Genomic DNA, 288,358 nt, shown 5'->3' with positions numbered 1-288,358 from the left:
AGTAGAAATGGCTTGCAATTTCTTTCTGGGGAGTGACATTAAGGAAATATCTTCCTTTTCCCAGAGCTGCATGTAGCAAGCCAAATTTTTCCCCATACCAATAGATTTACTTTAATGGCTAGCCAGATACCCTATGTGATTCCCATCCCACAGTACATAGAATTAGTGGAGGTTTTATTTTTGTTTTAAGCAAGCTCAATGCCCAACACAGGTATTGAACTTAACAACCTGGGGTCAAGAGTTGCATGCTCTACTAACTGAGCCAGCCAGGCGCACCTTGGTGTTTTGTTTTTGCAGAGACACAAACCTCTTTCCAAGACACTGGAGTCTCAGTTACGCCCCACACATACACCTCATTTATGAGGGTATAAGGTCTGAGATATGTCTGTATTCTTCTCAGCCAAGATTATCTTGGTGTTTATATCCTTCAACAGGGAATTGTCAGGAGGTTTCCCATTTAGCTAATTGCCTTGCCAATTGGTGGAAAGAGAGATGAAAGAACTGGAGAATCTGTAGATGATGACTGAATTCACATTGGAGTGTACAGAGAGTTACTAGAAAGAAAAAAATGAATATTATAATAAGCGCGAGGAAATGAAGTGTGAATGCTTATACAGACATGGCTTAGAGCATTTATGTTTAGAGCATGGAAGGAAGAGAGAGTTGGCAAATGACTTAATAAGCATGGGGGTTACTGTACATGAAAAGAGGTGGAAAAAGAGATCTAAAGCTTTACCTTGAATTGTGATTAGAAACTCCTGTCACTCTGGAATTTTCTTTTTAAAGATTTTTTTTTTTTTTATTTGACAGAGAGATCACAAGCAGGCAGAGAGGCAGGCAGAGAGACAGGAGGAAGCAGGCTCCCTGCTGAGCAGAGAGCCCGATGCGGGGCTCGATCCCAGGACTCCGAGATCATGACCTGAGCCGAAGGCAGCGGCTTAACCCACTGAGCCACCCAGGCGCCCCCACTCTGGAATTTTCTTGAGAGACAGTAATATATATTTAATCTTTAAAAATAATGTATAAATATTGAATTAAAGTTTCTCTGAGATAACACTTTGTCAAGATAAGACCATGTAGATTAGAAAAGAGGCCATACAGTAAAGGGTAAAAGTCATGGATTTTGGAGGCAGATAGTACTTGTTTAAAAACCTAACTTGATCAATTATTTGCTGGATAAATAGGAGCATTTTTATCCTCTCCAATTTTCTTATCTGTTAAGTGAGGATAGTACTATTTAGGATAGGATAAGATTTATCTTAAAATAAATCCTGAGGTCCTAAATAACCTTAAAAAGACTTCCATATTATGGTCACTGCTTACAACCTCTTATTTGAAAACATCAGGTCAAGGAAACCAGGACTCATTTTAGTTCCTTGAATATACTACAGTTTTTCTTTTGGTTGTGATCTTCCCAAAGGCTGTTTCCATTGCTTATAAATTACTTCTCTTGTCTCTCTCCCCATGCCTAACTCTTTTCATCTTAAACCTCATTTTTCAGCTTAAACCTCATTTTTTTTTCTGTTTTCCTGTCCCTTAGCCTAATTCTCATTTTGTTCTCCCAGAGTGGCATTTCTTTATTAGAATTCAGAACATTTTATGACTATATACTTGTTTTTTGTTTTGGTTTTGTCTTTCCCACTGATTAGGGATTAAGTCCTGATATTATAGCTTCCATATTTGGCAGAGTATTCATCACATAGTAAGTACTTAATAAATATTTGTTAAATGTATAAATGAATGAGCAATTGAAATAAAGTAAGTGTCCAGTGAATAGTATTATTAGAGGATCCTCTCAACTACATAATTTATTTATAAGTGTATTAGTGTAAAGATGACTGTAAAAAAAATAAAATGCTAAAGTTCCCTTAATCTTCATATACCCTTTGTTGCAGAATTTCAATTCCACAAAGTAAAATAAAAGCACAATATTTTTCTCATTTAACCCAGATAATAACCTACATATCATGTAGGAAGTGAGCAGCCCTTTTGCTAAAATTTATTCCATGTGTCATATCAACAGTAAGTCAGACACCAATATTTTCTAATAGACTTAAAAGAAAACCTAGCAGTTACTTCTAAACACCATGAAATTGATAATGTGGAGAGAAAAGCACTACTTGTCATACTTGAAATCCCAGGAGTCAGTCAGATATATTGTTACCATATAATTTTTCCTTCAAAATCTTTCCTGTCTACTGAGTCCACACATATGAAAGAAAATAATTCCCTTTTCTAAGAGTGCACAAAATAACCATAGAAAATTCTGCTGTTTCCCACAAACCAAAACTAAGGTAGCTAAGTCACATTTATCAGACTACTCGGTAAGTTGCCAGGAGTCAAAGTACTTTCCAACTACTTAGCTCAAAGGGCAAGTTTAAGAGCCCACCAGATCCTCTTGAGATATAGGAAAAATAATAGATGAAGACAATTCCTGTCAAGGTTACTTTTGTTTCAGTTCATCACTCTTACTGCCGAATTAGCAAAGTGATTGAACTGCTCCTTAGAAACCTAGTGTGGAGAACATTATTCTTTCAGGACCATTAATCTTTGAATAATGTTCTGGCCATAAAGATGGATCTAGACATGCAAGACAAATTAAAATTAAGAGACTGTTGCTTAAATAAAAAGAACAAGGGCCTGGATATATTGTGAATTGGAAAGTATCTTATGCAAGCAAGGTACTTCATGTTTCTTGCAGACAGTGGTATTGGGAAACACCTCTAAATTGGGTGATAAGAACCCATGAACTGCAGATTCCATGTAACCAGGCTCTGACATTCAGATGATTCAAAAGCTCATTTCAGTAAAACTATTTAAATCTCAGACTTACAAGTGTCTTTTGTAGTTGTTGTTTGCTTTCTGTCTTTTCCACTGTCTTGTAGGTTCTGTGAGGTCATAGGACTATCCATTTGCCACTGTAGCCTTACAGCCTTTTCAAGCCCATGTGTAATGTGAAACTCTAGTGTCCTCATTTTGTCTTTGGCAGGCTGACCAGAAGTCCAGGCACTAGTGCTCATCTCACTCTCTCATTTAGAAATTATTTTTTGCAGTCCACAGTGGTTACAAAAGAAAGCTTTCAATCTTTCCATTAAATTAAAACACTGACTATCCCTCCAAATGGAGGACGTGCGATGTCCTTTAGTGGAGATGCAAAACATATCTCTGTACTGTTTCCAATATCTTATACTGAAGGGATCACAACCAGGCTTTTTTATTTTTTTATTTTTTAAAGATCTTATTTATTTATTTGACAGAGAGAGACACAGAGAAAGAGGGAACATAAGCGGGGAGTAGGGGGGTGGGGAGAAGCAGGCTTCCAGCTGAGCAGGGAGCCCGATGCTGGCCTGGCCTCGATCCCAGGACCCTGGGATCATGACCTGAGCCCAAGGCAGATGCTTAACGACTGAGCCACCCAAGTGCCCAACAATCAGGCTTTTTTAAAGAACTGAATTTGATTTATGAAATATTCTTCTTTGGACTCTCTCTTTAGATTTGAATGTTAACAGAGGTGAATGATACTTTAAAATAGCATGTTCTTCAGATAATGTCAGATGCTGGAGACAATATGGGAATATAGTAGGAACCATCCTGTACAAGTAGATTACATGTAGACCATTCTAGTGAACAGAACACAGTTTAAAAAAGTATAGCTTCACCTCATAGCCCATAAATTTCACATTTAGATATTTACCCCAGAAAAAAATCTCACATAAGTCTAGAGAGGAATGGCATTGTTACTGACATTTAAGTATTACAGCAAAACTTGGTGTCTGCCACTGGTCATGTGGTTTAGTACACACAAGGGAATATATGCAATGAGAAAAGAAATACTTGATGTTTACAGAGAAACATGAATAGATTTATTAAAAATTAATATTGAATATATTCTTATTGAATATATGATATTCAAGATATGCATTTGCTTGAGTACATGTATATACACAGAAGAAATCAAAATAACTATTCTAAGAATACAAATAAATAAGGAATAAATCAAAAACATGTTAGGACTAGAGCCCATGGAAGGGCAAGAGTAGTAGAAGTGGGAAGTTGTGAGAAATGCGAATTAAAAAAAAAAAACAAAGTAAGAAATTAAATGGTTTCTTGCTATAACCAATGGAGATAATATACTATGAAAAGATAGAATGAACTCAATCTGAATTCCTCTCTCCACCTGAATAATACATGTGTGTCCACACATGCACACATACACACACACACTACATCATCCACATGTGCAGGAATTCTGATAATTTCTCAAGATTCTCAGCCTCCTAAAGACAGATATTAAGAGTCAGAAGCCTTTGTGAAAACCATAGGCATCTAAAGGGGGTGGGTGAAGAAGGTAGCTCAGAAAAGTCCATAACTAAAAGTTGCTTAAAATCTATTTTCTAAACTTGGCTTGGTCACTTCCTGTTTCTTAAACTCCATAGGTCTCTATTTTCTCATCTACAAAAAGAGCATATTAAAACTTATTGCATGGGTAGATATAAATGAGACAACATATTTATAAAGACCTTAACATATGGTTTGGCACATAATGGGCATTTAAATAATATGAATTTTATTTCTTCCTTTTCTTTCCAACTCTCCTTCTTCCTTTTTTTTCTGTTTTATTTTCCCATTTTTTAAAGATTTTATTTATTTGTTAGATTGAGAGAGACAGAGAGAGAGGGAGCACAAGCAGGAGGGAACAGAAGGCAGAAGCAGAAGCAGACTTCCTCCTGAGCAGGGAGCCGGATGAGGGACTCGATCCCAGGATCATGACCTGAGCCTGAGGCAGACGCATAACAAACTGAGCCACCCACATGTCCCTTATTTTCCTATTTAACATAAAAAGCTGACCTATGACGTTTTCAAATTGGGATACTAATGATCAACCTTTGAATACTCCCATATTGCCACTATGCTTCATATATAGTATTTCATAAATGAGATATAATATCCTGAGAATCCTGCAATTTGATACCAATATTATTTATTTCTAGTTAAGAAGACTGAGGCTCAGAGATCTTAAGAAATTTAGCTAGAGTATAAACATATTATCTAGAAGAATTGAACAGTACTTTCTCATCCTCACAGAGAAGCTGAAGTGTTTGAGCATGTAATCCTTTTGAGGTATAATCCTCAATCTTCAACTTCTCTGTGTATGGCCAAAAGAGTGGTATTAAATGGGTAGAGTGCAGTATTGAATTTTTTCCCTGCTCTTGAATGGTACAAAAGTGGCCACAAACTGAAAAAGACATGGGATGAGAGAGAAAGGGAAGAAAGGAACTCACCTTTGTAGAATTTTGTAAAATGTAGACTCAATCCTGAGAAATTTATGAGGCAGTTTTGAATATATTTGTACTTCTTTCATGGGTTTAGACTGTATAATCTCTGAGAATAATTGCTCTTAGAAGTCATGCTAACACATCTCAACATCTACTCATTGGCCAATTAAAGGAGGGAACGGATTTTTCTGAAACCCATATTGGTGGACAGATATAAAAAAGAACTACTAGAAGGGTTCCTGCTTTATCTGAGCTGAGATGCAGAACCTCTTTCAGCAAGTCTCTCTTCCTTGTTGGAGGCTACGGCATGGTTGGAGTCGTGGATCAAACCAGGCCCTGACTTGTGTCTCCTTTAAAGTCCGGATGCCTTGATAAGGGGTTAAGGACAGGAAAGTTGAGTAACACTGAGAAAGGGTCTGTGCTACGTGTCGTGCGCTCGCCTACGTGACTTCCCACACGCTCTCCCTACAGAAGGGAACAATGTGGTCAGGGTCATGAATTCTTAGTTGGTTCTTGCTGTTCCTGTACTTCCCATAACCCACTCCCTGGTTGATTGTCTTGCATCAATAGTAGCTAATGGCATTTGCCATGACTACCTGGCATCACGAGATTTGTTTGTAGTTAATGTAAACTTGTTATAGGAACTTGGGGTTATCTGACTAGATACTGATGTATTACTCCTCCTATTGTGGTCTGCCTTATAAATGATTATAAGATGTGGAATAAAATCGGCACTGTTGGACATCCTCCTCAGTGCTCCTCCTACCCCCATCTCTTTGTCTCTTAATTTCTTTTCACCATCCTCTTACCCTCACGTTCCTGGTTGATTTGTCGCGCCGGCCGCGACACTTCCTCAATTTCATTCTTTGGAAACTGGAGTGTGACAGTCATTACTGTCTAGAGGAATCTCTCAAATGATTGCTTTAGAGCTATAGTTCTCAAACCTGGTTACACATTGTAATCACCAGGGAGCTTTAAAAAATCACCAGGGAGCTTTAAAAAATCCCAATGTTTCGGTTCCACCTTACAAAGATTCTCACTCAGGGGTCTGAATATCAGAATTTTAGAAGCTCTCCAGATAATTCTAATGTACTGACCAATTTGAGGACCATTGCCTTAAACCTGTTGTGCCTGTAGAGCTTTTAGTCTAATGAACTATGGAAAAAGAGAAAGTATAGGGTAATAAACTGCATCTTGCTCAACATGATTCTCTCCAGGTGAGAATAAGCAATAAATAGCCTTTTAAGTGGAGGATGCCCAACAATTCTGGTTAGTGACCTGCAGCAGAAAGAGGGACAAAGGTCCTAGATCAGAGGCAGAAGCAATTTTGAGATGCATAGAGACTGAGGAGCAGTATTCAAGAAAAAAAATGTCAGGAGCCACTTTCAAATAAGAAAAACTAAAATTTCTGCTTTTTTCAATACATATTAGATAGTAGCTGAGCTTATAGGGCAAAATCAGAATTCATCTTAAAATCTGGGCTCATTCCACTGTACCAGTCTTTTTCCATTACTCATGTTCCAAATGTCAGATATATATGTTTCAAGCCCAATGGTCAAGCAGATATATTCACTTCCTTGTACTCTCCGATGTTTTTACTGCCTCTGAGTTCATTTCACACTCTCTTCTTTAATGCCTCCCATCTCCATTCCATTCCTCAAGGTCTAAATCAAGCCCAATATTCCTCTGAGGTCTTTTCCCAAATACCCTAGGCTATATAGCTCCCTCTCATTCTAGAAATCATGTTATATTTCCATTTGGCATCACATAGACAATTGTTGCTTAATGTCTGTATGTGTGTAAAATCTAATTATAAATTTTTATAATTAGATTTTAAGTTTCATGTATATAGATGCCACGTTTTACTTGTTTTGTGGTTCATATATTCCCTGACACAGTGCCAGGCACATTGTGCATGCTCCTGAAATATATGATCAAGTGATGGATTATAAATATTAATAATCCTCAATGTTTTCAAGGAAAGAAAAATAAAAAAAAATGAGATAGCTTCCAAGAAGGAAATATGATAAATAATTATCATGTTAAATTTGATAAATGGATCTTTTTAATGGGAGTGGCATCCTTCCAGTACACCTGCACTCAAGAAATGTGTAATCAAATTATAAGCACAAGACACCCTCCACCAATTTAACATTTAGACATGACATCATTTTTTCCTATGATTCAGTAGGATTATTTGACCATTCAACAATCCAAGCTGTTTATTCCAGAGTTGTTTTTTTAACTTTGTTTAACCATCTCCTTGACTTTCTTTAAAATATGTAACTTTGATACATTCTCTTCTTTACTGGAAATTCTAACTCTAAATATCCCATTGCAAATCTGGAGTTTGAAAGAGAACTTCTGAGGCATTGAGATAATTTTTCCCTCCTTTCCGGGAGCCAAGTTTCTTCCTCCATATTTTCCCAAATGCCACAGCCAATAATGACCTGAATACCTCAATGAATTCCAAGAAAAAATGCCACTTGGTTTGACTGACCTCATTGTTGGGACTGTCTTGCAGAAGGGCTACTTGAACATTTGTTTTTCTCCTTTTGAGAAAATTCTACGATTAGACCACTTAAAATAATGTATTATTACCCCCACATCTTTTTAAGCTATAATTTCAAAAGTTGTTATTTTGTTTGTTTGTTTGTTTGTTTGTTTTGGTATGGTTTGTGTGTGTTTGTGTGTGTGTTTAAGGGTATAAGTGTGTAATACTATTTCCCTATGTTTCATTGGTCCCTTTCTTTTTATTTAGGTGAACTAAGAAAAGTGGCTTCATTAAGACAATGAAAGGCATTGTGGATTAAAGATTCATACCTATTCTATGAATGATCAATGAAAGGTTGGCTACAGTTCACTTATGAGGGATTTGAGGTTTTGATTACAGAACATTGGTCATCAATTCTGGTGTTTATCCAAATGATCCATGGACCTCTTTAGAAAATCTCTGTGTCTGGCCATTCTCCTGAGATGAACTTAGGAAAAGCCTGCACACCATCAGGTAACAATTTTGTCTTTTTAAGAAAACAGATGAGTTCAATAAACTGTGAACATTGTTTTTAACACTCAGATCTCTGTACCCCTTTTGCTGAAAATAAACTACATGTTATAAGAGAACATATAGTTATACCTCTACTTAGAATTAAGAGTGCTCATTGTTTTTAGGGTTCTATTAGATAATACAGAAAAATAAGGCCCTCAGAGTAAAGAATGAGGTAAGAAGATTATGGTATAATATTCTCATAAAATTTCAAATTCTGACTACACATACAAACATATAGACCTCTCCAACAGAAGAACAGTTTTTCAATTTCCCATTGTTCTTCCTCCACTAATAGAATTCAGTTGTCAGCTGTGAGCAAAACCACTCTGTGCACCCCATTGTAAGAGAAACTAGATCTGTTTATGGTCCAAAATGATAATCACTTGTATCAGCAGGCTGGAAAATTTTGAGTATCATTTGTTTAATTATTTAATATCTTATTTAATAGGGGAAAAAAGGGAGCAAAAACCATTTGTTTCTTTTCTTCGATGTCCTGAAACCTGTGTTCAATGAGATTAAAACATTGATAGTAAGATATAGCTAACCCAAAGAGGGGCTACAACAGTATCTTACAGTAGCGGTCCAATATTTATCTGAAACATGAAATGGTCACCACAATGAGTCTAGGTACTGTCTGCCACCATAAAAACTAGTTCCAGTATTATTAACTATATTCCCTATGCTGTACATTATATCTTTGTATCTTATTTATTTTCTAACTGGAAGATTTTACCTCTTAATCACCTTCACCTATTTTGCCCATCCCCATCCACTCCCCTCTGGCAACCACTAGTTTGTTCTATGAGTCTGTTTCCATTTTGTTTTGTTTGTTCATTTTTTAAAATATTTTTATATTTCACATATAAGTGAAATATATAGTTTTTGTCTCCCTATATGACTTGTTTCACTTCACATGATATTAAGTTCATCTATGTTGTTGCAAATGGCAAGATTCATTCTTTCTTATGGCTGAGTAATATTCCATTGTGTATATATACCACATCTTTATCCATTCATCTATTGAGGTACATTTAGGGTGTTTCTATATCTTGGCTATTATAAATAATGCTACATTCAACATAGGAATACATGTCTTTTCAAATTAGTTTTTCATTTTCTTCAGATAAATACCTAGAAATGAAATTTCTGGATTGTATGGTAGTTCTACTTTTAATTTTTTGAGAAACCCCCATATTCTTTCCCATAGTGGCTACACAAGTTTACATTCCTACCAACTGTGCATGAGGGTTCCCTTTTCTCCACATCCTCACCATTTATTATTTCTTGTCTTTTTGATACTTGTCATTCTGACAGGTGTGAGGTGATATTAGATTGAGGTTTAGATTTGCATTTCCATGATAATTGGTGATATTGCACATCTTTTCATTTATGTGTTGGCCATCTGGATGTCTTCTTTGGAAAAATGTCTATTCAGATCCACTACCTATTTTTTTAAGAAAGATTTTACTTATTTATTAGAGAGAGAAAGAGAGAGAGAGAGAAATCACGAGCAGCAGGGAGGGGCAGAGGGAGATTGAGAAGCAGACCTCCCACTGAGCAGGGAGCCTGACATGGGGCTCAATCTCAGAACCCTGAGATCATGACCTGAGCAGAAGGCAGATGTTTAATTGAGCCACCCAGGCATCCCCCCTGCCCATTTATTAATCAGAGCTTTTTTATATTGAATTTAATGAGTTCTTCATATATTTTATGTTAACCCCTTTATTGGATATATCACTTGTGAATATCTTCTCTCAGTCAATTGGCTCTGTTTTCATTTTATTGATGGTTTTCTTCACTGTGCAAAAACCATATAGTTTGATGTAGTCCCATTTACTTTTACTTTTGTTGTCCTTGCCTGAGAGACAGATCCAAAAAATACTGCTAAGGCTGATGACAAAGATCTTACTGTCCATGTTTTCTTCTAAAAGTAAGTCTTTAATCCATTTTGAGTTTATTTTTGTATATGGTGTAAGACAGTAATCCAGTTTATATGTAGCTGTCCAGTCTCTCAACACCATTTATTAAAGGCACTATTTTTTCCCTATTATATATTCTTGCCTCCTTTGTTGTCAGTTAATTGATCATATAAGCATGGGTTTATTTCTGAGATCTTTGTTCTTTTCTATTGATCTATGTGTCTGTTTTTGTGACAGTACCATATCATTTTTGGTTTTGTTTTTATTTAAGTTCAAGTTAGTGTATTAACAGATAGTGTATTACTAGTTTCAGGGTAGAGTTCAGTGATTCATCAGGTGCCTATAACACCCAGTGCTCATTCCATCAAGTGCCCTTCTTAATGCCCTTCACCCAATTACTCCATCTCCCCACCCACTTTCCTTCCAGCAACCCTCAGTTTGCTTCCTATAGTTAAGAGTCTCCTATGGGCGGCACCTGGGTGGCTCAGTGGGTTAAAGCCTCTGCCTTCGGCTCAGGTCATGGTCACGGTGTCCTGGGATCGAGCCCCACATCGGGCTCTGTGCTCTGCAGGGAGCCTGCTTCCACCTCTCTCTCTATCTGTCTGCCTCTCTGCCTACTTGTGATCTCTGTCTGTCAAATAAATAAATAAAATCTTTAAAAAAAAAAAAGAGTCTCCTATGGTTTGCCTCTCTCTCTCTTTTAATCTTATTTTACTTTTCCTCCCTTCCTATATATTCCTCTGTTTTATTTTTTAAATTCCACATATGAGTGAAATCATATGGTATTTTTCTTTCTTTGAGTAACTTACCTTGCTTAGCATAATAAACTCTGGTTCCATTCATGTTGTTGCAAATGGCAAGATTTCATTCTTTTTGATGGCTGAGTAATGTTCCATTGTGTATATATCACATTTTCTTTATCCATTCAACTATCAGTGGACATGTTGGTAATTGTGGACATTGCTGTTATAAACATTGGGATGCATGTGCCCTTTCAAATCACTACTTTTGTATTCTTTGGATAAATACCTAGTAGTACAATTGCTGGGACATTGGGTAGTTCTATTTTTAACTTTGTGAGGAAATTCCATACTGTTTTCCAGAGTGACTGTGCCAATTTGCATTCCCACCAACAGTGAAAAAATGTGAGACAGAAATCCATCAAAATCCTAGAGGAGAACAGGCAGCAACTTCTTTGACCTCACCTGCAACAACTTCTTGCTAGCCAGTACCATATTGTTTTGGTTAAAATAGCATTTAGTATAGTTCAAAATCTGGGAAGTTGATACCAACTTTATTCTTCTTTCTCAAGATTGCTTTGGTTATTTAGGGTCTTTTGTGGTTCCATACAAATTTTAGGATTATTTGTTCTAGTTCTGTGAAAAATTCCATTGGTATTTTGGTGGTGATTGTATTGAATCTACAGATTGATTTGGGTAGTATGGACATTTTAACAATACTAATACTTCTAATTCATGAGTATATCTTTCAGTTTATCTGTGTCATTTTCAATGATCTTTCATTGATATTTTATAGTTTTCAGAGTATAAGATCTTTTACCTCCTTAATTAAATTTATTCCTAGGTATTTTGGTCCTTCAGATTCAGGTTAAGTGGGATTATTTTCATAATTTATCTTTTTTTTTAAAGCTTTAATGGAGATTTTTATTATTGCTCTTTTTTAAAAAATTAATATATAATGTATTATTAGCCCCAGTGGTACAGGTCAGTGAATCCCCAGGTTTACACACTTCACAGTGCTCACCATAGTACCTACCTCCCCCAATGTCCATAACCCCACAACCCTCTCCATACCCCATCCTCCTGACAACCCTCAGTTTCTTTGTGAGATTGAGTCTCTTATGGTTTGTCTCCCTCCTGATACCATCTTTTTCCAATTATTTTTTTCCCACCCGCCAAACCCCCCACATTGCATCTCTACTTCCTCATATCAGGGAGACCATATGATAGTTGTCTTTCTCTGATTGACTTATTTCACTAAGCATAATACCCTCTAGTTCCATCCACGTTGTTGCAAAAGGCAAGATTTCATTTCTTTTGATGTCTGCATAGTATTCCATTGTATAAATATACCACCTCTTCTTTTTCCATTCATCTGTTGATGGACATCTAGGTTCCTTCCATAGTTTGGCTATTGTGGACATTGCTGCTATAAACATTCCGGTGCATGTGCCCCTTCAGATAACTACATTTGTATCTTTAGGGTAAATACCCTGTAGTGCAATTGCTGGGTCATAGGGTAGTTCTATTTTCAACTTTTTGAGGAACCTCCATGCTGTTTTCCAGAGTGGTTGCACCAGCTTGCTTTCCCACCAACAGTGTAGGAGGGTTCCCCTTTCTCTGCGTCCTTGCCAATATCTATCAATTCCTGACTTGTTAATTTTAGCCACTCTGACTGGCTATTTGTAGTATTTGTATTTCCCTGATGCCGAGTGATGTGGAGCACTTTTTCATGTGTCTGTTGGCCATCTGGATGTCTTCTTTGCAGAAATGTCTGTTCATGTCTTCTGCCCATTTCTTGATTGGATTATTTGTCCTTTGGGTGTTGAGTTTGATAAGTTCTTTATAGATTTTGGATACTAGCCCTTCATCTGATATGTCATTTGCAAATATCTTCTCCCATTCTGTCAGTTGTCTTTTGGTTTTGTTAACTGTTTCCTCTGCTGTGCAAAAGCTTTTGATCTTAATGAAGTCCCAATAGTTCACTTTTGCCCTTGCTTCCCTTGCCTTTGGCAATGTTCCTAGGAAAAAGTTGCTGCAGCTGACGTCGAAGAGGTTGCTGCCTGTGTTCTCCTCAAGGATTTTGATGGATTCCTTTCTCACATTGAGGTCCTTCATCCATTTTGAGTCTATTTTTGTGTGTGGTGTAAGGAAGTGGTCCAGTTTCATATTTATGCATGTGACTGTCCAATTTTCCCAACACCATTTGTTGAAGAGACTGTCTTTTTTCCATTGGACATTCTTTCCTGCTTTGTCGAAGATGAGTTGACCATAGAGTTGAGGGTCTATTTCTGGGCTCTCTATTCTGTTCCCTTGATCTATGTGTCTGTTTTTGTGCCAGTACCATTCTGTCTTGATGATGACAGCTTTGTAATAGAGCTTGAAGTCTGGAATTGTGATGCCACCAACTTTGGCTTTCTTTTTCAACATTCCTCCGGCTATTTGAGGTCTTTTCTGGTTCCATGTAAATTTTAGGATTATTTGTTCCATTTCTTAGGAAAAAAAATGGATTGGATTTTAATAGGGATTGCATTAAGTGTGTAGATTGCTTTAGGTAGCATAGACATTTTCACAATATTTGTTCTTCCAATTCATGAGCATGGAATGTTTTTCCATTTCTTTGTGTCTTTCTGAATATCTTTCTTGAGTACTTTATAGTGTTCTGAGTACAGATTCTTTGCCTCTGGGTTAGGTTTATTCCAAGGTATCTTATGGTTTTGGGTGCAATTGTAAATGGGATTGACTCTTTAATTTCTCTTTCTTCTGTCCTGCTGTTGGTGTAGAGAAATGCAACTGATTTCTGTGCCTTGATTTTATATCCTGACACTTTACTGAATTCCTGTACAAGTTCTGGCAGATTTGGAGTGGAGTCATTTGGGTTTTCCACATAAACTATCATATCATCTGCTAAGAGTGATCATTTGACTTCTTCTTTGCTGATTTGGATGCCTTTTATTTCTTTTTGTTGTCTGATTGCTGAGGCTAGGACTTCTAGTACTATGTACAATAGCAGTGGTGATAATGAACATCCCTGCCACATTCCTGACCTTAGTGGGAAAGCTCTCACTTTTTCTCCATTAAGAATGATATTCGCAGTGGGTTTTTTATAGATGGCTTTGATGATATTGAGGTATGTACCCTCTATCCCTACACTTTGAAGGGTTTTGATCAGGAAAGGATGCTGTACTTTGTCAAATGCTATTGAGAGTATCATATGGTTCTTGTTCTTTCTTTTATTAATGTATTGTATCACATTGATTTGCAGATGTTGAACCAACCTTGCAGCCCTGGAATAAATCCCACTTGGTCATGGTGAATAATCCTTTTAATGTACTGTTGGATCCTATTGGCTAGTATTTTGGTGAGAATTTTCACGTCTGTGTTCATCAAGGATATTGTTCTGTAATTCTCTTTTTTGATGGGATCCTTGTCTGGTTTGGGGATCAAGGTAATTCTGGCCTCATAAAATGAGTTTAGAAGTTTTCCTCCCATTTCTAATTTTTGGAACAGTTTCAGGAGAATAGGAATTAATTCTTCTTTAAATGTTTGGTAGAATTCCCCTGGGAAGCCATCTGGCCCTGGGCTCCTGGGCTCTTGTTTGTTGGGAGGTTTTTGATGACTTCTTTAATCTCCTTACTGGTTATGGGTCTGTTCAGGTTTTCTATTTCTTCCTGGTTCAGTTGTGGTAGTTTATATGTCTCTAGGAATGAATCCATTTCTTCCAGATTGTCAAATTTGCTGGCGTATAGTTGCTCATAATATGTTCTCATAATTGTTTGTATTTCTTTGGTGTTGGTTGTGATCTCTTCTCTTTCATTCATGATTTTATTTATTTGGGTTCTTCCTCTTTTCTTTTTGATAAGTCTGGCCAGGGGTTTGTCAATCTTACTTATTCTTTCAAGGAACCAGCTCCTAATTTCATTGATTTGTTCTGTTGTTTTTTTTGGTTTCTATTTCATTGATTTCTGCTCTGATCTTTAGGATTTCTCTTCTCCTGCTGGATTTAGGCTTTCTTTGTTGTTCTTTCTCCAGTTTTTTTAGGTGTAGTGTTAGGTTGTGTATTTAAGACGTTTCTTGAGAATGGCTTGCATCGCTATATATTTTCCTCTCTAGACTGCCTTTGCTGTGTCCCACAGATTTTGAACTGTTGTGTTTTCATTATCATTTGTTTCCATGAATTTTTCAATTCTTCTTTAATTTCCTTTTTGCCCCATTCGTTCTTTAGAAGGGTGCTCTTTAGTCTCCATGTATTTGGGTTCTTTCCAAATTTCCTCTTGTGATTGAGTTCTAGCTTCAGAGCATTGTGGTCTGAAAATTTGCAGGAGATGATCCCAATCTTTTGGTACCAGTTGAGACCTGATTTATGACCCAGGATTTGATCTATTCTGGAAAATGTTCCTTGTACACTAGAGAAGAATGTGTATTCTGTTGTTTTGGGATGGAATGTTCTGAATATATCTGTAATGTCCATCTGGTCCAGTGTGTCATTTAAGGCCTTTATTTCCTTGTTGATCTTTTGCTTGGATGATCCATCCATTTCAGTGAGGGGAGTGTTAAAGTCCCCTACTATTATTGTATTATTGTCGATGTGTTTCTTTGATTTTGTTATTAATTGGTTTATATAGTTGGCTGCTCCCATTTTAGGGGCATAGGTATTTAAAATTGTTACATGTTCTCATTGGACAGACCCTTTGAGTATGACATAGTGTCCTTCCTCATCACTTATTATAGTCTTTGGCTTAAAATCTAATAGACCTGATATAAGGATTGCCACCCAGCTTTCTTTGATGTCCATTAGCATGGTAAATTGTTTTCCACCCCCTCACTTTAAATCTGGAGGTTTCTTTGGGTCTAAAATGAGTTTCTTGTAGACAGCATATTGATGGGTTTTGGTTTTTATTCATTCTGATACCCAGTGTCTTTTGATTGGGGCAGTTAGCCCATTTACATTCAGGGTAACTATTGAGAGATATGAATTTAGTGTCATTGTGTTGCCTATAAGGTGACTGTATATTGTCTCTGTTCCTTTCAGATCTACTACTTTTAGGCTCTCTCCTTGCTTAGAGGACCTCTTTCAATATTTCTTGTAGAGCTGGTTTGGTGTTTACAAATTCTTTCAGTTGTTGTTTGTCCTGGAAACTTTTTATCTCTCCTTCTATTTTCAATGATAGTCTACTGGATATAGTATTCTTGGCTGCATGTTTTTCTTATTTAGTGCTCTGAATATATCATGCCAGTTCTTTCTGGCCTGCCAGGTTTCTGTGGATAAATCTGCTACCAGTCTAATATTTTTACCATTGTATGCTACAGACTTCTTGTCCTGGGCTGCTTTCAGGATTTTCTCTTTGTTGCTAAGACTTGGAAATTTTACTATTAGATGATGGGGTTTGGATTCATTCTTATTGATTTTTGGGGGGGGGTTCTCTGCACCTCCTGGATTTTGATGCTTGTTCCCTTTGCCATATTAGGGAAATTCTCTCCAATAATTCTCTCCAATATACCTTCTGCTCCCCTCTCTCTTTCTTCTTCTTCTGGAATCCCAATTATTCTAATGTTGTTTCGTCTTATGGTATCACTTATCTCTTGAATTCTCCCCTCGTGGTCCACTAGTTGTTTGTCTCTCTTTTGCTCAGTTTCTTTATTCTCTGTCATTTGGTCTCTTATATCACTAATCCTCTCTTCTGGCTCATTTGTCCTAGCAGTAAGAGCCTCCATTTTTTATTGCACCTCATTAATAGCTTTTTTTATTTCAACTTGGTAAGATTTTAGTTATTTTATTTCACCAGAAAGGGCTTCTCTAATATCTTCCATGCCTTTTTCGAGCCCAGCTTGCACCTTGAGAATCATCATTCTGAACTCTAGATCTGACATATTACTAATGTCCATATTGTTTAAGTCCCTGGCCTTTGGTACTGCCTCTTGTTCTTTTTTTTTTTTTTTTGTGGTGAGTTTTTCCACCTTGTCATTTTGTCCAGATAAGAATATATGAAAGAGTGAATAAAATACTAAAAGGGTGGCAAAGACCACAGGAAAATGTGCTTTATGGTTAAATCAGAAGAGACCCCAAATCATGGGGGGAAGAAAAGGGGTAAAAAGAAGTTTGGGAAAAAAAATTTAAAAAAGAAAAAAATAAAGAAAAAACATAAAAAGGAAAATATATGTATTGTACTGTTGAATAGAACAGAGTCACCCACTTAATTTGGGGAGTATTTTGGTCTCTTAGAAGAAACTATCTCCCAAAATTTTAAAGAATGAAAAACATATATAAGGGTACACATGATGAATGGATGGAATATGACTATAAAGATGTAAAAAAAAATTTTTTTAATTTCTAAAAAAGGAGTTGATAAGTTGGTTGGGAGATTAAAGAAAAAGGAAGTGTAGAGAACTTGCTCAGGCTGGAGATTAGAACAAAGCCCTGTGCTAGATTTAAGGTATATTTTGATCTATTAGGAGAATTTGTATCCCAAAATTTTTTAGAAGAAAAAACCCTATGTGTATACAAAAAATAGTTAGAAACAATGAAGAATAAAATATGACTATAATAATGAAGGTTCAAAAAAGATTTTTTTGAAAGGTATTGTTAATATAAACTAGTTATAAAATGTTAAAAGAGGAAAGAGTAAAAGTTAAAAAAAATTTAGCATAGGAAAAAAATTAAAAAAAAAAAAAACTTTCCAAGACTAAGGAATCATGGGGAGAAAGCAATGAATTCCATGCTTTGCTTTCTCCTCCTCTGGAATTCTGCTGTTCTCCTTGGTAAGTGAACTTGGTCTTGGCTGGATTTCTTGCTGATCTTCTGGGGGAGGGGCCTGTTGTAGTGATTCTCAAGTGTCTTTGCCTGAGGTGGAATTGCCCCGCCCTTACCAGGGGCCAGGCTAAGTAATGCACTCGGGTTTGCTTTCGGGAGCTTTTGCTCCCTGATTGCTTTCTGTAGAGTTCTGGAGGATGGGAATGAAAATGGTGGCCTCCCAGTCTCTGGCCTGGAAGAGCCAAGAGCTTAGGGCCCCACTCCTCAGTGAGCGCTCAGAGCTCAATCACTCCCATCACCCTGGCCTCCGGCTGTGCTCCGAGCCCACCCAGCCTGTGACTAAGTGTCTCTGTCTCTGGCACACAGCCCTGCCTGGAGTCTCCAAACTCCGCAGATCCCTGTGTTCTTCCAGGAGTGTCTCTCTGGATCTTGTGGGGTCTCCATGCACAGAGAAGTGGCCCGTGCCACGGATCACAATTTAAGGTAATCCCGAGTTGCAAGCTCACTCCTCAGCTCCATCTCTGTAGCTGGCTTCCCTGCCCTAATACCTGTGAGCTCTGAGACACTCAGACACCCCTGATCCTTCTGTGACCCTGCAGGACCTGAGACCACGCTGTCCCTGCATGGGCTTCACTCCAGCTTTGCCTCTGGAGCAATGTCCCTCAGCGGAGCTGACTTTTAAAAGTCCTGATTTTGTGCTCCATTGCTCCGCTGCTTGCAGGGAGCTGTCCCCTCCCACACCCCGTGGCCTATCTTCCCTTTGCTTTGGATTCACTTCTCTGCTGGTCCTACCTTTCAGAAAGTGGTCGATTTTCTGTTTCTTTAATTGCTGCTCTTCTTCTCTTCGATCTCCTGTTGGATTTGTAGGTGTTTGGAATGGTTTGATAAGCTATCTAGCTGATCTCCTGCTACCTGATGTCATCTCAGCCTGCTACTTCTCCACCATCTTGACTCCTCCCATAATTTATCTTTCTGACAGTTTGTAGTTAGTGTCTACAAATGTAACAGATTTCTGCATATTACTTTTGTATCTGCAACTTTACTGATTTCATTTATTACTTCTAATAGTTTTTTGGGTAGAAGCTTTAGGGTTTTCTTCACATCTGTGAATAATGACAGCTTTACTCCTTCCTTTTCAATTTGGATGCCCTTTATTTCTTCATGTCTAATTGTTTCTGTGACTTCCAATACTATGTTCAATAAACATAACAAGAGTGAGCATCCTTGTTTTGTTCATGATTTTAGAGGAAAAACTTTAAACTTTTCACTTTTGAGTATGATTTTGGCAGTGGGTTTGTCATATATGGTTTTTATTATGTTGAGGTACTTTCCCTCTATATCCACTTTGTTGAGAATTTTTATCATAAAGGTATGTTGAGTTTGTCAAATTCATTTTCCACATCTATTAAGATGATTATATGATGTTTATTCTCCATTTTGTTAATATAGTGTATCACATTTATTGTTTTGTGGATGTTGAACTATCTTTACTTTCCTAAAATAAGTCCCATTTGATCACAGTTTGTGATTCTTTTAATGTATTGTTGCTATTGTTTTGGTTTGCTAATATTTGGTTGATGATTTTTATGTCTATGTTCACCAGGGATATTGACCTATAATTTTCTTTTTTTATAGTGTCTTTGTCTGATTTTGATATCCAAATAATAGTAGCCTTGTAGAATGAGTTTAGAAACATTCCTTCCTCTTCAATTTTTTGAAATAGTTCAAGAAGCCTAGGTATTAACTCTAAATGTTCGGTAGAATTTACCTGTGAAGCTCTTTGGTCCTGGACTTTTGTTTTGGGGAAATTTTTGCGGACTGATTCAATTTCATTAATAGTAATAGGTCTGTTCATATCTTCCATTTCTTCTTTGGTATGTTCTAAATCTTAGTATGTTGTATATTCCTAGGAATTTATCCATTTCTTCTGTGTTGTCCAATTTGTTGGTGTATAATAATTTTCAGTAGTTTTCTATGACCCTCTATATTTCTGTGGTATTGGTTGTAACTTCTTCTATTTCATTTCTTTTTTTATTTGTTTGGGCCCTCTTTCTTTCTTGATAAGTCTGGCTAAAGGGTTATCAGCTGTGTTTTTTTTTTAAAGACCCAGCCCTTAGTTTCATTAATCTTTTTATTGTCTTTGTAGTCTCTATTTCATTTATTTCCACTCTGATCTTATTTCCTTCCTTCTACTAACTTTAGGATTTGTTTGTTCTTCTTTTTCTAATTTAAGTATAAGGTTAAACTGTTTATTTGAGATTTTTCTTGTTCCTCGAAGTCGGCCCATATTGCTAGAAACTTTCCTCTTGGAGATGCTTTTACTAAGTACATGGATTTTGGAGCATTGGGTTTTCATTTTCATTTGTCTCTATGTATTTCTGGGTTTCCTCTTTGATTTCCTTATTCACCAATGGTTGTTTAGTTGCATGTTCAGTGCTCACATGTTTGTGTTTTTTCCAATTTCCTTCTTGTAAATGATTTCTAGTTTCATAGCATTGTGGTTAGAAAAAAATGTTTCATATAATTTCAAGCTTTTTAAATTTATTGAGACTTATTTTGTGATCTAACATGTGATCTGTCCTGGAGAATGTTCCATGTCTACTTGAGAAGAATGTGTATTCTGCTGCTTTTGGATTGAATATTCTTTATATATCTATTAAGTCCATTGGGTCTAATGTGTCTTTTAATGCTACTGTCTCCCTATTAATTTTCCATCTGGATGATCTATCCATTAATTTAAGTGGGGTGTTAAAATCCTCTACTATTATTCCATTACTGTTATTTTCTGTTTGCATCTGTTAATATTTACTTTATGTATGTTGGTAGTCCTCTCTTGGGTGCATAAATGTTTGCACATATTATATCTTCTTGTTGAATTGATTCCTTTATTATTATGTAATCCCTTTCTTTTTTCTCTTGGTACAGCCTTTGTTTTAATGCCTATTTTGTCTGATATTAATATTACTATACAAGCTTTCTTTTCATTTCCATTTGCATGGAATATCTTCTTCTATTCTTTCACTCTGTGTGTGTGTCTTTATATCTCAACTGAGTCTCTTGTAGGCAGCCTAGAGATGGGTCCTTTATTTTATCCATCAAGGTGTCTGAATTTGAAAAGCTCCACAGGTGATGTAGATATGTCGAAAGGTTAAAACCTCTGGCTAGAATGACTTGAGGGGTTTATCAAAATGTATGCTGTCTTATGTTCTTGTCAAGAACTAGTGATGGAGCATACAGAGAGAAGAGCATTCTTTCATTTCACAATTATTTTTGAGTTCCTCTTATTGCAGGCATTGTCTTTACTGCTGGATATATAATAGTGTTACTAACATTCCTGGCCCTTATCCTCCAGGGACCTACAATCTAGTACCTTTTTCTGGATGGTATTAGAAAAAAAGATGTATAAATTTCTAGTTACTCTTTGATTTTAAGTCTGGGCATTGCTGCTTAGTAATAAGTCATTGAACCTATGGGACCTTAGTTTCCTCATCAGTGAGGCAGGATAATAACTTTTCAGTGCTTTCAATAAATATTAAGCATGATCATACATAAATATGCATGTATATATGTACAAGGTATTATTTTTATTGACACCTACCTGGACTCACTTTTTTTCCCTTCTTTCATTTTTTGAATCTTTTCCATTTGGCCAGACTTTTTAGCAATTATAACTCTATCCTTGACTCACCATGCAGACTACAGCAAAAGTATCACTATTTGGTCCCAGTTTCTTTATCTTGCTGAGGACTCGAGGAAGGCTATATGAATACATTTTAAAGGGAAAACAAGGTTTTATTTAGATAGCATGGTATTTGACATCAGTAGGATTCTATCATGAACTTACCATTTTGATCCCAGAAACTTACTTTTGGCTTAGTCAAAGTTTGGAAACTTTCTCTTGGGTGTTAACTTTGTTCAATTCAGAGCTAACCAGTTAGCCAGCTTCCTATCTTGTATGAGTCACTCACCTCATATGCATCGTCTTCTTAGCTTTTTGCTGCAGAGCTCCCGGGAAGATAAGGAAGACATTATGATGCTATTTTGATATGTGTGTTATTTGTTACAAATACAAAAGGAATACAAATCTGGAGTTAAGAAAGAGGATAAAAATAGTCAATTTTGTCATGCTAATCTTAATTTAAAATCTCATTCTATAACAATTGGCCCTTTCTAACTCATATAAATTATGCATTATATTAGTTTCCTATTACTATTATAGCAGATTACCACAAATTAATAACTTAAAACAACGCACATTTTCTGCCTTATAGTTCTGGAAGTCAGAAATCTGGCATGGCTCTCACTTGGCTAAGATCAAGGTGTGGACAGGACTGTATTTCTTTCTGGAGGTTCTAGGGGAGAATTCATTTCCTTGCCTCTTCCAGATTCTTGAGGCTACTCACAATCTTTGGCTTATGGCCCCCTTTACCTTCAAAACCAGCAATGTGAATCATTTACATCTCCTTCTGACTACAGATTTGGAGAAGTTTCTCTGATTTTAAGGAATCTCGGGATTAGTTCAAACCCATTCAATTAATCCAGGATAATCGCTTTCATCACAAGGTGCTTAATCTGAATCACAAATCACAAATGTCCCTTTTGCCATCTAGGGTAACATACTGACAGGTTGTAGAGACTGAGGAGTAGACATCTTTGTGTGGTTATTAATCTGCCTACCACATGTATGTCTGTCTCATTTCTTCTAGTGAATCATAAGCTCTTAGGACCAAAATGTGTATCTGATTTGTTGTATTCTTCACAGAATCTATCCAAGTGTATTGAGTACAACAAAGTATTCAACCAGCATTTGTTGAATGATGCAGTAGAATTCAGAAAATTTAAAAGATTCATTGGAGCATAATATTGTGGTGTTTTAAGAATTCCTATAAGAATAGTTATTTAATATATCCACATATACTGGAAAATTCATGAACATTTAAAAAATGTATAAACATTGGCTTACAAAAATTACTTATTTTTATTTTTAGTGCTTATACATGACAATAATATATTACATTCCAGGATGTTCTGATGGTGTTAATTTCCAACTGGATTTCTGTCAGTAGAGTTTATGCCTGAGTGTTTTACCATGATGATAAGCACAAGTCAACACTTAGAAATCAGATGCCACAGGAAAGACTCAGTATTGCCTATCAAATATCAGCCATAGAAGGGTCAAGAGGAAATTAAACATTATAAAGCTGGCTTGGGTTCTTGCCCTGGACAATTAATTTGCTGATAATTTGCAATGTTCATCTCTTATAGAATTGAATGTGATGTGTTGCTAGACTCCCCAAAGGAGTAGCTTTTAAGAAATGTGTCTTGCATGGTTTGTATCACATAGACTTCTGCAAGTTGTGCAAAGCAGCCACAGACTCTGGAATCTATAATGAAGAGAAATAAATATTTCCGTATTGCATTTAGCAATTGCTATATATTAAGGCAATTTTGTTTAAAAATTATTAAGGGCTTTGTAGCACAAAGACCCTGTTAAATTACACAGAAAGGATTAGATTTAGGGGGTGGGGTAGACTGGGGGATATTGGATATGCAAGCGCAGATGGTCTTGATCGACTCATGAACACACCAGAGCCAAGTGGGAAATATATGTTTTGTGTGGTTAAGTATGTTGTAAGAAAATTGCCCCTGGTTCTTTCCTGTAAGAAAGTATGAGGAGGGAAGAGAAGGGGAGAGATGAAGATCATGTGGGGAAAGATGAAGCAGACACAAGACCAGCATATGTAGCAGATGTCTGGCAAAGAGAGGAACAAAGAGAGGGTGATGAGGAAGGAGAGCCAGATTCCTTCCTTGGAATGTGAGTGACTGATGAGAGGAGGAATCCTCTGTGCCAAGGATCAAGGTCACCAAGTGGATGTCTGTTCTATAGAAAGTTGCCTTGGGATACACGTGTAACTCTCCAACCACACTGCCTGGTGTCGTGTATGGAATGTCTTCCTATGAGGAATGGGTTTGTGCAGAGTTGTTTCTAATCCACCCAATTCCTTTCTTTGCCAGGAAGGCCTCAGACACCTGGGAAGGGTGTGGGCAATCTCAGTTATTCTGAACTCCATTCCAAATCCTTTACAGACCTTCCCTCTTATAATCCTCACAAGAACATTAATTGGTAGTTTGGAGAGTGGTGCCCCAGTTTATAGATTAAGAAACCTGACCTCAAGGAGACAGCCATACAGCTAGTTGATATTGGTACAGGATTTGTAAGCAGGCAGTCTGGCTTCAAAGTGCCAATTTTAACCCTTCACTGCCTTCATCAATAGTCTATGGTCTTACCTCTTTAAACTAATGATCCCCTTAGAAGGGTAATTGCAGATTTCATCTTTATAGCCCTCATAGAATTTGTCAGAACATCTATCTACAAAATAGGTGCTTCATTTCATAATAAATGAATTTTTAACTTAGGTTCTAATACACTTGTCAGAAACTATAACAAGCCTGTTTTTGTATCCCTGTTAACAGAGATGTGTTATAAGAAGGAATGGAACCAGTCTCAGCAACTCCAGAGCCAAACTGACAGAGACCTAGAGAATCAGAATGGAACAGTACTTTTAATAATCTCCAGCTCTGGTGATACATGGCAACCCTAATGATATTCTGTCATGTTCACGGTTCAATTTCCCTTCTACTTTGTTCTCTACATATTTTTTGCTGCCTTCAGGCTTCTACCCTTTTGTGTATCTTCTACTTTCTTTCATTTATTTCTCAAATCCTTTCCCACTGCTCACTGTCTTTGTACATCTCCCAGCCAGATTCCAAGTAAGAGCTTTGATGGGATCAGTCACTCCACCATTTTGTTGTGTAGAGTTCTCTAGCTGGACCCTTTTTTGGCCTTTGCTCAGTCTTTAGGTGGCTATCTCTGGGTTAGACAAACATTCTTTTGCTGGAGAAGCTTCAACCAGAGTTGAGAGAGGGGTGAGGATCACAGGATACAGCAATCTATGGATGGACAATGACCCTAAAAGGAGCCATGGGCTTGGCAGGGACCTCAAGACTTCTCAGAAGGGAGAATTCTTCCTTATTTGACTTTTCATATTCATATTCATGAAAATGGGCATAATTGTAGTCACAAAAGTTTGAAAATCTAAGGAAATGTGGTATCCCTGGTGTATATAATAAAAGAGGGTAGAACAAGAACAAATTTGCAAACAGTGCTCTGAGTCCTAAATTTTAAAATTGTGCTAAACATGTTTGGAAGGTATTGAGATGAAGCAGATGATTTAACCTTCAAGACTCATTTGTGGAATCTGTCAATCAAACCTAAAAACATAGCAAAAAAATAAAAACTAAGAGCCTACAACATGGGGCGCCTGGGTGGCTCAGTGGGTTAAAGCCTCTGCCTTCAGCTCAGGTCATGATCTCAGGGTCCTGGGATCAAGCCCCGCATCCAGCTCTCTGCTCAGTGGGGAGCCTCCTTCCTCCTCTTTCTGCCTGCCTTTCTGCCTGCTTGTGAACTCTGTCAAATAAATAAATAGAATCTTAAAAAAAAAAAAAGCCTCCATACATATAGTTATTCCAGTTGCCAAGGGTGCATATATATATATAATCACAATCCTAGTGATAAACATGGTATTCAATTCTTGGCACAACATAAATCAAAATCATTTAAGAAGTTTAGAAAGTTATGGAAACAGTTACAAAGAGCATTCTTTTTTGTCACAATCTTAAATTTGTAATCCCCTGTTCCCTTTTAGAATGCCATATGGAAAAGAAACAACATTTTAAATGGGTTTCTGAAGAACTGCAGTTGACATGAATACCAAAAAAACTTCATGAAACCACTAAATATTTGGCTTGTGTGGAGTCTACTTGAGGTTTTAAGAAGTCTGAAGACAAATTGTTATGTTAAGAGAAAAAGTCTTTAGACCATGGCTGACTTATCAACTGACCAATAACTTTCCCCACTGAACATTTAAATAACCCAGCCTTCAGAACTACAGACTTCCCTAATTAAGCAGCTTCCCCCACCCCCAGTTGTTTGGAATGGGTCAGTGTATTGCTTTGGCTTCCCTGGCAGGAGCATGCACAATGTCTGGTCTGGTCAGCCATCCAAACCGCTTTCCCATACATCAAGGATCCAGGATAATTTCACCAGACACTCTAAAGTGCAATTGCAATTTGCCAATTTCCATCTCACGTATCTTCCTAGAAAACAGATCTACACACAGCCCATAATATTTTTGCACATGGACTGAGATATAGATCTTGGTAGATGCCTCAGAAATCTGGAAATGGATATGCTGCTAGCTATAGTAGTAAATGAAGCATCTTTCATATTTGGCATAGGTGCACAATTACAAAGTGAATAATAAAAAAGGGGTTTATATTTGGGATTACAGTTTGAACTGTTTTGAAGTGTCTTCTAGATGTAAGAATATATAGTGAATTCAGAATCAGAGGACAATATGGTATTACAGCCATAGGGGTATAATGGACTTTCCTGAAGCCCTAAGTCCTTATAGAATTTTCAGATAAGACACCTTTGCATTCAAATTCCAAGTCAGCAGTTTCAGCAAAATTGTGTGTGTCAAAAGAAAATATATCAACAGGGGGTTCATATTTTGATTTCCTTGGACATTGCAGTGTGGAATTCTGCTGTTCTCCTCATGCTGGCCAGGGCTGAAAAATACTTGTTACAGAATTTCAGATGGTAACAAGGCCAGTCTGGTTTATTCATACCAAGTGCTGTTTAAGACATGCCACTTCAACTGAAGAGAGAAAAATGGGGCATCTTTCTGGACATCAGTGGAGAAATCTGTAAATACTTAGCTACTCTTCGGTCTAAGGTCACATGTGTACCTTTGACTTCATTCTACTTTTTATGAAAAGAGCTGTTTGGCTTTTGAGCTTGAAGGGAACAAACTTCCCTTCAGCTTCTCTCCCTTTTAGAACCAGATCAATATCTGCTGGTCACTCTTATTCTCAAATTTCGTGGGGGCTGCTCAGAGTTGAGCTGCCCTTATGCTTCCATGCCCATTGATGAAAGCTCAGCAGCTGGCTAGAGAACAGAAAGGTCAAGGCCAATGTCAGATCCTACCCATATTTAGCATTTTAAGCCCCAGCCTTGTCCCACATGGATCATTGCCTTCTCAGTCTCTGGGGGTTATAAGTACCAGGCTTTATTGGCCTGCTATGTATACGACAGTTCTAGCACTGTCATCTTTTGCAATCTAGCTATATTTCATCTGGCTAAGAATTTCCGTGGTATGAGAAGACTGTCTATAAGCTGAAGTTAGTACCTAATAAATTATAGGGCTCCAGTAGTGTTTGTGGAGGAGTACATGAATTTTATGTGATAGCTATTACTTTTGTAAACCCAGAGAGGAATGGAGCTTGTTTCTTGGGAGAGAACATTTCTTACTTAAGTCAGTGGATAATCATGTATAACATAAAGAATATATAAGTGAATATGGAAAATATAGTGAGGAGGAGGACAGCTGGGCATTGAGATGGAGATGGTTGAAAGGATAGAAATGGATAAAAAGTTTGCAGAAATAATTTTACCATATTTCATGGCTATTTCTGTTCTCCCAGGCAATCCCTCATCTTGAACTGATAAAATAGCCCCAGAGTGGAGGGGAGCAGTGGGATAACATTGTTGAATCCCTCTCCATTCTGCACTCTTCCCGACTATGTGACGAAATGTTCTGGAGTTACAAGTATGTGTGTATGGACATCTCTAATAGTTACCAAGGCAGAGGACTGTAATTCATCTTATTCTGTATTTCAAAGCTAGATTACTTGTCAAAACCTCTTTTTAGCTCTATCAACCCATGATTTCATAGTTCTTTGTGCCTCCAGTTCTTTTGTTTTGTTCATTTGAATTCTTCATAGCATCTTGGTGATCAGTAATATTATTTTTGTCTGGCAGATGAAAGTTGGACTTGGGGAAACCATATGACTTGGGCAATTCATCCCAATAAACAAGGATAGAACCATGTAGCAAGCTTAGTTTTAGAACATATCCAATTCTATAAATTACTAGGCCCCAGAAGAGCCTCCTCTTTCCAGTTCCTACTTTCTGTTCCATTTGTGTTCATTCAAGATCTGTCTTCTGTTGTGTGGGTCCACTGGCTTGTTATTCTGAAGTGGAAAGTCTTAAGATTGCTGTTCTCTCTGAGCTTGGCAAAGTGTTTCTGGGGAGTGTTTTAAGAGAATAAAGTATGATCTGTCATGTAACTGTTGCTAAGGAAGAGACACAAGACTAGAACCAGGAATTCCTGGTCATGCATAAGCTTCATGACCTGTACAAGGCCTATTGGTATTCTCTGCCCAACCTCATGGGAATATTATGTGACTAAATGAAAGGAAATTATCTTGACCTACTTGGGTTTGATGACCTCTGCATTCTCTTCCAGTTCTTAGATGCTATAGGTCTCTACTGTGGGTGGAGAAGTTGAAAAAGGGAGTCCAGAAGAGATTTTTAGATGATACATGATTTTAACAACTAGTAGACAAGTGATGACTGTTCTTCAGCTCCTATCTCATCCTCATCAATAAGAGTCATTCAAATGTAGGAACTTTATAACTGGAGGTGTTAATTGGGATAAAAATCAATGGTAGTCTCTGTCCAGCTACCAATGCTGTAGTTTCCATGAATGGTATATGCTTCTGTTGAAGTTTTAAAGCAGAATTTTGGGAAATTCCACACCTTCTACAGGGAAAATCCTTTTGCTCTGTTTCTTAGTGTTAATTTACTCCTTTTCTTCTTCTTTTCTTCTCTCTTTCCTAGTGAACTTTCTTTGTTCTTTCCTGTGCAAATAGCTCATTAGATCTGTTTCCATTTGAGTTCAGCTCACCTATAAGATCCATTGTCTAAAGATCACTGACCTCTTAGTTCAAATTCTTATCAAAATGGCATCTGAGTAACTTAATCAAGTCTTGGCTGTTTCTCCCTCTTGGGATATAGGTCCATTCTGGTTGGAATCAACTGTAGGAGAAAGAGGGCATGGGCAGAGAGCATAAGCATGGGCTTCCACTCAGGGTCTACAGATAGCACAAGCAATATCAGGCAGGTGTACCTTGGTTTGCAGTGTACAGTGAAAGAGATCTTCCACCAAGCTCAATACCTAGTTTTGGTTATAGAGGATAAACCTTTTACTTTGAACATGTGCTGTTTTTGGAGTCAGGAATTCTTTGTTCATGATCTTGGCTCTGCCTCTTACAAACTATGTGAATTTCTTATTACTTAACAGTTTTGCCATGTGTAAAAGGAGAGTAATATTAGTATCTTCTATTCACTTCACAGAACTGTGTGAAGAAAATATATATATCAAAAATATTTATAAGTTTGTGAATTTAGACAATGTTGCACATTTTTATATATTTTTCCAGTTTTATTGAGATATAATTGATATACAACACTGCTTTAGTTTGGTTTTGAGTGTACAGTATAATGATTTGATATATGCATATATTATGAAATGATTACCACAATAAGTTTCATTAACATCCATCATTTCAAACAGTTACAGTTTTTCTTCTTATGGTAAGAGTTTTAATGGTTTATTCTCTTAGCAACCTTCAAATACACAATACAGTTTCATGAACTATAATTACCACATCATATATTACAACCCCAGAACATGTAACTGGACATTTGTACCTTTTGGCCACCTTTACCCATGATAGGTTTTCCTTCTGAATCTGATAGATGCTCAGTATATTCCATGAGGTTCTGTAACATGTCTCAATACAAGGAAAATAATAAGAAAGTTGTTTTCTTATAAAAGGAAAAATAAAAACCTTCATTGAATACAGAAGAGTAGGATTTTCTATGGCTCTGTCCTCAATTTTCTTCTGCATTTCCATTTCCTTTGCCTGCTGAGACCTGGATTCCTGAAGGTCATATAGATTTCAGCAAGTAGCTGCATGGAGCCATTAGTTTCTGCTCTAAATGGAGAATTTCCTCTAGAGCACATCTACTGTTTGGAACTCATCCCTGCTGCTCAGCCCCCAAGTGAAATGACTGTCACTTGCATATTTAATACTAAAGTATTTATCTGGCTGCCATTCCTTACACATTATTCAACAGTTTATGAAGTTAGATTGTTCCAGAGTTTGCAGTTCATGAAGCAAGGGGTCTGTACACTGCAGTGGCCAGAGCTGAAAACTACATGGTTACCTGAATACTGGGGAGAGCAGAAGAGGCTAGAAAGAGTCCAAAAGTACATGGAGATTTCTTCTTACTTGTATTACAGATCTCTTTGGCATTATTGATCTGGGGAAGGTCCCAGGAGACCTGAGCTTCCTATATCTTCTCCCCAGGAAGCCTCATGTGAGTGGGTCAGGACAGTTGGATTTCCTGAAGGACTCTGACCTGCCAGTGAACAGTTCTGGTTTCCTTAAGACCAGTCTCCTTGATAATTACATTATAATATATTAACTTTAATGAGTTATTCATTTTAGTATAACAGTTCCTAGGAGATCTATTTGCTGATTGGTCCCACTGCTTGGGGAGACAGTATTACAAGAGCAGGATTGCTCTATAAAATATTTAGCTGGGAGTAAACAATACCACTTGACCAAAGCTGTTCTTGTTATGAGGTCACATTTCTGGTAAAGATGATTCAGGGATGTTATGCAGAATATTTTAACAATCTGAGTGTGTGAAGCACACCAATTGAAGGGGAAGTCTGACTAATCAGAGTAGGCAGCCCTTGCCCCTGAGAAAAACCCAGTGGGTTATACCAAGATGGGAAGATGGACATGTTTATTTCTCACCAGCAGCTTGGGCTCTTTTCCTAAGCTTCTAAACCCTAACTTACCATAATTATCGTATACTACAGGCCGCTATCAATCATTGGAGGCATGTCATGTTAAAAAATATTTGATTACTTTTATCCTTAAAATTACTCAACATTAAGAATTCAGCTAACAAAAAAATTTGACTAATGTAGAGTTATCTTTAAAAATTTTTTTTTAAGATTTTTATTTTCATTTATTTGACAGAGATCACAAGTAGGCAGAGAGGCAGGCAGAGAGAGAGGAGGAAGCAGGCTCCCCGCTGAGCAGAGAGCCCGATTCGGGGCTCGATCCCATGATCCTGGGATCATGACCTGAGCTGAAGGCAGTGGCTTTAACCCACTGAGCCACCAGGTGCCCCTAATTTTTATTTTCTTAAAAGATATTATTTCTGTGAGAGAGGGTGTGAGAGCACAACCAGGGGGAGAGGCAGAGAGAGAAACAGACTCTCCCTGCTGAGGGGGGAGCCCACCCCTGCAGGGCTTGATACAGGACCCTGAGATCATGACCTGAGAGGAAATCAAGAGTCAGCTGCTAAAGGACATAACCACCCAGGTGCCCCAATGCTGATTTCTTCTATATGGAAACATCATTGAATGGGGGAATGGGAACAGCAACTCTTCCCAGCCCTTATTTTCTACCTTTCCCACAGAGACAACTTGCATTGGTTCTGGTGGCATTCAGTGGAAACAGATGTTTCCTCTTTCTCAAATGATCTTTTGTATGTTAATATCCCTCCCCTGGAAGCCTTCCTTAGGCATCCTAGAGCATTTAACATATAGCATTGTAATGAAACATTGCAATTGAGATCTCCTATAGGACAGAAGCTCTTTCTCCTCAGGTTTATTTTATTTTACTTACTTCTAAAATGTTATGATTATCTTTTAAATCTCTTTTCTCAGCACTTGTTCCAGAGCTTAGCTCATCAAAAGATTTCAGTAAATAGTTTGTGGAAGTACAAATAACTCAATAAGAATATGGAGTATGAGCATTTTCTATCCCAGTTCAGAAAAACTCTTGGCACTTGCTCCTCTTTGTACCCTGATTACAGGGATTTTTTTTTTTTCCTTATCTGGAACACAGGGAGGAGCAGGGGTGGAGTGGGAACTAGACACCACTTGTTACCAGCTATGTGGAACTAAGATCCAAGAAGTAATAAAAAGGAAGTTCATGGAGACAGGTAATATAATTTGTAGTTTTGTGTTCACTGATGGAACCGTAGGACTCTCCTTTATGGGACAGGGTCAAAGGCTTTGGGAGAAAGAGCAAATAATTCTTTTTCATTCTCTTCAGATACAAATATAATTGGGTAAAATATAAATCAATGAGTTAGATTAAGACCTCTAAGTAATTTAAACTGCTCTTCTTTGCAGTTTTATCAGCATTTGTGAAAAATCAAGTTTTCAGTCGTGAAGATTAGAAAGACAATGGAATTGATGGCACACTAAAAGGAATTAATACCATTTTTAGTGTGAAAAGGTGATTGGGTCAAACATTTTATGTCTTTAAGTCACAGTTTCCTCGTCAAAAATGAAGATAAGAACAACTGCTTTCTCCATCTTCTGAAGACACATGCAGGTAATATTTGTAAAAATGAAATCTGCAATGTAGAAATGTAAAATATGCTATTTTCTGAGACTATTATCTTTTAATCCAAGGCTAATTGGGCATTCCTCTTTTAGCTGCAGATGTAGTTGTGAACTTTTGGACCTTTCATTAGTAGAAAACAGAGTACAAAATTTTCCTGGGAAGAAAATGAAACTAATAGCTGAAATGATTTGAGAAGATTGGTTATCATGTCTAATTTCCTACTGCTTTCCAGCAGTGTGGCCCTGATGATGATTATCTTTGAAAATCTCATGATATTGAGGAAATTCATCTTTATGACACCTTCAGGAAGAAAGAAGCAGTGACACACATGGGCCTCCCCTGGTTAGTGGAGGCTCAGATAGAAAAGCGGCCAGCCATAAAAATAGTATACTGAGATGTAGTTGGAATAGTATGATCTAAGTTGTCAGCCTGTGAATGTGAAGTCTTCTTAACTCTCTAAGATAGCCATTTCCTCACTGAAAGAAATGGGAGGATCAGGCCAATTTTTTCACATCATATATTCCTCTGCCTTCTGGCCATATTCAAGCTATCTCTACCATGCTTGCCTTGGACTCTTTCACTCAGCAATTGTAAATTTCCAATTGTAAGATACTGTGGTGGTCTATCCTTCCCAAATCATATATGGTGTTTTGGGGAAGTTAAGCTGTGTGGTGGTAGGAACCAGAAATCAAAGCAAATATATAATGCTCACTATCAGGCACTGTACTAGAAATAACAGTGCGTATATTTTATAGTGGGCACTATAGTAAAAATGATATGAATTCAGTCAATCCTCATATAATCATATGAGGAACATTCTAGAAATATTTCACTTTACAATATGAAAACTGAAGCAGAGGGAGGTCAAGTCATTTGTCCACAGCCACATATCTAACAAAGTCAAAACATGAGTGCAAACAGCCCAGATCCAAGGTTTGGTTGATAGCTTTAGTTTTAGCTCAATGAGAAGGGTTTAACTCTGGCAGTTTGAATAAGGAAGATGATTTCTTAGTAAAGTGCTAAGGTTGCCAACAAGGATTGAATTAGAATACCACTCACAGGAGAATCAAAGGTAACTCTATATAATAATATAACATTATTTGTCCCTCCTTTTTGAATGTCTCTTACACTTAGTATAAATATCAGTGTTAATTATACTTTTGCTATTGCAGGTGGGTAAGTTTTGCCTCTCCATTAGATTATAAACAAGTAAAGAAAAACAACTTTTTAATATATCTATCTATTATCTATCATCTATCTATCTATCTAGTTTTTCATTTATCCATTTACACTTCCTTCATAGTGTAAGACACATGGTGGGCACCTGTTAACAACTGTGATTAGTTCAGTCAAATCTTTTTTTCCTTTTCTTTTGATTCATTTACTTTTTAATCTTCTTCCTCTGAGAATTTTGACTGAATGTTAAAGATCTGGAGAATTGTCTCCTTTGCACTCTATATTCATCCCTTGAACAGCATTCTCTTCCAAATAAAGTAAGGGTACATTGGCTTCCTTTAGAAACTACACACCCAGAAAAGAGCAAAGTAAAAGGCAACCTTGGGGTAGTAGAGTTAGAGCAGTCTGGATAAGCCACAGTGGCATCTGTTTCTCACACATAAGGGATCAAATACAGAAAGATAAACAATAATCTCCTCCCCGCTGTAGTAATGGTCTATAAAACTGTGGTCGCTAGTTGTCAGGAGTAGTGCTTGAATTTCATGGGGTCTCCCCTTACCTGAATCATCAGTGCAGCTGGCATGGCTCATGGAACCCTGACTACTTCAGATGTTAATTCTAAATATGGAAAAGAGTAAATTCATATGGGATCTGGAATGAAAATGATTCCTTAAACTATAATGTATTCTCTCCAGGCACACCATGTCTGTGCTGAAATTTATGTGGACTGCAAAGAAAAATACACATAACACAGGCAAGTATGAAGGTATTCTGTTTAATAAGCTAGGATAAATTCTGTGTGATTTCCTAGATTTTATAGAGAAAAGAGAAGAGATTTTTCATGAATGAATTTTAAGAGATTTAAGATTGAAATGGAAAGTATATTCTCGCTTCTGAGCCTTTCTTTTCCTTACTGGTAGAGGATAAAAAAGTATTTTTTTAACCTCTTGTATTAATAATTCTACCCTGGGCACCTGGGTGGCTCAGTGGGTTAAGCCTCTGCCTTCAGCTCAGGTCATGATCCCAGTATCCTGGGATCAAGTCCCACATTCCACATCCAGGCTTCCTGTTCACCCAGGAGCCTGCGCAGCTGGGAGCCTGCTTCTCCCTCTGTCCCTCCCCCTGCTCCTGCTTCTGCTTGCTCGCATGCACTCTCTCTCAGATGAATAAATAAAAAATCTTAAAAAAATAATAATTCTACTCTAGTCATACAGTATTCGTTGATCAAAAGAAACGACCAAGTATGGGAAGTTCAACTTCAAATTTTTTAAATAATCTGGTTGTAATAGATGGTAAAATAGATTACAGACAAGAGATGGAATGAAAATTCTTGTAAACTTTTAATTTGCCATTTTAAGATCATTGAGTCGCTTATTAATCTGACATATAATGGGAATTGTGCTGTAAGGGCCTATTTAGCCAAAGTGGCTCCATCCCGGTTGAACAGCCATTTTGTTGTTTATGCAGTAAAACTTAAACTGACCCTGCCCTCCCCTCCCAGGGGACTTACTGAAAAGCAAGTCCAGAAAACCAGTCCCAGGTAACAAAGCCCAAATACAAGGGTGGGTCAGACCAGGTGGAGACATCCAATCAGTGGGGCATGCATACTGTCTCCCTAGCTACCAAGGAGTGTGGGCTCCGCCTTTTGAGTGCCTTTTGGGTGCCAATTCTGACCAAGGTGATAGGCTGGTTCAAATATCTACTATAGGGTAAATTGTGATTCAGTTGGTCACTTGTGTGTGACCTAGCATGACTATGCAGCTTTCTCTGTGTTTTGCAATCTCATTGGCCACCTGTGTGTGGCCAGGCTCAACCACATGGCCCTTGCCCTTTAAAAGTTAGTCAGTAAGGCAGGGAGAGTTCGCCCTCTCTGTAAGAGGCGGCCCTGACTGATTAGTTTGATTCTCGATGCTTGGCATGAAGTAAAGCTTTGCTTGACCTTTGCTTTGTATCAGTCTCGTTCCTTTCATTACGGACCCATCAGTGCTAGGTAGTGAAAATACAGCAATGAACGCTTGTTTTAAGCACATACCTCCAAATACCAATTAAATGTTAACCAAAGGAGACTTGAGTTGAGGAGCAAAGGCACTAAAAGTACAGGTTTCTGCCTACCTGCTTGTTTTGATACTTTATATTTCTTCTAACATCTATTTATGAAAATTATTTGATGCAGCTGAGGAGACCCTAGACTCTGAAATGTTGTAAGGAAAGGAAAGATACCAGGCTGCTTTTGGGAGGTTCACCTATGACTTAACACAAATGTGGTCAAAGGGGATGGTAATGACCCACACAGCAGGGAGGTTTTAACACGGGAATGGAAGAGTAGGATTCAATTATCGTGACTTCAAAATAAGCCAAACTGAGCCAGAACTCTCTGAGGCATATACAACAAATCATGTGTGGGCCAGTGCTCTCCAGCAAGGCAGAGATGTGTGATCTTTTTGTGTGCTAAATGCAGTTTCTAGGGAACTATAATAATATGATCACTTTTTGATTAGAATGAGATTTATTTCACTGTTGAAGATACACTGGCCCTTGATCAAGGGAGCTTGTCAGTGGATTATTAGGGAGAATGGAACGCTGTGGAAGTATTTAGCTAACATTTTAAAACTAAGTCTTAATTAAAAGCACTTGTGATATGCTGTAATACTGGTATTTGTTCTTGGATTAATTATTTCTTGCAGTTCTAACCAAGTAGCTCAAATAAGGGTTGTAAATAAACATAAATGTACCAAACATAGCCCCAGCATATACTGTATACTAGATTGTATTTATTTATTACTTTTCATTGTGTCCATTTATCCAGTCTTAGAAACCAAAAAAAGAGAATTAACATTGCATAGATGTCTATTTTTCCTTTGGCTATGTTACAAACTATCCGATCTGTCCAGAAACAGATCAAGCAAAGGTTTAAAGTGCGTGCTCTTCTCTTTACTGAATTTTTTTTTTCATTATAAGCACTAATTGCATACTTCTTAAAAAGTTTACATGTCATCTTGATTACCATGATCATGGTTTATTTTGGTTCATCTTTTGTGTGCATAACAATGGGAGCCTGGGGTTCTAGCCCTCAGTAATTTAACTCTAATAGCAGATAGAAGGCAAATACACAGATAGCATTTCTTAGTAGTTCCTCCACATACATTTAGTTAACCTTCTTATTTATTTTCCCAGAATGACTGCAAATAATAGGGACAATAAGCAAGGTGATTTGGTCTTCCAAGTCCTAACTATAAAATGGGTTTTGACTAATCCTTTGAATGAGGGAAGAGATATCAAAGAACAAGGTCAGTAAACTATGCCCCACATACCAAATGCAGGTCACTGCTTATTTTTGTAAATAAAGTTTTATTTGAACACAGCTCCCTTTGCTTATATATTATATATGACTATTTTCACACTAAAACAGTGCAGTTAAATATCTGAAACAGAGACCCCCTGGCCTGCAAAGCCTAAAATACTTACTATCTTGAAAAAGTATGTAAGTTCCTCTATCTAGAAAAAGAAGGAGAGGGTATTACAGTGAAGAGTGTAACACTTCATGTATCAAACTTGGGAGCATAAGTAATCAGGGAACAATGTGTAAATGACTCTGAGGTTAATTCCTAGCACCATTGATTTGAATAATAATTGGTATCTGGAACAGACTTCTGAGAAGGAAAATAAAGTCTAAGAGATTCTTGAATTCTGGGTAGAATGGATCAGAGAATCTAGAAGCTGAGAGATAATAAAGAATTTCAGATAGAACTTACTGAACATAAATTACCACTATAATCTAGTATTTGTTCATTTTTAACTGTTGCCCCTATAGGTAATAGATTAATCTGGAAATTGGTTTTACTTTTGATAGTCTCAATTTCAGATATCAGTAGTAGTATCAAATCGAGGGGACATCTAGACATAGAATGTAACATTCCATGGATATAGGAAAACTCTAGTCTTTACTCCGATTATCAATAGTAGAAGAGATATTTTTTTAATTTTTCATTTACTGAACTGTTACCATGTATCGGTATTGAATTTTATCAAATGTTTTTCCTATATCTATTGGAATGATTAATGGTTTTTCTTCTTTTTCTGTTAATATGATGAGTTATACTGATTAATTTCCAAATATAAAATCAGTATTGCTTTCTTGGAATAAGCTCTATTTAGTTATGCTATATTACTACATATCGTATTCTAATATGTTAAATGAATTTTTGAATGTATGTAAGAGATATTGTTCTTTTGTTTTCTTTCTATTTTTTAAATTTAGGTATAAATGACACACAATGTTACATTAGTTTCAATTATACAACATGGTGATTCAACAGTTCTATATGTTATGCTACCCTACCACAAGTGTAGCTACCATCTGTCACCGTAGAACTCTATTATGATACCATTGACTATATTCCCTATATTCTACCTTTTATTCCCATGGCTTATTCATTCAATAACTACAAACCTGTACCACCCCACTCTGCTTCAGCTATTTTGCCCCCCCGCATTTGTTCTATGTATTTACAGGTCTGTTTCTGCTTTGTTTGCTTGTTTACTCGTTTGTTTTATTTTTAGATTCCACCTGTAGGTGAAATGGTACAGTGTTGTCTTTCTCTGCCTGCCTCCTTCACTTAGCATAATACCCACTGGGTCCATCTGTGTTGTCACAGATGGCAAGATCTTATTCATTTTTATGACTAATATTTCACTAAATATATCTATCTCATCTTCTTTATCCATTCATCTATCATTGGACATTTAGGTTGCTTCCATATTTGGCTATAATAAATAATGCTACAATAAACATAGAGGTGCATATATCTTTTTGAATTGTCTTATTGTTTTCTTTAGGTAAATACTCAGTAGTAGAATTATTGGATCATATAATATTTCTATTTTTGTTTTTTGAAGAGCTTCCATAGTGTTTACCATAGTGACTATACCAATTAGCATTCCCATCAATGATGCACAAGGGTTCCTTTTTCTCTACATCTTCATCAACACTTGTTATTTCTTGTCTTTTTGATACTAGCCTTCTGAAAGGTAAGAGGTGATATGTCTTCTTGTGGTTTTGATTTGCATTTCCCTGATGATTAGTGATATTGAATATCTTTTCATATGTCTGTTGACTATCTGTATGTCTTCTTTGGGAAAATGTTTATTAGGTCCTCTGCCTGTATTTTAGGTGGATTATTTGTTTTTTTTGGTACTGAGTTTTATGAGTTCTTTATGTATTTTGGATATATATTTTTTTTAATTTTTAAAGATATTTTTTATTTATTTGACAGAGAGAGAGAGATCACAAGTAGGCAGAGAGAGAGGGGGGAAACAGGCTCCCTGCCGAGCAGAGAGCCCGATGCGGGGCTCGATCCCCGGACCCTGGGATCATGATCTGAGCCAAAGGCAGAGGCCTTAACCCACTGAGCCACCCAGGTGCCCCTATATTTTGGATATTAATGTCTTATCAGACATATGAGTTGCAAATATCTCCTCCCATTCAGTAGGTTGCTTTTTTTAAAAAATTTAATTTTATTTTATTTCTTTTCAGTGTTCCAAAATTCATTGTTTATTCACCACACCCAGTGCTCCATGCAATATGTACCCTTCATAATATCCACCACCAGGATCACCCAACCCTCCATCCCCCTCCCTTCCAAAACCATCTATTTTTCAGAGTCCACAGTCTCTCATGGTTTGTTTTTTTGAAGGTTTCCTTTGCTGGGCAAACCTTTTTATTTTGGTGTAGTTCCAATAGTTTATTTTTGCTTTTGTTTCCCTTGCCTGAGGAGACATCTTATGTATTTGTTTGAAAAATGGATTCATAAACTTTTCTTTCTCCTCTATTTTCTGGAAGAATATGTGTGAAATCGGTTTTACTTCTACCTTAAATAATTGGTAGAATTCATCAGTATAACAATCTTTCTACCAGTTTTTTCATGGGAAGATTTTGGGTTACAAATTCAATTTCTTTTACTTGTTTTGGTTTTGTTAATTTTTTTTTATTTTTTTTTTTTAGGTTTTGTTAATTTTTATCTATGAAGAAAGTTTCTATTTCACCCAAGTAATTGAATTTTTTGGCAGTAATTGTCTATAATTTTTTTTATTATTCTACTAATATCTGTACTATCTGTAATGATATCCTTTCTTTGTTCTAATATTGATAATTTGTATCTTTTCTGTTTTTCTTGAAACTAGAATGTGAATTTTCTCAATTTTTTTCTCAAAAACTCAGGTTTACATTTTGTTTTTTAAAAGCTTTCTAATCCACTCCTTCTTGCTTTTGTCTCTATTATTTCTGTCTTCTTACTCTGATTTTAATTTACACTTGAAGAAATGTCTTATAAACTCCTAAGGCTTATTATTGATTATTGGTTTTAGACCTTTTATTTTATAATATAAGCAAATAAAGCAACAAATTCACCATAAAAAGCTAATTGTACTCACTGATTTTGACATTATGTTTTCATTCTTAGTTCAAAGTATTTTCTAATTTACTTTGTGATTTCTTCTTTAATATATGGGATATTTAGAACTGTAATTTTTAATTTACAAATACTTGAACATTTCCCTCTTAGTTTTCTGTTATTATTCCCTAATTCAATTCCATTTTAGTCAGAGAATATATTACATATATTTCAATCCTCTCCGATTTATTAAGACTTATCTTATGGGCCATCATATAGTCTATTTTAGGCAATCTTTAGTATGAAATTGAAGAGTGTATATTATTCAGTTATTGGATGGTATGTTCTATAAATGTCAGTTTGATCAAGTCAATTGATAATGTTGTTCAAGTCATTAGTATTTTTTGCTGATTTCCATTTACTTTTATCAATTACCAAGAGGATGTTGAAACCTCCAACTGTAATTAGATTTTGTGTACTTTTCCTTTTTTGTTCTTTCAGTTTTTCCTTTGTGTAATTTGAAACTTTGTTATTAGGTGCATAAACATTTAAGATTGTTATTTTTGTTTGTTTTTTTAATGAGTGGACTCCTTTATCATTAGGAAACATACTTCATTACCCCTAATAATATTCCTTATTCTGAAATCTACTTTGTCTGATATTTATATGCTACTCCAGGTTGCTTTTGATTGGTGCTTTCATGTTGTATTTTTCATCCCTTTACTATTAATCTATATTTTTAATATTTAATGTATATCTTTTTTAAAAATCAAGACTTTGATAATCTTTGCCTTTTAATTGGTATTTAGGCTATTTGCATTTAATGTAATTTTGGCACATTTGGGTTTAAATCTACCATGTTGAATTTATTTTCTAATTATTTCACTTGTTATTTATTTTTCTCTTTTCTTACTTTTTACAGATTAATTAAATATTTGAAATTGAATATATCATTTTATTTCCACTATTGGCTTGTTAACTATTCCATTTGGTTCAATACATTATTTTTTCTTTAAAGAGTTAATTATCTCTTAAAGATGATAATTAGATATCTTTTAAAGGAGGTAATTAGAAAAAAAAGTCTCCTAATCATTTATTTAGATTTCTGTCACTCTCTCAAAACTGGTTATTTTGTTTGTTTTTTAAGGCATTTATCATGGTTGGACTCAGACCGCAAATTTTGCCTTTCAGATAACTGCTAGACCTTTAGAGATTTTTTTTGTTTTTCTTTTCTTTTTTTTTTTTTTTTAATTCTTAGCTGAGTGGCTTAAAGTCGGCTCCATGCATTCATAGCTCATGGGTACCAAGAGATTTAGGCAGAGTGCATACACAGAAACTGTGGCACTCCCTCCTTACTGTGCTCTTTTTCTGGACACTCCCTCACTTTCCAGCGGTTGTACTCGAATTTCCAGGTCTGAAAGACATAGTGTTTTCTACTGAGTTTTAGCCGTCTACATGGTGCTAAATGCAGCTTGATCTCAAGCTAAAAAATTTACCTTCTAATTCCAGAATTTACCTGATGTTTTGTGCTATCCAATTCTTTCATGTAATTTCTTTGGCATTTTGTCCAGAGATCATGGTTATTATTTGCAGGAAAGTCAATCTAGTAGAACATATTTGTCTATGCTACAAGGAGACCTATGTCTATGTATGCCAGACATAGTATCTATGAAGACCAGTTTGGGACCCCAATGCAGACCTTTTTTTATTCATAACTCCCTACTTTCAGGAATTTTGTCCCAAAATTTCTAGCTGCCTCAGCCTTCCCAGGTTTAATCCCCATCTCTTCAGCTCAGTGTCACCAACTGTACTTTGTCTGCATTTCCCCACCCTGTATTATGTTTCGTTATTGGCCCCAAGCAAGAAGCCAGTATGAATGTAAAGTTCACCTTTGAGTGCTGTGAATTGTGTAAGACTGATGATTCACAGACCTGTACCCCTGAAGCAAATAATACATTATATGCTAATAATAATAATAATAATAATAATAATAAAATTAAAAAAAATAATAAAGCTCACCTTTGTTTTTTTCACCTTCTCTTAGGCATCCCAGTCCTTCATTTTCTGTTTTATCATATTGGAAAGTAGTTGTTTCATATATTTTGCCAATTGTTTACAGCAGGAGATTAATTTCAGTTTTTGTTATTTCATTATAGTTGGAAGAAACTTTGTGGCTTTATTTATTTTTTTTTTTTAAAGATTTTATTTATTCATTTGACAGAGAGAGATCACAAGTAGGCAGAGAGGCAGGCAGAGAGAGAGGAAGAAGCAGGCTTCTGAGCAGAGAGCCCGATGCGGGGCTCGATCCCAGGACCCTGAGATCATGACCTGAGCCGAAGGCAGCGGCTTAACCCGCTGAGCCACCCAGGCGCCCCTGTGGCTTTATTTTTAAAGTAGTATTTGAGATCTTTCTCACTTCTCTCTGTCTCTCTCTCAAATAAATAAGATCTTCAAAATAATGGGGTGGCTGGGTGGCTCAGTTGGTTAAGCATCTGCCTTAGGCTCAGGTCATGATCCAGGAGTCCTAGAATCAACACCCCCCATCTGCATCTGACTGCTCAGCAGCTATCTGCTTCTCCCTCTGCCCCTCTGCCCCTCACCCCACTTGTACTCTCTTTCTCATTCTCTCTCTCTCTCAAATAAATAAATAAGATCTTAAAAAAATAGTAATTGAGGAATACAAAATAGATAATTATGCCCATTTATACATATTTTGAAGCACTGTTCCTACTTTTTAAAAGAATATTTACTGTAGAATATTTGGAAAATATAGGAACAAGAAAATAAAATTCTAAAATCTAACCAACAACAGACAATTGATATTAACATATAAATGTATTTCCTGGAGTTCTTACAGGTTTTTTTAAGACTTTTCAACATTATAAATGTGTTAGTATAATGTGCATTTATTCTATATTAAATAACATATATACTATAATAATTTTAATATATTTTAATTTTAACATATACATTTTATATCATATATAATTTTAATTTTTTAAACGATTTTGTTTATTTATTTGACAGATAGAGAGCACAAGTAAGCAGAGCAGCAGGCAGAGAGAGAGGGAGAAGCAGGCTCCCCACTCAATGGGAAGCTTAATGCAGGGCTTGATCCTGGGACCCTGGGATCATGACCTGAGCCAAATGCAGCCACTTAACCAAGTGAGCCATCCAGGCGCCGCTATATTGTATATATAACTTTAAGTAGTTTTAAGGGATTATTCAGAGATTCACGGTATGATGACAGCTAATATTTGTCCCTGGGTTGTTTATTGTTCTCTCCTCATTAAGCAAAATTACTCAGATCATTTAGTATGACTTTTGGCCATGCAAAAAATATTTACTGAAGATACTTAGCTAGGTTTTGCTCTGTGTATCTCTATTTTATGGGGATGGGTGAGGAAAGTCTTTTGGCAAAGTGTTTCATGCATGAAGAATAGTTTCACTACCCTAAAAATTGCCTGTGCACTACGACTTCTTCCCAGTCTACTACCCCTGAATCCCTGGCGACCACTGATCTTGTTAGGATCTCCATAGTTTTACTTTTTCTAGAATGTCATATAGTACCCTTTTCAGATTGGCTTCTTTCAGTTAGCAATATACATTTAAGCCCCTCTATATCTTTTTATGATTTGATAGCTCATTTCTTTTATTGCTGAATTATATTCCATTGTGTAGATACACCAGTTTATTTATCCATTGATCTATTGAAGGACATCATGATTTCTTTCAAGTTTTGGCAATTATAAATAAGAACTTATTTGGCAATTATGAACAAAACATACATGTGCAGGCTTTTGTGTGAACATAAGTTTTCAATTAATTTGGGTAGTTAGGTGAGATTGTGTTAGTTTTGTTAGAAATGGCAAATGGTCTTCCAAAAAGGCACACCATTCCTTATCTTTTAATTTTTATTATATAGAAGTTTTAAACTTTGATTTAGCCCAATGTATTACTTTCATGATTTGTAACTTTTGCTTTTTATTTTTTTAACTTTGACTTTTAAAAATGCTATAAAATCTAAAATACTCTGTAAAATCTCTGTGATAGTTTAAAATTTTATTTTTACATTAATTTCTTGAACCTGTCATTCTTTTCCTTCCACATTCTGTCCCAACTCTAATTTTGCCTCTTATCTTCAACATAACTACACTATTCAAGCCAGATCAGTCTGCCTGTTGGCTCCAAAATGATTCATCAAGAGCCCTACTTCCATGCCCTTGATCATGTTGGTTCCATTGCCTAAAGATTTCATCTCTCTCTAAGTTTAAGTTCTACTCTTTCTTCAAACTTGAACTAAGTTCGGTCTCCCCTTTGTGGTCTCCTCTGACCTTTTTTCATTTGCTTTTAAGACCCTTCTCTCATTTTTCAGATCCAGGATGTAATATTAACACTTGGGTCAGTAATTTCTGAGTATTTTATTAGCAGCCTAAATATAAGAAAGGACTGGTCATGGAAGAAATACCACATCTTAAGGATTTTCTACATGGTATTTCATTTATTTATATATTGTGGGAACTCTTAATTTTTCACACATCTCCTAATTTATTCCTCTGCTCTAAATCATGGGGTGTTCTATTTGTCTTGGAAAAGCAAAGTCTCATATTTTATTTCTTATTAAAAAGTTATGCTTGGTTTAGACATTCATAAGATGAAATAATAATGCTTTGTGGTTATGGAATATATTCCATTTATTATGCATCACTACGCAGTATTCAGTAGATAGTAGATTCAAATATCAGTATATATTATTCTTTCCCACATCAGTAGCATTACACACATAGTGTGAGAATCTGTAGCCCAAATAAGCCACAATTAGGCAACTGCCAACATTCCTGTTCTAGAGAAGCTTGAATTCTTGGCCTGGGTGTGGCTTATGACTTTCAGTTTAGATCTGATCTTTTTACATATCCCAACAAATTTCCTAACCAAGTGCCATTAGTCAGATTTTCCCCATCACCATCTCCCTACACCCAGACTCTGCCTTCCTCATCAGTGACTAAAGAGAAGCAGAGCCATGTTATCCTTTAAGTAATTATCTGGGTGGAGAAAAATATTAGTATGCTTGATATTCAATTCATTTTCCCAGCTATGATAGGCTTGTCTGCAAGAATGTATCACTGTCAAAGTTTTACAAATATTTATCAAAACCACCCTGTTGTCTTTAAAACAGAAAGTTGGAGATTCCTCCTTCCACCAGCAGAATGTCATGGGTCTGGATAAACGACAAAGTTTTCCCTTAAAAGATTGGACACGGGGTGCCTGGGTGGCTCAGTGGGTTAAGCCTCTGCCTTCAGCTCAGGTCATGATCCCAAGGTCCTGGGATCTAGCCCCCCATCAGACTCTCTGCTCAACAGGGGGCCTGCATCCCCCACCCCTGCCTGCCTCTCTGCCTACTTGTGATCTCTCTCTCTCTGTCAAATAAATAAATAAAATCTTTTAACACAAGAAAAAAACTGGACATATTCAGAATAAAAGAATAAGATAGGCCACAATCAGGATGGCATGAAAGATTCTACTCACCAAGGTCAAAGAACTTGAGACATTACAGAGCAAACTACCTCATCCAAGTTTTGCTATATTATTCCATTATTTTCCTCTAGAAAACTTTACTTTGATGATGGAGGTGCTGGTGCTGCTTTTTAGATAGGGGATATCACAAGGATTACAAACATTAAATAACATTAATATTAATAATATCAATATTAAATAACGGTTCATAGTGGTGGAATTATTGCATTATTTACTCTTTTGTCTTTTTTCTTGAAGTTTTAATTTTGGTTATTAGAATTAAAAAAGAACTTATAAACAGTGTACCATGAACTTACATTTTACATCAGAGTTAGGATACAAGGTGGAGGATGCAGAGGATGAGATTTGTATAGAGTCAAAACTAATCCTGGTCTTTTAGGAAGGTACACATTGGAGATCAGTATAGCATCTCTCAAGTAGTCCAGCGCAGCTTTTTTTCTTCAGCATTGGAATAGGTCATTTATATTTGGACGGAGCACCATGTAAAGCAGTTGACTTGTATTTAGGTTGTGTAAAACACTGTGTTTTAAAAAATACACATTTTTTTTACACAGTCTGTATCTAGTAAGGATGCATACTAAATCTAGTAAAAATATACATTTTTCCATAGTCTTAACCTAGTGAAGATAGATACACTGTGAGATGTGTTCTGGAACTGAGATCAATAGAGGAAACAGTAGAGTTCAGACTCCCATATCATGCTCAGATTATAACATTATTATTAAGTGGACAAATGGATGGAATTGATGAATTTGGATTTTGGTTGCATTTGTTTGTCTTGTTTTGTCTTCTTTTAGAGCCTGTATGGTGGTGCTTGTATGGTAAATTTGCATAAGTTAAGTACTTACAAATGTAACTTCACCATAAAATTGGTAAAACTGTCACCAACAATTTAGGAGTATAAAAATGTCTTTGATATTTAGTGTCTGGTTTTGTCCAGTAAAGTAACGTAATATATGTCTATGTATTAGAAATTGGCTTGAAATACTTACCTATAACCTACTTCTCCAACTTATCTTGGCAACTTCTACTCATCCCTAAGCTTCACACATACCAAATTACTTTGTGCAGTTTCTCAAAAGACCATGGCGTTTCTAGCCCCATGTGCCTTTGTATGTGCTGTTTCTACTACTCGGGACTTGGCAGAGTCCTAATTCTGCTTCATATTCTCAATACCCCAAACCCACCTGGAAACCTACTCCTCATCTCTTCAAAACTAGATCAAGCATCGCTACTTCAGTGAAATTTTCACTGATTCTGTATTATCACTGCACTTAATACATGCTTTAATTAGCATATTTGTACCGTATTTACTTTTATGTTTATCTCTTCAATTAGATCATCCATTTAAGAGCGATGTTTGTTAATATCTGACTTTGTATCCTCATGAACTCACAAATCACTCTTCATGATTATTCAATAAGTAATTAATAATTATTTCTCCTCAGGATGTTAAGTACAAAACCCAAAAAACAAAAACAAAAAAAAAGAGGCTGATTCAGTGTGAGTAATCCAAGCTAAAATACCCTTTTCTCTGTTTATGTTGTCTGTCACCATCCTTTTACATGTGTCCATTGGAAATGCAAGCCTGTCTACATTTTCCATAGGATCTGATCTCTGTTAAAAAAAAAAAAGAGAAACCACCACATGCTTTCCAGGAGCTCTCCCTAGAGAGTGGTGCTTTGCTACAAGTTCTGCATACTCTGGGTATACCAGTGGCCTGGTGTTTATCTTCCCTATCAGTTGAAACCACACACTTTAATTCATAATTTGGTGAAAAGATAATTTCCCACTCAAACTGGGATGTAAGCCGAGTTCCAGTAGGGAATCCAGAGTGATGGAAGAATTTCTGCTTTCTCCTAAAATCACAGAAAGGTGAAGTATACTCAGTGAACCTACTGAATTTTAGAGGTAGAACATTGCATGATAAAGGGAAGATGTCATTCCTCCCTAATGCTATCCTACATCTTCTGACATTTCCCATCACTTTATTAAGTGATTAAGCTCGTGTTTATAAAGTTAGTGTGCTAGAGATGCCCTAACTTATTCGTAGGCATTTCTGTAAGTATTTGAAATTGTATTCACTGTTTTTATTCACTTGAATTTTTTAAAAAATAAATACTGCTAAAACAAGAGCATAGATATAACTAGTATTGAAAAAGTCTACTTTAATTATAGAATATCATAGTTGAGAGTGGTTTCAGACAGAAGTTAAAATCTTAAAAAAAAAAAAAGAAATATAATTCTTTATAGCCTCTTTTGACATATAAGGAAAAGCACCAGGCCTGAAAAGATGTTATGACTTTCCTCAAGGTCACCTAGCCATAGTTTAATTCCTGGACTTCAACCAGCTCTTTAGAGCTTCAGACAGTGTTCTCTCTTTTAAAAGGTGATGAAATTTAGGGTGAGATTGAAATAAATACCAATAATTTAGTGTAATAGAAGATTATTAAAAATAATTTTGGGCTGCAAATTAGAAATGATAGGCATTCCCTTCAAAGAATATGTGTATTAATAAAGTTGACTAAAGTTAGAAATGACATTGGTATATAGCCAAAGGAAAATTACTATCAAATGTACAGTGGTGTAAGTGAAATAAATGAATACAGTTAAGATGTCTAGGTCTTCACATGGTTCAGTGCCTGTTATAATTTTAAAAATCCTTTTTATTAACTCATCAGTGATTGAGTATACATAAAGAGAAATGGCCAAGATTAAAAATAGTTGAAAGTAATTTTCTCATGAAGATATTGATTTTTCCCAGGAAATAACCATTCTTGCTAACACACAAAAATTCTTCACATGTGTAAGACATGTGGAATCTTTCTACCCCAGGGTCTTAAAATCTTGGACTACATGGATGATTATAATTTAGGGTCATTAGGTTTTATTTCCTTGTCTTTTATAGAATTTTATCCTAAAGTTTCCAACCAAGTCAGATATTAATGTATGTCTTAGCAATTGTCTTATAACCAAGGAGAGTACTCTGTTGATTCTGTCCCTAATAGCTGGATTTGCCACATAAAAAGTGACCAAAGGAAATTTTTCATGTCTGAAAAATGTACACAAAAATTATTAAATGTGTTAATTTCTTCTAAAAGTATGTGTAAACTAGACATCTGTTAAAATTATCAGTGGTAATTTTTTTTATGCTGGGCCAGTCTGAGGAAAAATTAATGACCAGAAGTCTTTTGTCTGCCTTCTTATACCCTTCTCAAACACCTCATGCCACCCTCAGGATTTCTAGAACCTTGAATTACAGAACCTTACTGGAATCTCACTTCCTGCATTAATCCTCTAATTGGGCCTTCCATGTCTCACATTAAACTATACCTTCTTGTATCCCATCTAGTCAAACCTCTGATGGTAAAATAAAAATTATTCTTGAATTAATGTATTATCTTCTCATGTAATTCTTATGTAATTGTGCACTTAAGCAAAGTTTTCATGGAGGTACAATTCCTTAATCCAAAGTAGTATAGTCAATGGCATCAATATATGACAAACCAGAGGGGATGTGATATATTTGGGATATCAGTTGCTCTTACATCAGACTCCATAGGGAAATCTCTGAAAGTTTTCATGTTGTGTTAGTTACTGCGGAGAAACAGAACCAATAGAATATATATTTATGGCAGCATTTATTTAAAAAATTGGTTCATGTAATTACAGAGGCTGAGAAGTCCCAAGATCTGCAGAGAGCAAGTGGAAGACCCAGATATAGTGGTATACAGTAGTGGTCTGGAAGCCTGCAGACTCAAGACCCAAGAACTGAGTTTTCATTTTGTGTTTGAAGGCAGAAAAAGACCAAAATCCCACCTCAAGTAGTCAGAAAGGTAGAGTACCTTCTTACTCAGCCTTTTTGTACTATTCAGGTATTCAATTGATCAGGATTAGGTCTACCCATATTAGGGAGATTAATCTACTTTTCCCAGTCTACTGAGTCAAATATTAATCCTATCTAGAAACCACCTCATAGAGACACCCAGAATAATGTTTGGTCAGATGTCTGGGCTTTGTGGCCCAGTTCAAGTTGACACATAAAATTAACCACATGTGGACAAAGAATAATTTTTATCTCCAAAATTCTACTCTTTTCTTTTTTTTAAGATTTTATTTATTTATTTCACACAGAGAGAGAGAGTACAAGCAGGAGGAGGAGCAGAGGGAGAGGGAGAAGCAAGTTCCCTGCTGAGCAGGGAGCCCTATCTGGGACTCGATACCAAGACCCCAGGAATCATGACCTGAGCTGAAGGCAGTCGCTTAACCTACTGAGCCTCCCAGGTGCCCTATCTGCAAGATTCTAGACAACAGACTGGAAATAATGGACAAAACTTATGACAGGCCCATTTGGGCTCATTATAGGAAGAAGTTTCTAACAGTTACAATTATATGAAAAAGATGACTGTCTTATTAAGAGAGTGAGCTTCCAGATCTTCAGGCTGAAGCTGATCTGTAATGGATTCTTTAGCAGGGATTCCTGATTTGAATGAAGGTTGGACTACATACCCTCAAGAGGTTTCTACTCTAGAGAATTATAATATCCTCAGTATTTAGGGGCCCAGTCTTATTTTTTTATAATTTGAGTCAACCCTCTGTTCTCCGTATCACAGCCAGAAGGGTCTCTTCAAAATACTTTTCTGATTGTGTTGTTAATTTATTAAGGAAGTTCTTCCCCAAGTTGATGAGGGTGTACAAAGGAGGAGCCAAGCCTGGTCCCAATATCAGCCTTTCTCCAGGGTAGACTAAAGCAAAAATTACATCCCAGAGCTGATCCCCTAATTTATGAGCTGTCCTAGTAGCTGATAACTCCCAGGCACTCCCCTCTCTCTCTGCACCTGTGAGCAGAGCAGCTTCAGTCACTCAAGAACAAGCCCCTGAAGCATGGTACTGGAGTAAGCCATTAGGAGCACATTTCAGAGGAGCTGGGGAATGGATATACAGAAAGAAACCAAAAGACGATTCTGAGGTGATCTAGGCAGATAATTGACAGTGTTCCCATTGTGTTTCATTTTAGTTTGGAATGATATATGGCCCCAAATGCCAGCATGTTAGTGTTAAGAAACCCTGTGGATGACATGATAGATCACTTAAAGAAATGATCAGCCACTCAAAATCTTATAACAAAAACAATTCCTATATTTCATTTTATAGGAAAAACATTTTTCCAATATGTCAGATAGTCTCTATGAATAATTAATTTGTTTATTCTTAAAATAAATATCAATTAAGTCCTGAGCTATAAAAAACTTCTATGTTGTTGAGTTTTTTGTTTTTTGTTTTCAAACTGTCTGACAGTTGGAAAAACTTAGGAGGTAGGGGAAATGGGCTTCCATTTAGTTCTATGTTTTTCAGGAACAAAGCAGAGAGTGAGATTGACATTTTGCTAACTGTTTAACAGCCAACATTGCCACCTGCTACCTTGAGGCAATAAGCAGTCTGTTGGCACTCTTGTGCTTGATGAGAAAACCAAGGGATGATGAATAGCCAGTCCCCAATATCAAACAGGGTGCACAGCAGTGGCTGGCACAAGATGAATTGTTTGCTAAGAAAATAGAATGGCCAGTTGAAACTTCCAGACCATTGATCAAACTTGTTTGTAGCCAACAATTAGTGTTTTGCTTTTGGCTGCTAGAATCTCACTACCCTTCCTGGTTCAGAAGGAAGCCAAGGACCCTTCATCTGTTTATACAGACCATGTGTAACTACAAACAGAACTGTACAAAGTTGTTCCTTTGGAGCCCAGGCATCCATGTACTTTCCCTGTATATAAGCCAAAAAAGGAATGTGTTCATTATTTTTTATTGCCCTGTGGGTTCTTGCTACAGATTTACTAGTGGTATGACTTAACCTATATTTCCAACCTGCAAATGGAAGAAAGTTTAAAACTAGTAGTTCCTTTTATTGTTAATAGAAACCGGGACTTTTTTTTACCCCATTTATGAATGCTGAAAGATCTCTCCATAGACTCATCAATTTTACTTTATAGACTTAACTGAAAAGTTGATTAACCCATGGAGTAAGTAGCCACACCTAGCAAGGTGCTCCTTTGTAGATGTGGGGAAATGACATTCATAGTGTTAAATAGAAACAAACTAATATCAGTAAGGAAAAATATGTCTCCATTGTAACTCCTTCCACGAAAGTCTCAAGATAAAGGTTACATATTCAGAAGAGTTTGAAAACACCTATTAATACACAGGGTCTTGCATCATTTTCACAATTCCATATGACCCTTTTAGATAATTGATCTTTCCTTCTGTGACAAATCTTCAGGTTTGCCTACTTATCTTATTGAATTATCACATTGTTTTATTATTACTATTATTAATCAAAATGTCTTTTCTAGATGTTTATATCTTTGAAGCCAGTGACTTCTTACTCATTTACTTAGCTTTAGCCCCTAGTGCAGTGTACATATAATAAGTGCTCAATAAACATATATTAGATAAAAGAATTAATGAATGGAAAACATAAAGCCAAAGATAGGAAGAAATGAATCCTCAAGCTCCTTTATTGCCTGTGGTAGACAGTATTCTACGATGACCCCCAGTGGCTCACTGTTATGTAATTTCTTTTCCTTTAGTATGGATGAATCTATGACTATGATGAGATATCATTCCTTTGATTATGTTACATTATATAGCAAAAGGGATTTCTGAAGATGTAATTTAGATTATTAAGTTTAATGACAGATTCAAATACTGCAGATTTTGCTATTAGTTACTAAAAATTTTACAGATGTACTTAAGGTTTGCTGAATTGGGATTAATAAAAACAGAGATGATTTGGATGGGCCTGACCTAGTCACATAAGCACTGTAAATTTGAATTTAGAGGTCAAAGATAGAAGTTAGAAACTGGAAGCAGGAGAGACCTTATTTTTCTGACCTTGAATGAGCAACCACCATGTTACAGAGAGGGCCATATATCAGGGAATGTTAAACATCTTACAATCGCAAGAAATTAAGTTTTGTATGAGGGTTGAAAATTTACATGTTTTATTCATGGATATAACCTCAGGGCCAACAGTAGTGCCTGGTACATTATTTTCAGACTGACTTAATGACTTCTGGTACTTTAGTCTTCATATTTCTTACCCCCTTAACTAAAATAAGTCTTTAATGTGGATGGGCATTAATCGATTCCTCTTGGAAATATTTATATTTATTATTTTAGATCTATATTTAAAAGATATTCTTTATAATATGTACCCATAAAAGTTAACTGAGAGTTCAATCAATGTTGAACACAGATCCTAATACATAATAATAGGTACAGTGTGAAGTAACAGAGGACATATTGACCACGGATGTGAAAATATGCATTCTCAGTTGAGCAGCATGACCTTAGGCAAATGATGCTACTTCCCTCTGCAGAAAACTCAAATAGCTCTCAAGCCATAGAATGAAATCAAAATTCCTACCGTAAGCCAAGAAGGGCTTCTGCCCTTGGCCCTGAACTCTAGAAGATCTCACTCTGGCCCTATGTTGTGCCCTTTCCCATGGGGCAATTGGTTTGTGGGCCTAAAGGGTTATACCCACCTGAAACCTATCTACCTTTGAGATCACATCCAAGATAGCTAGAACCCAGAACTCAGTATCCCTGACTCAAATGGGCTTGAGTCCATTCCCAAGGACTACATTTTCTTTTCCCTTGGGTTGATTTTATATGAGACTGCTTCCAACTCCACAGAAGGCACTTCCCAAACATTTTCCTTTCTCTGAGTTTGCTGATGTTTTCTCAGCTAGAACACCTTTTCAATTTCCACATTTCTTGATTTGCCAATCAGAATGAATGCTCATTCCTCAACTATACATATTTCGAGTCTCTGCATCTTATGTTGATTTTTCACCAGTCTTCTACACTAAATTATAAATTGATGGCAAGCAAGTCATTCTTGTTTGTGTTGGTGTTCTCTACATACATATTTCAGGGTCTCGTACCCAGGAAATATCTGGCAGTTCAAAGAAAGAAACTTTTCTGAGCCTAGGTTTCTCATCTCTATTTCAATGAATGTCGATTTTAATGTTTTCATGATAAATAAATACTTCTCTTGATGACTGCAGATATGTAAGGCTGTTTGGTAGTATTCAGAACCATCACAGTAATGGTGGTCTTCCAGATTGGTGTGTAGTCTTCAGTAATTATAAGGAATTACTTGTCTGAAACTGCTGTCAAACAAGCAATACTCCATTTATGCTGCCATCATTTTCAGGATTGTTGGTAACCTGGGCATATTTGCCCCAAATAACTTTGCCTCCTTGTGTCACAAGGCCCAACTCACTTACGTTCACCTCAATTACAGTACCTTTGGTACCTTTGGTAATAACACCCAAAGTTGTATATATTAGGGATGAAGGATTCTTTTTTATGCCAAGAATTGGCAGGTAAAAGGTTGGTTTCAATTCAAGATGTGTTATATGGGCCTTTTTGAAACATAAGCCCATTGGTCTAATGAATCTCTCATATTTAGGTGGTTTTCGAGTAACGCTGTCTCCAAGAAAACAGACTTTAGTGACCATCCTCTTCCATGCTTGCTTTTTCCTCTTTCCTGTTTGAATAACTTTTAATAGTTCTGTTTCTCCTTAGGCATGTGGGGTAAAGGAGCTTCCCATTTCCTTGCTTTCTCTTTTTTGTCTTTTTTAAACATTTTGGAAAGTACTTTAGCTCGGGACTGTCCCTCCCTGTCCAGTAGATACTGAGGTACTGCTCCTTGTGGAGTCTTTTCATCATTCTTTTGTTTGGTGTTTCTCTTTTCATGCATCTTGATAGTCTTTTTCATTTGTATTTTCTCAGCATGGCACCGAGCTGAGCTTTCAGACCAGTCATCTTTTTTGCCTTCTTGGAAGGCTCATGAGCCTTTTGACCTTCTTTCTTTCTCTTTTTTTTCATGGCAATCTGAACCATAGCCATAGTGCTTCCGGTGTAACTCAATATATTCATTTTGTGGCATGGTGACGTACACGGAGCCGTAGGGTACACCTACCAAGATGTGAACCTCCCAGACCTGCGAGCTGACTCCACGCAAGCCACCACAGGAAAGGGTTTCTCACCTCTAGAAAGCAGAGCCCTACAAAGATTATCTGTAAAGTTTGTTCCAGGTCTACCATTTTACAGTACTGTATATGAAAATATTGTAAGATTTCAGTGAACAGAAAAACAATATTGAAATGCATAATATAATAGACTCCTAGAAATCATTTAGACTAGAAAAGTAGAAATCAGTGTAGGAATTCTTCCTACAACATCCTGGAAAGATAATTACTCAGCCTAACTTGAAGATCTTCAGCAATAAGGAACTCACCATCTCGTAAGTCAGCATTTTACTTTGTTTTCCTTGAATTGTGAATAATCAAAGACTGTTTTTCCTTATATGGAACTTAATGCAAATATTCTTCTATCTAAACCAAACATTTCCAGTTTTGTGTTCCTATTGTGTTCCTATTGTGACTGTGTTCCAGACTCCTTCACTTTCTTGTGGTCCTGCACTGAGCACATTCCAATCTCTAATTTCACCTTCCAAACATGTGACTAATATGAAGAGCAGTTAGGAACGCCTGTCTATCTGCTTTTTCATCTGTGAAAACATCCCAGTTTAACAGTTTTGTTGTGTTGTTTTTATTTGTAAAAGTCACACACTATTGGCTTATATTGAGTTTATAGTCAAGTAAACCCACTAGCTTTTGTTCATAGAAATTGCTGTTATGGCAGGTGTCTCTTATCATGTAAGATAATCTTGGAAACCAATAATATCTTGTTAGGGTCTCCCCAATATTTCAACCTGTCATAATATTTTTATAACTTGATTCAGACATCCATCATATTAACCATCTTTGTGTTGGCTGCAGATGTGATAAAAAGGCCCTCTTGTCCTCATTTAAATTACTAGTAAAAGTGTTGCGCACAAGAGACCTAAGTATAAAACTTTGTAGCATGTCATCAGATCACCATTTTCCAAATTATATCCTTCATGATGCTAATTCCAGGAGATGCTAAAAGGGAAAAAAAGGAAAAATTTACATGATCGGATAAGTTTGAGAGACACCACATACTACATGCCCTTCTCGGGAAGTCTCAGTATATATTGCACATTATAAAGTGAGGACTCTTGGCAGTGTTAATAAGTCTTGTTTAAGTTCAGTTAACCCAATATTTCCCAAGCTTCTTTGTATAAGGAAATCTGGGTGGTAGATGGTGTTTTAGTTTGTATTAACATCCTGTCATGTTCCTGGTTCATGGAGTACACTTTAAGATACTCTGTTGCACCTCCAATAATATGCTTTAGAATTTTACCATGAAGGACCCAAATTAATAAGTATATAGTTTCAAAGATTCATTTTATCCCTTGTGAGCTTTAAGGTGAGGCCTCCCCCACTCCATTTACTATTCACTAGGATTCCTTAAGGTTTGTGTGATTACAAATTGTTTTAATATTCTGGGTTATATTGCTCTCCCCTTTAATTTACTTGTCTTCATCTGTCTTGTGCTTTGTTTTCCTTTTCTCCATGTTTCCTCTTTTTTCAGTTCAAAAATAATTTTTTTTAATATGAGAGTTAACAACAAAACAATAATCAAGAGTTTAGTCTTGGAGCACCTGGATGAGTCAGTAGGTTAAGTTTCTGCCTTCAGCTCAGGTCATGATTCCAGGGCTCTGGAATCGAGCCCCGCATCAGGCTCCCTGCTCCTTGGGGAGCCTGCTTCTCCCTCTCCCTCTGCCTGCTGCTCCCCCTTCTTGTGCTCTCACTCTCTCTCTAATAAATAAATAAAATCTAAAAAAAAAAAAAAAGAGTTTAGTCTTGTACTAACATTACTCTATCTTACCCAAGTGTATTTGGCATGTTCTTCTCACACTGGGTTTCAATTCTAGATTCTTTTCTTTTTTTTTTTTTTACTCCTACTCCATTTTGGACTTTGACTAGGATTCTTATGGGTTTATGACACTCTTATTTTCATTTTAGCTATACACTGTTTATTCTGTCTTTTGTGCATGTCTTTTTAAAATATTATCTCATCCCAGACAGTACCTAAGGCTCTATTTTTTTTGTTGTTGTTTTAAAAAACATGATCAATGTCTGTATTATCAAAATGCCATTTTTACTCTTCCATTTCTCTGAAGCAATCTTCCCTTTCAGAATCTCTGGACATGTGGTTATACCTAATTTGTCTTATACTTTTTGAGATGTACTTTCCTAAAGTCCTGGGTAGATGTCTGGCTGCCCCCCAGAATTCCTTTCCACAGGTTTATTTTTAATTCTAAGAACATTGTTCACATTCTCCAAAGTTACTATCACTCCCATTGACTCAATCAGGGTTTTTTGTTGTTGTTACAAAGAATTAAATTCAAAGTAGCAGTTCTTCTTGCTTAGTTCTGGACTAATTGAGACTGAAATTATTGACAAAGCAATATAGAGTTAGGTAATACTTATTTCTTTATTAAATATATGAGTGACTACTTAGTGCTAGGCAAAGTTCTTGCTGGAGGAAATAAGGCACAGAATCAGACAGAGGGAGGTTGCAGGGGACATAGTAAATACAGATAATCTCACCTAATCATAGGTTACATAAATAAAATAAAATACCATAACACAATAGAAAGCTATGAGGTCAGGAAAGGCCTTGGTAAGGAAGTAACATTTGAGCTGAAGTCTCAATGTTGAGAGAGAGCCTATAAAATATCTCTGGGTAGAATATCTCACACTGAGGAACAGCAATTACACTAGTCCTACAGTGAAGATATCCTTGGCCTATTCAAGAAAAAGGAAGGCAAAGGGGCTGAGCATATGGAATAGGGGATAGAGTGGCAGGAAACAAAGTACAGAAAATCAGCAGGAGATGAAGAGGGAAACTATCACCTGATAGACAAGCTAAGTCACGTAGGAATGACTGTGAGGTTTCAGTCAGGGTGGAAATATGATTTGGTTTATATTAAAAGAAAAAAACAAAAACCCTCTCATTCCAGTGTGAAGAACAAGTGTGGGAATGACTGAACAAGATGGAAGTAGAAACAAACAAGAAATCTATTAGAGACTTCAAGAATAGGAAGCTGAGGCCCTTCTCACTGCCAGAGCTCAACCCAGTCATTTTTGTGATCTTAGATATGAATATGATTTTTGTTTCCCCTGATTGACTGGACAATGTTTAGCATGTTTTCTAAACTAGATTATTATTTCATCTCTCTCTCTTTCTTGTTTTTTTTGCTCATTAGCATGCTCTTCTTTCATCTGAGTCAAGGCTTTTCACATAGTCAATGTTTCCTTGACATATAGTACCTCATTACCCCATCTCAGAATTATTTTTTCTTTGAACCAGACCAATAGTTTAGATGTTCCATCTGTGTAAAAAAAAAAAAATGTTATAAATGATGATGCTGGAGTTATTCCATGCAAAGGCCCTACATTGGCTAGAATATGTTTTAAACCATGAGTCATGTACCATGTTCTATTCATATTTTATACTTTGGAGGAATTCTCTTGAGTTTCCCAAAATTATTAAAATGTTCCCATTTTAATAGCTGTGTTTTGGATATGAGAAAGGAAAGAAACTAACTGTTACTGAAAGAAGTCTGGGGAACAAATAACGTATCTGGGTTCATTATTTAAATTAGCTAACCAGTTTGCTACAGCAAAATGCTTCAAGTGAATCATACAATTTCAGTAAGGAAACTGTTGTCACTAGGCAAAAGCACTTGCTTCAGATTAGACTCTGCTTTGAAGTAGCCAAAGCTATTCAGGTTTCCTGTGGACACATCAGGACCAGTTAAGGACCACTGTCTATAGTTCATACTGAATTTTAACAAAAATTACAGTTCTTTTGTGCTTATTTGACTCTAGAGACCAGCCAAAACATAAGCAGGGGCCATGTTCATTTGCTTTTCTCTGCTGTCTCTGGCTCCAGGATCATAGTATAAGTAAGTCTTGCCTGCAACCAATTGCTTTAATGTCTCACCAGAGATTATTGCTGCTATTGCTAGATGAAGGCAGTGGTAATTTTCCAAACTGCCTGGGATGGTTTTACTGGATGGAATTTCACAGCTATAATGGGGAAGAGAAGGAAGCATTCTCTGCTGTTGCCAATAACATTTAAAAAAACTTTACATGTCAATAAAATAAGGAATCTTTAGATAGTCTTCTCAATGGTGTATCAGTAGAAGAATTAATAGCACTGTTTCACCACAGGCATATTTTTTTAATGTGCAAAACAGGGATTATGAACTCTCAGGATACAGCCCCAAAGTTTTCTTACAATACAGTTACTTATTACAGTTACTTATTTCTTACAATACAGTTATAATACAGTTACAAAACAGTAACAGTATAGCTCAAGAAATAAGACTGTTGATATACTATTACAGTTTCTTTCTGGTTGTTCTCTCATATTTCCCAACTCATCAGGAAATTGTGTATAACACAACAATAATAGTATTAAGATTTAGGTTCCATTTCAAGTTCTGTTAGCAGAAAGTTGTGAGAGCTTGGACAGGTATTATTATCTTTTTGGGACTCAGTTTCCTCATTTAGAAGGAAATCCTGTCACTTGTGACAATGTGGATGGAAGTTGAAGATGCTATGTTAAGTGAAATGTCAGACAGAGAAAGACCAGTACTGTATGATCTCACATATATGTGATTGCCAAGGGCTAGGTATGGAGGAAATGAGGAGATATTGGTCAAATGCTGCAGTCTTTCAGTTAAAAGATGAGTAAGTTCTGGGGATCTAATGTACAGCAGGGTAACTATAATTAACAATATTGTATTGTATATTTAAAAGCAGCTGAGAGAGTAGATCTTAAGTATTCTTATCACACACACACACACACACACACACGAATAACCATGTGAGGTGATGGATGTGTTAATTAACCTTATTGTGACAATCATTTCACAATATAGATATATCAAATCATCATGTGTATATCTTAAATTATACAATTTTATTAGTCAATCATATTTCAATAAAGCTAGAAAAAATTAAAAATAACTAACATGAAGATGTTGCATTAGAAAATAAGCCCAGAGGCAACTGGGTGGCTCAGTTGGTTAAGCTTTCCTTTTGGGTCATGCTGGGATCAAGCCCAGGGAGTTTGCTTCTCTCTCTCTGCCCCTCCCCCTACTCATGCTCTCTCTTGTGCATGCTCTCTCTCTCAAATAAATAAATAAAATCTTAAAAAAAAAAGAATAGAAACCCAAATATCCCTTCCATTCTGAAGTTATTTTCTTTTAGCCAGATTTTTCATTAAGACAAAAATATAATAAAAACAGTTTGGGGTATTTTTTTTTCCTAGCACAATAGAGCATGGAATGAAGACCTCAGATTCTACTGAGTTCCTTTATTTAAAATGAATTTGGTCCATTGTTCCATGTTTAGCTCTATTTCCTTATCTGACCAAAGTACTCATTGCTCTCCAGCATTCCAGCATGTCATACATCAAAAGGTTTAGTGGTTGTGGGGAGGTGGGGGGAGATTATGAACATCTGGAAGAAGGAACAAGGATAGATGATTACTTGTAGCTCATGCAGGAAAAGTTAGATTTAGATATTCCTTTATGTTCAACCTTTCAGCTGTCATGAACCAACTCTAAACTAGATAAAGAAAGGGTGCTGCCTTTGAGTTTAGATTTAGGAAATGAAGTGCAGGTTGACACTTTGGTATACAGATTTTCCATTATATAATCATTACATATTCAGAAGGAGGTGAGCTTCTGAGAGTAGAACTGTGAAATTTATCAATGAGAAGGAAGAACAAACAAGTGATAGACAAAAACTTTGTTAACACCCAAGAGTTTGCTGTATTAGCCAGTCTATTTATAGCATCCAGCTTTAATCAATCATGTCACCTTTGCCATGTATTTATCTGATCATTTACAGTTCAGTGTGACTTAGCTTTGATTAAACTCACTTTATATGTAGGAAATCATGATTTTCCCCCCACTCCTTGGCTGGAAAATAATGCTTCATTTAAAAGGTGAAGGGTACATAAAGTTATTTATGTGTAATGGGATTGGTTGGGAAACAGATTACTTGGGTATGGTATTAGTAGATCTGTTCATAAAATGGCACTTACAGTTTTTCATATATTTCAATGAATTTTATACTGTAAAAGGACAAATAGAAGCAGGACTGATGTTTCAAAGTTTATTTTAGTAATTTCCTATACTGTCATGCTATCTTTTATATGTGAGTAGATGTGTGTATGTTTGTGTGTGTGTGTGTGTATACATATATAGCTGGAAGTTAGGCAGAATCACTGAGATATAAGGTTGGGCTGTATATAGTTGCTTGTCATTATTCATCATAGTTATGTTCTATAAAGTAGGCACAGACCCTGACTTTGTGATTACTGAACTATAATTCCCAGGGGAAATACACTGTAAGATTCCTTTAATCTTCTGGTTACAACATTTTCATCAACCCGTCAGTACATAAACTTGTTTAATAGGTGTTTATGCTTAAAAACATTTATTATGTATTTCTGTTTCATTAACATTGAATTCAAGCCAATTGTATTACCAATTATGCTTGCACAGAGATTACCTAACAACATATTTTCCCCATAAGGCACATCACAGTATTCTTGCACTTTAAGACACATCACCATGATGCTTGGAGGTCATTTTAGACAACAAATCACCAACAAAAACCACAAAATTATGAGAAATGTGACACTGCATTGACCATAAAAAAGACCCTTATTTATAGTAGGAGAACTGAAACAAAAAGCCAATGTTACCTTGTTTAGTCTCAGTTGGGAGTGCATATCACATTCATGTCCACCAATGACTGTTACAGTGTTGTGACTGTTGGTTTAGGGTTTACAAATAAATTTTAGCGAGTAGGCAGATCTGCAAATGCAGAATCCATGGATAATGGGGATTGACTGTGTGTATGCATCTCTATATATGGCAGAATCACTGAGATGTTAGGTAGGAACATCTCAAGAGTCTGTTTGGGTGTAGGGAACATAGAAGACACAGACCTATCATGTGACATTACAATCTCAATCTTTTTTTTTTAAAGATTTTATTTATTTATTTGACAGACAGAGATCACAAGTAGGTAGAGAGGCAGGCAGAGAGAGAGGAAGGGAAGCAGGCTCCCTGCTGAGCAGAGAGCCCGATGCGGGACTCGATCCCAGGACCCTGAGATCATGACCTGAGCCGAAGGCAGTGGCTTAACCCACTGAGCCACCCAGGCACCCTACAATCTCAATCTTAATCAAGAAACACTGACGACCTTTGAATATGTGTTTATTCCAGTTATCTTTTGATGCCTACCAATCTCCCAAAACTTAATAGCTCAAATATCAGTAATTTATTTTGCTCCTAAATGCAAAAATGTAAAATTTTGCTCATAAATTTTGCAAGGCTTGATGGGAACAACTCATCTTTGCTCCACAAGGCATCTGTTGGAACCTGGATGACCCCTGGTAGGATGACTCCTTATGACCAGTAAGTTGGCACTGACTTTCACTTGGAACTCCACAGAGATGTGGGCCAGAAACTTCATTTATCTATTCCTAAGGGTTCTTGCATGAATTAATTGGGCTTCCTCACTGCATGTATACCAAAAGACAGGTCATGGAAGTTACCAATTTTTTGTGGCCTAGGGCTGGAAAATTGTATACTGTTACTTCTGACATATTCTATTGTTCAAGTGGCCACAGAGCCCTGATTTAAAGGTAAGGGACGTAGACCCTTGATGAGAGAGTGTCAAGAAAACTTTGGAATCATCTTTTAAAACCACCGCAATGCCGCTGATATTACCATTAAGCCTAAACAACATGCCATTCTACCCTACTGACTATGATAATTTTAATTCCTTATGACCATCTGAGTATTATCTTTCCCTTAATTATTTTCCTAGATCTGCTTATTATTATAATTTGTATAGCACATACCCAAATATCAAGTTGACTGGAAGTAAGCCTTGTAACAAGCCACCCCATCTCTCAAAAGTCATGGTGGATTTGGAAATACCTCCAGCTTGGCTAGAGACAGAGACATTGGAATCTAATTCAATGCAGACATGCTGCTTTTCTACAGAAATGTTTAGAGGGAAATAACTATGTTCTACCCTTTCACTACAGGACATATGAATTTAATGAAGGTTGTTGACACACTCAAGTTCCAGATGAGTTACATAACCACAACTTATCCACTTTAAAAAATTAGTCTTGATATAAAGTTCCAGGCTACTCTACAGTAAGGGGGAGAAACAGGAGATTGATAAAAACTCCATTTAGAAAAAGCTTTGAGGTTTGAGAGAAATAACTCAGACTAAGAAGTTCAAGATTAGAGGATATTAATGGATAAATAAATTACAGAAGGAAAGAGAATCAGGGAAACAGAGCAAGCACTGATGAGAACTTAGACAAGTGAGACGAGAGAAAAACAAACAGTGAGAAATTAAAAAAAAACTTTAAAAATGCTTAATTCTTGAAGATAATCTCATTATGTATTGTGTATTACTACAGCTTTTCTTGTGGATGGGCACACTGAAGTGAAGTTAGACAATTTACTGAGGATTATTTAAATTAACAAGTGTTAGAATCCCAAGCTTAAAAAGGTGCAGATGAGAAAAGTCCATGAATATGAGAGGATTGGTTTCTTCTTTGGAAGAGAAATTTTTTGTTTGGTTTTATGTAGTAGGGAAATAACACACCCAGGTATTGAGCAGAAGAGATCTATTTAGGATTAGCTTGGGAATTTGCCCCTTCATTGTGATCTTTAATTAATGAGGCATACATCTGATCAGGGGAATATTTTGTTGGTTTAATTTCATTTAGAAAACATTAACATCCAATATACCTAAAAAGCATTCTCAAATAAGCTAAAGTATGCATGAGAAATTTGGAAATGATGGAGTGTCATTTATTATATTATTTTTTCAGCTTCTCCTATGTCAGACTGTTAGTACTCATGGTAAATGCTTGCCCAAGGCATTCTGTGGCCCACAAGAGGAAAAGAGAAAGAGAACTAGAGGCAAAATAGAAATTAGTCCCAAGTTACTTACTCTCTAATTAGATGAAAAATAGGTCCCTACTTTTCTGATGCCCATCATAGTAACTACTGTGAAGGGGTTCAAAATTGACGAGGCAAACTGGTAGTGGATGTAAAATTTTAAGAAGAGCTCTAGAGATATAGTCACTGGTCGAGAAAGATTTAGATTTAAAGAAGAATGAAGGGCTCTTTAAAACAAGCCTGGAAAACATGAAGACTTTGGAGTTGTGCTTGCGTTCAAGTCCCACCTCATGGTTGTCTGAGTCTACCTCAAGTAATTGAGTCTCAGTCGCAGTTTCTTCTGTAAATGTTGGCATTTAAGTATGCCTCACTGTGCTTGAGGGGAAGATTAAGTGACATAGTATTTGTAAAGCACCCGGCACCTAAGCCCTGAACAGATTTTATTTTACCCTAAAAACATATCTAGCCTCATTAACACTGGCTTCTGAATAACAAATTTCCTGTTTTGGAGGCTTCCTCTGTACAGCTATACTAGTTTCAATAGAAAACATTGATTTTCTTCTTAAATTTACAGCTTCCATGTGTGCTGGTCATTATAAGTGTGTGTGCATGGGGTATACCATTTACAGTTTTCTCCCTGAGGTTTTCTTTAGGCTAGTTGAAATGCCACAGAATTAAAAAACAGATGTTGTATACTTGAAAAATGTGGCAACATTCTCCTTCTTCTCTTATGTTGGACTGTCTTCACTTTTATTTACATAAGGAAATGCGTAAGCAAATTATAAAAGGGAATGCTTTGGAATTAGTTTCTGCACAATGGATTCTTTCGGTACATGGACATCTATGATGTAAAATCTCCTGGCTTTGTTTCAGAGGAAATATTATTGTTTAAAGGCTGTCATTTGGAATGCAATTTAAAAATGTATTTTCAACAGCTATAAAATTATAGGCAGATTCTGAATGGAGAAATATAAAACAGACATGTGATGCTCATCTTTTTCACACAACTATGATAATCACTTAATTGATAAGTCTGGAAGTAAAGTATTATATATGTGTCTTCAGTTTTCTTTTTCTTCTTTCTTTTTCTTTTTTTTTTTTTACTTTTGAACTTCTCTTTCTCTGATTCATAGCCTATTTATCATTATTATTCTAAATTTCCTTATAAAAATCTTTCGTTTTTAAAATATGAAAATAAGTGTCCAATATTTTCCTTAAAACAGGAATTCTTACATTTAATCATTTGTTTAACAAATAATTACCAGGGGCCAACTATGTGCCTCACCCTTTGTCAAGTTCTTTTCTTTTCTTTTCTTTTTTTAAAAAGATTTTATTTATTTATTTGAGAAAGAAAGAGAGTATGTGTATGCATGTGTTGGGATGGGGTGGTGTGGGCAGAGAGAAAGGGAAAAGCAGACTCCCCACTAAACAGGGACCCCAATGACATGGGTTTCAATCCCAGAATACTGGGATCGTGACCTGAGTGGAAGAAAGATGCTTAACCTATTAAGCCACCCAGGCACCTGGAGTTCTTTGACTATGGTCAGCAAAACAAATAGGGCCCCTACCTACAAGGAGCTTAAAAATATTGGTAGAAATAGAAATTATTGAAATAATTTCCAGATGTAATTGCATCTGTGATATGATATAAATAATAATTTCAGGGTGCTCTTGAGAGCACAGCAAAAGGAAGAGATATAATCAATTGTTGAGAAGCAACTCAGTGGAGATGTGGAAGATGAATGTAAATTAATTGAGGAGACAAAGAAGAATATTCTAGACAGAGGCATTGACATAAAGGTATTACCATTTTCAAGAAACAGAATGCCCAACATGAAGTTAGAACTGTAGGGTTCTGATGAAAGGATTTGATCTTTACCCAGAAAACTAAAGGAAACTTTTGAAGAGTTTTTGAAAGGGAGTGAAATAAAGAGATTTGGATTCTTTTTTAATTTTTAAATTTTTAAAATAAACATATAATGTATTAAAGATCTTTGTGTCCAAGGTGGAAAAGTAGAGGAAAGTAAAAGAAATTGGAGGAAACTCAGAATGAACTAAGGTGGATTTCAATTAGTGGTGCTGGAGAGAAGTAGATAGATTGAAGACAGGGAAGGAAGAGAGTGTTTCTTTTATTTATTTTTCCCCATTGTTTTTCTTTTTTCTTTTTTTTTTTTAAGATTTTTATTTATTTATTTGACAGAGAGAGAAATCACAAGTAAGCAGAGAGGAGGCAGGCAGAAAGAGAGGGGGAAGCAGGCTCCCTGCTGAACCGAGAGCCGGATGTGGGGCTCGATCCAAGGACCCTGAGATCATGACCTGAGCCGAAGGCAGAGGCTTATCCCACTGAGCCACCCAGGAGCCCCACCCCCATTGTTTTTCTTAATCTGCATAGTCTACTGCCTTTTTCCTTCCTACCAGAGGCAATCATCCAAATTGTTTCACATGTATCTTTTTGCTTCTTTATTGTCTTGCAAAATATGAGATATTACTTTATAAGCATATATTCATAATTCATATAAATAGTGTATTTTGGATTTTGTTTATTTTGAGATTAAATTCTGTTGCCATATGTATTAACCATTATTTTACTTATTTCCTGTATTTTTTAATGGTATGTTTCCATTCTTCCACTCAAGGTCATATAGATTGCTTTCAGCTTTCTACCACCCTAATAATGTTTCAAAGATAATCCAGTTACACATCCACTAATGTGAAAATTTTGGGGGGGGGTTACAATTCTTCTACTAATAAGGAATTGGATTATTTCTTTATGAGTTGTTAGCCTCTTGTATTTTCTCTTTCGAAAAATTTCCTGTTCATCTTGTACTCATTTTTCTTTTGGGATCGCTGTCTTTTTCTTATTGATTGACTAGTGTTCCCTGTGTTGCCTATATATTAATCCTTTATTTTTTCTCTGTATTTAAGAGTCCATTTGTTTGTTTTATTATTTCTTTGTTCCTTTGTTCGTTTCTTAAATTCTATCTGTGAGTGAAATCATATGGTATTTGTGTCCAACTGACTTATTTCCTTTAATGTACACTTTAGGTTCATCCATGTTTTTGCAAATGTGAAGATATCATTATTTTTTATGGCTAAGTAATATTCCATTATATATTATATACCACATCTTTATTCATCCATCTATCCACGGACATTTGGGTTACTTATACATTTTGCCTATTGTAAATAATGCTGCAATAAGCGTAGGGTTATACGTTATATTTTTGAATTAGTGTTTTTGTTTTTTCTGGATAAATACCCATTAGTGGAATTACTGGATCATATGGTATTTCTATTTTTAATTTTTTGAGGAACCTCTATACTATTTTCCACAGTGGTTATACCAGTTTTGCATTCCTACTAACAGTGCACAAGGGGGATTCTCCACATCCTCACCAACATTTGTTATTTCTTGTGTTTTTGTTCATTTCCATCTCTCTGGTGGTATTTTCTTACCTTTTTATGCCTTTCATTCACTTTTTCCACTATATCTTTTAACATATTAAAGAATTATTTTTTAAGTCCTTATCTGATAGTTCCAACATCCAGGTCATCTTTGTGTTTGGTTCTGTTGACTATTTTATTGTTTAAAAATGAAGCATAATTTTTATGCTTGTTTATCTCATAATTTTTAATTGAATACTGAACATGAAAATAAAAAGAGTGGACCCTTAGGTAAGTTATACTATGCCAGGAAATAGGAAAGCATCTTCTTCCTCAGGCCTTTAGGGTTGGGACTGAATAATTCTAAAAAGTAATTGAGCTGGGCTCAAATTTTGTTATTGTTACAATTACCTTCAGTGTGCCACAGGTTTCAAATTCTCCTGCAATGGACCCACTCTGCCTTGTGTTTAATATGAAGCTAGAGCTCTAGAGGATCTTTCTCAGTGTTCCTGCTCCAACAATAGCTTTCAGTAAGCCCTGCAGTTCTGTGTGGTATGGAGTCTGTCTTCTGCTCTTGTTGCTTGTTACTTGGTGCAAATTTCATGATGTGTTTTCTTGATTCTTCTGTTCTAGTGTTAGTCTTAGGTAGGGTCCTAGTGCCTGAGCTCTGGGGGTATCTGTCAGGGTCTCTGTCCCCCCCCTCAGTGGCACACAGCCTCTGCCTCTTACTCTTTGTAAGGGTTGGAGTCTATAGGCAAGATTTTCTTTCCACCCTCTGACTGTCATTCAAACTCTGCCTTTTATCATGAGAGACCTTGGGTGCGATTCATTCTTTGCTTCTTCCAGCCTGGCTGCAGACCTGTGCTTTATATCAATAAAGGATTCTGGGAAGGACTGGGTATTCCACCCTCCACCAGAAGCAGATCTCTTTTGACTATTATCAGTGCAGAGTGTTAATGGGCACAGCACATTTTTGGCCCTTCCCCCAGTATCACCTTTCCTGGGATGAGGTGAATGAGAAAGTCACTTGCCCCTTCTCCAGAAGCCAATAATTTTTCCCTTGTTTTAAAGCAGGATCAAGTTGGGGGCTAAGTGAGGTTTTAAATTTTTTTTCTTTGAGTTGGTTATTCAGCAATTTTATTATAATGCACTTAAATTTGGCTTACTTTGGATTATCTCTCAAAGTTTACTGAATTTCTGAAATATGTAGATTAATGGATTTCATTAGTTTTGGAAAACTGTGAGCCATTATCCCTTCAAATATTATCTCTGTCCCATTGTCTCCTTCTGGAACTTCAATAATAAATTATATTATACTTTTTCATTATGTCCATATACATTTTTGGGGTTTTTTTTTTTTGGTATTTATTCATTCTTGTTCTTTGTACTTCAATCTGTACATTTTTATTGACCTGTTTTCAGTTAATTAATCATGCTCTTTTGCTTTGTCTAACCTGATTGTTGTTGATTTAACCTAAACTTTATTTATTTTTATTTCTAGAATTTTTTTTCTTTTTATTTATTCCATATCTCTGAGGAAAATTTCCATATTTTCATCTATTTCTCCTTTTGTTTTCTATTCCTGAACATATTAATCATAGGTGTTTGGAAGCTCATGTCAGTGAACTCTGATATATGGATCACCTGTGTCTATTTCTGTCATCTATTTATTCTCTTGGTTTTGGTTATAAGACCCTGTGTCTGTACATACCAAGAATTTTTTGTTGAATTCCAAACGTCATATATAGCAAGTTATAGAGGTTTCAGATGATGCTTTTTTCTTTCAGAAAAAATTTACCATTTCCTCTGTTAGGCAGATAGAGTGGGAACTAATCACTTTACTCCAAAGAGGATCAAATTTGGTGGATACTGGATGCAATTTTGGTAAAACTAAATCTGCCTCTGTTAATTATGCATAGCCCAAGAATGCCCTGTTAACTGGACAATGCTTTCTGGTGTTTTCAACTGAGAGTCTGATCACTTGAGACTATTCTCACCAGATCCCCTTCCACAGTGGGTTCTTTTTTTTTTTTTTTTTAAAGATTTTATTTATTTATTTGACAGAGAGAGATCACAAGCAGGCAGAGAGGCAGGCAGAGAGACAGGAGGAAGAGGCTCCCTGCTGAGCAGAGAGCCTGATGCGGGACTCGATCCCAGGACTCTGAGATCATGACCTGAGCCGAAGGCAGCGGCTTAACCCACTGAGCCACCCAGGCGCCCTCCACAGTGGGTTCTTAATGCAAATAATTGTCTCTTTGGACCATGAGTATCCCAAAATCTCTGCTCTTCTTTTCACAAGTGTTTTGTTTTAGCTCCTTTGGCTCTTTCTCCATGAAGCTTCAGAAATCAGCAAATGTCATGAGGGCAAAACTGAGTGCAAAATATCCTTCCAGCATTTAAAATTGTCACTCTAGTATGAGACTATAAAGATTCTGCAAATTTCTGTTCTTTAATAGTGACTTTCTGCCAGGGCAAAGCTCAGATTCTCAATCTCTTGGTCACACCCAGATTGAAATGGGGCCCCATCAGAAAAAGCTGCTAGAGACTATCATTTATCTCTCCATAGTTCCATCCTCCCAGGAATCTTAGCCACAACTAACGTCATTTTTCAGCAGATCTCTTGATGCTTTTAAACAGTTACTTTAAATATTATCCAACTTTTCTGTTTGTCCTTAATGGAAACACTGAAAAATTATAAGGATGCCTTATTATATGCTACATATAATTAAATTGTATTCTAGATCATGATTTAAAGTCTCTGAAGGTATTTTAAGTGACATTTAACAATACTAATTTGAATGAAGACTTATTTTTGCAGGATATTACTGCTAATACAAAAGACTTAGTCTACTGAAGTATTATATCCTATGTATTACTAAATTGACACACCCATAGGTAATGACAGTTCATTAAAATCTACTTTAACCCTCCATGACCCTGTCATCTAATCAGGTTTTTGTCATCGAGCTATCATGTGGGAAAGGGTGAAGGGATCCCTCTAGGGTGGTATAAAATCCTTTTAAGGGGGATTTTCTCTTAGGACAGGGACCCCCTTGTCCCTTCCTGCCTTTCTTCCAACTATCCTTTTAGTTATACCAAGGTACACCATTTTCCAGTCTTGTTTTAATTTTTTTTGAAAGACCAATTAATGTTCTTAGAATAACAAGATACAGTACAGTTTGCTTCTTATGGCATTCTTGTTGGGCTTGATTTCTTTCCTATGTACAACTCATCCTTAATTTTTTAATTTTTGGTTTATATTCTCTTTCTGTTTTTCCAGATAGTTCCTCAAATGTCTTGAGATGAATTAGATTACGATCCCACATTTATCCAGACCTTACCAATGTTCTTATTTTTGATAACATGATTGCTACATCTTTCTATCTAAATGAGGGATGACAACGGATTTCATCTTGTATGGCCATTCTAATCAAATCGGAAAAATATCTTAAGCTGTTTGAAAAGATTCTAAGGAGACATCCAAGCCCAGTTTGAAAATGTACAAAGATAATTTAATGAGGTCTGTCATGCATTGGAAGGTAGAATAGTAACAGGCAATCTTGTTAGATCTTGAGTACTTAAAACTGGACACAAAGTTTAAAGTCCACAAAAATTTGTAAATTAACTAATTGATTTTTACTAAAAACTCATAAACACAATAACTAAAAATTACTTCTGGTTTTATTAACAATTATTCTATTTGAAAAAGAATCATTTCATGTGAATAGCTTACTCTCTTGCCCTCGTGTCTAATTCATCTTTATATTTTACTTTATATTCTTCTAAAAATTTTTTACTGATGTAATTGATTATATTTTAAAGTATAAATAACCGAAGTATAAATAACCAAAGTCTTCTGAAATATTATTATTAGTGTTCTACAACAAACTTATTTTTTTTTAAGATTTTATCTATTTATTTGACAGAGAGAGAACACAAGAGAGCACAAGCAAGGAGAGCAGCAGAGGGAGTGGGAGAAGCAGGCTCCCCGCTGAGCAGGGAGTCCAATGTGGGGTTCAATCCCAGGACCCTGGGATCATGACCCTAGCTGAAGGCAGATGCTTAACCTACTAAGCTACCCAGGCACCCCAACAATCTTAAGTTTGACAAAGAGTATAAGTTAAGAGTTAGCTATAGAGAAAATTCTTATCCGAGGGGAGGTGGGTGGGAGGATGCGTTGAATAGGAAATGGGGATTAAGAAGTGGAAGTTAAACAGGTGATCACCTCCTACCCACCTACCCGCGGGTAAGGGTAACCATCAGTTTGTTCTCTATAGTTAAGAGTCTGTTTCTTCGTTTGCCTCTCTTTTTTTTCCCTCTATAATCATTTATTTTGTTTTTTAAATTCCACATTGAGTGAAATAATGCAGTATTTGTCGTTCTCTGACCAACTTATTTTGCTTAGTGTAATATTTTTAACACAAGTGTTTCTAAAACATAAGTGAGGATCCTGACCTGGTAAGAATAGGAATGGAAATAAAAATGAATTCAGAATGATTTCCATTCTTTCATTCTATGTATCTTTGACAGCAATATGCATTATAATAATTAAAATACTAATATGTATCAAATGTATCTCAAGTAGATGTGAAATGCCTGGTATGAGAAAACTTATCTGATTTTTTGGGCATTATTAGGAGAAGGAAAAAATAAACTGGGAGAAGAAATTGTTTTTTGTTCTTTTTTCATCAACTCAAACTCAGTAAAAATTCGAGGTCCCTATACTTATAAATAATTATCATTTAACACATGACTTTACTTGAGTTTGCCCAGTATGAAATGAGATTTTTCCAAAGTCAGTGCATCCCAGGTCATGTTGAGATATTTGATATACAAAGATTTTGCCATTATTTGTAGCCATTTTTCATATGACCTTTAAAAATGAACACCAAGGGGCGCCTGGGTGGCTCAGTGGGTTAAGCCGCTGCCTTCAGCTCAGGTCATGATCTCAGGGTCCTGGGATCGAGTCCCGCATCGGGCTCTCTGCTCAGCAAGAAGCCTGCTTCCCTCTCTCTCTCTCTCTCTCTGCCTGCCTCTCCGTCTACTTGTGATCTCTCTCTGTCAAATAAATAAATAAAATCTTTAAAAAAAAAAAATGAACACCAAAACCAATCTGTTTTTTAAATAGTTATCTCTGTTTAGGTCCTACAGCATTATACTTGGCATACAACATCTGTTGAATGAATTGACTATTTTGATCTTATATTCAGATTTCCAATATCAGATTCCACTTTCCTCCTAAAAAATGAAGAATCCTCCACTTTATATATTAAAACTTTGGCATTTTGACATCTGACCTTATTTCAGATTCTCTTGATCACTTAATAGCAGGTGTCTTATGTTTGTCCATTTCTGAATGTATATCTTTCTCACAGAACAAAGAACTAGTGAAATCCTTAAGTGAAAAATCTCTTAAGTGAAAAAAAAAAAAAAAAACCAAAAAAAAAAACCAACCTCTTAAGTTTTAAGTGAAACTCCTTAAGTGGAAAAAAAAAAAAAAAGATTTGCTTCCTTTATTCTTAGGGGCAGGTTGAAAAATTATTCAATAGGGATTGATCCAGTCAGAATTATTAAGCCAATCAAATTCATCTTTGGCAGCACTTCCTCATTCTTTCTGCACCATTTCCTACTGACGGTATCTCTTCTTACCAGCACCTCAAGACCAAGAACCTTTACTTGATCCAATAATTTAGGTCTGATCTGAAATTATGACTCAAATCTTCTTTTTCTCTCTGACAGAGGTTTTTGGTTTTGTTTTGTTTATTTATGTAACTCATCTCAATTAGCTGTTGGGTGGAAAGAATTCAGTTTTAATTCATACTGACATATAAAAGACAGTTTTCTAAGGTCCATTTGCTCTAGAGGAGTAGGTAGTTAAACCAAATAAACCTCTTGAGTTTTAAGGAGCCATTTGTTTAGTGAAAGGGGGATCATTAAAACTTCATTTTAAAGCTAAGGCCAGGGCCAGGACAGGGATCCAAACTGGGATTGAAGTCAAGATTAGTCCCAGTTATGGTCTCTGCTCTCCCCATAGTGCAACAGGATTGAAGAACAGAGAAAACAAAGAAAATCTACTCTTGGAAAATACAATATCCTTGAATTCACTGGATGAGATCATCGGCCAGACAAGGTTTGGAGCAGAGAGTGACAATGACTAGTGTACCAGATACTCTACCAGTACCAGGTGCTGAATATAAGCAACAAATTAACAGAAGCCCTTGAATAAGCCAAAACTCTTGTAATTGACCTAAATGCCAATTTCTTGTTTTGCCTTCAGATTTGTCAAAAAAGAAAATCAATACCATCTGAGAATTACTTTGATTTATTAAAATTTGATGAAGCTCTACCAAACATATGGGTATAAATCTGCTACTAGTTGAAGAATTCTTCATGGTTAAGATAGTTGTGATTTCAAATACATAGTTTATGACTCTATTGCAATAGCAGGATATGCCTTTAGTAAAATCCACATATGACATATCCTGTTGGATTCAATATAGTAAGAATTCCTTGTGTCAATGCCATGAATAGATTATTCCAAGAAAAGTTCATATTATGGAAGAGAAGAGGCAATGCCTGCATGGTTACCAAGAATGGAATAATTTTATCAGTGAGCAAAACAAAAAGAAGTAGAAATAATCTTGAGATTGTTGAAAACATATTTTTAAGAAAACCCTAACTACTTTGCCCTTCTGTGACTTTGTGACTGATTCACATTTATTCTATGCACTTGGGAAAAAATTTATTATGTTCCTTCATTATAAAAAGCAGTTCTGCAAGAGCAAGACTTGGCCAAAACAACCTGCTAACAAAAAACCTATTAATATTAACCAACAAAATGAAGAAGTTGATCTAAACATCAAAACTAGGAAACAAGAAATTATAGCTTTGAGTTATTAGGACTAGGAAGATATTGTGAAGATTTTTAAAATTTCAATGTTTATGATCACTTCAGATCAAAGTCAGCAGAGACTAACTGCTAAAGGAAGGCTGAATCTAATATTTTCTAAAGAAGCAAAAATATATTGTTTATATTGTGTAAAAAAGCCTTTTCCCCCCCAAAGTAAACTGTTTCCTTTATATAATGAACATTCTGGTAGAAAATGATTTTGTCCTTTTGCATCTTTTTTGAGTAAAGGAAATTCTCTGCCATATTTATTGAGAAAAAAAATTATTCAGAGAAATGAACCAAACTGATTAAGCTACAGAATCATAGCTTTAAAAACCCTCAGAGAGTTGAGAATAAAAATAAATCTAAATGAAGAAACTTATAGCTATTTTCATCCATGAATGACCAGTAAGAAGAGAAGGAATCCATCATAAGAAGATTTCAGGCTATTACCAAATTTCTAATAGCCACCTGTGGTCTGGAATGATACATTCACATGCTAAGGACCTCCAACCACAGAAAGAGTCTGTACCCACCCTACAATCCTTTTCTTCATCAACTACCAAAGACTGGGGACAGGCAGGAGAGCCAGACAACAAAAGAACTAACTAACTCTCTCTCTCTCTTCCTCTGAGCCACTATCTCTCCATTATCTCTTCCTCCTCCCTCTCTCCCTCTTCCTTCTTCTTCCTGGGCACCTGCAGCCAGCTTTGAGGGCTTAGGCAGGAGACAGGACAGAGAGTGATCTTTCCAGGACAGGATTAGAGAAGAAAACAACTCAAAGAGATATCACCTGAAATCTAAGGCTGTCGCCCATGCTTTGGAAAGCTAATGGCTGGACTAACATAAGTATAATGAAATCTTTAGAGTCTTCCAGTATTCAAATTCTACTCCCTGCTGAAGCAAAAGGCTTAATCTCACATTCAAAATATTTAAAAATAGAATTAAGTGTCTCTAATGAAAGTTTTAATAGAACAAGGTCAAGACACAAGATACAACAAAATTAAAATGGTAGAAGAAAACAGAAGTAAAGATTTGTTTGATAGGCTTAGTAGCAGGTGGTACAAAGCAGTAGGAGTGGTAAGTGAACTTGAAAACAGAAAAATTGGAATTATTCAACCCAAAACACAAAGAGGAAAAAAGAGATAAAAGTGGAACAGAGCATTTAAGATCTGTGGGAATAAAATCAAGCAGTTTAATATACATGTAAACAGATTCTGTGGCTTCTTGGGAGAAAAAGAGAGAGTAAATGGTACAGAAGAAATATTTGAAGACATGCTGGCTATGATTTCCCAAAGTTGGTAAAAGATATTATCCACATATCACTGAAGCTCAGAACATCACACTCTATGACTTGAATGTAAATTGTGGTAAGTTAAAGATGCATATTGTCATCTCTATAGTAACCCTATCCAATAGAACTTTTTACAGTGATAGAAATGTCCTATGTCTATCCAAATAGTATCTTTCACCTACAAGTAACAACTGACCATTTGAAATGTTGCTACTGTGTCTGTATGACTACATTTTAATTTTATTTCATTTTAATATATTTAAATTTAATAGCCATATATAGATACTATATTGGACAGTACAATCTAAAGTAACCATTATAAATGGCAAAGAAACAAACAAACAGAGAGGTACAGCTAAAAAAACCACACTTGGGTAGAAAAAAATAATATAAAAGTAGAGTAAATAATACTTGTTCTTTCCAAAAGAATACAGAAAATTAGGAATGGGGGAGCAAAGAAAAAAGAATATATATTTTTAACAATAAACCAAGAATATAAAAAACTGCATCAAGAATGGATAAAGAAGAAGTGGTCTATACACACACACACACACACACACACACACACACACACACACACACTGGAATACTATGCAGCCATCAAAAACAAAATCTTGCATTTGCAACGACCTGGCTGGAACCAGAGGGTATTTTATTAAGCAACATAAGTCAGTCAGAGAAAGATAATTATCATGTAATCTCTCTGATATGGGGAATTTGAGAGGCAGGGCGGGGGTTAGGAGGGTAGGGAAGGTAAAAATGAAACAAGATGGGATTGGGAGGGAAACAAACCATAAGAGACTCTTAATCTCACAAAACAAACTGAGAGTTGCTGGGGGGTGGGAGGAGTAGGGATAGGGTGGTTGGGTTATGGACATTGGGGAGGGTATGTGTTATGGTGAGTGCTGTGAAGTATGTAAGCCTGATGATTCACCGACCTGTACCCCTGAGGCAAATAATACATTATATGTTAATAAAAATAATTTTTAAAAACTGCATCAAATATTAATTGATGAAATATTGTGACTAATAGAGATTGTCAGAATGGACAAAAATGCAAGAACCAGCTATATGCTGTTTGTAGGAATACACTTTAAATATAAAGGTATCACAAGTGGAAGGTGGGAGAGTAAAAAAAGATATTAAAAAATAAGCATTAAAATGCTAAGCTATATAATTATTAGACAAAGTGGATTTCAAGAAAAAGAGATAAAAAAGGGAAATTTTATTATGGTAAAATAGTCAATTCCTCAAAAAAGACATAAAAACCCATTTCTATATGAATGATAGTTTCTAAATCCATGAAACACAATCAACAGAACTATAGTCGGGAATACATTCTTCTTTCAAGTAAGTGAAAGAACAGATAACTACCCCCCTCAAAAAAAAAATCATTAAAAATATAGGATGTCTGAAAAACACTATCAACCAACTTGACATAATGGAATTCACAAAATCTACATAAAATGCCTGTAGAATACACATCCTTTTCAAGTGCACATAAGAAATTCTTCAAAATAGATTGTCTGCTGTGTCATAAAATCAATTTCAATAGCACTAAAGATAAAATCCCATAAGGGAGGTTTTCTGACCACAATGGTTTAAAATTTAGCATGAATAACAATATCTAGAAAATCTATAACATTTGAATATTAAGCAAAATAATTGTAAGTAACCTATAGTTTAAAAAATATTACAAAGAAAATAAGAAAATAATTTGAACTACTAAAAATATATCAAAAGTTTTGGAAAGTAGATAAAGCAGTCCTTAAAGGGAGATGTATGGTTTTAAATACCTATATCACGAAAAAGAAAAAAAAAAAAGACCCAAGATTATCACTTAAGGAACTAGAAAAATAGAAGCCAATTAATTCTTAAGTAAACAGAAGAGAAGAAATATTTAAAATGGGAGGATGTCAATGAAATAAAACCCCAAAATAAAGGAAAATAAATGAAGACCATAATTATTTTTTATTTATTTTTTTAAGAGATTTTATTTATTTCAGAGAAAGAGCAAGCACAAGCAGGAGTGGCAGAGGGAAATGGAGAGGGAGAAGCAGGTTCCCCATAAAGCCAGGAGCCTGATGCAGGGCCAATTCCAGGACCCTGAAATCATAACCTGAACAGAAGGCAGAGGCCATGATCTCAGGGTCCTGGGATGGAGCCCTGCATTGGGCTCTCTACTCAGTGGGGACCCTGCTTCCCCCTCTCTCTGCCTGCCTCTCCACCTACTTGTGATCTCTCTGTCAAATAAATAAATAAAATCTTAAAAAAAAAATAGAACACAAATTCCCAACATCAGGAATAAAAGGAATATACAGATTTTATAAATGTTAAGAAGTTAAGAAAGGAATAATAAGGAAAATGTATGTCAAGAAACATGCCAACTTAGATGAAATAGACAAATTCCTTAAAATAGGAATGTCTAGATGAAATAGGTGAAGTAGACAAATTCCTTGAAAACCCCAACTTACCAATTTTTTATTATGAATGTAGACACAAGTCCTTAATAAAATATTCATAAATTGAGCTAACATATCATGAGCAACTGAAAGGAATAAAAGCGTGATTTAACACTTAAAAAAGTCACATTAACAGAGTAAAGAAGAAAATCATATGACCATGTAAGAGGATACAGAAAAAGCACTTGACAAAATACAGTACTCATTCACATAGAAATTTGTAACTATTAGGAATAGAAGAGAGGTTCTTAGATCTAATAAGAGTCATTGATGAAAAAGATCTACAGTAACAATATACCTATGATGAAATATGTATGACACATTCCCCCTATAATTGGTAATAATAAAAAGAATGTCATTCTCATCATTTATATTCAGCATTGCACTGGCAATCCTAGCTAGTGCAATAAACTATAGAAAAAAAGGAGGAAAGATTTTATTAATGAAAAAGTTAAAGTAAAATTATTTTTATTGTACACAGCATCTGTTTTACATTGAAAATCTCAATCCCCCCCCAAAAAAACTACCAGAATAAGTGGTTTTAGTAAGTTCATAAGTTAATGGCCAATATAAGAAAATCATTTGTATTTTTATCTAACAGCAATGAACAGTTTAGAAATCAAACTCAAGCATCCAATATAGCATGTAAAAATAAAAATTACTGAGGAAAAAACATAACAAGAAGAGATGTGAGACTTTATGTTAAAGACTACAAAACACACTGTGGAGAGAAATAGCAACCTAAATAAATTTAAAGATATACCATGTTCATATATTAATATATTCATATACCATGTTCACATATTATTATTAAGATGTTCATTTTCCTAAGATTGAAATATAGGTTTAACGCAATGCCAATCAAAATATTAGGAGTTCCATTTATGCTTAAAATGTAATGTCTCAAGGGAATTTTCTCCTACTCCAACAATGAGAAAAAGATAATCTACAAAATCATAATTTTAATTAAACTCATCATAGAGCTGAAATTTCAAGGTAACCATGAGCACTGAATTCTGAATAGTAAAAAATTTCCCCCAAAACAGAGGGGACACAGAAACTCTTTCATATTTGGAAGAGGATAGGAGGCCAACATGAAAGCAGGTAAGAGAAATCAGCTCAAATTTTAACAAACTTAAGTGTGGCCTAGTGTATCAACTTAGAATAACCGGGAACCACAAACATAAGAACAGTTCAGGCAGTTCATATTCACTTACAAGCTTTTGTTTTTGTTTTGTGTTTTAATGGACATTGACCAGGTGCTTACAAGATTTGGGGAAGGGGGACACCTGAGTGGTCAGATAGTTAAGTGTCTGACTTCAGCTCAGGTCCTGATCTCAAGGTCCTGGGATCCAGCCCCAAATCTGTCTCTCTGCTCAGCAGGGAGTCTGCTTCTCCCCGCTGTCCATGCTCTCTCTCACTTTCTCTCTCAAATGAGTATATAAAATCTTAAATAACAAAGAAAAAAAAAAAGGAAAAAAAAGAAGATTTTGGGAAGGGCAAGCACCTGGAGGGAACCTCCTTGGTGGTGTAGACATGCAGGTGAAGGATGTTCTGGTGACTATCCTTGTGACTATGGGAGACAAGCATGAAATTATATACCTGTCTTTGAGTTCTTCTTTCATATGAAACAAAAACCTTAAAATACTGGAGAAGGAGCAGAAAATATTCCTGCCCATAAGACCCAGAGAAAGATCATTTCCAGGGGAAAGAGCTAGAAGCAAAACCAATCTGTCCATGTGCAAAGAGCAGAAAACTGCCATTTCTAGGAAAAATATTATTGCTTCTGGAGGAGGACATATATCTGACAAAGGACTTACATGCAGAGTGTATAGAGACGCCTACAAATCTTCAATAAAAAGACAAACACCATGAAATTGGCAAGAGTCTCAAACAGGCACTTCAGAAAAGAAAATGTATGAATGGGCAATAGTATATGAAAACTGTTCAGTATCATCACTGATCACCAAAATGCTAGTTAAAACCACAACAGAATAGCATTTTATATCATTGTAATGGTTAAGTCTAGGAGGATTGATAATGCCATATGTTGGCAAGTGTGTGGAGAGACTGGGAGTGTAAAATGTGGGAACATAGTTTTTTTTAAATGTCAAATCTACAAAACCAAATCCAATCAAGCAATGTATTAAATAATTCTAACATGCAAAGTTTATCCCACAAGTTCAAGAATTACTTAACTTCAGAAAAATAATACCATAATTTATTGCATTACCAAATAAAAGATAAAACCATAATACCATCTCAACAGATGCAAAATGAAATATTCAGTGAATTCAAAATCCATTTCTTGTGAAATATCTTAGCAAACTAAGAAGAAAAAGAAATTTCCCAAAGATGATGTTATTGACAAAACTTTAAAACAAATATCATTAGTCTGAAATAATGAATCTCTTTATTATTGTTTTTATTTAACACATTTTGAATATTTGAACCAAGGCAAGGAAGATAAAAGTGAGAGGAATAACAAAAGTGTCATTGTTCAGAGAGATCTTTTCGTATATATGGACTAAGCAAATATCCAACCAAACTATTAGCACTATAAAGAGAATTTAGGGAGGTATTGGATACATTCCTATTTATTACCCAAAACAATTTTAAGTAAATGAGGATTAAATAAGACATCAGAACAATAAAAGACATAACACTAACTTTGGTAATAAAAACATAATGTAATTCTTAAAATATATTAAAGAAGACTGAAATAAATGAAAACAGTACCACATTTGTGGCTGGGAATAAAAAATATTATTAAAGAAGGTAATTTCACCAACAATTATAAAATTGGTTTAATTCTAAAAAAATCTAATAAAATTTCTTATGTTTTAGGTTGATAACTAAAATTCAAATAAAAGTGTAAGAGTTTTGAGAAAAAAGATGTGGTAGAAGAACTCACCATTCCAGATATCAAAATATATTAAAAAAATCTATTACAATATAATAATAAAATCAGTGTGATACTAATGCATGAATGGAAAATCAGCCAGTGAGACAAAAAAATAAAGTTCAGAAATAGATGACCAAGTTCCTGTTTCAAATCATCAGCTGGAAATTGGCTAGTTGAATAAATTCTGCTCAGATAATTAGCTTTAAGAAAAAAAATTATATTTAGTTTACACTATTCTTTTAAAATTCTTATACTAATTAGAGAATATGAAACAACAATTTGAATATTCTAGAATATTGAAATGTATGTTATATTAGAAAACAAAATTTTAAAAAAGATACAAAAACCACAAACTATGAAAGCCTATTTAATTTGATTACAGTAAAATGAAAACTCCTGTATGACAAAAGACCTCATAAATAAATCTAAAAGGAAAGCTACAAATGAAAAACACTTAGTGCAATGTTTAGCTGGTAAAGAACTTGTATCTGAAATCTATAATAAATCCTATAAATCAATGAAGAGGATACAATTGCATAGAAAGACAATTGCATAAACTATATAAATATAACCTTCGCAGAAAAAGAAACTCAAATAACTAACAAACATAAATTTTCAAACTTACTGACATGAAGAATGGTTAAAATGGCTGAAATACCAGGCAATGATGAAGAGAAAGATCTTATATAAAGTGAGAGATTGATGATTCAGGAGAAACTAGAAGTGAAATGCTCCAGAGTAAATAAATGCTCCAGAGTGTAAGGTCACAGGGCCCTCTAGTAGCACAGAGGGAAGGAGGAGAAGATGCATGTAGATTCAGGTACGTTTGTGGTTTGGATGGTCATGAATTCGGTTGACTCTTTTCAGGTGGATTTTTTTTTCTTTTCTGTGAAGTAAAGGGTAATATCATCAACTAAAAATAAATACGGCCTGAGATTGAGAAAGAAGTTGCAATTTGAATATAGAAAAAAAATTAAAAATAATATTTGGAGAAAGTAGGAAGGGAAGTTGATTGAGAAAAAGACAAGGTTTGCAATATCACACTTATTTGTAAGATCTATTTTCCAGAGCAGATAATTGAGTTGATAGAGGTTAGAGATTTCTGAGAAAAAATAGCAAAAAAAAAAAAAAAAAAAATTCAGTGGTTTTACCAGGATAATTATAGAAATTCTGGATCATGAAGGAAGAGAATAAAAGGTGGTTAAAAAGGTAGAAATGGAAGAATCAATGAACTGGGGAGCCCAGAAGTATAACGTCCACATATAAATAAACCAGAAAGATTAAAGGACATGATGGAAGGGAGGAACTTAAATTCATAATTTTTAGAATTGGAGCAATTTGTGTAGTAGCATGTTCTAGGAAGTAACTGATGGAGAAAGTTGTCAGTTACAGATATTCAGGATTTGGATAACTTGTCCACATGAACATTCAGTAGGTTGGAGCAGAAAACCATAAACCTGGGGTCAAATTCCTAAAAATTAGGGGTAAGTGACTGGGTGTTAGGGAGAATGCAGTGACAAGAGAGTGGAGATCGTTATATAATATCTGGAATAATCTCTCCTAAAACAGAGAATTATGACATATCATGAATAATCTACAAAATCATATGATATATTATGAAGTCATCACTTCCACGGGTCTTTGGGATTATATACATATTGCAAACTATATTCTGAAATAATGTCAAGTATACAGAAGCAATAAAACCAGCAGAGAATTTAAATTAAAACAAAATTCCACATAGAAATGTAGAAATGGCTTATAAGAATGTGGCTTCAGCACTACAGAAAAGGAGAACAAGAATCTAATATGTTCTTCTTTTAGTTATTAAACTACTTGACGGGTCCAATATCCGCCTGGAGTCTTCTACTGGCTTGAAGCTAGCAAGAGTTCTGAGCGTTTTTTGTCCAGAAGAACTTGGCTTGAGATAATTTTTGGCTGTGCTCAAAGTTGAGTAACTGGGATATGAAAGTAGGGCTGCTCAGAAAAGGGCCAATGAGCCCAGCCTGCTGCCTTAGGCAATGTTGTCCTAGTCAGAGCCCTACTCAAGAATTTATGTCATCAGAAGTAAGTAGTTTGTTCTTATTGAAGAAGACATTGCTTGCAAAGGCTTGCCAAGTAGTGTCCAAAGAAATGATCAAGGTATATAGTCTGGGCGGTCCTTAAGAACTGGCTTTGCACATAAGACAAAAGAAGCATTTGTGAGGTGGCAGAGCATCTGTAAAGGGAATTCTCTTTGCAGTCTGAGGGCCATTTTGGCAGAGACAAGGAGATCAGTCAGTAACACTGGGATTTGTATGGCCATATTTTTTGCCAGGAAATATTTACCCCATAGTCTAACACTGTCTGTTCCTAAATTAGGACTGGCAGTTACCATAATTCTATGGCATTAATAGATTTGTTTTGGGAAATAAGTGTTCTGGAGATATACTGTAACAGCTCACCACTGAGCATGGTCTCCAAGGAGAGGGTATGAATGAGCTTCGTTCTGCAAGGGCCACAAAGAACAGGACTCTAAATTCTATCCCACCCCAAAGTTTTATCCCGAGTGGTTTTTTCTTGTTTTTTTTTGTTTTAAGGTTTTTATTATTTATTTGACAGAGAGAGCGAGCGCACAAGCAGGAGGAGCAACAGAGGGAGATGGAGAAGCAGGCTCCCTGCTGAGCAGAGTATGATGTGCGTCTTGATCCCAGGACCCTGGGATAAGGACCCCAGTGGAAGGCAGACGCCCAACCAACTGACCACCCAGGCGCCCCTCCCATGCTGGTTTTAATAGCTGTTTCCCCCTTTCCCAGTTCTGGAGCCATCTCAAAAAGCCAAGAAGGGGGGGCTCTTGGGTGGCTCAGTCATTGAGCATCTGCCTTCGGCTCAGCTCATGATCCCAGCATCCTGGGATGGAGCCCCATATTGGGCTCCCTGCGGGAAGCCTGCTTCTCCCTCTCCCGCTTTCCCTGCTTGTGTTCCCTCTCTCACTGTCTCTCTCTCTGTCAAATAAATAAAATCTTCTAAAAAAAATTAAAAAGGATAAAAGACAAAAAGACTGGCTAGGGTGGTTTTAAACAAAAGTCAGGAACTACAGAAGGAGTGTGTGTGTGTGTGTGTGTGTGTGTGTGTGTGTACAACTTGCCTGGACATGATCACCAATCTCAAGAAGATGTATGTTGTCAAATAAACCATATTTTAGTGATAAAAAAAATCATACTGCATGTAAAAGTCATCAAATCAACTAACTTACAGTCAAAACAGACCTAAAGTGTTTTGATTCAATGTTCTCACTTTTGAGAAGGGGTAACTAAGATCTGGTTGTGTTTAGTAACTTTCTCAAAGTCACAGAGCTAGATAGTAATAGAGCCAGTAATAAAGCCCATCTTTTGATTTTCAGTCTTGACTTTTTAAATTATACCAACTAATGTAGGCTTAACTCTGTGCTTTCCTCTTAGCCTTTCCTCCTCCTATTGGATGCCTTCACTGAGCTCAGTATCCTCACCCAAAAGCTTACCAATCTTATTGTAAAACACGTCAACATAAAAAAAAAAAAAAAGCCTAGAGAATATTTTCAGGAAAAAACATGTACCTACTTAGCTTTAATGAATGTAAACATTATGCTTTACTTGTGTGTCTTCCCCTCCCCTTGCTTCCCAGAAATAACCATTATACCAAATCTTGAGTTTGCTAAGCCAACTCAAGTAGTTATATTCTGTATCTATCTATACACATACTCACACATACATAATTCTACATTTTTATTTTGTTCAGTATTATTTTTTTAAGATTTATCTTAACCCAATGCAGTATTCCATTGTATGGATGCACCAATAGTATTTATACATTCTCCCATTGGTAAACATGATTTTAAAATTCTTTTGTAATAGAAACAATGTTCCAATGAATATTTATGAATCTCTCTCTTTTTTTGAGAGAGAGAAAGAAAGAGAGAGAGAGAGAACAGGGCGAGGGGGGAAGAAAGGGAGAGAGGGATAGGGAAAGAGAGCCTCTTAAGCAGCTCCACACCCAGCATGGGGCTCTGTGCAGGCTCCATCTCACAACCCTGAGATTGTGACCTGAGCCAAAATCAAGAGTCCGAGGCATAACCGTCTGAGCCACCCAGGTGCCCCTGTGAATATCTCTTTTTTTTTTTTTTTTAAGATTTTATTTATTTATTTGACAGAGAAATCACAAGTAAGCAGAGAGGCAGGCAGAGAGAGAGGAGGAAGCAGGCTCCCCGCTGAGCAGAAAGCCCGATATGGGGCTCGAACCCAGGACCTGGGATCATGACCCGAGCCGAAGGCAGCGGCTTAACCCACTGAGCCACCCAGGCGCCCCTGTGAATATCTCTTTGAGCACATTTGCGATATAGTTCCTTTAGTCCTCAGAAGTAGGACTGCTACTGCTTGTTCAAGGAGTTCATGTGCATATGATAAGTAGAATAATGGCTCTCCCAAACATGGCCTTGGAACCTGTGAATATATTACCCTACATGGCAGAAGGAATTTTACAAACGTTATTAAGGTTAAGGATCTTCAGAAGGGGAGATTATCTTGCATAACGCAGGAAGACCCAGGTGAATCACATGAGTCTTGAAAGTAGAGGAGGCGGACTAAAGGGTCAGAGGATACCACCAGAAAGGAATTCAGCCAGCTGTTGCTAGTTTTGTTTATGAGGGAAGGGGATCATGAACCAAGAAAGAGATGCCTCCTAGAAGGAAGAAAAAGGCGGGGAAAATGGATTCTCTCCTAGAGCCTCCGGAAAGGAATGCAGCCCTGCAGGGAGATACCTTGAGTTTAGCTCAGTGAGTTCCACGAAGACTACTGACCTCCAGAACTGTAAACTAACAAATTTTCATTGTTTCAAGCCATGAGTTTGTAGTAATTTATTATGACAGCAAAAACTAATTCAGCATATTAAAATTCAACTGTTGCTATATATTTCCTTCCAAAGTAGCTATTCTGTGTTTGCTATCAATATGTAAGAATCCCTGTGATCCCTTAACCTTTATAAGCCTAGAGTATAGCCAGACTTAAATTTTTGTCTGCTGAGTTTGAAAAGCTATGTGGTACTTATTTGGACAATATTTTAACTTTCATTTCCATAATTATTTGTGGGGTTGAACATTTTACTCTTTGATTGATTATTTGAGTATTTCTTTTCTTGAATATCTTGCTCATGTATATTGCTTTTTATTCGTATCGGACTGTTAATTTATTTGTAATCATTTATAGACAGATTCTGGAAACAAAATCTTTATTGGTAACACTCTTTGCAAATATAAATTCCCACCCCGCAGTTTCCTTTAACTTTGTGGTATTTTATTAAATAGCAAGTTTTAATTATAATATCAACAAACATAACGCGGTTTTTACTTAGTTTTCTATTTTAGGTCTTACCTAATACCTCCTTTCCAACTTCAAGATCATAAACATATTCTGTATTTTCTTTAGAAGTTTTAAAGTTTTGCTTTTCATATTTAAAGCTTTCAAATATTTGGAATTGGTTTTTTGAGTAGCTGGTTGTTCTAATGTTATTTATAAAAAATCCATTATTTTCTTAGTGATTTGTAATACTACCTCTCTCTCATACTTCAATACATGTATAAACCAGTCTCAGGCTCTCTTTTCTGACCCTTTGTCTATGAATTTATTTCAGTTTCTTCTCTATACTATTTTAGTAACTCTAGTATTAAATTTATCTTGATATCCTCTTTTATTTTTCTTCTACATTTATTAACTGTGGATTTTTATTTATATATGAATTTTAGCATAAGCTAAGCAAGTTCCTAGCTACCCCTCACACCCATTCTATCTGGGATTATTGTTGAAACTGGATTAAAAATGTAGACTGCTAGGGTCAACTAGATATTAGGTCTTTGGATATTAGGTCTTCTATCATACCATAATTTTCCATTTATTCAGTGCTTTGAAAGATCATTCAAATTTTTAGTTTTTCTAACTTGAAAACTAACTATACAGCTTTTCCTGGGTTTATTGCTATATATTTTACTGGGTGTCTTTGCTATTGTTTTACTCATTGATGATTATTCACATGTAGGAATGCTACTGATTTTATACATTGATAAAATCTTGCTTACTGAATATTCTTGCTGAATATTTTCTTTTAGTCTCAGTTGTTTGTCTACAAATTTTCTTGGATTTTATAACTAGTATTTATTCAATAAGGATAACTTTGCTAGTTTTTATACTTCTTATATGTCTTAAACCTTTTTACTTATTGTCTGCCTTGAATTTGCAATGCTGTTTTATTAGAGGCAGTGATAGGAGGCAGCCTCATATTGCTTCTGACTGTAATTGGAAATGCTTCTGGAGTTTCACATGAAAGCATGGTGTTCACTGACAATAAGTTCAGGGATTCTCCTGGTAGTCCTAGTTTGCTAAAAATAATCATAAATGAGTCTTGAAATTTATTGAATTTTTTGGTATCTATAAGATTTTCTTTCACTATTCATGTTTGCTTTGGGTATGAAGATGCTTGCCTCATAAAAGTAGTTGGGTAGCTTTCCCTCATTTTCTATTTTATGAAACATTTTTATACAGTATAATTATTTTTTCTAGAAGTTTTGATATTTTTAAGGTCTGATTGTATAATTTATTACATTAATTATTATTTCTGAGGCAATTTTGCTATCATATTTGCCTAAAAAGTTGTCAGTTTCATATAAATCTACAAGTTTATTGCCATAAATTTCTTCATAATGCTTTTGACATGTGAAAAATTGTGGAAATATACTCCTTTCCCTTTTTACAATTTCCATTTCCTTTTTCCATTATTATTTTTTATGCTCTTTCTCTTTGTTATTGATCAGGTTAGTCTATCTTCTTTCTTTTGAAGAAATTGTCTTTGTTTTGTTAATTTTATTTATTGTTTTCTGTTACTGTTATTAATTTTTCTTTGCTTCCCTTTTATTTAATTTATTCTACTATTTTCTTATCTTACTGAGTTAAACCTCTGTCTTACTTATTTTCAACCATTTTTTTTTAAAGATTTTATTTATTTATTTGACAGAGAGAGATCACAAGTAGACAGAGAGGCAGGCAGAGAGAGAGAGAGAGGGAAGCAGGCTTCCTGCTGAGCAGAGAGCCCGATGTGGGACTCGATCCCAGGACCCTGAGATCATGACCTGAGCCGAAGGCAGCGGCTTAACCCACTAAGCCACCCGGGCGCCCCATTTTCAACCATTTTTTATGAGCACATTTATATGTATAAATTTCCCTGTCATTACTACTGTACTAGCATCTTTCAGATTTTGATACATATTTTTATATTTTTAGTCACTTGTAAATATTCTCTAATTTCTATTGTGATCATTTTTCCTCATACTTTACATATGAAAATATGTTAACTTTCCTAAAATAACCATATTTTATTTTTATTGAATAGTTAATGCATTGTATAAAGAAGACCTTATTTTTGTGATAGAAATTATTTGAAAATAGTTCAGATATTATGTGTGACTTAGTGTGTGATTAATTTTATAATATTTCAATAACTTGAAAAATATGTATTCTTTATTTTTTAGAGTTAGTGTTCAATATATATTCTGTTACAGAAAATCATGCACATATTATATTATGCTTGATTATAAATTTGCACATTATTATGGAAACCAATTTTATTTTTAAGATTTTATTTTGTTATTTGACAGAGAGAGCATAAGCAGGGGGAGCAGCAGGATGAGGGAGAGGGAGAAACAGGAAGCCTGAGGTGGGGCTAGATTCCAGGACCCTGGGACCATGACCTGAGCCAAAGGCAGATGTTTAACCAACTGAGCCACCCAGGTACCCCAGAACCAATTCTTATAATTACCTCAGTTACTAAAAATTAATGCATCTATTTATTTGGGCACTGTTATGTATCCTCTGCATATAAAAATTTATTTTATCTCTACAACAACCATGTGAGGTGAGTGCATCATTTCCCATTTACAGACAAAGAGGTTACAAGAAATTAAGAAGTTCATAAAGCTAGTAGTTTGTAGAGTCAAGATTTAAGCCCAGTCAGTCTAATGTCCCTATGCACACATTTAACTCTCAACACTGACAGTTTTTGCTTTATGTACATATGTGTATATGTACGTATGTATTTTTCCTTGTCAACACTTATTTCTTGTCTTTTTTATATTAGCTGTTCCGACAGGTGTAAGGTCATATCTCATTGTGGTTTTGATTTATATTTCCCTGTTTAGTGACTTTGAGCATCTTTTCATGTGTCCGTTGGTACTTTACACATTTTAAAAATGTCCCATTAGAAATACACAAACTCATACACATTATGATTTATTACAGAATTGTTCCTCTTATGGTGCATTTATTCTTTATTTCTATCAATACTTTTTGACTTTAATTCTATTTTCTTTATTTAAATATTACTATACCAGTTTTTGGTTTTGGTTTTGGTTTTTTTTTGCGTTTTTGTTGTTGTTAGCATTTAATTGGTCTTTTTTTCCTTTTTTAAACTATTCTTTTTTTTTTTTTTTCCCTCTGCTGCTTTGGACACCATGCACTGTATTTTAATTTTTAAATGTTTTTTAGTTGTCACTCTCAGTCCTTTAACATATATATTTAACCACCAGAAAACAAAGTTGACTATTTTACCTTCCTCCACAACACATGGACCTGAATTCAATGTAAATATCTATTAAAATCCCATTATATTTTTATTTTTGCAAAGCGCTTAAATTTTGTCTTTTTAAAACTCAAGAAGTTATTTAGATATTTTTGAAACAATTTTATCTATCACTCTATTTAATAGAATTCATGTCAACATTTGGTTTTGCTCCCTCTTTCCTTCCCTGTAAGTTTACTTTTCTCTGTGCCATAAACATTCTTTTAATTACTTTTTTTAAAATTAAGAATCTTTCTGTGGTAAGGTTTAAGTCCTTATACATTTCCGTATGTCTTTGTTTGGTTCTCACTATAGAAAATAGTTAAACTGGTCACTTGGTTCAAACTAAGTTATTGTCCCTCAGCCTTTTGAAGATAGTGTTCCAAATTTTACTGGTCTTCTGTTTCTGGTGAGAAATATGAAGTCAGCCTAAGCTTATTTATTTGATAATCTGGTCTTTCCTCCAAGGTCATTTTAAGATTTTGCTCTTTAGGGGCGCCTGGGTGGCTCAGTGGGTTAAAGCCTCTGCCTTCAGCTCAGGTCATGATCCAAGGGTCCTGGGATCGAGCCCCACATTGGGCTCTCTGCTCAGTGGGGAGCCTGCTTCCTCCTCTCTCTCTATCTGTCTCTCTGCCTACTTGTGATCTCTGTCTGTCAAATAAATAAATAAAATCTTAAAAAAAAAAAAAAAGAAAAAAAAAAAGAAGAAAAAAAAAAAAAAAAAAAAAAAAAGAAATCTGCCACCAATTTCAAGCTAGGACAGACCCTTCCTTGGATGACAATAAAAAAAATAGTCTTCTTTTAAAACATGAATCAGTACCAAAAGTACCATATGAGAGAATTTCTGTATTTCCTCTCTTCCTTTTTAAAAAAAATTTCTATTGAGAGGAGGTAAAATCAGAAGTATTATTGTCATATTACAATTCTTTTCCCATTGAGGATTCTTTTAGAAATGTAAGTCTGGAAAAACTTCAAATTTTCCCTAATAGCTGAGTAAAGGCTAAATTAAATATAAATTAATTAATTTTATTTTCTTTCTTGATTGCTGCATTTGTATTCCTTTTTAAGATTTTATGTATTTATTTGACAGAGAGAGAGAGTACAAACAGAGGGAGCAGCAAAGAGAGGGAGAGGGAGAAGCAGACTCCGCTCTGAGCAGAGAGCTCGATGTGGGATTTGATCCCAGGACCCTGAGATCATGACCTGAGCCGAAGGCAGACACTTAACTGACTGAGCCACCCAGGCACCCCTCCATTTGTATTTTTTTATGTTAACATGTCTTTCCTTAGTTATAAATAGATTCTATTTGTAAACCCCAAATTAAATTTCTAATTACTCTACAGAGTAATTAGAGAAGGCTTCTTACTCTGAATTAAGAAAATATCCAGGTGGTTCTCAGAGTCTACAAAAGGATTTAGATTTAGGAGTCAAAACATTAATTTTTGGGAACCCTTATATGACACCTGGGGGGAAAGTTGGTTTGGCTCAACCCCTCCAAAGAGTCATGGGCCTTCTAAGAACCTACACATAATACCTTAGAAGGCAATTTTAGGCATGAATGTAAAACAGTACCTATGAAGTGTCTGTGGGAACTTATGACTCTGGATCCATAGTTGAAAATGAATGTCTGCTCTAGTTTTTCCTTTATTATTTCTGGCATAAACAGATTTTAAGGGATTTTTAAAATATTATAATTTATTTTCCAGTATATATTTACTCAATGCCTACTGTGGTTAGCACCTCTATTATGCCAAACTCCACGAAAACCTACAACACCCCTGCTTTCATGAAGTTTCAGTCAGCTTATTAATTGATCATCATATGATTTAAGGACTCACAAATATTAGGTTAAATGGAATTCCCAGAAGCCACCTAGGCCATTCTCCTACCTCAAAAAAAGATTTAATGAAATATTTTCTGACAGATTTGGTTATTTGTCATACTTGAATATTTTTAGAGGTTTTTCTCCTAACTTCCAGTCAGAATCAATGTTCTTATATGTAATAAAAGTACATGTGTAGACTATTATTTACACAAACTAAGGTAGAAAGGTGGCCTGTGGTAGTAGCATTGCCAGACAAGATACAAGATGTCCAGTAAAATTTGAATTTTAATATAAGTATGACCCAGATATTGCATAGGACATAAAACTTAGACTAAAAACTTATCTGTTGTTTATCTGAAATTGAAATTTAACTGGGCATCCTTTAATTTTATTTGTTAAATTTGATAACTCTGGGGCACCTCAGTGTCTCAGTCATTTAAGAATCTGACTTTTGGTTTTAGCTCAGGTCATAGTTTCAGGTTTGTGAGATCAAGACTCATGTCAAGCTCAGCACTCAGCACAGAGTCTGAGATTCTCTCTCTCCTTCTCTCTCTTTCTCTCTCTCTCAGATAAATAAATAAATAAAACCTCAAAGGGGATCACTTTTTTTTTAAAGATTTATTTATGTATTTGTCAGAGAGAGAGAGAGAACATGAACACAAGCAAGGAGAGCAGCAGGCAGAGCAGGCAGAGGGAGAAGCAGACTTCCCTCTGAGCAAGGAGCCCAATGTGGGACTTGATGTGAGGACTCTGGGATCATGACCTGAGCCCAAGTCAAACACTTAAACTACTGGGCCACCCATGTGTCCCAAAGAATATTGTTTTAAAAAGAATCTGATAACAATTTGGTAGAGAAAGAAGGGACATCAGTCAAAAAATATTTAAGGTATTAATTAATGAAATAACAAATAAAATAATTCAGTGGAGGTGGATAAACTCCTCCTCCCTTATGGTCTCCAATGCTATTTAAAGGAGACTCTTAGCTAGGCTTTCTTGCTCTATTTTGAAATCTTTTACAAATCCTAATGGAATCAATTAGGTAGAACATTCTTTCAGATCATTTGTACAACACTGTTACTTTTTTAAATAAAGGAATGGATACCCAGAAAAATTAAGTAGCAAGTTCTAAACAGGTGGAATTAAACTCTAACCTGTTTATCTTTATTTGCAGTCCTCTTTTCTTTTCACTGTATCTCCAAGTTTTTCTTTGGAATTTAAGATTTGGGGGGCTTAAATATAAAAGTATATACATATATTTAGAAATAACAAAGAGCAAAGGTGAAAATTCTAACAGTCCCTGGTCTTATATTCACATTTAAACAAGTTGCTTAAGAGTTTGCATTAGTATTTTTTGTTCTTTTTAGTAACTCACATAATGGGCTTTAAGGAAGTATTTACTTTCTTACAAAGTGGAAATTGTTCCCTATTCCTTTGAATTGGCTTGAACCTTGCCTAAATGGCTGTCATGAGGTGAGAACAATGCAGGTTCTCCATTTGATGTGCTGGTAGGATTACCATCTGAGTTTCCTCTGGAAATCTGAAAATAAAATGTCTAGACTGATTTTCAATCCAGAAACTCAAACATCAAGAAACTTGGGCAGTCACAGTAGCCTGAGGAGATGGAGTAAACCCAGCTGGGGCATGCATAGTCACGCTGTGTCCTTCAGAGTTTACACCAATTCCAGCTTTTCTCCCTCCAGTCAAAATAAGAATCAAGTCATTTTTCCCATGCTACCTTCTCATCAAAATCTTTCTTTTTTCAGTTTCTTTCTGGTCCTGTCTTGGTTCTCATTTCAACCAGGTTTCTAACCTTTTCATTTCTGCTGAATATTTGGTGAGATTTCATAATGTAACCATTCTTTATAACTTCATTTTCTTTTTAACTCTGGGCAGATCAGACTAGATACTTCTCTGGTTGATTCATTTGTACCATGGACATGTACTAAGCACTTATTGCACATAATATACAAAGAGGGAGATGAAGGTCACTCTCTTATATAACCTCAGCCAGTATCACTCATGTAGTGGTCCTGCCAGAACTTCTAGTAAGAATTATAGCCATCTATTCTGTGGAAGTTAGCTTTGATTTTCCTGCTCTCTGAGTACTAATCAAGGAACTTTGCTATTATTAAGCAAAACCTTGTTAGGTAACATTTGGTGGAGGTAAGGTTACCTCCACCAAAGTGGAAACTTTACATTGTATAAGGGCTGCCTGCCTAGGTACCAGTCTGGTATGAAAGTAGATACTTTCTCTGTCAATAGAACTCTATTCATCATGCCCTGCATGACAATTTGTGGGCTATACCTAGAAAGCAGTGCCCCAGGTCAACCTAACAATAAAGTAAGCAGCAGATATTAGTGACCAAGAAGCATAAACCATAGAGAAATTGAGATACATCTACTAAGAGTAGAATCTAAAAAGGACAAAAGATCAAAGATGTAATAGGAAACCAAGGCAAATCTCTTGACCTGGGAGATAGGCAAATATAGGGACATCTGGGTCTACCAAAGAGTTTAAGAGAGATTCCTAAATCTCTTGATTTCATCTACTCTGTTTTAGCAACTCTGCAAGAGTCCTAGCCACCATGATCTCTGGTCTATGGCAATAGAATTCAAGTTGGTCTCTCTTCTTCTGTTCCAGTCTTTTCTCTTTCTTATAACCAAAGTGATTTTTTAAAAAACCAACAGCACACAAGTTTGATTGTGTAGCATGTACTCCTCACCCTCCTTCTTACCTTCCCATTCTAATATAAAGCAAAATTCCTCAGAGGTCCTTCATGGTAAAACTTTTAACACTACAAGTTCAGTCTCATTTCTCACTGCTTCTCCCATGTTCTCTCCAGTCTCACCACCAAACTGCCCTGTTATAGGCCCAGCTTCTTGCTGACAGAGTTTTTACATAAATGGTTCCTTTGGCTAGAATGCTTCTTTGTCTTATCTTGACTAGTGAACTCTTTCTTAACTACCAGTTTCAGGTTAAGTTTGGGGAAAAGCTTCCTTGAGGACTCCTGACTAGGTCAAATCCCCTAGTCAAGGTTTTCATGTACCTCTCCTTGTTAGCATTTATCATGACTCTAATTTTACCTCTCTTTAATGGACCATATGATAAACATCTGTCACCCCTACTAGACTGCAGTGTCCATGAGGGCAAGAATGGTGTCTTCACAGCCACCATTTTCTTACACCATACATGAAGAAAAACTCAAAATGGATGAAAGACCTCAATGTGAGATAGGAATCCATCAAAATCCTAGAGGAGAACATAGGCAGTAACCTCTTCAACATTGGTCACAGTGAATTTTTTCAAGCTATGTCTCTATAGGCAAGAGAAACAAAACCCAAAATGAACTTTTGGGGCTCCATGAAGCTGAAAAGCTTTTGCACAGCAAAGGAAACAGTTAAAAAACTGAGAGACGACCCATGGAATGAGAGAAGATATTTGCAAATGACATTATAGGTAAAGGACTGGTGTCCAAGATCTATAAAGAACTTCTCAAACTCAACACTGAACAAAATGAATAATTCGGTCAAGAAATGGGCAGAAGACATGAACAGACACTTCTCTAAAGAAGACATACAAATGGGGGTGCCTGGGTGGCTCAGTGGGTTAAGCCGCTGCCTTCGGCTCAGGTCATGATCTCAGGGTACTGGGATCGAGCCCCACATCGGGCTCTCTGCTCAGCAGGGAACCTGCTTCCTCCTCTCTCTCTGCCTGCCTCTCTGCCTGCTTGTGATCTCTCTCTGTCAAATAAATAAATAAAATCTTTAAAAAAAAAAAAAAAAAAAAAAAGAAGACATACAAATGACTAACAGACACATGAAAAAGTGTTCAACATCACTAGCCATCAGGGAAATACAAATCAAAACCATGATGAGATACTACCTTACACCAGTTAAAATGGCAAAAATTAAAAAGATATGAAACAACAAGTGTTAATGAGAATATGGAGAAAGGGGAACCTGCTTACACAGTTGGTGAGAATGCAAGCTGATACAGCCACTCTGGAAAATGGTATGGAGGTTCCTCAAGCCATTAAAAATAAAGCTATCCTATGACCCAGCAATTGTACTACTGGGTATTTACCACAAATATACAGATGGAGTGAAAAGAAGGGGCATGTGCACCCCAATGTTCATAGCAGCAATGTCCACAATAGCCAAACTGTGGAGGAGCCGAGATGCCCTTCAACAGATGAATGGATAAAGAAGATGTGGTTCATATATACAATGGAATATTACTCAGCTGTCAGAAAGGATGACTCTCCATCATTTGCATTGACATGGATGGAACTAGAAAGGATTATGCTAAGTGAAATAAGTCAAGCAGAGAAAGACAATTATTTTATGGTTTCACTCATATGTAGAATGTGAGGAATAACATGGAGGACCACAGGGGAAGGGAGGAAAAACTGAATGTGAAGGAATCAGAGAGAGAGACAAACTTTGAGAGACTCTGGACTCCAGGAACCAAACTAAGGGTTATAGAAGGGAGGGGAAGGGGATGGGGTAACAGGGTGATGGGTATTAAGGAGAGCACATGTGATGATGAGCACTGGGTATTATACACAAACAATGGATCATGGAACACTACATCAAAAACTAATGATGTACCATGTTGGCTAATTGAACATTAAAAAAAAAAAAAACTGTCTTAAGGAACATTTTTGTTTCAAGTGCCCAGCATAGAACCTCCATCATGGCCACTATATCTATGCAACAAGTGAATGTGACTCTAAGAAGTGAGGCCTACTTGTAATTATTTCATTTAATGGGATTTATTGTACTCTTAATACTTGACACTCAGGAGCTCTTGGATCTCCAGGTTTCTGTGTAAGGGATCAAGCCACATCATGTGGGAATTCTGTGAAGGAGAGGGTTCTTCACCCTTTGTAACTGTGATCCCAAACTGATGACAGAAGGAGCCAAATTTCCCACCACCATAGTGCTCCACATAGTTCAAGTTTGGAGTTTGAAAAGATTTGTGTGTGTCACCAAGCTCACCATATGTATTAAGTAATAATTCATTTCTTTAAATATTTTATTTTTTTATTAGACAGAGAGAGAGAGATCACAAGTAGGCAGAGAGGCAGGCAGAGAGAGAGGGGGTAGCAATTTCTCTGCTGAGTAGAGAGCCCTATGGCTTGATTCCAGGACCCTGAGATCATGACCTGAGGTGAAGGCAGAAGCTTAACCCACTGAGCCCCAGGCTCCCCAAAAATTCATTTTCTTTTTCTTTTCAAAGACACAAATAATAGTTAGCTAGTGCTGTTAGTTAACGTAGACTTATAGTGTTAATATACTCTGTTGATATTCTTACAAACGAAAATGTAGCAAAAATACCTGTCTCATGCGAGGCTTCAAATTTCATTAGACATAACTCTGAGCTTTTATTTTTGTGTTTTGAGGACTGATAGAAATCTAGGGCCCTAAGGCTGGGAACCATTGCACCAAGTGTCATAAGGACAGGACAATAAAACTGAGGTGAGAAGACCTTCCTCTCTGTTCTGCTACTGCTCTGTCCCTTTCACAGCATTGTGACCTGGAGTATTTGTTAATAGGGACTAGTTAGCCAAGAGATTAGCGTAAGGCTTATGGACTGATGTGGTGTCTTAGGAAGAAGCACCCCACTGAGGAAGAAGCAGACAGTGGTCCATGCCTTACTGAGAAGAACATTTTTTGAAACCTCAGCATGGTTAAACTTAAACTGACATTACAATCTGAGGGTTACATTTAGTAATAATTTCAGACATGCATGGCTGGTTTCTTAAAGCCAAATAAGTATTTAGATAATAGAAGGAACAAAAGGTCAGACACCGGCCTGCCAAAGCTTGACAGTGATGCATGTTTTCAGGAAAAGAAACAGTGATTTCCTTTATTCTGCTTTGAGACGATATCTTCGAAGTCTTCACTTACCATAAAATAATAGCATATCATCTGTATGGAACACAAGGAAGTAATTAAAACCTGACCCCAATTTACATTATAGTAGTTGGGTGAAGACAAATGAAATTTTATGTATAAAAGTGGTTTGAGCCTCTAGGAGGAAGGTTTTAATACAAAACCTGAAGAATGCTCACTCCAGATGTTTCTGTGAGTAAAAATTACACTGAAATCACATATATTCCCTTTTTATGAAATCTGAAGCTAATTCTAGCCATAAATAGAGCAGATGTAATATGACTGGGGAAACACTGCTATAGGTGCTCTCTAAAATGCTGCTGTGACAGGTAGGCATAAAAATCTGGTGCTGACTCCATGAAAACTGAGACTGTGGATAAAAGGTTCATTTAAGGTGAGTCAACAGTAGAATTCCTCTGCTCAGATCCTTTTTGAATTAAGTGAAAAATAGCACTGTTATACTTGTCTCCAAAATGACCTCTAATACCATTCTCCTGCACCATTCAAGCTACACCCACCACTAAATTGCACTTTAAAACCACTAAACTGCAGTCCTGTCTAAAGGTTAATGACTCAAACCCATAACATAACATTTATAAACAAACAGCTTCAGAAAGAGAAGGAAAAGTCTTAACCAGCAAGCAGAAACAATATTTACAGTATTATTGTAAGTGCACGGAGCACAGCTCACAAAGGATACCCCTTCATTTTTCAGTAAAATCAATTGAGGAAGAGCTGTGTTATGACTCAGAACTGACTTTCCTTTAATCTGATATTCAGACCTTGTTGACAGTGCCAGCACTTTTTATGTTGAGGTTTACCTATGGCTTTGGATAGAGTGTCCTGAAATAGCCTTTCCTTACTCTTTGGGAAATGAAACAGAGCCAGGGACAGGAGTGAGAAGAAAATCCCACACTCTGATCACACCGAACCTAGACTTCAAGTATAGGATCCCATGTGGGACCTACTCCTGGCCAATGGATTGATGAACCAGTAGGGAAATGAGAAGCCCAAAGGGGGCTACACATTTTGAGGTCTGTGCCGACTTTCTTCAACCACAGACTTTCCAATGGTTAAGGGGCACCTGGGCACCACTGCTCTGGAATGTAAAATGAAGAGTTACCAACCTAGTTGCAGCTCCTTGGAAATATTTCTGGTTGGATTTTCTCAGTATTGATGACAAAATAATCAGTCAGAAGGCTCTTATTAAAACTATGCCACTTTTCAAGGAGTAGGACGCTTTCATGGACAAAACAAAAGCTATTTTTCTTCTTGGTTCCTACCTGACAGAAAGAGGGACCACGAATGTTCATGGGCAAGAGGTTATATGAATCCCTGTTTTTTTCTTAATTTGTGTAGAAGCCCCTACACAATATATATCCTATACTGGAGGAGTGAGAAGAGAAGGGAGCTGAAAAATGGAAAGGTCACCACCCTGACAATTTGTCATGGGAAATCAAAATGTATGCTAATGTAAATGGAGAAAATTGGAAAGAAAAAATAGGGACTATGTTCATAATCAGCTAGAGTGTATTTCCCAGTGCTTAAGCAGTGGTCCTGACCGCATACAACTGTTTAGGGTGTGTACATAAGCAGGGGTTAGTTTAGGAAGGAAACAGAAGCTTACCTGTTCCCCAGCGATTTACATGAATGAATAACCCAAAACAAACTAGCGATTTAAAAAAATAGCCAAAAGCCACATTCACATTTGTCTGGGAATTCATGTTGGAGAATAGCCTTTTGGAATTGTAACAATGAAATGCTAACATTTTGATCATTTTAATCATCATTCATAAATCTCGAATGGTTTTGCCAAAATAAATATATTTGCTTCGGGTTAAAATGTACCAGTTTTGTATTTTGAAATACTGTTTTCCCTTTTTCAAAAATCTAGATAATCAACACACAGGAATTTGAACACAACAAAGTGTACCCTGGGCTTCAGGTCCAAAACTATTTGATACTTAAAATGATGGATTTCATTTTGCCTCCAACATTTGACAAATGTTAACATATTGCCATATTTTCTTCTTTATTAAAAGAAATAAAATGTGTAGCTGTCACTGATGTCTCCCTCCACATGTCATTCCCCTTCTTTTCCTAAAAAAGCCATTAAGTCACTGAATCTGGAACACTGCTAAGGGATGCAAGTCATGTACTGTGGAACTCCAGTTTTGCAATGGGACACTCCAAGAACCACCACATCAAGTGCCCACATTTGTTTTTGAACATTTACTATAGATGTTTGGATCTTTATATAATACTTATCATTTATCTATCTATCTTAAAGATTTTATTTATTTGACAGAGAGAGAGCACAAGCTGGTGTAGTGGCAGGATCCCACTGAGAAGCAGGGAAAGGAGAGAGCCCAACGCAGGGCTTGATCCTAGGACCCTGAGATCATGACCTGAGCCAAAGACAGATGCTTGACCAACAGAGCCACCCAGGGGTCCCTCTTTAGGCAATATTTAGTATGCTTTCAGTGCTTTAAAATATTTATAAAGACACAAAGCTGTGCATGTCTTTCTCCATCTTGTGTTATTTTTAGTTACAGTAGAGTTAGTGATTATCTACCCATTAACTATTTCCTCCCTATTCCTTGATAAAGGAGCCCCAGTTTTGTTGAGATTTCCATTCCTTAGGAAAAGAGAACCTGTCCCCTTGTCAAAGGTAAATACCAATTAGAATAAGAAGTCATGGTAATCTCATTCCTTCCCAGTGAGTGGACTAAACAGGGCCATGTGACCTAATTCTGGTCAGTAAAACAAGAGAATCCCCCTGGGAGGTTTTGGGTAAAAATCTCTTTTTCTTGAAAGTATAGAAAGAAATGGCTTCATTGTCTGCTGGATGTTGTCCTATCTGTAAGACCTAGAACTGTGCGGCCATCTTGCTACTTTGAGGAGTCTTGCCTAAAGATATGTCCAAATAATGACTGTGGTTATCCTACCTCAGGTTTGTTTTTATATGAGCTAAAGCTTTTCCTTTTTATATGCCATATCGATCATAATTTTTATTACTTTCAGGAAAAAAGCACCTGTGTTTTTACAGTGCTGGGAAATACATATTTTTCTTGAATATTTTAAATCACTGAATAGTTCTAATGTATCAATATTTATCCATTGTCCGATTAATGGACATTTAGACTATTTTTAGTTTTCTACTATTACAATATTGCAGCAAACATCTTAACTCATGTCTTTTTATGCATATTGTATAAGTGGAATTGTTGGGTCACATACGTAGGATATAGTGGATACCTTTACTTGTATTAAATATTCCCAAATTGTTATCCAAAGAGCCTGATTGATGCCCTTGCAGCAGTATATAAGAGCATTGTTTTTCCCAGCATTATTGGCCTTTCAGGGTTTTATATTTTGGTATTTTCATACTTTTAAATGTTGCCTTCATGCTGAAATAGTGTCATCTTGTTGCTTTCACTTCCATTTCCATGTTTACAAATGAGGTTGAGAAACTTTTATGTATTTGTTAGTTCTTGAAGCTTCCTTTTTAAAAATTGTTTAAGTCATGTCTGTGTTTTTCCATTGGATTGTTTGTATTCTTTGTTGTTGTTGGTGGTTTTTAGAATTTTTAGAATTATTTGTGGTATCTTTTGTGACACACACATTTATACTTGAGTGTAGTCAGATTTATCAGCTTTTTAATTGGTAAATTATGATTTTTATGTCTTCCTTAAAAATCTTTTCTGAGGAAATAATGATATGACCCTAAATTTTCTTAAAAATTGTAAAGTTAAAAAAATTGTAATGTTTTGCTTTTCATGTTTAGATTTTTGGTATATCTAGTCATCTTTGTTTTGCTTTTAAATGAGGTGAAAATATCTAAGTTGTCGTATTGTATAAATCCCTTGTAGAAGTTAAGATATAATCAGTAAACAGAAACCATGCTAGGTATTTCAGAAAAGGGAGTTTAATATAGAGAATTAGTTACACGGGTATTGAAGGAGTGAGAGAACAAAAGAACACTTTGTTTCAGCCCAAGGAGAACTGAAGGAAGCAGATACCAGCCTTAGGTCTAGGTGAACAGAAGGAAAGAATTGGGATTAACAGAGCCTAGACACTCAGAGGACTCCCCTGAGAATATGTGCTCTGACCTTTCGGACCTCCACCTGGCTCCTGCTGGCACCTCTGATGGGCGCAGTGAGGCTAGCTCTGGGAAGTGCTGAAAGAACTAGAAACTGGGGTGAACTAGAAACTGCTGGGCTGACCTGCTGCTGCCTGGGTGAATTGCTACTGCTAGGGCAATGCTAATAGGAAAACAGGAAAAAGAACAACCTTCTCTTCCTGCATTCCAGTCTGCCTCTATTACTTCCACTTGGCAGAACCTAAGGGGAAGCCAGGTAGCAAAGGAATCTGGAAAATGTAGACTGTTTTCCCAGTTGCAGCTTTACTGAACAGAGTATAGAAGGATGGATTCGATCCAAAAGAAAACATGGGAAAATAAAGAGCCCATTAGTGGTGTCCACAGTGGGCTATATGTATCCAAGGGGACATGCAACCTGATTCACAGGAATGTGAGAATAAATTCAATTATGCTGTTATTTAACAAGACTAGAGTTTTCACACTAGTGCCTTCACTCAATCTACATAACCATTGTTAAATGTAAAGATAAGATAAACACTGTTACCAAAAAACCTATATTCCAAAATTGACCTTGATAAGATAACAAGTTATTGTTGGTAGTATGCTACATAGCAGATATTTTCTTAAAAACAAATACCATTAATTTGACCCTTCAAGATAACAGTGACATTTTAGCAAGAAACAGCTTTTCAAAAGAAGCCTCATATAAAGAGAATTTGTGAGAGAATATTTCTATCATTGTGTTACTTTGTTGGCAAAGTTGATATCTAATCAAATGTTTTCATTTGTACAAATAATCTCAAAATACACCAGCCAGAACACTTTCCAAATGAAAAATTCTAGTGTATTTTCAATGTGTTTTGTAAAAATATAAATATAGACTACCTTTTCATATTTTTCAGGACAATGACATTAGAGAATTTGGAACTTTGCTAGCTAAATTTTTTCAAAAACCACTCATAATTGGTGGATGAAACTAAAAAATGAATTCGGGACTTAAATAAAACCCATGTCACACTCACTTCATTTTGGACCTCTGGACTATTATTAGTGATCTTTGAAAAAATTAAAGCAGCAATTAACACAAATGTGAAGTAAGCTGAACCTAAAACCCAATTTTTATATCACTATACATAACGTATTAAGCTGAGATTTTAAGGGACGCCTGGGTGGCTCAGTTGGTTAAACTGAGATTTTAAAATTAAAAAAGTTTGGTTTTAGCAAAAATCATTAATTTAAGTGAAAGCAAAATACTTTTATATTAGTGAATACATAAAGTATTCGTCTCACTTTTTCTTATTTTTAATTTCCCTTGTTTATCATTTAAATTTAAACATTAGTTCAGCAATATGTAGATATGTTATGAACACATAAATACTCTAGAGGGTCTGTGTGAGCAAATCTGGTTATTTTAAATCTAATGAGCTATGCAGTAGGATGTATAACCAAAAGCGATTGGAAAGAACTGTTACAAGATAAATAGGCATATTAAAAATGTAGAGTTTATTTGTGTAAAAACGATCTGAATTGGGCAGTATCCAATGTAACAGACAGAAAGGAGCTCCAAGGATCTGTACAAAATGAAAAGCTTTTATAAGCAGAAGGGAGCAGGAACAAAGACATTAAACTAGACCAAAAAAGTGGTTTGGTTACTGCAAGGTCACTTTCCTTTAGGGGATCACAGGGGTCTCTCAGGCAAATGACCTAACTAGTGTGGTCAGGCAAGTCCTGATAAACTTGTTTGAGATTACATTTCTGGAAGAGCTGAACTGTAATTAAGTCTCAGCTTGGTAACATGGGACTTAGCATAAGCAATTCCGTTTTGGGCCCGTTTTCTTGTTTCTAACACTACATGTTCATGTAGTTGTGATGTTATACTGGTTTTAATTCCTAAATCTAAATTATTTAATAACCTAAAGAATATCCAAAAATAAGTAGACTAAGAGTTTGAAAGTTTTATTTCCTAAAAAGTTACAGCATTTAACATATGTTTTACTTACTTCAGGACTAAATATTCTAGATGTTTGTGTACATGAAGTGCTTTGATGAATAGGTGACTGACTTCCAGCCATTACTTCATTATTTTATGAAATCAGTCATAGTCTGATTTTGATTTTCTAAATTTCCCAAATGTGTGTGTACGTGTGTGTATGTGTGTGTACGTGTGTGTGTGTGTAATTTAATTTATAAAAATATATAACTTTCTATTAGTAAAACTTTAGTCTATTAGTAAAATGTATATTTGACTTCATATATTTTCATGTTTCCTAATTAACTGCATACTTGCATATTTGTTCTTAAGTAGTTAGAAGACAGAAACAAGTCACTCTACCTATTCAGGCTTCATGCCCTTCACTTTTTAATGAAGGGGTTGGCATAGATATCAAAGGACCCTTTCAAGCCTCAAATTTTTGGTATTACATAGAAAACTAATCTAGAATGGGGCTTTTCAAAATATTTCATTAAATTTCAGAATTCCAGTGAGCTAACTTTCAGAGTTTTAGTGGCTGGCAGTGTTCCCAGTGCCTGCAATAGAAGCATTAACTTTTCTCCTGGTCCACTTGAAGAGATACTCCAAAACAAAACTTCACTACTGTTGTGTGTTCCTGGGGGGACAGGAGAGGAACACATAAGACTGCTTTCTAAGTCCTGAGAAACTTTTACAGACTCCTAACATGCTACATGCCCAAAGATGCCATCATGTAGACCTATCTTGTGTATTATTTCCACCTGCTTCATGTACAGACCATTATTGCCTGTCAGCTTGCCTTTTTCCTCCACCATCCTGGGATGGTCTCTGGCTTTGGGGCTTGTACACTTGAAGGGTTTAGACCTAGTCTTTCTTCCCATCTTTCTCTCCACACTAACAATACCCTTGCGGGTTCCTTGAAAGAGAAAGAACATGGCCATTTGGGGGATGTTTGTTTTGTGTCTGCTCCACCAGCAGCTGGCACTGCCCCAATCCTACAATGAGAGTTTGGAGTCTAAGGCATGAAAAACAGCTTGTAAGAATTTCAGAGACTCATAAAATTTGTAAACTAATGATCTAGGCCTTTCATTTTCTTTGGAAAGGTGGCAACCCAAAGTTGCATGGAGCCAAAAGGAATTTTTAAGACACAAGGAAATGCCTTTATTTAGGCTTTCATTCCTTGAAATGTTAGACAACTTGTCACTCTCCGGTAAAAAAATAAAAAATTTAAAAAAAAATTAAAAAAAAAAAAGACCTCTGTGTATGGGATAAAATGGCCTTCAAAGGGGCAAAATAAGATCATCTGGTCTGGGGCACCTGGGTGGCTCAGTGGGTTAAAGCCTCTGCCTTTGGCTTGGGTCATGATCCCAGGGTTCTGGGATCGAGCCCCGTATCGGGCTCTCTGCTCGGCAGGGAGCCTGCTTCCTCCTCTCTCTCTGCCTGCCTCTCTGCTTACTTGTGATCTCTGTCGGTCAAATAAATAAAATATTTAAAAAAAAATCAACTGGTCTGTGACAGGGGTAGAATGACACTGCTACAAGGCAATGGCAGAGAATGGTTATGAGGAGAGACAGGATAAAATGGGGACAGGGCCAAAAAGACAAAGAAAAAAACCCACTGGGAGTGGTTATAAGTCCTTTCCTGTGTAATACAGTGGGGGGAAAAAAACAAACAAACAGAGGCACTAATAGCTCAGTAGACAGACTTTGGTTGAAAATCTATAAAACAAGTAAAGGGCCAAATACATCCAAACTCTGGGTCAGCCTAGGGGATAAAACATGTCTGCTCCCAAATATCTCACTACATTACTTTGGTACTTAAAATGTCTACTCTTATTCAGTCCTTGGGGTGGTACCATTATCTCAAGAATGCAAATGTTATAAATTAATTAGAAGGGATGAAAGGAAGTTTTTAATAAAAAAAACATGGATTTTTAAAATTATTTGCTACTTTGGAAATCCAAAAGTGAAGTCCTAGGAGAAGCTAGTACAGGAAGATATATTTTAATGGAGCCACCCAGTCACTTACTAAAATATAATCTTATTTAATTCTCTTAATGTTACTTAACACTTTTCTGTGTTTCCCTTTTTATTCTTGTCTCTTATTCTTGCCTCTTCCCATTGATATCCATAAATACAGAAGCATGTTTTGTTTACCACTTTATACCCAGTGCCTGCACATTGCTGAGCACCATGGTAAGCTCAGAAGACACATTTGTTAAATGCCTGATAAGCGAATGAATGAATGAGTGATTTAAGGAAAGAATAATATAGAGAAAGATTCAGAGATGCGTGTTTGTGTACATTTGAAAAAGATAAGCCTAGGTAAGTTGCTGGGAACATGGAGAAGAAAAAAAGTAAGGAGTTTGGATAATTGGGTGCCTAAGGTCAGAAGAGAAGGAGGGTTACCAAAACTAAATGTCCCATTTTCTCCAGAATTGGTCCTGGAAATAAATATACTTTCTATGCCTTAATTGGGAGGTGCAGGGTATTACTGTATTTCAGAACTATTGAAAATGCCTTGGAATGAGGCATGAGCAGCAATGCTTTTGTATTTGGCCTGGGCCTCTACCAAAAATATCCCTTGTGATTTGCAAGAAATGTTACAGAACTGGGTGCTCTGAAATGCCTGCTTTTAATTTACAGAAATAACAAGCATTTTGCTCAACTCCATGGTGGTCCTTATTAAGCAAGTATAAGCGTTGGATGCTAGCGAAGCCCTGTCTATGTGCCGTGGTGGTGCTTTTCATGACTGGCTCCAAAGTTCCTGTGTAGAAAATGAGCAGAAAGAAACCTTGACAGTTTTCAAATTTAGTAACAATTTCATCATTTAATTCAGTATTTGAAGTAAAAAGAGGGCAAAAAAGCTGTTTTGGGAATACTTTGACTTGCCTGTCTTACCCTCAAAGAGGTTGGATGTGATAAAGGGATACAGAATATAAACAGCCCTAAAGGTTCCAAATCTTCTAAAGCTATGAATTTGTTTCATTGTTTCATTTGCTTTTTCTTCTTCTTCTTCTTTTTTTTCTTTTATTGTTGTTGTTGTTGTTGCTGCTCTGGTCGTGTTTTATTTTATTTTGTTTTGTACCCTGGAAGGAATAAATCTAGGCTTACCCAAAAGCAAGATGAAGACTCAACACATAAGCCTCATTTTATTTTTAAAGGAAATTCTGTGTTCCTCCTATTTATGTCATTTTCTTTTCAGAATTTAATCTTTGCTATTTCTTATTTCAAAGCTAATCATTTACTACCTAATTTTAAGTTGTATAATGATCCAGGAATACTACCTAATATTTTTAGAGGAAAAACTTAATGAAGGAGGAAATAGTATTCATAGATTTATGTAAGAAAGGTGAAGAAAAGAAGAGGACCTCATTGGACATTGTATATTCAGCTTTATCAAAGTTCTAGCCTTTGTGTCTAGGCTAGAAACTTACTTAAGGACACAGCTTTCTTTTTTGTGTATTCTCATCACATTTTCCAGGGTGGCAAAAGGGTATTGTAATGACTTCCCTTTAATGAGGTCCATGGTTTCTAATTGTGTGTATCATACACTTTGTGAGTTAGAGATGTTCTTTCTTGGGAGATCAGAGAAAGTCTGGCTCCTTTGAAGCCTCATGAGAAGTTCCAGTTTTTTGAAAGGCCTTTCAACAGGAAGTCTTCACCAGACTGAGTACAAATTCTGGAAAGTAAAATAGGAAGAACTAGTTTTCTTTTTGTCTGTGCTTCTGATTATATGTTTACACACAACTAGAATATAAGTTTTAGGGTATAACTTTCAAGTGAGTACTTTTTCCAAATGGGTTAATTATTTAAAATAATTCTATTCAAAATGATTTGTTTATTCCTTGTCAGTGCCACCAGATACTGCATCAAGTAATATCCCTGTTGCTCAATCTAATGGAATCATATCAGGCCCTACCATACTTTACTTAATTAATAACATCTATTGACACAGTTGTTCTACTACCTAAGTCCTGACACAGTCTCTTTCCTAAGCTTCAGAACCACCATTCTCTATTCTTTCTCTTGTTCCTTTGTTGGAGATTAGTCTCCATTGCTGGGTCCTCCTCATCTTCTTGGCCACTAGGACTTGAATGCCTCAGGGTTCAGTCTTTGAACATTGTCTCTTCTTTGTTTCACTCACTCTCTATTTTCACCTAACTAATCTCCTTCAGTCTCATGGTTTTGAATACATCAACATCTCCTAATTGTACTTTCCTGATTCCCTAACCCTAGACTCTAATATCCAGCTGACTCTTCAAAAGATTCCCTGGAATGGCTAATATAGTAAAGCTCAAATTTAGCATTTTTTAAATGGAATGTGTGATCTCCCCTAAAACATTTTCCCAAATCTGTTCCTTCTACAACTTCTTTATCTCAATAAATACCATTTTGATCCTTCTACTTACCAAAGGCAAAACTTTTAGAGTCATCCTCGACTCTCCTTTATCAAATGCCCCACATTCACCCCATCAGCAAATTCTGCCACTACATTCCTTTGATTTCTCCTACCATAATTCCAACTCTTCATCTTTACTCCCTTGTATTCTACCAATAGCATTCATATGGGTTCCCTTGTCCCCATACTTGTTCCCATGCCTGTTTTGACATGATGCCTGAGGGATACTTTTTAAAAATCATGTTTTCTTTCATGAGGTGATTTCCTATCTCAGCATGAAATCCAAACCCCTTATGATGACTGACTGTGACCACCCATTATCAACATGATCTGGCTCTCTGCTGCCTCTTTCTAATCACATCCTCTTCTTGTCTTCTCTCCTTTGCTCAAGGTAGGCTTGGTTCCCTGCAGTTCTGGTGATGGTTCCACATTAAAACCTTTGTGCTAGGTGTTCCCTACACTAGAATGAACTCTTCTACCAGATTTCCACATGGCTTACCTAATCATTTCTTTCAAGGCTCTTTTCAAATATTTTCTTACCAGAAAGGGAGTCCTTTCCACCTTATTGTAAAGTACCACAAAGCTCCCCTATTATTCTCATTATCTATCTGCCTTAGCTTGCTTCATTTTTTTCATTGAATTTATCATCACTTGTATATAGATTTTTAAAATTATTTTATTTTGTCTCCCCTCACTAGAAAACAAAAATAAGCAATATAATATCACGAATCAGAAATTGAATTTGTTTTGCTCATTGATCTAATGCCAGTGGTAAACATATCCCTGGCACTCAAAAAATATTTGATGATTAGAATTTTAATAGACCATATACAAAATGTATACTTATTTAATAAATTTCAAGTTATAAAAATGAGATTTAACATTTAAGTGAGTTTATACTTAACCAAACTCTGTTGATGCTTAGTAATTCATATATTAAATAACTTACAGGTTGAGGAGAAAAAATATGAACATCAGTTTTCAAATTGGAACAATCAGCATTCAAATTTTGATTCTACCTTTTACTAGCTAGTCAACACTTTTGGCAAGTTCCTTATTTTCTTAGAACTTCAGTTTTCTAATGTGTTAAAACTGAACAGAGTATTAATCTTGGTTGTGAAGATTATTCACATCCGTTAGAAGCTTGTATAGAATAGATGGTATTAACAGCAGCAATAGTAATGATAGTAATAGCTTTTCCCTAACTCAAAGAGTATGCAAGTACTTCTTTAGAGACTAAGCGTTACAAGAGTTTCAAAAAGACATTTAAATAAGCTTCCCCACAATCCCTGCCTGGACTGAGATCTAAAATAAATGGAAATGGTGAGGAGAACAGGATGGTGCCAAGACTACTGAGGCCACTATAATCCTAAGAATCTCTGAAGACAAGAGCCCCATTCTGGAGTAGCCTAGGAGTTTCACTCTAGATCACCCCCATTCAAAGAACACTCAGGACATCAGCTCATTCTCATTCCAACAGCAATGCCAGAAATCTTTTACCACAGAGAAGATCTAAATCTCAGGGGAGAATGAGAACTGACCCAGTCCTCCAGTGCCTCTCAATAGCCTGGATTATACTCAGTGAACATGAACTGACTGATCAAGTAAATGGAATATAGTGTCTACACATGTGGAATAGTGTCTTTGACATCTACACTCAGGAAATGTTCCTTTCCAATAAACATATTAAAGCAAAAGATGCATGACTCTTCTTAAACTTTGCTTACTCCTTTATTTCATTTGTCATCATTTCTCCTTCTTGATCCCTCTTCCTCTCCCTTTAAATTCTCATTCCACCAATGAAAAGCAGAAGGGTACAGCCCAGTACATGGTCAATTCATATACCTTTAAGAATGTGGTTTTTTTCCTCTCTTAGAGAGGTAGGTGTACTGGAAAATAATATGTCTTAAATGAAGAAAAGTAAGAGATCTTAGCTGATAGTCAAAAAGAACATGTCCCTTATTTCTGTTGACCTTTTCACTGGAACAAAGTACCAGCCATAGTCAACAAGTGTTGATGTGTTCTAAAGGAAAGTCCAGAGGAGTTCCAAGCAACCTTACAAAACTCCAACTATTCACGGAAAGAAGGTAGAGACATAGGTGTTGTTGGTTTAGTTTGATTTTTGATGGGACTTGGGTGTATAGGTAGGGAACCAGTCATGGGCAGAGCTCAAGGAACCATTTCATTGAGTATAAATAACCCTGGCAAGGATCACAATTACTCCCTGAAAGAGCTCACCACAGCTGCTTGCCACCCCAAAGCTAAATACTTTCTTTTTTAAATAAAAAACATATATACAACTGTGATTATAGAATTATGACTTGCATGGTGAGACTTCATCCAGTCGTTTTACCTTACTGAGCCAGTCATTGGAAGGCCAAAAATGTTCCAACTCCAAGGCGATGTGTAATACTGCTGTAAGCTTCACAATATTGCCCAGGATCACCCTTGTCCAGGAGCCAGACCAAACTTTACCTGGCCAAAATCTCACAAGAATTAATGGTTTTTAAGAGAAGGTCACTGGCAGGACCTTAGGAAATGAGATCCTAAGACATGGAACTAATTGTCCGACAGACGAGATTTCACATAGAGAAAGAGCTACTTCCTTGTTTGGCTAGTAGGATATGTGAAGGGAACAGAGCCCAGGAATGCTCAAACATTTCTGAAAGTCCTTTATGTGGTTTGAGTTAGGTGAAAGAGTTTTGTCTCTGATCACTTAGGATTAAGTAAATTTCTACATAAATGTTGTTTATGAAATTTCATTCTTTTCTTTCTTCAAAGAGATTCTGTATGTTGACTGAAATCTTGTGCCATGAGAAAATGAACATATGGAAAACTCACTGCAATTTTTTGGTTAAAAGGGAGATGCAACATGGGGGGTTAAGGGGGTAGGAGAAGAGTAAATGAAACAAGATGGGATTGGGAGGGAAACAAACCATAAGTGACTCTTAATCTCACAAAACAAACTGAGGGTTGATGGGGGGAGGGGGGTTGGGGGGGTGGGGTTATGGACATTGGGGGAGGTATGTGCTATGGTGAGTGCTGTGAAATGTGTAAACCTGGCGATTCACAGACCTCTACCCCTGGGGATAAAAATATATGTTTATAAAAAATAAAATTAAAAAAAAAAAGGGAGAGCAGGAGCCTCTTTTGCTACTAGGTAACGTGTGTTTCTTTACTTGTTCATACTATATTCTGTTAGGTACCTAGATTGCAAATAGACACCTGGTTTTTCAATTAGGACATCAAAGTTACTAATTAGATGGCAAGTTCCTTGAAGGCAGGGAACTCATCTTGTGGCTTTCTGTAACTCTTACTTCGCCTCTCAAGATGTATGAGCATACTAAACACTCAGGATATCTTCCATGAAGCAGATTGACCAGTAGGCATGTTAGATTAATATATACAAAATCTGAAGTTCTTTTAACATACTGATATACAAAAGAAAGAAGAAAAGCTCCTATTTTTTTTCCCTCCTTTTCAAAAGAGTCATCTAGAATGTGCTCTCTATGCCAGGGGTGGTGGTTGGGCTAGGAGATAGAATATACAGGATGACACATTTTCTGCCTTGCATAGTGTAGTCTGATGGAGGGTGGAGGGTTGAGGTGGAGAAATAATATATAATTACCAAAATTATAATTAGGTATAAGAAGGACCAGCTTAGAGATATTAAGAAAATGCTGAGAACTTCAACAAATTTTGCCTGAGGAAAATGGGAAAATCTTCAAAAAGAAGTTATCTTAGCTTTTAAAAAACCATAGAGGGTGTGTGCATTCTTAGAAAACATCCTTTTACCTACTGTTTCCTTTCTTACCAATTCCAGTCCCTATTTTTTAAATTAAAATTACTAAAGGAGAGCAAAGGAAGGCAGCATGTTGCAACATACTTAGGAATTTATTGGGTCTATCTATAGACCACTAGACATCAAATAGCCCAGGATACCACCATTTTACTGAGACTTCCAATATATTAAAAACTTTAAAATATCAAAACAATGTTCTCAAAATTGTGGAACATTAAAAAAATATTTAATAAAGTAATATTTTAATACAAAAATACTATGTAATATAATTGCAATACTTAAAAGAAAATTGTAAGAGTTATTATAAATATTTTTCCATAGTATGCTCTTCAAAATTGAGGTTCAATAATGACCACAAGTACAACATTCAATGAAAAATATGTCTATAACCTTATTTGAAGATTATGTGAAAGTCTAAATTTCAAATACCTTCATGAATGTAAGGCATGGGTCACATAGCTCTCTTGATCCATTAATATGATAATTCCAAAATTCACAGAGACCTGGTGTGCAGTTTGAGGAAAATTACTTTAAGGCAAGAATTCAAGGATATGATACCAAAAAATTCCAGTAGAAAATGAAAATTTACAAAGTCTTGGGTATCCAATGTTATCAACTAATGACTTAGGCCAGGATTATGATATATATAATAGTAGAGGAGGTACACTGAATAGAACATATTAGATTAATATATAGTTCACTAGATTGATAGCACCACAACTTCTTAACATTAACAAAGAGAATTCAAGTACACAAAAATAATAAAGTATCAACAATTTAAATATGGTGTCCTATTTGTATACTCAGTTGATCAAAACAATGGAGAAGGAGTGAAATAAATGACATAGTAGGTACTTTTCCCAGTGATCCTACAAGACTTCTAATGATCGTATCTCTCCAAGAGTCAGAACAGACCTCATCAAATCTGAGATACCTCAAGAGGTATCATCTACTCCTTAAGGAAAAAGATCCCCATAACTAAACTTATGTCTCATTTGTGATAATCATTATGAATCCTTGCTCTTCTGAGGATAAACCATATGGTCTTACATATTTGACTTAAAAAAAAAAGTATTTCTTTTTTTTTTCTTTGCAGCTTCTTCAGTGTTTTTTCTTTTTTTTTTAATTATGTTATGTTAGTCTCCATACAGTACATTTATTAGTTTTTGATGTAGTGTTCCATGATTCACTGTTTGTGCATAACACCCAGTGCTCCAAGCAATATGTGCCCTACTTAATACCCATCACTGGACTAGCCCATCCCCTCCATCCCCCTCTCCCCTCTGAAACCCTCAGTTTGTTTCTTGGAGTCCATAGCCCATCATAGTTTGTCCCCCCCTCACATTTCCCCCCCTTCATTTTTCCCTTCCTTCTCCTAATGTCCTCCATGTTATTCCTTATGTTCCACAAGTAAGTAAAATCATATGATAATTGACTTCTCTACTTGACTTATTTCACTCAGCATAATCTCCTCCAGTCCCATCCATATTGATGCAAGAATTGGGCATTCATCTTTTCTGATGGTTGATAATATTTCATTGTATATATGGACCACATCCTCTTTATTCATTCATCTGTTGAAGGGCATCTCGGCTCTTTCCACTGTTTGGCTGTTGTGGACATTGCTGCTATGAACATTGGGATGTATATGACCCTTCTTTTCACTGCATCTGTACCTTTGGGGTAAATACCCAGTAGTGTAATTACTGGGAAGTAGAGTAGCTCTATTTTTAATTTTTTGAAGAACCACCACACTGCTTCCCAAAATAACTGCACCAACTTGCACTTCCATCAACAATGTAAGAGTGTTCCCCTTTCTCCACAATCTCTCCAACGTTTGTTGTTTCTTGCCTTGTCAATTGTTGCCATTCTAATTAGTTTAAGGTAGTATCTTAATGTTGTTTTGATTTTAATTTCCCTGATGGCTAATGATGATGCCCATTTTTTCATGTGTCTGTTATCCATTTGTATGTCTTCCTTTGAGAAGTGTCTGTTCATGTCTTCTGCATATTTTTTGACTTGATTATTTGTTTTTGGGTGGCACAAAAACAGACACATAGATCAATGGAACAGAATAGAGAGCCCAGCTATGGACCTTCAACTCTATGGTCAAATAGTCTTTGATGAAGCAGGAAAAAATATCCAATGGAAAAAAGACAGTCTCTTCAATAAACGGTGCTGGGAAAAATGGACAGCTTTATGCAGAAGAATGAAACTCGACCATTCTACTACACCATACACGGAGTCCATCACTATTTTGGAGGAGAACATAGGCAGTAACCTCTTCAATACTGGCCACAGCAACTTCTTTCATGTCTCCCAAAGCAAGGGAAACAAAAGCAAAATGAACTTTTGGGACTTCATGATAAAAAGCTTCCACACAGCAAAGGAAACATTCAACAAAACAAAGAGGCAATCCATGGAATGGGAGAAGATATTTGCAGATGACTATACAGACAAAGGGCTGATATCCAAGTTCTATAAAGAACTTCTCAAACTCAAGGAAAAAAAAAGTATTTCTAACTTACCATTGGTCAGTTCACCAGTCTTTTGCATTAAGAAAATATATGAGTTTTTTTTCCTGGGTAAAAATTACCCCAAAACTTGGTGATTTAAGAAAATATACATTTGCTATACTGCAGTTTCTGTGGACCAGTACTCTAGGCATGGTTGAACAAGGTGCCTCTAGCTCAACGCCTCTCACAAGGCTGAAATCAAGGTGTTAGTAGTGGTTGCCATCATTTCAGGGCTACTGGGGAAGGATTCACTTCCAGTCTACCTCACATGGCTGCTGGCAATCATTAGGTCCTCACAGGTATCAAGTTTTCACCAACTAGGCCTATCCTTTGGACAACTCACAACATGGCAGCTGGTATGCTTGAGAGATGGATGGAGGAGGTGGGTGTGTGCCCAAAACTGAAATCACAGTCTTTTTGTAACCTAATCTTTGATAACTTTTGTGGCATCCTATTTATTAGATGTAGTAGCCAGCCTGTGCTCAAGAAGAAGGGATTATACAAGGTCATGAATATCAAGAGTTATGAATCACTGGAGACCATCTTAGAGGCTGTGTACCATAAGGAGGTAGAAGTAAAATTTGAATGGTATTGCAACCCATAAGATTACCACAGGAAGAGACCTTGTGAATCTCTCCGTCTGGATGGATGGTCTCCTCCACTTCCCACTCAGAGTTATGTTGTAGTTTGAAATAGAGACTTGTTTCTCTATCATGCCATCTGAAAAAGAATGGAACTTTTCAAAGTCAATCCATGACTGACACCCTGACCTAAAAGCACATGTGTACAAACAAATTATACTTCTGCATACAAATACAGAAAGTAAAATAGGACTAGACTTGTGTTTCTCATGTTGCATACCATTTTCTAAAAAGCATGATTTAGACTATTAACTTCTGAGGAATGTGCACCACGGTGAAAAAGAAATTTCATTTTTCACAGTTCTTGGCCTGTCTGTATGTATGTCTGGAACCTAAACACTGAGCAATTTCAAATTGTTGCCTCTTATTTCCTCTTTAATAAACATTGAAGAGAATGAAAAGGAAGAGTATATTTTCTCAGTTTTAACATGTTTCTCTCTTCATGTCCCTTCCATTACTCCCCTGTCTGCTGATCCATTCACCTCAGTAAAGTTCAAAGATATTGAGCTTCTATTGTTCCATGTAAGGCAGTTTTATGAAAATGACCTTGCTTTCTGTACAAGGTTGTTTTCAGTGGTAACAATGATTTTAATAAGTAATAAATTCCTCGGTGATAACATGACACCTATGAAGTTTCAACTTTTAAACTTTCACCATAAGCAATCTACCAAAAGGAATTTAGATCCTTTAACAATAGTAAAAGATGCTTTTTCACCTGCTTCTGAGTCAAACATAGTTTAACACATTTGCATCTTTTTTTTTCCCAAAAGAAATAGACTTTTGGATACAACGCAAGTGTAAACAATTTCTGCCAAAAGGATAGTTTCCACAACATTTTGCTAAATTAAAATACGGTCTGAATGGTCTTGAATGCACATTAAATAGTCTACATTTCCATGTTTTCTAATTCCAAAATCTGAGTTTTATTTGTATGTTACACATCTGATAGATATTCCACAAATATCTCAAACTCAAGATACCTCAAAATGAACTCCTTCTCCTCCCCCACCAAAATCAACTTGTAGAAGTGGATGTGTTAGTAGTAATTATTTAATAATCCCAACTCAATTTATAGAAGTTTAAGGAGATCCATACAATATAGATGACTTGACCAATGTATCTGGGCTTAGAGACCAGCTGGTGTCTCTACCCTCCTGGACTTTCATTCTTTTGATTCTTCTGTTTTTATCAATGCATCATTAAAGACTCTACTCACTTCAAACCATTAAAGTCAAATTTAGCTCCTCCTTTTTCCCCATACCCAATCGCCTGCCAAGTCTTACTATTAACACCTTGATGCTGCTTTCATTCCCTCTCTCACCATACTCATTTACATCCTTATATCTTACCCAGAGCTGTTGAACCAGTCTTCTAATTAATTACCTTGACTTCAATCTTCACCCATTCTAGGCTACTCCAGGTGACAATTAAAGTGATGTCTTCCTCACACACAGTTTTGGCCATGTTATGGAAGGTTTCTAAAGCCTCGAGTGTCTTTCCACTGTCAACTAGATAAAACATTTTAGTGTTCTGGGGTCTACATAGTCAAATTCCTATAAATATTCTCTACCATATTTTCTATAGTTCAGTAACACTGTCTTCTCTAAAAACTCTATTTCCAGAAAATACCTCATACTCATTCAATTGTGTTCACATCATTTCTTCTGCCTGGAATAACACCTATTTTCAATGTTGTGAAATCCTGCCCAACTATCCAACCAACATGAGCATTACTTTATCTGAAAATCCCTTGGAATTGTTTCTGCTTTACCTGTGGCTCTTATTATATTCTTTCTAGCTTTAGAGGTCTATAACTCCTCCTTTAACCTTTGCCATATTATAAGTTTCCTATGGACAGTGACCACTTATTTTCCAGCTCTGTTCTCCCTATGTGTGATTGATGTGGTTCTTATCCCCAACAGGACTCAATAAAAGTTTATTAGATTAATAAACTTGACCTATCTATGGAATGAAATCTAAAGTTTTTAAGATAGATGGATGTCCATTTTGTTTCCAAGCACTCCATTATGGATACAGTTATACCTTTAAGATATTACAAATTTGGTTCCAGACCACTGCAATGAATCGAATATCCTAATAATGCAAGTCAAATGAACATTTTGGTTTCCCAGTGTATATAAAAGTTATGTTTTTACTATACTATAGCCTGTTAAGTATATAGTTGACTTATGTCTAAAAAAAAGGGCATATACTTTAATTAAAAAATACTTTATTTCTAAAAAAAAAAAAAATGCTAACCATTAGGGTGCCTGGGTGTCTAAGTTGGTTAAGCATCTTCCTTCAGCTTAGGACATGGTAGGTACCAAGGTCCCACATTGGTCTCCCTGATCTGTAGGATGTCTGCCTCTGCCCTCCTCCCACTCATTCTCACAATCTCTCTCTCCCTGTTTCTCTTAAATAAATAAATAAAAATCTTAAAAACAAATGCTAACCATCATCTGAGCTTTCAACAAATCATAATCTTTTTGCTAATGGAGGGTCTTGCCTTGATGTTGATGGCTGCTGACTGACCAGGGCAGTGGTTGCTGAAGGCTGGGAGAGCTGTGGCAATTCTTAAAATAAGACAACAGTGAAGTTTGCCTCAACAGTTGCCTCTTCCTCCAATGGATTATTTCTCTGTAGCATCAATGCTGTTCGATAACATTTTTATCCACAGCTGAACTTCTTTCAAATTGGAGTCAATCCTTTCAAACCCTGCTTCTGCTTTATCACATCAGTTTATGAAATATCCTAAATCTTTTGTTTTCATTTCAACAGTCTCTACAGCATCTTCACCAGGAATAGTTTCTGAATCAAAGAACTGCTTTTAAGTCAAGCAGAGAGAGTCAATTATCATATGGTTTCACTTATTTGTGGAGCATAACAAATAGCGTGGAGGACATGGGGAGATGGAGAGGAGAAGGGAGTTGGGGGAAATGGGAAGGGGAGGTGAACCATGAGAGACTATGGACTCTGAAAAACAATCTGAGGGGTTTGAAGGGGCGAGGGGGTGGGAGGTTGGGGGAACCAGGTGGAGGGTATTGGAGAGGGCACCGATTGCATGCAGCACTGGGTGTGGTGCAAAAACAATGAATACTGTTACATTGAAAATAAATTAAAAAAAAAAAAACGCTTTCTTTTCTTATCCATAAGAAGCAACTCTATGTATTGAAATCTTATCATGAGATTGCATCAACCTAGTCACATCTCCAGGCTCCACTTCTAATTCTAGTTCTCTTGCTATTTTCACCACAGCTGCAGCTACTTCTTCCACTGATGTCTTGAACACCTATGCTTTATCCATGAGGGTAAGAATCAACTTCTTCCAAACTACTCTTTATATTGATATTTTGCTCTCTTTCCATGAATCACAAATGCTCTTAATGGCAGATAAAATGGTGAATCTTTTCCAGAAAGTTTTCAATTGACATTGCTCAGATCCCTCAGATGAATCACTATGTATGGCAGCTTAAAAAACTGAAACAATTCCTTGATTCATGGACTATGAATCAGTGTTGTGTTAGGAGACATGAAAACAACATTAATCTCATAGCACATCTCCATCAGAGCTCCTGGGTGACCAGGTGCATTGAGTAGTAATATTCTGAAAGGAGATTTGTTTGTTTGTTTGTTTGTTTGTTTTTCCTGAGCAGTAGATCTCAATCAAGGGCTTAAAATATTCAATAAACCATGATGTAATCAAATGGGATATTATTCAAGCTTTGTTGTTCTATTTAGAGAGGACAGGCAGAGTAGATTTAGCATCATTCTTGAAGGCCCTAGGATTTTTGGAATGGTAAATGAGCTTTGGCTTCAACTTAAAGTCACCAACTGCATTAGCTCCTACCAAGAGTCAACCTGTCCTTTAAAACTTTGGCACCACATATTGACTTCTCCTTTCTGGCTCTGACAGTCATTTTTCCAGGAAAAGGCCATTTTGTCTACATTGAAAATCTTTTGTCTAGTGTAGCCACCTTCATGAATTACCTCTGTGAGATCTGGATAACTTGCTACACAGTTTCTACATCAGCACTTGCTGCTTTACCTGGCACTTTTATGTAATGGAGAAAGTTCCTTTTCTTAAACCTCATGAACCAACCTCTGCTAGATTCCAGCTTTTCTTCTGCAGCTTCCTCACCTCTCTCAGACTTCATAGAATTGAAGGGAATTAGGGTCTTGCTCTGGTTTAGGCTTTGGCCTAAGGGAGTGCTGTGGCTGGTTTGATCTTCTCTCCAGACCACTATCTCCATATCTGGGATAACGATGTTTTGCTTTCTTATCATTCATGTGTTCTGAAATATCACTTTTAATTTCCTTCAAGACTTTTGCTTTTTTTTTTTAAGATTTTATTTATTTATTTGATGGAGAGATCACAAGTAGTCAGAGAGACAGGCAAAGAGAGAGGAGGAAGCAAGCTCCCTGCCAAGCAGAGAGCCCGATATGGGGCTCGATCCCAGGACCCTGAGATCATGACCTGAGCCAAAGGCAGAGGCTTAACCCATGGAGCTACCCAGGCACCCCAAGACTTTTGCTTTATATTCATGAGTTAGCTAGCTGTTTGGTGCAGGGGCTTAGCTTTCTGCCTCTGAGCTTTCAACATGCTCTCCTCACTAAGCTCAATCATTTCTAGCTTTTGATTTAAAGTGAGAGATGTGCAACTCTTCCTTTCACTTGAACACTTAGAGTCCATTATAGGGTTATTATTTTACCTAATTACAATATTATTGTATTTTAGGGAATAGGAAACCCTAGAAGAGAGAGAGAGAGAAGTGAACAGCAGGTTGGTGGGGCAGTCAGGACACACACATTTATCAATTTTGTCTTCTTATATGGGCATGGTTCATGGTGCTACAAAACAATTATAATAGAAACATTAAACATCACAGATCACAAGTCACCATAAAAAATATAATGAAAAATTTGAAATAATGAAAGAATTACCAAAATATGGCACAGAAACATGAAGTGAGCAAATGCTGTTGGAAAATGGTGCCAGTAGATAAGTTAGTTGCAGGTTTGCCACAAACCTTCAATTTATTAAAAAAAAAAAATGCAAATCTGCAACACATAATAAAACTAAGTATGTCTTGCTAGAAACTTCCTTTATAGCTCTCTTAAAAGCCTCTTTTGAAGGCAGTTACTCTTCCATTTGCCTCTGTTTTATCCTTGGTTTTACCCAGAAGAAGATGATGAGGCCAAGGCTTGCAACAGTTGAACAAGGCTAGTGGTATTATAGTCCTAGCATGGTATGTACTTTCCTCCCACCTAATACTGGGGTGAAGGTCACATGAGGCATAGCACTGCAGGAAAGTTGTTAAGCAATTACCTGTTTATGTTCTCTAGATTTTGAATTTGATTTCACTATCATCTGGCCTTCTACATTTAACAATCTCTAAGAATTTTCCCAGAGCTGTCAATCATAAGCACAGGGCCTCCTGGGTCTAGACTCAACCCTGCCATCCCATCCACTTTTTCAAAGGATTAGTTAGTTCTGTTCCATCCAACTGAATTGTCTCTTCTCACCCCTCAGTGTAAGAGGAGAGTACCCAACCACTAGGTTTTAAATCTCTTATGTTTTTGTCTTTAATCCACAAATAACATTTCTTTTATCATTCTTTTTCATTTCCCAAACCTCTTAGAAACTTTGGAAGGTGAAACAATAGAAACTGTAACAGATGCATTTTTTAAGATTTAAAAAAATATTTTAAATATTCTTGTTGGAGGCCAAGAATTATATCTTGTCAATAGCATTTCATGGTTGGGTCATTCAGCCAAGCCACAGGCAAATCTTCCCTTATATGTTTCACCTCATTATATTTGGATTTATTCAAAGTAGAGTAAGTGAGGTTGAACTGTCCAAAATGTTATATGAGCCTAAGAGAAGGAAAGAAAATGCATCTCAGATTAGCACAATTACCCAATTCAAGCATGGCCTTTACTTCTATTTCAGTGGTACGTTATATTGTTAGTCGCCTTATAATGCTAAATATATTTCATTGGTCTTAAGCTATGAAGCATTACTGGAGATTATCCCACAATGATTATAATGATGCATTATAAATACATAGCTAACTTCAGCTGCTCAACAGCTCCTTTCATTTTAAATTACCACTGTATTGACTTACCTACATATGGCAACTGTTCCAAATGTTTTAGATTCTCTCAGAAACCCCGTATTGTCTCACTTCCTATATTCAGATGGTGACTTCACTATTTACTATGAGCCTCAAAACTACTTAATATACTCTTAACTATGACTTTAATAATCTCCTCAAATTTTCTTTTCACAGTTAATGCTTTTTCACAAATAGTTTCCTTTCCTTCTGCTTACCCATAGGAGTACATTCCCCACTGCCCTGCTTTGAAGTTAGGCATGGCCATGTGAATTGCTTTGGCCAATGAAATGTAAATGGATCTTTTCCAGATGGAAGTTTTAAGTCAATAGATGACTTGACACATCCTCTTTCCCTCAGCCAGAATTCTTGACACAACTCCAGATTCTGGCTGTTCTGTTTTGCTGAGCCTTGAAACCTAGGTGGGACAAATCCCCCGTCTATGCACGTGGTCATGAATCATGAGCAAGAAATAAGTCTTTGTGGTATTGAGCCACTGAAATTTTGGGGTAGTTTGTTATTGTAACAAAATCCTGGTATCAGGAAAAATGGTAGAGTAGGGACCTCCAAAAGCTTGTTCTTTTACAAAAGTAGTGAATAAACTAGCAAGGGCGGTCAAAATCAGCTTTATCAGAACTCTTGCAACTGACCAATGAAGTAAATGCTTAACAACAACAACAACAAAATCTGGGTGTCAATAAGGAGCTTTGTGGCATTTTAACTCACCCTTTCCCCTTTCTCTGCTCTCAGCTCAGGGGTAGCCTTGGAGACAATAAGCCACATTTCTAGTACAGGTTTCTGGTACCAGAGGGAACAGAACAAAACTCATTCTCAAAGAATTATGGCTATTTTGACCTGTCTAGTGGCTCCCTGAAGGACCACCTCAAGAGCTTAACTTTTAGTTTGCCTAACTTGGAAAAATCCCCAGCTGAGGTGACTACTCAGAGGGCATTTGTCAATAACTTTTAAAGGCAAAAAAATTGGCAGCTGCCACCTGGGGCAAGGAATAACGGGACAAATAATAAACTGAAAAGCTTGGCAGAAAAGGCTGGATAATGAAATGATTGGTAGAAGAAATCTTAAATAAATGGAAAGCTATTCTGTATTTATGGAATGCAAGACTTAATATTGTTAAGTTGGCAGTGCTCTTCAAATTGATCTATAGATTCTATGCTATTCCTACCAAAATTCTAATTCCTTTTTTTGCTGAAATAGACAAGCTGATTCTAAAATTCATATTGAATTGGAAAGAGCCTCAAATAACCAAAGCAATCTTGAAAAAAAAGTACAAATTTGGAGGACTCACACTTCTTGATTTCAAAACTTGATACAGAGCTACGGTAATCAAAACAGTGTGGGATTGGAAATGGCAGACATATACACCAATGGAATGGGACTGAGAATGCAAGAAAAAACTCATACATCTATAGTCAATTAATTCTTGATAAGTGTGCCAAGACCATTTAATGGGGAAAGAATAATCTTTTCAACATATAGTTTTGGAACAACTGAATAACCACATGCAAAAGAATGATTTTGGACTCTTACCTCATATGATATATATAGAAATCAACTGAAAATGGATCAAAGATTTAAATGTATGATCTAAAACATAACACTCTTAGAAGAAAACATTGGTGTAAATCTCAAGTATCTTTAATTTAGCAATGTATTCTTAGATAGGACGCCAAAAGCACAAATGACAGAAGAAAAAACAAGTTGGATTTTGTCAAAATTTAAAGCTTATGTATCAAAGGACACATCCAATAAAGTGAAAAGATAATCCACAGAATGACTGAAAGCATTGCAAATCTCCTATCTGATAAGGGTCTAGTATCCATAAGATAAAGAATTCTTACAACTCAACAACAAAAGACAAACAATTAAAAATGGGGATAGGGACTTGAATAGACTTTTTTCAAAAGCAGATATATGTATAACCATTTAACCAATCAGGACATGAAAAGATATACAACATCATTAATCTCTAGGGAAATGCAAATCAAAATCACAGTGAAAGCTTTACACCCACTAGGAAGGTAATAATAGTAAAAATAATAAAATGGAAAAGAACAAGTGTTGATGAGGATGGAGAGAAACTGGAACCCTCATACACTGCTGGTGGGAATATAAACTTATCCAGCCACTGTGGGAAACAATTTGGCAATTCTTTTAAACGTTCAACATAGAATTACCATATGACCCAGCAATTCCACTTGGGTGGAATCCAAGAGAACTGAAAGTAAGAGTTCAAACAGAAATTTGTACATGAATGTTCCTAGCAGAATTTTCACAGTAGCCAAAAAGTGGAAACAATCTAAATATTAATCAACTGGCAAATGAATATACACAATGTGTTTTATCCATACAGTGCATTATTCAGCTATAGGAAGGAATGAAGTGATGATACAAGACATAACATGGATGAACCTTGAATACATTATGCTAAGTGAAAAAAGTCTAACACAAAAGGTCACTTATTGCATGATTCCATTTATATGAAATGTCCAACATTAATGTCCAACATTAATCTGGATTAATGTTCTCCAGGGGTTGAGGAAAAGGAAGTTTGAGGAAGTGACTGCTTAGTAGGAATAGGGTTTCTTTTTGGCATAATGAAAATGTTCTGGAATTAGACAGTTGTGATGCTTTTACAACATTGTGAATATACTAAGAGCCACTGAATTGTGCCCATTGAAATGGTTGAAATATGGATTTTACCACAGGAGGAAAAAGAGGTTTAAAAAAAAAAAAACCTACCTTAGTCTATCCTTATACTTTGCCTCTCTATTTTTATCATCCTCTCATCTCAGAACACACACACACACACACACACACACACACACACACAAACACACACACACATGCAATCTTTCTTTCCTTGTAGAGCTACTCCATCTTCCAGAACCTTTGTATCAAACCTGTCTGTTTAATCTGTCCTCTTGTGCCATTAGTCATTCCTCATTTCCAAATTCTTTCTTCAACTACTTCCCCTATACCATAAACAACAATGCCTAAATCTTCCTTACCTTAAAAATAAGAAAACCAAAACAATTCCTCTAGTATTTTTCTCTCAAGTCATTCTTCCATTTGTGTTCTTTCCCTGCACCTAACAAAATATTTAAGGCCAACCCTATGCTCTCTCCTTCTAATTCATTGACTTTCCATTAGTCCTCAAAACTTATCTGGGCTCTGAACCTTTCACTAATCTAATGAAACATTATGAATATATTGGCAAAATCATCCTTCTTACGTTTCAGTCTCTACCGATATAACTGCAGTGTTTGAAACCATATCTCCTTCCTTTCAATTTTCTTTTCTTGGCCCCGGTGACACTATGCTCACTTGTCTCTTTCTTATCTATCTAAACTGTTCTTCTTAGTCTCTTCTGCTGACCTCTCTTTCTCAACCTTGTTTTAGAGAAAACATTTAGCCAGGTTCTGTCTTTAGCCATGTTCATGGCCATCAACTGCCTTGTGTAAAGGTTATATCATTCTTTAAGGCTTAATTAAATTTTACCTTCTCCATGAGGCCTTTCCAAACCTCCCAAATTAAATTAATATATTTTTGTACTTCTATCATAGTACTTTTCATGGTATCTTGTCTTATGATAATTATGTCATACAACCCAGTGTATGATTTTTATAGTGGGATTGATTGAGTTCTTCATCTCTACATGTCAATTATCACCTAGTATAGTGCCTACAATCTAACAAGTTGGATAAATTGCATTTTTATTTTCCTCATCTTTAAGAAGTGAACAACTACAATGTTAAAGCAGTATCAGACTTAAGTCAATGAGCCATATTAGATATGTATAAAGGTAAATTTCAGGGATTCCTAATCACTCTTCCACAAAGTACCTCTATGGATCCCCTGAAAATATAATTCATGCAGATACATATGATTTAGTATCTGATTGATCAACTATGGATTCTATCCCAGTACTGCTCTTTGAAGATAGGATTATGGACATAATCAAATATGTCAGAAGGTATTTACATTCTCTAAATACTTTAAAACCACTAGTATAGAAGGCAAGGAAATATTTCTGAGAAATCTCATTCAGAGATCTAAACTTGCACAATGTGCCAGTCTTTTTTTTTTTTTTTAAGATTTTATTTATTTATTTGACACAGAGAGAGAGATATCACAAGTAGGCAGAGCAGCAGAGAGAGAGGGGAAAGCAGGCTCCCCACTGAGCAGAGAGCCCACCGCAGGGTACCATCCCAGGGCCCAGAGATCATGACCCATGCCGAAGGCAGAAGCTTAACCCACTGAGCCAGCCACCCAGCTGCCCCAATGTGCCAGTCTTTTAAATTGTCTTCAGAATTACCTATGATTCATGACTTCAAGCAATATTACTGAGCACCTATTGAGGGAGTTGAAGAAAATAAATACATGAACAAGATCATTTTAGAAAGTGAGTATTGCTATGAAGAACACAAAGTTGAATGAAAGAATAGAAAGTGATAGAACAGAAGATGCATTATGTTTTGTGATGAGGAGATTGTGTGGATGTAACATTTAAACTGAGATTTGAAAGCCTTGGAAGCAAAGATCTAGCAATAGAGTTGTGTTAGTAGAGGGAGCAACAGCTGGAAAGCTTTAAGACAGAAATTTTGTCTTGTCTTGTGCCAGGCCAGAAGACATTGTAGCTGGAATATGGTGGGTTTGCGGCACTTGGTGAGGTATAACACCTGGATGGGGACAGGACTGTATTAGGTCTTGCAGGTTACATTATCATGTTGGGCTTTTATTCTCTGAATAAGAGGAAAGCACTGGAGGAATTTAAATGGGTGACAAATGTGATTTGATCTATCTTTTTAAAATTACATTTTGGCTGCTATGTAAATGTGGAATGAATAGATGTAGGGAAGCAGAACACAATGGCAGACCAGAAAGAGATAACCGTGCATTAGGCAATCATAGATGTAAATGCAAGGATTTGGTTGTAAGAAATCTGCACTTATTTTCTGATTTTCCTTTCCCCTACTTCCTCTTTCATTTCTTTCTTGTGTTTGTCTTTAGTTAGGCTAAGTAAGTAAAATCTTTTGCTCCTAACAAATGCACAGGGACTGCTCCTTTAAACACAAAGACCTAAGAAATTTAAACAAGGATGTAACAAGGGAACATGCATGTATTATATTTCCTTTAGATCTGTCGGTCTGTTTTCTTGAGAGAGTGGGCATATGGACTGGAGCTTATTTCCATGACTAGATTACAGCCTCATAGAACAAAGCCCACCTACATATACAATCCCTTTTTCAGTGATTGCATCTTGTTTATAACATACAATTTTTCCTTAATTATGTTAGCTGGATATTTGTCATTTAGAACAGAAAAATAAAGCAACAAGAAGCATCTAATTTGTTTCAACAGCTTTGCTATTTGGCAGATTTCTAAAATCCACATATGCTAATGTTTGTGTTTATTGCTTAATACCAGGATACTTGTCAGAACCAAATACTTTTGTAATTAATTATTTAAAACCCATCTAACACAACAGCATGAGTGAAAGCATGAGTGGTTTGAAATTTTTCCTGTGATATTTTCATTTTCTCTAATCGATGTATTTTAGGAATAATTAATTTGGAGAGAAACTGTTTAATGACACATTTAAATAGCCTACCAATGTGTAAAATGCTTATTCACTATGATGAAGATAATTTATCAGATAATTAACAAATATATACTAAGCATTTACCATGTTCTAGGACATGTGTCTGGGACATTATAAGATAACTGGTAGAAAACGTAACAAATACACATAAGCTTGTTAGCTCTGAAGTATATGATACTTATTATTTCCAGCAATAATATTTTTTCAATGTAAATGAAAATCCATTGTCTAGTTGAAATATACAAAATTACAATGGGTAAAATTAAATCTGACATTCTAATGCTCTTACATGCCCTCTGCTCAAGTTCTTCTCAGCCAATGCAATAACTGCCTCCAATAAATCAGAACAGAAAGAAATCTTCTGTACTCAGCAATAGAAATGGTTCTGACACTGGCAGACATGATTTTTCTGGATGTGATCCTTCTTTGGCCTCATATTTTATCTGCTTCTTGAAGTCATACATAATATCCCTTTCCACTGTGGTAATAAAGTTGAACCTTTTACTATCAGGATCTTCATGAGGAAGTCTGTAAGCTCATGGTCTACTAAATACAGAGGCAGGACCATGTTTCCCTTTTTGTTGGCTGCCCAAGATACCATGAAACACATGGGACTAAAGAACGGCATCATAGGTGATAAAGCTAAAAGCAAGAGATGAATCCTTACCCCAAAGTATCCCATTATAGATATCATTACCACCTAGGACAACATAGAGAAAACCTAGCATGTACCTTTTAGAGAGAGCCTTACTGAGGCTCCCCTAAACTCCATGGACAATAAAATGGAGAGGTTATGTTTGAGACCTTCAGTAGAGTCTCCATATGCATTGCTTTATGGGCTGTACTGTACCTTTGGTCACACCACCATATTGTCATGCACTGTGGTGGCAGTGTCACTGACATAGTGCCCATATATGAAGCTTATGAATTCACACATGCCTTGTTATGTCTGGAATTGGCTGGCTATTACTTGACAAGCTACCTCAAGCAGAAAATGGTTATAGGTTCACTAACCTAGCTGAGAATAGAACTGACATGAGCCTGAAGAGATCCTGAAGAGAAGCTGTATTGCTGTGGACTTTCATTAGGAGATGGCTACCATTACTTTTTACTCCTTCAAGAAGAGCTACAAGCTCCCTAATGATCAGTTGATCACTGCTGATAGTGAAAAGCTGGGGTTTCAAAGGCTTTCTGTCGACCATCCTTTCTTGGTAAGAAATCCTGTGGCATTCATGAGGCTACTTTAAACTCAATCATGAAGTGTGTTGTTGATTTAAAAAAAAATGACCTATATGTCAGAAGAGTACTATCTGGTTATTGACTATGTGCTCTTGAATTGCTAACTGAATATAGAAAGAAGTCACAGCCTTGTCACTCATACAAGGAAAATGAAAATAATTGCTCCATCTTCCAGAAAATGCAAATTAATAAGAATGACTATGAATGAGTCTGGTCTATCCTTTTTCTATCACAGATGATTCTAAATGAATTGCAAACAGATGTGTAGCATTTACTCCATGTCTTTCCAAGTTTAAATATACCCTAGTAAATATATACACTTCATAACCATATGATATTTTTAATGAACTGGCTGCTTTTTGCCTTTAACTCTGTTTATCCCAGGTTTTCTATAATTAGTATTTGCGTATTATATTTTTTAACACATCTACTTTAAGTCTTACTGCATCCTAATGCTTTTGTAAATACCAAAAGTTGGATGTTTCTTTATCCAATCTGACAGTCACTTTAAAGTAGTGAGTATATATCATTTATATTTGTTGTGCTTGCTGATATTTTCGGTCTTATTGCTGCTACTCTCTTCTTTTATATTTCAATTTGTTCCACCTTTTGTAGAATTCCTACTTTTATACCTTCTTCCTTCCCTTTTAAATTGTGACTTAAGAGCATCTATATGTTCCCCCTAACAAAACCTTTCTTGTGTTCTTTTCACATTCCACCTATTATCTTGTTAGTGTTATCTAGAATGTTAACTGAACTATTATAGAATATGTCTTCATTTTCTTATGTTTTACCTTAATTACTTTAAAAATATCTCCTGACTCTTCTAAGACTTATGAGTACCTCAAACCTCAACTCCTCTAATAATTTCTCTTCCTATTTGAAAACTTCTTCCCACAGGGTTTTCAATGTAAGTCATTGTGTTGCATATTTTTGAAACAATGTTTGCTGTAATGTGTGTTTTAGACATTCACATGTAAAAAATAATTTTTATAAATATAAAACTATAAATTGAAAATTATTTTCTTTAATAGTTATTAGATATTGCTCCATTGTCTTCTTACATTCAATGTTTTTATACAGACATCTGGCATCAGTCTGATTCTTATTTCTTTGTAGGTGAGGCACTTGTTCATTCTACGGCCTTTTAGAATTTTTCTTTTATTTTTTGGTCATCTTTTCTCTCTTTTTCTTTCTTTCTTTCTTCTTCTTCTTCTTCTTTTTTTTTTACATTCTTAGATTTTTACCAATATTTGCCTAAGTGTTTTCTTTTTCTTTTTCTTTTTTTTTTTTTGGCACCTATGAAATCTTTTATTCTAAATTTGTCCCTTTTCTTATTTTAGAAAATATTTGTACCACTCCATTTTATTTCTTTCTTTTGATCTTCTATTACCCAGATATTGGTACTTCTGCTGTTGTGTACTATATCTCTTAACTTTTCTTTTTAATTTACAGTTACTTCCTTGTTCCCTACTTTAATCTCAGAGTTTCTCAGGCTTATTCCAATTTACTAATATAGTATTTAGTCACATATTATTCCATTACTTATCTCAATTATTGTGTTCTTATTTATCTATTATATTTTCATAACTAATATTTCCATATGGTTCTTTTTTATTATTTTTAAAATTATTTGTTTCATATTTTTAGTATCTCCCTCTATCTCTTTTAGTATGGCTACTATTTTTCTCCACAATTTGTGGTCTTTCCATTCTTCTGCTCCTGCTCTTTTTGGTTTATGTTTTTAAGTTTGGTATTTTCCTTTGAAGTAGTGATCCTCTTTGGATGTTCTATTATTGTGTGAATTTATGTTCTCCCTGAGAATAAAAGTCTCTCTGATATTCCTGATAATATCAGGCTCTTCTTATGGTGGAGCATCCCACAAGCAAGGAATCACATTTGCTACCATCTCACCAAGCAACACTTTAGGTCAGGGTTTAATTTTTAAACTTTTAATGAGAAATAATATGGGGAGGAGAAAATACCATTAGATGAGAATTCATCTGCCCTGTGGACTTAAGAGGGGAAATAAAAGAGGCAAACGTCTGTCATTGCTCACCAGTTTATCCAACCACTTATCTCATCAAGGCTTCTGAGCTGCTCTTTGGATATTACAACAATTTAGACCATTGCCTCAGATTTTTGCAGAATGGGGGAAAACAATGACTCTCTCAAGGCAGCAGCAGGGTAAAAAACTGAGAAGGCTGTTAACCACTTCTTAGTTACACAGACATTCTCTCCTAAAACAGCTGCCTTTTACCCCACACTGCAGCAATCTCTGCCACATCATCCAAAATAGCCCTCATTCTCACAAGATTGTCTCACGTTTTAAAATAGAGTTCATGTTTCTCTCTATAGTTTCTTCAGTGTTGATTTGTGAGAAAGTAACTATAAACCTATGATAATTACTATATTGCTAGGAACAGGAAGTTCATCCAAATAAAGATAAAAATGAAACACTATAAATATCCATGAATAGGGCAATGGTTAAATTAGTCATGATATATTTATATTATGGAATACTCTTAATGTGGTAAAAAAAAATCATGTAGATTTAAACGCATTGATAGTGAAAAGAGATCATGGTTTTTAATATAAATGAAGCAGGAAAATATTTATTTATAATATGTTATTTAATAAAATTTTTGTGGATATGTGTGTGCTTATAAGCATAGGAAAAGTCTGAATGGATATATACTTAATGAAAATTGTCAGAGTGAGGTAAAAAATCAGGAGAGACTTTCACTTTCTGCTTTACATATATTTCAAGTGCTTGAATGCTTTCTAAATATTTATTATATAGCAAATGATAAATATACAAATAGATGGAAAGGGTTTAACCAGATGGGGCAGAAGACTTACAGGGTGCAACTTTATTCTTCTTATGTGTTCTATATATTGTATATGTCTCCTTTCTGTCTCTTTTCCACAAAAGCAAATATTTCCCTTTTGCTATATCCTGGGAAACTTTCAGTTTTTGATAATATTTCTGAGTAAATAATATATTAATAAATTGTATATCAATAAAAGTATGAATGCCCAAAATAAAGCTGGGGCTGTATTACGTAAGATCATAGTTTTCTTCTTCTTCTTCTTTTTTTTTTTTTAGTATAGTTATTCCAAACCGAAGCTCAGTCTCACTCAACTTTTACCTTCCACACAATGTAGGGAAACTGTGCCTATCTTATCCATGCACTACTGTGCAAGAATCCCTCTTGATACAACCAGTTTCTTCTTCCTACTCACAACTGCCTTAGAACAAAGTTGGAAGTCCATAAATTAGGCTGTTGCATTTTATCTGGGTATCTTACTTCTGTAAAAAGTTTAGTTCTCTGAATTCCAGAGGGCCTGTGTTCACAGCTATTCATAGAAAAATAATTGCTTTCAGAAATAAAAGCAGAATAATGTTTTAGAAAAACATAAATTTGGAAATGTAACAACCAGTTGTCCAAGTATCTACTGAAAGGTGGTCTGTTGTTTCTCCAGCAGTTTTAATGCAGGTGGTGTGGTATCATTTGAAGTTAATAAACTTGTTGGAACTGGGTACACTTATTATTGGTTGGTAATTTGTTCATGATCATAAACCAATGACAACCAGTCAAACTTATGAAATCTGAAGGCTTCTTTATACCAGAATGGTGTTTTTAATGATCCATAAAAAATGTGCTGCTTGTTTGCCTAAGGAAAATGCCTATTAAATTCCATAACCTATTGAATTTAGAACACTTGGCAAGATACTGTCTTATCATAGCACCCCAAATAGAGGGGTATCTTTTCAGGGGTAGTCCTGGACACTGTACTACTCAAACCACATGTGACTGATTATTCTAGCTCATTTACTGTTATATTTGCCTGCTAAAACCTGCTTATTCATTTAAATGCAGTTGGCAATTGGCAATGAATTCAAACAAAAGGAAGCATAAATGAAAATGCATCCTGTGGAATGACTAAGGCAAAGAGCAGCATGGACTTTGGACTTAGATAGAACTGAGTTTATATCCTAGCTCCATCACCAACTGAACTAAAATTTACTTAACTTCTCTGAGCATCAGCTTCTCGTATGTAAACTGGAGATAACAACGCTTATTCTTTGGAGTGGCAAAAGAATAAATGAAATTGTGTTTATAAATGCTTGGCATATAGTAGGCACTCCAAGCATGGGAGTAATTATTATTCTGTCTCTCGCCAACTTTGCCTTTCTTTATGCCTTGCCAACATGTACAAAGACTTAGCCAGCTTTTCCCATACACCCTCCTCTTTAAACCAACCCTCACTCTCCTAGGAGAGACACAGGATGCAAAATTGGTGAAATCAACAACTTGTTTGACATTTATTGGGATTTGACACCTGCAATTCCTTGTGACAGTCCTGATGTTCTGAGAACACTGACCACTGGACAAAGAACAAGCCACTTCCATCTGGCTTAACCTAAAAAGAAGGAAAGTGAGTTGAGACTGTTCTGTTTTTTCCAGCTGGCTAGTCACCAGCAATTCTTACCTGTTGTGGTGTTAAGTAGGGAAAAGGTAAAATCTTTAAGGTCAACAGGGCTCAATTCCAAGGAAAAACAGAAAAGCTAGTTTCTTTCTTTTTTTCTTTTTCTTAATTATAGGAGGAAACTTATAAAATAAGGCTTTGTTTCTGCTTCACTGAACGCAGGCTGATGTACTGCCTGGTTCCAGCTCTATGATGTTGTGTTTTGTTCACAAGAGCCCTGAGGGAAAGCAGAACTCACGCTTCTCCCTGGGTACACCTTCCTACTCAAGGCAAAAACAACTAATAATTGTGAAATACAAAACTGAAAGATTAATTTAGGAAGGCAGTCTGTTTCTGTACTTAAATTCAGTCTCTGCTTGCTTGAATGTGTGCATGTGTGTATTTGTGTGTGTGTTTGACCACGTTGTTTTAAACAAGTTAAAGAAGAAAATGCAATTTTTCCATATTAATTCCTTTTGTTATTTTCTACAGATAGACCCAAATAACTACTTCATTGCATGGGAAGTACTATGGAAAGCTTATTACAAAAGCTCTTTTTGCAAAAACAAGAGAATATATTTACTAAATTCATGGCAAAAAAAAAATTAACTCTAGAAAAAAAGGGTTAAATAAATGCATACCCTAATTTTTTTTCATTCACCAAAGGTCTACTTTCAGAGTTGACTTGGCCCTAAATCCTGGTCTCCTTCACTCAGGAACCTCAGAATGCGACCCAACTTAGTTTGGAATGATGAATGAAGCAGAGAAGTGAATATGTAACTTACCACATTATAAGAAAAGAAAATCATCAGCCTCAGAAAAATAAAATACAATTCAATATTCATGTAGGATCGAAAACAAACACACAAAAAACCTCCCAGCAAGCTATGTCCACACACATACAGAAAATTCACTGACAGAGTATCTGCAAAAAACTTCTTACCGGGGCGCCTGGGTGGCTCAGTGGGTTAAGCCACTGCCTTCGGCTCAGGTCACGATCTCAGGGTCCTGGGATCGAGTCCGGCATCGGGCTCTCTGCTCAGCAGGGAGCCTGCTTCCCTCTCTCTCTCTCTCTCTGCCTGCCTCTCCATCTATTTGTGATCTCTCTGTCAAATAAATAAATAAAATCTTTAAAAAAAAAAAAACTTCTTACCAATATCACAATTTAATGGTTAAAAGTATGTCCTTGAATATCAGATACAAATGAAGAATTCCCATTATCACTGCTATTTTTAACATTGTACAGAAGATCCTAACCAGCACAGCCAAACTAGAGAAAGAAAGAAAATATGGAAGGATTTGAAGGAAATAAAATATTCTTTATTAGTAGATATTGTGGTTGATTTCACAAAAAGTCTCCCAAAAAACCCATGAACAAATTCTTCAAATTAATGAGACAATTTTTAAAAATACCAGATAAAAACAAGTGTACAAAAGTCAAATCTATTTCTACATACCACAACCAAGCAGCTGAAAAATGTTTATAATTTTCATAAAGAATATGGCAATACCAAATGCTTACATACTATTTTATGTTAAGGATTGTTCTATGTACTCTATATATGTAATGGGTTTAAAATATGTATGAATTCATTGGCACACCCCCTTTTGTATTCACTTCCCTCAAATGCAGCCTGGCCAGAATGATTCATTCTTTTGAGTAGAATAAGGAAGAAGTGGTGTGATGATTCTGAAATTAGGTCATCAAGAGGATAGCCTCTGCCAAACTCTTCTTCTCCATCATTTTCCCTGGGGAAAGCCAGACACAGCCACGAAATCATAAGGACACTTCTGCATCTCTGGGAGAGGCCCACATACAGAGGAACTGAGGTCTCCTGTCAATAGCCTGCACTAACTTGCCAGCCAGTGAGTGATCCAATGTAGCCCCATTATCTTGGTTGCTACATCATCACAGACCTCAAGTCCCTTCTCTCCAGCTAAGCCTATGCATCTTTTTGTCCCATAGACATTATAGGAGATAATACATGCTTATCATTGTTTTAAGCCACTAAATTTTGCAGTAATTTGTAACAAAGCAATAGATAACAATACACATTGTGTGGTCTTCACATGTCTGTAAGAAAGATACTATTCCTATAGTCAATTTACAGATGAAGCAAGAGCCTGAGGTTAAGTAGCATGCTTTAGGTCACACAGTGGAGATATGTAACCAATAGAGAGGGGACTCAAGAACAGCTAGTTGGCTAACAGGGTTTGTTCTTATAATGATGATATTGCACTACATCATATTTTCCTCTCTGAACTCTCAAATATACTTTATATTTTATTTAATCCCCTTTTGCATTAAATACCTCTCTCCTGCAGACTTCCAACCTCCTGATTCAATAGGGCTTAATTGGTACTTAACTTTTCTCTTGCTTGGATCTACTTTCCCATCATCTTTTAAGAATAAAACTTCTTCTTGTCCAAGATCAAGAAAATACTGATTGCTATTTTGCCACCAGATACTGACTTGTTATTCTTTCCCAAAATCCAAATTATAAACAGGATACCTAGAACAGGTTTTAAATGTATCCATCTCAATCAGTGATAGTGTCACTTATGTGGCACTTATGTGGCCTCCCATGGTTGGTTGATCAGTGGATGCCTCACTCCAGATGCTTCTGAAAGTTAGCACAACTAACTAACCTAACTCCACCTTCCTTGGGACCTACAAAAGGTCTACTCTTTGTTCAGATATTGCAATCTATACCCACAATTCTTATCCGTTAAACAAGTAATAAATTTGACTTATTTACATCAGGTATATATAAAGAGTGGTCTTCTCATTTGATACTTTTTTTCAACTTCTTGATTTGCTGGAGAAAACTTTGAAATAAGTCTTTAAGTGAGAATATATGGGAGATAAACTTTGAGTCATCACATGTCTGAAAATTCCTTCTTCCTGATTGATTTGATTGATAGTTTGCCTGGGAATAGAATTTGAAGTCACCTACCACATTTTTACCCAAATTTTGAAGAGATTGCATCATTGTCTGCTGACATCCAGTGGTTGATGATGATAATTCTGATGCCAATATGATTCATATGCCATCAGAAGTGTTTTTTTTAATCTCTGAAAAGTTTTGGAATCTTTTCTCTATTTTGATGTTCTGAAACTTCAGAAGAATTTTTTAGATACCAGTCATCTTTCATTTTTTAATAACTGTGCTAGCTATTTTGTGATCCCCTGCAATCTTAAGACTCACACCATTTGCTTTCATATATGCCATGTTTTTGCTTTTTTGTTTACATTCTAGTAAATTTCCTAAACTTTATTTTCTAGTCCTTCTGCTTAAAGTTTTAGTGTTTATAATGATTAATGGTATGTGTCAACTTGGGTAAGCTACATTAACCAGATATTGGGTCAGAAACTAGTCTAGATGTTGCTGTGAAGTTACTGTTTTAGGTGAGATTAGCATTTAAATCAGTAGACTAGAATAAAGGTGATTTCCCTCTATAATATGGGTGGGGCTCATTCAATCAGTTGAAGGCCTTATAAGAAAAAGACTGTGATCACCCAAGGAAAAGGAAATTCTGTCTCCATACTGTCTTTGGACTCAATTAGTAAGAGCCCCTTTCCCCTGGGTCTCCAGACTGCTGGCCTACACTGAAGATCTTGGATTAGCCAAGTTCCTCCAATTGTATGAGCCAGTTCTTTAGAATAAATCTTCTCTTGCTCTTCACCCACTCCATATCTCCTCCATTGATGTTTTTCTTTTAGGTTGCATTCTTCTAATATTTCAGTGATAGTTGCCCATTTGTATTTATGAAGAGAAAATGAAATTAATTGACACTCATTAATTTTGTATATAAAATACCAAATGTTAATGCACATAATATTTCTGTTGTATTCCCCAAGAGTGCTTAGCTCTCCTTCTCAGAGACAACAGGTATTTAACACAATATCCCCGCCCCCCACATTCCTCCTTTTTCTTCCACAGTACAATCCTGTATAGTTCTCTAAAATGAGGAAGAAAACAGACCCTCCAACCGATCATGGTCATGTACCCTTGAAGTCTTTTGCCCCCTTTCTCATGGATTTTGGCTTCTTGCAGTTAAAAAGTTGAAAGCATGTTTTAAATTATCAGATGTGTTGTGGCATTTCTTTGAGGCAATGGATACCTCATGGTCTATTTTGCATTTTAGGAGACACAAGACCAAAATAAAAGTATTACTGGGAAGAGCAACCAATATCCACTTGGTTATTAAATCAAGATATCACCCGATCCACAGCACTTAAACACCATAACATAGAGATAGTCCAGTCTTCTCTGCTTCACTTTTTTGCCTTGCAATTTTCCCAATGCTGCTCTTTAAAAGATGCCTACTTTCAAATTTTCCTACTGTAATCTTACTGTTTGTCACTATCTGGCCAGAAGGCGACAGAAACTATAAATCAAACTTTATATTTTCCTTCTGAAAACACAAGAGCATCATCCAGTGGCAAATCTGTAACTGCAAAATTTTCAATTACATAGAATAAATGCCAATTCAACATAGATAACTACATATATATGTGTGTATATATGTATATACACATATTATAAATATATAATATATATTTCCCTGTTTTATTTTCCTAATGAGATTTCTAGGCAAAATTGTAGGGAAATTAGATGATTGCTTATTTCTCAGCTTCCCTTGAAACTTCTAGGCTCAGTGCTTCTAATGTGTCCTACACCTGCTTCCTGAAGACTCATGTCTTCAAGACTTATGAGGAGATGAGAGAGTTGGTGTTTCTTGGTTCTGTTTCTTATAACTAAATTCTTAGAATGAGGTCTCTAAGGGAACCAGGACATGAAGATATGAACTCCTCTAAAGAAGTATTCTTTCTCTAAAAAAACAACTTCTTAGGGGTGTCTGGGTGGCTCAGTCAGTTAAGTGTCTGTTTTCAGCTCAGTTCATGTTCTCAGGGTCCTGGGATCAAGCCCAGAGTTGGGCTCCCTGCTCAGTGGGGAGTCTCTTTGTCCCTTTCCCTCTGCTGTTTCCCCTGCTTCTTGTACTCTCTTTCTCTCAAATAAAGAAATAAAATCTTTATTTAAAAAAAAAAGAAAAACTTCTTAGATTTTTCTCTCATTTCCCCAGCCATCAGTATACTCGAAATCAAACACAAATCTCTTTTTAAACAGTATGGTTAATTTTAAACAAAGTTAGTGGTCCCAAGCCCTTAGAGTGGTTAAGTATGACTTCCAATCTATTAAAGCATGTGTGTGCACATGAACATTTAAAAATTCTCTATTGTTGAGATATTTGGTATTTTATTTGTTTATTTTTAAAAGATTTACTTATGAATATATTTGAAAGAGAGGTTGAGAGTACAAGCAGGGGGGAGCAGGAAAGGGAGAAGCAGGCTACAGGCTGATCAGGGAGCCTGATACAAGGCTTCATCTCAGGACCCTGGGATCATGACCTGAATTGAAGGGAGACGCTTAACCATCTGAGCCACCCAGGTCCCCCAAGATAATTGGCATTTTAAAGATCTATCTTGGTATATTTAACACAATTGTAAACAATGTTTTTGTGAGTGTTCAACAGTAGATTCTTTTGGAAAACTTAACTTAGCCTAGAAATTATAACATACTGAAAAATCACCAAACCTTGTAAAAATGTGTATTTCTTCCCAAAATGTTCACTAACCTAAATATAATCTAACAGTTTTACTTAAATTCTCTGACTTAAAAGGGAAAAAAATATGCCAAACAATTTGAAACGCAGACGGTCTTCTAAGTCTCACCATCAGATTCCAGTATGCTGGAATGTTTAAAGTCAGTGTATGCAGAGTGGCCCCTTTGGAAGAAGTTTAAAAACTGGGAGCAAGATATTTTTGGCAGTCATTCTGTCTCTTTCAGACTTGTCTTCTGGGTTTCCTTAGTAACATGGGTGTAGCCTGAAAGAAATGTTAGAACTGTCGAGGATGAAGAGTACAACTGTCTATTCTAGCCATCTAATTAGCTTAACATTTTTTGGAAACACAAATGGGGCACTGTTTGTAATTTCATGTTTTTAAAAGTTAATGCACTTATCCAAAGGATTCTAGAACAACAGATTCTTGAGAAGATTTGACACTTGATCTTTTCTTTCAGTACCCTGATCCTCATCTCTTTAACTATCCTCTGATATATGGTCCAAGAATCAACAATGCCCCTGTTTCAGTGAATGTTTGTTTAAAAAGATGCCTGTGAATTTTGCACAAATCCTTTTCTACAGGCCCATGACACTGGAAAAATCCCAGGTAAGTAAATTCATGGATGACATAGGAACCCCATCAACTTCATCTAGAGCTTAAGTAATTCTAGTCTTTCCTTGCCTTTCCATTTTCATTCTTTTGAAAAGCACTTGAGACATTTATTTGCACATACACAAAAATGATACTTCAGCATTTAAGCTGATGTTCACAATTGCAATGGCAATCTCCCATATGATTCCTATGGCTAATGAAACCCTTGTGTCTCTTAAAGTTACTGGCATGTCATTTCTTTCTGTTGGAGAGTCTAAGAGGTTCAGGTCAGAATAGATAGCGTGTGTTGTGGAGAGAATATATACTCTCTTCTTGCTAGTTTCCAAGTAAGGAAGAAAAAAATATTAAATAATTTTGACTTTACTGAGTCACCGAAAATAAGATAGGATTAAAACAATCCCCACATTATTCCCTATGATGTCATTTGGTGCCAAACAGGCATCCTGCCAAGTAGGATGAAGAAGTAGAGAGCTCATGGAATTTCACACGGCTCTGATCCACATCACCATGTCCAGGCTCCCTTCCCTCAGAGACATTACTTTTGTAGTTAACCTGACTTTGTCCCATTTTCATGGAGTATCCTGTCTCAATTATTTTGTTATTTTCCCCTCTGTAACAAACATAACCAAGTATATACTTGTTTACACTATGAACTTTTCTCTGTGCTCTTTTCTAGAAAATTTTGTTCTTCACCACCAGAAATTCAAGAGACTATTTGGGTGCAATAAAAAGAAGCTAACATATTACTAAGACTAATATAACCCTTTTATGAAAATTCATGGGTTATTTCTTTCACAGTAACAATCACAGCATGTGGTATTTAATATTTTGATTCTTTTCTTCACCATCACGTAAATTATTTTAATGCTAATAGCACTTATTTACTTATAATCAGAAACCAATAGAGATTAGTTTAGGAAATGATTCTCTTTGGAAGAAAGTAATAAAAATACTTTAAATGGCAGTATTTTATATTCTTGCATCGTGATCTCCTGTACCTGAGGAAATAGTGCTGCTGATCACTTCACTAGTATCCACAGACTTACTTTCTCAGTTATTTGCTGGACACCTATTATGTGCTATGCACTATTTTAAAACAGGTATTTTCCTCTATATCATGAAGTAATTAGTTGAGAAATTGAAAACTGAAGAATCAATCCTATACAAGATAAAAAAGATACATATAATAGGTCTTGTATAAGACAAAAGAGATACATAAGGAAGTTCTGAATAAAAAGCTGTACAATGAATGCCAATATAGTTAATGGAGCTTATTGGCATACATTTTTATACTGAAAACATTTTAATAAAGATATTGGTCTAAAAGAAAATAATTGTTTTCTAAAATTGTTCCAAGCCTATAATTATTAAGGCTACCTAACAAAAATTAGAATTCTCCCCCAACTTTTTGGAAATTTGATAAAATGCAGACTTCAATGAAATATTTCTGGTAATGAAAATGACATGGGCAGTTTTTCAAGTTGAAATGAAGCTGATTCAGATTAAAAATAAATATAAGATTTGGGCCAAGATACCCAGGCAAAACTACCCATTTCCATGTGGGAACAATAGGACATACATGGTAGATTTCAGTTTTCAAAAGGTTAACTAAGCTGACATTATAGAAGACCTCACCAGCTATGTTCTGTTAAGAAAAATATATTTGAGGACACTAAAAAAATATGGCAATTAAGCAAGGGTAAAAAGGCCTAAATAAAGGTCCACATGCTTCTATATTACTGCATTCAGATACAGGAATATGATTATAAATGTGTATAACTGGATGATACCTAATTTTAGTGAATCTTAGTTTAGATTTCTCAGCTTTGGGTGAAATGTCCTGGCCATCTGCAGAACTTGTAATAAAAATTATAGCCAATGTGTACATACTTAATAGCTTTTTAATTTAGGTATTTTACTGACATTTATCATTATATTTTACACATTCTCTTTCAATTATTTCCCTGATTATTTACATTAATGTCTCCTACACATTTATTGGAGGAAGTAAAATTTAAGCTAAAACCTGAACAATAAGTAAAAGGTAGAAAATAGCCAAAGAAAGTAGAAAACAATATCTAGACAAGGGAATGGCATATACAGAAGCCCAGATGAAATAGACCATATTATACCAAGAACTGAGATTAGTTCAATAATGCTAGACTATAGAGTTCAAAAATATGAGATTAGTGACCCTGGATACAACTGCACATTAAGGGCCAGTATGTAGAGAGATTTATAAGCCAAGTTTCAGTTTTGGCTTTATTATTATTGTTATTATTATTAAAGTATAGTTGACACACATTGTTGCATTAATTTTAGGTGTACAATATAGTGATTCAACAACTTTATATGTTATGTTGTACTCACCACAAGTGTAGCCACCATCTGTCACATAAAATAGCATTACAATACCACTGATCATATTCCCTATGCTGTGCCTTTCATCTCTGTGATTTATCCACTCCATAACTGGAAGCCTGTACCTTCTGTGCCCCTTTACCCAGTTAGCCCATCTCTCCACCCACCTCCCTTATGGCAACCACCAGTTTCTTCTTTGTATTTGTGGGTCTGTTTCTGCTTTTCATTTTTGTGCGTGCTTGTTGGTTTGTTTTGATTTTTAGATTCCACATGTAAGTGAAATTAAGTGATTCTTGGCTTTGACTCATTTCACTTAGCATAATATCCTCTAAGTCCATCCATATTGTCTCAAATGGCAAGATCTCATTCTTTTTTTATGACTGAGTAGTATTCTGCTGCATACATATACCACATCTTCTTTACCATTCATTTATGGATGGACACTTGGGCTGTTTTCATATCTTGACTATTGAAAATAACCTTTCCTGCAATAAACATAAAAGCACATATATCTTTTTAAATTAATGTTTCCTTTTCTTTGGGTAAATAGTAGCAAAATTACTGCATCATATGATATTTCTATTTTTAAATTTTTGAGGACTCTCCATACTGTGGACGCACCAATTTATATTCCCCTCAACAGTGCATGAGAGTTCCCTTTTTTCCATGTTCTTACCAACACTTGTTATTACTTATCTTTGTGATTCTAGCCATTGTAACAGGTATAACATGATATTTCATTCTGGTTTTGATTTGCATTTCCCTGATGATTAGTGATGTTGAACATCTTTTCATGTGTCTATTGGCCATCTGTATGTCATCTTTAAAAAATGTGTGTTCGTGTCATCTGCGCATTTTAATCAGATAATTTGTGTGTGTGTGTGCATGCTCACACATGTGTGTGTATGCATATGTGTGTATGTGTGTGTGTGTTGAGTTGTATAATTTCTTTATATATTTTGGACATTAACATCTTATCAGATACAGCATTTGCAAATATCTTCTCCTATTCAGTAGGTTGCCTCTTCATTTTGTTGACTGTTTCCTTCAGGTGCATAAATTTTTTTATTTCAGTGTAGTCCCGATATATATATACATACATATTTTTTGCTTTTGTTTCCCTTGCCTAAGGAGACATATCTAGAGAAATGTTACTAAGGCTGATATCAAAGAGATGATTGCCTATGTTTTCTTTTAGGATTTTTATGGTTTCAAGTCTTACATTTAGGTCTTTAATCCATTTTGAGTTTATTTTTGTATAAGAAAGTGATTCAGTTTCATTTCTGTACCTGTCCAATTTTCCCAGTACAATTTATTGAAAGAGCTTTTTCCTATTGTATATCTTCACCTCCTTAGTCATAGATTGACTTCTTCTGGTTTATTTCTGTGCTCTCTTCTGTTTCATTGATCTATGTGTCTGTTTTTGTGTTAATATCATATTATTTTGATGATTATAACTTTGTAGTAAATCTTGAAATTTGGGAATGTAATAACTCCAGGTTTTTTCTTCCTCAAGATTTCTTTAGCTATTTGGGGTCTTCTGTGGTTCCATACAAATTTTAGGAATATTTGTTATAGTTCTGTGAAAAATACTATTGGTATCTTGATAGGGATTACAGTGAATCTGTAGATTGCTTTAGGTGGTATGGACATTTTAATATTATTCTTCTGACCCTTGAGCAAGGAATATTTTTCTATTTATTTGTATCACCTTTAATTTTTTTCATCGGTGTTTTATAGTTTTCAGAGTAAATGTAAAAATCAGTTACGAATTTCTTTTTTGAGTGATGTTTGAATGAGGAATACTGAATCTTACTTCACCTTATAAACAATTCAAAACTGGCCAAATATATGAAACACCTGCTTTTAAACTTTGGGTATCAAAGAGCACATGATTTTGATGACACAGAGAAAGAAAACAAAGAAGATATACCCTACAAATACTCCAATTTTCTGCCTAGAGGCAATTTCCCCACCACAAATATGGGGGCGGGGAGACAAAAAGAACACAGTAGCCTCAATGAACTGAGGAGATGAATATCACAGTTCAGAAAGACTGAGATATTTGGAAACTGTAGAACAGAGTTTCATAAAGAAGTTACCTATACATTAAAAAAAGCTTGAGAAATGTACATAGTAGTTCCCTTGCGTCTTTTCAGAGTAGTAGGCTGGATATAATTATACTAAACTCCACAAAGCCAGGCAAAGAACAACTGAGAATTATAAGCTGAACAATTCCCAGAGCTTAAACAAGGAGAAATTGAGCTCTGACATCTGAATGAAGAGCCCTCAGAGATAAGCTAGGTGTTCAGTGAAGACCCCAGAAGTATGATTTCTTGAAAGTAGAGCTGAACTAGCCCTGGAGTCTAAAGTGGAGTCTGAAGTGAATTTTTAAATCCTTAAAAAAATAAAATACCATTCACAGTAGCTTCAGAAGTATAAAATATGTCAGGAAATTTTTAACAAATTATATATGTCTTATACACTGGAAACTACAAAGTCTTGTTGAAATTTAAATATCTAAATAAATGAAATACACCATTTTCAAGTATTAGAACATTCAATAATATTAAGATGAGAATCTTCCTAAATTGATGTACAGATTCTATGCTATCCCAATTATATCACCAGGATTTTTTTTTTAATTAAAAAACTGTTTCTAAATTTATATGAAAATGGAAAGAACTTCACTTTTTTTTAAAGTAGCCTCCATGCCCAACATGGGGCTTGAACTCACAATCCAGAGATCAAGGGACATATACTCTATTGACTGAGCCAGTCACCCCTAGCACCCCGAAAGAAACTTCAATAGTCAAAACTATTTCAAAACTGTGGAGCTACAGTATTCAAGACATTGTGGCATTAGTATAAGATTAGACATATAGATCAATGGAATAGTATAGTAACTTCAAAAATAGATCTAAACTTTTGTGATCACTTATTTTCAACAAAAGTGCCAAAGCAATTCATGGAGGATAGTCTTCTCAATAAGGGACAATCTTCTCAGTAAATTGTTTGAACTGTTGGATACCAAAATGATAATCCTTATCTCATACTATCTACAAAAATTAACTCATATTGAATCAGAGATATAATTATAGAAACTAAATCTATAACACTTTTGGAAGAAATGAGAAGAAAATCTTTACAGCACTGAGATAGGCAAAGATTTCTAAATTGGGGCACAAAAAACACAAACTATAAAAGAAGAAAGTGACAAATTGGGCTTCATCAAATTAAAATTCTACTGATTTTTGCAATACATTGTTGAAGTAGTTAAAGGGAAAGCCACAGCCTTGAGGATCTTATTACATATATAGAGAGAGTGATATAGCTATATAGATTAAATATATTCACATTTATTTTTTTTAAGATTTTATTTATTTGACAGAGAGAGAGATCACAAGCAGAGAGAGAGAGAGAGAGAGAGAGGAGGAAGCAGGCTCCCCGCCCAGCAGAGAGCCCGATGTGGGACTCGATCCCAGAACCCTGAGATCAGGACCTGAGCCGAAGGCAGAGGCTTAACCCACTGAACCACCCAGGCAGCTCCTATATTCACATTTATATGAATGAATGAATCACATATATATGAATATATATATACATATATGTGTGTGTGTGTGTGTGTGTGTGTGTGTGTATATATATATATATATATATATATATATATATATATGAAGTAGTTCCCCCTCAAAAGCATTGGAACAATTCAATAACAATTTATGATTGAAAGTTCTCAGCAAACCATGATTTTTTTCCTTAACCTGATAAAAGGCATTTATAAAAACCCATAGCTACTATCATACTTACATACTTAATGGTAAAAAACTGAATGCTATCTCCATAAGATTGGAAATATATACATATCAAAAGCCAGACAAAGAATAGACAAAATTTTATATAGGTATTTCACAAAAGATATGAATATTAGCAACAAGCCCATGAAAATATGTTCAACATTATCATCAGGAAAATTCAAATTAAAAGCACAACAGCATTCCACAGTACACCCATTTTATTATTTAAAAAAGACTAACTATAGCAAGCATTATCATGGATATGGAGCAATTGGAACTTTCCTATATTGTTGATGGGAATCTAAAATAGCACAAACACTTTGCAAAACTGTTTTTAAGTTTTTTAATACTATACTTACATAATGACATACTGTATGGTAACTAACATAATATAATGAAAAAATAAATATTAAAAAATACCATACATACCTTTACTATACACCACAGCAATTCTGTCAGTGCTGTTGATTCTCAAATTGAAAATGCACATCCACACACACTCATACAAAAAAGAGCAGTTTTATTAAACCTCAAAATGAGCACAACTCATATGTTTATCATGTAAGAGCACTGATAGAGAAACCACTGATATACACAACAATGTGGATGAATCTTTAAAAATTAGGCTGAAAAAGGAAAGTAGACACAAAAGCGTTATACCATAGAATTAATTTATTTGTGAGAAAGATCTAATCCATGCTCAGGAAGCAGATCAGTTGTTGCCAGAGGTTGGAAGCGGGGGATATTTTCTTGAAAGAGACTCAAGAGAGCTTGTCAGGATGGTGGAAATATTCTATATCCTCATTGTTGTGGTAGCTACATAGGTATATATGTTTGTCAAAGTTCACTGAAATGTGTACTTCTAAATGGGTGACTTTTATTATATGTAAATTATAATTCATGGACTATTTCCTTACACCACACACGAAAATAGACTCAAAATGGATGAAGGACCTCAATGTGAGAAAGGAATCCATCAAAATCCTTGAGGAGAACACAGGCAGCAACCTCTTTGACCTCAACCACAGCAACTTCTTCCTAGGATCATTGCCAAAGGCAATAGAAGCAAGGGCAAAAATGAACTATTGGGACTTCATCAAGATCAAAAGCTTTTGCACAGCAAAGGAAACAGTTAACAAAACCAAAAGACAACTGACAGAATGAGAGAAGATATTTGCAAATGACATGTCAGATAAAGGGCTAGCATCCAAAATCTATAAAGAGCTTAGCAAACTCAACACCCAAAGAACAAATAATCCAATCAAGAAATGGGAAGAGGACATGAACAGACATTTCTGCAAAGAAGACATCCAGATGGCCAACAGACACATGAAAAAAATGCTCCATATCACTCGGCATCAGGGAAATACAAATCAAAACCACAATGAGGTATCACCTCACACCAGTCAGAATGACTAAAATTAACAAGTCAAGAAATGACAGATGCTGGCGAGGATGCGGAGAAAGGGGAACCCTCCTACACTGTTGGTGGGAATGCAAGCTGGTGCAACCACTCTGGAAAAACAGTGTGGAGGTTCCTCAAAAAAACTGAAAATAGAGCTACCCTATGACCCAGTGATTGCACTACTGGGTATATATCCTAAAGATACAAACATGGTGCTCCAAAGGGGCATGTGCACCCCAATGTTTATAGCAGCAATGTCCACAATAGCCAAACTATGGAAAGAACCTATATGTCCATCAACAGATGAATGGATAAAGAAGAGGTGGTATATATATATATATATGTATGTATATATATATATATATATATATATATACACACACACACACACAATGGAATACTATGCAGCCATCAAAAGAAATGAAATCTTGCCATTTGTGATGACGTGGATGGAACTAGAGGGTATTATGCTTAGTGAAATAAGTCAATCAGAGAAAGATAACTATCATATGATCTCCCTGATATGAGGAAGTGGAGATGCAATTGGGGGTTTGGGGGTAGGAAAAGAAAAAATGAAAGAAGATGGGATCGGGAGGGAGACAAACCATAAAAGACTCAATCTCAAAAAACAGACTGAGGGTTGCTGGGGGGAGGAGGGAGAGGAGGGGGTGGTGGGGATATGGACACTGGGGAGGGTATGTGCTATGATGAGTGCTGTGAAATGTGTAAACCTGGTGATTCACAGACCTGTACCCCTGGGGATAAAAATACATTATATGTTTATTTAAAAATTTAAAAATTAAAAAAAAATTATAATTCAATAATTTAAATTTCATTTCATTTAAATTCAATAAATAAATTTAGTAAATTTAAATAAAAGTAAGTTTAATAAAATAATTAAAGTTGATTAAACAAATCAGTGTGTCATGTTTCCAAACTTATAAGGCATAAAGGTAGAGTATTTCTGCTACTAACTATAATACCTCCATACTAAAAATTGGACAGATTTATATATAAATAAAGTGGAATAAGATTCTCTATTTTGTCCTTGGTATATTTTCTCTTTCTCTGTCATTGTGCTAGAACTTTATTGTTGTGCTAGTACTATCTTCGGATTTGCTTTGTCTATGTCTCAAGTTAGCCCAGTGGAGCAAAGAACAATTTCAACTACACAGATTTCACTAACTCATAGCTATTGCAGCTTGTAACCATCACCAAGAAAAATGAAATAGTTTGGGAACACTAGGAGGAGCAATTTCCTTCATTCTATTGAATGTCTTTGATTATGACCATGGGATCAAAGAATCATAGCTCACATGGCAGAGTCCATCTTTAGCTTACTTTGAGAAAGACTAATTATTTTTTTTTAAGATTTCATTTATTTATTTATTTATTTGACAGAGAGAAGCCCAGCTAGAGAGGGAACACAAATGGGGGGAGAGAGAGAAGCAGGCTCAGGGGCCGGATCCCAGGATCCCAGGACCCTGGAATCGATATCTGAGTGAAGGCAGATACTTAACGACTGAGCCACCCAGGTGCCCCAAGACTTCAGTGATTTAAAAGAAAAAGTGGAGGTGCCAGGGTGACTCAGTCTTTAAGTGTCTGCCTTCGGCTCAGGTCATGATCCCAGGGTCCTGGGATCGAGGTCCACATTGGTCTCCCTGCTCAGTGGGAAGCCTGCTTCTCCCTCTCTCACTCCACCTGCTTATGTTTCCTCGCTCTCTTTATTTATTAATTCTAATTAATTAATTAATTAATTCTTTATTTATTAATTATCTTTATTAATAAAGAAAATCTTTTAAAAATTAAAAAATTAAAGAAAAATTAGAACTCTGTCAATCATTTTTCTTTTTGCTTTTCAGTGATATAAAAAATCATTATATTATAATTTATGTAATCATGTCAATAGTTACTTCTCTTTAATCCCAATGAATGTCACAGTGTTGCCAAGAATGTTTTTGCAATCAGAATATTATGGGATTCATGTGGCTGAGCATGAGCTCCCTCAATACATATGTATTACATATATTATAAATATTTATAATAGCCACTTATACTATCTCTTCTGCTAGCCCTTAATATCATTATAATAAAGTTGGTAAATTCTTCATTTGATCTAGCCTGTATTTCTCTTGTTGCTATTTAATTTATTTCTTTAACATTTTATTTATTTATTTGATAGAGAAAGAGAGAGTGGGAACACAAGCAGTGAGAGAGGTAGAAATAAAGGGAGAAAGAGACTCCCCACCAAACAGGGAGCCCGACACGGGGCTCTATCCCAGGATCCTGGGATCATGATCTGAGCCCAAGGCAGATTCTTACCCAATTGAGCCACCCAGACACCCCTCTTGTTGCTATTTTAAATAATTTCTTATGTGTAGGACCTACTGCAGCTGGAGAACAGCTGGTCAACATCTACCAAATAATAATGTCATGTTCAAAGACTCATGGTCAGGCCATTTCTAATTACGCTTTCTCTAAACCAATAATCCTAATTCTTTTAATCTTTAATCATGCATCCAATTGTCTACACCTTTTTTAAGCCCCAACAACTAGGTGATTGTTTCAACCATGTCTTTACATCACAGGCTTCATATCTCCTTTAGCTTTGATTACAGCAAGTTTCTCCAGAGCATATAAATATATTTCCCATGTCTCATGATGTAAGATAAAATTCTTCTGAAGTGCACAGAGGTATGCTCTGTCATGCACTCAGCTGTTTCCCTTTTTATTACCTAGAGTCTAACCAATTAATGAATTAAATGAAACACTGTCTATTATATGTTATCTATGGAAACATTCTTTAGTGAGAATGGATATAAACCAATTCCAATTCGAGCTTTCCCTTGAATAGCATTCCTAATATTAAATTACCAGGAGGAGGAATAATCTGTGAAGCATATTATTAAGGAATATAATTTCCTTTAAGAATATATTTAACAAAAATATTTTTTTAATTCACATCCTTAATGGAGATGAGCATCTTTTGAGACACACAAGATCTAACCGGTATTATTAGCTCTTTACCTGAAGTCAGTCACTGTTAAAATGAGTTGGTAAATACTAATTTGCAAAGATGATACTTGGACTGTGTAGTCTGTGTTCTCCTATAAGAAAATTCTCCAGGTTCTCTTCAATCCAATAGATATCATACTCTCTCAAGCCTGGATAAAGTCAGCTGTGAGGTTGGGCAATGGGTTCTTTGGAAATCCTTCCCTCTTTTTTGAAAGAGATTCTCCTTTATGAAAATTTTTGAATTTTTTTTTAACGTTCTCAGTACTAACTAAATACATGAGCATTAATTTGAATTAAAAATATATTTTGCTCTCCACATGAATTTCACTCATTTGTTAGACAACTCTGGTTCTAAAAACAGTAAGAGTTGATATTTTGATAACAATTAGAACAAAATGATTCTTAGTAATATAAATATATAATGAAGTTTTGAAATCTAATTTGAACCAGTAATTACACAACTCATATAGTCTAGACAATAGGATGTTGACTAAGCATGAACAAGTAGGTATTGAAACAGCTCTACAGCTAGAAAACAGTGTTCAAAAATTTTCAGCTGAAGGGATTGCTTAGAATACTGAATGACTAGCACGAGAATATTACATAAGTGAATGCTTTATAAGTGGTATAGGCTTCATAATTTTGTCATAATAACTTTAGAACAAAAGCAATGCTTTTATTATATGTACTACTAATAATTGAAATTAGTCTCTACATAACTAGGGTAATTTTTAGGACTTAAGACATCCCCTTGGCATTGTGGAGGCAAGTTATATAACTGAATAAATGGAGTCCTTTACCTCTCTTTCAATAAAAGTCAGTGTGTCAGTCTTTATAGTAGACATTAGTGTTAATAACCAATTACCATGACCTTCCATTTTCAGAAGATAATATTTTCCTCTTAGTTTTATAACAGTATAGAATTATACCTGTTTGTAACTCAGGTGTGTGGAAGCCTTAAGTATTATAAATGAAATGAATTAAAATGGAAGTTCATCTAGCTATTGTCTACTAACATTCAGAGGAGACCTTGTGAAATAAAAGGCCAGTATTGTTTCTTTTTTATTTGAAAAGTTTAAACAATAGAGAAAATTAAAGATATCACTAAAATAAACACAAATTCTTAAGGCAGAATTTTCAGTGTTCATACTTTGTCCTTCATATACTGTTATTATGAAGAATAAAACTTGACTAATGAGATTTAAATTTCTTTTGTTCCCTCTGCCAGTCCCTTTCCCTTTCTCTCTGCTCAGGAGCAAACATTGTCATTAATTTTGTGACTATTCTAAGTTCTGCTTTGATAGTTTGCTATCTTCCATTCACAGAAATTTTCTAAAAACATTTTATTAGTCCATTGTTGTTGGAATTTTGTTGTAAACTATTTTAATTTATGCATTTGCTTGGATAAAATTGACATCTTTATTAAATTTTTTAATTTATAAATAATAATTCTCCCTCTATGTATTCAGCTTTCCTTTTTATATCTTTTAACAAATAATGTCCTACATAACATTTTGTAAATCTTTTGTTAGATTTGTTCATAGTGGTTTTTAGATTTAGTAGGGTTTTTTTATGGCCAGTAAATATAAGATTATGTTATTGCTACATTTTCTAGATAATTTTAAACTAATACATATGAACACTATTGTGGTATGAGATAAAAAAAATAAATAATAAGTCTAACAAATAGGTCATTGTAATAAAGCTTGAATCTAAATAGATGGTTGGAACTATCACTATTGAATTTTGTATTTTGACCTTGTATGTGCAGTCCTGTAAGTCTTTCCTTAATTTTTAGATTTTCTGAAATTATCATCTGAAAATGATAATTTCACTTTTATTTTTTACAATTCTTAAGCTTTTTACTTTCTCTGTCTTGTTCATTGGTTATAATATCTAGTACTATGCTGAATAGTAGTGAATTTAGTGAGGGCTTAGTGGGGGTTGAAGGTATTTTTCATAAAGATTTGTATCATTAAATGTGATGTTTGATAAAGGTGTTTGGTAGATATCCTTTATTAATTTAAGAAAGTTCCCTTTAATTCCCAGTTTATAAGTCACTTTTTAAATTATGGAGTATTCATTTTTTCTAATTTTATTGCTTTTATTAAAATTACATAACTTTTGGGACGCCTGGGTGGCTCAGTTGGTTAAGCAGCTGCCTTCAGCTTGGGTCATGATCCCGGTATCCTGGGATCGAGTCCCACATCGGGCTCCTTGCTTGGCAGGGGGCCTGCTTCTCCCACTGCCTCTGCCTGCCACTCTGTCTGCCTGTGCTCACTCTCGCTCCTCTCTCTCTGACAAATAAATAAATAAAATCTTAAAAAAAAAAAAAAATTACATAACTTTTCTTCAGTCGGTTGATGTGATAAGTCACATATTTTTTATGTTGTTTTGGTCTCAAATTCCTGGCATGAGCCCAAATTAGTCAAAATGTATTTCTTAAACACAATAACAAATTTTGAGATGGAATCATCTTTGACATCAGCTTTTATTCTGTTTTCCCAATTTACCATTTTTAAATCTGCTACTTTTAAATCTTCATGTTCTTTTTCGCTTACATGTATTTCTTATAAATAACTTAGTGAATATTATAGTTTCAACCAGTCTTATAGTCTCTGTATATCACTAAGTTCACTGAATCAATAAAAATTTGTTGTGATTAGTGATGTTTGAGTTTATTTCAGCCATTTTGCTGTTTATTAGGAGCCATTTTTTTAAATCTCTTTTTCTGATTTGTGGTTGACTTGATAAGGTTTTCTCTTTGTTTTTTTTTTTTTCCCTGCTAATTTAGAAGTTACAACTGTTATTTCTATCACAACATTAACCTTAAAATTTTAAAACATAATTAGCTTCATGTTTTTCTGAAAAAGTAAGAAATTAGTTAATATCTTTATTCTCCTCCTAAATAATACAAAAACAATAACTTTCTGTTTAAGGGCCTCCAAAAACTCTGTCTGAATCTCTTATTCCACATTCCTAAACGCATTTTTAGGTTAATAATGTTTTTAAGCTTGCTTGCCATCTCTTCCTGCAACTCACTTGTGCAACTCAACCAACTTCTTGCAGCTCTGGGTTAACTCTTTCTTGCTGAAATCATTTTTTTTTTTTTAGTAATTTTTTTTAACAAAGAAACTGTGCATGCAAAAACTTAATTAGTAGATTTATTTTTAACTGATGTATTATTACATATTAAATTTGTACATTCTAAGTGTATAGTTAGATGAGTTTTAGCAGATGTGTAACAAACTCCCCAAAGTAAAAAACATTGCCAGTACCATCACAGAAACTTCCATCACTGCTTTCCATTTCAGTCCTCCCACTGCCTTCCAGAGACAATCGCTCATCTATTTCAATCCTCACAGATTAGTTTTGCTCATTTTTCAGTAGCTTCGCCTATTCTTTAATGCCTATTCTTCATACAAATGGAATTATACTATGTATTTGTTTGTGTCTGGCTGCTTTCACCACACATAATGTCCTAAACATTTATCCATGTTTTGTTACAGGGGAATGAATATACTAACATTTTAAATCTGTTCTATTGATGAATATTGGATTGTTTCCAAGTTTTTGCTATTATTAAGAAATCATTTTTGTTGATATATGTTTTCAGTTTTTCTGGATAAATATGTAGTAGGATTGTTATATCATAAAATGTGTGTATGCTTAATTTTACTTTGAAAACTGTTGGAAGTTTTCTAAGAAGGTTATATCACCAGTAAGATTTGAGAGTTGTTACCCATCTCAAATATATGGTGTTACTAGTTTTGGGTTTTTTTTTTAAGATTTTATTTTTATTATTAATTTGACAGAGAGCACAAGCAGGGAGAGTGGCAGGCAGAGGGTGAGGGAGAAGCAGGCTACCTGCTGAGCAAGGAGCCGGATGTGGAAATTGATCCCAGGATCCTGTGATCATGACATGAGCCAAAAGCAGACACAACTGACTGAGCCACCCAGGCGCCACAACTAGTTTTTGTTTGTTTGTTTGTTTTTAATTTGACCATTCTAGGTATTGTAGTGTTATTATGGTTTTAATTTTTACTTCCTGAATATGAAAAATCTTTTCATGTGCTTACTGGCTGCTTATAAAACATATTTTGTGACATATCTGTCCAAGTTATTTTATTTGCCCATGTTTTAATTAGGTTGTCTTTTTATTTTTGGTTTGTAGGAATTTTTTACATATTCCAGAGTCAAGTCTTTTTTTTTTTTTTTTTGACACATGTGTTAAGAATATTTTCTCTCATTCTTGGTTTCATTTCTTATGAGGTATTTTTTGAAGAGCAAGTGTTTGTAATTTTGATGTTCAGCTTTTTTTCAGTTGTTTCTCTCATCATTGTTGCTTTTTGCAATCCGCTTAAGAAATCTTTACCCTAGGGGGCGCCTGGGTGGCTCAGTGGGTTAAGCATCCCACTCTTGATTTCCGCTCAGGTCATGATCTCAGGGTTGTAAGATGGAGCCCCGCAGTGGGCTCCACACTCGGCAGGGACTCTGCTTGAGATTCCCTCTCTCCCCCTCCCTTTGCCCCTATCCCCCTCTCTCTCTCTAATAAATAAATAAATCTTACCAAAAAAATCTTTACCCTATATCAGTTTCCTGTGGCTACTGTAACAAATTTCTATAAATGTGATAGATTAAAACAACAGAAATGTGTTGTCTCACAGTTCTACATGCCAGAAGTTGGGAATCAAGATATTAGCAGAGTTACAATATATCCAAAGACTCTAGGGAACACTCTTTCTTGTCCCTTGCAGCTTCCAGAAGTTCATTTGTCTTATTGCTCCAATCTCTCTCCTTTTGAGTCACATTGCCACCTACTTTCCTGTCTCAAAATTCTCTCTACTTCTCTCTTATAAAGATAGAGGTAATTGCATTTCCTGCCCACCTGTATAATCTAGGCTAAGCTTCCCCTATTAAGATTCTTAGTCATACAATTTTCCATACTAGGTGATATACACAGGTTCAGGCAATTAGAATGTTGCCATAACTATTGGAGACCACCATTCAGCTCAGTGCCTATCCCAAGGTCACAAAAATAAGCTTTTTTTTTTTTTCCTTCTAGAAACTCTGTAGCTTTAGCAGTGACATTAGGGTCTGCAAACCATCTTGACTTATTTTTATTGTAAGAAGTAGGGTCATGGTCCATTTTTTTTTCTATTTAGTATATAATTGATCCAGACTTTTGGTTGAGAACATTTTCCTTTTCACATTGAATTGAGTTAGCATATTTTAACAATTTTTTTGACCAAAATGAGTGGATCTATTTCTGGACTCTCTATTACATTTCATTAATCTATTTATCTTTATATACATTCTACATTGTATTATTACTGTAGCTGTATGGAAGTCTTAAAGGCAAGAGTGTGTGTCTTCCAGCTTTGCTCTTTCTTTTAAAGATACTTAAGCCATTTTGAGTCCTTCATATTTCCATGTAGATTTTACTGTCAGATTGTAGATTTTTACCAAAGATAACAAAATGTGATGAAATTTAGACTGCCATTATCTATTGATCAATTTTAATCAATGAATTTATAGACAAATTTAGAGAAAATTAACATCTCTAAGTATTGAATCTTCCATTTAATAAACATGGTATATCTCTCTATATCAATATTTAAAAATTTCTCTCAGCAATGCATTTATGGTTTTCAAATGCAAGATCTTTGATTTCTTTTTAAAAATTTATTCTTAGGGCGCCTGGGTGGCTCAGTGGGTTAAGCATCTGTCTTTGGCTCAGGTCATGGTCTCATGGTCCTGGGATCAAACCCCATATTGGGCTCTCTGCTCAGCAGGGAGCCTGCTCCTCCTCTCTCTCTCTCTGCCTGCCTCTCTGCCTACTTGTGATCTCTCTCTCTCACTATCAAATAAATAAATAAAATCTTTTTAAAAAATAAATAAAAATTTATTTTCAAGTATTGTGTATTTTTGATGTCATTATAAATGGCATCATTTTTAAAATTTCACTTTCAATTTCATTGTTGCTGACATGTAGAAATATAATTTTTTTATATTCACCTGAGACCCTGTTGAATTTACTTATTAGATCTAGCAGAATTTTTTATAGAATCCTTTAGTTTTCTATATAGATAATCATGTTTTCTAAAAATAAAGTTTTACTTCTTTTTCCCTCAATCTTTATACAGTCTGTCACATTTCCTTGCCTACATTGGCTAGGACCTTCAGTAAAATCTTGAATAGAAATGGTAAGAACAGACTACATTTAGTATTTTAACATAAAGTTAAATTAGGTATAGATCTTTTTAGATGCTTTTATCAAATTGGAGAATTTTTTCTAATTTGCCTTGAGTTTTTGTTTGTCATAAATTGATGTTGAATAAGGTCAAGTGATTTTTTTCTACTTATTGTGATGACCACATGATTTTTCTTTATTCTGTTAATGTGATGAATAATAAACCAAACATGCATTCTCAGAATAATCCTTCGTCATTTTATATTTTCTTATTTATAGATTGCTGAATTAAATTTGCTAATATTTGGATAAGGAATTTTTTGTCTATGTTCAGGAGGGGTTTTAATTTATCATTGTTTTGGGGTTTTGGTTTGTTTTTTGTATGGTGGCTTTGTCATGATTTGATATCAGGGTTATGTTAATGTCATAAAATAAGCTGGGAAGTGTTCTCTTAATTTCTGCAAGAGTTTGAGTAACACTGATAGTAAGATTGGTGGGGTGTGGGGTATTTTTATTTTTAAAATCAATTTCTTTACCAGGTTTCATCAGTTTAGTAAGGTATGTTTTCAAAGAATTTGTATATATATTATCTGTATCATCAGATTGGTGGGCTCAATTTTTTTTCACAATAGTTCCTTACAATCTTTCTAATTATTGTAGAGTTTATGATCATATTCCCTGTTTTATTATTGATATTTGTACTGTGTGTTTTTTCCTTATCAGTGATTTTAGGGTACATCAATTTTAATAATCATTTCAAGAACCTACCTAGCTTTGGGTGCCTGGGTGGCTCAGTGGGTTAAGCCTCTGCCTTCGGCTCAGGTCATGATCTCAGGGTCCTGGGATCGAGTCACACATAAGGCTCTCTGCTTGGCAGGGAGCCTGCTTCCCCCTCTCTCTTTGCTTGCCTCTCTGCCTACTTGTGATCTCTCTCTGTCAAATAAATAAATAAAATCTTAAAAAAAAAAAAAGAAACTACCTAGCTTTAAGGATTTTCTCTTTGTTGTCATATAAATAATTTATACTCTCTATTATTTTTTCCTTCTATTGATGTTCTATTTACTTTGCTTAGCTCATTGATTTTAAAACTGTTTTTTCATGTCTTTCTAAATATATTATGGATATCACAATATTTGCTGTTGATTCTACTTCAGTTAAATGTCTTTCAAAAAAGTTAGTAAAAATTTTTTTTTTTAAGATTTTTATTTACTTATTTGACAGAGAGAGATCACAAGTAGGCAGAGAGGCAGGCGCAGAGAGAGAGAGAAGCAGGCTCCCCACCAAGGAGACAGCCCGATGCGGGGCTCGATCCCAGGACCCTGAGATCATGACCTGAGCTTAAGGCAGAGGTTTAACCCACTAAGCCACCCAGGTGCCCCAAAAAGTTAGTAAAATTTAAAATACACACACACACATACACTTTTCTTTTTTTTTTTAAGATTTTATTTATTTATTTGACAGACAGAGATCACAAGTAGGCAGAGAGGCAGGCAGATAGAGAGAGGGACGGAAGAAGGCTCCCCGCCAAGCAGAGAGCCCGATGTGGGGCTCGATCCCAGGACCCTGGGATCATGACCTGAGCCGAAGGCAGAGGCTTTAACCCACTGAGCCACCCAGGTGCCCCACACATACACCTTTCTTAACCATTTTCAATCCTTCAATTTGAATCCTTTCAAACTTCAGGTTTCCAGCTGGCATCATTTCTCTTCAGCCTGAAATCTTCTTTTAATATTCCTCGTGGTACAGTTGTACTAACATGACAGTGAATATTCTGTTTTGTTTATCTAAAAATGCCTTTATTTCCCTTTGGGTTTTGAAGAATTTTTTTGGTTCTATATAGGATTCTGGATTTTTTTTTTCTTAGCACTTTAAAAATATCATTCCATTATGTCCTATATCACATTGTTTCTATCAAAAAGTGAGTCTTCATAGTTATTGTGGTTGTACTAATATCATACATCATTTTTTTCATTGATTACTTTTAAGATTTTCTCTACTTTTTTGGTTTATACAGTTTATGATATGCCTTGGTTAGATTGTCTACTAATTTATCCTTTTTGAGATTTTTTTGAGTTTCTTGAATTTGAACTTATATTTATTATATATTAAAAAATAGTTGGCTTTTATTTATTCAAATTCTCTTGGGGTCCTTTCTCTTCTTTCTGTACTTATGGAATTTTGAATACACATATTTTAGACTATTTGATACTGTCCCATAGGTCACCAATATTTACTTTTTGTCAGTTATTTTCTTTCCTATTGGTTTTATTTTGGTGATAATGTCTACTCACCTGTCTTCAATTTCAGTGATCCTTTCTTATGTCATATTAATTCTGATGCTAATCACATTTAATGTATTTTCATTTATTATATTATGTTTTTATAATTCTAAAATATCTTGGTACTTTTTTATAGTTTCCATGTCTTTGAGATTTACCATGTGTTCACTTATTTTATTTTATTTTATTTTTTTGGCAAAACCTTGGACATATTTATATCAGCTATTTTAAAGTTCTTGAGTACTACTTCTACAATTTCTGCCATCTGTGGTTCATCTCTGTTGTTGCTTTTACTTTCTTGACTGTAGACTCCATTTTATTGCTTTTCCACATGTCTCATAATTTTTTTTTATTGTAGACAAGGATTATGTTTCCTACAACTAAATCTCTCAGTTTAATTTTTTTTCCAATTATACCCTCTCAAGCTGACACCCTATATATTTCTCATGGTTATTAATTTTATGAATAATCTGTATTTACTGCATTAATTATCTTACCACATCTCTCATTTTACTATCTAGGTTTGACTCTTACCATTTTGATGAATGTTTTCTCATCCTTAGGGTTTCTGTTTCTATAAATGCACCATCATATTTCTATCACCCATACTTTAATAACCCCTGGAATCACCTCTGACTCTTCTCTCCATCTCTTATCTGTCAGTTTTACTATATAATCTCCTAAAACTGTCTGTCCTTTCCCATTTCTCAATTAATTTTCTTAAAATGAATTTCTCACTAATTTCTTTTAAACTATTCCTTAAGATTTCTTAAGTGTTTTTCTACTTTTGAATCAATTTTATTCATGGATACTAATTCAGTCTTACTGAAATTCAGCTCTGTTCATCCCATTTACAATGATTTCCTTCTATCTGCAAAAAAATTATAAATTCTCTAACTATATTTCACATCACCACTTATTCTGGCCAAAGATCATCTATACCAATTTACCACTATTTTAGAACACTGTATACCAAACAAACTGAATTTCTAACTGTTCCCTTACTTCCTGCTTCAGATTTTAGGTATATTTGTTGCTTTGAAGGGAAGTATTTCTATCACCTTGAATCTTAGCTTAAAGAGAATTCTATGAAATTCTGTTCCCTCTGAAATTCCCTTAACGTATACATCCAATTACTTAATTCTATTTATCACTTACTAATGTGTATTAGAGTAATTTCCATGCTTATTTACATCTTCTACTAGATTGCAACACATAAATAGATCTTAAGATCACACTTTGTCTCAATCATATCTCCTAGCATATTGTTTTCATAGGTGCTCAATAAATATGTATTGAGAATAATTACATTATCAAATAAAAATGCCAAAATATATTTTGGGTAGAATCTTTAAAAAGAAGGAAATCGTCATATATTTTTGGAAGTTTTTCACCCAAATGGTAATTAACAAAGTTAAGGTTCCTAAAGGAAGAAACTCTCAGCTAAGTGAAAAACCTGGCTATCTAGAATTTAGTTTAGTGTAACCAAAGTTTTATCCCTGTTTTTAGTTAAATTTGAAATATGCTATTAGATAAAGAATCTCTGGCTCACTAGCAAAGCTATTGTAATCTTATAATACCCAAAACAAAACAAAACAAACAAAAACAAAACTGTATCTCTGAAAGCTTCCTCTTTGCTTTGCCCTTGTGCCTGGAGTTTTCAAAGAAATACAGATCAAGAGACATAAAATGCTTTGACAACTAAACATAAATCCTCACATGCTTTTTATCCATTGGGAGCTTACTGAAGCAAAACTGATTCACAAAAGACAATGGAAGTGCTTTAGAGATGATCCAGAAGATAATTAAAGGACTGGAAATGAAAACTGGTGTTGAGAGGTAAATAAAGCTAGAACCATACAACTTGATGGGAAAGGTTCCAATAGTCATTTCATGCCAGTCTTTTTTTTTTTTTTTTAAGATTTTTTTCTTTTTTTTAATTCAAGAGACAGAGAGAGTGTGTGAGTGTGAACAGTGGGGAGGGACAAAGTTAGAGTGAGAAGTAGATACCCCGCTGAGCAGGGTGCCTGATACAGGGCTCAATCCCAGGACCCCAGATCATGACCTGAGCCAAAGGTAGATGCTTAACCAACTGAGCCACCCAGGCACCCCCATGCCAGTCTTTAAATATACTTTACTCAGGGAGGATGGCCAGCACTGTTTTTAAAATCTGACATGTATAGGACAAGATAAAATGACTTTAAATTACAAGGGACATAATTTTGTTGGGAATAATTTCCTATAAGCAATGAGTTTAAGTTATCGAATAAATCTCCTCCTGAAAAAGAAATGAGAATTTCTCCATATTTAGGGGGCTGTATATGCTGCTGCTGGAAGAAATACACTGTGTATTTTGAGAGTTCTCACAATTTTATATTGTCAAAACTTTGATAGACGGGACTACCCTAGCAAATTCTTCTCTTGGTAATTTCTCATTTACCCTGCCTAAAAAAGCCATCTTTTTTTTCCACCCTGAATTTCTTTCATTCTTCCTTTTTTGTTTACTTTCCTTTTCTTTCCTTTCCTTCCTTTCTTGTCTTTCTTTCTTTTTATTGGAGTATGATTAACATACAATATTATTAGTTTCAAGTGAAGAGTAAAATGATTTAACAATTCTGTACATTACTCAGTACTCATCAAGATAGTGTACTCTTAATCCCTTTTATCTATTACATCCATCTCCCTACCCACATCCTCTCTGGTAACCACCAATTTGTTGTCTGTATTTGTCTAGGTTCTTTATTTGTTTGTTCATTTGTTTCCAAAATTCTATGTATGGATGAGATTATTGGTATTTGTCTTTCTCTGACTTACTTCACTTAGCATTATACCCTAGGTCCATCCATATTGTTCCAAATGACAGGAACTTATTCTTTTTTGTATAAGTAATATTCCATAGCATACATCTATACCACTTCTTTCTTTATCCATTCATCTACTGATGGATACTTGGATTGTTTTCATACCTTGGCTATTGTAAATAATGTTGCAGTAAACATAAGAGTGCATATATAGTTTGAAATTCCTGTTTTCATTTTCTTTGGGTAGATAACCAATAATGGAATTACTGGTTCATATGGTATTTCTCTTTTTAATTTTTTGAGGATCCTCCACATTGTTTTCCATAGTGGCTGCTCCAGTTTGCATTCCCACCAACGGTGCATGAGGGTTCTTTTTCCTCTACATCCTCAGCAACACTTGTTATTTTTTGTCTTTTCAATAACAGTCATTCTGACAGGTGTGGGGTGATATATCATTGTGGTTTGGATTTGCATTTCCTTGATGATTAGTGATGTTAAGCATCATTTCATGTGTCTGTTGGCCATCTGTATGTTTTTTTGGGATAATGTCTATTCAGATCCTCTGTCCACTTTTTAGTAGAATTATTTGGGGTTTGTCAGTGTTGAGTTGTAGAAATTCTTTATATAACCTTTCATCAGATATATCATTTCCAAATATCTCCTCCCATTCAGTAGGTTTCCATTTCATTTTGTTGATAATTTTCTTCACTGTGAAAAAGGTTTTTATTTTGGTGTGTCCCAATGGCTTATTTTGCTTTCGTTTCCTCTACCTGAGGAGACATATCTAGAAAAATTTTTCTATGGCTGATGTCAAAGAAATTACTGCCTATATTTTCTTCTAAGAGTTTTATGATTTCAGGTGTCACATTTAGATCTTTAATCCGTTTTTAGTTTATTTTTGTGTATGGTGTAAGAAAACGATTCAGTTTCCTTCTTTTGCCTGTAGCTGTCCAGTTTTCCCAGCATCATTTATTGAAGAGACCATCTTTTCTCCCATTGTATGTTCCTGCTTCCTTTGTTGTAAATTAATTGACCTTATAAACATGGGTTTATTTCTGAAGTCTCTTGCTTTCCATTGATTTATGGGTTCATTTTTGGGCCAGTACCATACTGTTTGGTTACTATAGCTTTGTAGTATATCTTGAAATGAGATATCGTGGCACCTCCAGCTTTGTTGTTCTTTTTCAAGATTGCTTTGGCTATTAGGGCTCTTTTGGAGTTGCATACAAATTTTAGGATTTCTTCTAGTCTGTGAAAAATTTTTTTGGTATATTGATAGGGATTGCATTAAATCTATAGATTTCTTTGGATAGTATGGTCATTTTAATATCCATTCTTCCAGTCCATTAACATGAGTTATCTTTTCATTTGTTTTTATCATCTTCAGTTTCTTTCATCAATGGCTTATAGTTTTTAGAGTATAGGTTTTCACCTCCTTGGTTAATTTTATTCCTATGTACTTTATTATTTTTGGTGCAATTAAAAAATAGGATTGTTTTCCCAATTTCTCTCTGCTACTTGATTACTAATATATAATAATGTAACAGATTCATGAATATTAATTTTATATCCTGTGACTTACTGAATTCATGTATCAGTTCTAGTAGATTTTTGATGGAGTCCTTGGGTTTTCTATATATAGTAACATGTCATCTGCAAATAGTGACTATTCTTCTTCCTTACCATTTTGAATGCCTTTTATGTATCTTTTCTGAGTGCGGCTAGTACATTCTAATTTTCTGTGAGAAAATTTTAATATAGCAATGGAAAACTTCTGTAAACTAGGTTTGTCATTAAGGCAGATGAGATTCTAATTTCTGGACAGCCAATCAAAGAAAAAAGATTACCAGCACATAAAGAAATTGGTATAAACTATCACTATTGACTTTTTAATTATTTTTACAAAATCTTTCCTTAAAAATTTATCTTCAATTACTTTTTTTGTAAAGAGTTTCATTTAAATGCACAGGCATTTTGTCCAATCCTGTATAATTTTGAATTATAGAAAAAAGTAGATTTATTAAGTGACTGATTTGTTTTAGAAATCTTTTTCTGAGGTTCAAGGAACAGATTTATTGAATAGCTTTGTAAATAGGTTTAACATTTTTGAATTTCTATGCCATCTCAGCTCTCCTTCCACAAATGACAGTAATCTAACTACATCTCTTAAATAAATTATGCAAACTTATCCACACCAAACCACACTTATTTTCTCCATGACATAGAGAATCTTAGTCTGGCAATATTAGACAGGCTTATATTATAAATAGACATCTAAGTTAATTCTTTTGCCTGGTGTTACTCACTGAATCAGTACAGTGGAGCCCTGATTAGATCCCAGGCCTTTGATTCCCAAGTTAGTATAATGTCTATTGAATCAAGCTGCCTATAACCTATGAGTATGTCTCTTACAACTAATTCACCAACATTGAATAAAATCACTTAAATGATTATGTAACTAAAACAATCTGAAGGAAACTTCCCAAGGAAGATTTCAGTTACTTGCCTTTTAACATGTATTGTTCATTCTGGATCAAAACTATGTTTATTGGGCACCTGGGTGGCTCAGTCAGTTCAGGGTCTGCCTTTGGCTCAGGTCATGATCTCAGGATCCTGGGATCCAGTATGGCATCTGCTTGGTTGCCTGCTGGGGGAACTTCTGCCTCTCCCTCTTCCACTCCCGCTGCTTGTACTCTCCCCTTGCTCGCTCTTTCTCAAATAAATAAATAAATAAAATCTTAAAAAAAAACAGGCTTGCTGTGAAAGTATTCTTCCTATAATTACTGATTTTCAAACATGTCTATTTTGAGATTAGTATTTGTTTAGTAGCAGAGAAAATGTTCATAATAAATTGTGGGGAAAATATATTATATAGCAAAATGTAAATACATACACACATACATACACATGCACACACACTTTTTGAAAAGGAAGCAAACAAAATGTTAACTATGCCCATCTCTGAGTAGTCACATTTTGAATAGTTTTTTTTTTCTTTTTCTATATCCCTGCCCATTTATATATATATATTTTTTTTAATTCAGACAATAAACATGCATTGCTTTTATGGGGAGGAAAAAAACAAAAGTCTTTCAGGTCAATTTTCTTGTGATTTTGATTGGGCAAATAATTTGAAGCAAGTAGTTGAGAACTCCTTAACATTTTATTGATCAAATCTAGGAAAGCAATGAGCAGCTAGCAATTGATGTTATTTATGTAGCCTGTCTAATTATGAGCATGATACTAAATATAATTTTACAATGAAATAATGTTTTTAATTTTTTAAAATAATTTGATTCTTAATACTGATCAAATACTCTTTTTTTTTTTTCTGATCAAATACTCTTGCATACCATGTAAGATCTGCAAAAAAACAACTTTTTTAGTCAGTGATGTTTTTCTACCATTTCCTAAGGGGGAACTATGCAATTGGTGCTCTCTTTAATTCCCTTGTTTTGTTTCTATAAGCTTTTCTGCTGGTATCATGGAAAGGACTTCTTCAACTCCACATTGTGGGTGGCTATATCCAAAGTATAAATAATTGGCCAAATGTATGGAGTAGCCTTTCCTGCATTCATGCAAGGGAGGGACTCTTGACCACAACAGAACTTCTTATGTAAAAGACTGCATGCAGAGGAAGAATTAATTTTACAAAAATCAAAGTTTGATATTATCATCTAGCCACAAATTGAGCACCAAAGTCTAATTTGATTATAAAAGCAAGGTCCCCATAGAGTCCATCATCTAACACAGATTATTCTCAGAATTGAAGCTTGCTCATTGTGTATCTTCATGACCCCCTCTCTGGGGCTGAAGTGGATTTGAATTCTAGGTGACAGTTCTCAGTATCTCTCCTGGGGCTGGTCTGGGCCAGTAAATAGTTGTCTGAAGTGTTTATGTATTATTATGGTCAGTAGTTTAATGAAATTTGTACATTTCCAGTAACATTGGCATACATGATGCCCCTCTAGGTCCTTTTCTGTTTGTTAGTTTGTGACTCCAAAATTCCCACTGGGACACCTGGATGGCTCAGTCGTTTAAGTGTCTGCCTTTGGCACTTTGCCCAGAGCCTTGGGATCAAGCTCCATGTCAGGCTCCCTGTCTGTGGGGAGCCCGCTTCTCCCACTTCTTTTGCCTTCCACTCCCCCTTCTTGGGCTCTCTCTCTCTCTTAAATAAATAAATAAATAAATAAATAAATAAATAAATAAATAAAATCTTTTAAAAAATAAAACAAAAATAAAATAAAATCCCCGCTGTTATGTGTGTTAATTTATGGAAATAAATTTTCTGTTTGGAAAAAAATACTCTTGGGAATTAACATCTTAGTGGCTAAAAAACTACTCAAATTTAATGTTCAGTATGTTAAGCAATCTAATTAAAACTACTACAGTTTGAAAGAAAGTTTATGCTAGGACAAAAGCAGCCTACTAGAAAGTGTACAGTCTTGGTTTCCACTCTATAATTACAATTCTTACTGTATACATGTCATTATTTTGCCTACGAGATGTAAAAATAGTGAGTAACTACTCACTATTTCATGAACTATTCAAATGGTTCAGTCAACACTCTCTCAGTAAGAAAGGTAAAATGATGGAAATAACTATAATAGGAACATAAAACATTTTTTGTTTGTATTATGGTGCTGCTTGAACATATTTTAGGAATAGATGTCTTTCCAAACTCTTTTGGCCTCTCAGTGTATAATCAGTCACCATTAGAATCAAGGACATCTTCTGTAAATCTAACCAAACTTCCTAATCACTAGCGTTAAGTCCACTTATTGGTACTTGGTTTTCAGTATAGACAATGTCCCACAATTTTATTTAAAGCAGCTTTTCATATTCTTGAAGCAGAGCATCAGTACAGCTCTATTTGAATGGCCCCTACCCCTACTTTGCCTAAAATCACTGAGGCTGGACAGAAGGATTCTTTGTAAAAATTTGTTTAAGAACTCCAAATCAAACTCTGACAATTATTAATAATCAATTAGTAAATCAACCCTAGGACTTATTTTCTCTGGCACCACCTTTATCCTATCACTCTTATTTATCTGATTCAATTGTCATCTAATTAATCATTCTTATTGTTATTTCCTGGATTGTTCTTTGTATCTTTTCCAATTGAGTTCTTCTGAAATTATTATTCTGCTAAACCACTGTAGCTCAGCTGTGGAGAGATCTTCATATGACAACAATTTGTAGGTGTCTTGGGTCTTGCTAAGGAAGGCCTAAAATCCCACTGCTCCAAATTCAATTCTATTCTATTTGAATGTTTCTGAACTGTTCTCTTTGTATGTTGGAAGTGTCAGAGACAGGGAAGGTAAGGGATATATATTTTCCCAATGGATTAGAAATAATAAGGACTGAGTTTGAGGAACTCAGGATAACGTTGATAAGATTACATCTAGGAATATGAACATCTGGGCCTAACCAGATAGCAGCATGCATTTGGATCATGAATAAACAATGTTTTTCCAACATGGTTATTGCTGGCTACATCAATAAAAGGCCTGTCAATGATTAGAAAAATCATTCTCTGACATCTATTGGTCATCTATCTGCTCTAGAGATAGCAGATTTAATCCCTTTGGAAAACAATCCCATTTAGGGGTTTTAGTAAAAATGACGTAGAAAGCCAATTTTAAGTTGTTTTTCCCAAGACAGTGACATGTGCGTGCAAGCGTGCACACGCGTGTGCACACACACGCACACACGCACGCGCGCGCACACACACACAGCTACATCTTTTGTGTAGAGAGCTAGCCTGCTTCTTGGCCTACCCATGAGCCTTGTAGGAGAAGTTTTGAGGAAGGGCTTGATACATACCTGACTGGGCTTGTCATTGTTAGTGCAAATTCTTTCAATTTAAGATATTCATCCCTCTTCAGGCAGCTTATAAAAACAAATGTTATTCGACATTTATATTAGAAATATATTCTGCTCTTACAAGGCATTTTCTTCCTTAACTCTGGTCACTTCTGGAAGAGCTCAGAGGACACTATCTTTTTTTAATTTAAATTCAATTAATTAACATACAGTGTATTATTAGTTTCAGAGGTAGCATTCACTGCTTCATCCATCTTATATAATAACCAGTTCTCTTTATATCATGTGCCCTCCTTAATGTCTGTCACCCAGTTATGCCATCTCCCCATGCTCTACCATTCCAACAACCATCACTTTGCTTCCTATGATTAAGAGCCTCTCATGCTTTGATTCCCTCTCTGATTTTGTCTTGTTTTATTTTTCCCCTCTCTTCTCCTATGATCCTCTGTTTTATTTCTTAAATTCAAAATATAAATGACATCATATGATAATTGTCTTTCTCTTATTGACCTATTTCATTTAGCCTAATACCCTCTACTTCCATTCACATCATTGCAAATGGCAAGATTTCAAATTTTGATGGCTGAGTAGTATATATATATATATATATATATATATATATATATACCACTTTTCCTTATCTGTTCATCTGCTGATGGACATCAGGGCTCTTTACATAGTTTGGCTATTGTGGATATTGCTGCTATAAATATTGGGGTGCAGGTGACCCTTGAGATCACTACACATATATCTTTGGTGGTAGATACCTAGTAATACAATGCCTGTGTCTTAGGGTAGCTCTATTTTCAACTTTTGAGGAACCTTCATACTGTTTTCCAGAGCAGCTACACCAGCTTGCTTTCCCACCAATAGTTCAGAGGGTTCCCCTTTCTCAATATCTCCATCAACATCTGTCCTTTCCCGACTTGCTAATTTTAGCCTTTCTGACTGGTGTGAGGTGATTTCTCATTGTGGTTTTCATTTGTATTTCCCTCATGCCGAGTGATGTTGAATATTTTTTCATGTGTCTGTTGGCCATCTGTATGTCTTCTTTGGAGAAATGTCTGCTCATGTCTTCTGTCCATTTCTTGATTGGATTATTTGTTCTTTGGGTGTTTAGTTTGATGAGTTCTTTATGGACTTTGGATACTAGCCCTTTATCTGCTATGTCATTTGCAAATATCTTCTCCCATTTTGTCAGTTGTCTTTTGGTTTTCTCAACTATTTCCTTTACTGTGCAAAAGCTTTTTATCTTGATGAAGTCCCAATAGTTCATTTTTGCTTTTTTTCTCCTTGCCTTTGAAGACATGTCTAGCCAGAAGTTGCTATGCTGACATCACAGAGGCTGCTGCCTGTGTTCTCTTCTAGGATTTTGATGGATTCCTGTCTCACATTTAGGTCTTTCATCTATTTTGAGTCTATTTTTATGTATGGTGTAAGAAAATGATCCATTTTTGTTCTTCTGCATGTGGCTGTCCAATTTTCCCAACAGCATTTGTTGAAGACACTGTCTTATTTCCATTGGATATTCATTCCTGCTTTATTGAAGATTAGCTGACCATATAGTTGTGGTTCTCTATTCTGTTCCCTTGATCTAAGTGTCTGTTTTTGTGCCAGAACCATACTGTCTTAAAGATTACAACTTTGTAATAGATTTTGAAGTCTGGAATTGTGATAGGACCAGCTTTAGTTTTCTTTTTCAACACTCCTTTGTCGATTTGGGGTCTTTTCTGGTTCCATACACATTTTGGGATTTTTTGTTCCAGCTCTGTGTAAAAAAAAAAAAATGATGGTATTTTGATAGAGATTGCACTGAATGTATAGATTGTTCCATAGTTAGCATAGACATTTTAACAATATTTGTTCCACAGTTAGCATAGACATTTTAACAATATTTGTTCTTCCAATCCATCAGCAGGGAACATTTTCCCATTTCTTTGTGTCTTCCTCAATTTCTTTCATGACTGTTCTATAGTTTTCTGAGTACAGATCCTTTGCCTTTTTGGTTAAGTTTATTCCTTGGTATCTTTGTTGAGCCTTGTGTATGGTTTTCGGTACAACTGTAAGTGGGATAGATTCCTTAATTTCTCTTTCTGCTGTCTCATTACTGTATAGAAATGCAACTGATTTCTGTGCATTGATTTTATATCCTGCCACATTACTGAATTCCTGTATGAAGTCTAGCAATTTTGGGGTGGAGTCTTTTAGGTTTTCCATGTAGAGTATCATGTCATCTGTGAACAGTGAGAGTTTGACTTCTTCCTTGCCAATTCAGATGCATTTTATTTCTTTTGTTGTCTGATTGTTGAGGCTAGGACTTCTAATAGTATGTTGAAAAACAGTGGTGAGAGTTGGCATCCCTGTTTTGTTCCGAACCTTGGGAAAAAGCTCTCACTTCTTCCCCATTGAGAATGGTCTTCACTATGGGCTTTTTGTAATATGGCTTTTAAAAATATATATTATCACCTTCTATTTTTCTGAACTCTTCTACTCTTGATTTCATCTCTTCTCAGAGGATCAGTTTGAGTGTACTGGTCACCAAAACAGGATTTTTCTGGGGCTTCAACCACCTGTATAGGTCTATTGCATGTCTTTGGGTCATGTTTCCCAGCCACAGCCATGAACTAATCAGCTTTCCCAAGAGTGGTGGGTCATGTGACATAAACCAAGGCGACCACAAGCAAAGACTATCCCAGGGGTAGGGGCAATCTGATTAGTAGTCTGGGTCCTCGTATGGCATCCTGAATGCATTATGCTATGCAACATTCTTTGTTTTATTTTTTATCTTAATCTGCTATGTAATTTTTTAAATATTTTACTTTGAGCAGATTTACTGATTCTTGTCTATTTTCTTGTACCACTTTTCAAATAAATATAAATATAAACATTTTATTGATACTCAAGACAGTAAAAAAGTGGATTATAATAACAATGAAATCAAGTGAATTAAAACTCTCATCATATGTACTTAGGACCAGTAATTGGTTAATCAAAATGTCATTTAATGTGAGAAATATTTATTTATGTATTTATTTTTAAATGTTTTGTTTACTTATTTGGGAGAGAGAGTAGAAGGCAAGGGCAAAGGGAAAGGGAGAAACAAACTCCCTGCCAAGCAGGGAGCCTTACGTGGGGCTCTATCCTAGGATTCGGAGATCATGACCGGAGTCAAAGGCCTGAAGAACATTTTTTAAATGATATATTGTTTAAAGATAGTATTTTAACTTAAAATACATAATTATTCTTTGATCAGAGTGCTGCACAGTAGTTGTATAAAGAATATTTTTTTCTAATGTGAAGTCTCTAATTTCCAACTTTAGCTTCTTTAAAGTGAAAATTTAAATGTATTTGCAAACTAATGCTGGTGCATAAGTCTTAAGATTTTGAGAATATGTCCCCAGTCATTTATAATTTTCTTATCTACACTTAGTTTTAAAAGAAAATTTCATTTAGAAACATAAAATTATTTTTCCTTCATCAGAGAACTGAGTTTAGTTTTGACAGAAAAACTTTATTTTTCACTCATATTTCTTTGAGTTATATTTTAATAAATTAAATAATTAAAAATAAAATAAAGTTATTTAAAATAACATTAAATAAAATAAGTAACAAAAGGCAACCAAAAACTCTGACTCTTCATATGTCTACAAAACAGGAAAAGAAATATCAGTGTGGCTTGGAGAAGAAGACAGTCTTCTGGTCATGAGTGTTTGCTGTGTCATGAGCATCAGTCACTATGATTTACAGAGGGAAAATAAAGAATCCATTCATCTAGTAAGTGACCAAAGGGGTTTCCCTATACATATATTCAACCTGATTCAAAATTTCTCTTAGATTATAATAACATGTAAACTTTAAGAAGATTTATAATGGAGAGAACATTTCCTTGGTGAATTTAAATAAAAGTAATTTCAGTTAGAAAAATATAAAAGAACATAGAATTAAAACTGGTTAGTATAAGTAAATAAGCAACAAGAAACAGAAATAGGCACTTCCTCAGAATGTGCACGAAAATTAAGTCCCAGTGAGTGAAGTAGGGGCAGACTTCTGTTTGCTAAGAATACAAGGAGCATAGAACATGAGAGAGTCTCTTATAACAGACATTCCTTAAATGCATTGGGAAACCAGAAATGACAGAGAACAAAAAAAATAGAAAATTAAGTGGCAAGCTCATGAGCTGAGGCATGTCTGCTCTCGGGGATGTGCTAATCATGGGTTTTAACACAGACTGAACCAGGAGCAGAAACTGTGGGATTCAGAAAAGCAAGGATCCGGAACTGAGATCACGAGTATAAAGTTGGGACCTGACTGGCCTGTGCTCAATTAAAAGGTTAAAAGGAAAAAAGAAAGGAAAATTGCACTGACATAGGAGACTATAAGGATGTTTACTTTAGCCTGAATTTTGAGTGGCTTAAAAAAAAATTTCTCAGTTGGGCCTGTACCAAACATTGTCTGGTTTGGAAAAGAAATTACCATAAAAATTGCTCTTGTAACAGTAATGCTTCTGAGAGTCATGGAATAAGAAAATACAAAAATTCCTTGATAGGACATGTTTTCAACCTAGGCTGCACAGGATTCCTGTAAGAATAAAAATGAGTTTACAATACAATTGTAAAATAAAAGGAAACAATCCTCCATGAATGAGATAACACACATACCAGGAGATTTTTAATTTTAATAATGGCATAAAATAGAACAATCTAATAGAGATTCTGAAATAGGTATAATTAAGATGATTAAAGAGAAAAAACACCAAAGATACAACAAAAGGACACAAAAGCATTAAAAAAATAAAATAAGACAAAATTAGAGAGGGAGACAAACCATAAGAGACTCTTAACCATAAGAAACAAATTGAGGGTTGCTGGAGGGGAGGGGAGTGGGATGATGGGATAACTGAGTGATGGGCATTAAGGAGGGCACTTGTAATGAGCCTTGGGTGTTATATGGAACTGATGAATAACTGAACTCTATCTCTGAAACTAATGATACACTAAATGTTAATTAATTGAATTTAAATAAAATTTTAAAAATGATTAAAGAGTTTATGTTATTAAAAAAAAGATGTGCCTAGGACGCCTGGGTGGCTCAGTCAGTTAAGCGGCTGCCTTCGGCTCAGGTCATGATCCCAGCGTCCTGGGATCGAGTTCCACATCAGGCTCCTTGCTTGGCAGGGAGCCTGCTTCTCCCTCTGCCTCTGCCTACCACTCTGTCTGCCTGTGCTCGCTCTCTCTCTCTCTCTCTAACAAATAAATAAATAAAATCTTAAAAAAAAAGGTGTGCTGATACAAAGAGATGGATAGATAGAAAAATGTGTACATCAAGCAGAGTAAAATGTTTATAGTAGAATATAGGTAGTGGGTATATAGTTGTTCAATGTCAAATTATTTCAATGTTTATAAATTTTCATAATAAAATATTAGGAGAAATACACTATGAACAAAGGATAGCTACATATAAAAAGAATCAGCTAGAGAAAAATTATAAACACTGGACAGATATTTATAAGACTATTTGCAGGCATTAGCCATAAACAAATGACCTGAATACCAAAAGATCACAATAAAAACTGGAATAAACAAGTTTGGGGACAAATAAAAATCATCTTACCATCAGAATACATCTCAATTTTAAGGACAGAGGTTTAAGTGTAACATAGAGTAGTGGCAATGGTATTCAGTGTGGTCCCTTGACTAGCAGCCTCACCTAGAAATGTACTACTAAAACAAATTGGGGGGCTCCTCCACAGAGTATTAAAGCAGAAACTTTAGGACTAGATTCAGCATGCTCTTCTAAAAAGCTCTCCAAGATGATTCAAATGCTCTCTTGATCATCACAGAATCACTGGTTATAAGGAAATAGAGCTTCTGATAAAAGTTAGCTAAGAAAAAATTAGTGATAAAAATTAACAGTAACTTAATCATTATAGAATTCCCTTTCAAGTCCAAAATGAAAAGTATAACCACCTCTGTTCAATGAAGTACTTGCTAACAATTTTACTACCTACATTTAAAAATTAGGGTGATTTTTCTTGTCAAATAATTAAAGCTGACGAGAAAGCTCAGCAAAACCATGTTGGATATAGGATTAGTGTACAAAATTATATAAAATTATTTAAAACTTAAATGTATTTTTACAAGGCAGAAACATTATGTAATTTTTACAAGATACACTTGCAATAAACATAAGGTTCCTATAATCAAGACAATGAAAGATGTGTAAAAACTTTATAAAGGGAAATAGAGGGGCGCCTGGGTGGCTCAGTGGGTTAAGCCGCTGCCTTCGGCTCAGGTCGTGATCTCAGGGTCCTGGGATCGAGCCCCGCATCGGGCTCTCTGCTCAGCGGGGAGTCTGCTTCCCTCTCTCTCTCTGCCTGCTTCTCTGTCTACTTGTGATCTCTCTCTGTCAAATAAAAAAAAAAAAAATCTTTAAAGGGAAATAGAGTCTTACTGCAAAACATAGAGATAGCTGTGAGAGATCGTTTACTGGATAAGATTCAATATCACAACAATGCAGTGCTCCCAGAATGTGTGTGTATGTGTGTACATTTCAAAATTTTTTTGAAAAAAAAATTTTAAAAAAATTGGAGACTATCTTCATGATATGCAGTAGTGAAGGATTATTTAATCAAGACACATAAAGCCAAAACATTGAAGGAAAAGATGGATACATTTAACTACCAAGTTTAATTCTTTTTTTTGACAAAAGACACTACAACTGAAGTGAAATGTGGGACTGTGGATTAGGATGAAATATTGATAATACCTAGAACCAACAATTAATTAGTACCTAAAATACACAAATAGCTCTTATAAATCAATAAAAGACAAACAAGAATGGATGGAGGTTAAGAACAGGCAATTCACAGAAGTATAAACCTGAATGATCTAAAATATGTGAATGAGACATGTTTTTATAAGCTTCCTGTCCTTGCAGTTGACTATTGGTGGTGTACAGAGGACAGTAAATGGGTATTGTCAGTCTTCCACTTAAACTCCTATTGCTTTGCAATAATAATTTGTAGTTATTTTTGCAAAGGATATGACCACAGTAGTATTAATTTATCCAATTTTGATTTGAAGGCTTAATTGGGGTGAATACGTACTCAAGTTGCCTTTACTTTTCACCTAGACCTAAGAAGCCCATTTATTTATTTATTTAACAACTTAATTTCTGTAGAACTCATTGAAATTAGAGTGTTTCTCTTCTCACCAGCAAAGAGTGGGAAAATGTCAGAAAGAAAATGTTTTTGTTTTGTTTGTTTTGTTCTGTTGTCTCCTTGTATGTCACACAATTAAGAGTCATTTCTTGATGACATTAAAAACTTCAGGAACAGGGGGGAAAAGTGCAAAAATTTATATCTGGAGAAGCCCTGAAAACACTGGAGCTGGGAACATTCTAAACTTTAGGAGATTAGGTTATACCCATAAGAATTCAATGGCAACCAGGATCAAATCTGAAAATTAAGTAGAGATTGATAACAGCTAAGAATTAGGAGAGTAACTCGCTGAAACATTGTTGTCACAAACTGGCTTTTTAAGACTAATTTACTTCTTATTATGTATGCCAATTTAATTTTTAAAAATTCTATTTTAAAATCCATCAGAGTGGAAAGTGGTCCACATTTCTATGTTAAAAAAGTGGTTAGTGAGTTCATTTTGGAATCAGATTATATGGATTCAAATGCTGGTCTCTTGTATGCCTTTGAGCAAATTTCATGCTTCTCCGCCTCAGATCCCTTATCTGTAAGATGAAATGGTTAATACTATCTACCTCATAAAACCATTATAAGGATTGGAAGAGATAATATCAGTAAATAACACAGCCTCTGAAAAATACTAAACACTGGATAAAATTTAGCTCTAGCTATCCTACCACATCTAAGGAAAACCTGTCTCTTTGGATCTCAAAGCATATAACTAATATACTATAGCTCACCTACTGCCAATTTTTCTACCTGGAAAAAGCTAATTGCTCTCTTTTTAACTGGCCTCTTTTTTAAGGGCTGAAATTAAAAACTAAATGTTAAAGAAAGACAGGATACGTCAATGAAGATAATGTTTTTTACCATCTAATTTCTAGTTAATATAGCTGAAAATGGAGTACGTGTGTATTTCTGAGGGAATACACAGTTTAGATCTGACCACTGATAACACACACACACACACACACACACACACACACACACACACCCCAAATATGAAGGTCAGTCAAAACCTGGATACATATAATTTGCATTCCTAAATACCATGGAACAAAATCATTGCTATGCTGAAATTGACATTCCATATCTTCTTTGCTGATAATCAGAAGTAAAATATTTTCAAAATAATTGAAGCATGATTAGAATTACAAAATATGAAGTATGTATTTTAAAACCATTTTGAGCCCAAACCATTAAAACCAAACTTTTTAATTTGCAAACGAGGGAACCTAGTATCACAGGTATTACACAGGGCTAGAACATAGATCTGTTAACTCTCTGTCCAATATTTTTCCCAGCCCAAAGTTCAGTGATGAGTTTTCCAGTTGTGTATATAAGTTTATAATGGCTTAAGTATGACTGGTTGTAAGGAAAAGTATGTACTGAGCATAAGCTTTGTGCCCAATATTCAACTAGACACCATGGGAAGATGTGTAGTATTTATGTGTGGCAGTGTTAATAAAGAAAGCCAGAAATTGTTTTTTGCAAAACATGACCAAATAAAAAATAATGTATGATATTTTCACTTTCAAATAGAGTGTTGTGGTTAAAAGTGAAGGATCTTAATTTAAGCTAGCGTGGTTCCAATATAGGTTTTACTAACTCCTAGTTATGAAACTTCAGACAAGTTATTTAACGTCCCTAAACCTCAATTTTCTCATCTTGTAGGACAGGATTTGTGGACCTTGGGGGCATTATGCTAAGTTAAGTAAGTCAGACAGAGAAAGACAAATACAGTATGATTTCAGTTATATGTGGAATCTAAAAAAAAAAAAAAGCAAATCTGATATAATCCTGGGACGTAAAGTGCTGCATGGTGACTGTAGTTAGTAATAATGTACTGGATATTTGAAAGTTACTAAGAGAGTAGATCTGAAAAAGTCTCATCACAAGAAAATAATTTGTAACTACATGTGGTGATTGATGTTAACTACATAATGATGTTATAGTGGTGGTCACTTCACAGTGTATACAAATACTGAATCATGTTGCACACCTAAAACTAATATGTCAATTATGTCTCAGTTAAAAAATAAAACAGGGTTTACACCTTCCTCAAAGAATTGTTGTGAAAATAAATGGCATTAATAGGGGAAAAAAAAAAAAAAAACTTGTTGGCCAGAACTTAGTGTATAGAGTAAGTAGCCCAAAATGTGAACTCATCTTCATTATTATTTTTATTCAAAATATTACTAAAGTTCAGCTGTCCTTCTTGGAATGGAAAGAACTCCAGATCCTTGCTTCTTGGCTATTAGTGCATAATCACAAATTCCTTGGTTTATCTCTGTTTTGTTCGTAAACTTAGGCAGGAATACATTGGAGGGTTATCTTTAGATTCCAAAAGGATCATCTGTGTAGAATGCCTAGCCAAATGTCAAAAGTGTTTGATGAAAGCTAGACCCCTATCTCTTGTCTTCCTCCATTACAAAGAGTAGCTTATAGCTATTTCTGTTGATGGGCAATGCTAGGAATATTTTACCCAAATAAAGTGCCCAAAACAGATCCCTAAAACTTCTCTTAGATATGGTGAAAATTAAAGACAAGTCAAAGTAGCAAATTATAGTGACTACTGAGAAGTGGGAATTTGGATATGAAGTGAAAGGAGATTTTAAGATGCCTCTGGTTCTTTTTTCTCAAACAAAGAAAAAAAAAACTGATTCCAGAAATGAAAATATGGCTAAAATGATAATTGTGTTGATGAAGAGGTAAAGAATTCAGTTTAGATGAAGGATGTAAAGTGAGAAAAATAGATGATTTAAAATCTAATATCTTGTTATTCTATAAGCATGTCAGATAAAGCTGCCGGATAAGCTAAACAAGATTCCAAAATTCTGTAATGATTAACAGAGAGAGATCAGTAGATGTTCCCTAAAGCAACAAATGCTATGGCACAAATTTAATATTATGAATTATATGTGCATTCTGAAAGGCAAGAACATGAAAGTACTAAAACTGAAGGGCCCCCTAGGGGCAAAAAGACTCAGAAGAAAGTAGCAGAATAACAGAAAGCAAACTCATTCTCTTCATAATTTAGCCAAGACCCTTCCCAAGGAATTAATTATTAATGGAACTGAACCCTAGTACAAAATTCAAAATCAGTGCTGTTAGGGGATTCTCCCTATACTAAGCATATTGGAAACCATATATTATAGGTTGAATTGTGTTTGCCTAAAACACGTATGTAAAGTCTTAACTCCCAGTACCACATAACATGACCTCATTTAGAAATAAGGTTGTTGAGGGCACCTAGGTGGCTCAGTCTATTAAGCATCTGACTCTTGTTTTGGCTCAGGTTGTGTTCTCCAGGTCATGAGATCCAGCCTCTCCCATTGGGCTCTGCGCTTAGCTCAAGTCTGCTGGAGATTGTCTCCCTCCTCCTTTCCATCCTTTTCTGTTCCTCCCACTGCTCACTCTCTCTTGCTCTCTCTAAAATAAATAAATCTTCAAAAAATGAGAAAAGAAATATGGTTGTTGCAGATGTAATTAAGATGATGTCATACTAGAGTAAGGGTCTCCCTAACCCAATATGACTGGTGTCTTTATAAAGGGGGAAATTTGGACACTGGCACAGACATGTAGAGAATGACCTATGGAGATGAAGGTAGAGATCAAGGTGATAATTCTGTAAGCCAAAAATGTCAGATTTCTAGCAAATCTCTAGAAGCTAGAACATATTCCCCCTCATAGCCCTCAGAAAGAATCAGTCTTGCTGACACCTTGGTCTCAGACTTCTAGCCTCTAGGACTGTGAGACAAATAAATTTCTATTATTTATGCCACCTAGTTTGTGTTGCAGGGTCACAACAGTGACCTAATGGGTATTTCATTTTATCTGGCAGTGTCCCAGTGCTGACTAGCATTGCTACTTGCTACAGAGAACATTGTGTCTTCTTAAAAAGAATGAATTCTTTGATGTAACCAGAGGAATTCAAAAACTACTTAAGACCAGATATTTTTCTGTGTTTAAGGGAGCCCTAATAAATCTGGGAAGCAAGTGAAGCACACAGGAATTGCTTATACCCAGTGGGTATGACTTAAAAGAACAGGAGGGATCCAAAGACATCACACTGATTAATTTCATACAAGTAAAAAATACTGTCAGCTTGTTGTACATCATAATAAAAGTTAATACATTTAATTAATTTTGCAATGAGTACACAGTTCAGGAGGAATGGACTATTTTGTTGTATCCTAGGGTCTCGATGGTCTATAACTGATAGAATATCAGAAAAGTAAGCACACAGCCCCTCATCTTATAAATGGGGAAGTGAAAACAAGAAAGACTAGGTAGCCTGTGCAGCCATTAGGCTGACCCAGACCAGAGCCCTTTTCTCAAGAGACTGAGAAGAGACTGGAGTCCTTGAATTGATTAAGAATCTCTGTCCCTGGACCTGGTTTCATGTCAAAAGCTTACTTTTTCAAAGCATGGTCCCTGAAGTTAATCATGCCAAAATGTTTATAAAACTAGCTATTTCTGCAGCCATTTTGATCTGGCCTCATAAGCTACTGCATCATTATGACTCTAGAATCAGCTAGTTTGTGCCTTTTTTTTTTTTTTTATCCTAACCTAATTATGGGAATACTGAACTTGAACAAAGGGAACTTCTAAAGCTGATGAAGAAAGCTCCATAGACATGGCACTTGGGAGAGAAAAAATCTGGGAAGTTGTCTTATTATTAATCATATTTGCACCCTTTCTTTTTTCTTCTCATTCTTTGAAGATCAAGAACTTTGAAGTGGAAAAACAACAACAACAAAAGAAACCAATGATGTGTAGCCTATCTTAAAGAGAGTCAAATCCCCTTGATTTACAAAACTGAGAAGGAGACCCAGAGTGATTGTGCCTTGACTGTGATTATGTGGTGTGTTTGTAGAACTGAATGAGACCAAGTTTAGCTCTCTTTAAATAACACTACACTGCTGTCCCAGGGAGGGCTCTATTTTGTATATGTTTTTGTTCTATGTGAAGTGAAGCAAACTTCCTTGCTTTGCTACTGATAAATTTAGAAATGGATGACTCTGCACGTAAAGTATATAGATGGTAAGAAATGCACATTCTACAAGCTTGGCCAACCCCTTTGCCATGTATGCATTTCATAGCCTCAGTTTACAGAGCAAATGGATTATCTTCCAGTCACTTCCATTCAAGGGTATTATGTTTCTGTATAAAAGCTTAGACATACTGATAGACACCATGAAAATGTACAAATGAATATAGTCAATAAATCAGTGCCAAACACACACTTGGCCTTACTCTGTGATTCAGTGTTTTTTTTTTTTTCAAAGTACTCTAAGAGTGAGTTAATTCTTTGGAGACCAGCCAGAGCATATTTTTAAGCCCTCTGAGCCAAGATCTCTGAAGTTCAGCTACTAACTGACAATGGTTGGCAGTCCTGAATTTGTTTGATCCAAGTGTACAAGGTCCCCACTTTCAGTATAATGGTGTAGAGCTAGCAAGCATTCCACTGAAATTAATAGGTTATACTCCTCTCATTGTGGAGGGGAGAAGCAAAACCAACAGCCAGAGTCTACTGAACTTTTCAACTGTTCCTAATTTATTTTTCCGGTGACTCTAGTCTAAATTACTCAATGTGTAGATCATAGGTTTTGAGTCATAAGGAACACTCTTAGAATTTTATTAACCTCTTTTACTCTAATTGCTCTTCTGCCACAAGTCTGCATTTCAGTTATGTTGCGGGGAATTAATTGATAGCCTCACCAGGTATAGACAGCAAAAGAAGAAAAGGAAACTGCATTGAGGATGGCTGTTTAGGCTAGAATATAATCAGGTTAGCAGTTCTATCATTTGTAAAATCTAATCCTGGTTTAAATGAAACAGACAAATTTTCAGGAATAACAAACACTTTTCTTAGCATCTTTTCTCCCATGTGCCAATCAAGGGAAATTTTGGTTAAGACATTGCATTTGCAGCTCTTGCAAGAGTTTAGGCCTATTTATGCTTCATTTTTAGATTTCTCCATCTATTTTCAGTTGCCTAAAAATTCATAGAAAGAAAAAACTTTGCACTCCATAAGTAGGGATTAAGACTTAAAATACATGTGAATATACTAGGCTACTCAGTAAATGTTAAATGAATGAGTGATGTCTCTAAAGGAAATACTTTCACATAAATGACTCACAACTTTACTAAGACAGATTTTATAGAATTTGGGTTCAACTGTAACCATTTGAATATTTCTTCCTAAAAAATCTGAAAACATATATTGTCACCATTTTTAAAGGATGGTGAGTGGCCCCTTACACGTGTTGGAACAGGATGTAACAGTATAGTATCCTCCATTCAAGGAAGCATCCAGCTATAGTGGAAATAGAACACATGGAAATAAAGTTCATAAATTCACCTGACAACTAGCAGAAGAGCAGTAGAACCATAGCGTCCAGAAAGAATAACTTCTACTTCCAATATTAACAATATTTGAGTTGAATTACCCTCTACCACATTTAAATAAGACATTTCCTCATTTAATGGGTTTGAATAGAGGAGCAATAGTAAACCTAGAAGAAAGAATATTTTTGAAAATTATTCTGACCTCTTATAAAAATATAATCCCTTTCCTTTAAAACACCTTATATAACAACACTCAAAAATGTTCATGGCATTTCTTTTTGTTTGATTTTGCTACACACATTCTTTTTTAACTAACTTGGTCTTGCCTAAAATTCTAGAAGACAGACCCTGTCTAAAATGAAGAGTTTAAATCTCAGCAAGATTCTCTTTCCTGAGAGAAAAAATATTCCTTGTCATTCTTGTCTCAGGTTGTGAGGAAGTAGCCAGGAATTTTCAGAGGTAGACTCCTTTGGTCAGCTTGCTAATTTTCTGGAATCAAAATATGCCCTCACTGGACTAGGCTGCAAAAGTGATATTTGCTCAATTCCCACACTTGGGGGTTAGTGGGTGCCCCCAAATAGGAAATGTGACTATCTGTCCAAGAGGTGTGGGAATGTCTGCCACAATTTCCTTTCCAGAGTATTGCTCTCACTGGGCTGGTGCATCTGGAATTCCTCAGCTTCCTTATGAAAATGTTGATGTTTATTCAGATTTTCTGAATCTTGACAATGGTGGTCAAATGCCTGTGGCCACCTACACCTCTGGATGAGAGGCTGGCAGTCTTTAGGACCACTTATTCTTTTGTCTGTCACGTATCACCAGAGATTTAAAAACACACTGGTCAAAGTCAAGTCCAGATAGACAATGTGTAAATGTTTAGTCTGAGATATTTTTTATCTGCTTCTCTCTTTTGACAACTTAAACTCGCCCTCCTGGTTTTGTTGACCTAGCTTCATCCTGACCAAAATGAAGCATAGACTATTTTCTTATCTCGGTTCTACAAAAAGACTCCTTTCTGATATGAATATGAAGGAACTTTGTGAGGAACTTAAGATAGCTAAAATTGGTAGAATAATTGTACCTTTTAGTAAAATATGCAATTCATTCCAATTACATTGCCTAAGACATGACTATGATTAAATATGCATCACATTTACACATTTTATTGTTTTATCCCAGTGCACTCAAACTCCAGGCTTCTCCCCATGGTCCCCTGAACAACATGGGACATCTGTGTAATAAAGGATAAATGGAGAAAGAAATATCTGCAGTTGATCTGAGGATTTCCATGGCTTTTTCCATTGTGCACGGAATAAATTTCTCCTTAAACTATAGTTTATTCCATAATTAGTTAATGTCAAAAAGGTAGCTAGTATTTGTATTTCTAGCTCTGCTTTTACAGCTACATCAAAATTGGAAAATATAAAAATGTAGGCGTTTTTGATACAGAGGTTCAATATGACCCTCTAAGAGCATCAGACCAGCCAGACAGATTAGTTTAGTTTTTCAAGGCACAGGTAAAGGACAATCCTAAAAAGGAAAATGCTCCCATAGGGATGAATTTGTAATTCAGGGGCTATCTGAGAAGCCAAAGACTTAAACGAAGTACTTGAACTTAACCAACCTTTTGGCATTCCATGATTCCACTCTAACTGGATAGATGTCTTAGAGTGAAAAGATGAAGCATAAAATCTGTTTGCTGACAGACGGACAGACATTTCTAACTTACCACATCAGCACATCAAGGAAGAAAATGACTGGAACCTCTTAGAATTGCTTACATTGGCCAGCAGCCAAAACAAAATAATCATTTTTATGGGGTAAGCCTTTGAGGATCTAAGCAGACTGATTTTCAGATAGGATGCATGTATATGCTCAACGTCTGGAAAACTTCTAATAATCTTCAAAATCTTGTTTCAGTTTTTAATGGTAGACTATTGAAATGCTTGGACTGCACTTTCACACAGGATGTTTTGGGTGAAATAAGGCTAGCATAGTTGGGACTTTACTTTAGGCCTGGCAGTATCTTCTCTCAGCTAGCAGGTGTTAGAACTAACAGAATCAAGGGGGTAATGATCAGTAGAACATTGAAAAATGGGGTCAGCATACCTCTACTATTCTCATTGGTGTGCTTGGTGAAAGGCACAGTCCCTGGACACATATATTTTTTCCCATGTTTCATTTCCCATTATGTACTTGGTAAGAAAACACTTCGTATGTGAATACATGTGTTTACCAGGTTTTATTCATTCTCAAAATAAAGCTAGGAAGCCCCTGGGTGACTCAGTCAGTTAAGCATCTGCCTTTGGCTCAGGTTATGATCCTGGGGTCCTGAGGTCAAGCCCCGCATCGGGCTCCTTGCTCAGCAAGGAGTCTGATTCTCCCTTTCTCTCTGCCCCTGCCCATGGCTCATGCTTTCTCCCTCTCTCTCTCCCAAATAAATAAATAAAATCTTTTTTTAAAATGCCAACATAACTTATTAAACTAATTTGAGAAGAAAAAAAAATCTATCAGTTGAGTTTTGGTTTATATTTCTAAATTATATTTTTATATACAAATTATAATATATAGGTTATATATTAAATTATATAGATATATAAATTATATGGAGAGGTTTTATTTGTTTAAGATTTTTATTTATTTATTTGACATATTTTAGATATTTATTTGAGATCACAGGTAGGCAGGGAGGCAGGCAGAGAGAGAGGAAGGGAAGCAGGCTCCCTGCTGAGCAGAGAGCCCGATTCGGGGCTCGATCCCAGGGCCCTGGGATCATGACCTGAGTTGAAGGCTGAGGCTTTAACCCACTGGCCACCCAGGCGCCCCTTGAGAGAGATTTTAAAGGAATATGTTTATGCTACTATGGACACTGGAAAGTCTAAAATCTGCAGGGCAGATGGGCCTTTGGAAATTCCAAAAAAGTTGATGTTGCAGTCTTAAATACAAGGTAATCTGGAAGCAGAATTTCTTCATCTTCCAGGAACTTCAGTCTTTTCTCTTAAAGCCTTCAACTGATTGGATGAGGCCCATCCATGTTATTAATATATTCAAAGTCTACTTACTGATTTAAATGTTAATCACATCTAAAATATACCTTTGCTGCATCTAAACACATTTAGCCAAACAACTGAGTACCATGGCCTAGCCAAATTTACACATAAATTAACCATCACACTATGTTATATATATTCCAATTTTTATCACTTAAAAATGCTCAGAGGAGTGTTAAGCAAACTAGAAACTTACAAATATTTGAAGAATGAGATATAGCTTTGTCATAAATTGCTTCTGTTTCATATTTATTGTTGTCACTTAGCCTCTCATTTAGACTTTACATTGGAAAGATAGTATTTGGAAACTATCATACAGAGACCTATAGATGTACCAAAATAGGGCAAAGCTAACTGAAATCTAAATCAACACCATAAATAAGTTTTACAATAATACAGTAAGGAAATAAATAATTCAAATTTCCATTACAACTAAGTGTAGTGTGAATATGATGCCAGCAGCAAAAACCCAATCATAGGTTTAGGGCTTAGATTTGTCAGACATTGACTTAGGGAAATTTCTGGAAATACTAATCATCTCTGTAAAGGCTGACATTCTCTGGTTGACAGAATCTGCCAGTTTAACTCTGAAACTTTATGATAGGCAAATACTCCAACTAGGTGGTGATTTGTCTGTCCATTAACAGAGAATCTGCTGAGTCATAGAGCCTCTAGGAGATTGCTAATGAGAAAGAAATTCATGTTATGCTGTTGTTCATATACACAGATTCTAAAAGATGATATAAATACAAAACTTCTTTTTTTAACCTTTCTTGCTGTCTCATCCTTAATTCATTTATTATCGACTTTGGATGACCAACTGCAGTTTACTTAGGCTCTGGTTTTCCTTTGTGATTTCCACTTACTCTTTACTTTAATCCCAATTCTCTTGATCGATTCTCCCCAGCCCACCCCTTTCCCAGGATCTTGGTTCTAACTCCATCAAGGATCATCTATAGAATGGGCCTTCCCTTATTAATAATTTATACTTCTTATACATGCCTCATGCTAAAAATATCTCTGTCTCCTTACCTTTTTATTAAATATTTCTACTCTCATCCCATGTGGGAAACAGAAGATAAAATTCTGCCCTTTCATATGAAGGGTAAATTCTGTTTTGTAGGGGTCTAAAGATGTACAACACATGAAGCCATATCTGTTGCTATTGAATTAATCGATTTTTATTGTAATCTATAGCAAGACCGAGGGTTTTTCAATGTTTGAAACAAGATTTGTTTGTTTTTTGTTTCCTGCATTATTTTCCTATTTCAAATGTGAAGGGAAAAAAAGAGCAATTGCCTTAAATTTAGCAATCTGAAAGACATTCTTTATTTTTTCCATGACTCGTAGCAATAAGTCATTGGGATGCCTGAAAATCACTGACTTTAAAAAAAAAAAAAAAAGCAAAGTAGATTCTTTCGGTTCTTGCTTTACAGAAATGTTTTATTTTATACCTGATATTTTTTGGTTTGCTGTGATCAGGCAATGATTACTGAGTCTTTGGTCTGAAAAGTAATGAAATAAAAATACTTGAGTTTTACTCTATTCCCAATTTCATAAAGCTCACCTTATTAAGAAAGAAGTAAGGATTTCAAGAAAGCACAAAGCCAAAAGGATAAAAATGTAAAATTTCTCTTAATTAGGATGAACCTGTTTCTACTATCTTTTTTAAAGATTTTATTTCTTTATTTTAGAGGGGGTGGGGAGAGGGCAGAGAAAGAATCCCAAGGAAGACTCTGGCCTTGGGGCTCAATCTCACAACACTGAGACCATGACCTGACCAAAATCAAGAGTCAGGAGCTTAACTGACTGAGCCACCCAGGTGCCACATACTATTTTATTTTTACTTTGCCAAAGCATTTGCCTTCCTGTTGCTACCTCTATGATGTCTATTACAAATTGGCTTTTAGGAGGATAAACATCTCACTCCTTTGACACTTCAGTGTTATGGCCTCAAACTTTTTTGATCATTATTCCATCAATAAAATTATTGACCATATACCTACAATGTATATATTGTTATTTATAAGTTATACAACTTTACCATTTTTATATTATGTACATTATAAAACTACATACAAATAATTTAAAGTGAGAAAAAATATTTAAAAGTTCTAGAATTTCTTCCTGAGCCCTAGTGAATGATTTTGCACTTTTGTACACAGTATCCCATACCCTCCACTTCACAGACCATTATTTTAGCAAAGACTCTTTTATGGGTCCTTTGCTGTCAGGAAATTTCCCTTTTAAAGTCTGTCCCTTCTTTCTCCCCTAAAGATCCAGGTTGCCTCCATTTCATTCTCGCAACTACCATAATACTTAGAATAGGCCAGTCCCTTAGCAAGGCCAATCCCTTATTTCTTCACCAAGTGGATGGATAAATTTCAGACTGCATCCTTAACTTTGCTGTCTTTACGTTATTAACTAAAATCTCCTCATACTGCTTTCCTCAATTTCTGCCTCCATCTGGGATCAATGGCTGTCAGGAACCTAAACCACTCAAGGTAGCCTAGGGACCAGAATATACAAGGGGATACTCCTCTGGACCTCTGAGCAACTGAAACCAGAAAGTGATAACCTGTAACCTAAGTTTCTTAATGATAAACATAAAACATGTATTAGGTGATATCTCATAAACCTAATAAAATTAAGGTTTTAATTTTCATCTCCCTAATGATTAGTGCTGCTAAATATCTTTTCATATACATGTTTGCCATTGTATTCCTTTGTTTTTTTAATTTTTATTTAAACTTTAGTTGATTAACATACAGTGCAATATTGGTTTCAGAAGTAGAATTCAGTGATTCATCACTTACATACAATACCCAGTCCTCATCACAAGTGTTTCTTTAATACTTACCACCCATCTAGCCCATCCCCCATCCCTCTCCCTCCATCAACTCTGAATTTTTTCTCTATTGTTAAGAGTCCCCTATGGTTTATTTCCCTCCCTCCTTTTTCTCTGCCTTCCCATATGTTTATCTGTTTTGTTTCTTAAATTTCACATATGAATGAAATCATATGCTATTTATCATTGACTAACTTATTTTGCTTAACATAATACATTCTAGCTCTATCCACGTCATTGCAAATGGCAAGATTTCATTGTTTTTGATGGCTGAGTAATATTCCATTATATATATATATGTATATATATATATATATATAATATCTTCTTTATCCATTCATCAGTTAATTGACATTTGGGCTCTTTCCATAGTTTGGCTTTGTTGGAAATGTTGGTATAAACATCAGAGTGCATGTATCCTTTCAAATCTGTATTTTTGTTCCCTTTGTGTAAATACCTAGCAATGCAAATGTTGGGTCATAGGGTAGCTCTTTTTAGTTTTTTTCAGAAACCTCCATGCTGTTCTCCAAATCTGCTGCACAAGTTTGCATTCTGAAAACAGTTCAAGAGAGTTCATGTTCCTCCAAATCCTCACCAACGCCTATTATTTCTTGTGTTGCTAATCTTAATCATTCTGATAGGTGCAAGTTATCTTATCATGGTTTTGATATGTATTTCCCTGATGATGAGAGACATTGAGCATCTTTTCATGTGTTTATTAACCATCTGGATGTCTTCTTTGGAAAAATGTCTATTTGTGTCTTCTGCCCATTTCTTAACTGGGTTGTTGTTTTTGGGGTGCTGAGTTTGATAAGTTCTTTATAGATTTTTGATACTAACCCTTCATCAGGTCATTTGCAAATACCTTTTCCTGTATGCCTACTTTGGAAAAATGTCTTTTTAATTCCTCTGCCCATTTTTAAATTGGATTGTGTATTTTCTGTTATCTAGTTGTATGAGATTTTATACAATTTGGATATTAACCCCTTATAGGATATATGGCTTACAAATATTTTCTCCTATTCTGTGGGTTGCCTTTTGCTGATTTTTTTTTTCTGTGAAGATGCATTTAAGTTTGTAGTCCCACTGGTTAATTTTTGTTGTTGTTGTTGTTGTTATGTTTTTGGTGTCATACCCAAAAATATCATTGCCAGGACCAATTTTAAGGGACTACCTCTGTATATTTGCTTAGGAATTTTATGGTTTCTTGGGACCCCTGGGTGGCTCAGTTGGTTGAGCCGCTGCCTTCGGCTCAGGTCATGATCCCAGGGTCCTGGGATCGAGTCCCGCATCGGGCTCTCTGCTCGGCGAGAAGCCTGCTTCCCTCTCTCTCTCTCTCTGCCTGCCTCTCCGTCTACTTGTGATCTCTCTCTGTCAAATAAATAAATAAAATCTTTAAAAAAAAAAAGGAATTTTATGGTTTCTGGTCTTATATTTAAGCCTTTGATCCATTTTTGTGAGTGGTGTAAGATAAGGGTCCAAGTTCATTTTTCTGCACGTGGTTCTTCAGTATTCCCATCACCAATTGTTGAAAAGACTGTCCTTTCCCCTTTGGGGCTCTTGTTGAATACTGTTTAATTCTGGGTACTCTATTTTGTTCTATTAGTCTCTGTGTCTATTTCTGTACCAGTACCATATTGTTTCAATTATTATAGCTTTGTAGTATAGTTTGGAATCAATAAGTGTGATGCCTCTGACTTTGTTCCTATTTCTCAGGATTGCTTGGCTATATGAGTTAGTTTTTGTTTGTTTTGTTTTGTTTGTAATTCCATGCAAATGTCAGGATTATTTTTTTCTCTATTTTTTGTGGAAAAAAAAAAGCCATGGAATGTTGATAGGGATTGCCTTGAATCTATATACAACTTTGGACAGTATGGACATTTTAATAATATTAATTTTTCTAAACCAAGAACATGGGATATCTTCCTTTTCTGTGTGTATCTTCTTTGATTTCTTTCAATGAAGTATTATAGTTTTTAGTGTAGAAATCTTTCACTTCCTAGCTAAATTTATTCCTACATATTTTATTGCTTTTGCTACTATTGCAAATGAGATAGTATCCTTTATTTCTTTTTCAGATGTTTCATTGTTATCATATAGAAATACAACTGGTTTCTCTGCATTGATTTTATATCATGCAACCTTACTGAACTTGTTCTTTGGTTATGTCTTGGGGATTTATTATATATAAGATAATATTATCTGCATTTTACTTCCTCCTTTCCAATTTGGATAACTCATTTTTTGTTGCCTCATTGCTGGCATTATAGCTAGGACTTCCAGCACTATATTGAATGAAAGTGGTGAGAGTACAAAGAACAACCCTCAAATATCAATAAAATTGGTCAACACCACAACATATAGCAGTGAAGCTTGCAAATTTCAGAGACAAAGAAAAAATCCTGAATCAACTAGGGGCAAGAGGTTCCTAACCTACAAGGGTAGAAACATACTGGCAGCAGACCTATCCATAGAGACCTGGCAAACCAGAAAGAACTGGCATGTTATATTCAAGGTGCTATGTGAGAAAAATAGGCAGCCAAGAACATATTACCCAAAAGGCTGTCATTCAAAATAAAAGGAGAGATGGAAAGTTTCCAAGAAAAACATATAATAAAAGAATCTGTTATCACTAAACAAGCCTTGCAAAAAATATTAAAGTGGAAACTTTAAGTGAAGAGAGAGCCCTAAAGTAACATAGACTAGAAAGGAACAGACAATATGCAAAAACAGTGACTTTACAGGTAATTCAGTGGCACTAAATTCATATCTTTCAATAGTTATTCTGAATAGAAATGGCCTAAATGCCCCCAACCAAAAGACACAGGGTATCAGATTGGATGAAAAAGCAGAAACTATTGATATTCTGTCTGCAAGAGACTCACTTTAGGTCAAAAAACATTTCCAGATTGAAAGTGAGGGAGTGGAAAACCATTTCTCATCCTAATGGACATTCAAAGAAAGCTGGAGTAGCAATTCTTATATCAGAAAAAATTAGATTTTAAACCAAAGAATGTAATAATAGATGAGGAAGGTCATTATATCATAATTAAAGGGTCTATCCAAAAAGAAGATCAAAATATTCTAAATATTTATATACCTAACATGAAAGCAGTCAATTAGATAAATCAATTAATAACAAAACTAAAGAAATACATTGATAATAATTCAATAAAAGTAGGGAACTTTAACACCCTACTTGCTGCAAAAGACAGATCATCTAAGCAGAATTTTAACAAGGAAAGAAGGGTTTTGAATGACACATTGTACCAGATGGACATCACAGATATATTCAGAACATTCCATATTAAAGCAATAGAATACACATCCTTCTAAAGTGCACGTGGAACATTCTCTGGGTCACAGATCAGGTCTCAACCAGTACCAAAAGATTTGGATCATTCCCTGCATATTTTCAGGCTATGGTGCTTTGAAACTAGAACTCAATCACAAGAGGAAATTTGGAAAGAACTCAAATACATGGAGGCTAAAGAGCATCCTACTGAAGAATGAATGCATCAACCAGGAAAATAAAGAACATCAAAAACTCATGGAAACAAAGGAATATATAAACACAACTGTTCAAAACCTTTGAGATGTAGCAAAGACAGTCCTAAGAGGGGAGTATATAATACAAGCCCTTGTCAAGAAACAAGAAAGGTCTCAAATACACAACCTAACCTTACTCCTAAAGGAACTGGAGAAAGAACAGCAAATAAAGCCTAACTCCAACAAGAGAAGAGATTAATAAAGATTAGAACAGAAATCAATGAAATAGAAAGCAAAAGAACAGTGGAACAGATCAATGAAACTAGGAGCTGGTCCTTTGAAAGAATTAAAAAGATCAATGAACCTCTGACCAGACTTACCAAAAAGAAAAGAGAAAGGACCCAAATAGATAAAATAATGAATGAAAGAGGAGAGCTCACAACTAACACTGAAGAAATACAATTATAAGACCATATTATAGGAAACTGTATGCCAACAAAGTAGGCAATCTGGAAGAAATGGATGGATTCCCAGAGATGTATAAACTACCAAAACTGAAAGAGGAAGAAATAGGAAACCTGAACAGACCCATAACCAGCAAGGAAATTAAGCAGTAATCAAAAATCTCCCAACAAACAAGAGTCCAGGGCTTGACGGCTTCCCATAGGAATTCTAAAACATTTAAAGAAGAATTAATACCTATTCTTCTCAAGCTGTTTCAAAAAATGAAAGTGGAAGGAAAACTTCCAAACTCTTTCTATGAGACCAGCATTACCTTAATGCCAAAACCAGAAAAAAGATCCCACCAAAAAGGGGAATTACAGACAAATATCTGTGATGAACATGGATGCCAAAATTCTTACCAAGACACTAGCCAATAGGTTCCAATGGTACATTAAAAGGATTATTCACCAAGACCATTTGGGATTTATTCCTGGGCTGCAAGGGTGTTTCAATATCTGCAAATCAATCAATGTGATACACTATATTAATAAAAGAAAGGACAAGAAACATATGATCCTCTCAATAGATGCAGAAAAAGCACTTGACAAAGTACCGCATCCTTTCTTGATTAAAACTCTTCACAGTGTAGGGATAGAAGGAACACACCTCAATATCATAAAAGCATATATGAAAAGCTAATAGTGAACATCATTCTCAATGGGGAAGTGAGAGCTTTTTTCCAAGGTCAGAAACATGACAGCGATGTCCACTCTCACCACTGTTATTCAATATAGTACTAGATGTCCTAGCCTCGGCAAAAAGACAACAAAAAGAAATAAAATGCAAAAGGCATCCAAATCTCAGAAATAGTTAAACTCTCACTTTTCGCAAATGATATGAAACTCTACATGGAAAACCTAAAAGCCTCTACCCCAAAATTGTTAGAACTCATATAGGAATTCAGCAGCATGCCAGGATATAAAATCAATGCACAGAAATCAGTTATATTTCTATATACCAAAAATGAGATAACAGAAAGAAATTAAGGAATCTATGCCCATTTACAATGGCACCCAAAACCACAAGATATCTAGGAATAAACTTAACCAAAGAGGCAAAGGATATGTACTCAAAAAACTATAGAAAACTCATGAAAGAAATTGAGGCAGAAACAAAGAAATGGAGAAACATTCCCTGCTGATGGATTGGAAGAACAGATATTGCTAAAATGTCTATGCTACCTAGAGCAATCTGTACTTTCATGTACAATCCAGCACAATCCCTATCAAAATACCACCAATTATTTTCACAGAGCTAGAACAAATAATCCTAAAATATGTATGGAAGCAGAAAAGACCCCAAAGAGCCAAAGGAATGTTGAAAAAGAAAACCAAAGCTGGTAGCATCACAATTCCAGACTTCAAGCTCTATTACAAAGCTGTAATCATCAGACAGTATGGTGTGGCACAAAAACAGACACATAGATCAATGGAACAGAATAGTGAATCCAGTAATGGACCCTCAACTCTATGGTCAACTAATCTTCAACAAAGCAGGAAAAAATGTCCAATGGAAACAAGACAGTCTCTTCAACAAATGATGTTGGGAAAATTGGATAGCCACATGCAGAAGAAAAAAATGGATCATTTTCTTACACCATACATAAAAATAGACTCAAAATGGATGAAAGACTTAAATGTGAGACAGGAATCCATCAAAACCCTAGAGAAGAACACCGGCAGCAACCTGTATGATGTCAACACAGCAATTTCTGGCTAGACATGTCTCCAAAGCAAGGGAAACAAAGGCAAAAATGAACTATTGGGACTTCATCAAGATAAAAAGTTCTTTCACACCAAAGGAAACAATTAAGAAAACCAAAAGACAACTGACAGAATGAGAGAAGATATTTGCAATTGTCTTACCAGATAAAGGGCTAGTATCCAAAATCTGCAAAGAACTTATCACACTCAACACCCAAAGAACAAATAATCCAATCAAGAAATGGACAGAAGACATGAGCAGACATTTCTCCAAAGACGTACAGATCACCAAAAGACACATGAAAAAATACTCAACATCACTCAGCATCAAGGAAATACAAATGAAAACCACAATGAGATATCACCTCACACCAGTCAGAAAGGCTAAAATTAACAAGTCGGGAAAGGACAGATGTTGATGGAGATATTGAGAAAGGGAACCCTCTGAACTATTGGTGGGAAAGCAAGCTGGTGTAGCTGCTCTGGAAAACAGTATGAAGGTTCCTCAAAAGTTGAAAATAGAGCTACGCTGGGATCCACCACTTGCACTACTAGGTATTTACCCCAAAGATAAAAGTGTAGTGATCTAAAGGGGCACCTGCACCCCAATATTTATAGCAGCAATGTCCACAATAGCCAAACTATGTAAAGAGCCCAGATGTCCATCTGCAGATGAATGGATAAGGAATATGTGGTATGTATATATAGTGGACTACTACTCAGCCATCAAAAAAACGAAATCTTGCCATTGCAATGATGTGAATGGAAGTGGAGGGTATTAGGCTAAACAAAATAAGTCAAATAAGAGGAAGACAATTATCATATGATCTCACACATATGTGAACTTTTTTTTAAGATTTTATTAATTTATTTGACAGAGAGATCACAAGTAGGCAGAAAGGCAGGTAGAGAGAGAGGGGGAAGCAGGCTCCTCACTGAGCAGAGAGCCCAATGCAGGGCTCGATTCCAGGACCCTGAGATCATGACCTGAGCTGAAGGCAGAGGTTTAACCCACTGAGCCACCCAGGTCCCCCTCATATGTGAACTTTAAGAGGGAAACAGAGGATCATAGAAGAAGAAATGGAAACAACAACAACAAACAAACAAAGCCAGTGAGGGAGAGAAATCATAAGAGGCTCTTAATCATAGGAAGCAAACTGATGGTCGCTGGATGGAAGGGGGGTGAGGGGTGAGGTAACTGGATGATGGACATTAAGGAGTGCAGGTGATGTAATGAGCACTGGGTATTATATAAGACTGATGAATCACTGAATGCTACCTCTGAAACTAATAATACACTATACATTGATTAATTGAATTTAAATTAAAAGAGTGGTGAGGGTTGGTGCCATTGTTTTGTACTTGATCTTAGAGCAAAGCTTTCATTTATTCTCCATTGAGTAAAATGTTAGCTGTGGGTTTGTCATATATGGTCTTTATTATCTTGTGATATGTTTTCTGAAAAACAATCTGTTGAGTGTTTTTATCATGATAGGATGTTGTATTTTGCCAAATGTTTTTTTCTTCATCTATTGGGAAGATCATATGATTTGCATCATTTATTCTATTCATGTGGTATCATCACATTCATTAGTTTTCATGGATTGAATCATCTTATATCCCAAGGATAAATCCTACCTGATCATGGTATATTGTGCTTTTAATGTGTTCTTCAATTTGGTTTGCTAATATTCTGCTGATAATTTTTGTATCTATATTCATCAAAATGATTATCATCATTTTGTATCTATATTCATTGATCTCTACTTCTGTTTTCCTGTCCTTATCTGGCTTTGGTATCAGGATAATGCTGGAAATATTTCCTCCTCTTCAATTCTTTAGAAGTGTTTGAAAAGGATTAGCATTTCTTTGTTAAATGTTTGGTAGAACTTGCTGGGAAACTCTGGTCCTGAGGTTTCTGTATTGGAAGGTTTTTGATTACTGTTTTGTTTCTTTACTTCTGTTATTGACCTATTCTGATTTTTTATTTCTTCCTGATTCAGTGTTGGTAGGCTGTATATTTCTAGAAATTTGTCTATTTCTTCTAGGTTATATAATTTCTTAACATGTAATTATTCATAATCTCTTATAATCCTATGTATTTCTGTAGTTGTAGTTTCCTTTTTCATTTCTGATTCTGATTTTCATTTCATTCTGATTTTATTTGAGTCTTCTCTTTTCTTCTTAGTTTAACTACAGGTTTGTCAATTGTTATCTTTTTTTAAAAGTAGCTTACTTTCATTGATTTTTTTAATGTTTGTTTTTTCTCTATCATTTATTTCTGCCCTGATTTTATTATTTCCTTTCTTCTGCTGGCTTTGGTAGATGAAATCTGATGAGTACAGTATAATCAAATTTTCTGAAGTAATAGATCCAGGATTTATTTTCATATTTGAATATCTACATGATATTCTCCTTGCTGGGAGAAAAAGAAAATATCCTATCAAAACCTCTTCTAGGAATATAGTGAAATATTATGTTGCCCAACCCTTTCATCAAATGTATTTAAAATAGCTTGTATTTAAGCTTTTTTATTGTCTTTGTCCTTGACTCTGGTACCCAAGTTACAACTCATTTTACAAATTTAGTGTAGCTGAAGTGGCCACCCCATTCAGCCAGGACACAAATTCTCTTTCCAACAGCCAGAACTGTCAAGATAGACCATGTGGCAGGGACTGCTAAATAACAACCTAATATCCATTTTCCCCATCTTCTTCACAAACAAAACCCTGATTTCACTCAAAGGTACAATGAGCTCAGCTTAAAAATTATGTTTTCTTGCCTCACTTGAAGCCAAGGATGTCAGAGTTATCTAACTGAATGTTTAGGAAATTTAAAGGAGCACTGACAGCTAGGAGAGAAAATTTCTTGCCTTTTTTCCTTTTCCCCCTTTTTCCTTTCCATTATCTAGAACTCACCAGACATAATCACCAGTGCTTCAGCGGCCACCTTATTCCAGAAGCAAATCCAGAGGGTTAGTGTTTTAGTTAAATTGAGTTGCCATAACAAATATCAATACCATAGACTGGGTCATTTAAACAACAGATATTTATTTTCTCACAGTTCTGGAGCCTGGAAAGTCCAAAATCAGGGTATCAGCATGGTCAGTTTCTGTTGAGACCTCTCTTGTAGGCTTGTAGGCAGCAGCCATCTTGCTGTGTTCTCATATGACCTATTCTTTGTGTGCTTGAAACCCTGGGGTTGGAGAGAGGGAAGAGTATTTCTCTGGTATTTCTTCTTATAAATTCGTTAATCCTATCCTATGTGGGCCCTACTTTTATGACTTCAGTTAACCTTAATTACCTCTTTATAGGCCCCATATCTAAATACAGATGCATCGGTGCTTAGAGCTTTAACATTAATTTGAAGTGCAGAGGTATACAATTGAGTCCATTGCAGATCAGCAGCATAATTTTAAGAGACTCTTGTAATGTGGATGTCAGCATAAGCCACCATACAGCCCTGGACTACTGTCTCTGAATTTTTTTTATATGAGAAAAAAATCACTATCTCATATGAATCATATATTTTGAATTTTCTATTGTATTAAATCAAATCTAATCCCAAATAATGTATATTAATTTATTCATTCAACAAAAAGAAATGTAAAGATGCTCTGTGTACTGGGCATTACACTAAGAGCTAAGAACTGGGGATAACAAGACAAATCAGAGATTCCCTGCCTCTGATGAGCTCACATATTTATGAAGGAGACAAATATAAATAATGCAATTCAAATTTGTAGGTTATATAGAAAGGTCAAAAAGAGAAGTTGAACAAATTATTCAAAGAAAGCTTAGCTTGGAAGTTTGCACAAAACTACCCAGAGATAAACCTGTCTTTGACAGATGTCTGGAATTTCAGTAGGTTAGAGGTTGGAGTATTCCAGACACAGAAAACAGTAAGAGCCAAAGAATGGAGACCTGGAACAACATGGAATGGACAATGGGCAGTGGGCAGTTTTCTGTGGTTAGGAAAAGGAAAGGTAAGGAAAATAGCCAGGGAAGAAGCTAGAAAAAAAGTAGGGGCAAGTACCTTATGCACAATATTAAGATTTTTTTTGGATTGGCCTCATGGTAATGGGACACACTGAAGGTTTTAAACAGTGATATTAAGAAGTGACGCTATTAGGATTCTGTTTTAGGAAGATTACTGTGGAGGTGGAGTGGAGGCAGGGGAACTGGGTATAGGATGATTATAATAATGCTAATAAGAGATGAAGAGAATATGAACAAGGCTAAGGGTCAACATGTTAATTCCCATCCAGTTTAATTTCAGTCTTGTTTGACAAATGAGCTTCTAACCATCTGCCCTGTGGACTAACAAATTCTAACATAGCACTATAGCAAAACTTCTTATCCCATTAAATAGTATCTTCTGAAAAATGATCTTGCCTACTGTTTTTAGGCATATGTAGAGGAAATTTGAAATTATTAGGTGGCAGGCCTTCTGAACATCCTTGCATTGTGGAAAAGCCTCCTACTTGCTGCCTACTATCCCTGAGGCCTTGAGTTTTTTCCATATTGACATATCCCTACCTAGACTAAAGGCCCCCAGAAGTCTTGCTCCATACACTTGTCTGTTAACTTGGATCTAGTGTCCTATTTCCTGTCTGCTCATCACACTTTCTTATTTTCAAATAGATCTTCTTGGACATGATATCATTCAAAATAATGTTATCATCATGTCAGTGTCAAACTTCTGAAGCTATGTATGAATTATCCTGTGTTCCTAGAACAGAGTTCTAATTAGATATTAATAACACATTCATTCTGAATTGTGAAAAATTTACTGTTAAAGATGACACTTTCTGTGAGTGCTGTTTCTATTCTTATTTTTTCCCTCAATATAATCTCCCTTTCTTGCCCAGATGGACTTTACTCCAGCATTGGATGGAGGCATCTATTAGTCTCTTCCTGGGAAATGAACTTGATTGATGGGACTTATTAAAGGCAGAATGATGAATTGGTGTCTAGCTAGTTACAATGTCAAATTGCAACAAAAACATGCACACAAAAAAATAGCATTCCCTTGATGCCAATGAGGTTATAGTTTATGATATTGCTCTGAAAATCACAAAGGACAGAGTGCAAATACAATGCATTTATGGCTCTTTCCCTTTCTTCATTCATTAAATAAGCAAGCAACTGTTTTTCTTAAATTTAAAATTTGCTAATTACTTTTATAGATTTATTTTATCTGAACATCTCTATAATATCTAAATAGACACTCCATTTTTACACACAAACACACCACATATGATTTTGTTCAAAGTCAGACCATATAAAAAATAAAAATGGGAGACTCCAAAGAAAATGTGATTTCTTTCCAAGAAGTCCACTGTGTTCTGATTTCAAATATTGACTTTTTTTCTGGAAATATCCTGTTGTTTAAATTGTCTACACACCAAGCTGGATTCTCAGCTGGAACACTCAAAATCGGGGACATGTTTCTATACATATTTTTAAAGTTCATTCACATTTCTCTTGAAACTTGCAATAAATCATCTTAATTTGAATCGCTCCTCAAGCTCATGTGCCTTTCTAAACTTTCCCTTTGAATATAAACTGTAAGGGTATACTTTTGCTTTAACCATTTTTTTTTCTGCTTTGATACTGTTTCAAAAGTTCAGTGTGGGAGAGGGGACAAGATGGCAGGGAAGTAGGAGGAGGCGCCTTTTCTACCTGTACCCTAAAGTGAGCTGATTACCTACCAAAGAACTCCGATGACCCATGAAATCAGCCTGAGATCAGAATAACACATGTCTGGATCTCTACAGGGGCAGAAGATGCCAGTGGGCAGGTAAAGCAGAATGGGAAAGGTGGACTGATATCCAAAGATAAACAAAAGGGGGAGGGAGCCACCAGGTGACCGGTTGGAAAGTAATACCCCCAATACGAGCGAGAGTGCCCTGCATCTGGGGACCAGCATTAACTTGGAGACTGGTTGAAAGCACTCCAAAAGAGCAAAAGATCGCGTGTGGGAAATTGTGGGAATCGGGGCAGCTAGGGACAGGGGCTTAAGTCCCCGGTCCCAGGACAGCCTCCCCTGGCGCTGAGCCAGAGAGTGTGGCAGAGAAACCAGGTCTTGGTCCCTGAGCTGCCATCGCACCAGAGATTGCATGGGTTCTGGCACCTGTGAGGGGATGGGAGCCATGCCGAGGGCAGAACTCGAGAGCCCTGCTACAGAGCCTGAGATGCGCGTGCCCCTCATCCTCCCCTGAGAGAGGTACAAAGGCCCAGCCCACGCTCTTTGACACGCACCATTGTTTCACAGCCTAAGACGCGAGCTCCAAACTCTCCCTTGAGAGAGGTGCGCAAAGGCCCAGCCTGGTGCTTTTGACCTGCGCCCCGTTCTCAGAGCCTGAGACACACTCGCGACCCACAGCCTCCCCTGAAAGAGGTGCGTGCAAGGTGGGCGCTCTTAGACCCAGAAAGATCAGGCACTCCCAGCCCGGGCCAGCGGGAAAATCTCAGTGTGTGATCGCTGCTTGGAACCTCTCTGGTGGTCAGGAGCTGCCCAAACAGCTGCAGCAGAAGATCCTGTGTCCCCAGGGACCACGACTGGGAACCTGCTCTGCCAGCGGCCAAGGGGGGATTTATATGGGCTCTGCAACAACCACAGAAGAACAGACTGAGGCTTCTCTCTGAGAGGGAGGTCAGGGTGCCGTTTGCTTTCCTCTAAACCTACAAAAACCATCAAAAGCGGTCAAGGCGAGAGGAAAAAAAAAAAGGTGAACAAACATAAAAACCTCCAGAGAACAAAAGCCTGAAAAAACCGGTTGCCTCAGAGGCTAACCCCTTGAAGGGTACTGGAGGACTTAATTCAGGGAATATCATTGACTGAAAACCCACGTGGCAGGCCCCTCTCCCAGAAAACCAACCAGGAAAGAAAAAAAAAAAGACTACAAGAGAACCACCACCACTACTTCATAGGACAACTTTTATTTTTAATTTTTCCCACTATTCTGGCTCATTTTTTTATATAGATAATTTTTAACCTATTTACCATCACAGTGAGCTGTCCAGTACATCAAATTCCATAATAACCTTCTAACCTGAACTTTTTGTTACATACACCTGTGTTTTTCTTTTGCATTTCTATTTTTTTAATTTTTTTCTTAATTTTAGCTTAGTTTAGTCTAGTTTATTCCTTCTTTATTTTTATTTTCTAATATTCATATAGAGTTAAACTTCAAAGTAATCCCCTTTCCCCAATCAATACTACCCCTATAGGTAAACCAATTTTTAATCCCCCTTTAGCCTAGGAAAGTTGAGTCCCTTAACAAAGATATCAAGATACATCCAGGAAGAATCAAAACAACCTTCCTCACCCACACTGAGAATTTATAACCACTCTCCCAGCTTTTTCTTCCACCAGTGTTTCTGTGTTTTTGTGTTTGTCCTGATAGTATATAAATCTTACACTTGGGGTTCTTTTCAACAAGGTTCTTCCTTTATTTGCATATATATATATTTTTCTCTTGTTATATACTTTTATCAGTCTTTTTGTTTGTCTGTTTTTGTTTGTATACCTCATAAATCTTACCTTGGGGCCCATTTGGGCTGAACCTTCTCTTTTATCTTCCCTTTCTTTCCTGTCTCTCTTTCTCTCTCCTTTTTTTCTTTTTCTTTTCTTTTTTCTCTCATTTGGGTGGGGAATCCTGATTGCTCAGAAGTGTTCCAGGGTGTACCCAGACTGCACCACAGTCTATACAACCAGCTACATCTCTTCAGTCATCCCTCACCAAAATGACTAGGAGGAGGAATGCCCAACAGAAGAAAAATACAGAGGATGTATACCTTCTGCAACAGACCTAATGGCTATCAACATAGACAATATGTTGGAAAGAGAATTCAGGCTAACAATTATCCAGGCAATAGCTAGGTTGGAGAAAGCCATGGATGACCAAACGGAATTGATTAGGGCTGAGCTGAAAGTGACCAGACAGGATGTTCACAATGTTAGGGCAGAGCTAAAAGCTACCAGGGCTGAGGTTCACAATGCTCTCAATGAGTTCCAATCTAATCTAAATTCTCTCAAAGCTAGGGTAACTGAGACAGAAGATAGAATTAGTGCTCTGGAGGACAAACAGATAGAGAGAAAGGATCAAGAGGAAGCCTGGAACAAACAGCTTAGAAACCATGAAAACAGAATCAGGGAAATAAATGATGCCATGAAATGTTCCAACATCAGAATTATTGGAATCCCTGAAGAGGAGGAGAAAGAAAGAAGTCTAGAAGATATAGTGGAACAAGTTCTTCATGAAAATTTTCCCAATCTCATGAATGGAACCAGCGCTCATGTACTAGAGGCCAAACGGTCTCCACCCAAGATTATAGATTCCAGAAAAACATCAAGGCACCTGATAGTCAAATTGAGGAATCAGAATTGTAGGTATAATCTCTTGAAAGCCGCTAGGACGAAGAGGCTCCTTACTTACAGAGGAAAGCCCATCAGAATAACGTCAGACCTATCCACAGAGACCTGACAAGCCAGAAAGGGCTGGCAAGATATATTCAGGGCACTAAATGAGAAGAACATGCAGCCAAGAATACTTTATCCAGCAAGACTGACATTCAAAATGGATGGAGAGATAAAGAGTTTCCAAGACCGGCAAGGCTTAAAAGACTATGCAACCACAGAGCCAAAACTGCAGGAAATATTAAGGGGGTTCTATAAAAGAGGAAAAATACTAAGAATAGCATTGAACAGAAATATAGAGACAATCTACAGAAAGAAAGACTTCAAAGGTAACACAATGTCAATAAAAACGTATCTATCATTAATCACTCTCAATGTGAATGGCCTAAATGTGCCCATAAAATGGCACAGGGTTGCAGATTGGATAAAACTACAGGACCCATCCATATGTTGTCTACAAGAGACCCATTTTGAACCTAAGATACACCCAGACTGAAAGTGAAGGGATGCAGAAGTATCTTTCATGCCAATGAGCCTCAAAAGAAGGCTGGGGTAGTGATTCTCATAACAGATAAATTAGATTTTAAACTAAAGACTGTAGTCAGAGATACATAAGGACACTACATCATTCTTAAAGGGACTATCCACCAAGATGATCTAACAATTGTAAATATCTATGCCCCCAATATGGGAGCAGCCAATTACAGAAGAAAACTGTTAATCAAGATAAAGAGTCATATTGATATGAATATATTAATAGTAGGAGATCTTAACATGCCTCTCTCAGAAATAGATCATCGAAGCAGAAAATCAATAAAGAAACAAGAGCATTGAATGACACATTGGACCAGATGGACCTCATAGATATATACAGAACATTCCACCCTAAAACAACAGAATACTCATTCTTCTCAAGTGCACATGGAACCTTCTCAAGAATAGACCACATACTGGGTCACAAATCAGGACTCAACCGATACCAAAAGACTGAGATTATTCCCTGTACATTCTCAGATCACAATGCTTTGAAACTGGAGCTCAATCACAAGGAAAAGTTCAGAAGGAACTCAAACACCTGGAAGCTAAAGACCACCTTGTTTAAGAATGCTTGGATCAACCAGGAGATCAAAGAAGAACTTAAACAATTCATGGAAACCAATGAGAATGAAGACACTTCAGCCCAAAACCTATGGGATACAGCAAAGGCAGTCCTAAGGGGGAAATACATAGCCATCCAAGCCTCCCTCAAAAAGATTGAAAAATCCAGAACACAGCAGCTGTCTCTACACCTTAAAGAACTGGAGAATCAACAACAAATCAAACCAACTCCACACATAAGAAGGGAAATAATCAAGATCAGAGCTGAGATCAATGAGGTAGAAACCAGAGATAGAGTAGAACGTATCAATGAAACTAGAAGCTGGTTTTTTGAAAGAATCAATAAGATTGATAAACCATTGGCCACACTAATCCAAAAGAAAAGAGAGAAAGCCCAAATTCATAAAATTATGAATGAAAAGGGAGAGATCCAACTAACACCAAGGAAGTAGAAACAATCATCAGAAGTTATTATCAACAGTTATATGCCAATAAGCTAAGCAACCTAGATGAAATGGATGCATTCCTGGAAAACTATAAACTCCCAAAATTGAACCAGGAAGAAATTGACAACCTAAATAGACCGATATCTAGTAACGAGATTGAAGCAGTGATCAAAAACCTCCCAAAAAACAGGAGCCCAGGACCTGATGGATTCCCTGGGGAATTCTACCAAACTTTCAAAGAAGAAATAACACCTATTCCCCTGAAGCTGTTTCAAAAAATTGAAGCAGAAGGAAAACTTCCAGACTCTTTCTATGAAGCCAGCATTACCCCGATCCCCAAACCAGGCAAAGACCCCACCAAAAAGGAGAATTTCGGACCAATATCACTGATGAATATGGATGCTAGGATTCTCAACAAGATCCTAGCAAACAGGATCCAACAGCACATTAAAAAGATTATTCACCATGACCAGGTGGGATTCATTCCTGGGCTACAAGGATGGTTCAACATTCGCAAATCAATCAATGTGATAGAACAAATTAATAAGAGAAGAGAGAAGAACCACATGGTCCTCTCAATGGATGCAGAAAAAGCATTTGACAAAATCCAGCATCCGTTCCTGATTAAAATGCTTCAAAGTATAGGGATAGAGGGAACATTCCTGAACTTCATCAAATCTATCTATGAAAGACCCACAACAAATATCATCCTCAATGGGAAAAAGCTTGCAGCCTTTCCGTTGAGATCAGGAACACAACAAGGATGCCCACTCTCACCACTCTTGTTCAACATAGTATTAGAAGTCCTATCAACAGCAATCAGACAGCAAAGAGAAATAAAAGGTATCAAAATTGGCAATGAAGAAGTCAAACTCTCTGTCTTCGCAGATGACATGATTCTTTATATGGAAAACCCAAAACACTCCACCCCCAAACTACTAGAACTCATACAGCAATTCAGTAACGTGGCAGGATACAAAGTCAACCTACAGAAATCAGTGACTTTCTTATACACTAACAATGAAAATACAGAAAGGGAAATTAGAGAATCGATTCCATTTACTATAGCACCAAGAAACATAAGATACCTGGGAATAAACCTAACCAAAGAGGTAAAGGATCTGTACTTGAGGAACTACAGAACACTCGTGAAAGAAGTTGAAGAAGACACAAAAAGATGGAAGACCATTCCATGCTCTTGGATTGGAAGAATAAACATTGTTAAAATGTCTATACTGCCTAGAGCAAGCTATACTTTTAATGCCATTCCAATCAAAATTCCACCAGTATTCTTCAAAGAGCTGGAGCAAATAATCCAAAAATTTGTATGGAACCAGAAGAGACCCCGAATCACTAAGGAAATGTTGAAAAACAAAAATAAAACTGGGGGCATCACATTACCTGATTTCAAGCTTTACTACAAAGCTGTGATCACCAAGACAGCATGGTACTGGCATAAAAACAGACACATAGACCAGTGGAAGAGAGTAGAGAGCCCAGATATGGACCCTCAACTCTATGGTCAGTTAATCTTCGACAAAACAGGAAAAAATATACAGTGGAAAAAAGACAGTCTCTTCAATAAATGGTGCTGGGAAAACTGGGCAGCTATATGTAGAAGAATGAAACTCAACCATTCTCTTACACCATACACAAAGATAAACTCAAAATGGATAAAAGACCTCAACGTGAGACAGGAATCCATCAGAATCCTTGAGGAGAACATAGGCAGTAATCTCTTCGATATCAGCCACAGCAACTTTTTTCAAGATATGTCTCCAAAGGCAAAGGAAACTAAAGCGAAAATAAACTTTTGGGACTTCATCAAAATCAAAAGCTTCTGCACAGCAAAGGAAACAGTCAACAAAACAAAGAGGCAACCCACGGAATGGGAGAAGATATTTGTAAATGACAGTACAGACAAAAGATTGATATCCAGGATCTATAAAGAACTCCTCAAACTCAACACACACAAAACAGATAACCATATCAAAAAATGGGCAGAAGATATGAACAGACACTTCTCTAACGAAGACATACAAATGGCTATCAGACACATGAAAAAATGTTCATCATCACTAGCCATCAGGGAGATTCAAATTAAAACCACATTGAGATACCACCTTACACCACTTAGAATGGCCAAAATTAGCAAGACAGGAAACAACATGTGTTGGAGGGGATGTGGAGAAAGAGGAACCCTCTTCCACTGTTGGTGGGAATGCAAGTTGGTGCAGCCTCTTTGGAAAAAGTGTGGAGATTCCTCAAGAAATTAAAAATAGAGCTTCCCTATGACCCTGCAATTGCACTACTGGGTAATTACCCCAAAGATACAGATGTAGTGAAAAGAAGGGCCATCTGTACCCCAATGTTTATAGCAGCAATGGCCACGGTTGCCAAACTGTGGAAAGAACCAAGATGCCCTTCAACGGATGAATGGATAAGGAAGATGTGGTCCATATACACTATGGAGTATTATGCCTCCAACAAAAAGGATGAATACCCAACTTTTGTAGCAACATGGATGGGACTGGAAGAGATTATGCTGAGTGAAATAAGTCAAGCAGAGAGAGTCAATTATCATATGGTTTCACTTATTTGTGGAGCATAACAAATAGCATGGAGGACATGGGGAGTTAGGAGAAGGGATTTGGGGGAAATTGGAAGGGGAGGTGAACAATGAGAGACTATGGACTCTGAAAAACAATCTGAAGGGTTTGAAGAGGTGGGAGGTTGGGGGAACCAGGTGGTGGATATTAGAGAGAGCACAGATTGCATGGAGCACTGGGTGTGGTACAAAAACAATGAATACTGTTAAGTTGAAAATAAATTTAAAAAAATGATAAAAAAAAAAAGTTCAGTGTGTGCTTATTTGCATTGTTGATTTATTTGCTTATTCACCCATCTAGCAAAGGTATTGGACATCTACTACCCGACAAAGCCTACATTGGGAAGTGTAGAGATGCAAAGATTAATATAATTCATATAAAGATTAATATTAATAAATATTAATAATTCTCTACACTCAAAGGGCTCTCAAATAGGAGAGCTAATGTTATCATGCATTCTTACAGGGCTTTGTAGCTTACAAAACATTTTCAAACACATTATTACATTCAAATGTCTTTATAACAACCTGATGAACCAAGTAGATGTTATTAGCCCTGTTTTACAGATGGACAAACTGCACCACCTGTCAGGAAGTCTTGCTTCACAGTTGATTACCATGACAATGGGGTTCAATTGGAATGCAACAAAAATCACCTGAGAAGATTAAAAAGTAACTGCAGCCTGGGATCCCCCTCCAGAAATGCAGATTTTATTGGTCTTAGGTAGAGTCTGAGCATTGGGTATTTTTTTAACATTCATGAGTTGATTCTACTATGCAGCCTTGGTTGAAAATCACTGCTATGCTTTTCTTAAAGTGTTGTCCTTCTCCTTAGATATCATACTGTTTCCTATCTCTGTGTCTTTGCTCCTTTGACCTTGCACTTTCTATTTTACATTGAAATCCCACACGTGTCTTATTCACATTCTATTCATAAGGACTATATCTTGCTCATCTTTTAAGGCCCAAATTTTAGCATAGTACTCTGTGCACAGTAGGAGATGAGTGTTTCTGGAACTAACTTGAATTTGATCACAAAATATGCTAGTTTGTGTTCTTGTTTCTACCTCAGCATTATCCCTCATTGTGGTCTCCCTCACCGAGGTATAAAAATCTTTCCTATTATTAGATCAACTAATCCATTTTTGTCTCCTTCTCACTGAAATCCTAGGTTAATTTTCCTCGGGCAAGTCAGGAAAACAAATTAAGTGATACTGTGATATTCTATACTCAAAATCATCCCTCACTAATTCTTAGCACATCAAACCCCAACTCTCTCTTCCAATGTTTCATTTCCCAGGAGAAGAAAGAATGTGGCCCTTCCACTGCCCAGCTAATCCAACCAGGGTTGCCATCAGGAACGTCACAAGATCTTTATTAAAATAGTTTGTTCCACTGACACTTACAGATACACCCATACACCCAGCTGGGTCAGAATTCAAAATGAACACCTAGTTAGGCCTCACCTCTGGAATCTACAGCATCCAGTTAATACTCATAAAATTTATGTCTGAACAATAGGTCATTAGAGTCTGATTAATGGGGTCATTAGAGTGCATTTTTCTGATATGATTAATTTTCTTGCTCAGAAATACAAATAATTGTATTCTGCAAATAAACTACCAGTATCTCTAAAATAATTTCTAAAAATTAATACTGTAATAGAAATAATTTACATCAGTTCAACATGATGATGTTCAACAACTTTATACTATTGTTTGCAAAACTGACATATACTGCATATATATGTAGTATATCTCAATGTGTATGTATATCTATATATGTATGTGCATATGTAGGTGTGTATATATACACAAAATATAAAATATATTATATACACTGACAATAAATATAAGATCTCTGGATTATAGAAGAGATTATTAACACAAAGCTTCTTTTTTTTCCCCCTAGGGAAGAGATTTTTATTTTTATTTTTATTTTTTTTTTTTAATTGATACTTAAATTTTATTTGTTTCAAATATTTATTTGAATTCTAGTTAGTTAACATATTGGGTAAATTTTGGTTTCAGGAGTAAATTTACTGATTGATCTCTTTTTTTTTAAATTTAATTTTTTTTCTTTATTTTCAGTGTAACAGTATTCATTGTTTTTGCACCACACCCAGTGCTCCATGCAATCCATGCCCTCTCCAATACCCACCACCTGGTTCCCCCAACCTCCCAACCCCCGCCCCTTCAAAGCCCTCAGATTGTTTTTTAGAGTCCATAGTCTCTCATGGTTCACCTCCCCTTCCAATTTCCCTCAACTCCCTTCTCCTCTCTAACTCCCCTTGTCCTCCATGCTATTTGTTATGCTCCACAAATAAGTGAAACCATATGATAATTGACTCTCTCTGCTTGACTTATTTCACTCAGCATAATCTCTTCCAGTCCCATCCATGTTGCTACAAAAGTTGGGTATTCATCCTTTCTGATGGAGACATAATACTCCATAGTGTATATGGACCACATCTTCCTTATCCATTTGTCCGTTGAAGGGCATCTTGGTTCTTTCCACAGCTTCTTAACTCCAGTTCCCCACAGGGCACCAGGATAGGAACCATTATTCACCTGGGCATGCCTGAGTGGGATTTGTATGAGGAGTAAAACGCTGAAATTAGGACTCAGAGTTTAGCTAGAGCAGTTGTTACATCTGTACCTCTATCTTGCTCTTCAGAGAGAACTTTACTCTGGAATGTAATCAAATTTTCTCTGGGGAATAGAGGAAAGGCTCAACCCTACATGTGAGCAAATGGCTCTGTGGAGATAAGTCTCAGTAAATCTCTCTGGAGTGTTGCACAATCTCTATTTTTCAGCAGGATTGCTATAAAATCACAAATCCCAAACTACGCAAAAATATGAAAATATTCATGGAGAATTGTCTCCCAAAAATGTAGATATTTTCTGCATATAATTTGGAATAATAAGCCAGCATCCTTACTTCTTTGATGGAGCTAATTTTCATGAGTTTCCACAAATCCTAGAAGCTAAGCTAAAAGTTGTCATATTATACTCTCAATAATGACATATGTCATCATCTGCAACAAGTTCAGTTTCCCTACACTTGAGATTCTGGACAAAGTCATTAGAATAACCTGCCATATGTCTGCCACGTTGTTAAACATTCTAGATTTAGTGGGACACAAAAGTGAAATGGTTTTCTACCATGCTGATGCTACTTTCACTATGCCAGGAAGAATCCCCATTTCTTTTCTCTTGTGAAATCTCAGTTGTCATAATCACTTTCAGTTTTCCAGTTATCTACAGTCAAAAAGTCCACTCAAGTTTAATCATTTCAAACTTTAACCTCATATCCGCCCCTGGGCCAAGTTTAGCTTTGCTTTAAAGAATCCAGAATGAGCAAGGGGAACAGTGTGTTCCTTATAACATCATCTTGTCCCTTTTCTGGATTCGTTTCTCTTTTGGCATGTTGGGAGGAGAAATGGAAGTTCATAAGCAAATGTTTCTGACCTGTCTTTTACTACAGTAATCTTCCCTGTGAAATGATCTTGATTTGATGGTTCCCTAATGGTCATATAAGTGGGTTCTTTAAAGGACCCTTAGGGGGACTTCTGCATGGGAGATGTGTTCCAGCTTGAAGTTTTGAATCTATCAGTTTCTTTCCATAATAATGTTGCCTCTGGGTTGCCCCTCCTGGAAGACCTTTGATCCACAGGTGTTGCAGCCATCTTGCCATGACAAATAATGGGAGTGAACTGCACCCCTCCTCCACTGTTATTCCCTCCCTCAGTCCTTTCCCCATCTCTCCAATCTATGTCTCTCCAATTCCCTTTCCTCTGCTCTAATCAACACTAAGGGCTTTGAGCAAATCTGTCTTGGCATATATCCCACCAAATAATGAGATGCCAGGTTCCCATTATGACTTATTCTTCTAGTCTCTAGAAGTGAATCTTATGGATCCCTTGATTTGGGAACCAAAAAGTATCACCATTCCATGAAGGGGAAGAAAAAAGTCCAGCTCTCTTTTCTTATAATCCAATCATTCTCAAATTTCCCTAGTCCACTCACACAGATTAATAGGCAGGGTACACTGATGTCTGAAGCAAAGGAGCACGTCTGGTCACCTTTCAATAGGACCTGAAGAGGTCTGGTCTTTTTAAGACTCATTAAATAATCTTATTAGAAAATTAGGCTGACTAACCCATTGTTTTCTTCTTGTTCACCTAATTATTCTACATACTGAAATTTCTAATCCTATACTTTGCTTCTGATGCATATAAATGCTCTCTTCTTACTTAGGTCACTGAGTATTCTGTCTTCTACCATTCAGAACTTTCTCAAAACACATTGCTCTTCCAAGACTAATTAATTTTTCACTATATAATACTAAAAGTGATTGGCACTAAATAATGTTCCAACTGGAAAGGACCGTCATGAATCCAGTCCAATTTTCTCCAATAACTGGCAAGAATAGTTGATTTCAAAAGGTGAAGTGGTTTATCCAAGATTATTGAGTTAATCAGTGGCAAAGGTGGAACCAGCATTCTGGCCTCCTGACTTCTGAGAGGGGAGATTTCCCAATACATCATGTTTCTTTGCTCAAATCAGCATGATCTAAAAATGAAATTAACATGATCTGAAAAGATGCAGCTAATTATACTTATGAGATGATATATCCACTTAAAGGGGCATGAAAAATCATGTCATGTCACAAATGATCAAATAGTCCCTTTCTGTATTTTATAATCGGTCATCCATGTGTTCCTATGGATTCAGGCAAGTTAAATACTCATGCTGAGTCATACTTAAAAATTGGCACAATGTATTTGGGAGGTACTTGGGAAACAAATCATTGCACAGAAGTGTATATTCAGAAGAGATAGCAACTTTGGCTTAAGACCATGTAAAACAAATTTTCAGACAAAGTATGTCATTTTGCAGCTGTTTCCTGCATCTAAAACAACGCCACTACGGTTAACCAGTTTAAGCTGGAGGTATCAGGATGTAATCTGGGAGTATGCCTGTTGATGACTCCTCTGGGTGCTGGGGAATTTAAGTATAAGCAATTGCTTAAATATCTATAATAGGTAAGGTATACTTAAGATCAGTAAATGAAAAGATCTATAACCCAGAACCAGCTTTTCTACAAGCTTCAGTTTGAACTAACTTTGCCAAAACATTTGTGGAAAATAATTTCTTTTTAGGAAAATCAAGGTGTGCATATCTTTCAGGAATGTCTTTGGAAATATTTATGGGAGAATAATCCTGACACCAGGGATAAGGAGTACAGCCTAAGAAAACTAATTTAGTTCCATAAAGTGGACATTCCAAAGTCCAAAGCAGGAAGACAGAGAACAGAGCAAGGGAACTGTATATATGGACTGAGAGATTTATAGAGTGTTTATATATGCAGTGATATGGCTCCTCAGCCCAGCTTCCCTATTTGGGCTTATTCATATAACTACTCTTTATTGAGCTCCTAACTTCTGCCAGTAGTGGGAATCTAAGAATATTATACAAGACATGGTCTCTGCCATTTAGGAATTTATTACTTCTTTGGGAAATGAAGGAATATACCAAGCCTTACATTACAGATGACATTAATAATAATGCTTCCTGCATCTTGCTGTGCATTTCTCTTATTCCTCAGGTATGCTCATATCTTTCTTACTAGAGGTTAACCACTCAGAGAATATTGATTGTGTCTTATTTATCTTTGAGGTCCTTACAGTACATGGAAAAAGACAAATATTTCATAAATGAAAGGGATAACTTTGTGAATGAAGTTTTGCAGGTTACATAGAGCTTATAAGTTCATGGAGCCACTTGACTAAGAGTCACCCTAACCCTATGATATGAGTAGAGCCTATTTGGTTACCTCCAATTCACAGTTAATGAAAATGGGGTCCAGGGGATTTAAATTGGTTTCCAACTTAACAAGTGACAAAAGTGTGGGTATAGCCTTTCTTTCTATTCCCGCCATTTCTACATCACTATGCTACCTCCTTAGTATATGATAAGAGATCTGTAAGTATAATGAATGTTTGCAAAAGGGAAAGATCATGTGAGTAAGCAAAAAAGACTCCATGAAAAAGTTGACATTGAGTTTAAAGTTTTACTTCAGGACTTTATTTTAACTATTTCAGCTAAAATTTTTTATTTGTTATTTTATTTTTATTCTGCATCATATTGAAGATGCCATTTTAAGTTTGAAAGTTTCTAGAGAAGAAGGTGGAGTACTTTGTATATGGAGAATATTATTCTGAATGTATATTGGTAATAAGTATTCAATTTTCAACTCCTGGGTAATTGTTTATCTTAAAATTTTAGGAGTCAGATGCATACAATTACAGAGCTGGAAGTGGACTGTGGAAATAATGTGGTAAAGTGGTCTCTAACATTTTTGCCACCCACTGGTCTTCCATAAGCTCCCCACCTTCAACAGTCCTCCTGATTTCTAAATATTTTGCACATCTTATTTAGTCCAAAGTCAAAGAAGACATGGTACCAGTCATCAAGAAACTCACGAACTAGTAGAAATCTCTAAGTAAATAATAAGCATGTTCTCCTCTCCCTGGCCTTTTAATCTTCATTGCAATAAATGGTGTCACTGTTCATCTAAATGCCCATGTCTGAAACCTAGATTTTATGTTAGCCCACACCCAATTAATTAGAACTTTACCAGCATGATTCCAGCACTTAATTCAGGTCTGTACTCAACTATCACTTCCTTAGAAAGACCTTCCTTAATATAGCCACTCTCCCCAACCTCTGTCACCTTCCAGTCTCTCAAATTGCTTTATTTTTTAAATAATTTTTAAAGACCTTATTTATTTATTTGACAAGAGAAATCACAAGTAGGCAGAGAGGCAGGCAGAGAGAGAGAGGGAAGCAGACTCCCTGCCGAGCAGAGAGCCCGATGCGGGGCTTAATCCCAGGACACTGACATCATGACCTAAACTGAAGGCAGAGGCTTAACCCACTGAACCACCCAAGCACCATTCAAACTGCTTTATGTCTATTCCTGGCACCTGCTTCATATTAGTTCCATCTTTATTTATTTGTTATTTATTTCATACTAGACTGTATGAAAAATTCATGAAGTAAGGACTTGGCATTATTCTCTGCTATAACTTCAGCTACTACAGTACACAGAAATCAATAAATATTTGTATAAATTAATAGATGAATTAAGATATAAACAAATGGGGACGACTGGATGGCTCAGTTGTTAAGCATCTGCCCTCAGCTCAGGTCATGATCCATGGGTCCTGGCATCGGGCCCCACATCAAGCTCCCTGCTTGGTAGGAAGCCTGTTGTCCCTCTCCCACTTCCCTTGCTTGAATTCCCTCTCACACTGGGTCTCTCTCTGTCAAATAAATAAATAAAATCTTTAAAATATGTATATATATATATATATATATATATAGGCTATATATATATTTATATATTATATACATATATAAACAAATGGATAATAAAAGGGATGAGCTTGTGAAGAAAATGATACAGTGGGGGGTAAAATGAAAAGGAATGACTAATTATACCTGAAAGATAGGCTAAAGATTCGTGGCAATGAGCTAGGCTTTAAAGAAATTAGTAGAAGCTAACAAGACAGATTAGGTAGGGAGGAGAAGTGTTGGCTAAGAAAATGGACAAAAAAGTGAAAGTGGGCATGGATGTTTCAGTGAATGATTGGAATACAAGATGTGCATGAGAAATAGTAGGTGATGAGGCACTTTGTTAGACCGAAGGCATATATTGAAAGGTCTTGTATGCTTACTAAGGAGTTTTGACTTGTTCTCTGGATATTACAGACAGATTTTAAAAACAGAAATACCGGGCACCTGGGTGGCTCAGTGGTTAAGCCTCTGCCTTCAGCTCAGGTCATGATCTCAGGGTCCTGGGATCGGGTCCCGCATCGGGCTCTCTGCTCTGCAGGGAGCCTGCCAGAGACCCTGCTTCCTCCTCTCTCTCTCTCTGCTTGCCTCTCTGCCCACTTCTGATCTCTCTCTGTCAAATAAATAAAATCTTTAAAAAAAAAAACAAACAGAAATAACTATGAGTAGATCTGTCGTGGCCATGGGTTAGGTGTACTTTGCAAAGGAGGGAAGAGTCAAAGACACAATTTAGGACATTTTTACAACACTACCAACTGTGAGTCAAGTACCTAGACCAAGGGTATACCCTTGGACATGGAGAGGGAAAGACATAGATGAGCAATATTTCAGAAGTAAAATGAAAATACAGAATTAAATGGCTACTTTTGGAAAGAGATGTAGAAACTGAGTGATTTTATAATGCCTTACTTAAGAAATGTGCAGAGTGATGGCTTCATGAAAATAGAAGCCAGAAGGGTCGGGGAAAACAAGGAGAGATATTAGTTCAGTTTAAAGCAACAGTAAAACATGTGGTAGTTGATATTATCAGGTAGTTGATATTTAATTTTTGAGTCTTACTGAAAAATTGAGTTGAGAGAGATTGACCTGAAAAACACAGGGTTTGTGGCCATAAGATCATAAATGGTAGTTGAATCCATGGAACGAATTTCCTGTATTAATAATTACTTTTGCAACTTTAGCATGTAAAACAAAACTTCTAGTCAGAGCTGCTTATTAAGAACCAATATCAACACAACTGTTGATGACATAAAACAAAGAAACTTGAATTTTCAGTTAGCCTTTGATGAATATATTATTTCTTAAAAATTTGTAAAGATTTTATGTATTCAAGAGAGAGAATGAGTAAGTGGGAGGGAAAGGGAGAAAAAATCTGAAGCAAACTCCACACTGAGTGCAGAGCCCAATGCAAGGCTCAATTGCACAACCAGGAGATCATGACCTGAGCTGAAACCAAAACACACACACACACACACACACACACACACACACACACACACCTTCTTTATCCATTCATCAATGGACATTTGGGCTCTCTTCATAATTTGGCTCTTGCTACGTTGCTATAAACATCAGAATGCATGTATCTCTTTGAATCAATATTTTTGTATCCTTTGGGTAAATTCTTAGTAGGGCATTTGCTATATCATAGGGTAGTTCTATTTTTAATTTTTTAAGGAACCTCCATGCTATTTTAGAGTGGCTGCACTAGTTGCACTAGTTTGCTTTCTTACCAACAGTGTGAGAGGATTCCCCATTATCCACATTCTCTCCAACATCTGTTGTTTCCTGTGTTGTTTATTTTAGTCATTTAGACAGGTATGAGGTGATATCTCATTGTAGTTTTGATTTGTATTTCCCTGATGATGAAGAGATGTTGAACATCTCTCCTTGTGTTTCTTAGCCATCTGGAGGTCTTCTTTGGAAAAATGTCCATTCATGTCTTCTGCCCATTTCTTTCTTTTTTTTTTTTTTAATTTATTTGACAGACAGAGACCACAAGTAGGCAGAGAGGCGGGCAGAGAGAGAGGAAGAAGCAGGCTCCCTGCTGAGCAGAGAGCCCGATGCGGGGCTCGATCCCAGGACCCTGAGATCATGACCTGACCCGAAGGCAGAGGCTTTAATCCACTGAGCCACCCAGGCACCCCTCTTCTGCCCATTTCTTAACTGAATTATTTGGGTTTGGGTTTTATATTTGGGTTTTATAAAGTCTTTATAGATTTTGGATACTAACCCTTTATCAGATACATTGTTTTCAAATATCTTCTGCCATCCCATAGGCTGCCTTTTAGTTTTGTTGGTTGTTCCTTTGCTGTGCAGAAGCTTTTTGTCTTGATGAAGTCCCAATAATTCATTTGTGCTTTTGTTTACCTTCTTTCTGGAGACATACCTAGTAAGAAGTTCCTATGACTGATGTCAAGGAGGTTGTTGCCTGTGTTCTTCTCTAGGATTTTGATGGTTTCCTGTCTTATATTTAGGTTTTTCATCCATTTTGAATTTATTTTTGTCTGTGTTGTAAGAAAGTGATATAGTTTCATTCTTCTGCATGTTGCTATTCAGTTTTCCCAAAACCATTTGTTGAAGAGACTTTTCCATTGGATATTTTTTCCTGCTTTGTTGAAGATTAGTTGACCATATAGTTGTGGGTCCACTAAAGGGTTTTCTATTCTGTTCCATTCATCTATGTGTAGTGTTTTTGTGCCAGTACTATACTGTCTTGATGACTACAGCTTTGTAATAGAGCTTGAAGTCTGGAATTGTGATGCCTCCAGTTTTGTTTTTCTTTTTCATGATTGCTTTGGCCATTTGGGGTCTTTTGTGGTTTAATGCAAATTTTAGGATTGTACTAGCTCTGTAAAAAAATGTTGGTGATATTTTGATAAGAATTGCATTAAGTGTATAGATTGCTTATTGTAGTATAGACACTTTAACAATATTTGTTCTTCTAATCCATGAGCATTGAATGTTTTTCCATTTCCTTGCATCTTTTTCAGTTTCTCTCATGAGTGTTCTATAGTTTTCAGAGTACAGATCCTTTACCTCTTTGGTTAGGTTTATTCCTAGGTATCTAATGGTTTTTGGTGCAGTTGTAAATGGTACCAATTCCTTGATTTCTCTTTCTGCCACTTCATTATTAGTATGTTGAAATGCAACAGATTTCTTCACATTGATTTTATATCCTGCAACTTTGCTGAATTCATGTATTAGTTCTAGCTATTTTTTAGTGCAACTTTAGGATGGAATGTTCTGAATATATTAAATCCATCTGGTCCAGTGTGTCATGTAAAGTCATTGTTTCCCTGTTGGTTTTCTGCTTAGACGATCTGTGCATTGTTGTAAGTGGGGTGTTAAAGTCCCCTCCTATTATTGTGTTATTATCAATATCATGTTTCCTATTAAGTGTTTTATATATTTGAATGTTCCCAAGTTGGGGGCATAAATATTTACAATTCTTAGCTCTTCTTGTTGGATAGATCACTTTTTTTATGATGTAGTGTTCTTCTTCATCTCTTGTTACAGTCCTTGGTTTAAAAACCTAGTTTATCTGATATAATTATTGTTACTCCAGCATTTTGGGGAGGTCCCTTTCATGATAAGTTGTTCTCCACCCCTCCCTTTCTATCTACTGGTGTTAAGTCTAAGATTATTCTTGTCCTTGTTCTTTCTTTTGGGTTGAATTTCATCTTGGCATTTTGTCTAAGCTCTCTGTCTTGTCTGTATTAAGAAAGATTGCTATTTTTCCTACTCCTGAGAGTAATGGCTTCATAAAGAAGAGGTCATATATTGTCCAGGGCCTGGCAATTCAGGAAGTGTCTCTGCTGGATGCTGTGTGCACTCTGTTGTTGTGTTTTGGCTATTCTTTCCCACAAGTCAGTTTTCTGAAGAGTTTCTCCTTGCCTGTCATGGGAAGTGTTTGGACTTTGGCCAGAGTATGGTGAGTGTTAATTAGATGTACTCTTATCTGCTTGTTAAAAGAGACAAAGGAGACCTGATGATATTTCTACTAAAGCTTCATGAAACTTTGCAGAACTCTGTGGTCAGTAGATGTGGGTGCTGGTCTTCTGGTGAAGGGGCCCACTGCACTGGTTCTCAGTCACACTTGCCTGAGAAAAGCAGCACCACAGAGTGCAGAGGGGCAGGGCTTGGTGTAAGTGATTTAGGCCGCCAGCATTGGTGCTGTATTGCTCACTGAAATTAGTATATACTGAGGGGAAGGGAGGGAATTGGTGCCCACCAAGCTCTTTTGTCCCTGGAGGGGCAATGCCACCTCTCCCAGAGGCACTCCAAGAAGGGGGAACAATCTCTCCCAGTGTATCCCAGGGGATCCTCGGATCATGTTGTCTGCTCCTGGACTCTCTGCCCTCCTCCTCCATAGGAGCACTGTAGCACACATGGATCTCCACATTGGCCATACAACAGACCTCTAAAATTCCCATCTTTGAGCCCCACTTGTAAAAATTCATGCATTTCAGCCCGTGTTATTTTCCCAGCCAATGACTTTAGGGAAGTGTTTTCCTTGTGCAATCTCCTATACACTCCTTTCTCTCTCTTCCTCTCTCCCTCTTCTCTTTGTAACCAGGACTTCCTTTTCTCTACAACATCTGTGATCTATTTCTCCCCCAAATCACGTCTCCACACCTCTTACCTTCCATTATATGGCCTCTTCTCCCCCTCTACTTGTACAATTTGTTCTGTCCTTGGATTGATTTCTTGGATATTCAGAATGATTTGATATTTATCTAGCTGAGTTCAAGGGTCCAGGCAAGCCTAGGGTTCTCCTACTACTCTGTCATCTTAGCCCCTGTGATCTAGTCTATCTTAAAAGATTAAAAAGTATTTAAGGATTATTAGAAAAATTAATATTTACCTTTATATAATGCATATCTGCAATTTTTAAAATTTCCTGTTAAATTATTATTATTCCTTATCATTTAATATCATTAATCCTCTTAAACTTCCCAGTAACATTAAACATGATCCCCACACCATGAGACTTACCATGGGAAAGATGACTTTGGTGCCATGTGATATGTAGGTAACATTAGTTACCAGTTACAACTTCAACATGGGCATTTTGTTCTTGGCATTTCTCAACTCTTAGAAATCCAAGGTATTTGTAATTTCATTTTCTGACTTTTAATTTTATTTTCCTTCTCACACCCCAGTAATTTTTTTTTCCTTTCATTTAATTGCCATATGCTAGTTTTTGAGAAGAGATGTAACCCAGACTGGTTAGAAGTCCGTTCTGGCACTCCCGAGCTATGTGAATGATGTTGGACTAGGTACAGAACCTCTACAAGACTCATTTTCATCATCTGTACACTGTAAGCTTGTTTTGGCATACTGTAAGCTTGTTTTGAGGTTTGGATGAGATAGTATAAGGAAGGTCCTTGACTTCATAGTTGACATATAGGCTTTCAAAATTTACAGTGTTTAAGATACTTCAACTGACTGATCAGCTTCAAACTTTAAGGCTATACTTGCACTTTAAAATTGGAATCTATAGGCTCCTTTTTTCTTATAGATGCAATAAATAACTACAAACATTTATATGTGATTATTATGATTTACCTGTAATGTCTTATTTAATCTTTAAACAATTCTATGAGGGAAGTTACAATAATAGGCCAGTCTTACAGATAAGGAAACTGAGGCACAGACTGGTTAAATAACTGGCCCAAGGTTATACTTCTGACAAGTACCAGAGTTTGGATTCAAAGGCAAGCCATCAAATTGAGACTTTTCCCATTTTTAAAATTTTTTTTCTTTATTACCCAAAGCTTGGGGGGGGGGAATGGAGCAGCAATTTTCTATTTTATAATCAGTAGTAGGCTGAGTTTAAAAAAAAAAAGGCCTTAGAGAGGAAGAACAAAGGTGAAATTGAGGAAATGTTGACATAAAAGGAAACAAAGAAGGGAGAGGTGATGGAGAAAGACAAGAGATCCCAATATTCATCCAAATTCTCAGTTTGGAGAGTTCTTCATTGCAATCAAGAAGATAATGAAAACTGAAGACAGAAGAAAGTCATTCACTTTAAAACTGAAAACAAACATACAACAACAACAAATTGGATTTAAACTTTCAACAATGGATTTTTTAGCTAGATAAATCAATATCAGAGTAATATTCCCAACTTGCCCATAAAGCTTCATTATTGAATTAGGAACAAGGTCACCAGATTCTTGTTCCTGCTGTTAGCTTATCACACAGGGGCAATCAATTGTTCCAAGAAGCAAGGTGGCAGAAACTATCTAAGAGAAGATCATACCAGTGGGAGAGAAACAATAGTGCAAAGAACCCCAAGGCCGAGAGGATGGGAGTGCTAACATGCAAATGAGCTCAGAACAGTGCTTACTAGATATATCAGCAGTCTCCAGCATGGTTTTCATCCTGAATGGGTTGCTACGGATGATCACCTGAGAGATGTCCTTTTTATAACTGCAGGGAATACCTAACTCCCCACCTCTGCTTCCTTTACGGCATAGATATAATCATCTTAAAGAAAAACCAAGCAAGAAAGGAAAGAAAAATATGTTCTTAAAATTTTCATAGCATCCTGCCATTTCCTTTATAGAGTGAGCAAGGTAGCTGAGATAATTTCTAAGGTTCTTTAAAGTTCTGTTGCTCAATGAAAACTTGAAGAATGAGTGACGTTCTAGATATCTCTCATAAGGGAAAAAATAAATTTTTAGGAAATATATTTAAACAACAAAGATGTTTTTGTGATCTGTACCATTGAGAATTTGGAAACCATTAAGGTAACGATGAAAAAATGTTGAATAATCTATAAGATATCCATATTATAAAGTGTTATGTAGCCATTATTTAAAATTCAACTATGATTATGAAGAGCTTATATAACACAAACAAAGGTTTGAATTAAAATAAATGGCACTATATATATGTATATCAAATGATCACTTATAATGTAAATTTATACAATGTTTTATGTCAATTACATCTCAATTAAGCTAGGGAAAATTAATGAGAAAAGATTTAAAATTTTATGTACAATATCATCACAATCAAATGATTGAAAATGTATAGCAAAAATGATTGGCTAGAAATACACAATCTGTTACAACTGGTTTTCAGTGGGTGATAGAAATATGCATGCTTATTTTTTCCCTGTTCTTCTAATTTCTGATTTTATATGAGTGTTATTTTTATAGAAGTTAAAAATAAAATAAATTTTATTATCACCTATATATATTTGGGGATTTTTTTTTCTTCCAAATATTTTACCTGTTTTATACTGCAGCCAGCACTGGGTTACAGAGAACAAGCAGATTTTGGCCCTGGTGACCACAAGTTACACATACTAGAAGCCTTATCTAGGAAATGATCTTATGGATAATCATGTTACTCAGTGGGACACAGAGCTACTTATTGTGATAGAGTTCCCAGAGGTCACCTCCCATCTGCTTCTCTCACTCTGTGAAAACTTATTCATTTGTTAATTGCAAGATTCCTATTGATGCAATCTGAAATCATTTTACCAGACATTACACATCCTTCATGACAGTAAACTGTTCTGAGGATATTTTTTCTCTCACTATAATGTAAGCTGTATCAATTTTTAGCCAGTAACACTATACAAATTCATTAGTGCCACATTTTGCCTTTATGTAAGCAAATATGCAAATATACAAAGTAATGTTTGTTTGTTTTCCCATAAACTTGTTTTCATTTTTGAAAAGCTACTTCTGGCCTCATGAGAGAAAGGCACAAAGCAAAACCTAAATTTTGTCACCATTCAGACCTTTGAAGAACTTTCAAACCATCAACTTTCCAATGGTTTGAGAAATACTAATGAATTTCAATAGAAGGAAAATACCATCAATCACTAATTTGCTAGTTTTGTTAGCCAACTCCTTTTGCCCTCTAGAGAGCAAGAAAAATGACTCCAAGAGGAATAGGGAGATGTGAATACATAACTTCCAGTCTCAAAACCACATTCTCTGGCAGCCATTGTGGGGTTTGTTCTAAATCCTATGCACCACCAATCTCTATCTTGGAAAATCCTGCCTAGCATCAATCAAGCAACAGGAGATGGTCTCTGTTTGCCTTTGCAGAGCTTTGAGAAAGATCAAGCATCCTAACAGTGCACTGCTTCTGCCCACATTGAGAGGCCTTCTCAGACTTAGTGAAGGCTGAAATCATTTGCCAAGAAAAGCCTTCAGGGTTCAATTAAGAGCAATGTTGGAAAATACTTAACAAAAACCAATCTCCCAAACCAGCACAGAATGTGAAAATTCTGGACACTGTGGGCAATATAATTTGCCAGATCCTTGTGATTATGTTTGGTGTATAATTGGGACTTCTTCACCAAAAAAGTCTGGCCCTCTGTTGAAGTAGGAAGGTGTACAAGACTCTAAGGTCCACCCCAAATAACCCAGGTTACAAAAGAACAAGAATACTTTTAAAAAGAAATAAATTCCTACTGAACCAATATTCCCAAACCTACAACTTTCAGACACAAGTTCAGGAATATTTACCTTTGGGATAATCTCTTTATATATATATTTTAAAAAACCAGACTTGGATTAACTAAAAAGCAAGCATCTTGAAATCATAAAATATTAGAACTGGAAGTAAGCTTAAATATTATTTAATCCAACTTCTTTATTTTCTTTATTTTCTTATGAAGCCACTGAGACCTAATGAGACCTAATGAGTTTTAATGACTGATTTAATACAATACAGCTTATCAGGGTCTGAGCCATGGAAATAATATCGCATATACAAATATAACTTTAGGATTTTCAGGCACTTTTTCATCAAATGGCTCATTTTATCCTTAGCTATCTCAAAGCAAGGTGGCAGTGAATAATCAGTGGGTCAGTTTCTGTATTTCTGACACTCTTTCAAGCAAAATGACATGTCACTTTGGAGGAGAAAAAAGTTCAAAACTGAAAAATGTTCCTCTCAATTCAATTTTGTTGGTACATTTATAATGTCAGGAGATCCTATTTCTTATTTGTGTTCTGTCTCAGAATTATACCAGGTTGGATAGCCACCTAACAGTGAACTCGGCTAAAGTAGGAGAGATTCAAATTTTGAAAGGGAAAAACCTTATAATTTTTATTAATTGAAGAACAAAAGAATTCTTTCCTTTATTTTTTTTAAAGATTTTATTTATTTACTTGGCAGAGAGAGAGGCAGTACATAAGCAGGGGGAGGAGCAGGCAGAGAGAGAGGGAGAAGCAGGCTCCCCACTGAGCAGGGAGACAGATCAGGACCCTGGGATCATGATCTGAACTGAAGGCAGACGCTTAACCAACTGAGCCATCCAGGCACCCCTAAAATTCTTTCCTATTTTAGAGTTAGGCAGACACTCATCTCTTGCATAGTCTTTTCTGACATTGGGGATAAGAACTACTTGAACTTGAGCATCCCTCAGTTCCTGGAAGTTAAGATTCATTGGCTGTCTGGGGTGCCTGGGTGGCTCTGTGGGTTAAGCCTCTGCCTTCGGCCCAGGTCATGATCTCAGGGTCCTGGGATTGAGCTCCGCATTGGGCTCTCTGCTCAGCAGGGAGCCTGCTTCCCCCTCTCTGCCTGCCTCTCCACCTACTTGTGATCTCTCTCTCTCTCTCTGTCAAATAAATAAATAAAATCTTAAAAAAAAAAAAAAGATTCATTGGCTGTATTTTCTTCAGTTCAATAGGAAAGTCTTTATTTTTAGGCTTTATACTTCTCAGAAATATTTTGATTCTGAAATTCATTAAAAATCTCAATTCACCTGAAAGTTGACTAGAGTATTCATGATATTATCTATCAAGTGCAGAAATTAAATTAGGCCTAGCCTGAGACTCATTCTTTTTTTTTTTTAAGATTTTTATTTATTTGATAGAGAGATCACAAGTAGGCAGAGAGGCAGGCAGAGAGAGAGGGGGAAGCAGGCTCTCTGCTGAGCAGAGCCTGATGTGGGGCTGGATCCCAGGACCCTGGGATCATGACCTGAGCCGAAGGCAGAGGCTTAACCCACTGAGCCACCCAGGCACCCCTAGCCTGAGACTCATTCTAAGTACAATTAATGTGACTTCCATTCCTTTTCCATTTCCTCTCTAAGGACTGCTGTGGAAAGCAAGACTACATTAATGCCTAAATAAACAGAAGCTTTCTTCATTCATTCCACTTTAAAACATCATAGTTTTAGAATGTATTGATTAAAAACATGTTTTAAGTGATGTCCTTAACTCTTTCCCAAATAAAATAATAACATTCTCCAATGCCTGGTTAAACTCTTTTCTTCCAAAAGCTACTACCTAAACAGTCAGACTTGCATAAACCAACAATTCTGTGCTTTACATAGAAAGAGAATAGAAGTACACTGAGTCAAATTTGAATAACCAGAGAAGTTTAATGAAATTAGATACAGATGTGAGATTGCAAACATTCATGTTGCTCAAATCAGTCATGATGTACTGTGTGGCATTCAACTTCCTTAATTTGGGCAGTTTTGTTATCATCAATCATTGTTAAATTGTGTGAGGTATAATTGGTCCATGGATCACAATACTATCAGTTGTCTCATTTGGCCTCTGTGCCTTCAAATATACTTCACAAGAGATAATGATAAAGGGTATATATAGGCTGAAGGGCACTAAACAAAACCTTTACTTTTCACGCCAAGATCACCAGTCATGAAAAGCTTTTCAATTTGATTTTAATGTCCAGTAGATAAACAGAGAATTTTTTGTTTGGGGTTTTTTATAGTCTTTAAACTTTTTAAGGAAAATAATGGGCCTTTATTACATTTCTAAATTGCAATGTCGGTGCTTCTACGTAAGCTAAATAAGTCTGTCCACATCCAAATAATAATAATAATCCATAGAAAATACCAAAATCTATGTTTTTCTCCTCTCAAATTTATACCTGGGTCAAACTAAAATATTGAATCCTGAGTCAATTTATCTAGAAAAGAATCTCTAAAAGTATATCAACTGCATTCCCATTTTATTCTTCCAGTCAAGCTTGACTCAAGGCATTTTGAACAGTCTAGCTGATTACCATTTCCACATGACAGATGTGGTATCATTCTCTTTTCTGCATTTCTTCCTTTCACATTTCATAGTCTGTGACTATTCTTTTAAATATCTCTAATACATAGTATTGTCAAGGGCAAAAAAAGAAAAAGAATACAAGGAGTCTCATGGTTGTGTTTTTACACTCTTACCTGATCTTCATTTTTGTATATATGTAGTCCTTTAGACTTCAATTACAGTCAGCATTACATGTCCTGACCCCTCTATTAATAATATACTGCCTAACATTAGAAATATTTTCAATTAAAAAATCTAGTATTGGATAAAAATTAATGAAGAAAGATAAATTTCCTGTTGCATTGACTTGGACTAAAAAGATTTCCAAATTCAAAATCTAATATTGAAGAAAAATTAATGAAAGGAGAGATTTAAACTCCTACTGAATATGAAGCTAGAATATTAGGTGAACTGTGCAACTTGCTCAAGAACAAGTCTTAACTACTATCACTTTTAATTTATATAAGTGCTTGAACACTCCATTTTTAAAGGAGTCTAACTTTAAAAATAAAGTGAGGGGCAATTAAAAGCAACTTAAGAGTTTACTTAAGTTTCTCCAAGTGTTTCCAAAGAGAATTCCACTCATAATATACAGCAAAAATATCTCTAAAAGTTTTCTTCATCCCCTTTTCTCTCAATGTTCCACATTGAACAAATTCCTGCCCTAATTTTCTTTATTCCTTCTACGAAATATCCACAACCACAAACTCTCCTTCAAAATGCAACAGTCCACACTTTTTCCTTTTGGCCTTTACATCTCTATTCTTTTCTCTGATAAACAAGATGCTATACACAGTAAAGGAAGGGCTGGTACAAGTTTAACTTCTAAATATCTTGTAAGACAATGCCTGAATTCCTTACCAAGTCAGTCCAAAGAAGACATTCTACTGCCTTTTGAGACAAACTCTCATTCAACTTTTCTATTTGGGTCCCCACAATTCTATGGAAATTCAAACCAAGCAATTTCAACTCACACTACTGGCACTGACTGTCTAAGGCTTGGATTTCAGGGTTTCAAAAAACAAGGCTTTGGTGCCAGCTTGTCCCATGGCCGGAAGAAAAGCAAATGAAGCCACAGAGACGTGCCAGTTTTAATTCAATTTCCGGCTCAGCAACCCAACCCTGGTATGAAAATAAAACCCAAAACCCAATTCTCTCCTGTAGTAACCAACAAAAAATGTCCTCTCCCCCATTCCCCCACCCCAAAAAAAGAAGCCTTCAGAATTCTTTCAAACCCAACTGGTCAATGTAATCAACTTCTCAGAAGGAGTGCTGTGAATCACTTGTGTCTTTTCAGGGCTAGACAGCATGGCAGGGACACATAACCTCAGTGGCAAAGTTATGTGTGGGTATAGAAGAGAACAAAGGTAACTGAGCTTTGGCTTGGAATATAAAACTCTAATCCCAAAGACAGAATTTGTACCTAATTGAATCTAACAGCTTTAGCAGGGCCTTTTGGGTAGAAAGCATGCACTGCTACCCTGTGCCTCCATAATTGATTTAACATGCATTGGGATGGGCTCTAAAAGTCCTGAATCCTGAACTTAGTCTGGTTAACCAAAACAGAAACACCAACACAGGATGCAACGCAATACTGTCAAGTCCAAAATATACAGTACATAGGAAAAATTAAGGAAAGACAATAAAGGATTTATTATGCCTTTGGGGCAGGATAAAAGATGTGTGCTAATTTCCAAATAACAGGGTCTTTTCATTTTATGTGCAAATATTTTCTTAACAAAAATTCCAAGAACTAAACTAACTTTGCATTACAGTGACTTCTTATGTGAAGTGTATTTACAGGAGGAAACAAGGAGATAGCATATAATTGGAAAAGAATGGTTATTTAAGATGAGCTCTGACAAATACATTTGACCTATTTATTAGTCAAAGACATTGATGTGGTAAATGTTCACAAGTCTCAGGACTCCATCCTGCTGAGAATGTTGCCATATCCTTTTAATTTCAGATACATATTTCAGAATATTCCTTATTTAACTCCCATTAACTCCTGTTCTAAGCATTATACAGGCAAAGAGCAAGAATTTCCCAAGAACCTAACTTGTAACTATTTTTATTCTATGCTCATAAAAAATGAGCCAGCTGATTTTTTTGACTGATATAAGCAAAATAATGGAAACTTTTAGAAACTCAGAATCAGTGCAAAAGAATATATGCCAATTAATCTCCTTAGTTAATCTATCATTCTTTTTTGTGCTCATCAAAGTATCCTTGTCCCAAAAGCTTTAAGATAATGTATCATCCTTCATTTAAAAATATGTATGTATGTGCAAATTTATTATCTATATGTAACATATACTTGTGCAACACTTGTAGTAATCCCTTTATTTTCTTATTAATGCTAAGGTATTTTAAAGAATCCCAGATGTGTCATTTCATCCTAATATATTTCAGTCTTCATCTCTATAAGTTAAGAAAGATGGTGACAACACTCTCTCTCTTAAAAACTTTAACAATAAAATATTTTAAACAAATGGAAAAAAATAAGAACAGACACTGATGTAGCCAACAGGAAGATAACATAGATGTCAATAATTGAGCTTGTTAGCTTCAGTTAGTTTTTTCTCCCAAAAGTAAATTATTGCAAATACAGTCAAATTCCCCATTTTTTTATCAGTTTTCCAAGTTAATACTGAGTCTTAACCAAAATATTTAAATCCACACCAAACTTTCATGTAACTTCTACAGTTGTTTTTACTTTAATTAGACTTTCAAAACCTCTCCTACTTATGATCTTTGCTATTGGGTCACTTCTAGAAATATCTTGTGAAAAAACTAGACTGTTCCATCAGGCTTAGTTTTAATTTATTAACATTTTGCCTAAATGTTTTAGGTTAAGCTTTGTGGTTTATCCCAAGATTGAAAAAAAACATAATCTTTCTGCTAGAGATAAGTGATGACCTTAATTAATCATAACATTAATCTACAAAGACTATCACCATAACTTTTTTTTTTCATAAAATATTTAGATAAATGTGGGGCACCTGGGTGGTTCAGTTAGATGAGTTTCTGACTCTTGGTTTCAGCTCAGGTCATGAACTTGGGGTTGTGGGATCCAGTCCCCAGTGGAACTCTGTGCTCAATGGTGGAATCTGCTTGAGATTCTCTCTCTCCCTTTGCCCTTCCTCCTGCTCATATGTTCTCTCTCTTTCTTTCTCTCTCTCTCTCTCTCCATCAAATAAATAATTTTTTTTTAAGAACTAGATAAATGGAATTGATCTTGCCAGGAACTGAGTGTAAACTGAGACAAACTAAATACATCTAATTTATTTAATGAGGGGATATACACCAAATCTGAAAGACTTACCTAGAATATGGAAATGATTTAAATAAACCTACTTCAAGCTAATAAACGGGATAAGATTGTTTCCTCATCTATATTTTCTTCTACCTAGTGTATCTCCTTGTATATATAATTTTTTAATCTATAGGCCCTCAATTATTGTATAAGGAATAATGAGAGGGGGATGGGATGAGAAAAGAGAAAAAGAGGAATACATCTTGAGATGCAAGTTACCTAGGAATTTAAGATTTTCAACTTAAATACTAATTTTTCTCTATGACTGTGGCATGATATTTGCATTTAATTTTCTCAATTAAAGTTGTGTAAAAAGCAACCAAGTATGAATCTATAATCTCTCAAAATGATGAGCAGGAGGTTGACCAAAAAAGTGTTTTGACAGCAAAGAATACAGCCAAATGATAAAATCATAAATAATTTAGAATTTTGTTTTTGTTTTGTTTTCCTTTTCTTTTCACTAAGCTGCCATTTGTCTGCTTAATTGTCATTTGTTTTTTTGTTTTTAGTGCTGTATAAGCTGTATATTCTCTTGCTGTTGTTGAAGTATAGTTGATAGTCAATATTATATTAGTTTCAGGTATACAACACAGTAATTCAGCAATCAAATACATTACAAAATGATCATTACAGTAAGTCTAGTTACCATCTGTCACCATAAAAAGCTGACTCTATTCCCCATGCTATACTTTTATATCCCTGTGACTTATTTATTTTATAACTGAAGTTTGTTCCTCTCAATCCCCTTCACCTATTTCTCCCATCCATCTCTTTCCCTCTAGCAACCACCAATTTGTTCTCTGTATTTATGAGTCTGTTTCTGTTTTGATTTGTTTGTTTATTTGGGTTTTTTTTTTTTTTTAGATTCTACATATAACTGAGATAGTATGGTATTTGTCTTTCTCTGATTTATTTCACCTATCCCAATACCCTCTAGGATCATCTATATTGTTACAAATAGCAAGATTTCATTTTTTTATGACTGAATAATAGTCCATTATACATCTTCATTATCTATTCATCTATTTAGGTGGTTTCCATGTCTTGGCTGTTGTAAATAATGCTGCAGTAAACATAGGAATGCATGTATTTTTTCAAATTAGTGTTTTCATTTCTTTGGATAAACATGCAAAAGTATAATTGCTGGATCATATGGTATTTGTATTTTTTTTTTTTTTTGAGGAACCTCTATACTGTTTTCCCTAGTGGCTGTACCAATTTGCATTCCCACTAACAGTGCACAAGGTTTTCCTTTTCTCCACATTCTTGCCAACACTTGTTAATTTTTCTTTTTGATAACAGCCATTCTGATAGCTATGAGGTGATATCTCATGGTATTTTTGATTTGCATTTCCCTGGTGATTAGTGATGTTCAGTATCTTTTCATGTGTCTGTTGGCCATCTATATATCTTTGGGAAAATGTCTATTCAGATTCTCTGCCCACTTTTTAATCAAGTTGTTTGTTTCTATGGCATTGAGTTATATGAGTTCTTCATATATTTTGAGTATTAACACCTTATCAGGTATATCATTCACAAGTACATTCTCCCATTCAGTAGATTGTCTTTTCATTTTGAAGTTTCTTTTACTGTACAAAAGCTTTTTAGCTTGATATAGTCTCAGTTGCTTATTTTTTTTAAAGATTTTATTTATTTATTTGACAGACAGAGATCACAAGTAGGCTGAGAGGCAGGCAGAGAGAGAAAGAGGAGGAAGCAGGCTCCCTGCTGAGCAGAGAGCCCAATTCGGGGCTCGATCCCAGGATCCTGGGATCATGACCTGAGCCGAAGGCAGAGGCTTTAACCCACTGAGCCACCCAGGCGCCCCTCAGTTGCTTATTTTGTTTCTGTTGCCCTTGCCTGAGGAGACAGATCCAAAAAAAATATTGCTAAGACCAGTGTCCAAGAGTTTACTGCTTATCTTTTTTTTTAAGAGTTTTATGGTTTCAGATTTTACATTCAGGTATTTAAGCCATTTTATTTTTGCATATGGTGTAAGAAAGTGTTTTATATAACTGCCCAGTTTTCCCAATAGCATTTTTTTGAAGAGACTGTCTTTTCCCCATTGTACATTTTTGCTTCCTTTGTTATAGATTAACTTACCATATTCCTGTGGGTTTATTTCTGGACTCTTTATTCTGTTCTATTGATCTTTATGTCTGTTTTTGTGCCAATAAACCATACTGTTTTTATTACTATAACTTTGCAGTATAGTTTGAAATCTGGGAGAGTGATACCTCCAGTTTTGTTCTTTCTCAGGATTTCTTTGGCTGTTCAGGATTTTTGTGGTTCCATACAAGTTTTAAGATTATTTGTTCTAGCTCTGTGGAAAATGTTATAGCTATTTTGATAGAGATCGCATTGAATCTTGGATTTCTTTGGATAGTTTAGACATTTTAATTCTTCTAATCCCTGAGCATGGTATATGTATCTTTGTATTTGTTTATGTCATCTTTAATTCCTTTTCTCAGAGTTTTATAGTTTTCAGAGTACAAGTCTATCACCTTTTTGGTTAAATTTACTCCTAGGTATTTTATTATTTTTGTTATAGTTGTAAATAGAATTGTTTTATGAATTTTTCTTTCTGGTACTTTATTGTTAGTGTATAGAAATGTAATAGATTTCAATATATTAATTTTGTAAATAGCCCCTTTACTGAATTTATTTATCTAACTCATTTTTTTATGACAGGAACAAATTATACCTGGTCTACCTACATCCTAAGTGAAAGGTAGAGATTAGTCCAGTTATTTCAGGCACTCATAGAAAAGCAGAGTATTGTGGTAGAGCAGACAGACATTGGTAGATTAAAAAAAACAATATGACCACTAACATGAAAACTCTATGCTCTGAAATTTTCATATGATGTTACAGGCCAGTGGAAGGAGACAGTTATTTTTGAAGAGTGAGGAAAATCTGCAAACCCACCTCTACTTAGCCAGTTAGCCCAGGAAGGATATAGCCTCACCTCTGATATGGCACTCACTGTATCTACTATCACCACATCAGCTACTTCCCTAACTACCAATGATTGATTCCCATAGTTTAACTTCAGTTACCAGAAGGAGGGAGAATCCAAAGATAGCCACAGTTCCAGTAAGGGAGACAACTCTTTCTAATTGCCTGAGCTTTCTCTCTACCTAGTCATATATTCTGCTAATTTGGGCACTACATTGCAAAAAAGGCTACAGTTCTGCATGTGTAGCCCACTAAATGTTCTTTTCTTGGTATTCAGAAGTTAAGCTGAAGGCATACTGTGCTATTCTTTTTTTTTTTTTTAAGATTTTATTTATTTATTTGACAGGGACAGATCACAAGTAGGCAGAGAGGCAGGCAGAGAGAGAGAGAGAGAGAGGGAAGCAGGCTCCCTGCTAAGCAGAGAGCCGGATGCGGGACTCGATCCCAGGACCCTGAGATCATGACCCGAGCCGAAGGCAGCGGCTTAACCCACTGAGCCACCCAGGTGCCCCCATACTGTGCTATTCTAAGTCATCTAAATATTCCTAAGTCTGGTCTCCTTCCTCCACATAACAAACCCCACAGTTTTTTTTTTTTATCTTCAACCAGTCATCTTGATGAAAGAGTATTCAGGATAAAGAGATTTCATCAGATTTTACCTGATACTATAATGAGCTTTATTTTTAGAATTTTAAAATGTACCCAATTAAAAATTGATGAATGCTTCATAATTTTATTTTTACAATTTGCAATATTCTACAGGAGAAAAAGTAACCAAAGAGGAAATCAGAATGGGTGTTTTGATAATAAGTCCCCCACTAACTAGTCTTTGTATCTCTAGGTTTCAGGCTTATTTGCAAAATGAAAGGACTGGAACTACATGACCTACAAATTATTTTTATTATCTTTTGATTTGAAAGAGTTACATTCATACTTCATGATATAATCTTCATGTCCCTTTTCATATGTATGCTATAGTCTTTTTACCTAACAAGTGTCTGTCCACTTCAGTCCATCTCCACTTCCTCCCTCCTACTCCAACATCATCTCTGATCTGCTTTCTAGTGGTTCTTTATCCCTTAATTCTTGTCTCCTCCCAATCCAACCCAAATAAGCAAGTGATATTAAAGCAGAGTTTTGATTATGTTAAACTTCAGTTTAAATGCCTTCAATGACTTCCAACTGCATTTATAATAAAATGCCCTACAAGACAACCTGCAAGGCCTTACATGACAACCCCAGGCCACCACTCCAGTCTCACTTCTCCCTGCCATTCTTTCCCCCTACCACAGCACTCCAAATACATGGGTCTCATTTGATTTCAAGAATTCACTGAACTCTTTCTTATTTCTAGAATATTGCCTATGCCCTTTCCTCTGCCTGACTTACTTTTTCCACAGTCTCCATGTAATCATCTTTTTATTCCTTGAGTTTCAGCTAAAATATTTTCTCAAATATCACTTCCATAGACAAACCTCCCCAAATGTTTCTACAAATATCATTGCTCCTTTCTACTATTGATTTCTGTCTCAGCACTTATCTCCTTTATTGACCTAATCAACATTTACTTATTTATTTATTTATTTATTGGATTTTAGTTTGGCCTTTCCATCCCCAGATTGTCTTTCTGTGTATGTCTGTCCTGTTCAGGATGATATCCCTCAATGCCTAACATGGTGTCTAGTACATAGAAGACATTCAGTAAATATTTACTGAATGAGCAACTGAAACCAGGGTTGAGTTGGAACCTCTTCTCTGTTTCACTCCATGTATTATCTGTGCAGTGTGTATCATGACTTAGGTTCCTTAATACACAGAAGAAGGATAGTAACCCAAGCTGAGTTAGTGGGAGACATAAAGGAATGTTGATCCTAATGTGGTTGAGGAGCATTGCTTTCCATGCACAAGTGTGGGGCAACTCTGCTCCATGTGTGAGAGCCCAGTCCCATCTGAGCACTTTTCTATGTCTACCACTATGTATCCTGATTTCAGTTTCCTGGAAGAGCCTCAGTCTTCAACTGAAAAGCGTAAAAGAAACAATTACTTCCAAGTCTTCTCTAGCATCTGTCTTTTCTTCAGAAGGGAGAAGATATAGGGGTGGGTTAGATGACTCTCCTCTTTCATAAAGTGCTTTGTAAATGCCTATTACCTAATACAAAAGTTAAGTGAAACAGATTTGACATAAAACAGTGATGACATGAATCCCACCTTCTGCATCCTGTGAAGTTTTCTAGAAACAAGAATACAGCATTTCCCTCCATATTCCTTCATAAAAACAAATCTCAAGCATCAGGCAATCACTTCTCTGGGACAACGTTTGCCCACAACTCCCAAACTCAACACTTTTGATTCCGTCTCAGGGAATCGCTTTTCTTTTTATCATCAGAGTCATTTTTTTTTTATCATCAGGGTCAATTAGGGAGTGAAAATAATTAGCTACTTTAAAAATTGAAATGTGAATATTTTCTTTTATTAACTATATTGAACAGACAACTGCCATCTCATGGCATCCTGTGTCCCTGAAACATTTTTTCACGAGTTTAATTATGAATTGTGTAAAATTTTGTTTATTTTAAATGGATTCTTTATTCCTTGTGGTAGCTTCTGGCAGTTTAAACTCATAATTTCACTTTGTTCAGATGTGACTTCAACAGTGATCTTTCATTCACACTGTTGAAGGAGAAAGTTCCCAATTATCTCAGTGACCTGAATACAATCTTCCCATTCTCATTTAATGGAAGTTGCTCATTAAATATTTGATAAATGAATGAATTAATGAATCACATAAAATATGAACTATCACATTGATAATAACATTCCTATAGAGGATATGGAATTAAAATTATAAAATATTTTTATTAAAAATTCTAGGGTCATAGAGATCACCTATTTTAAATCTACTATTTTTTTACAGAAAAAAAATAAGGACAAAATTGTTAAAGAATTTGACTATTTGATTCCACTTTTACCAACTAAAATTAGAATCCCAGTTGCTGAGACCCTTTTAGTCACACTATACTTTGGGCTTGAGCAGCAGTGGTTCAATGCAAAATTTGATCTAATGCAAAGATCTAAATGTAAAAGAAGTTGCATCAAATAGAACAAACCTAAAGAAATCAATGACTCTTTTGAACATTAGTTTAGAATGCTAACTTGTAAAATATTCAAAATCTTTAGCTATCAATAATTTTTAAAGCTTTCAGACACTTACTAACAGCTAAGGAACAGTAGTATGCATCAGTCGCTGAGTAGAACCACAGAGATAAAGAATTGAATCTCTTTCAATAACTGTAAGAGCTAAAGCATTTAATATTTTTGTATGATTATCTCCAATAACCAAAAGCATAGTAATACATGTGCCTTGGGGTATCTTATGTATAAGTAATACAAACCATGTAACGGATTCAAACAAACTGTCAGTTGTTTAGTTTTAACTTAATTGACTTTTCTACTGTTAAACAATATTCTTTGGGTTCCCACCATCACAAAAAGCTCATGTTTTTTAGATTACATTTTTATTTAAGTTTGGTTAGTTGCATATGGTAAAATTGGTTTCAGGTGTAGAATTTAGTGTTTCATCACTTACATATAACACCCAGTGCTCAACACAAGTTCATTTTGTGTGCTCTTGTTAATTAATTTAGTAACAGTTTGTGACATACATTGCAATTCTTTACTGATCACCCTTTACAGTTCCCCCTTTCTTTGAGGTACCTGGAAGGATTCTTTAGAAGGTAAGAATATGAGCAGAAGAGATGAATGTCACTTCCACGCAGAAGAATTCCACTAATAAAGTTCAGCTGTTAACCCACAGTCTTCAGCTGTTACAGCAATTATGGGCTCCTTGGTCAAAACAATTTGACAAATGCCTCTTCCTTAGAGATGGACATTATATACTAGTATATTAAACATATTCTCTGCAGAGAATATCCCCTCTGCTGAGGGGAAAATACTTTAACATAGCAGTGACTAATTACTTTTCTTGCCTAAAAATTCTTCTTCCTTGGGACTCTCTTTGGCAGTCACAGGGTCATGTTGTAGATATTGAAAATTAATTTAGTAGTTAACTAACCATTTAGTAATTAACTAACCATTACTAAATGGTTACTAAATGGTTAGTTAACCATTACTAAATGGCAGTCACAGGGTCATGTTGTAGATATTGAAAATTAATTTAGTAGTTAACTAACCATTTAGTAATTAACTAACCATTACTAAATGGTTAGTTAACAGCCAAATAAACAAAGGCATAAGTGTTCAGAGGGTAGGTTGTAGGTTGAGCACTAGCCATTGAATGCTTCTGTATGGAAATGACACACATCACTTCCAGTCATATCCTTAATTTCAAGGGTATCCTTCCAGGTACCTCCATGTAGAGGGAAATTTGATATCAGTGCCTGACACAAACTGCTGCCAAAGTCTATTTTTAAAGTATGGTGGGTCAGGGCACATTTTGTGGTACCAGTAACCTAAATGATACTCTTTGAAAACAGAAGTCATTGAAGTTGAAATTAACTGTTGGTATCCAAGTCAGAAGGCAGAAACCACACTAGTAATTTGAGAAGGGAGAATTTAATGTAATGAATTATTAACCAATAGAAAGTGGTTAGCTACTATAAAAGTAGAGGGGATGAAAGAATGCAGGAAGAACAAATACAAAATGGCTTCTAGGGCTGAGGGAGAGTACCCAAAGACAGAAATAAACATCTGGAGGAGAGGGGCAGCTGGGTGGCTCAGTCAGTTAAGCAGCTGCCTTTGGCTCAGTCATGATCCCAGAGTCCTGGGATCAAGCCCCACATCAGGCTCCCTACTCAGCGGGGAGCCTGCTTCTTCCTCTGCCTCTCTCTGTCTCTCTCTCATTAATAAATAAATAGAATTTTTGAAAAAAAAATCTGGAGAAGGACCACTACCCCACCACAAGACGGTAAATCTGACCTTGTTGAAGAAGGTATAACTGTAACCTGTTAGAGAGAGTGGCAATTTGCTAGGATGTTAGTAGGCTGAATTTGGTCTTCAGGAAGCTATCTGCTAAGGGGCCAGAATGATTTGCTGAAGATTGAATATCGCTGGATCTCCCACTGTCAGTCATACCATGAGAGCTAAAACTAAAACACCTCAAAAGGAGAAAGAAAATTCTCTTCCTCTCTATGCTTTGAAGTGTTTCTCCAGCCTGCTCTACTAATAAAACTTAACATTGAACCAACTAGCAATGCAAAAATTTGAGCCCAGCTATAAAAGGACAAAGTGGAGGAAAGAAGTATGAAATTGAGGGGCAATAAATTGATAAGTGGCACAGATAAGGAATGCTTAGAGAGAAAAAAAAAAGAGTCTGCTGATACAGTAACCATGAAGGCACTACAAAAATACAACACATTTCTCAACTCTCTTCTCATCAGAAATACAAGCTTAGCAGAGGGAATAGGAAAAAAAAACAATGCCCACCTTCTAGTTACTTCCTGGAAAGTGCCTATTACATACTTGTCCAGCTTTTGCCTGATGGTACAGCTTCCAATTGGCCTGCATCCATGTGTGGAACTTGCCTCCTCCCTTTTGGGACATGATGGGTCTTGGCATGCCCTCAACTACATGAAGCACTAAAAATAAATAAGGCATCTTGGACATCTTGGACATATTGGACATCTTGGACAAGCGTGTAGTTTGTGAGGCAATCAAGAGTATGGGCCAGGCTACTTGACAAGGTTTATCTCCTACATGAGACCACTCCATCAAGATTAGAAAGGTGGTGGTTTTGTGTAATACATAGAGTGTCAAGGAAACTGAGGAATATATTTAAAAAAATGAATAAGATAAAACTCCAGAAACAGAACTTAATGAAACAGAAATAAGTGATTTACCCGATAAGAAATTCAAAATACTAGTCATAAAGATGCTCTCAGATCAGAAAACCTTGCATTAACAAAGTGAGAAATTCAACAAAAAGGTAAGTACCAAACAAATAACAGAGATAAAGAATACAAGAACAGATGTAAAAATTCAATGGAAGTGTTCAACAGCAGACCACATCAAGTAGAAGAAAGGACCAGTGAGCTGGAAGAAAGGACAGTGGAATTCATTCATTCAGAGGAGCAAAAAGAAGAAAGAATGAAAAAGAGTGAAGACTATTTAAGGGACTTATTGGATACATAAAGCAATCAATATTTGCATTATAGAAATCCCAGAAGGAAGAAGAAAGAGAAATAGGGACAGAGAGCTTTTATGAAGTAATAATGACTGAAAATTTCCCTACCATGGAAAAACAGAGATCCAGATCAGGAAAGCCCAGGTTGCTTAAAGTAACATGAATCAAAAGGGAACCACACCAAGAGAAACATTAAAATTCAGTAGCCAAAAATTAACGACAAGAAGATAATATTGAAAATAGCAAGAGGAAAAAAAGACTTGTTATATACAGGGAAATCTCTATAAAACTATAAACAGATTTTTTTCAGGAGAATCTTTGCAGGCCAGAATAGAGTGGCATGATATATTCCAAGTGCTAAAAGAGAAAGAAAAAAAAAAACAAAACAAAACTGCTATTCCCAAATACTCTATCTGACATAATTGTACTTTAGAATTGAAGAAGAAGTAAAGAGTTTTACAGTTAAAGAGAAGATACAGTTTATCACTACTAGACCAGCTTTACAAAAAATGTTAACGGGACTTCTTCAAACTAAAGCAAAAGGATGCTAATTAGTAACAGGAAACATGAAAGTAAACTCTAGTGTTAAAGGTAAATATACTATAAACAGAATAGTCTAATAGTATAATGGTGGTAGGAAAATCACTTATAACTGCTATAATGGCTGAAAGATAAAAGTCTTAATAAAAAATCATAATGGCAATAACTTGTTGATAGATACACAATGCAAAAAGATGTAAATTGTGACATCAAAAACAAAATCCAAGGGTTGTAAAAATGTACAGCTTTTTTATGTGCTCAAAGTTAAGTTATTTTCCACTTAAAATAATCTATTATAGGGGCACCTGGGTGGCTCAGTGGGTTAAAGCCTCTGCCTTTGGCTCAGGTCATGATCCCAGAATCCTGGGATTAAGCCCTGCATCAGGCTCTCTGCTCAGCGGGGAGCCTGCCTCCTCCTCTCTCTCTGTCTGCCTCTCTGCCTACTTGTTATCTCTGTCAAATAAATAAATTTTTAAAAATAGTCTATTATAAATATGGTTTTTGTAAGTCTCATGGTAGTAAAACAAAAACCTATAGTATATACACAAAAGACAAAGAATAACAAATCAAAGCATACCACTATGGGAAATTATCAAATCACAGAAAAAGAAAGAGAGGAAGAAAGGAATTAAGGAATTAAAAATAATCAGAAACCAGTTAGTCTGTTAATTTAAGTGACAATAGTAAGTCCACAATTACCAATAATTACTTTATATATAATTGTACTAAATTCTTCAATCAAAAGATGTAGAGTGCCTGAATGAATTAAAAAAAAAGTAAGACCTGACAATAAGCCGCCTATGTGAGACTTACCTCAATTTTGCAGACACAGGTAGACTGAAAGTGAACCTTTCAGTCTTTCACTGAAAATGAATCTTTCAAAGTGAATGGAAAAAGATATTCCATGCAAATGGAAACCCCAAAAAAGCAAAGGTAGCTATACTTCTATAAGACAAAATAGACTTTAAGCCAAAAACTCTATATAACAAGAGACAGAGAAGGCCATTATATAATTATAAAGGAATCAACTCATCAAGAGGCTGTAATATTTGTTAATATTTATGCATCAAACATAGGATCTCCTGAATATAAAAAGCAAATATTAACAAATCTGAAAGGAGAAACAGACAACAATACAATAGTGTAGGGGACTTCAGTACTCCACTTTCAATAATAGATAAATCATCGAGACAGAAATTTAGTTAAGTAAACCTTACACTTAAATTATATATTGGACCAGATGGACTTAATGGACATCTTGAGAATATTCCATTCAACAGCAGAATGCACATTCTTATTAGATACATGTTAACATTTTCTAGGATAGATCATATGTTAGGCCACCAAAGCAGACTTAATGAATTTAAGAAGAATGAAATCATATAAAGCATCTTTTCCCACAACAGTGGTATGAAACTAGAAAGCAATTGCATGAAGAAAATGTAAATATTCACAAGTTTCTGGGGATCAAACATGTTACTGAACAACGTATGTCAAAGGAGAAATCAAAAGAGAAATAAAAAAAATATTGAGACAAATGAAAATATAGCATACCAAAACATGTGATGGAACCAAAGGCATTCTGAGAGGGAAGTTTACAATGATAAATGCCTACATCAAGAAACAAGAAAGATTTCAAATAAGCAACTTAACTTTACACCTCAATAAATAACAAACTAGACATAAATGAAGTAGAGACTAAAAAGAAAACAGAAAAGGTCAGTGAAACTAATAGTTGGTTTTTGAAAGAAAAAATATAGATGAAACTTTAGCTAAACTTGCAGGTTCCCTTTTCTCCACATCTTTGCTAACACTTGTGATTTCTTGTTCTTCGATACTAGCCATTCTTTTATTATTATTATTTTTTAACATATAATGCATTATTTGCCCGAGTACACGTCTGTGAATCATCAGGCTTACACAATTCACAGCATTCACCATAGCACATACCCTTTCAATGTCCATAACCCAGCCACCCTCTCCCTACCCTTGTAACCCCCAGGAACCCCCAGTTTGTTTTGTTAGATGAGGAGTCTGTTATTGTTTATCTTCCTCCCAATCCCATCCTGTTTCATTTTTTCCCTTCTTACTCCCCACAACCCCCCACCCTGCCTTCTAACAGATGTGAAGTGATGTGGAATGTGGTTTTGATTTGTACTTCCTTGATGATTAGTGATATTGAGCATCTTTTCATATGTCTGTTGGTCACCTATATGTCTTCCTTGTAAAAATGTATATTCCGGTTTTCCACCAATTTTTTAAAAGGTTTTATTTATTTATTTGAAAAAGAGAGAGAGCAGTGGGGAGGGGCAGAGGGAGAGGAAGAGAGTCTCAGGAAGACTCCACGCTGAATGTGGAGCCTGATGCAAGGCTCAAACTCATAACCTGAGATCATGACCTAAACTGAAACTAAGAGTTAGATGCTTAACCTATTGCACCACCTAGGCACCCCTCCACCATTTTCTTAAATCAGATTTTTTTTGCTGTTGAGTTGTAGGAGTTCTTTATCTATTTTAAATACTAATCCCTTAATGGATGTATGATTTGTAAATATCTTCTCCCATTCAGCAAGTTGCTTTTTCATTTTGTTGATGATTTCCTTTGTCGTGCAAAAGCTTTTTAGTTTAATATAGCCCTAGTTGGCTGTTTCTGTTTTTGTTTGCTTTGCTTTAGGAGTCAGATCCAAAAATTCATCACCAATTCTGTATCAAGGAGTTTTCCATTTATGTTCTTTTCTAGGAGTTTTATGATTTTAGGTCTTGCATTCAAGTCTTTAATCCATTTTGAATTAATTTTTGTGTATGGTGTAGGATAGTAATCTAATTACATTCTTTTGCATGTGGCTGTCCAGTTTTCTAATACTATTTATTGAAGTCACTATTCTTTCATCATTGTATATTCTTGGCTACTTTGTTGCAAATGAATTGACCCTACATTCATGGGCTTATTTCTGGATTATCTATTCTATTTCATTCCTCTATATGTCTGTTTTTATGCTAATATCATACCATTTACATTATTGTAAGTTTGTAATATAGGTGGGAATGTAAACCAGTATAGCCAGTATGAAAAACAGTATGGAGGTTCCTCAAAAAATTAAAACTAGAACTACTATGTGATCCAGCAATTCCATTTCTAGCTATTTATCTGAAAAAAAAACAAAAACACTAATTTGTAAAAATATATGCACTTCCATGTTCATTGAAGCATTATTTACAATAGCCAATATATGGAAACAACCAGAGTGTCCATAGATGAATGAAGAGTTAAAGAATATATATCACAAACCAACACAAACACACACATACACACACTGGAAAACTACTCTGTCACAAGAAAGAATGGGATATTGTCATTTGTGACAACATGGATGGATTTTGCTTGAGGGCATTATATTAAATGAAGTAAGTCAGACAGAGAAAAACAAATGTGATATGATTTTACTTATATGTGGAACCTAAAAAAATTAAAACAAAACAATATAAAACAAAACCAAGCTCATGGATACATAGAACAGATTGCTGGTTGTCAGAGGGGAGGGGGGTAAGTGTTGGTAAGGTTGGTTAAAAGGTACAATTTACAGTTATAGAATAAATAAGTCATGAGAATGTAATGTGCTATGGTGACTATATACAGTCAGTATATAGTTGTGTGTTTGTATATATATAATATATATGTGTGTGTATATATATGTATATATATATATAGGTGTGTATATATATACATATATATATAATACTGTATTGCATATTTGAAAGTTACTAAGACAATAAATCTTAAAAGATCTTACCAGAAGAAAAAAAGACAATTATACTATGATCTCTCTGATATGAGGAATTTGAGAGGCAAGGCAGCTGGCTGTGGAAGGTAGGGAGAGAAAAAATGAAACAAGATGGGACTAGGGAGGGAGACAAACCCATAAGATGCTCTTTATCTCGGGAAACAAACTGAGGGTTGCTGGGGGCACGGGGTAGGGATAGGGTAGCTGGTTACGGACATTGGGAAGAGTATGTGCTATGGTAAGTGCTGTGAATTGTATGAGACTGATGACTCACAGACCTGTAGCCCTGAAGCAAATAATATATTATATGCTAATTTTTTAAAAATGTAACTATGTATGGTAACTGATGGTAACTAAACTTGTCATCATTTCAGTGTACACAAATATTGAATCACTGTTTTACACTTGAAACTAATATACAGCCTTCAATTTAGAATAATTTGTTTTAAGATTTTTTAAATTTTGTGATGGTGTGAAGGCAATACACATTCAGTAGATACTAAACTTCAAATCTTGAATTTTGTCCTCTTCTCAGGCTAGTGATATGTGGTACAATACTGTCTCGTGATGCTGGGCAACTCCCAGTCAGCATATAATCATAAGGGCAAACAATCAGTACACTTACAACCATTCTCTACCCATTCAATCATTTTGTTTCTCTATTTCAGTATTCAATATATTACATGAGGTATTATATATTTTATTATAAAATATGCTTTGTGTTAGATGAATTTGCCCAGCTCTGGGCTAATATTAAATGTTCTGAGCACATTTTAAGTACACTCAGCTAAGCTGTGATGTTGGGTAGGTTAGGTGTATTGAATGTATGTTTAACTTATTAAATTTTCCACTTTTGATGAGCTTATCAGGACGTAACCCTATCATAAGTCACAGAAAATCTGTGATGTTATATGATTACTTAGTTTATTAAGAGAACTATGAAAATAGAAAACTCAGGGAGATTAAAACAAACAAACAAACAAACAAACCTTAAGTAGACTTAAATTCAATATCCTTTCATGATAACAATTCTCCATAAAGTGGGTATAGATAGAACATATCTCAACATAATAAAGTCCACATCTAACATCTTACCAAGAAAAAAGAAGAAAGGATTCAAATAAAATCAGAAATGAAAGAGGTGACATTATAACTGATATCACACAAATATAAGAAATCATAAAATACTACTTTGAATAACTATATGCCAACAAATTAGAAAACCTAGAATAAATCTATAAATTCTGAGAAATACAGAACCTACCAAAACTGAATCAGGAAGAAGTAGAAAATCTGAATAGAGCATTTATTAGTAAGGGGATTAAATCAGTAATCAAAAATCTCTTCCCACAAAAAAAAAAAAAAAAAAAGTCCAGGACCAGAAAGTTTCACTGGTGAATTCCACCAAACATTTATAGATGATTTAATACCAATCCTGTCAAACTCTTTTTAAAAAGTAGAAGATAAAGGAATACTTCCAAATTAATTTATAAGGCCAATGTTATCCTAATATCAAAATTAGACAAAGACAGTACTAAAAAAAGAAAATTACAGGCCAATAGTCCTGATTACCATAGATGCAAGAATGCTAAGCAAAATATTAGTAAATTGAATTCAGCAACACCCTAAGAGGATTATACATCATGATCAAGACAGATTTACTCTAAGGATGCAAGGATGTCTGCAAATCAGTCAAACAGCACTAGCAAAATGAAGGATAAAAATCATAAAATCATTTCAATAAATACAGAAAGTGCATTTGACAAAATTCAATATCCTTTCATGATAACAATTCTCCATAAAGTGGGTATAGATAGAACATATCTCAACATAATAAAGTCCACATCTAACATCTTACTAAATGGTAAAAGCCTGAAAGCTTTCCTTCTAAGATCAGGAACAAGACAAGGATAACCATTCTCACCTTTTACTCAACATAATAATGATAGTCTTTGCCAGAACAATTAGACAAGAAAAAAAGAAAAAAATAATGAAAAGAAAAGTCATCTAAATCAGGAAGAAGTAAAATTGTCTCTATTTGCAGATGTCATATAGCATATATAGAAATATCTAAGAACTCCATCATAAAACTGTTAGAATATACAAATTTAGTAAAGTTGCACAATACAAAATCAATATACAAAAATCAGCTGTGTTTGTATACATTAACAATGAACTGTGTGAAAGAGAAATTAAGTAAACAATCCCATTTATAAGCACCAAAAACAATAAAATGCTTAAAAATAAATTTAACCAAAGAAATGAAGGATCTGCATACTGAAAGTTTTAAGATATCAAAGAAGACACAAATAAGTGAAAAGATAGTCCATGATCATGAATTGGAAGAATTAATATCGTTAAAATGTCCATGCTACCCAAAGCCTTCTATAGACTCATTGCAGTTCCCATGAAACTTTCAATGATATTTCTCACAGAAATGGAAAAAAGAATCCCAAAATTTGTATGGAATCACAAAAACCCCTAAATAGCCAAAGCAATCCTGCATAAGAAGAACAAAGCTGGAACATTACACTTCCTTGCAAACTAACAAACAAAACAAAAACCAAAACAACCACACATAATGTGGTACTGGCATAAAAGTGGACTCATGGACTGATCAATGGAACACTACAGAGAGCCCAGAAATAAACCACTGCTTTATAGAGTCAACTAACATTTGAAAAGGAAGCCAAAGACAGCTGGTGTATTCTGGATTGTTCAATTTTTTTGAGGGAGGCTTGGATGGCTATGTATTTCCCCTTAGAACTGCCTTTGCTGTATCCTATAGGTTTTGGACCAAAGTGTCTTCATTCTCATTGGTTTCCATGAATTGTTTAAGTTCTTCTTTGATTTCCTGGCTGATCCAAACATTCTTAGGCAAGGTGCTCTTTAGCTTCCAGGTGTTTGATTTCCTTCTGAACTTTTTCTTCTGGTTGAGTTCCAGATTCGAAGCATTATGATCTGAGAATATGCAGGGAATAATCTCAATCTTCTGGTATCAGTTGAGTCCTGATTTGTGACCCAGTATGTGGTCCATTCTGAAGAAAGTTCCATGTGTGCTTGAGAAGAATGAGTACACTGTTGTTTAAGGGTGAAATGTTCTGTATATATCTATGAGGTCCATCTGATCCAATGCATCATTCAATGCTCTTGTTTCTTTATTGATTTTCTGCTTGGGTGATATGTCTATTACTGAGAGTAGCATGTTAAGATCCCCTACTATTAATGTATTCTTATCAATATGACTCTTTATCTTGATTAACAGTTGTCTTATGTAGTTGGCTGCTCCCATATTGGGGGCATAAGTATTCACAAATGTTAGATCTTCATGGTGGATAGACCCTTTAAGAATGATGTAGTGTCCTTCTGTATCTCTGACTACAGTCTTTAGTTTAAAATCTAATTTATCTGATATGAGAATCACTACCCCAGGCTTATTTTGAGGTCCATTGGCCTGAAAGATGCTTATCCATCCCTTCACTTTCAGTCTGGATATATCCTTGGGTTCAAAATGGGTCTCTTATAGAAAACATGTGGATGGGTCCTGTCATTTTATCCAATCTGCAACCCTGTGCCATTTTATGGGAGCATTTAGGCCATTCACGTTGAGAGTGATTATTGAGAGTACATTTTTATTGAAATTGTGTTTCCTGTGAAGTCCTTGTTTCTACAGATTGTCTCCATAAATTTCTTTTCAATGACACTCTTGGGTTCTTTCTTCTTTTATAGAACCCCCCCCTTAATATTTCTTGTAGTGGAGGCTTGGTGGTCACATAGTCTTTTATCTCTCCATCCATTTTGAATGTCTGTCTTGCTGACACCTTAAAGAACTGGAGAATCAACAACAAATTAAGACTAACCTACACACGAGAAGGGAAATAATCAATATTAGAGAAGAGATCAATGAGATAGAAACTAGAGATACAGTAGAACTCATCAACGAAACTAGAAGCTGGTTTCTTTAAAGAATCAATAAGATTGATAAACCATTGGCCAAACTAATCCAAAAGAAAAGAAAGAAGACCCAAATTAATAAAAATTATGAATAAAAAGGGAGAGATCATGACTAACACCAAGGAAATAGAAACAATCCTCAGAAATTATTATCAACAGTTATATGCCAATATGTTAAGCAACCTAGATGAAATGGATACATTCCTGGAAACCTATAAACTCCCAAAACTGAATCAGGAAGAAATTGATAACCTGAATAGACCAATTATCTAGTAACGAGATTGAAGCAGTAATCAAAAACCTCCCAAAAAACAAGAGCCCAGGACCTGACAGATTCCCTGGAGGAATTCTACCAAACTTTCAAAGGAATTATACCTATTCTCCTGAAGCTGTTTCAAGAAATAGAAACAAAAGGAAAACTTCCAGACTTTTTATGAAGCCAGAATTACCCTGATCCCCAAACCAGGCAAAGACTCCACCAAAAAGGAGAATTTCAGATCAATAATTCCTGATGAATATGGATATTAAGATCCTCAACAAGATCCTAGCTAATAGGATCCAACAGTACATTAAAAAGATTATCCACCACAATCAGGTGGGTTTTATCCCTGGGATGCAAGTGTGGTTCAACATTCACAAATCAATCAGTGTGATAGAACAAATCGATAAGAGAAGAGAGAAGAACCACGTGGTCCTCTCAATTGATGCAGGAAAAGCATTTGACAAGATACAGCATCTATTCCTGATTAAAACGATTCAAAGTAAGGGATAGAGGAAACATCCCACAACTTCATAAAATCTATCTATTAAAAACCCACAGCAAATATCATCCTCAATGGGGAAAAGCTGACAGCCTTCCTTTTGAGATCAGGAACATGACAAGGATGCCCAATCTCACCACTCTTGTTCAACATAGTGTTAGAAGTCCTAGAAACAGCAATCAGAGAACAAAGAGAAATAAAAGGTATTCATATTGGCAGTGAAGAAGTCAAACTCTCTCTCTTTGCAGATGACATGATACTTTATAGGAAAAACCCAAGACTCCACCCCCAAAATACTAGAACTCATACAGCAATTCAGTAATGTGGCAGGATACAAAATCAATGTTCAGAAACCAGTTGCTTTCTTATGCACTAACAATGAAAATATAGAAAGGGAAATTAGAGAATCGATTCCATTTACTATAGCACCAAGAACTACAAGATACCTGGGAATAAACCTAAACCAAGAGGTAAATGATCTGTACTCAAGGAACTACAGAACACTCATGAAAGAAATTGAAGAAGACACGAAAAAATGGAAGACCATTTCATGCTCATAGATTGGAAGAATAAACATTGTTAAGATGTCTATACTACCTAGAGCAATCTATACTTTCAATGCCATTCTGATCAAAATTCCACTGGCAGTTTTCAAAGAGCTGGAGCAAAGAATCCTAAAATTTGCATGGAATCAGAAGAAACACTGAATTGCTAAGGAAATGTTGAAAAAGAAAAAGAAAACTGGGGCATCATGTTGCCTGATTTCAAGCTTTACTACAAAGTTGTGATCACCAAGGCAGCATGGTATTGGTCAAAACAGACACATAGACCAGTGGAACAGAGTAGAGAGCTCAGGTATGGACCCTCAACTCTATGGTCAAATAATCTTTGACAAAGCAGGAAAAAATATCCAGTGGAAAGAAGACAGTCTCTTCAATAAATGGTGCTGGGAAATTGGACAGCTATGTGTAGAAGAATGAAACTTGACCATTCTCTTACACCATACACAAAGATAAACTCAAGATGGATAAAAGGCCTCAACATGAGGGAGGAATCCATCAGAATCCTAGAGGAGAACATAGGCAGTAACCTCTTCAACATCAGCCACAACAACTTCTTTCAAGACATGTCTCCAAAGGCAAAGGAAACAAAAATGAAAATGAACTTTTGGGACTGCAAGATCAAAATCTTCTGCACAGCAAAGGAAACATTCAACAAAACAAAAAGGCAACCCATGGAATGGGAGAAGATATTTGCAAATGACAGTACAGACAAAAGGTTGATATCCAAGATCTATAAAGAACTCCTCAAACTCAACACACACAAAACAGATAATCATGTCAAAAAATGGGCAGAAGACATGAACAGACAGTTCTCCAATGAAGACATACAAATGGCTAACAGGCACATGAAAAAATGTTCATCATCACTAGCCATCAGGGAGATTCAAATCAAAATCACATTGAGAAACACCAGTTAGAATGACCAAATTAACAAGAGTGGCCAAATTAGAATGGCCAAAATTAACAAGACAGTAAACAACATGTGTTGGAGAGGATATGGAGAAAGGGGAACTCTCTTACACTGTTGGTGGGAATGCAAGTTGGTGCAGCCACTTTGGAAAACAGTGTGGAGATTCCTTAAGAAATTAAAAATAGAGCTTCCCTATGATCCTGCCATTACACTACTGGGTATTTACCCCAAAGATACAGATGTAGTGAAAAGAAGGGCCATCTGTTCCCCAATGTTCATAGCAGCAATGGCCACAGTCACCAAATTGTGGGAAGAACCAAGATGCCCTTCAACAGATGGATAGATAAAGAAGATGTGGTCCATATATACAATGGAGTATTACGCCTCCATCAGAAAGGATGAATACCCAACTTTTGTATCAACATGGATGGGACTGAAAGAGATTATACTGAGTGAAATAAGTCAAGCAGAGAAAGTCAAGTATCATATGGTTTTGTTTATTTGTGGAGCATAAGGAATAACATGAGGACATGGGGAGATGGAAAGGAGAAGCGAGTCAGGGGAAATTGGAGGGGGAGATGAACCATGAGAGACTGTGGACTCTGGGGAACTACTGAGGGTTTTGTAGGGGAGGGGGTGGGAGGTTGGGTGAGCCTGGTGGTGGATATTGTGGAGGGCACATATTGCATGGAGCACTGGGTGTGGTGCATAAAGAATGAATTCTAGAACACTGAAAAGAAATTTAAAAAATAAATAAATTTTAAAAAAAAATGCCTGCTATAGTAGGAATGGAAAAGAAAGCCAAAAACGCTCTGTGGGGAAAGGATGGTCTCTTAAACACACACACACACACACACACACACACACACACACACACACACACACATACATACTGGTGCTTAATCTGAGGACTACAATACCCTTCAACTTACATGTGTCTATAAAAATTTTTCTGTGGGAGTTGAATTACAGTTTTTATAATATTCTTAAAGAAATCTTTAGCTCCATAAAGATTAAGAAAACTGTAGTGAAGTATTGAGCAAATATGTAGATAAGAAAAAGTAAAAAGCATTTTTCCTTGTTACTTAAGACTTTACAGAGTAGGTCCATGAAAATAATCCTTAACCAAATTTTAAAAATAAATGTCTGTAAGGAAAGGCTGGAGAAAACAAAGATGTCTCAAACAAAACTTAGAAGGATTAAAATTTTAAAAGTTCAGATTCTGCAGACAAAACATTCAGGTTGAATCCCTTCCCCACTGCTCTGGACTTCCAACTGTTTTTTGGATACCTGTCCCAAGGCTTCACATAATTTTTTCCAATGGAATAATCCCACAAGGACAAAATTAGAAATGTATTTATTATTTTCCTTGGAAGACTTGTCTTTTACATGTAATAAAACTTAGCCTCTTTTAAGAGCAGCACGTACCATAAGCAAAAAGCTCAGACCACAAGACTATTTAGGAAGGATCCCCTTTTTTTTTTTTTTTTTTTTTTTAATTTTTTTATTTTTTTCAGCATAACAGTATTCATTATTTTTGCACCACACCCAGTGCTCCATGCAATCCGTGCCCTCTACAATACCCACCACCTGGTGCCCCCAACCTCCCACCCCCCACCCCTTCAAAATTCTCAGATCGTTTTTCAGAGTCGATAGTCTCTCATGGTTTACCTCCCCTTCCAATTTCCCTCAACTCCCTTCTCCTCTCCATCTCCTCTTGTCCTCCATGCTATTTGTTATGCTCCACAAATAAGAGAAACCATATGATAATTGACTCTCTCTGCTTGACTTATTTCACTCAGCATAATCTCTTCCAGTCCCGTCCATGTTGCTACAAAACTTGGGGATTCATCCTTTCTTTCTTTCTTTCTTTTTTTTTTTTTTTTTTTTACAGCTTTATAAACATATATTTTTATCCCCAGGGGTACAGGTCTGCGAATCGCCAGGTTTACACACTTCACAACACTCACCATAGCACATACCCTCCCCGATATCCATAACCCCACCCCCTCTCCCAACCCCCTCCCCCCATCAACCCTCAGTTTGTTTTGTGAGATTAAGAGTCACTTATGGTTTGTCTCCCTCCCAATCCCATCTTCTTTCATTTACTCTTCTCCTACCCCCTCGACCCCCCATGTTGCATCTCCTCTCCCTCATATCAGGGAGATCATATGATAGTTGTCTTTCTCCGATTGACTTATTTCGCTAAGCATGATACCCTCTAGTTCCATCCACGTCGTTGCAAATGGCAAGATTTCATTTCTTTTGATGGCTGCATAGTATTCCATTGTGTATATATACCACATCTTCTTTATCCATTCGTCTGTAGATGGACATCTAGGTTCCTTCCATAGTTTGGCTATTGTAGACATTGCTGCTATAAACATTCGGGTGCACGTGCCCCTTCGGATCACTACGTTTGTATCTTTAGGGTAAATACCCAGCAGTGCAATTGCTGGGTCATAGGGTAGTTCTATTTTCAACATTTTGAGGAACCTCCATGCTGTTTTCCAGAGTGGTTGCACCAGCTTGCATTCCCACCAACAGTGTAGGAGGGTTCCCCTTTCTCCGCATCCTCGCCAGCATCTGTCATTTCCTGACTTGTTAATTTTAGCCATTCTGACTGGTGTGAGGTGATATCTCATGGTGGTTTTGATTTGTATTTCCCTGATGCCGAGTGATATGGAGCACTTTTTCATGTGTCTGTTGGCCATCTGGATGTCTTCTTTGCAGAAATGTCTGTTCATGTCCTCTGCCCATTTCTTGATTGGATTATTTGTTCTTTGGGTGTTGAGTTTGCTAAGTTCTTTATAGATTTTGGACACTAGCCCTTTATCTGATATGTCGTTTGCAAATATCTTCTCCCATTCTGTCAGTTGTCTTTTGGTTTTGTTCACTGTTTCCTTTGCTGTGCAAAAGCTTTTGATCTTGATAAAATCCCAAAAGTTCATTTTTGCCCTTGCTTCCCTTGCCTTTGGTGATGTTCCTAGGAAGATGTTGCTGCGGCTGACGTCGAAGAGGTTGCTGCCTGTGTTTTCCTCGAGGATTTTGATGGATTCCTTTCTCACATTGAGATCCTTTATCCATTTTGAGTCTATTTTCGTGTGTGGTGTAAGGAAATGATCCAATTTCATTTTTCTGCATGTGGCTGTCCAATTTTCCCAACACCATTTATTGAAGAGGCTGTCTTTGTTCCATTGGACATTCTTTCCTGCTTTGTCGAAGATGAGTTGACCATAGAGTTGAGGGTCCATTTCTGGGCTCTCTATTCTGTTCCATTGATCTATGTGTCTGTTTTTGTGCCAGTACCATGCTGTCTTGATGATGACAGCTTTGTAATAGAGCTTGAAGTCCGGAATTGTGATGCCACCAACTTTGGCTTTCTTTTTCAATATTCCTTTGGCTATTCGGGGTCTTTTCTGGTTCCATATAAATTTTAGGATTATTTGTTCCATTTCTTTGAAAAAAATGGATGGTATTTTGATAGGAATTGCATTAAATGTGTAGATTGCTTTAGGTAGCATAGACATTTTCACAGTATTTATTCTTCCCATCCAGGAGCATGGAACATTTTTCCATTTCTTTGTGTCTTCCTCAATTTCTTTCATGAGTACTTTATAGTTTTCTGAGTATAGATTCTTAGTCTCTTTGGTTAGGTTTATTCCTAGGTATCTTATAGTTTTGGGTGCAATTGTAAATGGGATGGACTCCTTAATTTCTCTTTCTTCTGTCTTGTTGTTGGTGTAGAGAAATGCAACTGATTTCTGTGCATTGATTTTATATCCTGACACTTTACTGAATTCCTGTACAAGTTCTAGCAATTTTGGAGTGGAGTCTTTTGGGTTTTCCACATAGAGTATCATATCATCTGCGAAGAGTGATAGTTTGACTTCTTCTTTGCCGATTTGGATGCCTTTAATTTCCTTTTGTTGTCTGATTGCTGAGGCTAGGACTTCTAGTACTATGTTGAATAGCAGTGGTGATAACGGACATCCCTGCCATGTTCCTGACCTTAGCGGAAAAGCTTTCAGTTTTTCTCCATTGAGAATGATATTTGCAGTGGGTTTTTCATAGATGGCTTTGATAATATTGAGGTATGTGCCGTCTATCCCTACACTTTGAAGAGTTTTGATCAGGAAGGGATGCTGTACTTTGTCAAATGCTTTTTCAGCATCTATGGAGAGTATCATATGGTTCTTGTTCTTTCTTTTATTAATGTGTTGTATCACATTGATTGATTTGCGGATGTTGAACCAGCCTTGCAGCCCTGGAATAAATCCCACTTGGTCGTGGTGAATAATCCTTTTAACGTACTGTTGAATCCTATTGGCTAGTATTTTGGCGAGAATTTTTGCATCTGTGTTCATCAAGGATATTGGTCTGTAGTTCTCTTTTTTGTTGGGATCCTTGTCTGGTTTTGGGATCAAGGTGATGCTGGCCTCATAAAATGAGTTTGGAAGTTTTCCTTCTATTGCTATTTTTTGGAACAGTTTCAGGAGAATAGGAATTAGTTCTTCTTTAAATGTTTGGTAGAATTCCCCCGGGAAGCCGTCTGGCCCTGGGCTTTTGTTTGTTTGGAGATTTTTGATGACTGTTTCAATCTCCTTACTGGTTATGGGTCTGTTCAGGCTTTCTATTTCTTCCTGGTTCAGTTGTGGTAGTTTATATGTCTCTAGGAATGCATCCATTTCTTCCAGATTGTCAAATTTGTTGGCGTAGAGTTGCTCATAGTATGTTCTTATAATTGTCTGTATTTCTTTGGTGTTTGTTGTGATCTCTCCTCTTTCATTCATGATTTTATTTATTTGGGTCCTCTCTCTTTTCTTTTTGATAAGTCTGGCCAGGGGTTTATCAATCTTATTAATTCTTTCAAAGAACCAGCTCCTAGTTTCGTTGATTTGTTCTATTGTTTTTTTGGTTTCTATTTCATTGATTTCTGCTCTGATCTTTATGATTTCTCTTCTCCTGCTGGGTTTAGGGTTTCTTTCTTGTTCTTTCTCCAGCTCCTTTAGGTGTAGGGTTAGGTTGTGTACCTGAGACCTTTCTTGTTTCTTGAGAAAGGCTTGTACCGCTATATATTTTCCTCTCAGGACTGCCTTTGTTGTGTCCCACAGATTCTGAACTGTTGTGTTTTCATTATCATTTGTTTCCATAATTTTTTTCAATTCTTCTTTGATTTCCTGGTTGACCCATTCATTCTTTAGAAGGATGCTGTTTAGTCTCCATGGATTTGGGTTCTTTCCAAATTTCCTCTTGTTATTGAGTTCTAGCTTTAGAGCATTGTGGTCTGAAAATATGCAGGGAATGATCCCAATCTTTTGATACCGGTTGAGACTTGATTTAGGACCAAGAATGTGATCTATTCTGGAGAACGTTCCATGTGCACTAGAGAAGAATGTGTATTCTGTTGCTTTGGGATGAAATGTTCTGAATATATCTGTGATGTCCATCTGGTCCAGTGTGTCATTTAAGGCCTTGATTTCCTTGTTGATCTTTTGCTTGGATGATCTGTCCATTTCAGTGAGGGGAGTGTTAAAATCCCCTACTATGATTGTATTCTTGTCGATGTGTTTCTTTGATTTTGTTATTAATTGGTTTATATAGTTGGCTGCTCCCACGTTAGGGGCATAGATATTTAAAATTGTTACATCTTCTTGTTGGACAGTTCCTTTGAGTATGATATAGTGTCCTTCCTCATCTCTTATTATAGTCTTTGGCTTAAAATCTAATTGATCTGATATAAGGATTGCCACTCCTGCTTTCTTCTGATGTCCATTAGCATGGTAAATTCTTTTCCACCCCCTCACTTTAAACCTGGAGGTGTCTTCGGGTGTAAGATGAGTTTCTTGTAGGCAACATATAGATGGTTTTTGTTTTTTTATCCATTCTGATACCCTGTGTCTTTTGATTGGGGCATTTAGCCCATTAACATTCAGGGTAAGTATTGAGAGATATGAATTTAGTGCCATTGTATTGCCTGTAAGGTGACTGTTATTGTATATTGTCTCTGTTTCTTTCTGATCTACTACTTTGAGGGTCTCTCTTTGCTTAAAGGACCCCTTTCAATATTTCCTGTAGAGCTGGTTTGGTATTTGCAAATTCTTTCAGTTTTTGTTTGTCCTGGAAGCTTTTAATCTCTCCTTCGATTTTCAATGATAGCCTAGCTGGATATAGTATTCTTGGCTGCATGTTTTTCTCATTTAGTACTCTGAATATATCATGCCAGCTCTTTCTGGCCTGCCAGGTCTCTGTGGATAAGTCTGCTGCCAATCTAATATTTTTACCATTGTACGTTACAGACTTCTTTTCCCGGGCTGCTTTCAGGATCTTTTCTTTGTCACTAAGACTTGTCAATTTTACTATTAGGTGACGGGGTGTAGACCTATTCTTATTGATTTTGAGGGGGGTTCTCTGAACCTCCTGGATTTTGATGCTTGTTCCCTTTGCCATATTGGGGAAATTCTCTCCAATAATTCTCTCCAATATACCTTCTGCTCCCCTCTCTGTTTCCTCTTCTTCTGGAATCCCAATTATTCTAATGTTGTTTCGTCTTATGGTGTCACTTATCTCTCGAATTCTCCCCTCGTGGTCCAGTAGCTGTTTGTCCCTCTTTTGCTCAGCTTCTTTATTCTCTGTCATTTGGTCTTCTATATCGCTAATTCTTTCTTCTGCCTCATTTATCCTAGCAGTGAGAGCCTCCATTTTTGATTGCACCTCATTAATAGCTTTTTTGATTTCCACTTGGTTAGATTTTAGTTCTTTTATTTCTCCAGAAAGGGCTTTTATATCTCCCGAGAGGGTTGCTTTAATATCTTCCATGCCTTTTTCAAGCCCGGCTAGAACCTTGAGAATCATCATTCTGAACTCTATATCTGACATATTACCAATGTCTGTATTGATTAGGTCCCTAGCCTTTGGTACTGCCTCTTGTTCTTTTTTTGGTTGTGAATTTTTCCGCCTTGTCATTTTGTCCAGATAAGAGTTTATGAAGGAGCAAGTAAAATACTAAAAGGGTGGCAACAACCCCAGGAAAATATGCTTTAGCCAAATCAGAAGAGATCCTGAATTGTGAGGGGGGGGAAAGGGGATAAAAAGGGGCTCAGAAAGAAAGAAAAAAAAAACTATTAAAAAAAAGAAAGCCGATAAAGAAATAAATATAAAAAAAGGAAAAAATATATATATATTAGATAAACTATTTAAAAAACGTTAAAAAAAAGAAAATGGTAAAAGTTAAAAAAAAATTAGCAGAAGAAGAGAAAAAGAAAAAAAAATTGAAAAAGAAAAAAAAATTAAATTAACTGCAAGGCTAAAAAATCATGGGGAGAAAGCCATGAGTTCCGTGCTTTGCTTTCTTCTCCTCTGGAATTCCACCGTTCTCCTTGGTAGGTGAACTTGGTCCTGGCTGGGTTTCCCGTAGATCTTCTGGGGGAGGGGCCCGTTGTAGTGATTCTCAAGCGTCTTTGCCCCAGGCGGAGTTGCACCGCCCTTACCCGGGGCCGCGCTGAGTCATCCGCTCGGGTTCGCTTTCGGGAGCTTTTGTTCCCTGAGCGCTTTCCGTAGAGTCCGGAGGACGGGAATAAAGATGGCGGCCTCCCGGTCTCCGGCCCGGAGGAGCCGAGAGCCCGGGGCCCCACTCCTCAGTGCGCCCTCAGAGAACAGTGCCAAATGACTCCCGTCACCCTGGCCTCCGGGCGCGCTCCGAGCTGACCGAGCCTGCGACCGGTTCAAGGCAACCCTGAGCTGAGAGTCACTCCTCGGCTCTGTCTCTGCAGCCGGCTTCCCCGTTCTAATACCGGTAAGCTCTGCAACACTCAGACACCCCCGATCCTTCTGCGACCCTGCGGGACCTGAGGCCGCGCTGACCCCGCCTGGGCTTCACCCCAGTTAAGCCTCTGGAGCGATGTCCCTCAGCAGAACAGACTTTTAAAAGTCCTGATTTTGCTCCGTTGCTCCGCCGCTCGCCGGGAGCCGGCCCCTCCCCCCGCGGTCTATCTTCCCGTCGCTTTGGATTCACTTCTCCGCCAGTCCTACCTTGCAGAAAGTGGTTGATTTTCTGTTTCTGGAATTGCTGTTCTTCTTCTCTTCAATCTCCCATTGGATTTGTAGGTGTTTGCAATCTTTAGATAAGCTATTTAGCTGATCTCCCGCTACCCGAAGTAGTCTCAGCCTGCTACTTCTCCGCCATCTTGACTCCTCCGGATCCCCTTTTTTTTAATGAAATTTAAATTCCTCTTGAATGAGAATATCTTTTTTCAATTTAACAGGCTACTACTCAGCCACCTTTTGGAGAGTTTTGGAAAGTTCAGAAGATAATTTCTACCCTTAAACTGTATCTTCTAGATTACCAAGACACCACCAATAAGAGAAGAAAATGGGTTATTTACTTATAAAAGGTTCCACAGGAGACTTTTAGGAAAATATCCATTTCCATGCTCAAGAGAGGGATATATACATCATGTCTTTTGCTTTATGATGAAATTCAAAGACATTTTTAGAGGTCATTATTTGTTAAACCCATATATTTATAGGATCCTATTTACTCAAGAGATTTTTCATATTTTCCTGTGACATGTGGCATTTTTATTCAGTTATGTAGAGCTCAGAGATTTCACTTACATTTTTTTATAAGAGGACTCCTACTTTACTATATGACACATAATTCTGACTCTAAGTCATCTGCACTCTTTTTTTTTCTTTTTTTTTAAGATTTTATTTATTTATTTGACAGAGAGAGATCACAAGTAGAAGGAGAGGCAGGCAGAGAGAGAGAGAGAGGGAAGCAGGCACCCCGCTGAGCAGAGAGCCCGACGTGGAACTCGATCCCAGGACCCCGAGATCATGACCCGAGCCGAAGGCAGCGGCTTAATCCACTGAGCCACCCAGGCGCCCCAAAGTCATCTGCATTCTAACCAGCATGTAGTATTATCAGTCAGCTTAAATTTGAGAATTGTAGTATAAAATAATATCTCTTTGGGATATTCATTTACATTTTTCTAATTAATACTAAAGATTAGCATCTTATTATGACATGTATAGCTCATTTGCATTTGCTCTATCATGAAATATCTGTCTTTTAGCCTACTCAATTTTGTTGTTTGTTTTATTATTTATGAGTTTTTTTTATATATTTTAGGCAATGATACCATATTGCACAATTCCAAGAAGCACATTCTCAAAAGCAGCGGCTGCCATGAACTCAGAAAAGAGTGTGATTGTCTGCCTTGATGTTTTGCAATGCCCCCACCCTAATTCTGTATATGAATATTTTTATCCATTTTGTATATTGCAAACATGTTTTCCATGTTTGTGGCCCTTATATTTGTTTGTTTGTTTGTTTATTATGGTGTCTTATGATGCATAGAAATTCTAAGTTTTAAGGTTCCTTACTTTCTTTTTCTGTCTAGTGGTTCTGTGTCGCATTTGAGAAATCCTTCCCTATACCAGTATAAAATATTCTCTTATACTTCCTCTAAACAGTTTAAAGTTTTGCATTTCACATTCAACTCTTTTAATCCTGCTCAAGTGGAATTTTGCGCTTTGTGTGAAGTAAGAATCCAATTTCATTTTTTCCATATGTAATAGTTCATAATTACTCCGAAGATATATTACGTCACCTCTATCCTATATCAATTTTTTTTTTTATGTGCTAGTTTTTTGTCTGGGTTCTCTGGTTTGTTCAGGCCAGTATATCCATCTGTGCACCAATATTTCACTACCTTGATTCCAATAGGTATATAATAAATGTTAGTATCTAGTAGCATAAATCTTCCCCTTATTCTACATCTTTTTTTAAGATTTTATTTGTTTATTTGAGAGAGAGAGAGCAGAGCAAGAGAGAGAGAGCATGAGCTGGGGGGGTGGGGGTTAGGTAGGGGGTAAGCAAACTCCCTGTTGAGCAGGGAGCCCTATGTGGGGCTTGATCCTAGGGCCCTGGGATCATGACCTGAGCTGAAGGCAGATGCTTAACTGACTGAGCCACCCCACCTTATTCTACTTCTCGGATGACTTAGCTATCTTGGGCACCCACGCTTCTCAGGCATTTTAGAAACAGTTAATCAGGTTCCTCAAAACACCCAGTTGAATTTTTTAATAAAATTGCATGGGATCTATAGATTAATTTGGGGAAAACTGATAACTTTATTTTGAAGTTTTGCACTGTTTTCTATAAAAGTCTTACAAAGTTTTTGTTAGGTTTATTACTAAACATCTTTTTTATTGTAATTGTAAATGATTTTTATTTTTTAAATATATTTTCAGTTTGTGCTGCTGCATAGATGTACAGTTTATTTTGTATTTTTTCTATGTCCAATTGCTCTTTTAAACTCTCCTAACAATATGTTGATTATATGCTATATTCTACTTAGCCAATCACATCGTCTGTAAATAATAATAGTTTTGTTTCTTCCTTTCCAATTTTTATATTTTTTTACTCAAAGTAAAAATGTTTACTTTTTTTTGTACTGTACACTGTACAATGTTGAAAAGAAGTGGTGAGAGTGGGCATTTTTGTCTAATTAGGCTTGTCACGCTTCAACAAGAAAGGGTATCTAATCTATTGGCACACTGCATAATAGACACTACAAATTAAGAACTCGCATCTTTGAGGCACCTGGATAGTTCACTCAGTTGAGTGTCTGACTCTTGATTTTGGCTTAGGTCATGATCTCAGGGTTGTGAGATTGAGGCCTGCATCAGGCTCTGCACTGGTCATGGAGCCTGCTTAAGATTCTTTCTCTCCTTGTGCCCCTCCTCTCCTCTAAAAAAAATTTTTTTTTTAAAGAAAAAAGAACTCACATCTTAGATGATAAGTAATAATCAAAACATATAGCAGTCTGAAGTCAGTTGACAGAGACACAAAAGAATGAAAAATCCTTTTTATATTACAACAGCTTCTGAAAATATTGCAACATTGCAGTTCAATGTGATAATTAATGATTAGAACAGTCTTTCCTACTCCTTATTCTTTGTTGGTTTTTCCCTCTCTGGTAATTCGTTAGACTTTCTAAGGAGGTACATTTGCCCCATTCTCTAGTCATGCTTTCTCCTGAGGTGACCTTATGCAGTCTCATGGCTTTAATCACACAATGTGCCTAAAACTCCTAAATCTGTATCTCCAATTCTAATCTCTTGTTGAGACTCCCAACTTGTGTAACCAATTGCTTAATTGACCTCTCCTTTTAATGTCAAATAGGCATCTAATTTAATCCCTCCCACCTCTTCTTGACTCTAGAAAATGGCATCCCTGCCCACCCAGCTTTCAAGTGTAAAACAAATCTAGGAGTTATTCTTTTTTTTTTTTTTAAGATTTTTTAAAAAATTATTTATTTATTTGACAGAGAGAGAAATCACAAGTAGGCAGAGCAGCAGGTAGAGAGAGAGGGGGAAGCAGGCTCCCCACTGAGCAGAGAGCCTGATGCAGGGCTCGATCCCAGGACCCTGGGATCATGACCTGAGTTGAAGGCAGAGGCTTTAACCCACTGAGCCACCCAGGTGCCCTTAGGAGTTATTCTTAATTCCTATGATTTTCTGACTACCCATGACTACTCCAACAAATTCTATTCACTCTGTCTTCAAAATTAATAATGACTCAGTCTTTCTTGTTCCATCTCAACAATCACCACCATAAGCCAAGTCACTATCATCATTCACATAGACTATTTCAAGAACTTCCACACTGAATTTCTGGCTTCTACTCTTGGTCTTCTTTGATTGATTCTTGTCCTAGAAACCATCATGCTTTCTTTAAATATCTGATCACATAAATTACTACTTAAATTTCTCCAGTGATTCCCCAATGTATTTAAAATAAAGTTTAAAACCCTTATGTGGCCTATGTCCTATAAGAGCAAATCCTTAACTTCCTTTCTGACATCATCCTCTACCACTATCCCCTTGACAACTGCTTCAGCTATAGTCATGTTTTTACCATACATCAAACATGTTAAGCTTGTATCTATCTCAGAGCCTATTGTTAACCTTACTTGGAATATTCTTTCCCCTGATTCAAACCTAAGTTTAAATGTCTTTTAGTAAGTTAAACAGTATGGTACTGGCATAAAAATAGATAACATAGATCAACGAAACAGAACAGAAAGCCCAGAAATAAATTCACGCATATGTGGTCAATTAATTTATGACAAAGGAGTCAAGAATATACAATGGAAAAAGAACAGTCTTCTCAAAAAGTGGTGTTGGAAAAACTTGATGACCATATGAAAAAAAAAATGAAACTAGACCACTTTCTTACATCATATACAAAAATAATCTCATAATGGATTAGAGAGTTGAACATGATACCTGAAACCACAACATTCCCTGAACAAAACATAGGTAGTAAGCTTCTTGATATTGGTCATGGTGATGATTTTTTAGATCTGACTCCAAAAGCAAAGGCAACAAAAACAAAAATAAACAAATGGGACTATATCAAACTAAAAAGCTTCTGTACAGCAGAGGAAACCATTAACAAAATAAAAATGCAACCTACTAAAGGGGAAAAAATATTTGCAAATCATATATTTGATAAGGGGTTAATATCCAAAATCTGTGAAGAACTCATACAACTCAAGAGTAAAAACAACAATAAAAAATTTGATTAAATGGGTGCCTTGGTGGCTCAGTCTGTAAAGTGGCTGCCTTCAGCTCAGATCATGATTCCAGGGTCCTGGGATTGAGTCCCACATCAGGCTCCCTGCTCAGCAGAGAGCCTGCTTCTCCCTCTCCCTCTGCCTGCCACTCTGCCTACTTGTGCTCTCTGTCTCCCTGTCAAATAATTAAATAAAATTTTTAAAAAATTTGTTTGATTAAAAAGTGGGCAGAGAGGTATGCCTGGGTGGCTCAGTTGAACATCTGACCATGATTTCAGCTCAGATCCTGATCTCAGGGTTGTAAGACCAATCCCTATATCAGGCTCCATGTTCAATGGGGAGTCTGTTTGAGATTCCCTCTCTTCCTCTCCCTCACCTCTCCCTCCACTTGCTCTCTCTTTCTCCCTCTCTCTCTAAAATAAATAAATAAATCTTTTTTAAAAAACGGGCAAGGTATCTGAATAGACATTTTTCTGAAGAAGACATACAGATAACCATCAGACTCATGAAAAGATGCTTAACATCAGTGATCATTAGGGAAATGCAAATCAAAACCACAATGAAATATCACATCACACCTGTAAAAATGACTTTGGCAAGGATCCAGAGAAAAAGGAATCCTCATTCACTGGTGGTGGAATGTAAATTGTTATAGCCTCCATGGAAAAACAGTATGGAGGTTTCTTAATAAATTAATGGCTGAAATGTTGGTGTGTTTTTAGTTTAAATGAATTGAATTTTTTAAAAAATTAAAACTTTATCTCTAATTCCTGACTAATAGAAAATTATGTATCATTTTAATGAATGTTCCCTCTGGAGTATTTTTTTGCACTATTTGTTTTCCTTGAAAATCTTCCCCCTACTTGTTAAAAATCTATCATTCTCCCCTTCTCCCTACCACTTCCTCTTGAATCTTACTATGCTCATTGCCTGTATTTGTTTAATGCATGAGCAGATGAAGTATTATTTCTTCTATTAGGTTTGCCTTAGTACCCAACCCAGGTATTTCTCCTTCCTTTGAACCACTATGAGCTTTACTTTAATGTTTCTTATTGTTATTTGACATACTTTGCCTATATTGCAGCTAAAAGTGGAATTTACTGTATTGAGGAACTGTGTCTCATTCATCTTTGTCTCTATACAGCATCTAGCTTTACACATAGTATGCCCTCAAAAACAATTCTAAGATGTATGTGTGGATATTTGACTAAAAACAGGACAGTCATAAGGGATGAGATTGTGTAGATGACCGGTAGAGACTTGGTAGAAATATAAGGGGTTGCTCTTCTTGATGCAAGTTCAAGGTGATTTATACCCTGGAATTGTTGGAAAGCAGAGATTCTTATGACAATTCACTCACTTAAAATAATATTCACAGCAGTAATTTTGTGCTCAATTATATTGACTATATAACTTGTCTGATCTTTTCTTATGGAAATCAATAGCTGAGACAACTGAATATTACAAATGTAAGCAAAGAAGTGATGTATCATATACACAATGTAGTCAGTCACGGTTTTTGTCTCATTTCCACTTTGTAATACATAAATCATCATTGTATTCTAATGAGTTAAGACATGAATTCACAAGATAAAACATCATCCTTTTGTTCATTATGTGAAAGACCCTATACAAATCCTAAGTGGAAAACTAAGGAAGATAATGTGTAACATTAATTCCTTATTTCAAGACTTTTATATTTATCTTCATTACACATGTAATTTTAGTGGTGACTTTTTATACCTTTGTGAAAGATATATTTTTTCTTCTGCATGTACTAAACAGAATTCCATTACCAACATGGATACTTACCACTCCTTAATAATGCAATAACATGGAAAATTCTTTACATGTCCTTTGTCAAGTAAATTAACTTTTATAAACATCTAATTAATTTCTAGATCATATCAATGAAAGCATTATATTTCAAGTGTGTTCCAAAGAATGGAAAAAGAGAAATCTCGATATTCTTGGAAAATATTTTTTATGTATGAGAATATTAAGAAACTTTCATCAGGCTTTCAGTGTGATTTTTAAAATAAGAGTCTTATTTCTATTGTGCCATGGAGAAAAAATATTCTTGTTTAAATATATTTTTAAGTACTTAGAATTCATGTTCTGTCTAATTATCTTATCCCAAAGAACTGAGACTTCAGTTACTAAAGCTGTAAGCAAGAAATGTATGCCTCTAGGTTTTTTCTGATTGATGATTGCTAAGGCACATTAACACATAGCCAATCCCAAATGAGAGGGAGCGAGAACTGGGAGAAATACTCAGTTTCCCATGAGAGAGGAAACAATGAGAAGTTTTACCAAGGTCAAAAATCTATACAACATTTCTCTGTGATTTTCTGCTTTCTCCAACTGAAATCAGGTAAGAATAAAGTTCCAAGATATTGAAAATCCAGAGGTACCTTTTCTATGAAAGTATAAATGGTTGCCAGAATAAAAGTCTGAATAAAAAAACCATTAAGGTGCTGAAGGACTCACTACACATCAATGTTATTATTAATGGTGAAAAACCTGAGCTGGAATAACAAAAAGATAATATGAAAACAAATTGGAGATATTCTAGAGATAAAATAGAAAAGATGTGACACTTTATTGACTATAAAAGAGTTATACTCTAGAATGTAAATTTTAAAATTAAAGAAGTCTTTAAATAAATACAATCAACCATGCAATGTGTCTGGGTATTACTGGAGTTATTTCCCAAGCATCAGGAAAATAAGTCAAAATAACTATAAAAAGGCAATGTTGCAAGAGCACATGAATAAAAGGAAAGCGTGACATGATTGCTAATGGCTACCATTAAATCTTGACTGTAAGTGTAGTTGATAAAATTGTAGAAAAAAAATACATTTACCCATGCCTGTATTTAATGATATAATGTTTCACATAGTATCATGCTGTGAAAATTAATTATTGAGTATGTGGTTATGGATTAAATGCATCTCTTAAAAAATATATCAGCATAAAATCATGCAGGTAGACTGACATATAACTATAGCATATTCTATAGCATCATGTAGAAATAAATAAATGTCATTTAGAGATACTTGTATGCTTGTGAAACATCTTACCTGGCAGAAAATAATTGTTGGAACTTGATCCATTGGTTTGGTCCACTTGGTTGGCAATGTTGGAAAATACAGGTTTCATGACATGGCTTTTATTTTTCATGTTTTGCAATACCGACTTCAGAAAAATAATTAAAATTGAATAATTTATAATAGCCATTTAGAATTTAGAAAATAGGGCTTCAATGTGCAACTGAGGAGGCATTAGTCAGAGCTTTGTTAGAGTGTTGCTTTTGCCTGGTTTAGTGCTCTACTGCCCCCACCCCCAGCCTAGAGGGAGATGGAGTATCTGTCAATTGCCAAAGAACAACTAAACAATAACAGGTTGGGAAAATGGCTCTATCATCATCTGTACTAATGGAGAGGAGAGTTTGGCAAAGATGTCATTTTACAAAACAGAGTAAAAAACACATTTTTGTTTGAAAATGCTCAAAGTGGCCAGACAAACATGTACACATCACTACTTTTCCTTTCTTTGCTGAGACGATCTCTCTTTTCCTCACGTTTTGTTTTAGCTAAGGATTTGGAAATGTAAATTTGAGAAGATGTATTTCCAATGGCGACCATAGAAGTAAAAGTCTGTTCATTGATAAATGAACATCTACTTACTCTTTCTGAAATTTGTCACAGCAATTCACAATGTGAACTTCAGAAGACAAACTTGAGGCAAATTGTTGAATAATTGTCATCTCCTTTTGACATCCTTTACCCTCCTGTTCTACCTTTGTCCCTGATGTCCTTATAGTCCCCCATGGGTGATCTGGTTCAATCAGATCCTTCACTGTATTCTTGACAAATGCATCGATGCCCAGAGCTGTTCTCACCTCCTTGTTGCTAAAGCTGAAGACTTGAAGTTGCCAGTCTGTGTCTATCCCAAAGTTGTCTGACAAAAGACAATAGGTTCTCTTTATTTTTTTGAAAAGATTTTATTTATTTGAGAAAGGGGGGAGCACAGAGGGAAAAAGCAGACTCTCCACTGAGCAGAAAGCCCAATATGGGGTCTGACTCCAGGACCCTGAGATCATGACCTGAGCCAAAGACAAATGATTAACCAACTAAGGCACCCAGGGTCCCCAATAGGTTCTCTTTAAATGAGCAAAAAAGTGTCAGATTCCTTCTCTTTGTAATCCAAGCCTTTGTGCAAAGGAGAAAAAAAAAATTAATGCACAGGCAGATTCACACCTCGAGTCTACATGCCACATAGCAGGGACTCCAATGCTCCTCTGCGTCTCTCCCAGAAAAGTGATATGTATATTAACCAGTGCATTAATTAAATGAACAGTTTAGTGACTTTTGTTTGTCAAGTCTTATGTTAGGCTTTTTGGAGTATAAGAAACACAGAGCCTGATTCTGGATGTCAAGAAATTTGCAATTCAATTTTAGAAACAACAAATTCATAACCATGAAAAGTTAACATATAAGATACCAATATAAAAGAAACCCCAAGGCAGTCTTTAATTAAGTGCCAATTAAGAAGAGCAGACAGCATTTGTGGGCACAGTGGTCTGGGAAGGTGCCATAGAGGAGGCAGGATATGAGGTAGGCTTTCTAAAATGGGTAAGATTTAAAGAGGGACATGAACAGGGAAAGAGAACAAGGCATGCTGTGAAAATGATAAGACCAGGCCAGGCAGAGCAAAGCTCATGTGAAGCAAAACTGCAACCAAGGTTTAAAAGATAGGCTGTAAAAGGTCTTACTGGTTGTATACGTTTCTGAAAGGATTGGGGAGGAATAAGTTAGAGTGTAGCATTATAAAAGTGGGTATTGAGAAAGATTTATTTCATGATACCAAAATCTCCACATCTAAAGATCATGTACGATTTCTCAAATCACAAATTTGGGGGATGGTTTGCATCATGTTGTAAAGAGAACATTTTCAGGTAAAATAAAGTGTTTTTTCATAACTTCATAACTTGAGCAGCTAAAAAAATTTCTAAGCCAATGAGATAGTTGTCTTTCATTGGTTAAGTACACCACTGGATGTCCTTTTGGAGAGGAAAGGTTGGAGGTGATATGTGAGCTGGGAACATGTGGAGGGGTGGTGAGGTAGAGAATTCTCTTTTCACCAGCTTGTAGAGTTCTAAGCAGATATTTTATTATTAAATTCAGATGTTATTTTTCTAATTTGCCTCTGGATTTTTAATGACATTTACTCCAAACATGACATTTAATAGCTCTGTGAAAATAATAATAAAATAGAAGGGAAGTGTTTAGTAAGAAAAAGTTGGACTTAAATTCATTTTCCCAGTCCCCTTCTTTTCTTTCTCCTTTTGTGTTTTGCCATTGACAATAATTCCAGTATCCTAACAGTGAGATCCATGGGGATAAGTCAAAATATAAATGATCTATATTTATTTGGGTAACTGCTGGAGAAAAGACAACATCCCATTTGAAGTTCATTATTAATTGAGATTAGATCTAAACTTTCCCAGTTAAAATTGATTTATATGGGCTTGTCTGGCTTCCAAAATCAGCTTGGCAAATTTATGTTACTATTGTTTGAGAGTAGAGGCATAATTTATTGAAACATTTCATTCTAACCCTGGGTTGGATTCACATCCTATTGTGTGCTAATTGCTCATTGGTAAGCAACAAAAATATTGAAGTTCAAGAATTAAGCATTGTGTTTATGGCCTATCTGTTTCTGTGGTCAGGACAGACCCAGGCATATTCTGTGGCTTCAGTGTTCTCTTACCTCATGATAGCTACCCTCTGATATTTGGAGTGACCTGCTAGGATTCTCCTCCCAAGCCACCCCTCTTCAAGTAATGTTGCATGTTCTAAATGACATCATCTTTTTTTCTTACACTCTGGTAAAGCTCCTGAGCTTGAGTGCATTATTCCCAGCATACCTTCATAGAATCAGTTAGTTCACTATGCTGTCATTAGATTGATATCCATGTGCCTTTTTAGACTGTGACGTATTTGAGGGTTCATATTCATCCTTGTACTCTTATTTCTCCTAGATCACTGACCAGTTAATCTTTGTTTCAGTCTTCCTCTATTTCTCCTCCTGTATGATTTACAACATTCCTCCACCTCTAACCTCAGCCTCTTGCCCAACCTTCAAATACCATACACTTTGAGTTATGGATTTGTTTTAGACATCAGAAGAGCCAGCATTGCAGGGAGTGGGGGAAAGTTAAGGAGAATGTTGTGAAGTGATGTGTCATGAATGAAGGAGTTGTCTATGACTTTATACTTGTTATTTCAAAAGAAATTAACATTAATAATTAATGTCTCCTGTTCTATACCAAATGCTACATCTTGCAATATTAGATGTCCCACCAAAGTTACTCATTTTAGGGCCCCAACATCATCCTTGAATCTTCCTCAGAATCAATAAGCTCTATTGATCCTTCCTTCCAATATGTATAGTATTTCTCCCATCCTTATTTACTCCCTATGCCTTAGTTGGGCCTTTCAATACCTATCATTTTTATCGTGTTAAAGGATTCCTCTCTTGTGTTGCTTTTTCCTGTCTTTCCATCTCCAGCCCAGCCTCTGATGCACTGATGAATTTATCTTAGAGAGATGCTTTCAACATTTTGCCCTAACGTAAGAACTGGAAATGATCTATCTGCAGGTCTAAGCTGAAGGTATTCCAAAGTAATTTCATTTACAGTTTGGAGGAACAAAATATGTAGATAAGGAAGAATGTATTAAGACATTTGACAAACTCAGTCAAAATAAGTTTTAGATAAGATAAAGAAATGTAAGCCAGGTATTGGCAGAGTGAGGGGAATTTGTGCCTGACTGAAGAGATACTGTGCTTTAAGGCTTGTGTTTGGCTTTGTCCTAGCCTATGTGTTTATCAGTGATTTGTATGATGACAAAAGCATGCTTATATCTTTAGAAGCCAATATTTTGGAGAACTACATCTATAGTACAATAATTCAAAACATTCTCTCTGGGCTTAAAAGTATGTCTGATATTAACATGAAGTTTTATGAGAATGAAGGAAATTGTACATAGAATAAGAAAGTGAATTGCACAATTTCGAGAAAGAAGGAATATAACTTAGCAGCTCTGTATGTGAGAATATAAAAAGATTTTAGTTGATAATGAGCTTAATACTAATATAGACCAATAACAGACCTAGATAATGGAATTTAAAGCTACCCTAATGGTGTTTTTTTATGTGTGATGGTGTGTGGGGGGGGTGGGGGTGTTTGTTTTTGGGTTTTTTTGGTATGGAAGACACAAAACTGATTTGAAGGTCCCTGAATTAAGAGATAAGCACTAGCCTATGGCCATTCTAATGAAAGAATGCAGAAGTTGGTTTTGCATCTACCAGCAAAAAGAAAAATGCCACAATCTCCCAATCTCATCTTTCCTATTGTTCCTGTCATAGTTCCTGGCTCTCAGCAGAGGCTCAATATTTGTTGCTTGAATAAACAAATAGGCAGATAGTGATACAGCAGCAGAACTGAACCCATGGAGAATACCACTAACATAGCTCACAAAAGCTGTAAATATTTAAATATTTCATATATGTGTGTATATAATGAATATGCATATAAAATAGAAAAGGTATTGACCTTCTTTCAAAAAGATTCCAAAACTAGACAAATACAGCTGACATGTTTAAGAAAAAATTTCTAAGGCATTTAAGGAAACAAGGAGTATAACAACAAGGAAGCCATGAGTGTATCTATTTGGCTAAAATTATACATTTTATTCTGAAAGACTACAAAGTAATTGAAGTGGATAAAGCCTATTTTTCTAAGTTCCTAAAAACTTGGGCTTTGTAAAGCCAAACATGAATGAAACAATATAGCATGGTAGAGCAACTCTAAAGCTGCATAAGTATAGTCATGTGACATTCAACTCTACCTCTTTGTATGAAAGGTGGACTTCCTGACCTCCTTCTAATGGCAAAACAGTAGAATTTCTCATTAAAATAAGGATTGAGTTATACAGAACTGCACTGCCTGAATGCAATTTATCATTGGTGATGATGTGAAAATTTGGATCAAGTCAAATGAACAAGTATTTATTGAGTGCTTAAAGTTCTCTGCCTTCAAATAAAAGATTTGAGATTTTCAAAGTACCATGAAAGAATGAGACAATGTGCTGTATCAGGGAAAATTTTCTAAGTCATTTAATGTCCAGCCAAGTGTACTCTAAGGTATATACCTAAATAGGGGACATTAAAGACAAGGATCTGGGTTTGATGGAAATTTTGTGGGTACTATAAACTAAAGATCTCTAAAAGGATAACTTAGTAATAATACTATAGTAATAATTAGGTAAACATCTTAATCTGTAAACTCTGAGATGATAAATGAGCTTTAACTCATGTGCCAACTCTAATTATTTGGTAGTAGCTGCTAAAAGTACTATGATGAGTAAAACTCTGAAGCTGAATTTTAGCTAATCCGTAAAAAGTACTGTATCAGTCATGTCTGATATGGATGGGAATTCAACAGCATATTTTCTTTGGCAATTCTAAAGTTGCAATATATTGGTGAGTGATGGAATCAACAAATATCCAAAAGCATCTTCTCTGAGTTTGCTGACCAGGCTAACCCTAGTTTAAGAAATAAAAATAAACGTGAGGAAGGATTTGACCCAAACCTATGTATAATACTTTTGAAATGTTCTTTCCCTTCCTACCTCTACTACACATGTTGGCAGATAGCTCTGACTTTCAGAAACAAAACTAGAGATTTTTTGGCACTGGGTTATGCTCCATATCTTGTGTGCTCTATCACCCCTCAGCAAGTGCTGTTTAAGATGGTAACTGAGTAAAAGGATCACCTTAAGCCTTATGTGAATTTAAAGTTTACATAAATCTTAGTGGATCCCCAGAACTCTCCTGTCTTCTAAATAATATCTGCCTTTTTGGAGACCATAGTCTCCTTGATCTGCCCCTCCCAATCTTACTACTTAACCCAAGGGAGTCAATCTAATAGTGAAATTTTAGGGATACTTCAGGGCAAGATGGGTTTTAAAATATTTCTCTTTTCCTTCCCTTCATCTTTTCAACTCTATGTCTCCTGCTCCCATAAAATTCCCAAGTAAAATCTCCATACATTAACTGGAATGCAATAGGTGTACCATAGAACTGCTTCTCTTGTCCACTTCTAAACACATGCTGTTCTTGTAAGTAATGTGGGAAAATTTTAAGTATTATGTCAATTAAGGAGGCCAAGCAAGGAGAATTCCTTTTGAGTAGGTACTATCTGTTACCTCAGATTAAAGGCCTAATTACTGTATTAATATAGGCACAAGAACCATGATATTATCTAAAAATTGCCTCTGATCCAAATACTTCCTTTGCAAACCAATATGTAAAAAATGAACCCAAGATGAGACACCTTTGGTTTTCCCAAAGAGAAGCGATACCAGCATACCTTTGGTTTCATCCTTCTCTAGAGACACATTTTCTTTTTTTCTTTTTTTCATTAATTAACATATAATGTATTATTTGCTCCAGGGGTCCAAGTCTGTGAATCATCAGTCTTACACATTTCATAGCACTCACCATCGCACATACCTTCCCCAATGTCCATAACTCATCCACTCTATCCCTACTCCCCACCCCCCAGCAAACTTCAGTATGTTTTGTGACATTAAGAGTCTCTTATGGGGGGCACCTGGGTGGCTCAATGGGTTAAGCCTCTGCCTTCAGCTCAGGTCATGATCTCGGGGTCCTGGGATTGAGCCCCGCATTGGGATCCCTGCTCAGCATGGAGCCTTCTTCCCCCTCTCTCTCTGCCTGCCTCTCTGCCTTCTTAAGATCTCTCTCTGTCAACAAATAAATAAAATATTTTAAAAAAAGAGTCTCTTATGGTTTGAAGAGACACATTTTTCTAACATGTCTGCTGAGTTTTATTCATGGTCCTAGGGTCCCTTCCGAGATAACTATCAGTTTGGCTGCCATGGGAACAGATAAGGTAGGACTCCATGTTGGTTCCCTGATGTGGATTTTTTGAAAACCAATTCACTGAAAAGTACTATTTTAAAATATATTCAAATAATTTGAGTGTATATTTCTTAGGAATATAATTGTGTTTATTATTACTGTTGAAAATTTACTTAATATGTTCAGAAAGAAAATTCCTTAAAATAACATTTATGAATTGCATAAATGTGATAAATTTGATGAATTACTCATTTGACACTTGCTCTTTTGGTAAATGGGCATTTAGTGAAATTGGCTTTTGTCAAATTGATTTCACATGGATCAGCTTGCTTCCACATTGCAGAAACCATTCTATCAAATGTGCTATAATAGTGTAAAACCAAGGTCTACTTAAGATAGAACATAATCAAGGGAGATTATGTCCCCTAGTGAGATTTGGCAATGTCTGGAAACATTTCTGGTTGTCACAACTTTGGGGAATGCAGGGAGAGTGCTATTGGCATCTAGCAAGTAGAAGCCAAAGATACTGCTAATTTCCTACAATGTTTAGGACAATTTCAGTGCCCCCACCAATCAAAGAATTATCCAGCACAAACTGTCAATAGTGCCAAGAAACCTTGAGAAGTGAGAAACCTTGAGATATGAAAGCTATTACCCTCTAACTCTCCCCTATGTCTCCTACATCATCTTGGGGTAGGTGTCCCCATAACAACCTTAGAATGATTTTATTTCAGTTGACTATCTTTTTAAGCCTAGGAAGTACTTGGAATGAGGCAATGAACAAGAAATGGGAGCTGAGCAACTGTGTTGATCTTGTAGGCTTGACAGTCTCATTTAGCTTTCGGACACCTGGCCCTTAGGGAAGTATGCCTAGAAGCAGAGCCAAAGCTGTAAAGGCCAGGATTCTCTGGGTTAAACTCTCAGTACCCTCTGACTATATAAGGCTCTTCAAGATAGGAAGAGAGCCTGGAAAGGAAGTAGAAGTGGCTCATTTTCTCTCTTCTCCTCTTCTTTGCTTTCCCCTTCTCTATGGGCTATATACTATATAATTCTTTTCTCATAAAGGAATATCAGGTTTTAAAGAGCATATAGATGGTTCTGGAAGAAAACAGTTTATAAAAACAAAATGAGAGATAGGGAGAAAAAAACAAATAGAACATGTAAGTATTTTAAAAACAATTCTGAACTGTTTAAATTAGCTGTAGAGTCAAGTCCTAACTCAGAAAAGAAGAATGTCCCTATTTCCCAAAGACAAAAGTATACTCTAACCCATAATCCCAGTGGAAAGCCTTCACCAGGGTCTGTCCTGTAATGTACAAATGCTGCAGATGGAAGAAACCATTTAGTCCACGTCTTCCAGATATCTTATATCTTTTTTTAATATATTTTTTATTTTTTTATTAACATATAATGTATTATTAGCCCCAGGGGTACAGGTCTGTGAATTGCCAGGTTTACACACTTCACAGCACTCACCATAGCACATACCTTCCCCAATGTCCATAACCCCACCACCCTCTCCCTACCCCCTCCCCCCAGCAACCCTTAGTTTGTTTTGTGAGATTAAGAGTCTCTTATGGTTTGTCTCCCTCCCAATCCCATCTTGTTTCATTTATTCTTTCCCTACCCCCCAAGCCCCCCACGTTGCCTCTCAACTTCCTCATATCAGGGAGATCATATGATAATTGTCTTTCTCTGATTGACTTATTTCACTAAGCATAATACCCTCTAGTTCCATCCACATCATTGCAAATGGCAACATTTCATTTCTTTTGATGGCTGCATAGTATTCCATTGTATATATATACCACATCTTCTTTATCCATTCATCTGTTGATGGACAACTAGGTTCTTTCTATAGTTTGGCTATTGTGGACATTGCTGCTATAAACCAGGTGCATGTGCCCCTTCGGCAGAGACCTTATATCTTAAGCACAATTTTCTTCAGTGCTTATGAGTCAAAGCAAAAAGAGCAAGAAACAAAAGATAATTTTTATGATGTTCATGGAGGGAACAAATGGCTTAACTGGCTAGGAGAAAGTCCCATGCCTCCCTTTATAGGGTCTAGTGACTTCAGAACAGTAGCTAGTATTTCCTATGCTCGGACTTTAAGATTAGAAAGGAAATGGCCAGACAAGTGTAGGATAAATCAGTTCAGCAAGGGAGGAGACAGTGATGTCATTCTGACCTGTCTCTAGGCTGTCTGAATGGAGGAACAGAGAATGAGGCAGAATGTCAGCATTGGAAAAGACTTCAAAAGTTGTCTAGATCTAAACTCATTTTGGAGATGAGAAAATAGATATTTAAAGGCTAAGACACTAATGTGTTGTCACATACTAGTAAAAGTCATAACCAAGCCTTCCCACTTTCAAGGCTGGTATCCTTTTGACCCTATCACCATTTTGGGAACATATAACCAACATCCATGTACACTTGACAAAGTTAACCCACCATCTCTACCATGATTATTTGTAAGTTTGATAACATTTGAGACCTCAACATGACAGTGTAAAGATGAAACATAAGAATTATGAGCAAATTATATATACAATTTTATTCAGTAACAGTTTATAAAAACAAATCCAAGTTATTGACCTCATAGAAAATTTCTAGGAATTTAACATATGAACATATAAATATTTCTGACTTTTTTTCTGAACTGGTCTTCAAATTAGTACACTGGTAGCCTTTAGTACATGGTGTTGATGTTTTAACCAATTAAAAGATTTTTTTAATGAAAAATTGTGATTTGAACTCCACAAGACAAATGTGTCCATATGGAATCTATTGTTTAGTTGGGCAATTGATAGTGGTTGCAACATCTAGAGTATTGTGAAAATATAATTATGAACAGGTTAAGTGTAGATAATCAGAATTGAGCCAAAGCTTTCAATGCACAGTCATAATCTTTCTTTAATAAGACTCATGAGATTATCCTCAGACTAACACCACATGTTCTCTTGGGCATGATAAAGAGTCAACTGTTCGATTTTTCCAATTTCATTCAGCTCTGGAAATAATAAAGTTAAAATATTGGCTTCCCAAATTTTCAACTGCCTTATTTTTTGCTTTCTAATACCATTTCCACCCCCTTCTAGACACCCAAAAAATCATTAGGTTAACTGGTAACTATAGGTGTTCACCAAATTTGTTCATTGTCAAAATTCACATAAAAATCTTGCAGAAAAGAGTGACAAAAGAGTCACAGATGTTCTTAAATATTTTTTTTAAATAATCAACTGACTTATTTTCTTTGAGCTCTGAATAAGGGGCCAATTTACCTGGATGTCTTAATTAACACATGACAAATTTTTAATGCATCTGGATTCTTCTAGCACTTTGGAAGATACATCAATAAAAACTAGCATCTGTGGGGTGCCTGGGTGGCTCAGTGGGTTAAAGCCTCTGCCTTCAGCTCAGGTCATGGTCTCAGGGTCCTGGGATTGAGCCCACATCGGGCTTTCTGCCCAATGTGGCAGGGAGGGAGCAGGGAGCCTGCTTCCTCCTGACTCTCTGCCTACTTGTGATCTCTGTCAAATAAATAAATAAATTTAAAAAATAAAAATAAAAAAACTAGCATCTGTGACCCCTCCCCCACAAAAAAAAACCACAAAAAGGTAATTTCTTTTTTTTTTTTCTTAAAATTTATTTGACGGAGAGAGATCACAGGTAGGCAGAGAGGCAGGAAGAGAGAGAGGAGGAAGCAGGCTCCATGCTGAGCAGAGAGCCCGATATGGGGCTCAATCCTAGGACCCTGAGATCATGACCTGAGCCGAAGGCAGAGGCTTAACCCACTGAGCCACCCAGGTGCCCCAAAAAAGTCATTTCTTAAGAAGCCTGATTACTTCATGAAACTGTAGCAAAGGTGCTGATGACATTCTTTTGAGTAGCAACATCAAGTGTTAGATATAGTCTTGGGCAACGGATGGTGTTTTCCAAGAAAAGATCAAAGAGAGTGGAATGAATTTTTCTCACCAACGCTGGCCTGCTCTACTTTTCATACCCTCTTTACACAACATATGAGCTCAACTGGCTAAATATAAAGCCTTTGCTGACCTAAAAGATGCTATTAAATCTTCCTTGCATTCTTCTCTAGATTCAGAAGTGCATTTAGAAATAGGGCTGTTGACTAGCCACACAGATAGTTTTAACAGTTTTTGATATCCTGATATCTAGGGCCATATAGAGATCAGGCCAAGTAAGAAAATAACATGGGCACTGATTCATGATCATCTGAGTAATACCAGGCAATTTACATGCCCCTCAGGTATATCTTAACCAATGGCTAAGGTGGGGCACAATTATGAAAGCTCCAAATCCCTTGTTGTGAATGGGGATAACTATGAGATATGATATACTTCAGAGTTTCCCTTTGAACGTATTTTGTAGGACTTTGCCGGAATTGTACCCTTGATGGGATTTTCCTTCCTTGTCCTAGTTTTCTCAGTCCCTTCCTAGTTTCCCTAGAGGGAATATACAAATTTTTGAATCAGGATCTTCTTCTGGGGAAACAACCTAAGGCAGTTGTTCACATTTTAAAAATCAAAGATTTCATATAATCCAGATTTCTAAGTTTTCTTGAAATATAGAAAGATCTGGTAACATGAAGCCAGTATTTTCATGTGCTCACACGATTTAGTTCATTTCCCAATTTCATTAATTTCAGTTACATGCCTGACCTATTGGAATTTCAGTTTGCTACTCATACAGTAGATTATAGGTCCATGTAATAGGCAGAATAATGACTGCCCCCCCCAAAGAGTCTATTCCCTAATCCCCAGAACCTATGAATGTATTACTTTACAAGGCAAAAGGGACTTTGCAAATGTGATTAAGAGTACAGACCTTGAGAGGCCCCTGGGTGGCTCAGCCAGTTAAGTGACTGATTCTTGATCTCAGCCCAGGTCTTGATCTCAGGGTTGGGAGTTCAAGCCCCACACTGGGCTCCACACTGGGCATGGAGTCTATGGAAACAATAATGATAAAAAAGATTACAGACCTTGAAATGAAGAGGGTACCTTGGATTTTCCATGTGGGTCCACTCTAACCATATGAGTTCTTAAAAGTAAAGAGCCTTTAGAAGGGTCAAAGAGATGCCACATTGTTAGCTTTGAAAATAGAGGAAGGGGGGCAAAATCCTAGCCTTTGGACCCCAGAAAAGGCAAGGAAAGGATTCTATCCTAGAGATTCTAAAAAGGAATACAGTCTTTCTATCACCTTTATTTTATCTCATTGAGACCCATGTTGGATTTCTGATCTACAGAACTATAAAATAATAAATCTATGTTGTTTTAAGCCACAAAGTTTGTAGTAATTTGTTAAAACAGCTATAAAAAAACTAATACATTCCATGAGGACAGAGATGATGTCTGTCTTGATTATCATTATATCCTCATCATGTGCCACAGTGTCTGACCTATAAAAAACATTGAACAAATGTTTGTTGAATTAATGTATGACCATAAATTTTCCAAGCTGTATTGAGTAAACCTTTAGTGAATGATTAGTCTTATGTGCCCATATCATTTGCAATGAATATAGAAATTTATATTCCAACTCAGCCAAGTACTTTTTAGTACTGAGAAACAAATTGTAATCTTTTACATTGACATTCCCTAATCAATACAGGCTCTGGATTATTTTACTCTTTGTGCTTTTTCAAATTCTGTGTTAGATAAAAATGATCAGAATAGGCTATAGTACTCTGAAGACTAAAAAAAAAAAAAAAGTGCACAAATCTCTTCTGCATAGGATGGATAGTAGGATTCTCTTTCAAGATGTATCCTTAAGGCACAGAGGTATGGAGGAGCATGAGTCCTGTGTAGTGACCTGGCATGGTTAATCTGAGGTACAGGCATGTAACTGAAATGGACAGAGAGCCTACCAACATTTTTCATGTCCACCAACTTCTCCTTGGCTTTTCTGTAGAAAGAGAGTGATATAAGAAGTGGATATCTAGTAATGAAGTGAGTAGAAAAAGAAAAGATTATTCCAGCTTATGGCATAGAATGTTATCTCCTCTTACTATATTTCACATGTGGTTATAAACTTCTTGGGGTTAGAGTTTCATATGGTAAAACATTTTTCACAGTGTCTTGTACATAATTTATAAATTGTTGAATTTATTTTCTGTGCATTGATATCAAAATAATGGCCTGGGGTTAACACTATTTTATAAGGATTTGAAAGACCATTTCTGATTTTTTTTTAAGATTTCATTTTTTTTATTTGACAGAGATCACAATTAGGCAGAGAGGCAGGCAGAGAGAGGAAGGGAAGCAGGCTCCCTGCCCAGAACCCTGGGATCATGACCTGAGACAAAGGCAGAGGCTTTAACCTACTGAGCCACCCAGGCGCCCCTCATTTCTGATTTAGAAACAAAAACAAACAACAACAAAACATGCTAACCTGAACAAAAGATTTTAAAACTGTTTTGAAAAAAAAAAAAAAAACTAGATTCCATTTTAGATAATGGCATTGTAGGAGACAAACACAAGTACAGGAATATTCAAAGAAAAATATCTGGGAAATAATTCGGGAATGACATGGCTTCAGATGTCCTTATGCCAGTGCTAAGGGAATAAGAATGAACTAAAAATCTTTTAAACAATGAGGTCAACATAATCAGCTAGAGATCATTCAAAGATAGTAAGATGAAATCTACATCTGATAGAATAAAAATTTCCAATAAAATAAAATAGAACATGAAAAATATTTGAGAGAGAAGAAAGATAAATAGTAATAATAACATGTAGTTTTAAAAAGCCTCTTAATAAAAATTAAGGACTTTTATCAACATCCTATATAAAACCTCCTAAAACACTACAAAGAAGGAGTTATTACTAAAGTCTTTAACTCATTCAATTATTCCAAGGGATAAATAGCTTCCCAGTTCATTCAGCTGCTATATGACACTTTCAGGACTCCACTCAATGTCTCAGATCTTTTGTATATTTCCAGTGTCATCTGAAAGTTTACCACAGACTCCCTAACCAGACTGAAGATCCAGACAAATATTGGTTGTGAAATTGTTGCATGAGCAATAGAACTGACATGGATAAAGCCAATGAAATAATCTTTAGTTCTTTGATGACCTCTCTCTTTTTCACTGTGGTTTAGCCCTTTGTCATAAAACTAATGATCCTGGAATCACAGAATTAATATGAAGGAACTGAAAAGTGAGATCTAAATTTGCATCCAGCAGGCAATCTGGTTTGTTTTGAAACTTTGAGAAATACAGCCACCTGTTGGATTTAGTCTGGTATTGCACTTCTGTTCATTGTTTTTTGAAAAAAGGGTGGACATTTTTCTTTACGAACAATAAATAAAGAATAAAGAAAAACACAATTGTTACTATTAGGGGAAATAAAGATGATAAAAGGCAGTAGAGTCCCTTATGTAGTCTTTTGAAAAACTGGATCTATGTATTTACAATGTGCTTTGTCTAGATATAGCCGAAGTAAAAAAGGAACTTCTATTTAAAAAAATAGTGAATGAGTGAAATTTAAAAAAAAAAAATCTTTTCTCTCACAAAAAAGAAGAAGTAGGAACTTATTACTTCTTCACTTCACTCCAGCACTGGCCTCTAGAATAGGAGTTGGCAAATTTGTTTCATAAAGTTTTTCAAATTATTCAGATCTTAAATGCCTTAAGGTTCCTGTTGCAGCTACTTAACTCTGTTGTAGTACAAAAGAAATTATATATATAAATATGTAAACAATGAGTATGGCTGTGTGCCATTAAAACTTCATTAACAAAAATAGTGCCAGATTTGGCTAATGAGCTGTAGTTTTTTTTACTATCTGTCCTAAAGCATCCACATCAGGGCTTTCGCACTGGCTGTTCCATGGCTAGAGGGCTCTTCCTCTAAATATCCACATGGCTTACTCAACCGCCTCCACAAGTCTGGGTGTTCCAATATCATCTTTTTAATAAAGTCTACCCTAAAATACTCCATTTAAAATTTCAGTTCTCTATTTCTCCTCTTTCATTTTGTCCATAGCACTTAGCCCATTCTAATTATATGTATTATGTACACTGTTTATACTCTACCTCACTCACCAAAATACAAGCTTTGTTACAACAGAGATTTTTGTTTATAAAATACTCCAAGTGCTTAGAACAGTATCTTACCTATAATAGATGTTCAATAAGTATTTGTTGAATGAAAGGATGGCTTGTTAGCATTTGCTCTAAAAAAACAAACAAAAAAACAAATACCATAATCCTGTTTAAGAAAGTGACTCCCAAAGGAAAAGACTCCCAAAGTTGAACTAAGAAACAAAGCCAGGCTTGTATAATGTTTCAAAAAATTTTATAAGCCTCTTTGTTTTTCTCAGACTTGAAAGTAGTAGAAATACTATTTTTAAAATCAGTGAAGATATCAATAAATATATAGTCTATTATAGTTCCCAAAACTATATAACATCTTACATAAATCTTACAATAATCTTATTACATAGAAAATATAATCCCCACTTTATAGATGAGGAAACTGATTCGCAGAAAAATTCAATAACTTGCTCACAGTCAAAAATAGTATAAGACTAAACTAGAATAGGTATTTTTATTTCAAAGCCAGTTTTCTTTTCCTGACAAGACAGCTGTCAGTCAACCTTGCTTCCATCGGTAACCTCTGGAGGATTCCTCCTTCTGCAGCTGAATCAGTATCAACAATATCTTAATCCCTAGGACAAACTTGACTCTAAGTAGAAAGGATTTAATGAGCTTTGACTCAAACTTGCAGAACTCACAATTATTCACTTTGAACAAAGAAGAGGCTAGATTATTTCCCCCTCATTCTGATAACCTGGTTTCCTTTTAGATTTAACATCCTGATCCCCACCTCTAATCTAGTTGTTTCTTAATACCTGGTAAACTCTTTTTTTTTTTTAAGATTTTATTTATTCATTTGACAGAGAGAGATCACAAGTAGTCAGAGAGGCAGGCAGAGAGAGAGGGAAGCAGGCTCCCCACTGAGCAGAGAGCCCGATGCGGGACTCGATCCCAGGACCCTGAGATCATGACCCGAGCCAAAGGCAGCGGCTCAACCCGCTGAGCCACCCAGGCGCCCCAATACCTGGTAAACTCTTATATACTCAGTCCCTCATCCTTGGCTGGAGATATTACCAGCTCCTCAGTCTCTCTCTCCCTGCACCCAAACTCCTACTCACTCCCTGAGCTTCTGCTCTCTGATGATAGGTTTTCTAGGTGCTATTTCCTACTTCAGATTTTCAAATATCACCCACTTCTAGAATCACTAACCTTATGCTCTGTTCATGAGTAGAATAATCTCAGTTCTTTGGAAAACCTCTCCCCCAACCATAAGCACCATCTTTTCCCCTGTATCTCTTCTATATACAGTCTGTAACCATGCCATTTGGATATCGTGTTTTCCTTTTATGCAAGTTCAGGTATCCCCAGAATGCCTGTACCAAGACAGAATTCCATGTGTCAGACATAAAAACTATAATCTGCTTTCTATTGGGGAGATACAGTCAAAATGTGGCTAGTTAAGGGCTCTGTGGTGAGGGAGGACTCCTAGTAGGGTAATAAAAGTAGAAATAAACTTGAAAATGGTTTTTACTACCTTATGTCCTGACTTATTACTAAAGAAAAGAAAGTTCAAAATAAACTGATAGTAAATACAATAGAGCAAAGGGTAAAACTGAGGTATAACGTGAAGAAAGAAATAATGAGACTTGATGAAGAATTGGAGAAAGCAGAAAAATGTAGCAGTAAAATAGAATTGACCTACAAAATCTCCAGCCTGTATGATTAGCGGAATAGGTGTGTCACTGATGACAGGAAAGGAATAGTTAAAGAGCAGAGTAGACGTGGAAATGAAATAAATTCACCTGACAGATGTAGATCACCAAAGAGACAATGAAATACAAATTAGTGTCTTCTATACTATAGCTTCATAGGATTTCAAAAAGTGCTCTCACACTTATTCCGTGTCACACGAAGTCAGATGAGATGACTATAAGTAACAGCTATATCCCCTATTTGACAAATGAAACTGAGGCCCAAGATGGAAAAGAACTTAGCTAAGATTCCACAGATTTGGAGCATGAAACCAGTTCTCAGGACTCCTGTCCAGTACACTTTCCACAAAATCATTTGCCCTTCCAAGACAACTATAACAATTGATAAGTTTATCTGAATGTAATTCAGCTAGAGTCATTCGAGTCAATAAAATACAAAGAGAACTTAGCCAAGAGACTTCCTACTAGCAAAACTAATAGTTTATAATAAAAGCTATAGGTCATAAAGTTAAACTTTAAAAATCTCAATGTTTTGTTTGATTAAAGAGAGAATAAAATAGTCATGGAAAAAAAAATCTAGTGTAAGTATTCAAGAGGTGGTTGGATCAATCTATCTGTCTCCAAGCATCCACAAATTCCTATTAACTTTTTTTTTTAAAGATTTTACTTATTTATTTGACAGAGAGAGATCACAAGTAGACAGAGAGGCAGGCAGAGAGAGAGAGGGAAGCAGGCTTCTTGCTGAGCAGAGAGCCCAATGCGGGACTCGATCCCAGGACCCTGAGATCATGACCTGAGCCGAAGGCAGCGGCTTAACCCACTGAGCCACCCAGGCGCCCCTCTTATTAACTTTTTTAAAGTCCATGACCAAGAAGCCAACCTCTGTACTACCCTATCACAAGTAATCAAAACATTCACTTTTTGCATGCTTATTTTATTTCAAATGTCAGTGACATAAATGATTGTCTTCAAAATGGCCCAGTGAGTTACATTTTTTAAGCCAATATTTGCCAGTACTTGAATTTACAAAACGATGAAGTGTTTTGCCCTCTAGAGTGTTTCTAATAAAGATAAGACTATTTTAGAAATAAATCATTATGTTGTACTTATATAAGTTTTCACCTGAGAAGTGCTGCATGTCTTGTTTTTAAATTTTTTTTACTTTTTATTTTTTTATTTTTTTTTAAGATTTTATTTATTTATTTGGCAGACAGAAATCACAAGTAGGTGGAGAGGCAGGCAGAGAGAGAGAGGAGGAAGCAGGCTCCCCGCTGAGCAGAGAGCCCGATGTGGGGCTCGATTCCAAGACCCTGGGATCATGACCTGAGCGGAAGGCAGAGGCTTTAACCCACTGAGCCACCCAGGCGCCCCCCCTTTTTTAATTTTTTATTGCACTGACCTCTGCTTGTTTTGGACAATGGGAAATGCTGTTCTCACTCTACCAAAAGGAAAACCCGAGCCCAGGACTTGTCTAATGAAATAATGAATTAAAGACAGTTCTTGGAAGAGGAATCAGTGTATCTGATTTGTAAGGTTTAAACAGATTTTTGGCGCCAGGTTATACTACTTGTCTAATATAAAAGGTAGTCTTCCACCCAGGGCTCCCAAATACTGGGAAAGTTGGTATTCTTATGACATTTTAGTAAGGAATCTTTATTACTATATGACCCCAAAACTAAAAAAAAAAAAAATGTTTTAAGATACTTATGACAAGAAACCCCTATGGCTTGGGAAAAATTCACAAAAATTCTTTTCTAACCAGTGTTTAGCAGATGCTCACTGACTAATTTTTCACCAAAAACCTTACTGCTGATTAGGAAAATACCAAAAGGCTAGCATGTGGAGAAAGACAATGAATCTTGATTTGAATAAGATCTCTACTGATCAACTCTTTTTCATTCCATTTAGCCCCTTTAAAGCCTTTTTGTCTCTGTTCCCTTCCTTTCCTTTCCATCTCTTCCTCACCAACCCCCCTCCCCCAAAAAACCATAAAAATCAGCACAAATCAGCACAGATGGGGCTGAGAATGTAAATATCCAAACAAGAGCATGGGGAGGAAAACAGCCCAATCTGAGAGGGTAAAAGGGACATCCAGACAGCAGGTCAGGTTAGCAGGAGCTATTAGAGCCCAAGCATCCATGTGGTATGAGGGGATTGGGGTAACACAGGAGATCAGAATCTATGAGGAGGTTAGGAGGGCTGATACAGAATGTCATAGCTTGAGGTGGGTAGAGGAGGGTATCCATCCAAGGGTGGCTCAGCATGAGGTATCACAGTCCAAGCATGATGAGATCATCTGGTAGAATGGCAGCTCAACTCAGGTTATCACCAAGGAAGATAAGAAGGACATCTATGCAGAGGCACCCCAGCAAAGGTCATAATGTTGGAACAGTGAGAAAAGGGGAGCAGCCCAGGAATATTGGAGCCCAGCAGACCAAGAAGGAACATGCACATCCGGGATGGGACATCAGTAGTGACAATAGAAATGAGAGATTAGATACATATGGGGGGAGTCAATTGTGATATATGTATAGATAAATAGAGATAGAGATTGCCCCCACATATATAAAGGGAGGTTTCTCACTACCAAAAAAAGGGCAGCAAAAATATGGAAAGATAGAAAGCTAGAATAACATCCTGTATGGTTGGATTAGAATTACAAATGGTGATAGATGATGGATGGATGATAGATAGATAGAAAGTTATTGCATATGGCATTTAATAAGTACTTAGTAATTTAAGTTCTCAGATTCACTTAATTTTTTTTGAATGTTTAAGTTGTAAGGAGAACATAATGAAGTAGAAAGGATGTGGTATTTAGATTCAAGTTCAAATAATTTCTGGGTTCAGAATTATCTCAACCACCGAGTGATTTTATGTAATTGTGGTAAAACCTGGGGGACAGAAAGCAAACAAACTGCAAAATATCTCTAAGTTCTTTTAAGGTAGTTGTTCTCAACCCCTCTTCCCACTGGCCTTCCCCAGGGGGCACATCGGTCAGTTTCTGAAAAAATTGGTTGTCACAACTGGGGAGTGTTACCGGCATCTAATGGGTAAATGTTGGTAAACATCCTACAATGCATAGGATAGGCCCCACAAAAAAAGAATTGTTAGTACAAGCTGAATCATGTCCCCCCAAAATGTGTATGTTGGGGCCCAAACTCTCAGTACTTGAAAATGTGACTTTATTTGGAAATAGGCCTCATAAAAGAGTTCATTAAGTAAAATTAGGCCATTAGGGTGGGCCCTAATCCAATCTGATTAGGAATTGCACAGAGGAAAGACCCTACAACCATCTATAAGCCTCAGAAGAAACCAAACTTGCCAACACCTTGATCTCGGACTTCTAGCCTCCAGAACTATGAAATAAAAAATCCTGTTAAAGGCCACCCAGTCTGTGGTATTTTGTTATGGCAGCCCTAGCAAACTAATACAATTATCCACCCCAAAATGTCAGTAGTGCCAAAATCGAGAAACCCTGGTTTATGATACACAGAAACAGTCCTGAGAAGAACACTCGTGGGTATGAAAGACAACATTTAAGTGGCAAATAACCACCATTTAAGTGGCAAACAGAAGGAAAAGGGGGAAACAGGTTGCCTCTCCTTAAAAATTAGAAAAAAAAAATATTCAGTGGAGAAAATCATTCCTTGACTTTATATGCTTATGGACCAGTGCAGTTAACATTCTCTCCTCTGAGCCATAAAGTCACTAAAAAAGCAATTAAAAAAATAAAATCAGTCTGATTTTGAGTTAAGCATGTTTTTATTTCTATGTTTTTTTTGCAATAAAACCAAATTTGGAATGCTCAAAAATTTGATTTCTACATGTATTTGCTCAAAACATTTTCACCCAGAACACTAAGGAAGCCCAACCATGGCTTAATCCCAAAGTTCCTTTCCCATGGTTTACAATGGAAGAAGACATCTTCCTTGATCCAGTATACTTATTAGTGCTTTCATGAAAGTTCAAATATGTGAAACAATCTAACAGTCCTCTTTGTTGGCACAAAAATAAACTCAATACATAGAAAAAAATCTTTGTAACCTTCATTTAGGAGAAGATTTCTTACTCAGGACACAAAAAATCATCAACCATATAAGAAAAAAAAAGGTTGCTTAAACTACAGAAATATTTTAAAGTTTTGCTCTTTAAAAGGCTCTACTAAGAAAGGTGGAACATGAGGCATTTGAGATGGGAAGAAAATATTTTTCATACGTATGTCTGACCAAAAAAATTGCATCCAGAATTTAAAAGAATCCTCATAACTCAATTTCAAAAAGCAAACAACACCCCCCAAAAAATGTCCAGAATATTTGAAAATGAAAAAAGAAAATACATAAATGGCCAGTAAACACATTCCAAAAATTTCAACAACATTATTCATCAACAAAATAAAAATTCAGGCTCTAAGTAAGATACCACTACACACTAAGTAGAATAGCTAAAATTTTATAAATTAACATTATCAAGCGTCAGAGAGTAGAGAGCCACTGAAACTCATTGCTAGTAAGAGTATAGCCATTTGGAGGATGTGGGCACTTCCTCATAAACTTAACCATACTTTCCACATGACCAGCACTTTTACTTTTAGGTATTTACCCAAGGAATGAAAACATATGTCCACAAAAACACTTCTACATGTATTTCTGACAACTTGATTTTCAATAGCAAAAACTCAACCAACCCAAATGTTCATGAACAGATGATGACATAAACCTCTCATGGTTTATTCATACAGAGAAACCACTCGACAATGAGATGGCACTGACTACTGGTACCTGTAATAACATGAATGAAACTCATTGACATTGTACTGAGCGAGTCAGTCAAACACAATGCAAGTATATATAATACTCTGTTACAAACTTTTGGAACAGAGAAAACCAACTTATGGTGATAGAAATCAAATTATTGTCCGCCTGTGGTGGGTTTTGGAGGAATGACCACAAAGGAGCATAGAGAAGCTTTCTGGGTGATAGAAACGTACTATATCTTGACTGGGGGCAAGAGGGCAGTTATGAAGCTGCAGCATCTTTGTCAAAACTCATTTAGCTGTATCCTTAAAATGGTTATATTTTAATTATACATAAACTTCAATAAAATTGATTTTTAAAATATAGAGAAGTAAATGCAAAGGTGTCTATATTAATAGGTGGCCACTGAAAGGAATTGTGAATAGCAACACCCCAAATCAGTGAGAACACTTAGTACCCAGATCAGGGTGTTTAAATATAATTCTAAATATAAATATAAATATAAATAATATAAATATAAATATAAATATAATTAAAAAGCACCTTAGGATAATAGCTGATTTTGGAATGGGGAAGAGATAATACAAAATGAACCTAGAATAGCTTACTGTGTAGAAACTCAGGAAGTACTCAAAGAAGAATGGGCCACATCAAAATGAAAAAAAAAGAAAGCTGAAAGGGACTCCCTCTGACCAGCTCTGGGAGAATTTGAATATCCAAATACATATTGATAGTAACAGATTATTAAGATCTAATAAATACATGGGTAAATTGAAGGTAATAAGAAAGGAGCTGTTCATATAGATTTAAAAGTATCTTCCCACAAAACACCTTCTAACTACAAAGGGGAAGAGTATAATGTTACAATGGAGAAGCATGGTAGATACAACTTTAACCCAGTGATCAAAGTAAATATCATTAGTAATACAGTAAGTTAAAATAGTATGCCACCTAACAGGGCTTATGAGAAGACTGCATCTTTTCTGTGGCATTCCTGTTAAAGATGCATAGCCTAAATCTATTTCTAGAGGTGCTACCCGTACCCAAGTCTTCAGAAATGCAGCAAAAATCTCAGTTGTCTCTTTCTGAGTCAGCAGGTACCCGGTATTCAGTACATCGCACTGGCTAGCTCTTCTTATTGTACCAATCACCCCTTCCTGTCTTAAGAACCTCTCTCATTCATCATCTCATTGAGTTTATCTGCTGATTGTTTATACGTTTCAATATGCTGCACATTTTTTTTTAATTAAAGAACTTTCCACCTCTTCAGTATTTAGATAAGACAGCAGCATGAATATCAGCAGACGATTTTATCTTGAGACTAACCCCATATCTTTTAAAACATCAGACCTCCGTCAAGCATAAAGCCTCCCTCACATAGTGGATTATAAGCATCTGGCTCCCCGTGAACCTGGGACTCAAGTTACTGGCTGACATTTCAGTTTCTGAACTCATGTAGCAAGTAGCCTCTAAACTGTAATTTCTGCTAAGCCTCTGAAGTAAGGAGATAGAAGGCAGCGCCTGGAGTCTGGAGAGCATAACTGGGGGGTCTCTGGTCATTCTTAGTACAGCACAGAGGCTATGCCACCTGGAGGTCAGTGCAGACATGACAGTGGCAGCTGCAGTCACACAGAGAAGAGATGACTTTTTCTTTGCTGAGCTTCAGGGCTGGCTGTGCTCGGCCCCTCGTGATGAGAGGGGAATTCAATTCATAACCTTTCTGTGTTCCTTGGGCGGCACATGCATACTTGCTGACTTCTGTAAGGGCTGCTAGTAGCTCAGTTCCTCAGCCCTTTGTCCATATTTGAGCAAAAAACACCAGATTCCATTTTTAACACCCCTGTTGAGAGAAAATGAAATCCTTGGTCTCTAGGGTGCTCTGCAGACCTGGGAACGATGATCCCAACCTGGGAAAAGAGTTCTTTCTGATGGGGCAAATGCTGTAACAGAAACAAGTACATGATTTGATTTCAAACTCCAAAGTGTACCTACTAAATGTTTAAACATTCCATCTCTGCTGATCTATTTTAGAACTGGAGATATAGAAGCAAATACCTCAGATTAGGATGAGTATTATGCCACAGAACTCAGCTTACTCACTACTTTAGAAACCAGATCTAATTTTTTACTTACATCGTTTTACTGTAAATCAATGAATATTTTGTAGCATTGTCCCACTGTCCTTTAAGTATGATTTAGATCATTTAATTATTATTCATGTAACTGGACATGTTTATAATAATTATATTCCAATATGGGCTCATTTTAGGTAAAACAGAAATCCTGATCCTTTTGGAATTATTGGGAGGAGACTTCCCACTTTATGGTCACCCTGCTATATTCACTGGTCCCCATGTGGTGAGATGACAAGAATGTCCCTTCCATTGGCCCACACTCCTCTATGGGACAGTTTACTTATTTACAGCTGAATGCATCATTAATAGAGTCCCAAATATAGAAAGAACCTTGAAAGTCTATTAAAAACAAGAAAACTGGTCAAGGAAAAGGAAATATAATGGGCCAAAAATATATTTAAAACATATAAACCTAATTAATAATTAAGAAAATGCAAATTAAAGCAGTGTTACAATTTTTTACAAATTAGAATACAAAAATAACTATTCAGTGATGACATCCATTGATAAAGATGTAAGAAAATGAGCAACGGGAGTGAAGCTGGGAAAATGTCCTTGGGGACAATTTGGTTGTTTTTTTTTTAACATAAAATTCATATGCCTTTTGATCTACCCCTTCCACTCTCAATTTATGCTATAAAATCTCAAACACCTACACTGATATCTACCTACTTATGTTACATGTATGAAATATATATATATGCACGTATGCCAACTGCACTTGTAATATTTAAAAATTTGACAGTAACCTAAATGTTTATTAATAAGAAACATGTTAAGTATTTTATTTATAAACACACACACACACGTTCATACATTGGAAAGCTACAACACCATAAAAAGACCAGAATAGATCCAAAAGGAACAATCTCTCAGATACATCAAAATAAAGAATATATTTGGGTAAAAATTAGATACATGTATATACCTACACCTATGTATGCTTGCATAAGCACAGAATATTTTTGGAAATATCCACAAGAAATTCTTTACGATGGTTGCCTTTAACTAAGGACGAAAAGGGTCTGAAATAGGAGGACAACTGACTTCTGTTATCATATTCACCTTTGAACTATTAGAATTTTTTCATCGGATATGAGCAATACTGCTTCAATAAAAGAAAATGCTTTGTTGTTGAAATTTTTAGAAGTAAATTGTGTGAGGGTCACCTGGGTGAGCATCTGCCTTTGCTCTGGTCATGATCTCAGGGTCCTGGGGTTGAGCCCTGCTTGTTCAGCGGGGAGTCTGCTTCTCCCTCTGCTTCTCCCCCACCCCCCTCACTTGTGCACTTTCTGTCAAATAAATAAGTAAAATCTTTTTAAAAAAAAAAAGGTAAATCATGTGAAATGTAGTAATTTTGTAATGATTACAAGTGATTAGATTATCTATGGCTCAAATGAAACAATAGGTCAAAATCCACATTCAAAAATCAGAAGTTCTGGAATGAAACCTGGTCCACCCTGTGCCACTCAGCAATCCACTCATTTCAGTGAAAGACTATCTCTTGCAGGTCTTTTTCTTATCTTTCAAGCTCTGTGTTACTCCAGGACAATCTCTTCTTTTTGAAAGTCAGTTCAGTGCAAACATATTGTGACTGTTAACTCTTTGTAAATCTGTTGATTCCCAACTGTTTTATTTTTTATTCACGTATTCTCTTTTCTAAAAAAGAAAACATTAAACAAGGAAAGGATATTATATCAACATTGTTCATTTTAATTAAAGAACATTATCTCTTTTAATAACATGAATATTTAGACATGCTCCTGTTCATGAGCATTTGGGTTATTTCTAGTTTGGGAATAACCTGATTAAAGCACTATGAATATTCTTGTACAAATCGTTTTGTGAACATTTATACTATTTTTGACCTATCCTGCTATGGATATGGAGCAAATATTTCTGTTTCCCTGTGATTCATATGCTGAAATCTTGCATTTCTTCTCTGCTAATCACACTGAACGCATCTATGACCAGATGTGTGGGTTTTTTCCTATACCAAGCAATTTTCCAGTTCTCTTGTGGACATCTGGGTGTCCTAGAATTTAACTGAATTCTCACACTCTCTATCTGGAGATAGCATCCGGTCCCACAGGCTAAGGGTTCAGTCTTACGAGACTATCCTCATTTCAGATGCCAGTCACAAATCCCAGATTGTCCCCTGTGCCTCTAACAGACCGGCTAACTCAGAGATTTCCATGACCCCCTCCTCAGATTCAGTTACTTTATTAGAATGGCTGAAAGAACTCAGAAAACATTTTATTTACTAGATTACCGGTTTATTATAAAAGCATATAGTTTGGGAATAGCCAAATGGAAGAGATGAATAGACTAAGGCATGTAAGAAAGGGAGTGAAACTTTCATGCCTGGCACCTCCCTGTGTTCACCAACCAGGAAGCTCTCTGAACTCTGCACTTTAGGAATTTTTATGGGGACTTCATTATTTAGACATGATTAGTTCAATCATTGGCCTTTGGGGATTAATTCAACTTCCAACCCCTCTCCCCTCCCTGGAGATAGGGGGATGGGGTTAAAAGCTTCAACCCTCTCATCACATAATTGGTTCCCCTGAGAACCCACCCCCACCTTTAGGAGCTTTCCAAAAGTTACCTAATTAACAAAAACTCAGATGTGGTTGAGAGAAATTGTTTTGAATAACAAAAGACACCTTTGTGCCTCTCTCATTAAGAAATTACAAGGGCTTTAGGAGCTCTTTGCCAGGGACAGTGATAAAGACCAAATATATAATTCTTGTTGGGATGGCGATAAAGACCAAATATATAATTCTTGTTATCAGTCATGTCACAGTGCTCCCACAAGAAGAGATATGAGAGCTTGGACTCTCTGCTCTCTGACATGTGAGGATACAATGAGAAAATCGTGTTAAAAAAAAATACAACGGGCCCAAATGGAGCCACTTGTGCTGAGCCACTCATCAGTGGACCACGACTTAATATCTAATCTAATTATAGTTTCATCATCTCCCAGGAATGTGACCTTTTAGCAGTCAATCTGGAATTACCTGAACGGCACTAGATAAGCTGTCTGATAGACTTTCCCACCTTTCTACAAAGGAAAGCAGCCTTGCCTAAAACAATTTACTCTTTATTAAACACTTCCTTTCTCGGCTCCCTTTTGCCTATAAAAGCCATTCATTTTATATAGCTACTCGGAATTCCTTCTGTTCCCTAGACAGGATGCTGCCCAACTCATGAATCATTGAATAAAGCCAATCTGGTGTTCAGAATTACTCAGTTGAATTTTGCTTTTTAACAATGGCCATCTGCAAACCAGGAAGCAGGCCCTAACCTGACACAGGATCTGCTGGTGCCTGGATCTTAGATTTCCCGTCCTCCAAAACTATGAGAAACAGTTTTTCATCGTTTAAGACACAAAGTCTGTGGTATTCTATTATAGTAGGCTGAGCTAAGACACATCCCAAATTTAACGTAGTCAAGATCATCTGCACTATCTTCTTTTTCCTATTCCTCAGGATGATAAAATTATTTTCAAAAAAATTCAACCTTCCAGAATCTTCTTTCACTCCTCTCTCTCCTTCACACTTCTGCAATTGTAGCTGGACTAACATGAGTCTGTTCTTGGTGAATTACCGGTAGAGACTACACCAGGTGGAGTTGTCATACAAAGTAGTCTTTATTTGCAGCATATAAAGAGATTATAGGGAATAATTTCCAAAGCTGTGACCCCCACCCCCACCCCAACCCCAGGCAGGGATGAGCAGGTTCCTTTTATTTAGGGTTTAGGATGAATATTTTGAAAGGGGAGTCACGGGTGTACCTAGAAAACATGCCTCTATGTGCATGATATGTTATGTTAAAGCTTGTGTTCCTCCTAGGGCTGAGATTTTAACATTATCATGAGGGGACTGTCATATCTTTCTTGGTTCATCTGTGTAGTCAGCGACTTGGTGGCTGAGCTCAGGTTGGCTTGGTCAATGGATGCCTGGGGAGCTCAGCTGGTTAAGCATCTGCTCAGGTCATGATCGATCCCAGTATCCTGGGATCAGTCCCCGTATCTGGCCCCTTGCTCAGCAGAGAGCCTTCTTCTCCCTCTGCCTGCCCCTCCCTCTGCTTGTGTGCACTTGCTCTTGCCTGCGTGCTCTCTCTCTCTCTCTATCTGGCAAATAAATAAACAAAATCTTAAAAAAAAAAAAAAAAGGCTGGTTTAGTTCTTGGTCTGCCAATAGGTAGTCTAAAGCTATTTGTGGTCTAAGACAATTTGGGCTAAGGAATGCAGGATCGTGCTTGTTCACAGGCTGGAGGCATATCAGTTGACCTTGAGTCCAGGTTTCTCCAGAGACAGCTAGTACACTTGTTAGTGGGGTCTAAAAAGAAACAATAGCTGATAGGGAGAAACAGTTCTCTGAAATATAAGCTTTAAATTTTCTGTTAGTATTAACCTCATTAACCCTGTGAGGCATAGTTTCACAGTGACTCTTCAAACACCATTGTTTTCTCCCTGTTACAGTTCCTATGCTGTATAACAAGCTAATCTAAAACAACAATATTTTATTGCTGTATAACAAGCTAATCTAAAACAACAATATTTTATTGGTATTTTATTTTTCTCCCAATTAAATGGGTCAGAAATTCATGAATGGCTCAGTGACATAGTTCTTCCTTCAGGTTCTTCATATAGTTGCATTGAGACAACAGCTGATGCCACAGTTGTCTGAGAGGCTAGCTGGCCTAGGTGCCCAAGACCGCGCGCTCTCAGAGCTGGCAGCTGATGGTGGCCGTAGATTACCAAAGCTGCTACATGCGTCCTCTCTGGCAAGGTGGACTCAGGGTAGTCAGATTTCCAATATAGTAGCTGGTTTCCCCTGAGCAAGCATCTGTGAAGCACCAGACAGAAGCCATATGGCCTTCTTTGACCGGCCTT

The 288,358-nt window shown here is 35.9% G+C and overlaps 1 pseudogene; it reads right to left on the bottom strand.

Moving 5' to 3' along the window:
• Positions 1 to 53,357: 53,357 nt before the first annotated feature.
• On the bottom strand, positions 53,358 to 54,136 carry LOC125109436 (ribosome biogenesis protein NSA2 homolog; annotated as a pseudogene).
• Between the last annotated feature and the right edge of the window lie 234,222 nt (positions 54,137 to 288,358).

This window comes from Lutra lutra, chromosome 1 (genome assembly GCF_902655055.1).
Source record: "Lutra lutra chromosome 1, mLutLut1.2, whole genome shotgun sequence".
Lineage (NCBI taxonomy): Eukaryota > Metazoa > Chordata > Mammalia > Carnivora > Mustelidae > Lutra > Lutra lutra.
The sequence above is the reverse complement of the archived record's forward strand: the minus strand, read 5'-3'. Positions and strand labels throughout refer to the sequence as shown.